The following is a 235697-nucleotide window of genomic DNA, read 5'->3' as shown; positions in this document are numbered from 1 at the left end:
GCTGATAGCGGGTGAAGCGGCCTCATTAATAATTACACACAAAAAGCAGCAGCAGCAGGAACCGCATTGCCCCAAGTGGCATCCTCATCAACGGCTGCCGCTTTAATTGAAGGCGCCAAAATCAGAAGGCATCATAGTTGAGAGGAGGCACCGCTGTGGCCCGATGTCCTCCCCTCCCAGTTATACAAAGTCGTCTCAAGCTGTTTCCGTCGCCTTGAAAACGAATAGAAGTGCCAATGTTAATGTGTTGATCTCGATGGTTTAGTCTTCGTTGAATCTCTATCGACGAGTAAGTACCGAAGGCTTAAATATCTCAAGGTATAATAGATCTATAGATATAATCGATATATTTTAGATATATATAATAAATACAAGTATAAACATAATAAACCATCTGTAGCAGTTCTCGGCTAAGTAGATTTAATTACAATTTCACGATTGAATCATGTTAAATCATATATATGTATATATGTATATGTCACTCTCATACCATTTCTAGGGTATCGCTCTCGTCATTCAGTTTCTCTTTCTACCGCTCTACCACTTCTACCGCTCAGGAGCTTCTTGATTTCAATTAAATGCCTAGCAAATCAAAACTTTTATGCATATTAATCAAAGACTTAATTGATTCCACAGCAGCAGAAGGTCGAAGGAAGGCGTGAACGCTGACCGCAGCAGGGGGGATGGGTTCCAGTTCCACGAGGAAAGATCTACTATTAATTGCAATGGGAATGGCAATGGGAATTGGAATGAGAACGAGAATGAAAACGAGAATGAGAATGGGAGCAGGGAAAGTCCATTTCGATCGCTCAATTAAAGCTTGGGATGATCAGATGACCGGGTGATCGGGTGCAATTCCAGCTTGATGACCCTTTTATGGCTCCGTTTTATGGCAAGCGACATCCCAAAAACAAAAAAAAAGTAATTCCAATCGGCGAAATTGTTCGCATTGCATTGCATGAGGACATGAGGACTCTTCCAGCTATTCCTGGTTGGTGGCAATCCCATAAAATAAGAGTGACCAAGAACTGTCGCTGCAGATAGCGAAGCGTGTAGCGTGTAGCCGCACAAAGAGATACAATTGTATCTGTGCATCTACCGCTGGCCCTGGCAGGTAGAGGAAGATGCCCCGGACCCATACGCATACCCAGGCCCAGACCAGTCCTTGCAGCAGCTGTGGATGCGATCAACTAATGCACTTGCAATCCAATCTAATCGTTTGCCAAATGTCAAACGAGTTTCATTCATGAGAGATATCCATTCCCATTCTCATTCCCAGTTCCTACCTTCCTATCCCATCTGAGAACTGAGAGAGTTCATTCAGTTGTGCGATAAGTCCGGTTGCGTTTTCGATTCGTTTCGGTTTCAAGAGTTTCATTTCCGATATGACAAACACGCGTGAAGAGCGTCAAACGTTTGAATGTCTTATCTGGGGCCCCGGCCATGGTTTAATTAAAAGGTTATTCTTGTATGTCGCCGGTTTGGCAGGATAACGGCCCAGTCCCAGTCCCAGTCACAGTCACAGGGATATCCCCTGCGAGATACCCCATTTGATTGAGTTGTCTGTCTGCCCGTGCCCCTGCCCATGCCCGTTCCTTACTCTGTGTGTGTTTGTTTTCCCTTTATCTTAAAGAGTTTCTTTACTCGATTGCGAAGCGACCCCGACCTTGCCGCGGCCGAAGCCGAACACACTGAAAACTGAAAGTCAACCGCAAGACGACTTCGTATGGGATCTGGATCTGCTCTGGTCTCCAACTCAAAAACGACCACAAATATTCGCTGCACAGGTGCCAGGTGAGAATTGACAAATTTCCATTTCGTCAATTCAATCAATAAAGCTAAAGCCGAGGCAACATTGGGGCAACACCTCGACTCGGACTGGTAGCTGCTGGCTGGCAGCGAGTGCCGCCAAGGCCACTCGGAAACCGCTTTCAATTAAATTGGGGCACACTTTTGCCTGCGGTCTCTGCAACATCATCATTCCGATCATCATCATCATCATTGCTGCTGCCGCTGCTGCTGCTGCTGCTGTTTTCCCCTGCGGCCACTGCCTCAAGAGTGAAAATGAAATTATTGCCCAAGGCGGTGGCAGTCCCCAAGCCAAGTCCCACTCCAAACCGATCGGCGGGCAGTTTCTCATTCTTCTTAAAAAAAGCAGCAACGAAATATGATGAAAAAACCTGATGGGATTTTGTCCAGATAGACGAAGTCCTTAATACTCTCACAGAGCTCACCCTGGTTCTCATGGTAGATATATATTTGTACGTACATACTGGTAGTATTGGTCTAATACATATAATGAAGATATATATGTATCTTTTAAATGAGAATATTATATAGTTACAGAAGCTTTCTCAATGCTGCCATATCTGTATGTCATATGATGATCATGATCAATATCATAATACCGTCTGAAAGGGTATCAAAAGAAAACAAAACAAGTAGAGAAAAGGAAGGAAAAACTGGTAGTTAGCTACTTTTACCAGATCGTTGACAGTATGGCGTATGCTGTTGCCGGTGCAGGGTGCGGGGTGCGGGGTGTGGAGGGAAATCATATTGAAATTGAAACTGCTGAAACTGCTGAAACTGCTGCAACTGATGGAAAGTTATGGCAGTCGTGCCCCTGTTATGTGCAGATCGCACCCAACGACGTCCAGCATAATGATGACGAGCCACGATCACCGCGATGGCTCCAGATTATGGGGCGGCCCGTCTATTCAATCGATCACATATGGGACAGCTCCTAGAGGTTGGTGTACGGGGTACGGGGTGCTACAGAGAGAGAGAGAGAGAGAGTCATTAAGTTTCTGGACAGGAAATATGAGAACGTGTGAATGAGATCCACAAGAAATTGAGTCCACTCAATGAGTCAATCGGTCCTAGCAGATGGATAGTAATCGTATAAGTAACTGGGGAGTGAATCCTGACGAGCTTAGTGCTCTCGAAGCTCGATTAGTCTCAGATTATGCGATTAGATGGGTTGTGGAGTCGGGCTATGAAAGGGCAAGGGAAGACTTTGTAAGGCTTGTATTTTCTTGAGGCTGTAGTTAAGGTATTTATGGCGATGGAAGTTCACTCGTTGAAGAATCAAGTGTTATTGCATCTCGTTTACGATCAGATTATACGGCCAATTAGATACAGATATTCCAGATTATACTTATGAGAAGGGAATAACCTTTTAGGTATCTGCTTAGGATAGATTGAGAATATATAAGCCATATCATGAATGGAACCATACACTATGCTCCGAAATGCACTATGCTTTTCCAAAAGATATACATTCTGGCAGAAAATTCATCAAGAACGGCTTTTAGTGGCGGTTCTCTGCCCCCAAGCCATACCCAGGAGTTCATCTCGAGAATGTGATTCCTTGACTTTGTTGTCCTGCACTTCTATAGCCCCATCATCATCATCCTCATCATCAGGCATGACCATAATCGTATTCTCTGCTCTAATAAACATGACAGTGCCGCGATGTGGAGGCTACTGTTCTGGAAGGGGATGGGGCTTTGGGAGTACTTTGAGATTCACCTGATTGGGGTACTGCGTGTGGGGGACCAGTGACCCTGCCCTGTGCTTGTGTCTTGGCCTGTAATGGATTTCCCCAGTTACGCGAGGATTGCGTGCACCTCCCAAAAGCAGACCCAAAGGAGAGCAGACGCTGGCCCTTGCGTGCCCCATTGCAGCTTGCCGCAGTTGCAGTCGCAGGTCCAGTTGCCAGTTGCCCGTTGCCAGGCCTTACCTCACCCTCTGCTGACCCAACAATTTGTTAACAATTAGCGCCCGTCTATGCCAAAAGTTGGAGCCACTTGCTTGACTTGCCACAGTCTCTGTGGTGGCAGTGTCTGCGACTGTTTCCGAGTTTCCGAGTGGTGGTGCTGCCTTTTAAGGTGCTGCACATTAAGAGCCACATTCCACATTCCATCAGGGAACCATACCATCGAACCACTGTTGGTGGTCCGGCAGCTCCATACCCATATCCATATACATATACATATCCATATCAATCATGCCGTCGTTGCCATATGCTAATGATGGCAATTAATCAATGAGAATCAGTTAAGACGAACGCTCGCTGTCCCGAACCAGGACCCGGACGGCACACGCAATCGCCCCATTCACTTGCCACAAGTGGCAGCGCCGCAAAATCAGCAAGAGCAAGAATAACTTAAAACACAGCAAAAATAATGAGAAAAAACACTGCAAATTTAACAAGATCTGCTGTTGTTGCAGAACATCCCAGCCATTCATCTCATTCATATCTAATGATGTGTTGAAGTTGCAGTCCAGTCCCCGAAGGCGAAGGGTAGGAGCATTTTTAATTGCCAAAGGACTGACCCACATTAAATTGCCAGACCAGACAGGATAGTCGGGTCGGATCGGGTCGGGGGTAGCCAGAAAGCCTCCTCCTGGCACTCCTCCTCAGCACTTGCGTGGTTCCTGGTTCCTGGCTAATCCCGAACCTGCTCACAGCGTGTGCTGCACTTGCACCTTGTCCCATCCCATCGCATCGCATCGCATCAACGCTAACGAGCTCCGGTCCTGACGTCAATACTGACCCCGACACTGACCCTAATTGTCCACTCCCCTCTGCAGTGATGGTTCTGCCCTCTTCTAGGATCATGATCATCTGGAGCACATCTAGTGCACGTGGCAGGGTCCGCCATCGCCATCTTCCATCTTCCATTCGTCAGGAACCAGTTCGACATAGCGACAGAGCCACAGAGCTACAGAGCGCATGCAAATAATATATAAGTTACTGTGTCAGGTCGTGGCCGTGCAGTGGCTATGCAACAGGTGAAATCGTCGCCGCCGTGTGCCCCAAGTCCCCAGTCCCCAGACCACGTTCCCACTTATCCGCAGATCCCTCAGCCCCGTTTCCCTCGCCATTCCCTCCTGTTCGGTGTGCTCCTCTGAGCCCCCATTTCCAGTCAATGTCAAGTGTTGCCCCGGACTGACTTACTACAAAAGTTAATTGCACTGCACGCGCACGCCAAGAGGCTAAGGCCCCAAGACCCAGACGATGACGATGACGACGACGACAGGCCGCATCCCAATCCCAATCCCAGACCCAGGCTGAGGCTGAGGCTCACGCTCAGGCTCGGGCCACGACTCGTGTGTGTGCAATATCAAGTTTCCATGTCAACTGACCATCGCTGTGCACAGTGGGGCAATGCATAATTTTTTACTTATTTTAAAATGGTATCATATAGTAGTTATATGAACCACATATAGATTTTCGTATATTCTGTATGGATATGTTCCAGAATCTCTTCCTGAGTTCTTAGCTGCAGGCTACAGCTTTTAAGTATTACCAAGGATCTCCGTTTTTCCTGTGCATTGATATAAATCCAATAAGTACATATTTGTAGGTAAATATAAATTGATATGAGCAATACTTGTACATCCAGGTTAAATTAAGGGTACAACAATGAGAAATATTTGTAATTCATACGAAAAAAGAGATTTCTGGGCTTTGTGTTTTGTGTTCGGGTGCCACTGTGCCCGGGTCGGTCGCTTGCCACCGTGGTTGTCATTAGTCCGCTGCACTTGCTGTTGTAATTGTGACAGGAGCAACGAGCATGGATCGCTAAAGGGTCGAGATCGCGGTTGAAGTTGCAGTTGCAGTTGCAGTTCGGCCTGGGAGGACGAGGATGGTGCCACAGCCCCGATGTCGGAGGTTTAAGTGGGGTGTGGCAGAGTCGGGTTTTTCTGCTGCTGCTGCTGCCGCTGCTGCTTCTGTTATTGCACTGTGGATTGGCGCGTCGTGATCGTGAGTGCCAGAAGCTGATTTCAGCACGGCTACCGATAAGCGAGGAGCTGCCACTACCACAGCCACTGCCGCTTCCAGTTGACAGACGCGTTGATTGGTTTTGCTGGGCTCCGAGGGGAGGACAGACAGTGCAGGGCAGACATGTAAATTGCTGAGAGCTTTTGGCCGAAAAATACAAAAACTGGTACAATTTTTTTCGGCAACCTTTTTTTGCTTGATAATATTTTGTTGATAGTCATGCTTGTACACGCCCCGTGCCTCCTGTATTTGACAACTTTTTGCATAATTGCAATTGCCAGCAGATGAAAGAGCATCAGCATAAAGGACCATCAGCAGCAACAGCATCCACGGATTCTGCATTCGCAGAGTGGAGGCCGAGGACGAGGATGATGAAGATGATGATGATGATGTCGAGGCCAAAGCCATGGACCATTCATAAATTTCGAAACAAACACGAATCCATAAAATACGAATACGTATACCTGTGCACACAAGGCACAAGGCATGGGGCTATCGATGAGGTGTTGGCCCTACTACTCGTACAATCTCACGCCTGCTCCCGACAGGAGCAATGGGCCTCTCCTCCGTCTCCACTTCGTCTCCACATCCCCACTTCCCGGGGATGTCGATGTCTGATTTAATGCAATGCCACAACAAATTGTTTTGTTGGGCCCTGTTCGCTGGCCCGCAATTAATCAAAGTTCTCGCATTACAATTAATCAAAAATTGCTGATGCTGCTCCTCATTCCTCTGGCCAGTGTCAGTGCCATAAATATCATTGGCAATACGGCGGCCAAATAGAATTGGCGGCGTCAAAAAGCGCACCTTAGATGTCGAGCCCCTTCGATGACACTCTGCACATAAATCAGATATCATCGCACACCATAGAGTGGGCGCGGCTTTTCGCTTTTCGCCTTTCATCGTATCGTATATTGTTCCCCATTCCCATTCCATCAACCTGATCACGATCGTCAGGCGGCAATTTGATGGCCATGAACAATTGACAGTTGACTTTTGATTTGATCAGCGAGCTTTATAATTTCGAGCATGATTTCCACCCGTCGCAATAAAGAGCAGAAGAGATCAGCTCTTTCAGAAAGCTTTTCTAATAAGCGACGAACCTGCGTGATGAAGGACATATGATATGAAATATATATGATAGATTTAGACTACCAACAAAACCAAACGCGATCAAAGACCGAAAACATTTCCAACTTTTGTTCATCATTCAGCATCATATGGGACGTTTATTTGCTATTAATTCTGTATAAGTTGTCTTGCTCCAGTTAGTGGGAGTTCCTAAACAATCACTAACCAAAGATTAGAGATTAGTGGTCCCTTCGTTGGAAAAAAGATATTAAAGATGTATCGAAATCATTGATCTTCGATAAGCGGTATTTCCAGTTCCCAAGCGATTATCTATAGATCCTCTGTGACATCCATTAACATTGTGATGGCATTATCAATCAATATTCAAATGGCACTTGATAACATTATCAGTTATATTTTGCTAACATAGAAACAATTGCTACAAACCTCAAGATCATCCAATTAAGCGTCTTAAGGCAGTTCTCTCAATACACTTTACTGGATTAACGATCAAGGATCTTCAACGGCTGCAATTGGATCATTCAATGATCAGTCCAACATTAGACTTTCCAGAAATCAGTCATAAAAATATTGACTTAATTCGTCATGTAGCTGCCACCGCTCTTTAATCTTCCTTTTGTGACCAGAGATCCTACGATCCCCGATCCCCGATACCTGATCGTGAGCCAGCGTTTTCGGCGAACAAAAATGACACAGAAATGTGATTCGGGGCTTATGCAAAGTGCAGCAGCGGCGAGTGGAGGCGAGTGGAGTCGCGTCGAGTGTAATGACAACGGCTCGACCTTGGTCTGGGACGCATCAGAAACAGTTCCCGAAAGTGTTCGCAAAAGTTCGGTAAATTTGCAATGCAATGGTTCGAACGTTTTTGTCGGTCTTCGATCGCGTCTCTTGCCTGCAACCTCTAGAGTGCCGCCCCAGAGGAAGTGTGGAAAAAATGATGCGATGTCAAGTTATTGACAGGCCGAGTCGATATTAATGACGACTTCATCTTCGCTTCATTCGGTGGGTATGCCACTGTCGCTGTCGCTGTCGCTGGCTCTCCCTCAGTTCGTTTTGCTGTGGCCGTGTCTTACCAGCAATTATTGAACTAGTTAGTCGGCCCTCGGCCCTCGGCCCCGAAACAGAAACGGATCGATCGGTGCGATCGTCCGCGGCGGGATCGTCGGCTCAATTATGAATACGATCGTAAGCAAAACAGCAGAAGACCCACAAAACCGGAGACGGCAAAAGGCAAAAGCCAAAAGGTCCGCAAAATCGATCGAATACGGCGAACGTACATATTTAAGCCAACATGTCAACATAATTTATATTAAAATTTTGTGTCAGATAATGATAGCGCCTCCTGCTGCCGATCGCCTTTGCGCCGCGTCGATCGGATCTGCGGAGCAGAGCTGAAGCTTTAGCTGAACTCGGGTAGCTCCGCTATAGAGGGAAACTCGTGGGGAAGACAAATCTCTGGCAAGAATTTCAGAATATGTAAAACATAGCTCGCTTCAAATATGATCAGCAATCTACTATCTAGAGCCCTATGATCATCGGCTTAGGATTCTTGGAGCAGAACTTTCATCAAGGATCATCGAAACATCCTCCTTTCGACCAAAAAAATCTTCAGATGGTTATCTGCTAATAACTGATAACTGAGATCTCTCGATGTTCTGTTGTTAAACACTTGCTAACACCATGAATCAAAATGTGTACACATACTATATGGTACATACGATCAATTGTATCACAAATTCGTCATATCATACATTTTCCATCCATTTTATGAATTCTATCGATATTCAAGAGTATTTATATTTTTTTAGAGCATTCCAGCCTCGTGAATATTGTGTGGGGACTACTTCTCGATTTAAGCGTGCCGAATCCGGTCTGGTAGCGCTAAAAATGTTCAATAATTTACAACTTCTGCAGAGATTGGAAGTGGATTTGAATGTGGATTCTCCCTGCACTGACTGACCCACAGCGAATTTCTATTGCATCAACAGAGACCGCACCGGATATGATCGATTCGCTGGACTCTGGCGTTGGCGAGGACTCGCTTTGGCCATCTGGAGGGGATGACCTCTCACCTGACTCCTGCTCCTGGCCAACGGGCAATGCAATGCCATGCAATCTCCCGCCGCTACAGAAACGAAGTGTTAAACGATGCCCAGCATGGGTCTGTCCAATGTCAATCGTCACTTTCGGCACGGTTGCCTAGCGTGCAACCAGAATGGGAAATGGAAAATGGGAAATGGAAAATAGCAAATGGGAATGTCCTGGCGGCACAATGGAAGCATCATCCAGCAGAGAGGCTAGCAGCAGCATTCCGATTCTGGCAACAATGCAAAAATTTGTCCTCTCCCCAGTTTTAAATGCTTTCAAAATGCTTTCGAGTTCGAGTCGAGATCTTCTGTCCATGTCCTCGTTATCGTCCTTGGCTCGACGGGTTGTACGCCGGGCTGGGCTATACGCTTGGCACAAAGGACCGCGGGGCATTAGGAGAGTGTTAATAGAATATTGCCTCCGGCTGATCGGGATCAGGATCGGGATGAGGGGAGAGACCTTGAGCTGTGGACCTTCTACAACGCCACCTCCACCTCCACACCCTGTTCCTCTTCCACCCCTGATTTATTGTGGCTCAACTATTACGGCCATAAAAGTTGGACTGGTCTCCACTTTCATTAGGCGGCTGCACACGACTCAGAGACTGTGGGATCAGAGGGGAGCGGACTGGAAACTGGGCACGGGGGCGCTTGGGGACTGGGGAAAACGTACATGAAACCGGTTGGCAGCCGGCACGCGACAGTCCCAGAGCCAGGCCCGATCCGAGCCCCAGTTTGAGGCTGCAGGCAGCAGACAGGCAGCTGTAAAAAAGAGCCCAAGACTCCGAGGCAAACCGTTCTCAGTCTGGGAACACTCAAATCACTCAAATCACTCAAAGCACTCACAGAAGAGGCAGCTGCAGAGATCCCAGAGAGTCATTTGCTTTACTCTCTCAAGAGAGTCTCGCTGGGAGATTGAGTGGCTCGGATTGAGCGATCCTTGAGTGAGCCACATTGATGCTGCACCTTTTTGCACCTTTGCTTCCTGTGTGTGCGCGCGCACGCGCAGGTAGCCGACTCTCGACTCTGCAGGTGAGATCTTTGGCCAGACCGGGGCCCGAGCCCCTATAAATAGCCCGAGCGGACCGGGGAAGGGCATCAGAACAGAGCCAGCGCTCGCAGGGAAGACCCAGTCACCAGTCTACAAGCCATCCTTCTATTCATCCATCCATCCATCCCATCTATCTGCCATGGCACTGGACAGCGACAACTCAAGCCAAGACATGTTCGGCTATGATCAGTACGATCATTTCGAGCAGGAGATCGGCGGCGCCTCGGTGGTGCGTCGCAATGCCCGGGAGCGCAACCGGGTCAAGCAGGTCAACAACGGCTTCAGCCAGCTCCGGCAGCACATTCCCGTGGCTGTGATCGCCGATCTGAGCAACGGTCGGCGCGGCATTGGTCCGGGGGCCAACAAGAAGCTGAGCAAGGTCAGCACTCTGCGCATGGCCGTCGAGTACATACGTCGGCTGCAAAAGGTCATCGATGAGAACGATCACAAGCGGACTGATCAACAGCAGCACCATCATCATCACCATGTGCAGCAGCAACATATGCTCTTCCAGCAACAGAACTTGCAGTTGCAGCAGCAACAGCAACAGCAACAGCAGCACTTGTACGCTCTCCAACAGCAACTTCAGCTCAGCTCTCCCACCGGCAGCGTCAGCTCCTGCAACAGCAGCAACAGCAGTTCCTCCTATTACAATGCAGCATCGGCGACAGCAACAGCCACAGCCAATTTGGTGCAGCCAACGGCAGTCACAACGAAGCTGGAGTCTAGCTACGAGGACTACCGCAACAATTCCTGCAGCTCTGGGACCGAGGACGAGGACATCCTCGACTACATCTCGCTCTGGCAGGATGATCTTTAAGCGGATCCGTGCCAGTACACCTCTGCCACGTACGATCCACCGCTAGTCGCAACCACACAACGAACCATTGATTGGCCCGCCAAGTATTATATACCTCTCGCACCAGCAAAGTATTGTATTTTTCCAGGCACATTCAAAGCATCCTTTTTTTTTCCTGTACAAATTAGTTCTTAAGAGCCCTGAATGTGCCTGGTTATTAGATAGTTTATAAGACTGTTCCAACCCTAAGATCTAGCTCATAATGGAAGACAATGTACTATTAAGAATCTCTTTTTTTTACAAACAAACAAACATGGAGGACATTAAACTGATAATATTTAAAAACTAAATCATTTCAAGACTTCTCAATGGGGGATTTGGATCGGAAAATAATCAGTCATATTATGGATCCGATGTTCTAAGGGATCCTTTTGATGATGAACAAAAGTTCAAAAGGCCCACATATCCCTATTTGTAGAATTCGTTTATTTACAGAAGTTTTTTCAGAATGCATACCTTAGAGTTAAAAAAACTGTAAAAGGTTTCAGACGGAAGAAGTTTTCGCTACTTTTCAGATTGAAGAGAACAAAAAATGTTGTCAAGTGAGAAGTGTTGGTGGAGTTCATATTTTAGATTAGGAAGTTCTGAAAAAATACGAATTTTCGCCCGTCTTTCCGTCTTGTCTGAAGCCCTTTTCATGGAGACTATACGAGCTAGAGAAACAAAAACTTTGTGTCCAGACTCCTGTGTCCTATCTCCTCCTCCTCCCCTTGCCACGGCGCACATCGTTCCAGCTCGTTTGATTTGTTGGTTTTATTTTTTGGCAAAGATTCCACTGGAATTACATTGAAACTGGCTGACCGCTGACTCTCAAAGATTTACCCCAAACAGTAAAAGAATTTTTTGAGACTCAATTTAATTATTTAGTCCAGCCCGAGATATCTGATACAATGACCAACCCAACAAAAGCCTGTACCGTTAAATTCCCTAGAGATCGGTCGTAAATTATCCTAACAATTTGTCAGGTTTCAGATACACTTACATATATCTGAGACCAAAGCAAAGCAAAGCAACTAAAGTTCAGTTAAGTAAAGTAAAGTAATTTACCTGGCGCATTTTTGCATATGGTCATGGTCGCGCAGAGTTAATCAGAGGCGGGATGCCGACAATTCCAGGCGATCGATCGATCGATTGATCCGCGAATTGTCTCCCATGGTCCGAGCCGCGCTCTGCTATCCTGCTGCTTCTGTTGCGGCTGAACTAATTTTGAGTTATTCGAGCAATGTATGCAAAACATGAACCAAAACCAGAGAGATGTACACTGGGAGAAAATATCATTGGGCGTTCCAATTTGTACCTTAACAATTCCGATTCTCTCAGACTTGTAATTTCGCTAGAAGGTTTTGATTTCAGTTACATACATTTCCAGAGCTATTTTTTAGGTGGCTTGTTCTACCAGTGTAAAGATGGGAAAGACATGGGCACACAACGATCAGTGGACACCAGTCGGAAATTGTTAAGATCGCCCCCGACAAAGGACCCCAGCGACAGAGACAGAGACAGTGTCGATGGCAGTGGCAGTGTCAGTGGCAGACAGTGGGACTCTGCTGGGAAGCAACGGAAGCTGCTGTTGCGGCCAATGAAATGCAATGCCCTGCGATGGCATTGGCAGAGATAGCGGATGCCAACCGAAACGACGACGAGGACATTGAACATGTTCTGGTCGGAGGTCCAGGTCCAAGTCGAAGTCCGGCTTGATCTAGGCGAGATCCCCTGGCCGACGAACCACATCCGCTCCAAAGGGCAACTCCCACGCGCATTTCCTGCCTGCTGCCTGTACGATGGAGCTAGTGTACGTACCATGTGAAGCTCATTAATAGATAAATGAATTGGGATACGCACTTCCGTCAATCGCTGCCACGATACTCGTAGTATTCGCCATGGATTCGCCACAGAAGAACGCTTATTCGAACGGTTCTTGGTCATGAGGCCTGCCCCCTCTTCATGGCGCATTTATCGAATTATTATTTCCGGCTTTTTCCTGTTTTTGCATTGCATATTAACTGACTGAAACTGAGACTGAGGCTGAGGCTGAGACAGAGACTGATCTGCAGATGGGGGCCATTCAGTTCCATTCCGTTGCGATCGAATCCGAGCCGAACCGATCCGATCCGATCCTCTCTGGTGGCGGTCCCATTGGACGACATACGACAGTGTCCGGCGACAGCAAACGGTGCAAAATCGAACGCTTTTTGTGTGAAGTTAATAATACGTTTGACATGGCCCAAAGGGAGCCCAACTCCACGGCCAAGGAGTTCAGGGGGAGCAGCAATATATGCAGAAATATGTAGCGATCCGATTCGATCGATCGCGACCAGCCCGGGCCCAGGCCCAGGCCAGGCGAGTACAAGTATGTATATATTTTTTGTGAATTTTGTTGAGGTCTCTTTACATGCAACTGCATCGAGCGAACGGAACGGAACGGAGCGGCAGACTGGCAATCGCCGGATCGGCGTTCGGCCTCTGGCCGAATAAATTTATGATTTATTAAGGATGCTCTTATTACAACACGCCACAACCAACCTCTCGCGGCCCCATGGCCCCATGGCCCCAGACACCGTCTGATGCTGACTGATGTCTCGTAAATAACATCAAGGAGAGGGCTCCTCAAGAGGAGGTGCTCTCCCGATCTCTCCAAAGGAAGAGAGGAGAGGGGAGCTGCGAACGGGCAGCAAGTGAGTTATTTGTTTAACATGAACGCGTTTTTGACTCACAAATGTTGACAAAGAATAATGTAATTTATGTTCGTCCCTGACATCTTTCCAGGATTTCGCCCAGCGACACAGCGAGAGAAAGAGAGCAAAAGAGTGGGGGCTGCGGTGCGGTGCGGTATTGCAGACAGACCCGATCGCATGTCAACCGCATTGCAATTAGAGATATTCGCACCGATATCCCAGTGTCTATCCCATGGATCTATGGTCTTCAAATGAGGGGCGTGCTCTCAGCGAGATGACAGAACAAGTGCCGACAATACGTACATTGTGGAGATGACTCTCTTCGAGAGAGAGAGGGAGACTCTTCAACGAGCTAATTCCGATCGCGTGCACTATTGTCCACAAAACGATGTTATGTAACTTCTTGCGAAATACAAGTGCACTCGCAGATAGATCCTCAACAAAGGTGCACTTGTCGCAGAAACAATCGTAAATTGTTCTATTCTACTCTCGTTCTCGGGGCATTGTTACAGTTTCTGGTTTCTTGTACCGATTCCCACCGATCACCGATCACCAGCCCCGAGCCCCGAGCAATTAAAACGCCCACCAAACCCGAATTCCATCAAAGGACTAGACAAGGGCCAAGAGGGACAATTGCGTGTTGCGTAAGCTGTATCCTGTATCGCTGTATCCCTCATCCTGTGTGCATTTAAGGATCTAAATTGAATTGTACATTTTTATTAGTTAAGCTGATTATATACGAGTATTGACAATGCAGCTGAAATGATAATGATACTGTCGTTCCGATACTCAAAAGTAATTCAAAAATGTAGCCCAAAGAGCCCTAGAGGGGATTACGATTGCCGATCACCGATCACCAATTGAGGGTCATTAGAAATTATGAAAGAAATGCGAGGAACCCTGCATAGTACGAGTATATGTAACAAATTCCAATGAAGGTTTTACACAAAACGAGAGAAAGGGAGAGTTAATTTCTCTCTTTAAGATGGAATGGAGCTTTGGTCAATGGCTTAATTACCCGACAAAACGTCTCAATTTTACCGCGGGGCTTTCACTTTGGCGAATTATTTAAATTAATTACCTTAAGAGCGGCGTCCGGCGTTCATCAAAAGCGTTCTTCTTCCTTAATTATAGACTGGATGAGGTGTTCCGTTCCCCGCTATGAGGAGCGATGGGCTTTGGTAAGGATGAGGATGGAGCACGTTTCTTTAATTGCCGTGAACCAAACAAACAAATGAAGCAAAAACCCACAGAAATGGGCCACCGGGTGGAGGGAAACTTTCGCCTGATCTTCTCAAGATGGATATACTCCTATAAGAAAAATGGGTTCAAGAAATGGCTCGAAAGACTAGAAGATTTTCGTTAAAAACGATTAAACTAATATTTTATACGAAAATAATTTTTATTGTCAAATAAAATATTCCTTCCTTCGTTCCATCGTCGTCTTCGTCAAGGAACACCGACACGGAGGAGTTCACAAGTCGCAAAATTAATTTTGTAAATCAAATAGAAAGACTTGAGGCGTAATCTGTGTAACATATGTAGAGGTATTTGGAATCAGTAGCTCAAGAACCGAGACATACTTTTTTTTTTAATTTTGTTTTATCAAATTATGGCCAATTTTATTTCTTAAAACGGAATCAGTGGTCATCCAGCCAGAATGTGTCATCTTTTAATGGAGCCACTGACACCCGAACCGCAAGTATTTTTCAAGAATTAATAAACCAATGCTGCAGATAATCTAGTCAAAATCAATCGTTCATATTCACATTCTATTATGAAATCTTTTTGTGGCGTGTATTTCATACTAAAAGGTAGTGAAAAAATGATTCGAAAATTTTTCGAGAGACGAATAAGTGATTTATAGACATGGAATAGCCGTAAATGTATGTCATTTATAATATTTTTACCATGCGCTCTGTGGGGAGTTGCCAAAGCGGTTCTAGCGGCTGTCTCTGTTTCTGCCCCTGACTCCAACTCCAACCGCCTCTGCCTCTGCTTCTGTGGAGTCTCAAGGTAATTTAAATTATCTTCCCAGAGCTGTGGACCCCATCAGAGCAACGGACTCGTCATATTGCAGCTTTTATAATGAAATTTACGACATTTAATTGGAGAAGAGAAGAACCAACCGCTAGCGGCACATTCCAGGAGGGGCTGTGCCTAGACGACGCGTGGCATTATTCAGAGGGATATAAAATATAAAATATGTATATATTTATGTATATATACGATATATGAATATCTGGGATTCTCCATTCACTGCGTGACTGAGCTAATTAGTCGCCCTGCGCACTCTCTCTCTCTTCCCAGCAGCGAGCAGGGGAGTGTTTTTGACCCTTCACTACAGCGGACAGTAGAGTGTGGTGTTTCTCCCCCTTCCCAACTAGCGGACAGCGGAGTTCATCTCGAAATTCACTTTTGATTTCATATGCATTTCATCAAATTGCCGCTGCGCACGCGCATGCCAAAAAGCGGCCCTCGAGAGTTGGGGACCCCAGAGTTTTTGGGAAGGAAGGCCGCCGATAAGAGTGGCAACTGGCAACTGGCACTGGCGGACACCCGGACGAGCGGACAGTCGGACGAACGGACGAGCTGAGACCTTGGTTTGATTTGAAAATTACTCGAAAAAATAAACTGCAAAACAGCAAAAACGGGTTGCAGCCAGATCCCAATTAAATGTGGTTCAGTCTCCGAGTCTCCGAGTCCTCTCCAACCCCATGCCACATACGAGTATACCGCACACTCTTTCCCCATATCTCGGTACCCTCCTATCCCTGGTATACCGTTCATTCCACAGCTTTTGGGGCACGGGCACGGGCACGGGCATCGTTGTCATTCGCCTTGTGACTTGCGCCTTGCGACTTGCGCCTTGCGGTGCACTTCAAATGGGAGACGCGCGAGTCCCGCGCCAAAATGGCAATCTTTTTGAAATTTATGATGAAAAAATGAATACTGTCGCTTTTTTGAACATTTTAATTATACACTCACACACACATGTTGGAACTCCAACGTATTTTTCGGAACTGATTTTCGGGAGATACCAAAATCCAATATAGAAACGTCTGGCAAGTGCTAGCTGTCGGAGGCCGACGCTCTTGATACCCTTGCTGAGTGATGACCTATGGAAAACCCACAGGAGAGCTCAGTTGGGAATAATACTTCATCGATATATCGCTACTATGGCAGAGAGATTCTTGCGCTGATCGCTTAGCTAGTAATACAGGTACAATGTTAATATATTACAGTAGGTACTTTAAGGAGTACAAAAACCGAATAAAAATCATAACACTCTCTGCTAGGATATGCCTGCCAGGGCGCCCCGTCTCAACCGGTAGCCGACAGGCAGGCTGGGGAAGCTCCTACCACCGCCAGCGGAATGGAGAGCCCAAGTTCCATCTCCGGCTCCAGCTCCAACTTCTGTCTCATCTTTAGCTCCAGTTCCAGCTCCAGTTTCATCTTTAGTTTCAGTTGTCGGGGGCATTTGGCGAGTAATTAATAAATTCGCCATGCTGCCACAGGATATTTGCATAAGAAATTATGGCAATGAAATGTTATGATCGCGCCCGTGACAGACGACCAGGCCATAGCTCCTCCAGCTCCAGTTCAGTTCCAGCCAAGAGGCAAGGTCAATCTTCTCTGGCAGCGGCCCTCTACTTTGATGCGCTTCCGTTGAAGCCATAGCCATACCTATAGCCGAAACTATGGCTATAGCCAGGAGCATTATGGTAGGCATTGCATAAGTCCGAGTCGTTCCTGGCCTCCAGCTGTGGCTGACTGTCAGAGAGACGAAGGCAGAGGTAGACTGAGCGACTACGACAGTCCCAGACATTGTGACATTTATGCATATAATTTTCGGGCTATGGCCAAAGGCCAAAGGCCAAGGGGACAATTGGTAAACGAGGCACGCGCAGCGTGTGGCGAATGTCCGAGAAACCGATGGGCACAAAACAAACGCATCCTTTCCAGGACGCGTTGCACGTGGCGGTGGCGGTGGCGGGGCATAGAATGAATGCAATTCCCTGAGCTGATCCTTGCTTTCAAAAGTCCATTGTCCAATGGCCCAGGACAATGATAATGAAAAGCAGTCAACGCAAATTACATAAGGCTCTCCATTCTTTCCATTCTTTCTCCTTCCGGACAGACGGACAGCGGGCAGCAAATTGTAAGGCAGTTGTCAGGCGTTTGTAAGCCTCTTCAGAGGTTGCGCCCATAAGATGTGTTTCTAATTGACCGGACCTGGCCGTGATCCTTGTCCTAGAGCGACCCCGACCCCGACCCGACTCCGGACACGCGGCAGGAGCAGAAGCCGCAGCCGTCACCAGGCTGGGCTGCTCTTTCAAGTTGCAGCGCCTGTCCCGCAACAGCTTCCACCGAAGCCAGTGGGTAGTCGTTGCCCCTCAATCAAATATCTATTATGGCTCCTCGATAATGAAGCCAGAGTCGAAGTTCTGCTGAATTGCAAATGCAACTGCAACTGCGAATTGCGGCAACAGATGAAAGTGGTGCTTCCAGAAACGAGAAAGGAACGAAAGAAAAATGTTCATTTCTAATAGCCAAAGCGCCATCTACTGATCTTGGGAGGAAAATGTTATATATGTTCCATAAACGCTCTCAATTCCATTAAGGTTCCCCGAAGGAACTTTTCTGCTGGAATTTTCTATACAAACAGCGATCGCCTGAATATTTCCGCTAATCTGTGGATATTTTTGTCTCCACTCTACATCCCCTAACGGCCCAAACGATCCAGACGATCCAACGTGCGTGTGAATCTATTAAAGAAGCAGCCGTCCATCCCTCACCGCTGGCACTGCTCCTCGTCTTCATCCTCATCCTCATCATCATCATCATCCTCATCGCATGCGATGGGTCTCCACCTGGAATACAAAATACAAAATTCAATTAAGCAAATCGAACGCATTCGAATCAATTTCGATGCAGAGCGTTTCTACGAAAAGTGGCCTTTTTAATGGCCTAGACCCAGACCCTGGAACCGTTCCGCACCTCCCTCCGTTGTATACCAGGCACCTGTGGGTTCGATCTGGTGTGAAAAATGGAAACACTACTAAACACAAATTATAAAAACAGGCAAATTCCAAAGCAGAGACCGAGGCGAGGAAGTGCCAAAAGGGTTTTCAGTCTTTTGATTGTTATGCTGATGAGCTGTTGATGCCGATGATGATGATCGTGGCGTGATGAGGATTGGAATGGGGATAGAAATCTGGGCGTAGAAATCAATTTTGAGTCAGTCAGTCAGGGGATCGATCGGAAATCTGTTGCTTTATTGATTTTGATGTGGGTTGCTGCGGAAGATCGCAAGGCTCTCCCCCGTATTTGGTTAGCTGTGAAAACCGCTAAGCGATGAATACCGTTGAGAGAAAAGGAAAGGTGTGGGAAGCGGATAACGATCGGTGGAATTTCGATTTCCGGTTTCCGCAAAGGCTTATGCAAATATTTGGCCAAGAGCCGACAATAGAGCCGCTAGCATAACGAATCAGTTGGGTCAACATCCTGGCCGGCCTGAAGGCTGTGCATGAAGAGTAATCGTGGGAATCGAATCGAATTCGGACACAATTACTGGATGGGGAACTGTGGGGCGTGCAGTGGCAGGACAATGGGCCATACCGTAACAAGGACACTACTCGTTACTCCCAGCTCGTACTCCACTTGTTCACGCTTCGAGCCGACATCAAAGGCGGCCGAATGCACCTGATCCCGATTCTGATCCCGCCACAGAAAGGTGCTAAATGGGGCGTACTAATGAGATCAGAGCGCGCCCGAGACAATGCCTGAAACCGAAACAGGACGCAACGCACCGATTAGAAAGCGGTTTATGACAAAAAAAAAAAAACAAAAAATTAACGATCCTCAATCGCTGATCGCTGAATAGAAAAAAAGAAAGGCGATCGAACAATGGCCCCGGTAAATTATACAATAATTGAGCGCATTGAGAGGCCGCAAGATAACTGCACGCTGTCATTATCCTTGTGCAAGGATCGTTAAATGCGTTCGATTGGATAATCATGAATAATGGCTTTATTATTAATGGAGCGACAGAATGAAATGAAAGAGAAAGCGGTGACTTATGAACTCAACTGAAAGGATCCCCAAAAGGAACCTCAAAGATCAAATAATGCTTCTCCAGAGTACCAGGCAGTTGTGTTCCCCTCCGATGCCCCATCCCCGATCGCCGCTCAATCGTGTTTGATCGAACATTAAGCACTGCCACTGCCACTCGATCCGCTCACTTGTCACTCCGGCCACTCAACGGCTTCTACTTCCCAGTCGGCTTCGACTTGTCAGTAAGCGGCTCTGTCCAGGATTAGTGTCGATCACTTCGCATCTCCGTAAGCTGTCCTCCATTCGGGGCGACCACTGGACATGGACACCACCCAGACGCAAGACAAGAGACACGCACTGGCACTGGAAGAGAGAGTGAGGCAGAGTGAGAGAGTGTCGCAAAGCAATTCTACCAGTTAAAAGCTCTGTTGCACTTTCAAAAGACAATAACAACATCTTCTATCAGATCGAATATATATGTACTATAATCCCTGAAATATCTGTTCGTATCCTCAATCGTAATTTTCATCTCTTAGGATACGGGAGAGTATCTAATGTTTCATGTACTGCGATTGTGGAAAGAGCTCTCTGACCTCAACGATATGCCCTGTTCATACCTTGTTCAGCGTAGAGTGATAAACCCACTCCAGTTGTTTTTTGTTGTTTTTTTTTTTGCCAAGTCAGCAAGGTGCGAGAACATTTAACGCCTCTCTACCGATTGAAGGTTTCAGGTGGAATTTTCGCGTTAATTGGACGAGTGCGGGTCGCGTCGGCGGCAGGATTCGTTAGCACATTTGCGGTTGGGCACAGCACAGGATAACAAGGATATAGCGGCGTCGCCATCGGTCGGCGGTTTACAAAGGCAAACTCGCGGCACTTGTTAGCCCAGACCAGACCAACCTCTGAACGAGCTCTTGGAATTTGAAAATGCAACATAATTGCGCTGATTATGAGGCCGGCAACGGGCAACAGGCAGCATGCAACTGGCAAGAGGCAGTATCAAGTGGACGGGGGCACCATAAATGCCATTAACAAGCCAAGCGACGGCCTTCCGAGAACCCAGATCAGATCCTCTCGCACCGTACCCCTTTCGCGAGTCCAGAGAGAAAGTGAAACGTGTCTCGGCCTCGCAGCGGGGCGTGCCCACATTGGAAATTGTTTACAAAACGTTGGGCCCACAAAATATACGTAGCTCTAGCTACATATATCCCACCACATTTCGGACAATCTGCCCGATCTGATCTGGCGGATCTGATCGATCTTTTTTTTAGGTTTTTGGTGGGCGTGCGAGTATTTTTATTGTGATTTGATTGGGGGGACGGCAACTTTCTCCAAATAGAGCAATAAATTCCCAAGTGTTGACATTGATTTAGTTTGGGGGCGTAGTCCTAGTCCTCGTCCTAGTCGCAGTCCCGGTCCCGGTCCCAAGATGAAATTTATGATTTAATTATTGTTTTGGTCGGAGACAAGTCTCGGCACCCGCTGAGCGTTAAACGCTCTCTAATGGTCAGCGACATCATCAAAGCAGGCTGACAGAGCCCCAGGGCCCCAGAGCCGAGAGACCTTAGAGTCAGAGTCAGAGCAAGAGCCAGAACCAGAAACCGTCGGAGCTGGAGGCCCCAGCAAAGAGTCGGCCCGAGTCCAGCGGATGCATAAATCGATATGAAAATCACCAATTATCTTATGCAATGCCACAAGCACACACAACACACAGAGCGAGGGAGGAGGCACACCACGAGGCTCGCCACGGCCCAGACATTGACAACTTGTCGCGGAACGGAATAAAGCGAAATGGATCGAATCGAAACGGTGCGGTGCGGTGGGGTGCGGTGCGGGGTGGTGGGGCAATGCAGTTCGAATGGAATCAAGCGGCGCGGCGCATGATGATATACAATAATCGGGCAGCGGCAGCGATCAGAACATTGCGCTAAACGAGCAACTTACCAGAAGAGAAACGAGTTTAAATCTCTGGATCTTCGACTGAAAAGTCCTACTCGAACCATGGGTGCTCTTTCTCTATCCAAGAAATAATACCGATAATAGTAAAGAAAGTTGGATTCTTGGATGCTTCCAGAGGTACAACGACTACGATTTGTCTCAGGTATTTCCACATCCACCTATTGGTATGTTATCTGGCATCCAAGAGTAACCCAACAATCAGATACATATATTAAAACATATAGCTTTCCCTTGAACAGCATTCAAGTGTTGTCCTTTATTTATCCATAAAATGTACGAGTATTCACAGTATTTTTTGCACCGTAAACTCTTTCTAGTCTCATCCCACATATGTGCATATATCCCACAAATAACCTATCCAATATTATCGCATGCACATTTCCTCTCGTATCGAAGGCACTCCACCTGCGGACAGGGAATCTTCGATCCGCTTTGGCGCTGGAAATGATGCAAATGCTGAAGAAGGCATAACGATAACCGGCGATGAGGCAAGAGATGTCCAAGCAGACGACAACATCCAAGACGACGACAACGAGACGACGATGAGGCTGCCAAAAGCCCGTTAGTGCGGAGGAGAACGATGATGATGATGCTTGGAACAGGACAGGACAGGACAGAACAGGCCAGTACAGGGCTCAGAGCGGAGGAACGGAACGGATCGGATCTGGCTCTGGCTGGGACAACAAAATGCGTTCATTTCCCTCTCAACTCAAATATACAATGATATAATAAATTGAATGACATTCATAAATAAACAATATATATCTGCTCTGCCCGCTGCTCTGCAGATCGAACCTTCTTCTCCTCCATACGAGTATCTCTTCTTCTCTCCATCTCTCTCTGTCTATACGAGTAGGTGTAGCTCCGTCTCTTTCTGATTGTCTCCAATGGGAAGCGTAATGAAGACATTAAAACATCTTCTTGTTGCCCCTTCATTTTTTTTCGCACAGTTGCAAATTGTGGGAGCCTTGGTGTTGGACGAGGATGAGAACGAGAACGAGGACCAGACCGGGGAAAAAGGGGGACCTCACCGTGGTATTATGTACATGCAAAAACAACAACTCCAACATCATTATCAATAATAACACCAACAAGTGCGCCCACCCAAATGAGTCCCGAGCCCAAAGAGATCCCCAATCCAGGGGATCGAATCGATTCCCAACCGGTAGCCGACTTCAGATGGGGTAATCCAGTTTGCTGCTGCCGAACGACGATGACGATGGTGCTGGTATACGTAGTAGAAGAGCTGAGTCCATGCTCTCGACCTGGACCCTGGACTGATGTCTCATTTAACTAAGCAGCGGGACACCCAACAACAACAACAAGCTATGAGAAGAGGGCCAGAAAAAAAAAACACATTTTTTGGCCCAAAATGCAATCATAATAAATGCGCTGCCTGGGTGGTGAAGACACACAACATCCTCCAGAAGACAGCCAGAGCCAGAGCCAGAGCCACAGCCAGATCCACACAGAACATCCGAAGAACATGCAATCCAACCCAATCCCCGATCGATACCCGGATCCAGTCAGGAGCTGCTCCATTTGACTACATGGAGGCCCGGCATTAACATATATCTGTCTGAACCTGAACTGAGGCACTGTAGAATGATGATCATCATCATCGGTGGAGTGGATTGCGGTGGAGTGGAGGATCTGCCAGTGGCTCGGTTCAGTGGATCGCTTGATGAACTTAATTGACAACTTTTTGTCAGCGCTCAGTGTGTGCGGATTATGATTGCTTTTATGGTAAATCCGAAACACAAAAAAAACACAGGGAGGCAGACAGGGCTAGGAAGAGCCGAACATTCAGATACCCTTGGCAGGGGCACTGAAGGGTTTTCCACAAAAAATACGTACGATTATCCTGTCTACGAAATAGGTAGGAATACAATTTAGTGAATCTGTTGAGAAATCTCCCAAAATAAAGTCATACAATCTCCCCCTTGGATACTCATCCACTTTATAGTCTTCCAAAAATGATTCACCAGATTGGTTGAGTCTTACTTCTCTTAGAGTATACCCCGAAGGTGTATCCTCAGTGAAGACTCCACCAACGGTTCCCGTGGCTGTTTGTGGGCATCAGCTTTGTTAGTTTAAATATTGTCCGATCATCCAGACCCTCACGTCATTCAAGTTCTGGCCATTGAGGCGCATCAATTTGATTGATTTGATGCAGACGGCGACAACTGTAGCTGGGATGAGGACTCGGACTCGGAGTCTGACTCGAAATCGGAATCGGAATCGAACTGAGGCTTGGTCTGATGGCCTCTGATGAATGCAAAAGAAATGAGCAATAAGCGAAACTGGAGACGACCGTCTTAGAGACGGTCGCTGTCCCTGTGGGGGATCCTATTATAAGCCTTTCCTAATATGCTAACAGAAGCGACAGCAAGCGACTTTTCTTGCTAATCAGCAGTTGATACGCCCACACGTGACACTGGACCTGAACCGCAAATCGGATGTGGATCAACACTCCGTTGTCCTGTTGTCGTGGTTGTTCGGTGGGTGAGGAGTGAAAAAGTCAAATCCCAGATGTTGGCAAACCCCGAGGGCCGGGACAATTCGTAACCCAATTTGGCTCAATTGAAGTCGGTAACTAGATCACCAGAGATCTAGGGAGATCTCCAGAGACCACGATAGATCACCGCACTGACCAGGGCCTAAACCTAGTCTAAACCGCTTTGCACGCCTCCGACAAGCAAACAACGAGAGGCTGGATGAATCCTAATTGCCTTTGACAAAAGTGATAGAAAGAAAAATAAGAGGACCTAAGACGATTGGCATGGCATCCGCCCACGGAACAAGCAGCCCAGCCCATGGGTATTCTGATTCTGATGGCTTTCGAGTGGCCCAAAACCACATACGAGTACAATGCCCGGGGACCCAGACCCAGACCCAGAACCAGCGGAGGACAATGGCCAGAACAAAGCCGCATGTGTGTGCATGTGACAATTGTCCGTGCGGCACGCATCATCCATCCACAAACACACACACCGCACTCCACAGGTCCCACATACACGAGTACATCAGGTCCTCGTCCTCACGCCCGAGGCTGACCAGCTGGGACTGCGAGTGTGACTGCGAGTGTGACTGGGACTGGGATATGGATGGTGGACAGCTCCTGGAATTCGCCTGGCCAAAACAGAAATGTAAAACAAAAGTGTAATTATGCGACTGCCTTTGTGTCTCTTATGTCTCTGCTGGTGCCTGGTCCCTGGGCTGCCCAAAAAGTGGGCGTTGCACAGTATTCGCCGACTGCCAACGCCAGTGAAAGCCGCCGCCGCCGCCGCTGTCAGCATTAGCACGATACAAGGCACAGTGGCAGAAAAGATATTTTATGCGATTTAATCGAATCTTGTGCATTTTATGGGGTCCTTCAAACCACAATTATGAATACCTTTCCCTGCATATAATGGCATAGAAGGGAAGGAGAGCCTATAAGTTTATAAGTATGTAGTCTAAAGATCGTAATATAATTTGGATTAGGTGTCTTGGGCTTTTGTTGAACAAGAATTGGTGTTGCAAATGAGTGTATTTTGTATCCCATATTCAAGGGAAACAACGCTCAGTCCAATCTTTCGGAAGGGTGTTTGGGGTCTAAAGACTTTGAACGCCTTTGAGAACTTTCCCACCAAATAATCACCCACTGTGCCACGTGAAGCCATGATGAATGTGCCTGGTGCTTGGTTCATGCGGCTCAGAAAACTACCAAAATCCGAAATCACATTAAAAAAAATTATGCATTTTTCTCACGCTGAGGCCGTCTCCATCTACATCTCGTATGTTAAACTGTCGCTCGCAGCCAAATTGCAATTAAACAAAATTCACGAATCTTTCAATGGAGAGCAGGAGCAGCAGCAAAACGAGAAGCCAGATTCAAGAATCGGAGACTTTTCTGGGGGGGGTTTGGGACAGAACAATTTGCTGAATTATTTAATTGTTGGAGCAAACGACTTAATTATTTTGGCAGCCAGCCCAGAACGTCTCAGGTTGGCCTCCGGCCATTGGCTAACTGCAGGCGTCCCGTCCGGAATCATGCCACAAAGGGAGTTCGGGCCATGGGTTCTCTGGCTCTTGTTCTTACTGGGGATTGCAGATTCTTGGACTTTGCGAGTGTCGGGGCTCTGACGGGAGATTGCGGATGCGGATTCCTCTAGGTTCAGTTCTGACTTTGGATTCAGGACTGACTTTTGCCGCTGCTGATGTTGATGTTGATTTTGATGTTGATCGTTGAGGTCCTGTGGCCAGGTTTCAGGTTACACACACACATAGGTGGGGGTTTGTAAACTGTTTTGCATGCAAACAAATCCAGAACATATCCTGCAGCCGTCGGCAAAGGACCTCTCCCTGGCCACAAAGCAAAGAAAAACCTCACGAAAACCTCCGATCATTGTGTTTTTCTTTCGCTAGCCCCTGAATACGTTTCCCGAGAAGCGGGGTTTTGAAATTTCGCCGACAACAGAGAGCACCCGAAACAGACGCACAGAAATAGAAACAGAAACAGAAACAACGAGAACAACGAGATCGTAATGAAAATCTCACGCCTAAGAGCACTGTTTAAGCCGCATTTAGTTGCGGCTAAGCCACGAGGATCGGATCGATCTCCGATCTTCCGGGCGTAATCTTAGCGGCAATCTCCAAGGAAATTTGCATCATTTGCGGCTGGCGTAATGCAAATCCCATCCAGAATATGGAAGCAAGACCACCACCAGACAACCACCGAAACCACATAAAAATCGTCGTTTGCTTAACCGTCGGTCCGACGGGGAGAGCAATTATGACAGATGAAGCTACACTGAGCGAAAAAATCAGCACAGCCAATAAGCTAAAGGGTGGTTTTTGGATCCTTCAAGGGATATTTGTACGTAGGGACGCAAATTAGAGATTATATATATACACACTCCCAAAACTACACATATAATTAATCGTACATAGATTACCCCCAGAAGCTCCTCTCGTGTAGTGTACTATCGAGAAACTATGACAAATACAACCAGTTGTGGAAGGCGTCCAGACACCTTTCGTCTCACCTTCCTGCAGAGTCATAAAAAGTGGTCTTCTATGGGGAGGGGAGGCGGCTCCTTCACCTGGCGACTGGCGGCTGGCTGCTCGTGTTCGCCTCTCCTCAATCTTTAAACGCTGGCTGGCTGACAGCAACATTGTTGCCTAACCCGTACCCAAACGCAAATCGAGAAACCCTTCTTGTTGTTTCCTTCCTGTCCGGATCCACATCCACTCATAGACACAGACACAGACACAGATCCGTAATCGGGGGCAAGCTGCAAACGTTGCACATGTCGGGGGCGTTCTTGTCAACTGGCATTTCTTACGATTTTGATTTTGATTCCCGTTTGCCAACTTCGATTCTTATGTCATGGCAAGGTGTTCAATGCGATACGATACGATGTCTGTGTACGATGGGGTTAGCGACAGTCGAGTTTCATATTTATCCCGGGAGAAGGAGAAGGAGGAGGAGGAGGATCGTGCGTGCCAGGACTGCCACTCTGATTCCAGACCCTCGCTCCGATTCGGCACTTCGGATCTAGCCCTTTATGCCCCAGGCAGCTGATATTGCCATTGCCCTAGTGTAAATTAATATTTTCTTCGTGTCCTTTTCCTTGCCTGTGGCACAGTCGCTCTGTGTGTGGCTGTGCGGCTGTGTGTTTGTGTGTGTTTGGGCGCGTTTCTTATCACTTGAGACGAGGCGCACGCGTTGCACATTGGCACGTCTTCCTGCCTTCCCCAGACAGACACGATCCTCTCTTCTTCCTCTGTCTCCTTCTCTTCCTCCTGCTGCCGCTACTTCTGCATTTGCAGCTTGTCTATGACGCGTGTGGTGTGTGTCCTGGTCCTCCAAATGAATATTGTTTGTTTGTGTTTGCCTATCCTTTGCCACAGTCCGGGTACACAGGGTGCTGTTTGCACAGCTTTCAATTGTGACATTCGCTCTAAGGATTTACATATTGATTTGAAGTGGAAGAGTCGAACTAAGGACTCGGGAATCAGGACTCAGTACTTGTTGAAGATTGCAGGGCAAACGGGGAATGATATCCAAGATCAATACGATGTGTGTGTATATTGTACCGATAAACTGAACCATAATTGATGGAAAGTTCGGTTTAACACTTATATGCGATCAATCTTTGACACGTTTAGTGCAATGACTTTCATCAGGTTTGATTAATTTGTCCATGGCGATATATCAATCTTTGATTGAATTAATCGAATCAGTACTGGGTGGAGAGAAGCAATATACGAATTTCCATGATAAATTTCAATAAATTCTTTTCTCGATAGCCCAAGATATATTTACTTCCCCAAGATCAAGCCACAAGATACACCTTGGCCCTGGCTCGGTTTGCTGCACGAATTATACGAGTATGATCCTGGGAGGGAAAATTAATGGTTAGCAAGATCTTCTATTAGGCCAAGACCGCCAGCGATCATCGTCTGCTAGAGCTGCTCGTAGAGAGAGGGATCACTAATGGATGTCGCTGATGAACTGCAATCTGCATTGATCGATCGGACCCAAGGCAGTGCCAGTGCCAGTGCCAGTGCCACTGCCAGTTCCAGTTCCAGAGGCTCCCGTTGCCGCGTTGCAGCCTGTTATTATGTGCAATGCTGGCGACCTTGATCGTGCCACACTTGATTAATATTTTGTTGAAATGGTGATGCTTTGTTTCTTTTGCTCAGACCGCGACCGCAACCGTGACTTGGGCTGGGACTGGGCCCATTTTCATATTGCAAATTGATAATGTTCATTAAAATCAATAAATTCATAATTGAGTATTTACAGCGCGGGGACAACGATCGATGAAGGAACCCAGAACGGACCATACCCCAGGCCATACCTCAGCCACAACCACAGCCACAGCCACAACCACAGACCAATTACAGACTAATCAAACAAGCCTGACAACAATTGCCATTGAATGGAGGAGCCGCGGGCGCCTAATTGCCCTCAGCAATGTGTCCTTGCGCTTGACAAATTCCATTGGGTCCACTCCAGAGCCTAGAGGCAGCCTAGCGGCAGCCTAGCAGGAGCCTAGCAGGAGCCTAGCGACCTAGCAATAGCTGGCTAAATAGCAGAGGAGGCAACCGACCCGACAACCGACAAAAGCCATAAGAAATGCTTTTGTTCTCAACCGCAGCTGGGTGGGACCGACAAGTGTTTAATCGTTGCTAATTATACCAGCTAGATGGACCTGACTGAGGATCGCTTAAGGTTTGCTTGTGGGGCTCGCCTGGGCGGTGGAGGGCCTGCGCGTGTCAATGTCAGTGGAGCAGCGGCAGTTGGAGTCGCGGAATGTCAAGCGTCAATTTAATTATGCGAACAATACAAATTGCGGTGCACAAAAAGGGAAATGATTATGTCGCCGGCCGTCGTCTGCTGGCATGGCCAACAAATTGCTGTTGGCGACTATGACTATACCGGAGCCAGTCAGAGATCCAACTGTTTTTGGATCGCATCTCTCTGCCAGCTAATGGTCTGATAAGAGCTGCCACTGCCACTGCCCCTGCCCCATTCCCTTCCCCTGGCCTGCCCTGGCAATAATTACAACCACAAGAAGATCCACAGAGAATAAATCAACAGTTGGCGGCGAGACAAATTAACACATAAATTCTAGCAAAAGGAGGAGCGACAGATCAGACTCAGACTCAGAGAGTCAGAGGGCTAAGCACGATCGAAACTATGGCTATCCAATTAATAATATGCGAGTAACTGGCACGATGACAACCTCAGATACACGTAATGCATGGCGCATTACATACTCAATGTTGTAGCTCCGATCAAGATCAGTTTTTCTGGAGAGCGAGCACTGGTCGCACTCGTCGTCGCATCGCGTCGCATTGCGTTGAGCCAGCGATCATTGATCATCGTCCGGCCGACCGGCCCCGTAGTGGAAGAGTGGAAGTACAAGTGCAAGTGCTCGATGGCATCGGCGGCGTCTGCTTTGGCGGCAAGTTCCCCAAGACAGTATGCACTGTCCAGTATCCATAGTCCTGTCCGCTCTTCCGCTCCATCCCCTGCTCCATCCCCAGAGTTGCAATCATGATCAACCTGCTGCCAAGATCAGAGAAGTATACCCCCACCGCCCTCGTGGCCCCCACATTCGTCTGAATGTGATTCGAAAATTTCATTTTAATTAAATTGTTGAATGCCCCGTCCCCCTCTCCGTCCCTGTCCCCATCGCAGTGCAAAAGTTGCCATTTAGTTTGGGGCTTAACTTCAGATGATCCTCGATCCTCTCTCTCGGTGATCTTCACTTATTCGGGTGTTATTTTCCCGGTCCGGTTAGCGATAATATCAATGCAACGGTTTATTACGAGGCATGCCGCATACCGGGAAACGCGAAACATTTTGCTCTTCAAATTACATTTTAATGAGCTGTGAAAAAATATTTGTACCAGCCACGATTGCAGGAGGTTTTTCTGCATAGAGGTATACTCTTCCAAAGGTTCCAATTTTGATGATCAGATGGACATACTTGCGAGTCTTTAAAGAGTATCGATTTGAAGATATCTTTAGCTAAAATCTTACAAAGACTTGCATTATTTTAGATGGAACTATCGTTGCGGTTTATGCGGCTATCGTAGTAATTTTCTACAGAAAAAACTATACTGGCTTTTAGGAATATTCAATAGCATCTGCTGCAAGGGTATTTCCACTTCGGTTCTGTTTCCTTTTTCATTATTTTTTCTGGGGATTGGCCTCAGAGATTTTGACTGCTGTTAAGTGGAAGCAAATTACTGGAACTTCAGCTGTGGCTGTGGTCGGGCCTGGGGCTGGGGCTGGAGCTTAGTGTGAGTATGTTCATGATGGGTTAATGAGAGTTGGCTTTAAGACCAGAGTCCTTACACCTGACGAAGGCTGCTCAGTTCTCCCACACAAAGGAAGCTGGGCCTGGATCCTGAAACTGAACCTGAACATGTTGCTGTATGGGGGATGGGGCATGGTGGATGGTGGATGTCATGCAAATGAAACGATCATCGAAGGATCATCAAAGGATATCGCTGGCCAGCACAACAAAGGCCAGGCCCCATCAAAGTCTCGTTGGGACACACAAATTTCCAACCACAATGCAAGCAGACAATGCCACAAACATGGAACGGCACTCGAATGTGGCACTTGGCATGATTGACTTATCAAAAGGAGCCCAAAAGGAGGGAGGCAGTAGTTGGAGTCGCACTGGTAGTCGACGGCGCAATGAAGTGTTGACAAGTGGCAAGCAAAAGGAATGTGTGCCGTGGCTGAATCAATGAGCCAAGTGATGACAGCTCCAGGAGAAGGGAGAAGGGAGCTGATTGTGTGTGAACAGTTGGATAGCGGATGGGAGATGGAAGATGGGGGATGGGGCATGGAGTTACGTTGCATGAATGAATGAGCGAGCTTGCATGGGCAGCAGGACACGATGGACGATGGACAGGCGACGTGTTGCATGCAACGCCACAGCTCCATATGGAGCTTGGACTCCTCTGAATTATGCGCACGCATTGTGCGCACGTCATGACAGCCGAACGCAACCAGAAGCAACCAAAAGAGGCACTGCCACCAACAGCAGGGACAGGGGCAGGGAAAGGGACAGGGAGAGGGACAGGGACTTGAGGCAGCTACCAAAGTTGCAGTGGCAGAAGGCAGGAGGCGGCACTTGTGCAGCGCTTCACAGTTTCGGATGAAATTTACAACAAGTGCAAGAGGCTGAAAATGCTAAGGAGACACGGACATGGACATGGACATCGACATGGAGAAAGAGTTCGGGTTCGAGTTAGGGAATGAAGTTTCTGAGCTGGAGTTGGAAATGGGAATGGAGTTGTATATGGAGAACTGGAGATGGAGCTGGAGCTGGAGTTGGAGTTGGAGACGTTGTCGCCTGGGTGATTTATGATGTGCTTCACAGCGCCTGCCTGCGCCTGCCTTTTGCCGGGTTCGACTTCGACTTCGACATCAAGTGAAATGGCATTGATCGCTCCAAAGCGCTGTTGTGACAGGGCGATCCCAGTCCCAGTCCCAGGAGCGGGAGATGGAGATGGAAGCTGGGAGCTGAGAGCTGAGAGCTTTCCTTGGCTCTCCAGCCCAAGACTGAGATGCACTGCCGTTTTCTTAATTAAAATGTAAAGCGCAGTCATGTAAAGCTCTTCGAAACTAAAAAAAAAAGACCGAACGGAACGGCATTGCAATTACATAACTCAATCAATTTGTAAGCAGCGTAAGCTTCGGTTAGCCCGGAGATACAGATACGATACTATGCGTACAGTGCTTGTCATGGCTGTAGTGCAAGGCCAACTTCTCATACGGATATTTCGAAATATTCTAAAACGGATTTGATGCCTCGTTCTTTTATTAAAGTAGTAGAAGCTAATATACCTTACTTCTTGCATCTCCTTGTTGTCCTTGCAGTTCTCATACAATATATCTAGACCAGAAATGTTGCCCTTGCTTCCGTTCAATGGAGTAGACCTGCCCCAAAGTCCGAGTTGATTCGATTTCATTCGATTGGAAGCGTTTGCTTTGACTCCGAGCCTTTATGATGATTTCGTAGGCCTATACCTATTCCTGTGAAACGCACTGTATGCCGAGCATGAAATCTTTTTGGCAATCACTTAATCTGAACCGAAGCAACAACGACAAGCAAAACAGATCGCTTTTAAATGATTTCGACTGCCGCTCCATCGACGACGACGACGACGACGGCGACGGCGATAAACGAATTTATTGCAACAACGCACACAATAATTGGATCGAGCGGAGGATCCGTCCGGAGATCGCCAGATCGTCAGATCATCAGATGGCTCCCCGATCGCCCAATCGACCCGATCGGATCCTTAAATTTTATTATTGCCTCTTCGTTGGTGTGCTCTGCTGCTGCTGTTTCTGGTGCTTCTGATGTTGATCCCATTGTTTCACTACACGACAACAGAGCCATAACAATAAGCGAACCGATTGAAATTAAGTTGCTCCAATGGCCACCTACCAGACAGAGACAGAGACTGATACAGAGAAAGAGAGGGAGAGAGAGAGAGACACAGTGAGAGCTATAATTCGAACGCCAATTTCAAGACTCCTGACTCCTGACTTCTGGCGTGTAATATATCACGTTCTTTATTAGCGACAAACCGAAAATACAAAAGCCAGATCCCCCTCATTCCCAGCTCAATGGCCGTTTTAATCGATTAAATTGTTCAGCGATCTCCAGCGATGATCATCCCCGGTCAACCCATCGATCGGTGTTTCGTAAATTAGTGCCCAGTCAGAGATATTGTCAAATGTCGGCAGTGAGAGAGAGAGACTCTCGCCATATGCAGATGCAAAGGGTACCACAGGGTACACAGGGTACTACACAGGGAGCTACAGATTGCTGCTAGGCTGGATCGTAAAAAATGGCAACAACATAATCACGATCGCTGGGCCGAGCGACGATCGATCGATCGCCTATCGCGACATTGCCGCCGCTGCCTATTAAAAATAAGTAAGATCGCTATTGTCGGCCCCTACAGACTGTCGGATACCCGGCACTCGAAAAAGCGCTCCCCCGTAAGACTGTTTTTTGGTAATTGAAGATATTTTTCCATCCGATACTGATTCTGAAAGACTCTAGAGCGTAAGAGATCGTGAAAAAAGTATAAAATACACCGGAATTAGTTCATTCAATGTCAATCCAAAGTACAGCAACCAAAAGCCAGACCTTTTGGTGGATCCAACGCATTGGAAATCCCTGGGAATCGAATAGATCTGGATTCTTCACCCCACTCTTTGTGCCTTCTCTCAATCTTTTGTGGATCCCATGAGGAGAGCGATAATCAATAATGAATGAGTCGCCCAGAGAGTAGCAGGGTATCATCAGGAGGCAAATATATAATGAAACCCATAAACTGACACTCGCTGAGGGATGGATCGTGGCCGGAGAGCAGAGCGCCAAGAGCCATGATCGAAGTCATCAGATCAGCGACGACAAGCGGTGCATATAAAATTCATCAAAACGTTATTAAAATGTTGGCAAAAGGCAAAAGTTGTAAATTTTAAATACAAATACACACAGCCCTCGAACGTGGATGGATGGAGCGATGAAGCGATGGATCGATCGGGAATCGATAATCTGTGTTGCCGGCCAGGGCTGTCCCTGTGGCTGTCTCTGGACCTGGCCCTGGCATACTTTTGCTAACGCTAATTTAAACGACGATCGCCGACATTTCGCCGGAATAAGCCCCGCCGCATAATTTGCATATCAGCTTAATGTAAGCGCAGGATCTGCACTTTGTAAGCCAGAGTCTTATCGCGTCGGCGATCATGTCATGACGACAAAACTGCATAAATGCTGCTCTCAGTCGGCGATGGGATGTCCCGTGGGTCCCTGTCCCTGTCCCTGTACCTTTCCCTGTCTCCGTCCATGTCTCTGTGCTGCCCACAGTTTTATCTTGTCCCTGGTCGCCTGGTCTCTCTGTCGCTGGTTTAATGAATGCCACAGGCTGACACTTTAATTTTCAATTACAACAAATTGCCTATAATGTCTATCCTTATCGCCCCCAGAGAGCGTGTGTGTGTTTGCGAGAGTGAAGGCTCTGAAAAATGCTGCCTAATTGTGATCAGTGCGATCTAATGACAGCTTACACTTTAAATCGAACATCGGAAGAGGGACAGACGGGCAGAGGGGCAAAGGGGCAGAGCGGCAGAGTGGCAGGCACTCAGACTCTTATCAAAATCTGAGCAATCTGAAATCAATTCATCAAAATCAAAAGTTACAATTGATTTTGGTCGCTCGCAAAACTCTTCGCTTCGTTTTTCTCTTTCTCTTGTCCGTTGCGCAGGATCCATAAATAAATGTAGATCATTCTGCGTGTGCAGCATATCCGGTCGATCGCTCCGATCGGTCCATCGCTGCCTCATCAAATGTGCAAAAACTTAGCAGAAGCCTCTCTCTCTCTCTCCTAACCGAACGATCGGGCGATCTGCCGATCGAGCGTGCCCTATAATAATGAAATGGCACACAGGGAACAGACTCGAATCCCAGATTTCTCCATCCCCCACGATCGCTGTGTCTCTGCCAGTGATCGATGTGGCAATAATTTTTAAATAAATGATCGTTGCCTGTAAATGATCGGCTTGTTCGGGAAGTGGTCCAGGTCCAGGTCCAGGTCCAGGCCCAGGTCCAGGCCTCAGACAACAGACACAGAGCCAGACCCCTCTCAGAGTCTCGGTCTCCTCTACATAGGGCTTATCCCTATGATGGGGCGAGAGGCAGAGAGCGATCTGTTTTGTAGGTGTTGTCATTAGGTTGCCGGTTAAGTAATTTGCCATGTACAGCACCAAAACCATTAAGCCTGGCTCCTCCATCCGACAACAGGCATCCTCCAATGTATCCACTGTAGCCTCCAATGCGGATGCTATGCACCAACAAACAAATAAGTAATAAAAGAAAAACTTTTTCACACCTTCACTGGGTCCAAGAGCCAGTCGCTGTCCAGACAGTTTTGAGATGCCCGCGGCGCTACCGATTCCGATTTCGAGATGAAAGCCGACCCCAAACCAAACCTCCAGTTCCAACAGAGCACAACTTAACACCAACGCCTCCGCATTCGGATTCGCATTCGCATTCGACTGGTGCCACATGGTGTCGAATGGTATCGAGTGGGGCATGCGTGACCCGTCGACGACTTAATCCAATTTAGGTATATAAATTATGAGCACGAATACACAAATAACAAATCGCTTTATTAACCAACGCAAACATTTATCGCAAAAAGTATAAATATTTGTTATTGCATTAGGCAATTCTTCCCTCCATACCTCCATCCCTCCATACCTCCATCTCTCCATCCCGCTTCCAATCTCACAACGCATCCTGTGCCCCAGTATGAAGTAAGAACGAGGTTCTGTGGGATGCAGGAGAGTTCCACTTCGCGGTATAGTGATGACAATCTGTTGAGCACAAAAAGCACAGGGAATCGAAGGCTCTTCCCGCTCCCTTCCCAGAGGTGGGGGACGGGGACGCCTCCACTTGCCTTCTTCTGAAGACCCATTGGTGAATCGGACCGAATCCCAACAGAAAAAAGGCTCTAATGAAGTGCCAATTGTGTGGGAGAAGAACTTTCAGCAACCGACAGTAATGTAAGATATAGATGAGACCCAAAACTAAAAGATAATGGATATATTAAATAATATTTACATATTTAATCACATCAGAATGTACTATCAAAATGTGGGTAAATGATATACAATTATAAAAACTCTATTAAAATGAATACCACTAAGGTAAAACCAATTGATTTTGAACCATGAAACTGAAATATTCACGCCAAGAATAGCTCCAGTAAATTTCCTATTGGCTTTAAACCCAAAAGCTGGGCAAACACCTTAATTATATATGCAGGCACCGCAATGGCAGATATATCACCAGACCGAGAACAGAGGACCGAGGACAGAGGACCGCGGACCAAACAAACGATCCACACACGCAACCTACTGGACCCGGTCTCAGTTTTTAGCCCCAGAGCTGGCCTGGGATCCAGGGATCCATTGAGCAAGTTGATCAGTGCGCAGCAGCCCAAACTACGAGTATCCCTAATCAGAAACAATTTGAATGCAGTCCGCGTGGACCATTGGACCACTGGACCATTGGCAGGGACCAGCCCCATAAAGATTGGGAGACTGTGCGAAGGTGTTGAAAGTTTCTTACATGGCCAGAAAGACGGGAAACGGGCCGCGAGCATGATGTCTGTCCGTCTGTCCGTCTGTCCGTCTTTCCGACTCCATTCTAGAGGCTTCTGCTGCTGAGTAATTCTTTTGCATATAGTATTTTATGCAATTTTATTGGTGAAAATTGCAAGAAATGCATTCCGCCTACCGCATGCCCTTCTACATATACCGCTCTGTCTGTTGTCTGTTGGATGGGATGGGATGCGATGCGATGCGATGGGGAAAGGTGAGGTGAGGAGTGAGTGGGTGATTGTTTCAACGGTTGATTGATGGCCCAACCAATGAGTGGATACACCGAGTATCCAATGATCGAAGGATCCAAGTATCGAATGATCGAAGGATCGGCATGGGGGCATCACATTAAAACCAATCGCCATGTCAACTTCGTTTTGGGCATTGCGTCAACGAGCGTAACGTTTTAATTTCTCGGCAATCAAACGGACCAGACACCCAGAGATCATCATCAGCGGTCCATCGTCCATCGATGAGGTCGCAGATGGGAATGGGGACCACGACCATATCCACATCCACATCCACGTCCACGTCCACGTCCAGACAGTGGCTCAAGTTTTTGCTGCTGTCGATCCAGACACTGAAGTAAATCACCCAAGCTTTGACATCTTGTGACAAAAGTACGTATCGATCGGTCGGTTCTGTTTCGGGGCTGGGTTTGGGTTTGGGGACTCGGGCTTTGGTACCGTTTTTATGGGTCTGCCTTAAAATTTATAATGTGTGGTCGTTGAATAATTTGAAGCCACCTAAATTGGTGCATGTCTAGATTTAATGGTTTAATTGGCCCGGACAGGCCGGACAGCCCCATCGAGGATCGGGGATGAAGAGGAATGGATGCCTCTGCCGTTGGCAATGTAGCTGCTGCTAATATTTTCGATGCAGTTGATGAATATTGAGTTTCAGTTTCAGGCTGGATTATAAAAGTGCGCTCCTTGGAGTCCTAGAGTTCCACACACCTTTTCAATGATCTGCTCTGCAGAGAACAGAAAGCAGGCCCGAGGTCCAAGGCCAAAACAAAGGTGCTCTTGATGAGTGATGATCCATTAACTTGGCGCCAGGATCACGGCCAGAGTTGCCTTCGGTTCGGTTGCCTTTCGATTCTGATTCTGATTTCGATTCCTGTTCCGGACTCGAGGCAATTTCCATCCTGGTAGGCGTGAAATTCATAGAAATTAGCTTGGACTTGGGCTTGGCCGCAGGACCATCACGGGCCGCGCCCTGTCCTGCCTCGGATTTAGAACGGGAGAGGGAGTGGGTAAAGGTAAAGGCAAAGGGACTTTTGCCACGTCTGAGGTGCAAATTGGTTCGCACCTTTTTCACCGTCTCATTTGCTGGCTGGCTCTTTTTGCAGTTGGCAATATTTGGAAATCGATCTTGGGCTCAGGCCTGGTCCTGGGACCTGTTAGGCGGGTGATTAATGAGTTTTTAAGAGGCTCACTTGGCACTTCTCGGCGCAAAACTTTAATTGGAACATGCTGCTGCGTAAATCAGCTTAAAATTGCCACTAATAGGATCGCAGACCCAATGGTCTGTTCTGCACTGGTCTGGTCTGTTCCGTCCAGTGTCCGCTCGCTGTTTGTCTCGTGTGGCTGTTCACACCTCTGGAGACGGTCCCGGAGGGATTAGCACAAATTAGACGCTCCATAGACACCCATTTGACTCTAATTCGCATCCTGATTTCGATTCCGATACTGATTGATGATTTGTTGGTCATATTCATGGGCTAGACGGGAAGTGATCCTCTTAGACGAGGTCTGGCCCTGGCTTCTGTCTCCTGTCTCCTGGTCGGGCTACTCCTCCTCCCTTATACACATATCTGGCTGATCGCATGCCGTTCGCTTCATTAAAAATCAATAAACGGCTGCCGCTCTCAACGATCCAGGGCGCAAAAAAACAACAGCAAAACAAAAAAAACGGACAAACGGGTTCGACTTTGGGTTCAATAAAAGGCGCAAAAACTTGAACAAAACTCGAGGATCGGTCTGGATCGTAATGGGAATTGGCTTGGAGTTTCGGTTGGGGATGGGAATGGAGGATCATCTACATACTAGCATACGGCAGCAGACATTGTTACAAAATTTTATGCGTTTTTAAAATTAAACGTTATATGCACTAATCCCGAACTAAACTGCGATTTACGGTCATCCTAGGAGGGGTGTGCGGCATCCGCGGAGAATCGGAGCACGAAAAATTGATTAAAATTTAATGAGGCCCAGGTCCAACTGTGTACGCCATAAATATAGCGTCCAAATGGCTTCATTTGCATCAGATCGAATTGGATCGCAGTGAAGGGAACGATGTAGGGTATAGGGCATTGGGAGTTGTAGATCTGCACAAAAAAAAATTTTAGTTAAAAATAAATATGCACACTACTCGTATATGAAGAAATCGAGTGGAAATCGTTTTTAGAAAGGTGTAATAGAACATTCCTTTTGGGATAGTTCTCCTAATGTATGAACTTTAATTTTTGTGATAGCCCAGGATCTCTCCCTATTGCGAATAGGAGTATTATTAAGATCGAATTATAAGGATTGGAATGGAATCAGGAATAAGGAAAGATTACATCATGAACATCATTATTTCCAATCTTAAACCTTTTTTTGTAAATCATTGTCCTTTATATGTATAAGTAAATATACACAATAGGTAGTGTATATTCAAATATTTCAAAAAATCTATACATTCTGTATTATGTATATATTTTCTCTCAGTGTATCGTGTTTCTCTCATTCGCCTCATCTCTTGACAGGGAATAGAGCTGGGGCCACTTGTAGATTCAACTTTGTTTTCAATTCCACGCTCCAAAACACTTTTCATTTCGAAAATGGCGCACGCCACACAGTATCCTCTCCCTTTCTCTCTCTCTCTCTTTTCTGCAGCCGCCTCTATTGCTCACTGATTGTTGTGTGTGTATGTGTTTGTGCGTTTGTGTGTTTGTGTGTTGACCCCAAAGGAATACACAGAAGAGCAGATGTTTTCATGTTGACCGCATCTAATGGTGCGTGCTACTGCCGTTTGGCAGTCTCCTCTGAACTCATCATCATCATCATCGTCGTCATCGTCTTGTTCCCGATCATCATCATCATCAGGCTCGACCGCAGAAAGACGAGAAATGAAATACAGAAACGAATGTATGTATAGGTACAAAACACACTCCTCTGTGGGTAATGATAGTCATCAGCGGCCACGGTCCACGGTCCGCCGTCCGTCTATCTGGCCCCACTCTCGGATCTCGGCTCTTTTAGCCCGCGACTACTCGAACGGGAACCCCCCCGCCGCCTGGAGACCTCCACTAACCGCTCACCGAGAAAAAATGCACACACGAACGTGATATACCCTTGATATGAAGATCGAAACATATAGTTGGCGATCATTCTTTTAGAAATGTTTAAAGTGAATGAATTGAAATTGAAGTTTTAGAAAAAAATTAAAAATAGTATTATATATGTGCATATGCATGTATCATAGTTAATTTTATAGTTTATAGTTCTAGAATAATCTTTTTAGAAATTTCATTGTTTCAAATTTATAATTTAATATTTTTATTTTAGAATATGTTACCAGTGTATAAGAAATTAATTCTCTTTTTGCTTCGAAATGTATCCTTTACAATTTTAATAATATTTAATTGACATTTACTATGCTTGCAAGGGTTAATTATCAGAGCTATAGGAAATTCCAAAAAGATCTTCTGCCATCAAACAAATTTGTACAGAAATTTGTAAAGATTCTCGACTTTTGAGAGATTCCAAAAAGGTCTTCGAGCTGAAGTTAGCTTGGCAAGTTTTCTGCCAGACAACCCCAACAAACGCTGCGACATAGTGTATTCATCCTACCGGAAAAGAAATCCCCCACAAAAAAGAACCGAAACACACAAAGAATCGGAAGCCCCCCTCGTTTGATTTGTTCTGACGATGATCTGAACTTTTGGTCTGTGCAAAGTTCAATGCGCCGTTTCGGTATCAGACATCAGGCATCGGACACCGGGTACCTTGGGTTTTGGGTCTGGGGCTGCCTCTGAATGTTTCCGACCGAGTTTTGGGCTCCCCTATTTTCTGGAGTGGATACTAAAATGCATCTCGAGCAGCAACCCCTAGCAACCCCTGGCTGTGTGTGTTTAAGTGTGTGCCATGCGTTGTCTGTGTGTGTGTGTGTGTATTTCTGTTTGTGTTTCATTTTTCAGCTGCAGCAGAGAAAGGTAGACTCTGTCTAAGCCCGAGCCTGTGCCCGTGCCCGTGCCCGTGCACAGGTCTCTCCATCTCTCGATCCCGATTCGGTCGCGTAAATACACCTGCCACGCGTCGCCATAGCCTAAGAGCCAGGCCCAATCCATTGCCACTGCCGCTGCAACGTTGGAGAGTCGGGGAGAGCAGGCAAGCGAGTCCTGGAACTACTCCAGCCCCTGCTGCTGCTCCTGCGCCTGCTCCTGCATTTAATCAAAATATTAACTACGAAAATGAGCGAGGGAAGTAGGAAGCAACAACTAAACTACGCTTCGTTGCCCGGGACAACGACAACCCAAGGCACGTGGAGGGAAGGGGCGCTCTCCCTCGCTCTCCCCCTCTCGCTGTCTCTCTCTATGTCTGTGTTGGATCTCCTGTGGCACCACCACTGCAGCACTCCTGCAGGTCCTGGCTGCTGCCCGGGCAACGGGAACTCGTTTCAATTAACATTCAACATTCATTTTGAAGCCCTTTCTGTGGGTATCCCTATGCATACGTAAAGATATGTCTGCGAAACAGAAATATATCCTGATCATCACCCCAAAAGTTGCCAAATCCAAAAGCTATATACAAATTGATCAAATCAAATCAAAATGAGATCATATTATTATGTGGAGAACATTATGTGCTTTGATGATAACGCAAGAAAAACTCCATTTAGATGTTGTCGTTTTCTTTAAATTCAAATCAATATATCGTTTTTCTGCCATAGGAACTATCGTTGAGAGTATCAAAAGATTCGGTCCCACCCGAAGCCTTCATTCTTGTTTGCATTTCCAGTTTCGATGGAAAAATGCAGGCGCACGCTCCCTCAAACGTTGTGTCCCGCTCCTGGACTGCCCCTTGGCCAGGATATGCCGTGTATCTCTGTCCTGCTTGCACGCAATTAACGCACGCGCCCTGCCCCAGCTCTTGCCCCGGCCACGAGTCCTGTTGCCACTTTCCCGTTTCCCGTTTCGCGGGGCCCGGAACTATGCTTCATATCAAAGTAATTATGCATTTAAATCTTCCAAGCGTTGCAGTCTCCGCGAAAGGATATAAACAAATGGGAAAGGGGGCTGAAGAGCTGGAGAGCTGCCGGGGGAAGGTTGTTTACTGGTTGTCGAGGCAACAGAATTGAATGGAAGCAGTTGCACTGTGCAGGTTGCAGGTTACAACGGCAAGCGATCACAGCGATCTTTAGTTTTTGGTACAAATGTATGTATACCTACACGGAAGATCATCAGACTATGATATGATCATATGAGTTATCGAAAGCCCAGAAGGATTATCAGAATCGACAACATTTTTAGCTCTATGTCCTCGTCAGAACATACTGAAATTCACGTTGAAATTTGCATCAAATTTGCAATCTGTGCGATAGGCAGATACTAGGAATAATTGAATCCAATGATGATAGCACATTCGAGCATAGCGCATTCGATAGCGCATTCAAATAATCGCTTGATTCAAGTAATCTTTCGATGCGAACGATCAATGTGATCTATAGATTGGTATCACTCATAAACACCAAGACGATCGCCTTGCCTCAAGGTGAATCGAAATCAAAAGTCACCTTAACTCCCACCTCCACCAAAGATCTGCACATTTCATTTATAGCTCTCTCCAAAGCAAAGGAAAGGACTTCTTAGAACTGGCAATGGATTACATTACATATGCCTGCACTCGTATAAGTCCAGGTAGGGTAGGGATAGGGATAGAGGCGATACGATCGCGGATAATGATCAGTATTTCGAGGCAGCTCAATAACGGCCCAAGGCTCTTGCATGGATTTGCATATGAGAGCTTGGCTTTGACTGGGATTTGACTTTTCGACTGATCAATGGATCACAGACAGAAGATACTCGTGCTCAGACCTATCGTTCTGGTTGATCAGAAGTACCGAAAGAAACAGAAGCAGCACTCGTATCGGATCTCCTGCGGTATCTGCTAACCGACTATCAATCATTGCGCAAATGCATTCCACTTCAGGTTCGGCTCCTTAGACACAATAGATCATGCAGTGCAACAAAGGCCGAAGGACTTCAACCCTATTTTGGGCATTTCACCAGCATTTCCTAGGCATTTTCCTCCAGCATTTGTCCCCCTCTCAGCATTTATCATATGTCAGACCAGAATGAAAGAAAGAATGCGTATGGCTGTGCCAAAAATTTGAATAGAAAGGGAGCGGAACGATGCGAATGCCACAAAATATGCGACACTCGAACAATGAACGTGTTAATGATGCCAAAATAATGGAATCCAAAGCCGTTGACTGGAGATCCTGCTATCCACCGCCGATTCCCCAGCATTACAATGCAAAAAATGGGAAAAAGACAAAAACTGCAAATAAAATTCTAAACAAAATGCAGCATGCAAAAATAGTAATGGAAATTGTCAAAGGATGCAGCGCACACAGAAAAGTACACAGAGAAGCGCCGTCGCCTGGTCATGGTTGAAAAGGTTTCGGTCTTTGGTTTTTGGTTACGGTTTTTGATTTTGGGTTTTATGGATTTTTGCAAATGGAAATGAAGAAATGCTGCTGCTACCGCTACCGCAGCCGCCAATGATGATGAGGGAAAATGCTGGGCCGCCAACAATGGGAACGAGTTGAAGAGTGGAAAGTGGAAACAATATACATACACGCATCCCGACTTACACCTGGTCTCTGGGGATCTGTGCGGATCCGCTGATTGCTTCGATCGACTGATGATTGTAAGAGAGAAAAACAGAGAGCGAGAGAGAGAGAGCAAGAGTGAAAAAGGAAGCTGGCTTTGACTTTTGTCCAAAATGACCAAACGGAAGTGGCAATTTTAGCATCAGAGAGAAACACACGATCATCACGATCCATCCCAGGTCCATCCACATAATGATCTTGGAACCCGGAGACAATTGTCGTGGTCTGTCGGTCGGATGGTTAGGGCTGTGACCGGAGTGAAAAACTTGTGATCCTTTTGATCATTTAATTAGATGAATATGTGAAATTGTTCGAACACCTTCCGAGGCCTGACTCTGCATAGCTAATAAGGCTGCCATCCTATAGGCGACACGCGCATGCCACATCGTTCTGGTTTAGTGAGTGGAGTTCTTCGACAGAGGGGCTGCTGGCTGGGGCAGAGGGAGAGTCCGAGTCGTCGGTGGAGAGCGGTGGAACTGACGGCGCTAATGAATAGGGGCGTGCGTGAGCTGCACATGAAATGTGCGCTGCCGGATCGCGACTTTTGCTAAGTTAATTAACACGGAAATCAAATTGCTGGCATGCCAAAATGCTCCTGGGGGACGGCACTCAATGGGCTGGCCTGCATGGGATGCCCTCGCCCTCAATCAGAGCCGAGTGATTCTTCTGTTGGTCCGTGCTCAGGCAGCCCTGGAGTGAAAACTGGCTGGTAAGTGTAAGTGGCAGCCTGCAGCCCTGAGTGGAGTATGGATCGTGAGAGCGACAGGCAGGAGTACCTCAAGAGCGAGCCGGCGAGTGCTCTCTCTCTCTCTCATCGGAGCGCTTACCTGTCTGCAGGTATAGTGAGTTCGGTCCCCGATGTGCGGTCGGGTGCCTTCGGCTGGGCTCGGGCTCGGGCAGTGCGTGAGCTACAGGTAGTGAGCGCGCGCTCTCTCTGTCTCTCCGCACGATCCGCGATAAGGCGGCTCTCAATGTTACGAAAACTGTTCCCACTCAGGCAACAGGGTTGAGGTTCCGCTCAGGGCTGCCTGGTGCTCTTCCATCTTCCACTCATTGCCGATTCCGTGTGGAAAGGTACATAACGTGAGGGTTTAGGACGAAGGGACTCATTCTTCACTCATTCTTCAAACGATAAAGTTCGAAAAACAGAAACAGAAGAAAACCCACTCCCAGTGCAGCAATATATTTTTTATTTGTTGTTCAGCGATCCAGTATTTCGCTTTTCACGTGCGTGTGTGTACAAAAGAGAACCGATCGGACAGAGATGTCAAGTGTGGTGTATTCCAGCAGCAAGATGCAGTCCCAGATTCCGGTGCCTGTGCCAGTGCCCGACATGTTCCCCACCACGATCAGCGGCGCCGCCAAGGTGTTCCGCTACCAGCACATTATGCCGGCTCCCAATCCCGGCCAGGAGATAATCTCCAGCGGTGGAAGCTCCATGCCCATCAAGACGCGCAAGTATACGCCGCGTGGCATGGCTCTGGAGAGATCTTCAGCCTCGTCCTCATCCTCATCATCATCGTCCTCCTCCTCCTCCTCATCGGTGCTGGGGGCTGGCGCACCGTACAACGTGGACCAGTCGCAGTCCGTGCAGCGGCGCAACGCCAGGGAGCGCAACCGCGTGAAGCAGGTGAACAACAGCTTCGCCCGATTGCGGCAGCACATCCCTCAGTCGATCATCGCTGACCTGACCAAGGGAGGTGGCCGGGGACCGCACAAGAAGATCTCCAAGGTGGACACGCTGCGCATAGCCGTGGAGTACATCCGCCGGCTGCAGGACCTCGTCGACGACCTCAATGGCGGTGCGCCCGCCAGCTCCAGCGCCGCCAGTGCCGTTGTCAGCCAGCTGCAGCTCTGCCTGGACGAGGAGACCTGCAGCAATAGCTCCAGCAGCTCCGGGAGCAGCAGCCACGGGAGCCACCACCTCTACTACAGCAGCTCCCTGGCAGCAGCAGCTGCGGCGGCGGCTGCCACGACGACGACAACTCCGCTGCAGCAACAGCAGCAACTACAGCGCCAGCAGTTCCCCCATCAGCAGCCATTGGCACCCATCTCGCTCAACAGCAACCTAGTTGGAGTGGGAGTGGGAGCAGCAGCAGGTGGTGCCACCATCAGCATCCCCGGGCAGACGACGGCCTGCCACTCGCCCACCTCCTCCTTCAACTCGAGCATGTCCTTCGACTCGGGCACCTATGAGGCGGCGCCCCAGCAGCTGTCGGCACCCCACATGGAGCTGGACATGGAACTGGAGCCGGAGGCGCATGACGCCCAGCTGCAGCTCAAGTTTGAGCCATACGACCACTTCCAGCTGGACGAGGAGGACTGCACGCCCGATGACGAGGAGATCCTCGACTATATCTCCATGTGGCAGGAGCAGTGATCTCCGCCAATCCTCCACACCTCTCTTCCTGCATCCTGTTTTCATCTAGTCAATTATTGAGTTGAACCAAGTGCCTCAAATTGTAAATAGACTCAGTTTTTTAGTGTTCCATTTAGAAATATTACACACTCCTTTTTTTGTATAGAATAAGATGATCTTTTTTTTTTTGTTAGATTAAACCATTACGAAAAAACTCCTATATATTAAACAAAATACATACGATACACAAACTATGTTTATTATTGTTGACGAAGTAATAAAGAAGGAAAATCAAGCATAAAGAAGGAATCAGGCTTTTTGGGCCTTGGGGCACAACCGATCTTTGGGGCATTACAACGAAGGACCACTCTCCAAACTTGAAACTCCAGTCATGCGGGTAGCATTTGCACATTAATTGCAACCAAGATGATTTTGCAGTATGCCAAAACCTTAAAATACATATTGATTGGAGTGGATCGGTAGAGAGTGTAGTACTGGTGCTCGCACTGGGTGCAGGTGGTGGGAAGGATGTTGCTGCGGGCCCCGTGTTTATGGCCACTAATGCAGATTGCTGTGCATAATTTTTATGCCACATCTCCGACCATAAACCGTTAATACTAATCCCAAATACGGGCTCAGAGTCCCCCGGCCGACTCAGGGGATTAGTCATTGCCCGGGATCAGAGAGAGGCAACCCTTTCGCTATGTATTCCATTTGACTTGGCCTCTAATCAACAGACACAGCCACACACGCGCTCCATCGTAAATATTTACCGAAATAAGGCTGAAGGTCAGGTAGTCCCAAAGACGAAAGTCTTCGGGGAGAAGCCTAGGCCAGAGAAATTCAAATTGCCCTGGCGAAAAGCGCAGGTAGGATCGCGATCGGGAGTAGGTCGCCGATACGAGCATGGGGCACGTGCTAGGGCACCAGACAGAAAGACCGAGGTGGAGGGAGAAACGCTATCGGTTGAGTCGTCAGCTAACTTCTTATCGCAATTGACTCAGGGCAAACAGTTTCGCTATGCTAATTCAATTGAATTCAAATCGAGAGGCGATTCCGAAACTAAGCGAAACGGAAATGGGCGTGGCATAGCCATCATTCTGAAAACAGAGCATTGCGGGAGTTCTCGGAAAAACGACAGGCAAAATCAATCTAAATATAGAGCTCTGGAGAAAATACAATCCGATTTCAGCTCTGGAACGAAACAGAGTTGCTATATGTTGCAATATGCTAAAATATGTAATTTTAAGTAAGTTCTGAATGGTTTTTAGACTACAAAATATAGATATATGGATGCTGCAAATTTGATTCCACAGAAATTGATCAATTCGGCAGAGGAGAAAAGAAAAGCGGGGCAGTATTATATACGAGATTTCCCTAAATATATAATATTAAAAAAATAGATATTTGTAGTGCTTGTAGAACATTGTTTTTGTGGCCAATAAGAATATATATTAAAACTAATGTTAATTAATTGTGCATTTAAATAAAACATCTGTGAAATTCTCACATTTTCAAACCAAGTTTTTTGCATTGTTTTTAATAAAAATGAAGTTTGGAATTCCGATATGGAAAATTTTTTGTAATGAAATCTAAACTTTCGACATTTGAAAGAATGGATTTAATTTGGAAATAAACTAAATTATTGTATGAATTAGAGTAAACAAAAATATTTTGGTCATGAGTTCAAGCGAGAGTAAATTTTCAGTTTCTTCTTCTCTGGTAGACCAAGAGTAACCCAGTTTTAGACTAGATATCCCTCTTGGAAATAATTGGTAAGCCTAAAACCAAAATCCCTGGCCGGCTGTAAGCCCTTCCTTTTGGCATTTCTCCAACCATTGTGCCCCATGTGCCCAATGTGACTTGTCTTTTGTTTCGAGTGTTTGTCCTACAAATTGATGGCTTTATAATGGAGTTGTTTCACGGATTGCAGGAGTGCATTGATAACCACACCACTTTCCATTTTGAGAGAGGAGGAGAAAACCAAAGAAAGAAAGCCTTTCTCTGAGCACACACACACAAAAGCATCGTTGCGATGGCTCTTCGCTCCCACGCACCAAGATGTCAGATCGCTGAGAACAAAAACTGTTGGCCAGACAATAAATTACTTTGCATTACAAAAAGAGAATGCGGCTCAAACTATATTTTGACACATTAAAGGGCAGCCAGAACAAAGGAGGATCCTCGGGCGCATTGTCCTTGGTGCCCGGGTGCTCCAAGGAGCTGAATAGGGCTCACTCGAGGAGTGAGGATCGCATCGCTCTGGATGTATGTATATCTGGATCTCTGTCAACGCTGACACTTGACAACTCAATGCGATTGTCCCTGTCCCAGTATCTGTCCCTGTCCCTGTCCCTGCGATGCCCTGAGAATGGGGCCACAATAGTAGGCAAGGATTATACGTATGTATATATACACGATAAACCTATATTTAAGAGTATGGAGAGCACCGGAAGAACTTTCACCTTTTCCAGAACTCCAGAGCCTAGACAAATGCGCATTCGGTATTCTGTATTCTGTATTTGTCATACAACGGCAGCTGCTTTCGATTTCGATTTCAGTTTTGGTTGGTTTTTAGTTCTTGGCTCTCAAAATGAATTAAAGATCATATTTAATAGATTTCTTGGCGCGCCGCTTGGTGGCAACATTGTGCGGTGCAGACGAAACGCGCCGCCGACGCGTCGCATCAATCAGGGGCCCCGAAAATGTGAGTATTTCAACTAAATTATAGGCTAAGGAAGGATCTGGCCAAGACTGGGATTTGGGGCACAGGCCATGGCTGATGCCCAGGGATCAGCGATCCGCGCAGGGCGCTGGCCCTGTCTCTGTCTCATTTTCAGATTGATGGCGTTTGAGTGGCGGGCGAGAGAAGAGTGGCCCCGCGTGCTTCAGCTCATAATTTACCTCTTTAAGAAGTTGTTACTTGAAACATTTATTTTTACACCTAAGGCGTGATCCAAAGCCCTCGATAGCCCCACAAAAACCACAAAAAAACCCCAACCAAAGGAGATCCATCCCTATACCTATACCCATACCCATCCTTATAAAGAACAAGGCAATCAAAACAGGAACGTTCCGCTCGTTCTCGATTTATTTGAATTTCAATAAGGCACATGGCGCACTGAAGGGGGGGAATCTGGTCTGGTCTGGCCTCTCCGGTCGCTCGAGAGAGGTTTATTATCCTGTTATGTGTATTGGGTCGGCATTTTTGGCTTTCATCTCGGCGCACGCAACGCACTCCTCGGATTGGGGGCGTTATTAATTAGCGTTATGAATTATTGATGCACAAGACCCTCGGGTGGGATGGGAGGCCCACCACACCCCCATCCGTACAGTGCCTGGGATACTCCAGGAATCAAGGAATATACATACGTACACCCTCGACTCTGTTAACCGCAGAAAACTATTCGCAGGGCCATCCGCATTCGCGGCATTGAGTTGATATCTTCATTTTTTGGTTGCTTGGTTTCTTGGCTGGTTGGTTGCTTGGTTTCTGGGTTTGTTGGCTGGAAGAAGGATGCATAAATCGCATCTACAAGAGACACACATCATCCAGAGAACGCTCCACGAAATATGTTCCAATTAGCGGAGGGCCAAATGTGACAAGCTGCTGCCCAGACTGGCCCAGAGGCGCAGTCGCAGTGCCACAGATCTCTCTGCTCTGCGGACTCTGCCAGGCAAAAGTTATTCGAGTTGTCATATTAGGTTGTGATAAATGTAGTTACATACCAAATGTGATAACTCTCGGCCTCGTCTCTCGGCGAGGTCTCTGAGCTGGACTGTGACTGTGATCTCCTCTGATTTGTTTGGGCTCTGGGCTCAGTGCCCTGGCTCTGGCTTTGGCTTCGGTTCTGGATCGGGGCTTAGGTAGGCGCCGCAAAACGCCGACGCTGCCAGCCAGCCCCTCCCTGATGATGATCCGCGACACTGCCTGCCACTGCCACATTTGTCCGGCGATCATTCAAAACGTTTTTATGGTGCTTGGGAAATTCCTAGAGCCCGCATTGGCCATTTTCCTTCCTTTGCAATCGGCCTGGCGTTCGGCCTCTGCGAATATTTCGCTGACCCTGACTTTATAGCTCTGACCTGTTTGTTCTCCAGCCAGGGGCTCAGAGGCGTTAAGAGATTCCACCTGCCGAAGGACATAAAAGGGTGGTGGCCTGGCATGAGGATTACCTGTCATTTAAAGACCTAATAAGCGCAAGGTGACAATTGGGAAACTTCAGGGAAATTTCAAGGTTTCTTAAGAAGGGAAAATTCGCATGAAATCGAAATCGAATTCAATGGAGAGGAACAAGATCTTAAGCATACATTCTATATTCCCTCACTTTTGATGATCTGATATCTGTCTGATCATTCCATTCTTTTATTAACATTAAAGATGGGAAGGTTCTTAGACTCGATTCTAGGCGGAACCAATATCCTCCCAAAATTTAAGACCATTCAACAAATTTCATCACGAAATTTATTTGTTTAGCTTAGCGCCAGAGGACCACCAGCATTGTCCTCCAATTAAGTTCTTGAGCTGCGATAATCCCAGCACCTGCGCCACTCCTAATCCTGTTAGAGCGTGCTGCACAAACATTGCCACTGCCACTGGGTGTGCCCCAGATCGCACTAGAATAGCACTAACAGAGAGCCGTCGCACTAATTGCCCGATACTTGAGATTGCCACAGAGCCAGGGAGAGCCCACCGAGCAATAGGAATACGAGTAGAGGCAAATTCGATTCCGAAATTCCCAGACATGACAACACACTCTTTGGGACACGACACACGTGCCCTTGCTCTGCCACTTGCCACTTGCCACTGCCACTCATTGCATTTGTATCGGTGTTTGCATCTGTATCTACATCTGTGTGTTTTGCGCAGATCTCGCATTGAAATTCCGCAACACGTAGCACGAAGCTATGTCTGAGATGTTTTTTGATGGATTATATGGATTTTGCCCATAAAGTTGATGCCACGCCGCCGAGGCAAACAATTAGTGCGACGATCCCGAGCGAGCGGCAAATAGGTTTGAAGTATGCTCCTCTGCTCCTTACACTGAGCGAAAAAGGAGAATGGGAATAGTTTTGCAAGGAAAGCGTCCACATTATGATGGAATTTGAATTATATTTTAGCTCATACACCAATGGGGAACCCTCTCTCAAGACTGGGGATCTAGCAGAAACAATACGCCCTTTCGATAATCCCAAATAAATATTACAAATCTTGATGAAATCCCATTATAGCGTCCTAAAACTTTCTCAACTAATTATAAACATGTATCAATCATATTACAGGTATCATAACTAATGAATTTTCCTATTATTACTTATGGTTTTTTCAATGCGTTTCTAAACAGCAGATATCTCCTAAAATATCTATAATCCTATCGTTGCATGTATAAATTATTTTGATCCTAAAATTGTAAGGTTCTGCGATATCGAACAATTTATACGATTTTTTCTTCGAGTGTATTTCCTCTGAATCTCCCCTTGTGCCACATCAATCTCTGCGGTGGCGTTGGCGGCGTTGGAGACTCGACTTTGTCAAACACTCTCCTTGGGGATAGCCTCCTTTTATTTTATTTGCATAAAGAGCGAAAACCAAACCAAAACAAAAACCCCAGACGCATCTGCATCTGCAGCAGAAGCAGCAGCACCAGCCGTGGAAGGGGATGGGGCCGAAAGAGATACACGGTACAGCGACGGTACGGCAGGAGATTGCAGCGGGGGGATGGATTGTTGCCCCAAAGGGGCCAAAATGGGCGGACAGAGCTGAACTGATCGATCGGTTGTTTTTGTTGCTGTTGCTGTTGTTGTTTTGGCTTTCGGGTCAGCTGGCCATAAATCATGATCTGTAATTACCCGTTGGCGCAGGATGCGGCATCAGCATAAGCCACGCGCACCGCCACAAAAAAGCCCCAGACCCAGACACCCAGCCAAAGTTCAAGAGTTTATCGAGGCAGTGCAAAGGGTTGGGATTGAGACAGGGATTGGGTTTGGGTTTGGGATTGGTAAAAGGATTGCGCCATGCCATGACCAAACACAATTCTTTGTCCGCATTGTCTTTGATTTGCTGTTGCTGTTGCTGCACAAATACTCACTCGTATTTGTTTTGATATCCATATCCATGAGCAGAGGACAGGGCGTCGTCCACTGCGGTGACAGCACATCCTTTGATCCCTGATCCCTGATCCCCGATCCCTAGACCATGGTTACACACAAAACCCCTTGAAGAATATCCTTGGCACTCTAGCCGATGGCGTCACTCTCGATCTCTCTCTCTCCCTCTGAATCTATTGTGCGGCTGCGGTAAATATTTAGATACATAGATACACATGTATCTGGGATACATGGTAGAGATGGGACTGGATAAACAAATGTGCGCCACTTCCACGAACCATCCTCTCAACTCTCTCAGTCTGCTCTCTGGCAACCGCAACGAGCCAAAACCTCAATATTGAATCATTCGGCCAAATAAAATGCAGGCATGAGGCACTTGGCTCGGTCTTCAGGCTTCAGTCTTCACTAGGAGGATGCAGTTCCCATCGGTGGTCGGTGGCTCTGAGCCAAGAGTTACTCTTCCAAAGAGTTGTTCGCCTGGGCACAAAACATCTACAGCGTGACCATCCTTATGGGGCAGCTCTGAAGGGCACCACGAATCGTTATCTGATGCCTCCAGCCATTAAGGAGTTTGTCTATATCTTGGTAAAGTCTTATTTTCTTGAGATTTACATTTGTTGGAGATCATTTCTTTCAGTTCTTAGTAATGGGAACGGAACGATTCCATTGCTTGCTTCATGTCTTCTCTACAATTCCCTATTCACCCAGTTTTAGTACGCATTTTATTAACAATCTCTCAAGATTCCATTACTTCAAATCCATCAATCTCATTTCGAATATTATGTACATTTTATATCATTCAGGGAGCTCTATCTTTTCTGGTCTCAATCCCAGCCCACAAGAGTATTTCCAGTTCGTTCAAATGCGATTCGATTCGTTTCCTTTCCTGTTTCTTTGCTGTCTTGCCCACTTCCCGCTTCGGGGCCCCAAATAAAAATCGAGAGACGGAAAAAAGCCCACAAACCTGGCAGGTTTTGTCAATTATCAGGTGCAACAGCCTCATCCACAACGTCTCGTCTCGTGCAACGTGTGCCCCCAGCTCACGTCCCGTTTAAGCGTGCGAAATTTTCATTCATAAATGCACATTGAAGTTGGGGGGCATGTTGCATGTTGAATGGTACACGGTGCACGTTGCATGGAGCTGGAGATACTACTATAAGCGTATCTCTGGCCTCACACAATGGCCTGTTGCAAAATGATTTTCGTATGAGTTTTGTATTGAGGCACAAACGGCCCCGAACATCCATATCCATCTCCCACAGCGCAACGGATGCGTGGCATTCAGCTTCAGCTACCGATGTTTGCAGCCAAACTGTAACTGTAGTGAAATTAATTTCACATTTGCATTGGCATTGGCATCGGTGTAAATATTTGGACTAGCCATGAAATCCATGGTCAGGTCTCTTTCTGTTTCTGTTACTGTTTCGGTTTCTGTTTCTGTTTTGCTTCCCTTTTAGTTCTGGTGGCAAGGTCAAGTTCTATTCTGTTGAACATCTGTGCTATGATGTGCTGTGCGTTCTTCTTGGCCAGCTGGTTCAGTTTGGTATTGGTTCGGGCCAGACTCGGATTCGTTGCACAGTAGCCAACCACGCAGGACGGCTACTGTGTCCTGGGTATATTCTATCTCCTAGTCACGGCCGTGGCTAATCTTGTGAGGAGAATCAATGCCAGGGCCAGTGCCAGTGCCAATGCCAGTCTCGAACAATGGAAGGCGTCTAAATGGCATGTGCCCTGGAATCAAGGCTCAAGTTTCCCACTTTCCTTGGCACCATCCTCGCTGAGGATCTGGATCTGGCTTTCCAGGATCGTGTTCGCTATGGTCCTTTCCCCAAACTCCCATATTCAATTTCGATTTGTTCGCCTTTTAATTCGCAATGCTCCCTTTATTTCTGGCTAATGGCCATGATCAAAAGGTAATTGAAATCAGGCTCAATTCCCTGGCCACCCAAAAACGTAATTGCACCATAATTTTGATCCCATTTTAATGACTTTATTTACCAAAAGGCTATCTCTCAGCTGCTGCTGGAGGATCAGATGTTGGGCTCTCAGGCTCTTGGGTGCGTGCCGCAGAATGTAACAATTGAAATACCCCTGATTGCAAATTGCATTTTAATCAGCTCTATTGTGTATAATTAAAATGCGTTTATCGCATTTCCTGTGGGGTCCAGGGCCTCTCTCCAGTTTCTCCAGTTCTCATCCCACTTATAAGCTAGCATTGGGCTCCACTTGAAATGAAGTTATCAACACTTTGCCACAAATTTTCTTCTCGTTCGCATTATGTTTTGGATGGGGGATGCCTCACCACGAGGCAGCATCGGCTAATTGGCCAAGAGTTGCATGTCCATCCCGCAACGCGTGTCCATTGGGCGATCGACGGGACGATGGCATTTAAATAGCCGCAGAGCACGCAAATAGGGAGCGATTCCCCAGGTGAAAGCATCCGAAAGCAGAAACCAATTAAAAACAGAGCCCAAGGAATGGGCATCCAGCCTCCAGCATCAGGGATTAGCGATTCTGAGCTGGAAGAAATGTTCTCTAAGAGGCAGAGGAAATGGCAAGCCTTTAAGAACTTCCAATAGATTTCATTCGAGCCAAGAACCAAAGACTTAGAGCTGAAAGTATGAAGACGAGAAACTATCGTTGCACTTTATAGGTGAACATTTTCTATCATTATCAAACTACTATAAATGGCGATATGAAAGATCGTATACACAGCGATAGCGAAGCTAAGAAGTCAATGTAGGATTGAGAGAGAATGGATAATACCTTGAAATAAGATGAAAGATAATTACCATTATGAAGAAGGTAAAGCCCAATGAATGGGAGACACTTAACTGAATTCTCTTATATGGACTACTTTATTTAGAATTAGACAGGAAATTTCAATAAAGACCACGGTCGTAAAACCGGACCTAACGGTAAATATGATGCCACACAATTACTAGAATTAAGAAACTATAGGTTCATATTTTTAAGATAACATTTGTATTCTCAATCACATGAAAATCCAATCAATTCTGCATTCATATTCAACTACCTTTTGGATTCTTTAAAGGCAATAAATGACACTCAATTAAGTAATCGTATTTCAAATCGGTGTTTCTTATACGTACATACGTGCTGATTGGGGCTAGGGACAAAGAATATCACTATTATCAAGCGCTCAAATTCAAATATGAATCGTATGCTATTTGTTGCGCATTAAGAAAAAAGCAACTACCAGAAATTGGGACACCAGATTCCAGATTCAAACATATTTCTGAAGTTCATTCGCACATAAAACGGAGCATTCGAAATAGTTCAAAAAACTGGGGGAAATTGTTAAATATGAACTATATATTTAATCAAATATTTATAGATTGTTCGTCAGAGTATTTTGCATCATAGATTTGGCCTTCTGTGGCCTTTAAGCTAATGGTAGATTAAATACTTGTTCAATGGTATTTCGGGATGGGATACAAGTTTGAGATGAGAAACGATCCATCAATTTAAGGTTCTCTAACTTTTAGTGGTTCAGACTATCCTACCGTTACAGCAACCACATTAACAGATCTTTTTCCTCTGTTGCCAATGAGATCATTGATCATTAGGTCTCATAAATGGCAATTAAAACTAGCGACACGTTCCAGCCATTTGGCTCTAAGTAAGAGCCGAATTATTTCGGAGCGGCAGCAGGGGCTGGGCCACAAAAAACCAAACAAAACAATGTCCCGGAAAGGGGGCGGAGAGACCTATCATAGTCGCTAGAGATTCCAGCGCCAAGATACACGGAGACGGTGTAAATTTCCACAAACTGCGATGACCAAACACAAAACACACAGGCACACCGAGTCCGAGACCGAGCCCGAGCACACCAAAAAGTAAAGAAATATGAAATTATTAAAACTACAAAGCCCCAGAGTGCGAGTCCGAGTCCTTATCCTTATCCCCGGCCTCCTCGTCGTCCTTTTCCCTCTCGATGATGCGCAAAGATAAAGCAAATGGAGAAATAATAAAAAAAGAAAAGTAACAAATACCAAGGGCTATTAACGACCGCAGGATCGGAGCTCGATGGTCGAGAGGGAAAATGCCTAGTCATGGGGGAGATTTTCCTTGGCATCTCCATTTTCTATTGATATTTCTATTTGGAACTGGAACCGCGTTAAATAAGTCATAAATTTCATTGACCTTATCCTTGAAGTCTATCAATTTTTCATATTTAACGCCATTGTCCTCCAGCGACTCCTGATGGGCCGCTATCCTTTAATCCTTTTGCAGCTCGACTTGAAGTCGTACTTGGACCTTGGAATAAGGGAATCATGCGGGATCTGCTCGGTTGCGTGTAATTGTCAGTTTTCGAGGGAATTAAGTCACATAAATCGTGTTGACTTAGGACCCAAAACGAAGATACTTATCGCTGGAGTGCTCCTCTCCCTCTTTCTCCCCCTATATGCCTCTGCTCTGTGGTCTCAACTGTTGGCTGTGTGGTCTTCTGGCCTCATGAAGTTTTTGGGGATAAGTGCGAGTAAGTACGAAGATTGTGTCCCACAGAAGGGGGTTCCAATCGGCTTACTTGCGACGAGTGTCGGACCTTCTCGATGGGACAACATCTGATCCTCAGCTTAGTCGGGTATCGTACTGACGGTGCCCTCGGCCCCTCCTCATCGTCTGCAGATGTTTGACCACTCTTTTAATGATAAAGATACAGTTCAAGGGATCGCTTAAACTATTCTCCCTAACCATCTTACAGCATCTGAATAGCAGAGATTCTATTATATTAAAATTAATCGGTAATCGGGATTGAAAACTACAGAGATATTTTGGTATTAAAGTGGAACTCCAGCATTTTCTGTTGTGTTTCACAGACACTTTTATGGGAACTAGGATCACAGCTATATAAATGGCTTCCACTTCTACTAAGTAGCTCTGTAGATTCGAGCGAAAATAAGGCATTCTTAAACTTTAAAATTGGGTAATATTTATTCTTAAAAGAGAATTAAACAATGCATTGTTTTAATGTTGGCTATATATTCCGAAAAAGGTCAATTATGAGTAATTTGGAGGTAAATAATGAACAAATTTACAAAAATTTAATGGTGCCCCTCTGATTCCCACGAAAGATATGTTAAATTATGAAGTGCACGTTTACCTGGAAAGAGTTCGTCGAGCATTTGGCTTTTTCATCTATGATTTCTTATAAATTTGATCCTAATGGGTTTCACATTATATTCAACAAGTGGCATGAGATAGTGCCACTCCAAAGCCCTCGTTCCCGCTTCCTGCCCTACAATGAGCTAGTTCCCTTTCCTTTCCTTTCCTGCTCGAGTCACTCCTTCCTCCCGCCCAATCGCTAGCGACCGTGTGCGTTTGCCCTGGAGGCCAGTCAAGGGGTAATATGGTTCAACACCAATTTAGACACTTCATGCATCTTGTTAGCCGCACCAAGAGCTGTGCTGCAACTGCAACACAGTGCCAGTCCCAGAGCCGGGCACCAATCCCCATACCCATCCCAATCGAGTGTGGCTGTAATATGATATGCAATGTTTTCTCCTGACTTCTCATCTGGCCCTCGGGGGCCGGCGAGAGGAAGTTATCCTCATCCTCATCCAGATCCACAGTCCAACAGTTGCCTCACTCGTATCTGCCCTCTGCAGCCTCAGTCTCTGCCTCTGCCCCATCCTTAAACAAAAGACTGTTAAATGTATTGATTTCAATACAAAAATCGGCTACACAGTGACGTATATCACCCAGCTACAGATACACAGATACAAGAGATACGGATACAGATACGCCAGCGCAGAGCGGCGCGGTTAATGGCCCTTGGCCTGACCCGCTTTGTCTTATAATTGGATTTAGATTAATTGCATCTGTGCGATCGAGGGAATCGAAAAAACTGCTCTGGAAAAATTACACCAAGAGGAGAGGGCGACCGCAAAATAAAACCAAATTCAAAATACACTACGAGTATAACAAAACAAAAGTAAAAAGTAATAATAATTTCTGTTTCCAAAGAAATCTAAATGGTAACAGAGCGCCAGCCATTAGAGAACAGGATCCTGGCTGCCTGGATCCTTGAGTCTTTCTGCGAATTGCCGGCGTGTGCTACTTGTCTTGGCCGCATTCTGGCGACCCCGCTGCGATCCATGCCATCAATATCCGAACCGCAAACTCATTCCCGGTCCTCAGAAAGTATATCGTACATGTTTGTTTTGGCCCCTTCGCCTTTGCATAATTCCTACCGCTGAGCCGCGGGAGCTCGAGAAATTGCCTGCTTCTTAATCATTAATTAGCGTTAGATCAATCTATCGATGGGTTGCTTGGACTCCCTCTCTCTCTCTCTGGGGAGATCATCAGGTAGCCAGCGGGGTCTCGTTCTCCCATCCCCACTCTGCAGCTCTGCAACTCTGCAGAGGGGATGGGCTGTGATCCTGGAACTGGGCCCGAGACAACGACAACCACGTTGACGGCAGTCATGTTACTTTTAATGATAATTGCCGCCTCACAACTCATTTTTCACATTGATAAATGCGATTCGCACGACGGAGTCGTGTTGCCGCTTTCCAGCAGCCTCTTCCTCCAGGACTGGAGCTGGAGTTGGACTGGACCTGGACCTGGACCTGGACCTGGACCTGGACTGGTTCTGGGCCTTGAGTTTCGGGTGTCTCTCCCCAAGCGATTTGCATATAGCCATGTGATGCGATGTGGCCAAAGTGTCAACACATTGAGCTTTAAGCAGTCGCCGCGGCCAGCAGCAGACGATGCGATTCCGTCAGATTACATAACTTCCATCATGGGAAAATCCAATTGGGTATTTTTAATTTACTTTCATTCACTGGCACCTACATCTTTTATCTAAGAATTTGATAACCATGAAACCCCGCCTTTTTCTTAAACGATGATTGAGAATACTTAAAGCAGTAGATCCTAGTCCTGAAGAGTCCTTACCTTACTCTCCTTTCCTTAGACAAATGACAAACTTGTATCTATAATTCATCTCATACGTACATACATATGTTTATCCATCATGGATTGATAGTTTTGTGCGATGAAAATCCTTCAGTATAGAACAGCCCCAGAGGAAAAGTACCCAAAGGGTACTCCTCCGTGTCGTTCCCAAGTCCCATCATTAATGGAATGACGATCGGGGAACAACAACCACAGCAAAAACACCAAGAAGCAGCACAACAAAAGCCATCACAATTTGTCTTTATGGTCCCGAAAACGGCCCAAAGCGCTACCACCAAGGTGGCAACGGCAACGGCAACGGCGACGGTGGCGGCTCATCGAGCGTATGGGGAGCCGTAGGAGCTGCTGGAGCTGGGAGATGGAGGATGGTTCCTTTTGGCCAGGGCTTGCGTCTCATAAACCATTTAAACATTTTCAACTTGTTAGCAATTAATTAAATAGATCGGCCCCTGGCTAACAGCTTCGACTGTCATTTTTCTTGCGGTCATCTCTCTGTGGATGGTTCTCCTCTGCTCCCTCCCTCCGGCCGCCTGTTAATTACGGCGACAGCATTCAATTTTTATGGAGGACACACGCCCCGTTGTCCGTTTGGGGCATGCTCGCACTCGCACTGGCACTGGCACTCGTATTTGCATGCCCCTCTCTCTTGCCACATACGAGCATCGCGTACAACAGCAGTCTGGCAACGCCGCGGCACGCTTCAAACGTGCCGAACCAACGCGACGCAACAATCCATTCCCGGGCTACGGCCCAGTGCCCAGTGCCCAGTGTCTGCTCCTTGGCTGGAAATTTATTTCGCTGTTTTTGCAATTTAAGGTAATTATTATGTACCTTTGGGGTAATTTTAACACCTCGACACCATCGACAAATATCATCTTGGGGCCCGCTGCCGCACTGCCTTGCTGTCCGTTCGGTTCGGTGTCCGTTTGGTGTCCGTTCAGTGTCCGTTCGTTGCCCAAGAAGTAGCAGCCCTGTTCCCAGCTATCAAGCAGCCCGAATCACAACAACCACAGCCAACAGACAAACGTTTCTTAGAAGCGCAAAGCTTTCAACACCTTCGATGCGTGCCCCAGAAGAAACGTACTTCCTCTTCCCCCAGTCCCAGTCCCGATCCCAGTCCCAGTGCCAGTCCCAATGCGAGTCTCAGTCCCAGACCCAGTCGCAGGCCTCCATCGCGGGGCCCCTCATGGATAGCAGCTCTTTGGCCAGTTATTTTTCACACCTCGACAACATTTTTTCGCACTTGAGCCGCGTATTCGGTTACCACAACAATCAAGCATTGCCGCCACCGCTTCAGCTTCAGACAGCACTTGGCGAAAAATATGAGACTTGCCTCAGATTTCGTGATTTTTGTTCAATTTTGATGGAAATTGTATCAACATTTAATCCTCACTTACCCTTCTTCAGTGTACAATCTTCAACCAATCCATCATGAATTTTTTTCTATGAACACTTTAGTTTTGAGTTCTGCTGATTATGGACTAAGATGATAATTAAAATAGAGATAAATACATAAGAGAAAACAGTTTTAAAAATGTTCTAAATTTAGGTGAGAGGGCTATAAGTTTAAGGAATATTTTGGGAGACATGGTATGGTACCTTATCTTTTATCTCTTATTAGGAATTGTATTCATTGATTCTGTATACATATATACATATGCATCCTTGCAATACTTCTAAATACCACAAAAGTTATGTTATTAAACTGAATTTCCGGGGAATATTCTTATGGGTCGACCACGCTTTTGGACTTCTTTCAGTGTACAATTCCGATGCCGACTGCCGATTTTAATAACCGAAGCTCTCTGCTGTATGCTGTATGCTCTCTGCTCTGCTCGATTGCTGCTGATTTGCTCTGGCTGTTATCTCACTCAGCTCATCGGGCGGGATGTACGGCTGCTGCTGCTGCTTCTGCGGTTTGACTTTGACTTTGGTTTCGGTTTTTCGGGGCCTCGGGGGCCTTTGGGTTTGGGTTTGGGGGCCACAGCCACATATCCTGGCCGGCGGCTGTCAGCACAATTATCGCAAGTAGCGTGCGTGTAAATTACCGTTATTAGGTGTGATCGTGCCCCTGCAGAGCATCAACTGGCAACATCACCCGGCCCCAGGATGATCTCAGCTTTCAGTTGTCCAAAGTCGATTTTCACTTCGCTTTCGTTTCATTTCTTTTCCATTCACAACAAATCACCAACAGACTCCGCGTAACTGAAAAATGTGACAATTTCCGCTTTTAGATCTTGAGAGCGATATATGGACCGAAGAACACCCATAAAAAGTCAAATTAATGTGATGACAATAGGATAGAGATCTGGATCGTGTCGCACCATCGAATGGGATCGCACCGATCTGACAGATTTCACGCTTACGATATCGATATCACCTTCGAAAACAGCAGCACCATCCAGTCAATAACTGTTACTCGTACTCTTACACGCACTGCTCTCCGGTTGTGACGGCGACGGTGACCTACTACATCACGTCTTGCACGTACGTGAGGGGATTGCAGAGTTCAAAGTTGGTGTCAGAGTTCGGTAGCAGCCTTGCCTTGGATGATGTTTTGAATTCCAATTAGTGTTAATGAACAGCAAGCACATAAAATATATAATTAATTGTGTCAGGGCGCATATCCCCGATAAGGAGGCTTGTGGGATGATGCTTCCGTTTGGGAACTTCTGGGGAAACCCGGACCAGAGCAATAGGAATTACAGCCAAAACAGACGATCACTTGGGTAAATCCCACAGGTAAGATTACTAATTTAGCTTCTATACGTACCTGGCTTAGACCTCTGGTCCTTTAGGTCGAATGATCCGAATTACACTGATTCGCTCTACAAATTTCCCATAAGCGAACGGGTTAATTCGCTTCAAAGACAAAAAGATATCAAGGGATTCGATATTTTTTAATTTGCAATCCCAAAAAGGGATACCTTTAACAAACGTTTTGGGTTCGGGGGAAAAATACAAACTGAAGACTCAGTTCGATTTTTCCGAAGGAACATACCATTGATTGAAAACAGAAAATCTTCTGCTAAAGTGATTCTGTTGGTCATAGATTTGTGGTACGAGGAGTATTATTCCACTTCATCCCATCCCTTGATGAGAACAGGATTCTTGTAATAATGCAATGCGAGCGACAGATGGCGCTGCTGACATCCAATTAGAATGGTATGCGTGCCAGAGGGCGCTTCAACTGTCAAAATGACAAACCTGACAACCCTAGAGATCTGTTGATCCTGTTGATCATTTGAGTACCTGATCCTGGGTAGACAAAGGATCAACACTTTTCCACATTTCATTCGGTTTAATTAATCACTCGCCCCAGAGCGAAAAGAAGTCCGCGGCTAATTAAAATGCTACCAAAACAATTTTCATTTCCATTTCGGATCTGCTCGGATCGGCTCGGCTATGTTCGGATTTGTATGGGTGTGGATAGAACAAATTGAAAAAGGGTTGAGTCCTGAAAGGGGGGCGTACAGGTGATGACGCAAACATTTTTCGATTCATTCAGTATATTTGAAATGCATTAGGATCAAACACCAATCATCAATCCCTTCCAACAGTGGCAGCTTTTAAAAAACGATTATAACGAAAGTGGTTCTGTTTTGGAATGTGGTTTTTCGATTATCCAGGTTGGTTCTACTCGTACCTTGAAATGGGTGTGACTCCGAATCCAAGTCGGCCACCAACTCCCTTTGCCGGCAGCTGCTTTGGGCCCATGTTAATCAAGGTTTTATTCGTTTATAGCCGCAATCTCGTTACCAGAACGAGCCCATCATCCCACCATTCCCTCCGATCCCGATTCCCCCTAACGGTATTCGTTCCTCGCCATGCATTTTCTGCCTGCCTCATCCTCATCTGCAACAAAGTTGGCGTTGGTTTCTGTTTCTGTTTCAGTTTTTTACACATTTATTGGCGGCTTTATGGCGGGGGTGGCGCGGCGCACTGCGGACCCAGAACTGAGGTCCACTTGTTACGGCCGATATAAATAGCCATGGGATATACCCGTATCCCATCATTGAGGCTGTTTTCGAAGGGTGGGATTAGGGAGGGTACAGATATACTTATGTAGGGGATCTCAAATGCTGTCAATATCAATGTCAAGCAGCTTCGTGACAAAGCCCTCGCCACTCGATTTTTTTTTTGCCTTTTGCCAATATACTCTTTAGATATCATGATCAGCATTGAATATTCGATCAAGACTGGGTATATCTTTATAGAAATTGGCACGAAAACCATTTATATAAGGTATTTTTAGAGCTTAGATATTTGACGAGCTCCTTCTTTATTAATGACAGCATTTTTCTAGCTAATGCAACAATATTTGAAAGATCTGCGTTTTCCAGTCTTTGCGTTCGGAAAGTGTATCAAAAGCTGGCCATTCGATCGGGTTGTTGGATCTGCTCGGCGTCTTTTATATGCATGAGGGGGCACACACTTGTGGGATTTGTCTGCGACATTATCGTTGTTCTGTTGTTCTGTTTCTTGAGGCCTGGAGAATGGAGCTTATGGTAATATCGGCTGTGATCGGAAGCACGTGTCAAATGCGGCAACGAAAAAGAAGGGGGAAAAGTTCTCCGATCCCAGACGAACGCCAGAAGCGTAATCAAGGCCAACAAATATATATATCGTACATATGTACATACGTATATCTGACTGATATCTGAGCGAAGAAAGGGAGAAAGGGACTTGGTGATGGGAGATGGGCGATGGGCGATCGAGGCAGTGAAAGTGCACCGTGTTCCTCTTCATTTCATTTGGTTTTTTTTTTTTTTTCGTATCGGCTTCGTTTTCTTCGTTCTCACATGATGGATCACATTTAACATCAAGTTCCATAATGAATATTGTTCCATCTACGATCCCAAAAATATTTCTGCTTTCAATGCAAACGACATTGAGGACGATGGAACGACAAAAAAAAAGTGGAAGTGCATTGAAAAGCGAGTCCTCTTTCTGTCTGTACTCCTCCACCTCCTCCATCGGATCGGTCGTCTCTCTCCATCTCCTTGGTTCTTTCTCCTGTTGCCCAAGGATCCTGGATCCTCCTGACAAGGATCGGGGCGAACAACACACAGATTTAAGTCTCGATTTCGATAGAGAGTTTCCCAAAAGAAAAGCAAAAGAAAAGGAAAATACATGCACAAAGACCAAGACAGTGTGTTGTCGTCCTACAAGTAGAATGAGAAAATACTCCGCTCGCTCGCTGGGGGAGAAATAAATCAAGTAGGAGAGGGTGTGTGCGAGAGAAAAAGAGAGAAGGAGAGGGAGAGGGAGAGAGATTTGCACCCTCTATAAGCAACCCCTAGGAGCACGAGCGAGCGAGAAGAACCGAGGCAGGACGGACTCTCATGGGTTCCCCGATCCCCGATCGCTACACGATCCTCTCGATCCCCGATCGCTCGTTCACTTGTGCGCACAGGCCAAAGGGAGAGACCAAGACGAAGGGCAGGTAGCCGTAGCCACCACCACCAACACAGCACTCTCTGACGCTGCCTTTCCCTCTGTTGCTGCCTCCGTCTCTGCCGCTGCCGCTGCCACTGCCACTGCCTCTGGCTCTGCCTGGGCCCCGCGTCAACAAGTACTTAAGGGCCCCGTGCAGGACGAGGTATATCATTGCGGAATCTGATTCCACACAGTCAACATCTCAGCAAGCTAGAGCAACTCCACTCCTCAAACGGATTACCATGACGAGCGTATGCAGCAGCTACCAGCACTATCAGCTGACCAACGGCAACATCATGCAACTGATGCACCACCAGCAGGGGCAGCAGCAGCAGCACCAACAGCTGATTGCCCCCAAGATGCCTCTGGGCAACAGCCAGCTCCAGAACATGCAACAGCACCAGCAGACAAGCAGCTCTGCCGGCCCCATGCTGTCGAAGAAGAAGTACAACAACTACAACCCAATGCCCTACGGAGAGCCGCAGATGCCATCGGTGGCACGCCGCAATGCCCGGGAGCGCAACCGCGTGAAGCAGGTGAACAACGGCTTCGTCAATCTCCGCCAGCACCTGCCCCAGACGGTCATCAATGCCCTGTCGAATGGGGGACGCGGCGCCAGCAAGAAGCTATCGAAGGTGGACACCCTGAAGATCGCCGTGGAGTACATACGCGGCCTGCAGGATATGCTCGGCGATGGCCAGCCCCGTCCCATCTACAGCTCCGGAGACGAGAGCAGCAACGATGGCACCTACAACGACAACTACAGCAGCCTGGACAGCCCCCAATCGCAGTTCGTTGTCGCCCAGTCCCACTCGTACCACTCGGCATCGCCCACTCCCTCGTACAGTGACGCCTCCGATGTATCGGCCAGCTACGTGAAGCAGGAGATGCCCGATCACCACGAACACGATCACCAGCAGCACCACCAACACCAGCACCAGCATCAACTCAAATTCGAGTCCTTCGACAGCTTCAGCGACGAACAGCCCGACGACGAGGAGCTCCTCGACTACATCTCCTCGTGGCAGGAGCAGTGAGAGTGCCCGAGTACGAGAAAAAGAGCCGGAGATCCCAGCGATCCCAGCAATCCCAGAGAGCAAGCCAAAAATACCCCAATCCCCACACTGTACAAATTGTAAATATCGAAAATGTTGCCTTAGTGAGTGAAAAACGAAGAAACCAAGTCCCAGATTCTATATCTCTAGTTCGTAAGACCCGACCCACCAAAATTTTTTTTGGAAACTAGCATTAAGCATGGAAGACAATGATATAAAACCTTATTTTTTTGATAGTTCTAAGTTCTGTTATAAGCATGGAAGACACTAAACTATTCATAAGAACCAATTATTGATATGCAATAATAAAAACAAAACAAACAATCTCAAAACATAATTCAAAGGCAAATCTTTTTATTGAAAACCATTTACAATATTTCAGCAGTTGTTCACAGCAACAGATCGTATAATCTTCCAAAAGTATAAGAAAATACTTTCACTCATCGTCGCCAAAAAGGAGCAGACTTCCATCAGTTATTAAAGTTCTATCTGAAAAATTGAATGAATGACTCTTAACGATCAGTTGGTATACTAAATATAGAGCTATACAGATCCCCCACACCACAATCCTTTACGAAGGACTGCGGTATCTTAGAATCATATAAAACAGACTGAGCTCTAAAGACCGTTTCGACCATAGTTAGATGTATATCCATTCTCCTATGTTCCAGATGAGATCACAAAGATCTCCAGAACTACTGAAGTACAACAGAAGTCAAGTGGCCGCGGCGTTTCTGATTGAGATCGTGGCATCAGCAAAGTTACACAGTATCTTATCTGTAAGGATATGTGCATATTATTAATGACAGTCTGGGTACATCAAGTGGATATTCATATTTTATATGAAATACTCAATAAGTACCAAAAGAATCTGTAGGAGTCTATGAACAGGGATTCTTAAAATAACTTGATATTCTAAGCTAGACTAGTTTTAAATACTCGCATATGAATGTACTATGCATATAGCCATGACTCACTGGAGCTGGCTAGCCATGGAAACAAGACCGTTACCGGAAACAACAGCGAATATTTGTGGAAATATAATTTTTAACGAGTTTCAATTTTCGGTTGGGCATTGTTAATGCCACATAAATTGCCCCGAGAGCGGAAATAGACAGTCACGCCTGAGAGGTTGAAGCAGACCACGGGGAATAGGAATAGGACTTGCAGCACGAGTAAGGATCGCGGCCACGGCCACGGCCCACGTGGCTGGCGCACCCCGGCTGGCGTTTGCCAGCTTTCAAGCTGGACGTAATCACGAGCCATAAAATACACTTCCGCTTGAAAGTTGCCCCTGTACCTAGGTCCATGTTCCTACCCCTCTCGAGGGTGAGGTGAATGCGCAGTGCGCACCCCCAGAGACGAAAGACGAAGGACTAAAAACGCCTCGTTTCGTCGCACCTTTGGGCGTGTGCCAAGACGCAGGACTCGCGCGACAATGATGATTTGGATGATGATATGCAGGAATGTGATCTATAGCCCATGTAAATGGGCCACGCCCACTGCAAGCATTATGCAAATTCTGTTCGACCGGACACGTGCAAGGGGATCCTCACTGTAGGATCACTGTAGGGTAGGATCGCTGACCCGCCCCAGAACGAGGCGGTCCGCTCCATAAGGAAGTGAATGCGCTGATCGTGTGGATGATGATGATGATGATGACAGGAAGCATATCGTCTTGCCCGAAAATTCCAATATTTTTCCCTAAAAAAAAGGAGAGGAAACCAAAGGAGGACTTCTTACTTCTATTAGGTAGGAGGAACTCGAAGGACCAGGACCAGAGGACCAGGGCACAATGCGAAATGTGATTGTATGTCAGCTTAAGATAAAACCAGGAAACGCAATGAAAGAAACCCTGAATGAGAGTGAAACTCTCGTTCTCGTCTCTCTTCGTCGAGGCTGATGGCTGATGGCTGATGGCTGATCTCGTCTCGTGTCTCATTGTTACCGGATATCAAACGAAGCTTAGCCAAGAAGCAGGACCTGCTGGGATATACATACATATTGTATATGGGATATGCAATCCCCTGGACAGGCGGACGGACTGGACAGTAGGTGTCAAAATACGGAGCTAAGCCAATGTCCTCTAATAGGCTAGCCTGCTAGGCTGCGAGTTTTATGCAATCTTAGCTAAGACTTCAAGCGAATGTCCTTATTCCGGGGGATACACAGAGAGATCGGACACCCGAACAGGGACTAGGTACATACATATATCCTCCACCTCCACTTCTCTCAAATGACAGAGAGATCAGAAAGAGCACTGAACTGATCTTCGGGCAATTGCAATAAATTGAGTTTCAGAGTTTAATGGAACCAGAGCCCGAGACCCCGGGGCCGACCCCGAGGGCCCGAGGGCCAAGAGCCAGGAAGTAGTAACTTCTTTTGTGCGCCACTTTAGAGAGAGAGAGACATGTCCGCAGGAAGTGCGTATTTGTTTTGCATCTTTCGGGACAGAGACACCGACGCAGTCCTTAAAGTGTCCTCGGCGATCCTTTTGCTTTCGTTTATTTATTTTTGTAGATGCTGCGCGCCTTCGTATTCGGAAATACGAGCCAAATGTTATTCTATCATGTCGCAATTCAAAGGAAACGAGCAAGGACACTCCCTCCCACTCCCTCGCGACTACGAGGACACTTGTAAGAGTGTCCCTCAACTTGTACTTGCATTCCTCCTGGTTCTCGTACTCGTACTCGTACTCATAGAACCAAACCATTTGAGTTATGTGACTTTATGACGGCGTCCCAGCCGCGCATCGTTGGCCAAGATTTATGACCCATGTGTCAAAATACGAGAGCCCATGTTGCACTCTAACTGCGAGGGCATTTCCATCTCTATCTATCGAACCATCCGTTCAACCATCGATCATCTATGGTACATAGAACGTGCGACCGACGCTCGAATTCTGACTTTTTGTCAAATTTCGCACTTAACCGGGGCGTCAAGTGGCACTGGAAGTTGTACTTCTACAAGTAGTTGTAGTTCTTGTCAGTCCCTGCCCATTACTTCTTGGTAGCTTGTTAATGAGGCGACACAGAGAGGGCTACCAGTACAGGGATCCAATGTCTGTCTGGACTCTGGGCCCTGGGCTCTGACTGGCCATCGATTCACCAATTGAGTTGTTGTCCAAGCGATTCGTCGAAGGGACATCTACTTGGGATACCAGGAAGGTGAACCAGAAGAATCGTTTAACGATGACAATATATTTACAAGGGAATGGAGCAGATCGCATAGATCAGAGATCGAATTTTTATGACCTTAGGGAGTCCCTTTAAGATCAATAATCAAAAACGAAAACAAAGGTCCTTCTGGTTACTGATCTCTTAAAATTATGATATGCTTAACATACCTCAACCCCAACTCGATAAAACAGTAACTGATAGTAGCTTGATGTGAGCTCGATCTTATTTCATCTTCTCATTGCCATTCACAGAAAGAGGCTAAAAAATAGGCAATAAATGATCACTTGAAGCTACATTAATAATTTCACCTTGATGATAAAAGATAAAAGAGAGTTATTTTACTTAAAACTCTATTAATAGTTTACACAATTCAAACTTGAAGCTCCAAAACCTATGTATGATCTATGATCCTCACCTGAGGATCACTTTCAACAAGAGCTCAACATGAGAGGGATAGTTCTCCAGTTCCCTGATGGTCGAGCAACTTATTTGTTTATGCCTGTCATCTCCACATGTATCTCGGCGATTAGCTAACAGAACGACACACGAATCCCCGGGAGAGAATCGGATCGGATGGGATCGCTGGAATCGGCTTGTAACGAGGCTATGCTGATGCACCCTCGCTCTGCAATCTTGTTCAACTATCTATTGCTATCTGTAGCATTTCACATTTGGCCCAAATATATTTCTGTAGCGATCCTCAACGATCGATCGGCAGTGATTGTCCAAAACACACGCTACATTTAGCACAGTGTGAACTGCCGCCGGTAGTTAAATGACTTTACATTCATCCATATATCGGGCAGGGGATGGATAGAATTGGGATTGGGATTGGAATCGGGATAGCCATTTGGAAGGGGAATGGGAATGGGAATGGATTCTCAACTTTGACTCGATTGTTGACATGATGGGAACTCTGGAAAAACTAACCGCAGAATCAACAAAGGGCAGGCATTCACAATAGGGAGAACGCAGTTCTATCGGAGTGCACACGTGTCCGTGTCCGCGTCCGTGCCTGAGTCCGTATACAGGTTCTGGGTCCTATGTTCTCTTCGTCCTAGGCCCAATAAACTATCAGAGGCAATCAATGTCAGAGAGTTTTTAGAGCAAGCAAAAGCCAGATCGGAGTGAGAGAGACAATGGCGATGCTGATGCCGATATCGAGATCCATTCAAAAGACTTCACTGGAATATCCTATGGCATCCATTGTCTTGGATAAAAAGTGATTTCTTCTTTTATTTCGCTCCTGATTTCACGACATTCACGAAGTGCGCGTTTCACTTTACACTCGCTCATAGATACACTCTGACACACACACATACACACTCACAGTAATTGTCCATTGATGCCCATGGCCTTAAAAGGAGCTCGGAGATGGCTCTTATATGCTTGGAGCCCCGACACAAGTTCTGCGCCATCAAAAGGAGTCACAGGCTCCCGGAGTGAGCCATATCTGAAAAGACACCACGCATTACACGCTAATCCTCAGTAGGGTCCCGAGTTCTCGTTCCCTTTGGCAGGACATTAGCATTGAGAATTCGTCACAGGGTCGCGAAACGAGCGTATCCTATGCAGAGGTGTCACCGACACCGCTGGGCGTGGCAAATCTCCTACCTGTCCCAATGCGTTCCATTTCCCTTTTGGGAAACTTTCGGGGTTTTCCTCTGCACACCTTTGTCCTGTTTCATGCGGCGGTTGGAAATTTGCGAAACGAACAAGTGAAATGGCGTGAAAAACCGGAACCGTGTGCGACCAACGAAAAGCGATTGAACACGTGTTTGTTGTTAAGGGCGCGACTATATATTCATGGCCTTTCAATCTCCCAGAAAAATATATGGTGCTACGAGAGAGCGAGGGAGAGAAAGAGAATGAGAGTATAGTTAAGTCGGACATAAACATGATGATCATTGAGTTGAGGGCAGGGCCTGACATTAGCTAATCCCACAGCTGATATTTAAATATGTTTATTTATCTATTTGGAAGAGACAGAACACACCTCTGCTTGAGAGGACATCCCTAGATTAAGAGACGCATACATTATCCCGATATTTTCTAGAAAAACCAATTAAAATTATTCTTTCGTTGGATTTAATAAGCGATTACCAAATATATAGTTCAACTATCATCAAGAAAAGCTTGACTATTTCCATTTATAGATTTCTTATAAGTAGTTCGATTGGAGTTGTTATAATCTTCTGCTATAGTCTATCGAGTGAAACTCTGATAAAAAGATACTCTAACACCTTCATCGTTTCCATTTTCTCATATTACGAGGAGGTATCATCAGAGATTTTTGGACCATCCATTCGCAGAGAGATATACATATATATATCTTTTGTATCTATGAGACCTAGAAATAATTCTAGAGATGGATAGCGGGAGGGACTTTTGATGGAGAGATGGAAATGAATGATTTTCCCAGTGCTTCAATTCTTCCCCTGGTACATTTTCCTTATCTTCTTTGGCTTCCACCTGACCGACCCTTGAACCTGGGAACTTTCCAAAACAAATCACTGACAAAATCGCAACAAAAACAAAAGACGAGATTAACTAAAAAATCGCATCGGGTAAATCAGATTGAGGGCCAGAGGCAAAGCAGCGAAACCACAAAACAATAACGCAGACTAAGGGTCAGAGTTGAGGTTGAGGTTGAGTCTAGTGTCGTGGCATCATCGTCATCATCAAAGCAGAGTCACCGACCGTAACCGAGAAAATGTCAACCACAAGACGGCGGCAGGCAGCGCATGACGATCGAACGGGTCGTACCGATCGTACAGAACCGCACCGCACCGCATCGATCGATCGGTGATGATGATCTAGATCCTCTAAGTCTACGTATTCGTCTCTGTCTCCATTCAGCGACCACAAAGAAATGAGGATAATGGTCGTGATGATGATGATACCGATGACGTTGGCCATTCCAGCCAAAGGTCTTTGATGGTTGAGCGGCGTCTCCTTTTTTGCGGATGGCTTTGTTTTTGTGACTGCCTCCTACGATGCGATAATCGATTTATCAAAAAGCAAAACCAAAGATGGCCCAAATGCGCTTTGCGAAAACAAAACGGGGAACTCCAAAAGCAAACCACCGCCAGAATGGCTGGCAGGACATGGTCAAAGGAAGGCGGCCGATTCCGATTTTTAATGCACATTGATGTGCATTAAGACGTGAAATTGTCACCATTGTCCAGGCCATTGTTCCGATGGCAACGGCCCACATTCAACTGCAACACCAAAGAGAGCATTCAGGCCATGTCCACAGTACAGCATAGTCCAGAATAGAACAGTGCAAAGAGTAGAACAGAGATCCGCCAAAGAGCAGAGAGCTATGCTGAACGGATCTCAAAGCCGAGGGCCGAAGGCCGAGGGCCGAGAGCTGTCGGCGGTCCATGTGGCTGGAGCGCGTTGACAGCATCAAAAGTCATATGAATAGGCGGCATTCGGCAGTAGTAAGATTCTGTTCCCTATATTCTACACATTTATGCAACCGAATTTCCATGGACCGCATGCCACACCCACCATGCCACAGGAAACATGAAAAGAGACCAAAAGGAACCCGTAAAATAAAGGAAAAAAATATATACGGAAAAGTAGGGCGTTTACTCTTTAACACCCCAAAAAGAGCATTTCTCATGGAAGGATGCACGTGTACTACGCTGCAAAAAGATACACAGATCAGCAGATACACACTATAGGAAAGAATCATATAAAGATACCAAGACTGAAATATATATATGGAAAAAAGTCATTTCTTTGCACCGAGCCGACTGATAGATCGTGTATACATGTATACATTTATAAGGATACTTCGCTTAAGAGAAACACAGATATACAGATACACATGTTCTATCCCTGCTGATGCCGGACTATCTAATCGGACGATGCTGGTGACAAAACCCTCCACTAATCGCAACATTCGATCGCTCAGGACATGTTTTTCCTGTTAAATTTTTTCGCCAGCCAATTGATATCTCCAAGATACTGTATCTTGTAGCTGCAATTACGACAAACAGCGGGCGATCACCGAGCCCAGTGCACAGCTGGATTTTACCTATATTGTACCTCGCATCTATCCCTACTCCCTGTACTCCTTGTACCTGTTCAAATTTCGATTTCTATTGCAATCCCAAATCGATCTCGATCTCGAGACCGATCGGGGGCCGGCACACGCTTCAACATTTAGCGGCGCTTTGCATAAGATTCGGCAGGATCGTGGGCAGGATCTACGGCAGGACGTAGGTTGTAATTAATGATTGGCTCTTTGTCTGCCCATCCAGCCGGATCTTGGCCGCATGATCAAAGCGCTTCTATTAGGCGACCAAGACGGCCAAGGCGTGAACAATTATGCACTAAACATTTGGGTCAAACACCGGCCACACCCCGCTCGCAGAGAAACAGAGAAAGGGAGAGAGATCCGTTCGATTCCCATTCTGAATCGCCTTCGTTCCCCTGGCTTCCGCCAATTTACAGGATTCTGAATTCAGAGCAACGCAGCAGGTTGTCGTTTTAATTGAGGTGTGCCTCAGCTTCGTGGAACAAGTGCTCTGGCGGTTTCATTGAGCAGCATCCCATTCCCAGCCGATCATTTCGATGGGCGTGTGCATGCGACTCCAGCTAGACGGCGCTACGACCCGACCAGACCAGCTTTGCATAGGCCCCGAACACAGACCAGAACCGATCGCAAAGTGGAAAGCTAACAAAGCATGGCCAATCATTTATACGCTTGCCCAGTGTTTCGATACAGAGTGTGGGAAGAAATCGATCAGAGAGCCTTTACCAAATTATCACAGAGGAAAACCACAGAGGAGGATCTTGGAAAGATCATAAAATAATATCCCAAAAGGTGGAAAGTATAGGAATGGAATATCAGCAGTGGAGAGAACAGAGAACAGATATCGGAGAATATTCAGAGCTAAAATCATAGTTGAATTAAGAAATGATTCAGTGAAAATTCACAAATTGCTCAAAGAATGAATAAAGAAAAAGTATTTTCAAGATATCGAGATTAAGACACAAGAAAACGGTGGCATGCCTCAGACCAATCCACTTGAGTACGATCAGCCCGCTTTCAGGGGGCAATACTTGTCCCGTGTTCATGTCAGTGTCGGCGTCAGCGTCTGCATCTGTGTCTATTTGGGATACGAGTATCTAAATTTGTTTGCTGTTCGAGGCGATGACAGGCCTCGCGATGACGGTGTCTCAGCGCGTGTTGCCTGTCAATTACACGTCACGATATGCACAGCTCGGAAACCTCTTTCACAACTCTTTTGACGCTGCTCTGTGCGCTGGCTCCAGTCTTGTAAATACTCCTCGTACTCCTCGGACTTTCGGTGAGACGTCAATTATCAATAACTGAGAGATTCGACGAGTGTTGGGCCTGGTTCGAGAGCACTCAGACTACTAGCAGAGGGCTACAATCTACATATAAGCCTTCAATAGATGAGGTATTCTGAATCCAATGCATAGGGTACATCCATAAAAGTGTACCATAGTTAGCTAATTGGTCTATATGCTTCTATAAATATGTATCCCACGACAGACTGAATAATAGCTAAGGAAATGTTTTAGAAACATATTTCTGGGGTCTTTTTTTCGGTGAATGTTCAGGGACTCCACTTGCATCCTTGCCACAACGAATGAAATTACAATCCAAGCGGAAGGAAATGCCTTCTTTACAGCCACAACTTCATCAAACCACAAAGAAAGTGTAGGAGAAATGGTGTTAAAACTCCGAGGAAAACCACAAAATTATCGCTAGATAAAAAGGACCTCGCACACAGGATATGCGATACAAATTGAGTTGTTTCCTGCGGCTTAAATTGCACACTCACGATCCTCTCCTCCGCCCTTTAGGTGTGGCAAATATGATTACTGATAAGGCAGGGGCCGGGGTAGGGCCTCTGCCTTGAACCGAAGTTCCTTCGACATTTTGTGGCAAATTGTAGGAGTCGGGTAGATGCGGCGGCGGTGGCAGGCATCGCTCGCATTACACACGCCGTCTAAAATTACTGAGGCGAGTCAGCGCGTAATCAGAGATTTCCAACACCTTTTCCAATTCCATTTCCAAACTAATTAATTTTGATCCTGGTCCCTCCATTGAGGAGACATGCGCATCGAATGCGCTTAACAGCTTTCTCCCGGCCTCTCCGACACTCTCTCCACATCCACATTGCACCTCGTCAGAAAGTGGACATGGACCTGACGTAATGGGTTTAATGCCTCCGAACAGCACGCGCGCCTGCCGCAGGGGCGTGCCCCAAAGGCCAATCCGACTGCAAGTTCCAATCCGTAATTTCTTCATTTGCTTCAAAAGTAACTCAAAGATACTGCTAGGGAATGAAATGCAATTTTGGGATAATCCTAGATGATGAATTTGGCAGAAGAAAATTGACGCTATCCCTGACCAGAGAACGATTGAACCATCATGGAATGATGGGTGATTTGATCAGAGAAAGTTCCGAGAATGGAAGGAATTTCTATGAATTGGTAGCACTGATAACTTAAACATCATCAGTGAACGATCGGCAATGATCTATAGATCAGAAAACCTAGATCAGGAAGACTACGGATCAGCAAAAGATCTAAAAGAAAACTCCAAGAGTAAATAGTGATTCTTGAGAAATTACGTTAGTACAAGTATTAAGCATTATCTAAAGATATCTTCAAAAAGTAAATATATGAAAGTATCAGTTAAAGATATGTTCTATAGGTTCTTCTAGAAATTGAATTAATGGATTCCTACGTTTCTCCCTCTCCAGAATCCACAAGAATTTTTGCGATTTTTAGAGGGAATCCTGTTTTACCACCGCACGCAGCGCCGCCGCAATCACGCCTCAATTGTCAGTTGTCCCCAAGGGCCCTATGGCCAAGGATCCCTATAGACGTAGAACGAAAGGCAATTTGCGGCGGCAGCAGCAGATGCTACGACCAGAGACAATAAATGTGCCACTGCAGCGTGCGAGTATGAGTAGTATCTTTATCTCGAATCGTCGTTCGGACAATGCGGATTCAATAACAATTGACGAACGCCCACCAAAATCGAGGCAAATGAATTGAATGGAAATCGAATTGAATTCGAATGGTTGGAATGAAAAGGGAAGGGAAGGGAAGGGAAAAAGCCCTGAGTCCAGGACCTACCTTGAGAGCTCTGACCATAATAGAGACACAAAACGTTGTCTCTTCGAAACAAATAAGATGTCACGCATCTAAAACGCGACAAGCAGAGCCACAGACACAGAGAACAGTGCCAGATAGAGATACATTTGCAGTTATAGATACAGAAACCGAGAGACCACCAATGCGAGGGAGTGAGGGTGAGGCCTTTCGCTTGGCCTTTTTTTTGCGCCCTTTGTTTGCCACGTGAACGCGGGGGTCGTGCCTCTATACAGATGGATGGATGGACAGAAATATATATATTTTGGTTTGGCAATGCGGTCAAAACATTGTCCATGAGAACAATGCTGGTCTATGGGCCATTTGGGACCGCACAACACGACAACACGACAGCCCAGCAGCTCGCAGCTCGAAAATACCTTCGAATGAGAGCCAGGAATATACAGGAATATATCCCTGAGAGTTCTTAACTGCTATTAGCATGCTGGGCTGCCCGGCTATCCGGGGATGAGCGCTGCCCCTGGCCGCGCCGGGCAATGCCAGGGACAAAGCTAAGCAGTTTCTAATTGTCGCAAACCTCTCTATTGTCCACCTTTGACCATGGCCCGTTGCTCATTTGTTTGTTGGCCAAATATTTATACACAATTAGCGAAAATGGCACGAGGGCCAGTCGAAATCCCAGATGTTTTAGCCTTGACTGGAACTCTGGGACTGCATATACTTGTACATTGTTTTGCCACACACCTGGCCCTGGCCCTGGCTCTGGTGCTGGTCCTGGCCCTGAAGATCAAATCAATTTCTCTACTGGGACTTGTTGCGGTCTCTACCAGCATCTCTCGTTCTTGCCACACGAGCCAGACGCACGCCAAAAGCAAAAGCAAAAGCAATGGCAAATTATTTATGCTGGTATCTACAAGTCGGCCCTCTCCCCTTCCTGATTCCCGTCTGATTCCTGATTCCTGGTAATGTCAATTGATCTCTCTGTCAGGGGCAATCCCTTGGTCTTTCGTCTAAGGTCCATCGACTTCCTGTTGGAAATCCCATCTTGTACTTGGAATCGCAATCGGAACTGCAGCCCAACTCTTCCGCACTTCCATCGAAATATTTTGACATGTATCTTCTGTGGTCAGCTTCTGGAACGCCCACTGAACTCACAATCACAATCCTTTCAGGGAAATGTATCCTTTTGGATATTCAGTGTGTTTATCCAGGGGCTGTGCCCACTTAAGTGGCTTAGGCATTGTCTTTCCGGGCTAAAACATTTGCCACAGTCATTTTTTGTCATCCTATCCCCGTTCCAGTTCCCGGCTTACATTCCCATGATCCCAGCGACAACTGTCGCTAGTTGGGGAACCACAAAAGACCCCGACTCACAAGCTACAGGGCTACAGATTCCCAACTGTCGCCAATAAAAATTTGCAGCTAATTTTTATTTTTACTGTACCTTCGGCTGTGCACTGGCTTCCGTGCGTGCGCAGACGGAATTGGAATTGGAATCGGAATCGGGATCGGTGAGGATCTGGAGAGCTCGTTAGCTCGATTTCATTTTTGATTTGTGTCGGCATATTTTGCATACATCGCCTTATGGAATCAGACGGGGAACGAGGCCAACAAGTGGCTAAGAAGCAAGGCCGAGGGCTGGTCGAGAAGTTATATTTGAAGATGAATGGAAAACAGCCTCTAAAGATCTCATTCTATACAGTATTATTAATATTCAATGTTTAATATTCACTAAAGACGCAGCTTACGGAAAAGCGCGTTTTTCAAAGATTCCAATTACTCAACACTTAAATAAAATACAGCTTTTCCAATACTGAAATAGTATCTAAAAGAGATCTAAGGGAAGCCGAAATTCATTCACAGCTTTCCCCTCGCTTATGAATTGGCCAGACTATTATCCAATTTCCAGATACACGAATATTACCTGCTCAAATGAGTATACGACAGCCACACACACAGATACCGGACAGAGATGACATCGATCCAGATCCACTCGAGGGGACCTCGCACTCGATCGCTGCACCGGACCAAACGAGGACCAATCAACACACCGGCAAAGGTGGCACACACGAAAATTATTTCACAATCAATTTCATTCGGCGGCATTTTGCCATCTAATTATAATCAAACTGAACGCAGAAGTCTCTGCTCTGCCTATGGAACGATCTAAGGAACCAAGCCGGTCGATCGAAGCCGACAAAGAGCCAAAAATTGAGGAAAAATTGAGGGAAAGAGAGTTAGAGAGTTTGGGAAATAGAATGGAGAGAGTGGGGGCATGAAAATGCAGATCGAGGCGATGCTCTAATTAAAATTGAAATGAAGTGCCCAAGATGCAGAGCAGCAAAGGTCCTTTAGCCCCAGGTACGCCGCACAGGGTCTGGCAGGGGCCAGAGCTAGTGCCAGTGCCAGTGCCAGAGCCAGAGCCAGAGCCAGGAATTAGGTCTAGGTCTGAGTCAGAGTCAGAGAGGGTCTTGGGTCTATGGCAATAAATTGTTGGAAGAGTCCTCTACCTTTAGGGTGGTCCTTCGCTTGGCACGTTCGTTTGCGTTTGTCTTGGATTAGAAGTTTTGGGCAACACAAAAAGAATGTTTCGTTATTACAATAAAAAACGCATTTCTTCTGTATTCCGTGTGATCTTCTGAGGTATTCCCATTCTTATAACCATTCTCATTTCATGCCAAAATGCATCATCGTGACCTAATCCCGCGCTGGCGCAGCCCACACACGTCTGTATCGTTTGCTGCAGGAGCAGGAGTGAGGAGTGAGAAATAAAGAATACAGAATAAAGAATAAAGGAAAGGATTAGCATGACCGTAGTGCAGTTATTCGTATTATGATTATAACTATTATTGCCATAGCGAATGGCCAAACAAAGGCCAAGTGTGAGGGCCAGGCCAGAACAATCGGCAAACAATCAACGAATGCGCCACAATCGATGATCGACATTCAAGTGCAATTGCGCGCACTAATCGATTGGCAGGCGAATCAAGGATCCCGTCCAGAGAGTGATCTCTTAAGGAGAAACTAATTTCATGCCTGGAGAGATCGGTCCTCGGTCCTCGATCCTCGGACCTCGAACGATCGCCCTGTTATTGTTATTACAGCTGCGATTAATTAAGCAAACAAATCGGAGGCCCCATATATACGAAGCCGTACGGTAGCTGTAAAAACAAATAACCCAGGGCATCACGATCGGATCGATGCAGTTCGATCGGCATCGGCCAGCACTCGATGCAGTTCGATCGGCATCGGCCAGCATTCGCATTCGTGCGTTTTGGCCTAATTAATTGCCAATCATAAAGGCGAGTGCAATGGGCTCGTAAAGCGAATCAGTTTTAAATGATTCCAACTTCCAATTATTCAAGTTTGCGCCTCGAGTGGGGAGCCCAGGGACTTCAACTGCGAAACTGCGAATGGGATTTTTAGTGAAGCTGCAACTGGGAATGGCAATGGCAATGGGAATGGGCAAGGGGAATGGGAATGGGTAGAGAAGGTCGCTTTGGCTTTTATGGGAAATGTGAGTGTGTTTGTGTGTGTGTGTGTGTGTGTGTGTTTGGCAATTAATTAAATTAAGTTTTCAGCGAAAATGCCAAAGGCGTGAAGCAACAAGCACCACCACACCACATCATCGCACTCTATGCCCACGACTAGGGCATACACTTACCGCAAAAATCAACTGAAAGGCCCTCCGAGCACTGTCAAACCGATTGGGGGTCCCATTGGATCCCGTCTGAGCCGAAGAGCAGGGACACAGGAAGTGTTCTCCACACTCACACTCTCCACTCTCTATCGCATCGTCAACGTAAAACAACAAACAGCGATAACATTTTAATTGCACTGATCTCTTGATCTGCTGATCTTGTGATCTTCTTCTGAGCTGCTGATCTGCTGATCGGTTGATCTTCTGTTCAGTTTGTTAATGTCTTTTGGCAGCCGGTTCAGGAGCGGCAGGAGCGTCAGGAGCGGCAAGAGCGGCAGCTCCTCCAATTCGGTATCGGCTATCAATGGGGCGGGGGTATCGGTTTCATGTCAAGAGGCTCTAATAAAGATGCTCGCTCTCTCTTTTTACAGACTCTTTTCCGATCGATCTGTTGCTTCTTATTTATCGGTTCATATATCTTACATCATCTTATGGCCGCACCGATGATGATAATGATATTGATAATGAAATCAACAACAGCATCACCTTGCCACTTGGCTAATCTTAAAGTCTGCCTCTCCACAGCGTGTCTTGGCTGTCGCTCCACTCCCCACACCCCACTACCTACTCGAAGTTCAGTGCGGCGGCAACATGAGAAATCGATTTAATTCCCATCATCTGGAGAACGCACTGGAGAACCGGGGGATTCCTTCATATCTCTGACGTCTCTACATGCAAGTTTATCAGTCCACGCAATGAGCTTGGGGATAATTCAAGCCGATAGGAGATGCTGGGCCCAGATTGTGCCTCCGGCCACTGACCGATCGAAGCTACTATCGCGGCAAGGAGAATGTTCATCCAGATAGGGGCACAGACGCAAACGATTGCAGCTTCAAATGTGGGGAGACCTAAAAGGCGATTCCAGGAGTGACAAAAGATGTAGAAAACATAGAAGATACGGTAGGTACTGTAGAGTCGAATGAATAATTATTCTCCTACCATTGTCGAGTCAGTGAGTCCTCCATTATTGGTTCCATCTTCCGATACATCAGTAGATATTCAATCAATGCTTTGATATGTGTATCTTAATAGAATGAGACGATTACTGAACTTTTGGAGTCTTTCTTAAGGGTTTTAAAGGGAAAAGCTAACACACGCATCTTGCCGCGTTATCTGGTGACATCAGAAGATCCTTGAACTCTCTTTAGTCGGACGTCTAGGGACATGATCACAATCTAAAGGGAGAGAACCATTCCTTATCTCAATCCTGCCTTTACCTGCCGCCTCGAAAGACAATTCCCTAGAGTGTAGCACGTGCAGGATTTGCACTATTCCCTGGAGCACTATGAGCTGTAAGATCTGCGATCTGTGATGATCTATGATGATGATCTACACGTGTGTCCAGTGTGTGAGTTTTGCATAAACATTAAGGCACATTAGCGATTGGATTGGACGCTGGGCACTTCATTAAAACATATTTTGGCTACCTGGCAAGCTGTTCGATAACAAAGACACATCCCACAGAGCAAAGAACAAAGGATTCCCCATACGAGTATATGATCGATGGCACTACACAGAGATACAAAGTCTAGTCTGCTGATGACTCAATCATTGTGCAACGATCTTGCAGAACCTGGAACCTGAACGAGAAGCAGAAACAGAGCCCAAACCGGACGTGCGATAGTGCCATAGTTCTTTGCGGATCAAAGACATACACGTGTGCTAATTACCAAGTCCTACATCATCTGTGGAAGCAGCTGAGCCCATGATCATCATGAGGATCGCTCATGCAAATGTATGCACAACGGTAACCCCAGGCAGGCTTTCCGTCCCAATGTCATATCCCAGTACCAGTACCAGTGCCAGTGCCAGTGCCGGTACCAGTCTCTCTGTATCAATCTCATTCGCATATGATATGATATGCATGCCGGTAGCAGAGAGAGACTGCAATCAAAAATCAATTCATAATCATTTGCAAGGTGCAGACGGCGGCATCGCCAGGCGACAGAGAGATTCAGACTCGGACTCTGACTCTGACTCGGGCTCGGACTGGAGACCCTGACTAAACGGCCGGCCACCAATGGCAATTCAATCAAATTTGTTATAAAACTGTGAAAGTCTGCGACGGCGACAGACAGCGATCGGAAACAGGACTCAAAGTCAGGGGTAGATATCGGATATTTGCATGCGATCGAACCACAATATTATGCAAAAAACCAACCGATTCATTGCTTTGCATACAAACCCACGAATGGAGGATGGAGGATGATTCCAGTTCCCATTCCCCAATCCCCATTTCCAGTACCATCAATGCTTGGCGATCTCTCTGGCCCGTTGGTCGGCCATCCAATCGACTCACGCACTGATCGACAGCGAGACACAATTCAATCATTTTGGACTCTGGCCAAACGTGGGACGACGACGACGACGACGACGACGACGCAAGAAGACGAGGTCGGTCGCTTGATCTTTAGCGCTAGATTAAACGATCAGCGGAGACAGGAGCCACCGAAAGACATCGTCCTACGATCGAAAGACAGACAGCCAGCCAGACAGACCCCGCGGTCCGAAGATCGTCGATCGTCAATACAATGTACTTGTTTTTGCTTCTGCTGCAGCTTCTGCTTCTCCTGCCACAACTCCTCCAGTGTGTGTGTGTGTGTGTGTGTGTAGGTTTATCTGGTCTTTTGCTCTTCTTTGCGATCGATCTGATCGGATCGTGGGCCCAGCAAATTATTTCACTTGCGCCACAAACCAGAGAACCAGAGAGCTCTCTGGTGGTCCCAATGTACAACTTGATTTCTGTTTCCTTTGCTGCAATGGCAGTTTGATTTGTTTAAATTTAATTATGCATCGATTGTCGATTGTCGACCCTCTCGCGCTGATCGTTGCGTAGGTAGATCCCGTCCTTCCATCCATCCATCCACAGCCACCGAAAAAATTGACTAAAAAGAAAGGACAGGATATATGTACGTACAATACTTACATACAGGTGAAATTATGATGGTTGCCGGAGCCCTTTCCTTGTCTGATCTGATCAGGGCACTGCCTTTGATTTGATTATCAACGGCCGCGCATCATCATCGACGTGGTGCTGATCGTCAAACCGCCAAATGATGATCGATGCCAATGTCTTGACTGTTGGCTGTTGGCTTCCTTTTCATTCGAATCTCTCTCTCTCTCTATCCCTCTCTCTGTTCGTTCTGTTCGCAGGCCATTTACATTTTTTGTACTCTCATTCTTTGTGCAACGTATGAAGCGATCAATCAAAAATGCAAACAACAACCCGGATTGATCGGATTGATCGGGTAAGCAAACCATATCGATAGAATGGGGGAGCCCCCGAAAAGCATGTGACAGAAGACAAAATAGTTTATGAGCGTTTGATGTGAGCAACGCGATAAACTACATCCAACAATCCAACAATATCTCTCCCTTTTTGGCTGACTTTTGTATGCATACACAGGATATATATTTATGCATGCATGCTGATGATCCCCAGTGATCCCAAAGCCATGCCGATTCCATTCCGATCGTCAGTGCATAATGAGAGCCATACTCGTACATAGGGGATACGATACGCATCGCCCCATTCCACTGTCACCCCAATGATGTACAGTTTGTTAGAATTTGAATTGTGCGGAGCGCATCGTAAATTGTCGCTGGCGATCGATGAAGAATCACCGAGGATCACCTGAAATTTAATACTTAAACTTTTAAAGCGCAAAGATCGATTGGGATTTTACTCTTTTCTGATCCAAGCTTGGGTTTGGACTTCAGAGCATTTGATTTTCCCCAAAATACACCATCGGATAGATATCGGAATTGGATGACACACTTCTTGTGCATTTATTTGCCATTTCCGCAAGCCAAAGTCGAGAGCAATCTAAGCCACTTGGTTATGCAAATTTGCAGACGGATAGATAGCGAACTGCAGCACATACATGTTTGTATCTACGATAAATTAAATAAATTCCTATGTACACACCGTGCCATAGAGATAATCACACCCACACCCGGAGAAGAGAGACAAATTCACTTGAACAACCCGATCGACAGCCAATAGCCCCGTAGCGGCGCGTCGCCTCGAATAGTGTTTGAGGAAGATTTGGCGCGGGGTTTACGATTTTATGCATTTTATGAGGATGAGGTGGAGGTGGAGGTGGACGGACATTGGAACTGATATCGCCGTGACCCGTGGCGAGGGAGATACTTCGGTGGAATTATTTGCATACCCCGTCGCCGGTTCTCTCTCCCTCTCCCTCTCTCTCTCTCGCTCACTGTTCTCTGGTGTTTTGTAAACAAAATGATTGGGGAATGGGAACGATATCGGGGAATCGGTTAAGCGACTGCGTGGGTGTTATTGGACTTGCATAACTATGTCGATCGACGATCGTCAAGTCTGGGCTCGGGGCCGGGGCCCTGTGTCAATAAGCCGCAAGTCGCAAAAGTCAACATTTGCCGAGTGTGTCAAACGCGCGTCAATCAATATATGAAGAAACGGACAAAAATTTAAATCAATAATTCCACATGCCATAGGCCCGATATGCGATAAGTTAAGCCCCCAGCCAAGCAACTCCTTGCACCACAGAGGATCGCAGAGCACCACTGCACCTCTTCGCTTCCCGCCAATCTCCATGAGAGGGCGCATCTAGAGCGGATCCAGAGATCTAGGCAGAGCGCGGGTTCGCGACACGTCATTATCATTAGGCTGCTGCCATATATCACGTCCCCAACCCCAGCACCAGCACCAGGTCCAGCCACAGTCTCTTGTATCTGTATCTGTGATATATGACTCGCCCGCACCTAAATTATGACTCCAAAAAATCTCTTTCACAGTGCAAATAGCCGGCAGCACCTCGGGGTCTGCGCGCAGACAATTGCAGTGTTTCTCGGGTAAGACAGATTGATTCTATCCCTTGGGCCCCGTGGGAGGGTAGGGATCCATCGATCCTTCCTTCCGAGAAGGTGTTTAGATCCAAACGCTTCCAGTCTTCCAGTCAGCGATTGATCCGCTGGCATCGGAGCATCTATATATCTCGGTAATAACGCACGTCTATCTCTAATGCAGCTGGCATGCGTAATTGAAATGATGGGGATGCTCGTATGATGTTTTGAGACAGAAATCTTTTCATATTGGAGCCACAGTGGAGCAAACCAAATGGGTTGGGATCACTTCATCAGTTGGAGGATGGTTTTAGGTTTTCTCTGGTGATCTTTTCAATGTGCAATGATCAATCAAGGCTAGTATCAGCGGATCCTTCCGTATGAAGTCCTAGAAATCACGAAAAGTACATTATCATAAGCGGATGATGTTGGCTCTCCAATCTCTGCTCGAATGTGCTTTTATCAATGAGATTCATTGGTTTTTTCGGTTATTGCTTAGGAGGGAAGCACATTCGATCAATGATCCTGACACGAAAGAAGACCTTCTTTAATCATTGAAATCAATGGCTTCCTTGGCTGATCCGCAAAAGTGTTCTGTGGATGTGATGTGTGTATTCATAAGCGCCGTCTTGACGCCTTCACGCCCACTGTGCCGCCCTTTTCTCATCCTTATAGACGGAGGCACAGAGCACAGCACACAGCATGTCATCGCCTGGAGCTAGTACGAGGAGTGTTCATCATCCAGATCAAGGCAAGATCTGGTTCGGGCTGGGGTTCTGGTTTTCGGGTTCAGGTTCAAGATCAGTCTATCATCATGGCTGGGGCCATGCTGCTGCTGCCTCGATCCCAGCGATCACAGCGGCGTCTCGCGGCGGCTAAAACAACAGCGGCGACATCAACCAGTGAGCCATTGAGCCACCGAACCACCAGAAGCACCACTACCAATACCACTACCAGTACCACCAGCAAACGGCAGTCAAAACTCTGTCAGACAGTTTGTAAACAGTTTTCAAACTCACATCTGAGAAGGCAGCCGAGCACATCAGTGGCCGCATCGCGATAAAGTCTTCCACATGCCCCATTCTGTTATTTCAACTTGCTTTAAGCCTAAGACGCGTCGACTTAGATGATGATGATCATGATGATTACGATGATGATGGCGATGGCGATGGAGATGGCTCTGAGGTTGCCTGCTTTGCTTTTGCCTGTTGGTTGTGTCTGGCGGGGTCTGACTGCCTCCTGCCTCCTGCCTCCTGCTCTTAAGTCCATTTCAAAAACTGTGTCCGACATTTGCACCATTATAACTTTATCGCTTTTGGACAGATTGTTGGCATGACGGGGGCTAGCCGGCCATGGCCATGGTCATCCATCCATCCAGTGAGGCGGCTATTGCTGCATCCACAGAAGACGCTGCCGGGGCCAGGCCGTGGCCGTCATCGTGTCCGATCTTCAGTCAGAGTGAGTGATGTACCTGCTGCCAGAATGTTGATGATCATGAAGGCTTAATAGCATTAGGCTGGTATCTTTCCCGCTGCTTTCGGCTGAACGGAATGAACGAGGGGGGGGATTGTCAATAAAAATTACCCACTGTGCTGAGGTCTATCCACCTCTCATACAGCTCCTGGCCTCCTGGCTTCATACTCCTCCTCCATGCATTGTCGGCGCTCCTCTTGGAGGCTTGGGGGGGGGGCGCCTTAACTATCGATCTACAATTTCCAATCTCCAAAGCTACTTGTAATTGCTGCTGTTGCTGTTGTGGCAGTTGCTGGCAGTGGCTGGCAGTGGCTGCTGCTGTGCAGATTATTAACTCGCGGGGATGGCTGTTAATGTGGCCTTTTGCATTTCGTTTGCAGGGGCATCTCGCACTGCGGCAGCTCTTTAAAAACCCATTTAAGCTTACAAGCTTGTTAAGCTTGCCCCAAATCCAGGCAGAAGCATCGACCAGCATCGGCTGGGCTCCTCCTGTTGCTGGTGCTGGTGCTGGGGATGCTGCTGCTGTTGGCTCATTTCTCCATTGGGGGGCATGCCGTTTAATGCAATTTCACGTCGCTTTTTATCGCCGCCTAAGTAGCCACTAAACGGCAGCTCTTTAATCTCAACGACTTGGCGCGTTTGCCCCAAAAAACAAGCCAAGCAGTAGCTTCAGTTTCAGCTCAAGAAATGAACTTTCTTTGAGGTCCAGGCCCCAGGCCTCGCCCACCTTGTTAAGCGTTAAGGACACACCAGAAAACAGAAAACGGAAAACGGAAAACAGGTCCTAACGAGGCGCACACTTGGCCACAGATTGGCCACGCTGCCCATCGATTCCCATCCCATCCCATTGGATTTATTTTTAGTTAACGCTAAATTGCAAGCATGGCAACTAAAGGCCATAAAATCGAATGCTCTTGCCTGGATTAAATGCACCATCAGATCTCTCGCGTACGCTACCAGAATCACGATTAAGAATATTTCAATTAGTTCAGTTATGATCCTTGGCTTGGGTGCCACCTTTCGCATCCATCGCAGCCCTCACATCCATCCATCGATCCAAAGTATAGCCGATTAAGGCAGCCACAGTTTTTTTGCTTTTGAAACTTTCCAAGTAGAAAGTTTTTTGCTTTGCGATCGAGCCATGCGTATTTTTTTGCATCGTTTTCTTTTGCCAGAGTTTTTGCATTTTTGATTGATTCGATTTCGTGCATCTTGAGCATCTTTAAGATACATTTGGTGGCATGCTAATTAAGTCACTTGACCAAAAAGGGGGATGGCAATGGAGATTGGACAGTGCTCGTACGAGTATTATTGCCTGTATGGCATGGATGGGCTAACGAGACTCGATTAAATGGGCCGAGCCCTAAGCTTTGATCTTGGTAAACGATTTTAATTGATTAACTTTCCATTTAATCCGCATCCTTTTTGATGGCATTCAATGTCCTTCGGGGCCTTGGGGACTCTGCACTCGCTACTCTACTCTCCACACTCCTGGGACGGCTACTGTTGATTATGATTGCTATGGGAGATGAGATGGGGAGACATGCATAGGTACGAGGAGTATCTGTCCCCGCTGATGGGCCAAAATTATGCCATAAATGCCAAGGTAAGACGATCCACTTTCAACGCGCTTCGAGGCTGCTCATCTCGTAATATCCGTTGCTCTATATGTATGTATGTATATATCATAATCCACAGCACAGGCAATCAAGCCATCAAAAAGCTTACCACAAAAATATCGCTGCATCCGAAAACACTTTCATTAAACTAAATTTTTATTGTGGCACCACCACCAGACCAGCGACCAGCGACGAGGGACCAGGCCCTGGAGTCCAGGGGATCGACGTCATTTTCATTTATGGCGCGTTTCCAAGCGATTCGAATATAAAACTTTGACCCAGTTTTTTCCTCATGTTGTTATCATACCGAGTATGAACACGCCGCTGCAGCGGCTGGTGGCAGTTGCAAGTTGGCTTTCAAGCTTCCAAAATTGCTACAAATTACACATTTTTCGGGGCGCAAAAGTGTGCCGCATGCGTGACAGGGGCTGTGACTGTGGCTCTGCGACCCAGGACTTTTCCCCCAACAGCTTTGCAATTAAGTCTGGCCGATGTAGCAGATTAAAGTAAATAATATCTGATGGTATACTCGCTCGTAGTTGCGACTGCTGCTGCTTCTGATGCTGTTGCTGCCTCTCTTCCTTTTTACAATAACTCATAAACTGTAATCACTTAGGGCACACGGCGGCGGGCAGCAGGCCTCAAAACTAGTTATCCTTATCGATACGAGTGTAGGCCCCAACCCAAGCTCCCCCAACGGACTGGAGCGAATCGAATCGAAACGAAACGAGAGGCGAATCCAATGCGAAACGCTCTTTATCGCGGTTATCCCATTGATTTATCTCTCACTCATGGGACCACACTTCCATAATAAACCATTTTATAATTGCCACAACGATTATGTTGATCGAAAGTGGCATTTCTTTTTTAAATCGGTATCGATAATGCTTTGGTATAACATAATATACATATAATATATTTATATATAATACATTTATATAAAATGTAAGAACTAGGCGTTTTTCTTTTGGGGAAACTCTCTCTTTTTTGGCGGTGGTCGCGCTAGGGGTTTACCCAGGAAAATCCGACTCAAGCCGTATTGACTCAACCGCCGAGATTGTTCTTTTTCAACTCCAAATCCATGCGATCTTTAATGATTAAGTATCTTGCTATCGATAATGTCTTTGGGGCTTTATGCAGAAAATTTGATAAGCTTCGATTGGGTTAATCGATGAGAGAACCGTTAGACTTTTACAGATTCGCAGAAAGAAAGAAGCGAACAAACGGAAACACGCAAAAACCATTACAACAAAAAAGAAAAAAATCCTACCTCCAGTAACCGAAGATCTAAACACTCTTGCAGGCCCATCTTCATTGTATTCCCCAAAGAAGTGTCTTTTGACAGAGTGATCTTTATTATATTAGTATCTTATTGGCCTGAAATTCCTAAAAGTTATACATATGTATAGTGTGGTATGGGAAACATTTTCCTAAAATGCTATAACCTTTCTCTGCAAGGGTATCAAAACCGCAACAACACTTGCAACAACTTCGATTCTGCATCGAAAGGAACGCAACGCAGACGCTTGCGCTGACTGCGCAGGCGCAGAGGCAGAGGCAGAGGCAGACGCAAACGAAGACGAACGATTTGCGATAAAATATATTAAGATAAATGCACAAAGAAAGAAAAGAAATGAAAAGAAAAGAAAGAACAAGAAATAGTTGCAAAACTTATTTACATTTAATTTGCATATTTTGAAACACTGGCTGATACACACACACGCGTGGCCGTTGGGGAGCTGCCAATATATGGTACGAGTATTACCGTAGCATGGAGGCTTAAATGATGGCTTCAACAAAACGGCACACACCAGCTGCAAAATATTCGCACGCCTTACAGATGAGACCGGGTCCAGTCTTTAAGGTTTGACAGCTATTGTCTCTCTCTCTTTCCAAAAGTTCCATTTATCAATAAATATAAAGCAAATCTATACTTCGCTATTTCAATTTATGAAAAAATGCTGAAAAATGATTATAAAAAGTACGCTTTATGCTATGTGATACATTTGGCATTGAGTAGGGTATAAACAGTCAACCACGATGGGCTTTTGCACAGTCGAAATTCTAGGAAATAATGAAATAAACAAAAGTTAAGACTACAAGAAAGAGGAAGAGAGTGAAAATCAATGGCAGGAGAGCAATAGCATCAAGTGGCAGAAGCCACAAAAATGTCTGCAGGCACCTCCGAAAGTTCCTTTTCACACGCACTCCTAGGCTTGCTGCTAGTATACCACCTCCATATCTATCCATGTTCTATGTGCCCCAAAAAAAATTAACATGAGAAAAAAAGCTTAACATTTTCGCTTGGCTGTTTAATTGAACAGAGCACTGAACATAACAGAACAGAGCGGGACAACAACAGATTGCAGATGTGCGAAGCGACAAAGCCGTTATCAAAGATTATTTTATATGCCTACCAGTGCACGCACACACACAGAAAACACACACGCTTTAAGTGGTCGGTCTTGTGTTTGTGTTTGTTAGCACCATGCGGCTTTTAGAGCTTTTCGATCGTCGGACCTTATCGATGTTGTCGAGCGCGAGCGCTGTTGTACCCTTTCGGCGAGTACTACGATTCTGACCGAATGCTTGCAACACAGAAAAGAATGTGTTTAATCGGGATATGTACATACAAGTCCTTTAGAAAATATCCAACAAAATGTTAGAAACTAAATATACCGGAATGTGCATATCATAGGTCTATAGCTGCCACAGAACGGACCGGATGAAAAAGTCTTAAACCGGATATGCATATAAATATAAACGTTGTATCTCCAAGGGTATCAAAGGCTTCGGGCCTCCAGGGCAAGCATTTCCTTCCTGTGGCTGTTTGAAATGCGTATTGATAATCATTAGTTAAGTTGTTAACTGATTTCGTTTAGAGATTTGTCAGCAGACAACTTGTTAAGGTGTTCCCCCCTTATATCCCTCTGACCCTCTCGGCCAGGCATTGTGAAATATTTTAATGTGATTTATCTGAGCGGCTAACAACCGATACACGGCCACAACAGCAACAGCAACAACAAGTTGGCCATAAATCAAGTCGAGCTTTTGCGGCTAATGAGACAGATTGCTTTCGTCGTGGCCCGAGACCAGGACGAGGTCGGCCCCGCCCGACCATCCGAGTCTCCACTCAGAGGAGACCCTGGGGTCAAATGCTGGTGGTCTCAGAGATCCCATCCAGCCATCGATGCCTGGGCTCAATTACATCAAATGATATTTTATTGGTATTTGATGAGCGTCGAGAGTTGATGCAATTGCTTGATCAATAAATTTAACCCCGAGCCAGGGTACTGCACTCATTAGAGTGATCCTGAACTGAACCGAGGCCGAAGCCGAGGCCGAGGCCACCAACCAAGCAGATCTCGAACCCGTGTGGGAGCCGACGGGTCCTAATCCCCAGCTAAAGCACAAAAAATAACATCACATAAATAATGCGCTCATTGAGTTCCACTTTACTTCACTTCAGTTCAGTTCAGTTTCAGAGTTTCAGATCAGTTCCAATTTTTGTTCTTTCTGGGTTCTGTCTTCGTTTTTCACAATAAATCACATGGTCCAATTAGGCCCGCTCAATTTGCGATCGCTGATCCCCGAGGAGTTGAAAAAACATTCCAGCAAAGCAAAGCCATAGGCCCTCCGCAACTCAATTAGGTCGACGCTGAGGCTGAGGCTGGAGCTGGAGCTGGGGCTGGGGCTGGCCTTAAACGTTCCGGCCAAAGTAGGATTTGCAAGGAGAATTGACATTACGTACAAGAGTGTGTAACATATCGTATCGTATCGTATCATATCGTTTATTTATATAGAGAAAAGAGAATGATGGGGCAACCAATATTCGTGTTATCTACAGTGCATGATTAATGTGCCATCGACATACTTTGGGTTGTGATTCACACTTCTATTCGTGGGTATTTCATAGTTACTTTGATGATCGTTTAGTTCTGCAGGTTGCACAGCTTCCAAAGTCCACAAAGAGCTGCTAGGCAGAAGATCTTCAAGAGTGAGAAGGCCCCCAGAACACTTCCGGAGTTCACTGAGGCGAAACCCAAGCGATTGTTGCCCAAATCGAATTCTGTGTAGTGGCGGCCAATGAAGATATCGCCCAGAATCCAGAAATCAGTGCCCTGTATGTACGAGATGCCCAAGGTACATTCGCTACCCAATTCCACGATATACGCACTGGGTGGGATCTTGAAGGGTACACCGCTTATGGTAAAGGTCAGGGTGGGCAAGTATGGAACGTCAGCGCAGAGAATGTTCTGATTAACCATCGATGTGATCATTAGATAGATGTAGTACGGAGCAATGAGGAGCGAGGTGCCCGTATCGGCCACTGCCTGGCAGTACGTGCACAAGGTAGTGCTACCAAAAGTGACGCCGTCCATCATGAACTGCCAGTAGTTCCTGCTGGAGACGGGAGCATACACCAGTTTGCCCTCATAGAGCGACGGATCGGAACCGCCCAGAATGAGCTCTCCTCCATAGCTCGCTGTTGAGGTGCCATTGGTTTTAAGATAGAAAGAGAACACGGGCGCATCCACTAGTTTCTCGCTCCACAAATTGTAGAACGGCGGCAAAACTCCGTCAACGGCCAGGCTGGAGTAGGCCATGCCAAAGATTCCGTCGAAAGAGGCATCTAGCAAGCTAGTCCCCGTTACTATGGTGGCCTCCCCGAACATTTGGCGGGGAATTTGCAGTCCAGCCACGGTCACCACATCCGTGGAGAGGATGCCCGACACGCTGCCCGAGCCATAGGTGATGGAGAAGGCGGTGCCATTGACTTGATATGTGGTGGAATTCGCGGATGAGTATGTATTGTGATAATAGCAGTCAGCACTAAAACAATCCACGCTGGGAATCCACAGATTGGAAGACCCCGTGTCGAACTGCACCATGAAATTCTGAGGTGGGGTTCCGATGCTGATGCTGCCGTAATACTGAAGATTATTAACGTTTGACAGGGTCTCCACAGAGTAGTTTCCAGCGGTGGTGTTCGTAGTGCTACTGATATTGCTCTGCACTAGGTTGTATTTCCTCAACACCATCTCGCGTTCGGCTATGAGGCTTTGGCGGGTCCTCACATACTTCTCCGAGCGGCGCACGGGTATCCGGTGTAGGGCCCCCGCCACCAGGCCTAGAACGGTCAACAGGGCCAACACCGTAACTTGGGTGGTTCTGCTGGTCATGTTGCTTGCCCGGTTAACTTCGACTAACTGTTGGGCCTCTCTATGCCTGGGCCTTTATACGCCGCTCTACAAATCTTCTTCAGATAACATTTCGTGAATGTCTAGCACATAAGGGGACTTACGCACACATACAGTGCACTTGTATGCACCAATTACCATTTTACTTTCCATTGCTTTCGGACTTTGTATCGATCACTAAGAAGATATGAATGTCTATCGATAATCGGTTAGTTTATCGAAAATTGAATATTGCGGTCTGTATCTTGGTTTGTTATCTAAGAAATATGATTTATGCAACTCGATATGCACGAGTTGAGCCAGATACAGTGCGTTTCATAAGAAAATATATTTGACAATTCGATATGACTTTTGATACTTTCTTTTTTTAGAAGCTTTTTTGCCTGCAGTGATAAAAAGATACAATTATTTGACAATTTATTTGGCAACCAATTATCTGTCGAGTCCAATGCTGCCGAGCCGCAGTGTAGGAATAGCTGTTATCAATTTTTATAAGATAAATGTACATGTACACATAAGTGTAACAATTTCACTTAGTCATTGTCAGTGGTGTCGTTAACTTTCCTATCAGTTTGTTATCAGACCCACAAGCGCGCCACTGATTCACTTTTCAGATAAAAAAGAAAATCCTTCAATGTTATATTAATCCCTTACCAAAAGTTTGAGGCATACATAAGAGATATAAATAGCTGGGATATGGATTGCGGTGTAGGAAATCACCCAACGGAACCCCAAACAGACAACAAAGAAAGTTAGAAAAGAAACGTATAACTCTTTTACAGATTTCTTAAAGAAGTGGTTTTATTCCGATCATCAGACTAACACAAACAAAATATTTCAAATATGAAATGAACCTTAGAATGTCCCATCTTGAGGAAGCAAAAAAACTATTGTACTTTCATTTTTAGAGATATATTCATATGGTAATCTTCCTGACTTCCTGTCCGCATATTCGACATGGAATATGGATAAAATGTTAATTAACTTGCTGTCCGCTGGCTAATGGAGATGTCAAGATGGAAGACAAGAAGCCTGGTCATCCTCAAAGTGTGGGAGAATATTTATGTGAGGATTGTGAGAGGACCCACCAAGATGTGGCATGAATGAAAGCGATACGCCACAAAGAGTTATTGTGTTTAATGTATGCACAGTGCGAGTGTCCTGCGCCAGGACAGGACAGGTCAAAGGACACAGGGCACAGCGATCACAGGGGAGCGGTCCGCAGTAGGTAGTTTATGCAGCCGTTGCCCTAGGTGTTGGTGTTGGTGTAGGTGTAGGTGTAACCCACTTGATCCGGCATGACCTAATGTTGCACTACACACAATGGGCCATGATGAGGCCGCTTTGTCGCCCGTGCGGCAATGTCAACTTGGATTCGTTGCGCTACCAGCAAGAGATCCACCCAGGGGCTGCCAGATTCCTGTGTGGGTGAGAGCTCGCTCAAGTCAAACAAATTGAAAATTTATCACCCGAAGCGAACCGAAACCGGGTCCAACGTCGATGATGACTTTGTGTGCCAAAGCAAATGAATTTTGTACGGAAAAGCATTGAACCATTCGCAAATTGATTTCGCTCTGCCGGAATGTCACACGAACAATGATCGTTCCACACTCTATCCCTGTAATACGCCGACATTCCGTCCCGTCCTGAGATCTATCCAATTTCAAAGGAGTTTCACACGCAAAAGCCGCTCCGAAGAAGCTCTTTGGAGTCATTGGCCCGCTCTGTTGGAGCTGGTGCTGGTGCTGGTGCTGGAGTTCGGGCCCAGTCGAGATATATATCTGGGCATGCTATATGGCCTCGGCCCTGGGGCGCTGCGCTTTAACTTCAATTTCATTTCGCGCTGATCGATTTTTGCACGCAAAGTGTGAGGGAGTTGAGGCAGCAAAGCACCAGAGCAGCAAACAGTCCCGAACCCCTTAAAGATCCCAACTCCACCTCACCCACCCCCTCCCCAGTCCAGTTCCATACAAATCGCATCCAAATACCCAAACCGAACGTATCCCCAGCAGAAACCACAAAATATGGCTCTGTACTTAGGCATTGAATTTATTGTTCATTCCGATCAATATTTTATTGTTTTCGCCATACTTCTGCACCTCCTTGGATGGGGTCTCGGTATCTCGGTCTCCCCGTCTCCCTGTCTCCCTGTCGCTGTCTCTGCGGTGGTGGTGTCTTTGGTGGTGCTAGTGGTGCGTTATCAGCTGAGCTTGAGAGATCGAAGGTGCATGCTTCAAAGCGCCGTCGGCTACTGGGGCAGCGACTGAGGCAGGGATTCTCATATCGGTTTCAGTTCAGTTCTGTTCGTTTTTTGTTTTTCGGCCACATGCAAAACAATAATCGATGCCGGGGCTGGGTTTCATTTAAAAATGTGTTAAAGAGGCACAGGAGGCGCACGGAGGGGGCAGCGGCGGCGGCTTGCAACTTGGTCTTGCAACGCCCACACTGCACCGCCCTGGCTTATTTGATTTTGGACGCATTCATTCCGCGCCCAGCGGCACTTGATCCAGCATACTCCTCATCCTCATCGTTACCTCATCCTGATCTTCAGCCTCTTCCTCATCCTCATCCGCCAGTGCCGGATTGGATTTATGATGTGATTCCGATCATTTGACATAATCTATTTAGCGTCTGCTCGAGCTCCTCCACCCAGGCACTGCTTCAGCTTCAACATCAGCTCCACATCTCTGCTTCCACTCCCCTTCGTTGTGCTCCTCCTTCCTGCCACTCTCTGGGATTGGGGGCATAATTTGTAATGAGATAATTTTATTTGCTTTGCCCAATGACTTGTGTTTGGGCCAGAGATGGAACCCAGCTGATATTGCGGTGCGGCCTGTTGTGCCTTATTTATGGGTGCCCGGACTCACCGATCACCATCCAATCAAGCAGGTCCATGTTCACGGGAAGGGTCTCCAACGAGTATCATATCAATCCAAGTTGGGAAGGATCTAGGGCTCTCCAGTGTCACATCTTTATGTAGAATTGGGTCCACCATGGGAAATATGCCATTTTCTACAATATCTTCGATGTGTAATACACACATGTACATCGTTCAGTAGTTATTTGGATCCAAACTTAAAAAAAGGAAACCTTTTCAAGGAATTTATGGTAAGGTATGAGGATACTATGCCTGCCTCCGTAGGTACATCAAAAGTTGTGTGTTAAATATACATTTTATGACAAAGGACACTCACTTAATCAAACCTTAAAATAAAAATCATTTTTTGTGCAGCCGGAGGTCCTTTATGAACATAACTTTCTTCTACCTTCACGTACCTCATTCCTATGACTCATCAGACCATAGATCAATCTATCCAACCGATGTGAAATTTGTTTTCCCTAACAGGGGACGACACACACAAAACCAAGCCATAACTTTCGTTTCATTTCGTTTCGAGCGATCGTATCAGAATGCGACTGTAATGGAACTTGGCTTCTGCTGATGCTGCTGCTGCTGCTACTGTGGCTACTGCGGCTCCTGCAGTCCACAACCGACTAACACGCAATCTTTTACGAGCATAACTAATGTCTAATCGGTTTACGACTTTCACCTACCGCAGCATCCACGTTAACCCTTGAGGGCAATGCAGCAAGTGGATGGGGTATCGGGAATGGGTACTAATTGGTCCCGCAGGACAGTAGCCAAAAAAAAGGGACACGCGCTCGCTCTCTCTTCCATTTACTTTCCTCCAGTGATATGTATCAGAGGACAGGTCTACTAATTAAGGGCCAAAGATCGGGACCCACCGCATACACTCGGCCAGATCCTTCCTTCCCCCACTCTCCCAGTCTACTCTTTTGCGTTGCTCGTAATTCGTAATTAAATGTTTCTTCATTTTTTCGACTCTGTAACCCTTTCGATCTGTAATGCCTAATGAAATGCCCCGAAATGCTTGATTGTCTGACTGGAGCGTTACCCCTGGCTCGTGGCTCATGGCTCATTCGCTGATCCCAGGATGGATTCCGGGTGGATCTGCGGCGCCTCCAATGTGGGTCAGCAGCAGTTTGGACCACGGACCCCGCTTAATGCCAGTGCTGATAGTTACTAATTGTTTGTTATTAGCCTGTCCATACGGTTCTGTAACTGTTTCGAGGCTGAACTTTTTTCCATTCTTATGGGCTCGTTTTTTTGGTTTTTGTTTTGTTTTGGGAACCTTTTAGTATCGTTGCGGGATTATGCTACGTTTTCTCATTGATTGTAATCAAGACAGAGCCAGTGCCAGTGCCAGCTCTGAGCCTCAACCAGAACCAGAACAGCCGTTGATCGATAGCCATCACTGCTCCAGTTGATGGTCTCGATCTCGATGGCCAACTCGTTTTGCAATTTTTGGTGTATTTTTTTCGGTTACACTTTCAAGAAGTACTTTAACTTTACCTATACTCCATTTAATCTATGTAGTAGCTATTAAGTTCAAAATCTACAGATTCCAGTGATACGTTATAAATAAAAATTTAATCGCAATCGGAATACTATATCATAAGGCTGGCTTTTGTATACTGTCACAGAGAACAAGTTGCTTTAAGCACAGGCTGTGGTAACAATTAAACCTTAGTTCTCTGCAAATGCTAAAATAAATAAACATAAAGATAAGATACTATAGCCATGATCTGTTTTCGAGAATACCATCCAAGATAATCCGAAAAACCAACAAGGTTCAGGAAGACTTCTAACTTCCCTAAGAAGCATGGACCGAAAGGGTATCTGAACCATCGGTTCTTCGATGAAGAAAATCTTCTTTGTGGTTTTATTTTTCTTCGTATTTTTCTCATTTCGTTTTCGTTTTTATTTTGCCTTTTCTTTTTGCATAAAACGCGCCTCATTTGCTTTACATGCCAGCGAATTGAGTTGATTTTTTAAACAGAGCGTTCGGCGTTCGGAGCGCTCCTCCAATGATGATGATGATGCCAATGCCGATGATGATGATGATTATGATGATGCTCCTGTTGGCGAGCTGCCAAGGGACCACCCAGGCAGTCAGTCAGCCAGTCAATATTTGCCACCAAGGTTGGTCTCCACTGTCCACTCTCCACAGTCCACTGCCCTCCTCCTTCTCCTCCTTTGGCGATTGGCGCTGGGACCTGGGTGTAACGCATCTTTTTGCATTCATTTTTGGGGGGCTGCAAATTAGAAAAATTTTGCACGAAAATCAATAAAAGCTAATGGATGACCAAATTGAAAACCGAACCCACCTCTGGGCTAGTACTCTCCGACTCTCTGACTGACTCCCTGACTGCCTGAGTGGACGACTGCCGGTTGGGTTGGGTTGGATCCGATGTGAAGTGATGTTATGTGATGGCAACAAAGTGCAGATAATTGTACTCGCAGGTTGAAATGATTGGGGAACCATTCGTTAGTTAAGTGATCGTTTGCTGGATCGTAAATGAATGCAGTGTGGAATTTCCAGAAAAAAACGAATCGCAAAGGAAAGGATGTGTAACAATTTTCAAGACTTCATTGATATTCAATAAAGCTTTTTGATTTGGAAACACTTGAAATTTTCGTTCTAATGTTTGTTTGTTTTAATAACAGATTGATATGATAGTTAGTATTTTGTAGGCTATTTCCAGAATTCTTTACTTAGAAAGAATATATAAATATGTACATAGTATATATATGTAGATGTTCTGGGGCACCTTCCGATGGGGCACCTGGTGCTCTTCCAGCTGATTGTTTCGTCCCTCTAGCCCTGATTAAGACGTTTCGTACCGGCCACGACCTCGAGACTCCATCCGGTCGACTTCGACCCCATCGACTGCATATTTGTGGCCAATTTCGATTGGGCTTTGCTATTCACAAGTGGCATTGTAAAATTTACCGAGCAATGCCCATTTCAATCATGATAAAAATTCTAAAATTCAAGCTGAGCAAAAACAATGCCGAATTCGACATTAACGAGACCGAAACAATTCTAAAAATTGTAAGTTCAATTAAATTGACAAATTTTTATGAACTACTGGCAACTGGCCATCCCTCTGGTCTTGCCCTCTGGCTGGCATAACTCTGGAATAAATCAGTAACCATAAACGCGACTAACTGAACAGCAAGTTGAGCGGTTGAGAGCGGTTGAGTGGCCGTAAACCGGACCGGACTGCCGGCGATTAAAAATGCGTATTAATTTTTATGTGCGAAACGAGCAGAAACGTGGCCAACCGACGTTCGGCCAGCGAACGCCGCGTTACAGCGACTGAAGAGGATCGAAAGTCTCCAAGGCAGACTGAAGTGAAGGAGGATTCACGAATTAGAGAGAAATCAGGCGATCAGGCACTAGGGAGCCCTGCAATGATAGAGCAAAAATTGTATGCAACAGCGATCTCGAAAATAGGAAGAGAGACTAAGGATCAGATCAGAATATGAAATTAATTCCCTTTTCGAGTGCCCTGAAAGAATCAGTTAGTAGACGACTGTTGCAAAGCCGCTACAACGCTATGTTAGAAATGGTAGAAAATCTAGCAATAGCCAAAAGGATAACCGAGCTCTCCCTAGAGATGGAGGGAAAGCTTGAGTTTCGTCGTGGATCCGTGGATGCGATTCTCAGTAACAGTGAAAATGGATTTGATATGCAGCACGCTCTGCACGCTCCATAGAGCAGCGCCGGACAATGGAACGCAACGGCCAGACAATGGCCAGACATCGTAAATTTCTAATTGAATACGTATTTGGCCAGAGCTCTGGTCCTTTGTGCACTTTTCACACGCAAAGATGGCAGGACAATGGCGGGGATGGACCAGGACCAGATCTGGCCAAGAGGGAATCGAGGGTTTTTGTTTACCGATTTCTGCATTGTTCTGGCTGCACTTCGGGGTTTTTCCAGGGAAAATGGCAACGCGTGTCATCGCCAGACCGAACGATTCAACGATCGATGATCTATAAATTTTCGAAGATCGAACAGAAGAGAACAGAGTACTTTTTCTGGGGGGAAATGTCAGATGTCGGCCACTGAGATTGAGAGTCCCCCCACATCGAATGTCTGGCTAGTGACCCCTGGCCGGACATCCGTCCTGGCCAAGGATCTCTCTCTTTCTCTCTCTACAATTAAGTTTTGTTCAAGTTCTGATGGGCTCGGCTCCTGCCCCGCCGCTCGTTGAGCTCTGTGTGTGGGTTCGCTTGCCATTCATCAGACCATCAGACCCATACTCATCTTTATTCCCATCCTGACAATTCAATTATTCTGGCCGGAAACCGTAGCCAGAGACCCAGACAGCGGACAGCGGACAGTGGACACCGGACAGCGTTTCCTTGGCCACTGCCTACTTATGCATTTTGGTTGGTTTCTCCTTCTCTGCTGTCCAGTTAATTGAGTTGTTCATTGCCTCGCTTTTATGCAATTCATGGTCGTCCTGCATTGTCCTGGGCCGCATATCCTGCTGCTGCAGGATCTGCAAGGACCACACACTCCACTGCACTGCTAAGATCCCGCTGAGAGGCTATATGCCTGTGGCTGCCACATTCCCATGGAAGTGAACCAATAAGAGTAGAATCCTTCCCAGTTGCATTGCAAGACGAGAGAAAGGATATGCCACCTGTGACCCACTATCTCGGCCCCATTAAATAGTATACGGATAGCCGATGGAAAAACATTTTCCTAATCCAAAACTTTCTTCTTTAGATAGTTCCGCTTTCCTTCAGAGCTACAGTTCAGAGGCAAACTTACTGAAATCTTATCATTAAAACCATACATTCCTATAGAGGCGAATAGTTATATAATGGTATTTTTTAAGAGCTGTGACGATCACACATCCCTATACCCCTTATAAATATCCCTATTTATGTACATATAGCTCTCCTCTACCGTACATATGTATCGCCATGACTGGATTATTTGTTAATTATACCACTCTGAGCTCCCATCTTCTATAGTAGCTTCTCTGTAATTTCCACCAGCTCTGCATCTTCCTATCCAGTCATCTAGGTAGTATTATATAGCTATCGTCCTTTAGTCCGCATCTGTACCTCCTACTATCTAAAGGTCCCATCTTTAGTCCGTTTATCACTCTGTCGCTGTATCTTGCTTCCCTTCCCCATTAATCTGATCGATAAACGATAGTTCAGCGTTGTCGCACAAATTGTCAACACCATCGATAAGCGATAGCTTAAAACCTCTCCTCTCCTACTCGAGCCAATCAACTCTCCCTCTCTCTCTCTCTCAGAGACCTCTGATCCATCGACCAGATTCAGGGCCAGGGCACCTCCCTGTCGTGCCGGGCTCGCATCAATTAAAGCCGCACCAATGTTTTCGCACCCGGTACGCAAATCGATTAATTCCGCGCCTAAATGCGATAAGACCACATCTCCGCGCCCCGGTCGCCAATCCCCAATCCCCAATCCCCAAGCCGCAGTCTTCCGTCTCCGTTCCCGGATCGGATTCGGTGTTGGGTTCGCTTTTGGGTTGCACTTTTTGGACCCTGGCTGAGCAGTCAATATTTAACTTTGAACTAATTATTTCAATGGAAAGGCAAATAAGTTGATTTTGCTGTTGCCTGCTCTAAGTTCCACTCCCCACTCCCTACACACCCTACACACCCAACATTCTCCTGTCCAGCTCCTTTGGCATGTTTTTTTTAATTATAAGCAACACGCAGGCGGCCCCCAGATTTGGACTGACCATCTCTCTGGCTCCAATTTCGAGTGCTCCATTCACTGGGCATGCGCGTGGCCACATCCACGACCACAGTTTCTGTCGCAGTCGCAGCGTCGGCCCAAGGTTTAGGTCTAACTCCATCCAAAACCTCAAGCCCCACCGGCCCCGGCCCCTGCCCCGGCACCGGCCACAACCATGTCTTGGAGTTGATGCGCGCGCGATTTTTGCCACTTAATAGCGCTTAAACACGAACATTTTGAATTGTGTGGCAAGCCAAAAGGGGAGACTGCTTGCCCCAGAAGCCCAGAAGAGCGTGGAGCAAGGGAGAGAATCAAAGTGCAGCGCGTAATTGCGCGGCTCGCTCTCAGCAGCAGCAGCAGCAGGAGCAGGAGCAGCAGCGGGATCGGGATCGGGACTGGGATTGGGATCGGAATCAGAGTAAGAATCGGGAGCATCCAAAGGAAAGAAACAAACAAACAAACCAATGGCCAGAAAGAGTCCAGCACAAATTGCGGTGTGAACCAGTAGGAATGCCATCAAGAAGATGCTAAAATAATGGACCATCGGGATACCCAGTGCTAAGAGGGGGACAGGACATCTGCCAGACAGACTCCAGAATCCTTTATAGAAGAGGCCAAATAAAAAAACACTGGAAATCGATGGAAATCGATGGAAGGAGAAGCGAACATATAATAATAAAGATATAAATTCGTAAATTACTATGAAAGTTCCAAAATAATCAATAGGTTTAAATCAAAAAGAAATTAAAAAAAAATTAATCCAGAATGCAAGTTCATTCTAAAGGCAAAATATTGCGGATTACTTATGCCTAGACGGAAAATGAGATATATATTTGACTAGAGGGAAGTTCCCCCCAACACCAGGATGAGTAAAATATCGGGCCACGATATAATAGAAAGAAAACTTAAGTAAGAAAAAATCAACCAGAGTAACTCCAAAGGAAAATGAAGTGTATGAAATAAATATAAGGGAGAAGAAATCTTTGAGAACGGTTTGATAGAACCCCAAACTGGCGAAACCCATCATTCCGCATCCCGAACAGATCTACAGGATATGACTGACTTGAGCATTGCACATAAATTAATTTGTGTGCATAATGCGGCATAGAATCCTGCAACTCAGACGGCGATTGGGACTTCCAATGGCCCGATCCGGCCTGTGCGTGGCTGCCGCGCATTCATCACCTCGGAACCGCATTTGTTTGCTGACAATGAATTGCACACAGACACACTCTATACGAACGAGAGAGATTGGGGGAGAGGGAGTTGGAGTTGCAGAAAGTCATTGAATGGATCCAATCCAGGAGTCAAATTAAAATTCTTCTGGAGCCGCGCGCATAATTAAAAGTACCGAATGGCTAATGAAGAGGCCCAGCATTAGAAGAGGCCCTTTGCCTGCAGTAAAGGAAAGGGCCAAAGATACTCGTACTCGTAGTCATACCTGTCTGCCATCCAATATATCAATGGTGGAAGTGACAAGCGCTCTCAGTCGCGTGGCTCCTCTGGGGCAGGAGCAGGGGGCAGAGACTGAGGCTCAGACTGCGGCTAAGACCAGTGCATATCTGCAGGAGTGAAGCTCTGAGGACCGCTCTCTATATAATTGCCCATCATTATCGCTGATGAGCGAGCAACACATCGTGGAATGGAGCCACTTCCTCCTCAACACGTGCATCCAAATCAAATCGCCTCCAAATCAAACACACACAACCTCCACACGACTCGCACTCTCTCCTCCTTCGACCACAATTTGTGATGCCTCCAACCGATGCCGGCCCAGCCAGATCCCCAGTCAAAATTGTGTTTAATGAGTGACTCTGGATGGGATCCCAGGATGGGTCCAGGGGCAGACACACGAGACACGAGAGAGTGGGACAGTGAAACAGTGAGGATAAGGGACCGATCGTTGCCTCTGAGGTAGCTTAGCCATTATTCAAGCTTTATTTATTTTGTGCCTCCACCAGCACCAGCACCAGAGCCAGCATCAGGGCCAGGGCCAGGGCCAAATTAAAAGTTTTGTGCGCCCAAGTCAAAAGTGCAAATTTTCGCAGCCGCATCAGACGTCATATTAGCGAATCAACTGACAAAGCATATGAATATCAACAGCGTTTGAACAAGTGGATTAAGACCCGATCCCGCTTCAAGTCCAAGCGGCAGTCCAAGTCGGATTCCAGCCTCAGACAGAGACTGAATCGACGGTGCAGACACAGGTCTTTTGGGCTGCTGTTCTTTATAATTAAAACAGGAAAGGAAATGCCTCCATACCCAAGACGAACGCTTGATGCCCTGACGAAGGTTATCTCCGAAGAATGGGAGGGTTTTTAGTTTTAGTTTCATCGGTAGTGCGGTTTTTTGAAGTCACGAAATCTGCGCCATTCCGCCCTCTACGCCCAGATCCTCGGGTTCCAGAAACTCTTAAAATTTAGTATAGTGGATCCTCAGCCATTGCCATGATCATTAAAAATAAAATTCCAGACAAAAGGATTCACAGATCCTTCAAATCATTCCCTATCTTATAATATTACATTCATGAAGGAAGACTGTTCTATATCTTCTCTCCTTACTATCTAAGAGACATAAATCGGTTTAGAATTTTCTTAATTCCAACCTTCCAATACGTTGTACGCACTTACGTCCGGTTATACTCCAAGCGGAGCGACTTCCATGGCAGGGCAGTCCATTCAGATGCAGACAGCGACAAAGCCCCAATGTTGATCCGCAATTCCAGTTCCAAATCGAGTTTCATTTCGTTTCATTCATGGAGCCATGGGACTTCCACCAACCACCCGTCCACCGTCCGGGACTCTTGGCATAAGCCGCTTAAGTTCTCCCAGCTACTCGTACTCTTTATTTTTATTATTTTTCTCTTCACATTTTTATCGTTTCGTTTCGTTTCTTTGCTTTAGTTTGGCTGTACGAATATTTCTCTTTCTTTTTGACTAATGTGCAGCTTACACTTGACTGGCGCACAATCAACACCATCAGGAGGAGCTGCAGAGCTGGCCGAACTTTGGATGGATGGATGGATGGAAACCTTTCTGGTCGTCATCATCATCATCAGTGGCAGTGGCAGTGGCAGTGTGAGTGGCAGTGGCAGTGTGAGTGTCCAGTGCCAGCCACTCATCACACTGCCACTGCAGAGAACTGAAGATAGATAGAAAGAGATATGGTGGAGAAAGGGAGAACTGATCCCGATTACTCGTATTAGGGGAACGCGTGTTGCCGCAGCGTAAAAATTCACAAATTTACTGATCCGTCTGTCGATAGGAGCTGCTCTGATGCCAGTCACTCTCTGTCTGCGCATCTGGAAAGACGGGACGGGATGGGATGGCAGCTCTTATTCGTTTTGGCCGCAAATGTACCGTTTGTTTTATTTGCTTTTGCTACGCCCACCCCAGAACCAGAGCCAGACCCACAGCCACATCCACATCCCAATCCGCAATCGGAGGCAGACCCAGGTCCCGGCCCAGAGGCAGAACCAGAACCAGAGGCAGATCCCGGGTATCAAGCTCCAGGCTTCTCGATTGCCTAACGGCGCTTCAGATTTGCCATCAGCGCTTCCCTTTCCATGGAAGGCATTAAACCAAGAGCCAGAAGATGGCGCACTGGAGCTACCGTATGGGCATGGGGAAGGAGTAGAGTTATATGGCATACGGCGAATGGGAGGGTACAGAAGCTGTAAGCTGATCTAGGATGGTGCCAAGTGGAGGCAGGCAATCACTGATCAGATCATTGGTATTAAGATCCTTAATTAAAAAGAATATACCATTGAGAAAATATAGACTATGATACACAAAGAAGTCAATGAATGACCCTTGAGAAGGGAGAAGTTTGAATATTAAGGAGTTTTAAAAGGAATTTTTTTGTGGAATTCATGATTTCCCATTTTATATCTAAGGAATATCAAAGAATATTTGTATATTAAATTTAAATGACGATCATAAATCCGTTGTAGCTTGAAACAGTCAGAGATCAAAAGAGTTTCCACCAATGTTGCACCGTGGTATTTTATGCCCAAAAAAAAGCCGGTTTTCTACCCCCATAATTCTGCGGACTTTCATCAAATGTACATAGGAATCTTCCATATACTCCTCGAAATATTACCGTAATGATATAAACAAACTGTTGCCTCTGGAGCAGCCATCAAGGGCTTCCTCTCATGCCAGACTATATTCAAATTCGCTTGCAATCGAATTTGGGGGCCAAACCGATTGAACCAATTTATATCCCATTAGCTAAATGACACTAAATGCTCCCCAGGGGGTGCTGTTCGACTGGGAATTGGAGAATTTGAATCACTCGAATCTTTTGGGAGCTGCGGAGAGAACAACCAAACGAATTTTCAGCTCATAAATTAAAACATTAAAGGCCCATGCTCAAGGAGGGGGGATGGGGATGGGAATGGCGGAAGAAAGCCATTGCAACAAATGTAAATTGAAAAGTATTTTTCCTTGATTTTTGGTACCACAGCCGGTGCTGGGGTTGGACAGAGCCTTCTTGGGGTGGATCGGGGGCTGGCTTTCGTACTCAAACGACGGCACTTAGCAAAGTATTCGCCCGCAGTAACTATTTAAATTATGGCAAGGACCAGGTCTCAGGACTCTGTCGCAAGCAACAGCAAGAGCACCAGCACCAGCAGCAGCAGCAGCACCAGTTCCAGGGGCAATTACGGGCACCAGCATAAATGCGCAGCAGGGCAGGACCATGGGGGGGCCTCACGGGAATGGGGTGGAGTGGAGCGGAGCCGAGCGGAGAAGAGCGGTGTGGCCAGGCAGTCAAGAAAAGGTGGCGTCTCGTGAGGCACACGCAACGCGACGCAACGGCAGGAGCTGGCGGCGACGGCGACGCATCGCGACGTGGGCCGCATGCAAAGTGAAGTCGAGCGCAGAGATCACCGGCGCTACCCAATGAGTTATTAATATCGAGGGTAGGTTCGGTTTATGGGTCCATTTTATTACAAATTAAATATTATATTTGTATGTACATATGTGTTGGCATATCATAAGTACGAGTATTTATCTCCTTCTTTTTGGTGTTCGCTTAAGATCAAGAACTGCTTGGCGGCATTAACAGAGCTTTGTTAAGCTCTCACAACTGCTTTACAACTCGCTTTTAAGCTCCCACAACTGCTTACTCCTTGGAACAAAATAAATCCCTGCTTGCGGTATCCGCTGGTCGATCACTTAACCACTGCTTACTTTCTTGATTTCTGATATTTTACTTTCATTTATTTTACTTTTTGCTTTTGCTTTTGTTTTTTGCCTTTTGCTTTTTTTGTTTTTGTTTTAATTTACCGGCAGTCGAGCAAATACGACAGCGTTGATGATCATGTTAATGAGGGGCAGGGCCCAAGCATGAGAGGCATCAAGCTCGGCATCAGGCTCGGTCTCGGGCTCAAGCTCGGGCTCGGGGCACCAGAAGATCGACGTTGCTGCTGCTGTCCCTGTCGCTGTGGCTGTGCCTGTTGCTGTCGCTGTCGCTGCTGGTGTTTGGTATCGTCGCTGCGGCTGTTCATATGCAAAACGTCAGCGTTGACGCAAAATCAAAAGATCACACAGGATCAATTACAACTAATGATATGGGAGCTGGATCTGCGGCCGCTGGATGGAGCAGCTTCTGGCAGGCAGCTTGACTTGGCTGCGTCAACAGACTGACAGCTGAGATGACGTCGTCGTCGCCACATGCGGGACCCGGAGCCAATGCCAATGTCGTTGTCGATGCCGATGCCGATGCCGATGCCAGTGTGTGCTAACAAGTTGCGCCACAACTGAAATTGCCCAATTGATAATGATGGTGGAGACATAAGCGGGCCCATGAGAGAGTGGGAAAAGCAGTAGAATGGACAGGGCGAGTGGAAGAACTGGACGGAGCAGAAGAATCTGAGAGCGGAAAAACGGATAGCGTTTGAGCTGTTTGCTCGGTTCTGTAATAAGCAACTACTGTAATGACGCTCTCTAGCAGTGCCTCGCCCTATAGAAATACACTTTGAGCAGGAAAGTGGGTAAGGGAGCGAAGAGGAGAACGCGAAAGAGCGTGGCACAACAGAGAAGAGTAGAAGAGTGTGCGGTTGGAGCAGGAGAACTGTCGATCAGCAGCTGGGAGAGGTCTTCATCATGTCGCATCGTTGTCACCTCATCCCCGAAAATTGCCGGCCTGTTTCTTTCTCTCTTCCGCCTGCGGCATAATTAAACAAATTGTTCTTCGTGGATGTCCGTGGGTCGTCCGTCATCCGTTTGATGTCGACGGCGAGCTGACGAGCGGTCAATGATCTTGAACCGAGCATTTGGAATGGTGGCTGTCCCTATGGCCGGTCAAGAATCCAATCCCTTTCCAATGTGCAGTGGGCAATGGGCAATGGGCAATGACCAATTCCCCATGGTCCAATTCAAGTTCAGCACTTGCACTTGAAAATGTACAAATTATTGACGGAAACTGGCTGCCAGTTATGTCATCAATGTGGCATTTGGCCACAATCAGGGGGCAAGTTAAGTAATCAAAAGGCTTGATTGGGGCCGCCTTACCGATCAGGAGAGAGGGCACCATCGCCCGAACAACGAGAGGCAGTAGATAAAGCATCAGATGAATCAGTAAATGAAGCAGTTTTTTTTTGTTCGTCACGATTGTCCGCCCCACTCTCCAAAGCACATATTCAGACACACAAAGCATCGCTGGTAATCTGTGTAGAGTTTTTTGTAGCAAAAATGATAATAAATAAATATGCCGAAACACTAATAACACGCTTAAAAGATTGGCGCAAGTCGGCGCTTCCTGTGGCCGTCTCCCCATCGGCTGCTCCTCGACTCGTTCCTCCTGCATATCCGTCTCTGCTTCTGCTTTTGCTTTTGCTTGTTATACCCTCGAAAAAGGGTTATTATGGTTCTCCCAATACATTGTAAATGCAAAGAAGGTGGCATTTTTTATCCAAAAAAAGAAGAAGTATATGTAAATAAATATATACATATGTATATCAGGACGTACATATGTGCATAATCTTGAGAAGCATGATCCTATATCCCATATCCATATCATATAATTCACTTAGAAACGATAAGTAAAACAAAATAAAAGCATTTTAAGTGGGTAACCAAACGTTCCTATGTAGACCCTGCCCTATCATCGACCGTTCCGGTAGGGTATCAAGCGCCTCGATCGCCCGAAGCTAGTCTTTCTTTCGTACTGCATTTGTGTTTGGTGTGTCGGATGCGATTTAATACAATAAAATATCACAATAGTCCTCAGGTCATTTAGTTAGACCTGCAGCTCTCCTCATCATGCACATACACACAGCCTATGGCGGAATCGCTCTCCCTCGCTTTGTACGTCTGCCGTCTGTCTGTCCGTCTGTCCGGCAAGATTGATGTTAACGGAAAGCGTCGTTTCTCTCAACATTCGCCCGTTTGTCTGTCTGTCTGTCCAGCACTTTGCTCCGTTGTCTGTCGCCGTCTTCGCGGACTGCATCTGTGTAAAGGCAGCAAAAATTTCATAAACTTGGATTTAGCCTGCAATACAGTCTTTATATCGCTTAAAGATATCATATTAATCTGTAAAAATTAATGGAAAATCATTTTCAAATATTGTAAAGTATTGATTTCATTTCAATGTTAGTCCCTAGATAAAGCCTCTTTCATTCCATTCATTTCACGGCCTCCCATCACATCGCATTTGACTGCTTTGTGTGGTGCTCTCGTCCTCTTCAAGCAGTTCACATACAAGCAAGCAGGAGGCACCGGCCAGACCACGCCACAGAGAGCAGTGCAATATTCAAGTGCAGCGTAATTGCTGCTGTTGTTGCTTTTATACCCTTGAAGGGGGTATATGCTTTTGATCAGATGTTGGCAGCGTAAAGAATATAGCATTTCGTATTCCATATAAATGAATATATGCATATTCTGCCTGTCGAAGCTTTATGACTGCCAATTCTTTTAGATTTTTCAGTCAGTATGGATCAGACACGACCATTTCACAATGTCATACAACTGGCATTGAAACAATCGTTTGAAATACTTAGGGCAAGTAAATATTTTATGCCTAGAAATTATCCACCCAAAATTTAGTGAAATGAAATCAAAGCCTGATGACTATGCTACAATCCGAAGCGTTTATTTTCGAGGGTATTACGTTGTACGACTATTGTAATGGATTTGTTGCCGTTGCTGTTGCTAGTGTAAATTTTATTGCATTTCAATTTGGCAACATACTCGTAAGAGATTTCCCCCTTTCTTCAGATCTCACCGGAAAGCGAACTCATTTTTGTGATTTCCGCTCGTCACGGAAGCGGGGACTGGGGGGGCACTACTAGCAGTAAATTTCATAATACTCGTAAAGAAAAAGCTGACGTCACCTTAGCGGCTTAGCGGAAAGAGAGAGATGAAAAGAGATCGAGAGATTTTTGGGCATGAGTCCTACATGGATTATGCAAATTAGATAAAGAGATAAGCTGCGGGCACACGCTCTCGCTCTCGCTCCCGCATCAGCTCTTTCTCTCTTTCTATCTATCTTATTTTCCTCTTCAATATCTAACCTCTCCCTCTGTCCCATTCCCATTACCAGGTCTTGGCACACGCGCACCTGTAGAAGAGGCAGCTGGAAACCGCTGCAGAGGATGCACCAAGGATCGACGGCGCGCTCATTTGGGCAGGTGCAACCTTTACCGTTTTCCCCATCGGCAATTGCAGTGGCAGTGGCAGAGGCGTTGGGGCGACACAGGACAGGACATGCCAGGCCAGGAGTCCTTCAAGAGGATCCTTTGTGTGTGCCCTCACAAAATGTTTTCTGGGGAGCAGCTAAAAATGCACCTGGGGATGGGGATGCGTTTTCTTTAATAGCTTAGGGTAGGATCTGGGCATATCCGACAGATATTGAAGTTTGTTCCTGAAAAGTCAATGGGAAATGTCCCCAACTGTTTGGTCTTTCATAATGCTCTCTTAGCCTATGAATATACCTATAAATGTTATATGTAGATCATATTGAATATAAATTCCTAAGAAATTTCCTGAATTTCATGTTTTATGAATGGTTTCTTACTGGGTATCATCCATGTTCGAACTTCGAACCTCTGTCGCAAAGTTTCCACATGATCGGCTTCCAAAATGCAAGAAATTTTAAATTTATGTTACAAAATATTTTCATTAAATTGTGAGCGGGGGGGGGGCACCTCATAAAAGATGTCTATTCCCGCTGTGTCGATGACAATAATAACATCACGAGCAACAGCAGCAGCGACAGCAAAGACAATTTATGGGGGAGCGACCCCGACCCGACCCCGAGAGCATCTATTCTGGATTCTAATTAACCCAAAGGTTGTCATGCGACGAGACCGATAGATAGATGCAGATAGATGTAGATGGAGAGTAGATAGCAAGTGGCAGATAGTAGTTCAGGTAGCATCCCCGTGGACTACTGTTCTGCAGAGCCTGCAGGTGGATGAGCGGACCGAACCCTAGGTGGGCACCGATTGCTCCTCTTTTTGGTCGCGATCCACATTTGATTTATAAGAGCACAAGCAAGAGACATAAATACGACTACGAGTTCAAGACTATGTACGGGAGGAGGGTGGAGAGAGGAGAGAGATAAAGAGTTCAATTTGTAGGCGTTTTATTATGCAATCAGTAGCCAAAATAGATTGAAATCTCAAGCGATCCATCTAGGATTTCACTTTCGCATCGTTGGTCGTTGGTCCTTGATCCCTGATCGGCTTGCTGCTTGTGTTGACATTTTCCACAGAACACAACACAATTCGAAATTGATATGTTGTCATTGATAGCCATGGGGGAGGGTCCACAAAAAAGAGGCCAAGATTCTTGGAAAGACTCTTAGCCCGACGATTCAATCCGCTGTTGATCGCTGTTTATCTCTGTTCGAGTGAGCAATTTGTACCGGACCGTAGAAACAGAAATATTCCCACACCCCGTACCCACCGTAACCACCGTAACCACCTTATGCACCATCGTACACCTGTGGCAAGTACCCTTTTGCAAGCTGATTAATTGAGCTGCCAGTGAGCAGTTACCACTTGTCATCATCTTGCCTGAATCCCTGAATGATCGCCGAATGATCAGTGCAAAAAACCAGCGAGCGAGCAAGCAGAAGAAACACTCTCGCAGACGCCCAAGGTGGTCCAGCAGGAAGGCCGCAGCCAAATCAATTAGCCTAACAAGACAGCCGAAATGGGAATGCTATGGCACTGGATGTTATGGTATGGGTACGGAATGGGGTTGAGTAGTCTCAGGATCAAGAAGGGAAGCTGCTTCTAACCCGCTACCGAAAACCACAAAGAGAATGAAGGATGATCGGAAGCCGGAGATCGGAGCTGGGACACACCACCACCACCAGCACCACACCACCACTACACCACACCAGTTCTTCAGTTCTTAAGCGGCCCTGTGTGGTCTATGCCAATCATGCACTTTACGCGCTGCCTTCATTAGCCCCGTCCGAACAATCTTGGCCAGTTTATCGCACTCCGCTCTCCACACTCTGTCTTGGCCCTCGCTTCTTTGGCATTTCTCTGGCTGAACCCAAAATGGGCCCCAGTTCCAGTCTCAGTCCATGTCCAAGTGGCAGTCCCAGCTTCAGATAGCGCCGAGCCGCACATCAAACGATGCAACCGAATGCGAATGCGATCCAGTTGCCCAGAGAGGGCCATTATAAAACTGATTTGCGATGAGCTGCATTTGAATGCGGAATTTATGCGCCCGCCTTTAAGGACCTAGAGAATGCTGCTGCCTCGCTCTCCCCAGAGAATGCAGTCAGTGCCAGACCGTGTCCATGTCCGTGTCCGTGTCCGTCCGCAGTTCCGCAGTCGCTGTGTAACGAGCTGGCAAAATGACTTAATTAGTTTGCCTTTGCCCCGACTCGCGCTCTTCTGGCTAAATGTTAACGAGTCGATGGAGACGTCGACCCAAGACATAATATCTCACTCAGCATTAACAATTAAGTCGGGATTTGGGTAGATCAGCCAGCATCCAGCAGCCAACAGCATGCTGAGCTCAGCTTCAGAGCTCTAGGACCAGGCAAAGGTCTCGGTCTCTGAGGCTTATCTAAATAGGCGCGTCCCAAAGTACAAATGGTCAAGTGGATAGATAGCAGAAGTAAGGCAGAAGAGATATCTGCAGCTAGAGCCATGGACACCGGCCAGTCCGGGGAGTCTAATTTGTGAACAGTTAAATAAACAAACATGCCAAAGGATCAGGAGCACCGGGAGAGATCGGGCACAGCAGCCAGTCCAAAGGACACTTGTCGGCGTCGTCGGCAGCATCTAAAGCGGATTCCTGCCTTTATAGAACAAGCCGACATTTGATAAGAGCTCCTCTCGAGTCTCAAGTGTCGCCCTGTCCCATGAAACACGCGACAACCCACGGAGATAGACAGACAGAGAGATCGGAAGTGCTGTAATAATTCAAGTGATCGGAAAACAGCTCGCTCGGAACCTAATTCGGAAACGAAACCCAACCCCAGCAGCTGGAGAGCCCTAAGATGAGTCAAAAGTCCAGCGAAATGGAGAGCAAACAAACAAATTTATACTCGTAGATATCCGATCCCTTAATGGCAGTGATCGTGATCGGCCTTAGAGATCGGTTGCTCGTTCGCTTTCTTAATGGAAGTGCTTACAGTCTTACAGATCGGTTGCCCGCTTAAGTTCTTTAATGGAATATTATTTTAAAATTTGTTCTATACTCGTAAGTAATCACTCAGGTTATGATACAAAATTCTATCAAATTCAGAAAAAGAAAGAACTTTAGGAGAAGAGTGGGCGTATCAGTATCATGATCATGATCATGATCATGCCTAGCTCCGTGAAAGAGTCTCTAAGGAGTGTCACAATGTGCGTGCTGCCAAAGGGTTGAAGCACCTTTTCAGACATGATAATCCTTTCGCATTTCTCAGAAGTGCCAGCACACTAATCCAGGAAAGAAATTGCATAAAAAACGAAGTGCAACAAAATCGCAACATTCGATCAAACATCACGCACTGACAAGGACAGGGACAGGGACAGCAAAGAAATGGCGAGGCAGCTCCAAGCGAAGCAGGAGGATCGAAGGTTTTCCCAGAGCAAACGTGAGAGAATCGACAATCTACGATTTCTATGAGAGACATTCCCAGAAGCTGGGACTGCAGCGAGAATTGTTCCATTTTTGTGGCTTTGCTGCTCCTCGCCCAACAATACAAGAGCCGAGCACAACTGGCAGGCAATCCATCGGCGATATATCTTATTGACACAGGCTGACACAGGCACTCTGAATGGTGTGCTGGCATATTTGCGCAATATTCCTGAGCTGCAGCTAAGAAAATGTTTTGGCTGCTGCTCAAAAAGGATTAGGAAGGGGCCACATAAGCACCAGCAGCAGAACAGGGCTCCTGTATAACATCAGCATGGACCCTGGCATAATTGCAAATAGGCCAAAACCAAGCAACAGATACAGATACTCGTCGCAGAATTGCCAAGGGGTAGGGTAAAGTTCGGTTAGGCCGACCTGGTCATGCGCTACATTCTAATATTTGTTACGAGCTAATGTTTCCTTGGACTATCCCTCATGATAGCCATGATGCAATTTAGATGGTTATGATATTATATAAGACCTAAAATAAAGTAGATCCTAAAGTCCATGCTATTGTATGATCTCCAGAATGACTATGTCTCTATAAAGATCCCCAGAAGGCGTAATTTCAAAGATCATATTGAATAACAATTCGAGGTCTACCAAAAGATCAATTTTTAGAGAACTATGAGCTATGAACGTCTCGGGAGTACCTTTACAAGAAGCAGCCAAATAAGAAAAATTCCAGATATTAGCATTAATACGTCCATAAGGATTCCCTACAAACTGGCCGCCAAAATTTTCGAAGCGTACACAAAAGTCGACCCGAACCGAACAGGCCACAAATGAAATGAAAACTCACTCGGACGCCGTGCGAATCAAGAACTGCGCAATCTTCGGGCAAGCGATGAACTCTCGTTAGTTGCTACGAAATTTCCGTGAAAACTGCATAATGGCTAAGAATGGAAACCAAGAAAATTGTACAACAATGGACAATTTTTCACAATCTTTTCATAAGACCTGGTCCCGGCTCTAGCTGCTGCACAAACACCCAGCATGTGGGCACATTCAGCCATACAGCATCCATCTATCCCATCCCATCCCATTCCAACCATCGCACCATTCCTCGGGCAGAGTCAACAAAAATTGAGTAAGGAAAAAGCAAATATCACGAACTACTGTGAATCTGCAAGGACGAACAATGGCCTGGGATCCGGACAATAGATGGGGGAACATTTTTAATTGATCGAATATACAAACAAGTGCAAAAAAATGCACACGCAACAACAGGAGGCAGGACAACAGACAGGAGACAGAAGACTGGAGGCCGGAGACCGGACACAGGCTGATGCACTGAATGGAGACAATTGTTTAAACGGGGCGTTTGTCCTGTTCCTTATGGCAATGTTTGGGCATGTTTTGTGTAAACATCGTCCGTTCGATTCCACTGTTCATCGCCAGTCAGAGGAGTGATTCGATAGAGGAGTGCCCATGACATTGAATCGAGCCAGGACAAATGAAACTGCCACTGAACTGAGACTCCAATTGAATTCCATGAAATTCTCAACAAAAAGGCAACTTATGATCCATCACAGAGGAGGGAGGAGTACGGCAGAAGGTCAGCAATCGAGAAGTTTAGAAAAAAAAAATCGTGTGAAAAGGGCAATAGGACAAAGGTTATTCCGGAGTAAAGCATAACTAATGGTAGTCCGTTAGGACTTGGGACCCTTATTGAGATATGATTGTTATGAATTTAATATATATCCAGTACTTTTAACCGCCTACAAATTATATCCCCAAAAGGTCTTATCACTCCAACAGTTGTACAATTTCTCTCTGTTTGAAATAAATACCAACTGACATTATGAATAATTTTGAAAGTTCCATATTGTGAGATAACAAATTTTATAAGAACCGAACTGCATTTTGAATCTTTCGTTCTGGTGCAGTAGCAGCTGCTGAAACACAATTGCGTACCGGCTCTAATCTAATCAACAAAGTCATAATTTGTCGTTGGGCTGGTTGTTCGGTTGTTAGACTAGAGCGGAGACCGAGACGCGGAGACTATCTTATCGACAGGGAGCATGCTGCAGGCCGCATGCCAAAAGTGCTACAACAGCAATTACTGGTTAATGTCTGTCGAGCAATTTGAATTCCGTCGGGTCGGCGTACTTCAGTCGATCTCTAATCCTTGAGCGGCAATTCACTTTTGACGCATTGCCCAGACTGAAAAGGAGACTGTGGCTGCGACTGAGCCTGCGTCTGAGCCTGAGCCTACTTCGAGGATCATTCAAGTGTATTTAAATCCTCATCGGAGCCAGGGACCTGAGATCCCTTTCGACTGTCTAACCGCAGCTTGGAGTGGAGGACAATGCGGGCCAATGGAGGGAAATTCAGCGGCGCGTAAATTTTTCATCAATTCTCGAAAATCTTTTTGCCAATTTTCTGAATGCACTGAGGCATGACCTTTTTTTCTAATTGTGATCGAGATCGAGAGTAGAGAAAGGCAAAGAGTTGAAGGGCAGGAAATCAACGCTTGACACAGAAATCAGGGAATCAACAAAGCCAACAAAGTATTCCAATCGACCCGATATCGTCGATAGACATGCGGGGGATCCTTTTCAATCCTCTGAACAGAACAAATTTCCCCCATTGTGACGAAAAATGTTATTGAAGCCCCTGCTGATATGTACGCTGAATGAATTGCAGCCTTTCGATTTGGGCACTTCACGTTAAGGGAGTTGCAGAGTCCTTTGACTCCGACTGAGAAAGAGAATCCAGCTCCCAAATCCTTTCCATTCATAAAGTTCTTCTTACTTGTGCTGGTGAATATTAAATGCTTAAAACCCAAGATCTTTGCAGAAGTGTATTTCTACTAATGATTTGAAAGGATTCTAATGGAACACTCGTACTATTATAGGCCAGCGTATCGTGAGCATCCTGCTGTTTGAATTGTGTGTGAAGTAATCTATAGGGAATTTACCTCGTTTCGGATATAGGAAATAAAAAGCGAATTCCTCTAAAAACAACTAATTTAAGGATACAACCTACCAAAGCTCATGGATTTATTTACTCTGAGCGGATCTCTTATTCTACTGAGAAGTGCTGAATCGTGCTGAATCGCAAACTATTCCAGTTTTTGTACTTTATCAGATCGAAACTGAAATCAAATGTACATATATGAAGGAACCCTAACAGACCCGAAACTATTTGTGTTGAATTCATCAAAATTTACCACTTTGGGCATCCCAGATTGAGATCCCCGAACATTTCCCGACTAATTAAGATCCGTCAGCAACAGCCATCAGCCCTGGGCGAACCGAATCGCGCCGGGGAGAGTTATGCAAAGTGAGGCCAGGCCCGCGGTACGGTCTTGTCCGGTCCGATCCTGTGGCTCCCGTTCGTCCGACTTCGAATAGATATACGAGGCGTAACGCAACCAGTTCATTCAACACCTGCGAGCGGCGCGACTTCAAAACGCGCAGCGCGTGCGTCCAGGGGTAGGACAGCGGACAGAGGACTGCGGATAGGGAATACTTGGTAGGGGACTGTAGACACGGGCAGTGGTAGCGGTAGGGGTAGGGGTAGGGGAACCGGACGGGCTAGGGGACACGCGCAGAGTCATTGATTGGACTCGTATTGGGTCCGACAGCTCATTAATATGCCGGGTAAGCCCGACTGGGCAAGGTCACGGTGTTCTACAAATTCAAGTAAATATGGAACTTGCTCCCAAATACCCTTCCTTTCCACTTGCCCATTTTAGCACCCTGCTATACACTTGGAGATTTGTGGAGTCCTTAGACTGGTTTTAATATTATTTAATAAAAGAGGAAGAAAACTATTTGGAAGAGAGAATTAGAAACTGTTTTGCAGATGGAGAAGTTGAACCTTTTTGTTTGAATACCTACACACAATTAATTAGTTTTTCGGGCACATTCACATCAGTTCTCAGTGATCCAATAGACCAATATCTCTACGATATTTCTATGATTTCTAATAAATTCTAGAGGACAGATAGAGAAATACATATACTAGAGATGTATGTAGATTTCTTCCACTATTTCTTTTCTAGAACAGTCTAGAAGAAATCTAAGAAACTAGAATATGATCAAGGTTACTAGGTCTAGGACCTCTGGACTTTTCTTAACCAGCTTATGGTGCATTTGAGATCTTTTTATTACATACTTACATACTCGTATTGCTCTCCATTTTGTTCTTAAGATAAAATCTCTTCAACATCTTGGTGTGGTGTGTCAAACACCTAATCAGCATAATACAACCTTTTACAAGGGTATAGAACTTTAACATAATTTATATATTTTTTTGTGAAATTTTTGCGTAATTTTGTCCCCTCTCGGTTTTTGGTGGATTGTAGTTTTTGCTTTAATTATGGTGAACGACAGGACCAGGACCAGGAACAGGATCAACTTTTTGGCGGAGCGTGCAAGGGGAATTTGCATAATTTGCATTACCGTCGCCGACTGAATCCTTTGTCAAGGACCCTAGCGCGCGTGCGCACCCCGCTGCTGACTGGCACTCGCTTCCCCTCCGCCTCTTCCGCCCTCGAGGGCAACAAGTTTTCAAAGCTCTCTCTTCCCCTCTTCCCCTTTCAAAGCGAAATGTAATCAGTTATTCAAATAGATTTCATTTCATACCCGATTGTTCGCGCATTAATTTAGCCCATTGTGCGTTATTGTTGGTGCTCCTGCGATGCACATGCCCATGCCGATTCCGTTTGCGATTCCGACTCCCATTTGTACGCCCAATCCTGTTGCTATTGTGCACTCACCCTCGGCCTAATCGCCATCGGAATGATCATCAAAGGATTGCAGGGGTAACAGCCAACCATACAGACCTATAGAATCTGCACTTTGCCTGATGAGGGGGTTGATCAATGGCTCGGTCCTCGGCCACATTGCGATACTCTGCAGGAGGCTCTCCAACACGGTGGAAGATATCCCGAGCGGATGCATCCATAAACAATCTCTGAAATATCCGTGACAGTATATAGAATAGCAAGTCCAAAAAAAACATTCAAAGAGCTGTAAATATTATGCATTTTTCTGCGAGTCCTCATCTTATCCTAGCGGTCTTATTGTGAATGCGAGACCCATTCCGAAAAATGGTCTCAAAAATGGACAAAAACTACATCAATTCTCATAGATCGTTGGTAACACATCCCCATTGCCGACAACCTATGAAAATGTTTTACGATTTCCCACTCTCCATTTAACCATTCATCTCTGGAATGTTCCTTAAACATAACTTAGAGAAACAAATACCAAATAAGGCAACCTATGAAATGGACATAAAACCTCAACCCCATGTCGTAAAAGTGTACAGCCATAAAACAGCGCTATGAACCGAACCAAACCGAACCGAATGGAATGGAAATGATATATTGATTCGAGTTTGTGAGCAGCTCCCACTGCCTCGGCACAGCTTTTTGGCAGCTAGCTGGAAAGTTACCAAACAATCTGAGCAGATCCCAAAAGCAAACAATTGCATGGCCGCACCCCCAGGCACTGGTAATCCTGTTGGAACTTAATGGGCAGAGCGCGTAGGCTGCCAGGTCCTGGTGGACAATGCTATTGACAGAATGCCAAATGCCAGGAGCCACAGCAATAATAACCTTATACGTATATAGGGGTTGATCTGATAGATGTCCACGGAGGGTGAGACAGGGACAGCGATTGTGAGTGCTGGTAAGAGTGAGTGAGGGATAGAGATATAGGGGGAGAATTGTTGAGCGATTGCTGCAGCAGGAGCAGATGTTTTTCGCGGCTGGCGATGAGGATGATGACGCTGATGATGATGATGATGATGACGATGAGGATGACGCTGGCGATCAGCGACCCCAGCACGGGACACGGACAGGCCAACAAAGGACATTAGAGAAGCAGAGAAAATGAGTGCGACCGAGACAAGGATAGTGAAGGAGATCCCCGAACCAGTCGCAGTCCCTTAGGCTTTTTACTTCATTTTCCGCTCACCAATTTTAATTATATCCTTTCCAAAGGTATTACGACTTTGCCCGGATCTTTGTAATACTTACTGGACATTAAATATGTTAATACATATGTACATATATGTATAAAGAGATTTTGTATCGAGTGAGCCGGGGTCTTGCCCCCTGCTGAATGAATGTTATTTTAGTAAGTCTTGTAACCCTATCCTATCCGTCTAAATGCTAAGCATTCCCCCAGTTTGAATATCTGCAGAGCATTTTCGTATGCAGCATGGATCGTAAAGGGTATCTACAGTGTCGGTTTCTAAGAGAACCTTCCTTTTTTTGATTTTTCTTTTTGTTTTTTTTAGCATTTGTGCCTCAAGCGATATATGTTTGTCCCGGATTGAGCCAGGAGTGATGGTTGAGGGAGCGGGCCAGGGAGTAGTTGAGAAGGAGGAAGTAGAGGGTGGGGAGGAGGAGGGTGAGGGTCGTGTATAATTTATTGTTGTTGTGCCAACCCCTGAAAAGCGCGTCCTGATCCCGGATACACATAGTCATGGTCCCAGGTACACCCGGACACTGTCCCGAACACCAATGCCTTTGCATACCTCACACACATTTATTCTCTGTCTCTCTCGTTCTCTCTCCCTCTTTCGCTTTCTGTACAGGGGCACGTGCGCGATCACGATCGCACCCCAACCTTTTTGAGAGTGCTCGAATTTGTAGGGAAATTTTCAATTTCGCTTTTCAGTCCGCTCGCTGCCGATGTCCATTGTTCCACATCCAGAGCGCAGACTGGACGAGCTCGGAACTGGCAGCGGCACTGGGACGGAACGGGGCCGGGAACGGGAACAGGACCGCGCCACTCCACATCACAGTCGCACACGTTTGGCGCATGCCACCACCGCCGCAGAGTTTTCCCGAAAGGGAAGGGAGAGCAGTCCGGGACACAGGGAACCAGATGATGGCTGGGCTGCCCAAAAGTATGCTTCGATTTTCGACTTGATCATGACCGATCCTCGCTTCAATCAGAATGAAGAAATCAGCAGATGAAATTATCTATCGTCCACAGAGATAGCTCCAACAAGCGATCGCCTTACATCGTCTCCAAAAAAGATGATCAATCCGATTGAAGAAATCAATATATCGACCATTATGAGTTGCTTCCAAGTCTCCTTTCTAGTTCAGTGATTGATGATCTAGAATCAAACTCTCTAATCCGAACCGAAAATTGCATTACCCGATCATTCACTTGCAATTTCCTTCGGGGCGCAATAGTACCTCAGAGTACCTCACAGGCAGAGACAGAGTCTCTATGGATCGCATGGGGTTTGATTTTACCCCACGTAAAGTTCTTCCACTTGGTCCTGACACTTTACGTCTGAGCTGCTGGTTGATCCCAAAGTTATTTCGAGCAACGACTTCCGCTTCAAGCGGAAAAAAATTCACTCATAAATTCATGTTCCTGAGACTCCAGAGCAATCAAAAACTCACAAAAAAAAAACAAAAAGGAAAGGAAAGGAGGAATAGAAAAAGGCGATTTATGTACGCACAACTGCGCACAGATGCCAAAGGCAAATGAATGAAAAACAGGAGCGAGGATCGGATGGAATGGAATGGGATGGGATGGGTTTAGTTCGGTAAGGATCGCTACCGAGCGAGGCACTTGAGTCGACGACAAGTACCAGACACGCTGCGCACTACAGACAGGACATGAGGGGACTTGGGACTCAGTCATTCACTCGGCGCCTTCCTCCGGTTACACGAAACTAAAGCTAATTTGATGCCAAAGGGGGATCAAAGTCAAAGTGCTGTGAATGCTTTGCCTGATTGATTTACGATTGCCGAGTGTGAACCCAGAAAGGGAGAGACTGAAGAATGAATCCCCTGGAATCTCTGATGGTCTGAGTCCTGTTTACCCACTGCTTTCACTCCCATTTCAAATTTCACTCATCATCTATATTCATATTTCCCTGGGACTGGGACTGGAACTACGAATGCCTTTCTCCAATGTTCGTTTTCCCATTCATTGTCTCTCTCTCTTTCCACTTTCTGTGTGGTTCCCATTGAAATCGATGCGTTTTCCTTTCGACCCGGCCTTAATGCAAATAAGTCCCGATCCCGAATTGAATCCCAAGATCGAAATTAGTTTTTGTTTGCCCAAATTGTTGTATTTTCTCAAGCCGCCAAAGATGAAAGTCAGAATGGACTGAATGAATGGTGGAATTTAATATATTAGTCCTTGGACAGGATGTGTGCCTTACCCATGACTTACTTTCGGAACACATAGCTTATACAATCTTGTTAACATTAAAATATTGATGTTGAGATATTCCAAAATTGAACTTTGATTCCCAACCGTTTTTTGTCAGTGTAGGATATAGCCAACACTCCCTTGGAGAACTTGCCAGATTTGCCTCTGTGTGTTCTCTGCATTCCATTTGGGAGAGTTGTGCTGCATTAATATGATTTTCAACCCCCTGAAGGCCTGCCAGAAATCAGACAAATTATAATTCCGTAGAGGGTTGCACAGGACCCGAATAAAAAATTATACAATATTATTTATTTATGACTATTATTCTTCTTTTTATTATAATTGCAGCGACACAAAGCTCTTATATGTTGCTCAGGCATTCCTGTATATACATACCTCCGATTCGGGGTAGGGGCTTGGCGGGCATCTCTAGGCGTGTCGTGTCGTGTCGTCAAAGTGGGATGGAACCAAGTCAAAGCGTCCTCATCGAACAACAATGCAGGCGCAGGGGATCGAAGGAGCCAAGGACTATGCGGAGCACGCACACAACTGTTGACTCTGGTGGCTGGCAGGAACCAGCAGCAGAAACAAGGATCTACAGCCGATCCATCCAGGCGAAACCGGTAGTCAAAATCCTCTGCTACTGCTACTGCCGCTGCCTCTGATCCTCCTCAAGTCGTTTCCTTGAACTTTTCAAGTGAACTCAAGTTTATAAATTGTGTAGCAAGTACACACACATTCAGAGTACAGAAACAGAGTGAGACCGAAAGAGAGGGAGACAGAGAGTGAGCGAGAGCTAAGGATACTCGTCAGGATCAGGTCTATAAGCAACTACCTGGCCTAACCGAAGAAAACAACAAAAAAAACCCCCCCCCATAAAGAAAAAGTTTTTCAGCAGCAGCCGAACAATTTTTGTACTGCAATCGATCCACTCCCTGTCCTACAAACTAGTTTCAGAGACACAGACTTAAGCGTCGAGATCTTGCCAAAAACCAACACCAAAGGAAACCGAAAATTATTTTCCCACCAGACAGACAGACAACAAACTAATTGCCCCACGGCCCGTACTCGGAACTCAAACTGAAGCTGAAGCTGGAAGTGGAACTCTTTATAGACCACATCGTAGGAAGAACGCTATTTTGATGTTGATGGGAAGATGGTTTTGGGCTTGCCCCTAGACTCTTTCGAATCTTGTCAATTTTAATTAGGATTTATGGCCATACAAATTTGCCATTTGCCAAGATCGGTGTTCTCTTGCCTCGGTACTCTCTGTCTCCTTTAATTTCCCTTAATTAGCTCGACAATTGGCAAATGATTTTGCACAATGCCCTTCGATGATTAGCCAAAGACGCAAGCCCTCATTTTCTCCCTGCTTCTGGATATGTTGAGGGTCCCACAGACAATTCCTGAGATTCTCATGGGATTAAGCGTGAAAATCTTGTCCGTATGATTTAGTGGAAAGTTAGGAGAAAGTGCCATTTCTCTGATTTCATTTGATATATGGGTTTTCTTATGGCTTGGAAAAACTTTGTTGGATTTCAGGCATATCTTTAGGGGTTTGCTGAACTTTCTTTTAGAGAAAAGTCATCCATAGATTCATGAATTTATTTTTGGTAAAAGATTTTTATATACAAATGTATTTTTTGAAGGAACATTTTAAATGCAAATGTTGGTACAATTTCTCGTTCTCAGAATAGAAAATAAATCTTCTCTTCATTGAAAGAGTTTTAGTAGCTTATATAACTGTTGTTTTTCGATTTAAAATGGATTTACGATCAGTAAAATACCTCTACACATCAAATGCTTGAATTTAACGGTTAAACTTTTCGAAATCTAACGGGACTTTTCTTCTTGGTAATTGTCTGAACCGATATTCAGCGATTCGAAACCGAAGTTTCCAGAGAGACTTTTGTTTTTCTGTCAATGTAGCAACAAGGTGATCTATGGGCCTGTGTCTACGTGCGTGATTGTGTGGGAATTTAAGGTGGTGATTGCGCCCTGCCTCTGGTGGCTGTGGCGCCCCAGGTACTGGCCTCGCGACCAGGGTTGCCAAAGCTGCCTTGCTGGCCTTTGCTTTGGGCTATAGTATCCGTACATAATATTATATATCATACATATAGCGAGGGGCGGTATATAAGCAGTCTGCCTCATAAGGAGCACATAAAGAGAGGAGAGAGTAGGAGAGTGGAGAGTGCAGAGAGGAGCTCTGAAGTTGGGCTGCGCTGCTCTGGAAACCACCCTTGTCCAGGTGGAGTGGAAGAATGGTTTTTGCAGGGGCTCGAAACATCGATCAGATGTTAGTTTTCCCAAAAGCCTGAGGTGAGCCCCTTTGTCTGTGTGCAGCACTGGATGGACTGGATGGACGTGTGTGCGTGTGCCTGCAAGTGTGCGTGCGAGTGTGGATCAAGGGAAGGACACCCTACCCTATAAGGGATCTACGAGTGGCTACGAGCAGGGGATGAAAAGTCATACCTCTGGTACGAGTGAGCGAGCTGCCGCTTGTTGTTTTCATTTCATTATGTTTTACATAAGCGACTGGCTGGAATGGGGGAAGGACATGAGGTGTGCGAGGGATGTGAGGGATACGAGGGACACGACACACGAAGGATACGTTATATTTTACTGTGGCGGCATTGCTGTGGCATTGTGTGTGCGCGCCATCAGTCAGTCAACGAAGTCATTTCCGCTGGCAGCGCTGCTCAGCCAACGCCGGCGTTCCGTTCCGTTCCGTGACAGTTCAGTTTTTGGAGTTGTGCCGCCAGATATCGGGGCACGCGACACAGAACGCTACCAGCTGTCCTGACGCAAGGACACACATTCTAGCACCGCACGACAACGACTACCACTACGACCACGAGCAGGAGCACTAGCACTAGCACGAGCACGAGCAGGAGCACCACTAGCCACCAGCCAAGGGAACCACGTGCAACCGCATCCTCTACTCAAGCCCCTACGGAGCCGAAAGGTAATAGCCCCACTGCTCCAAATGGCTGCCCTCAGCTTCAGCCCCTCACCACCGCCGCAGACAGCAGCCAAGTCCACTGCCGCCAGCTCGTCCGCCTCGAAGGAAAATAGCATCCAGCCACTGGGGTCCAGCAAGCCATTCGGCAAGATCACCGTCCATAATGTGCTCAGCGAGAGCGGGGCAAATGCCCTGCAGCAGCACATTGCCAACCAGAACACGATCATCCGCAAGATCCGCGACTTTGGAATGCTTGGAGCGGTCCAGAGTGCCGCCGCCTCCGCCACAACCAACTCGGGAACCTTGGGCCAACGCAAGCGACCCCTGGGGGAGTCCAAACAGAACTCTCAGAACTCCCAGAACAGTCTGAACAGTCTGATCACCCCAAGCAAACCGCCGGCAGCGACAACGGGCAATGCCAAGCGCAGCAAGCTGAGCAAGAAGAGCCAGGAGAAGGCGGCCAAGACGGCGAGCAGCCACACACCGGCCACGGCCAAGCAGGAGCCCACTGTTGCGTCCGCGTCTCCGTCCCTGGAGCTGGACGCCAAGGCGGCTGGTACGCCCGGACGCAAGGGCCTGCCGATGCCACAGGCGGTGGCGCGTCGCAATGCACGGGAACGGAACCGCGTCAAGCAGGTCAACAATGGTTTCGCTTTGCTCCGGGAGCGCATACCCGAGGAGGTATCCGAGGCTTTTGAGGCCCAAGGTGCTGGACGGGGGGCCAGCAAGAAGTTGTCCAAGGTGGAGACACTGCGCATGGCCGTGGAGTACATCCGGAGTCTGGAGAAGCAGCTGGGCTTCGATTTTCCGCCCCTGGGCTGCCATGCCAACAGCTCGAGCAGCGGAGACGACAGCTTCATGTTCATCAAGGATGAGTTTGATGGTCTGGACGAGCACTTTGATGACTCCCTGAGCAACTACGAAATGGAGGAGGCTGCCGCAGGAGCAGTAGCCGCCAGCCAGCAGCAGCACGAGCAGACAGAGCACCCACCAGGACATCAGGACACCAACACGGACCTGCTACCCAGTCTAACGACACTGAATGGGCTGCAGTACTTGCGGATACCGGGTACCAACACCTACCAGCTGGTGACCCCGAACATGCTGGGCAGCAGCTCCAGCCTGGACGAGGAGCATTTCGGTGCCTTAATTGACACAAATTGCCTGAGCAGCAATGCCAGTCCCGATCCCGATCCCCCTGCTGCCATGGCACTGCCTGCGATTGCAGCTGCCCAAAGCGGTTCGACCTTATCGCGATCGCCCGTGCCACCATCACCAGCAGCGGCAGCAACCGAGGCAGCGACAGGGGCAGCCACAAGCACAAGCAGTCCCTGCACATCCCCAACACAGCGAGGCAGTTCATCAATGGCTCAACCACCGAACTGCATTGGGCCCGAGACAGTTCTGGTTTCACCTGTCGCCGTTGCTAATGAACTCCTGTTGCAGGCGTGTGCCGCCCAGCTGCAGCAGCAACTGATCAAACAGGAATACGCCAACAGCAGGGCCAACACGAATACCAACACTAACACCAACAGCAATGCCAATGCCAATGGAAGTTCTCCGACAACATCCCTGAACTATTCACAGGATCAGGCCCAAATGCTGTGCTCCCCCCTCCTGCCCGCCTTCTACGATCAGGAGCCCGTTAGCTTCTACGACAATGTGGTGGTGGGGCTGCCCAGTTTCAAGAAGGAATTCAACGAAATGCTCCACCAGGATCAAACGGGAGCCACGGCAGTGGGATCAGTCGGATCAGTCGGAGTCGGGGGCTGTCTCTCCGACGAAAGCATGATCGATGCCATCGACTGGTGGGAGGCGCATACACCAAAATCGGAGACGGGACCGGCATCCAACTCCAACGACACATCAGCAGTGCTCATGTGATCGATATAAAGATCAGTATATATACGTATCTGTATAGTTATAGCGGAATTTTGTACGTTTTTTTGTTTCTCCTGTGGATCCTTGACTGAGTCATTGTGTACATATATATCTAGTAGAAAGGGAGACGAGACGAGATCCAGAGAGAACGAGTTGCCTGGCGCCTGGGAAACTTAGTCATCTAGTGATATAAACCAAAACAACTAACCAAATCTTCCCCAATTAGCCTCCCCTCACAAGCCCTCCCCCGCACAATAGTTAAACCTGAATGTAGGATAAAGATATATCCTTCTTTATTTGGGATTCCTAGAGCTAAGAACTTCACTTTTTATTATTTTTTTTTTGCCTGTTTAGTTCGGTAAGAATAATTTTTTTCATAGACCTAATTGAATGCCTCTTAATGTTGAATGATAAGTTGGGATATATACATACACATATGTAAATATATAAAATGCAAATATATATATGAACAATTTTGAAAAATCAAATGACAAACAAAACTCAATTATTGATGGAAGAATGCGGATCAAGGAGCAGCCACTCAATGGAGTGACTATAATCGTTTCATGTTAAAGAAGAAAACATTACAATTTAGGACTTAGGTCATAGGTAAGTCAATGTGCTCATAAAAACCTTTTTGTGATCAGAAGTAGACATGAAAGAGCTTTAGTGACTTTTGTGGGAATATAGAAATTTAGAGATATTTGATTGATCGCTTGCAGGCAAAAGAAAGTCCCTTATAGATATTTATTTATCTTCAAAGTTCTTTTTTGACAGCATTCAATGGGAGTACAATTACTCCCAAGTTGATCAAAGAGCAGTTCCCAGCGCTGATCCTGCGAAACAGATCAGATGTCTAACAGCAGCTACGGTTCCTATAAAGTCCCTCCCAATGGCGGCCCAACATGCACAGTCATCGCAGGGGAGCGTCTGGCACGGCATCGGAATCGGAGTCTGACCCATCCCGTTCCACAGTGAATACAAAAAAAGAGTGGAATGGATTCAGCATATCATGTTCATTTTCATAAGCGACCAAGCATGCAAGGACCCAGCGCTTGATGGATAGATGGAGAAAGAGACAGAGAGAGCGGGAGAGCGAAAAAGATAGAGATACATTTGCATATCAGGAAGGGAGGCAAGCAGGCGCTATGACATGAGCTGGTAAGGCACTGCGCTTGAGTGCGCCGCTTACTTAATATTCAAATGAGCCTCATGTCCTGCCATGTCCTGATAAATGACAGTGGCATATGCCCACAGAGACCGGCCGTAAGCCACCAGGGACTGCAACGTGGGAATGGAACTGGGAAATGGAAATTCGTAAGCATATCCTGCAAGTGTCCGGGATTCGTTTCGTAACGGTCCAATTTAAACATGCCCCTAATGACAGTGTAATTAAAAATGCAGTAACCTCAGGGATCGCGACTGCATATTGATGAGGGCTCTGATCTGGCAAGGCAACCGCAAAAGGTCGATCAAATTTTGAGGCATTCCCATCAAAATGAAGGTCCATTGATCTTGGTTGCACTTTGGATTTGCATAGCTTTAAGTGCCCGTAAAGAAGTTTTTTTTGGGAACTGATTGACAGATTCTGAAAGTGTTGGGCATGCGTAAAATCAGGCTTAAGGTAAAGATGAAAGCCAAGATTTTGTATATTGTTTAATTTCTGAATTTATCTGGGAGGGCATCTTTTTAATGGCTTCCTATTATCATGGGTTTAACATAGCATAAAAAAGAACCATATTCAAAGCATTAATGGAACTTTTCTGGAATGATCTACTAATCTTTTCAAAGTGTGGAACATTAAAACACTTTCACAGGCGCTCTTGGTCCTCTGTAATACTTTTAAGAGTGTTTGTGAAAAAGATAGGAGTACTCAGATCGATCTTCGATAATTATATTATTATTAATAATAAGTTATTAGAAAAATATATACTCGCATATCTCAGAAGACTGATCACAGGAGGAAGATCTCACCCCAACCCCAACCCACACGTAAATCCCTGCATATTTCCCACCCTCATCCTGACTTGGCGCTAGACACTCGGCTAATTGTATGCAGTCGGCATTGTCCTGTGCCTCGGTGTCTCCTGCTCCGCCTCATCTTTCGGACAGCTGCGAGGACTCGGGGCACAAAAACGAGAGAAAATAAGCAGAAAAACCCGCCAATCCAAAGGATAAATGATGCAAAATTATCCAAGACGAACTCCACACAAGCACACGCACACACATGCAGGGGAAAACAATAAGGAAAATCAATTGAAAATCGTTTGCCCATAAAGATACTCAAGGCCCTTGGGCGATGCCAAAGAAGAACCTTCTTGGCCTGTGCTCAACATGGAATGGGGGAACGACGCAAGCCGTGCATCTGCATCTGCAGTTCCCAAACCGATCTGTACCGTTCGGTGCGGTTCGGCTCGGTTTGGTTCGGATTCGATTCGATCAGACCTTGGGTAATAGGAGTGTGGGTTTCTCTATACCATGTATGTCTGTATGTCTGTGTGGGTTAGCTGAGGATCAGTCCTGTGCGCCTACAACCCCCTCGAGTGTCCCATCAATGGCATCTACCAGTTTCCAGTTTCCCGTTTCCAGTTGCCAGCCGAATATTTTCTATTCCCTATCCCCTATTCCTCTGCCCCGATCCCGATCCCAGCCAGGTGTGTTTGCCCAGGCTCGTTCTCGAGATACATTTTCCTTTCGTCTCCTTCAACTATTTCTTTGTGGGTGCCCTGTCCTGGCGGTAACTGTTCGCCGATCTGCCGTTAGCAGTGAAAATCTGCTAGCTCCTAGCTCCTAGCACCGTTCTGCACCGTTATGATTATTAAATATTGGTCCCAGGTAATGCGACACGCCCTGCCACTCTCTCCCTCGCTCTATCGTACACCTTCGATTTTGTTTCTCGTATTTCAATTTTCCATTCGATTCCCAAAAATCAATTTCAAACTCCGTTAGTTGGGCCTCTTTTTTTGTTTTGAATTTGTGAATGGAAAAGGCTTAGGACAGATGAATGCTCTGTTGCTCCTGCTCACCCCTACCCCTACCCGTTCCCGATCGGAACTCGTGTCCTTCGCAGCCCGGATTCGGTTACATAGCTCTGGGCGCTGGGCTCTCCTCTCGGCTCTGCTCCTTTGGCTGCTTTTGATTTTTCCCGTATGGCAAGTACAGTTATGCGATCGGTTCACGCCCCCGTGGGAGAGTCGAAGCCGCACATGTCACCATTGAATATTCATAAATCATTTCGTGTAATAACTCATTATTATCATGCCCCCACCACCGGGGATACGATCCGTTCCCGTTCCCGTTCCCGTTGCCGATCCCGCTCTTGATCTGTGCTCACTTAGCGTGTGCGCATGCGCATGCCCCTGAGTTGATTGGGTTCCATCCCGTGCCCCTCCTGTCACCGGCTCGGGGCATATTACATTACCATTGCCAGACCCACAGCCAGAGCCAGAGCCAAACCCATAGCCAGGTGCTACACGCAGATCGAGCTTGGGGCCAAGCACGCGCTGGCTGCCTGGCATTTCGATTGTAATTATGACAGATAACAAGTACTTGGGTACTTGGGGGATTGGATTAGGTGATATATTGCTGATTATTAATACAAACTCAAATTGAAGAATTACCAATATATGTATGTACTCGTATGATCTGCTATCATAGCAGTTCTACATTTATACATTAAGTTTCCGCAAATAACTTGTATAAAGAAGTCCAATAGATGATTGTTGTCAAAATCACAAATCCACCTTGGTTTAGGGGATACATATGTGTATCATGATTACCCACCCCACTATTAAGTGCTCCAATAAAATTATCTGTGACCTGCAGGAGTCCATCGTGAACGAAAAATATATCATTACAGAGACGATAATGATAAACGAGTGGGAAAGTTGTAAGCCGCGGCAAGGAACGCGGCTCTTTTTGTCTACCCATTACTCAATCAGTATGCATCTGAGCTTATGGTTTATGTAATCTATACACTGACTCTTGTGGCATCGCTGTTCTTAAAAGGGATCCCTTCGCGATTTCTCTCAATTTTTCCAGTCTTGTATTGAAAGGGAAAAAACATAGAGAAAAAAGGAGGAACCAAGACCGTTAGTTATGTTCCACTAATAAGTTTCAGCATTATTAACAGATGTATTGAGATATGATATTTTTAATAGATCTAAGGTAATAGATATAGTACTGCGGAAACCACTGATCTAGAACATGTTCAATAACAGCAGATAAATAAATGAATGTGTTACTTAAGTGGATTGATTCATTGATTGGCCGACTGAACAGCGAGCCATCTAAAAAGGAATCTGGCTCATAGATCAGCTCGTGCTCATGCTAGTGTTCATTCATACATTCATTCATTCAGATCTTAAGAGATCTTGCTACTTGCTTCAAGTGTCTGATCCGTTGATCCTCGAGTTTCGGCTTTCGGCTTGAGAGTTTTTCATTCAGTGATCAGTGGCTTTGATGTGATTTCTTAACCCAGTTTCCTAGATGCCTGGGCCAAGAGTTAAGGCTCATTTAGGCATTACCCAGCAAAGACTTAGCTGCTCTGCGTGGCTCCGATCTGCGCTGGCAATTACAATATTTGGCATATCCCTGAGGAGAACGTACTTAAGCTCTTTCAGGCATTCCCCTCCTCCAGTCTGTGCTCCTTGGAGTGGACGCACTTCAAGCCACAATGAGGCACTTAAGTGTGCGCTTTGTGTCTAAGACCTTAAGCGCTTAAACCGCAAATGGAAAACAGGTCAAGAGGATGAGAGCATAGTCCGGCTTGGACAACAGTCCGGTTAACACTTTCCAGAACCGCTTAGCCTGACCTGACGGTTCACCTAAGCCCTCCGCCCACCGTAAACCATAAAGAGATGATCTTGCGCATTGCGGCTGACAGAAATTGAGTTTGAGTTAATTTCATTCATGACTCCGAGTTCTGGTACCATATTGTCCTCATTTCAACATTGGAACGGGCAATGCCCCAATGAATGGCATAAGGACAACATCTGTTGCTGCTGTAGAAACTGATTCTATTACCGACTAAAACGGGAACAGTTGCCCCAAGCCTGGCCGCACATGTTTTCCAGGACATTTTCCATTTCCCTGATGTCAGTGTCTGTCTCCACGTGTGTCCCAGCCCAGCACTCTTTCTTGCTTTCTATTCGTTTTCTCGTGTTTTGACTAATGCACTCGGGGTGGCCGTGCTGTGTGAGAGCCTGGGCAGAGCTCTCCTCCCGGCATTGAGTCATCAAACGCTCGGTTCTATGACCAGCAGAATTTTGACAGCTCTTGGCCATTCAATGACAGCACTCCAGGAAGCGTTTTCAGTTCTCTGCAGTTTTGCATTGCATTGATTGAGTCGTCGTTGTCCTTGCCAACGGCCCTTCTTGTTGGGCCGCTCTTGTTGTCGAGCTCATTGGCCGGCTTTGTTCGCTTCCACTTCCCCTGAAGCTGCATTGAACTTGACAAAATGAGAATCGGGTCGGGTCCTCGCTCCCTGGCCAGGTGTGGGGTCCTTCAGGGAAGCACTCACAATGAGGTCGCCACTCTCCAGGCGAATGGCCACACGAAGCGAAGGCATCCCGGAAACAGTTCAATCATTGCAGAACAAGTGATTCAATCTCTGGGCTATATCCTGGCTCAAAGTGGAGTAGGATGTGGAAATCATTGCGAATCAGCCGCTCAAGATGTGGCTCTAAGTTTGGAAGCATATTTGGAAATTTCTTTGACTGCCAATAAATCTATCTATCCAACCCAACAAATGTATCCGCGATCTTCCATCCTTAGTTAATTGTAGAAAAATGCTTGGGTGGCGTAAGTGGATCCGATTTATTGAGTCGCATAGACTTCACGATTCCTATAGATACCGTTGATACTTCCTTTTTTTAGGGATCTAGTTATTCCTTGTATAAACCGCTGAAAAAACAGAGATTCTGCAGCTTTTTTTTTGTTTTTTTTTAATATGAATGATTTGGCGAGCATTGTAGGTATTTTGAGCTTGAATATTTAGCAGTTGAACAGACCTCGTAGTAAATAGTAAACAAAATAGTAGAAGAACAAAATCTTTAGGGGTATCAAAATGTTCCTACCACGGAATCATATGTTTACAATCATCTCTCTCTCCAGGCATTCCTTCAGTTCTATTCCCATTTGAAGCACATCTTATATCTTCGATATTTGAATTCTCTTTCGACCCCCCAATGGTCGAAGAAAACGTGAATTAAAAAGAAAATACGACTTCCCTTCCAGCACATGCCAAACGAGACGAATCTGGCAGAGAATAGACTATAAAAATTTCAATTTTATGGAATGTGGTTACCATTTGCCATTAGCCATTAGCCCAATGAATGGCAGTGGCAGTACGGCGGTCATCAAAGCGCCTCGAGTGTCACGCATGAGGGACATCCGAGCCTGTCCTAAAAGGGTTTCACCCGCCATAAAAAACTAAACGAATGTACACAAACATCCGGCTGGCAGCCTCCAAAAAATGGCAATGGTCCTGGCATTGGATTACAGATGATCGAACCATCGAACCGTCGAACCGTCGAGCCATCGGATGGACGGAGAGACACAGGTACAAACGCAATTAAATTGGTAACCGTAGCCGTTGGCGGCGGGTTGGTGTCGGTGTCGGTGTCGGCGCTATTTGCCTAGCGCAAAAAAGGACAATGACCAAACAGAATCGATGTGTGTGCGGAAGGACCTGCTGCATGTCCTTTTCGTCTCGCTATGCGGCATGCGGTATGTTCGGATGCTGCGCCCCGAACGGGTTCATTAATCGTGTTTGGCAACTGTGAAAACGGGAAAGGAAGAGCGGAAGAGCGGAAGAAACCGAAAGGATTTCCGCTTTGTTCCCATCTCGTTTCATCTCGTTTCATTTCGTTTCGTAATCCGATGCTCGTTAATCGAGCGAAACGGAAGATCGGCTAGGACCAAAAGTGAAAGCCGACTCCCTCCCAATCGGGTATCCAGTTAATCATTCAACTGCGGCAAGAGGAAGCAATGACAAGGCGAAAATACCGCCAAAAAACACACACACACACAAAAAGCGCAAAAGTCCATAAGATCTTTTGCATAAGATGCGCTGGAAAGACCAGAGATCCCATTGCGATAAGCTGCTCTCGATTGGCGGACAATGGCATTTTCATTTGTCAGCCTCTCCGATCGGTGCGATTAATCGCATTACAAATCGCCGCTGCACGACATGCGAGCCCCCACGAAATGAGGTGTCGACTTAAGTGAGCGAAGGGCAGCGATCTCCATCTCCATCCCCATCTCCCCCTGCCTCTCCTCTATCGATCGATGCTGCGATCAGCGTAATGCTAACAAATATGCGTGGCTCCCAGACAATCCCGCAACCGGAAAGGAAAACCACAATGGTTCGCCCAGGCCCAAGCTCCAGCCCAGGCCCAGGCCCAAGCCTCTGTCCTTGGTCGAGGCCCCGGGGCGGCATCAATATTTTGACAGTGCCATCGATTTGCGGCTGTAGATTGCCTCGCATTAGCGCATTACCCCAATGAGGGGCAAAATATGCAGCTCTTTGTCATTGCAGCAGGTTGAATGCAGGCACATTATCTTCCATATTTCGAAGACTGGTTCCCAAGACCAAATGTTTTATGGATTATATGGCCCTTGAGCTCTGTGTGTTCTTTCTGCAGAGATCGCTATGGGAAAGCCAATTATCTTGATGGTACTCATATAAAGAGTTCTCCACCTTAGCAGAGAACTGTAGGACAGAACACTTTATACTTTATAAGACTTTTGTACACGGATCACATCTATAAGTTGAGTTTCCCAATAATATTGGACCTCACCACAGTACCCCGTTAAAAAAATTAAACTAGAATATCTTCAATTATAATTTTTGCAGCTCAATTGGCTGCTTGCGATGGCGTAAGTATATTTTTAATATTTTTTGGGTTTCATTCAAACCATGTGACTTAATAAATATTACAGTAGACAAAAAAATCACACTACTTGGCTAGGCAAAAAAAAAAAAGATTGGAAACGATAAAGAAGGGAAAGAATATTAAGACACATAAGAGGCACATCTGCGTAGAATAGTGGATTAGGATTATGGATATATACGCGCACCACCAGCGTTATGACCAACAAAAAAGGTATAGTAAAGATATAACAAAAAGTTGGAGCGATGGATGATGGACGATGGAAAGTGGAACATTCCCATCACTCACGGGGTTGACTCTCTGGCTGACTGGCGGCTTCTAACTGTTCGGTTTCGGATCTGTTCGGTTCGGTTCGGTTCGCTTGGGCTCTGGGATTCATCGTCCAGCATATGTACAGAGTTGGATCGTCTGGGGGCCTTGTTGGTGGTGGTGGTGTTCCAGGTATAGATGATCTAAGCGACAGTCGCGTACTTGCGCTTCTCCAGGGAGATGTTGAAGCCATTCTCGAGCTTGAGAATGATGTCGGCCTGCAGCTTGAAGTCCGCCTCCGTATCGGTTGAGTGGACAATGTAGTTGCGCACGATGGTGGAGAGCAGTACCTTCAGCTTGAGCATCGCGTACTTGCGGCCCACACAGCTGCGGGGTCCGGCACTGAACGGAATAAACGAGTAGTAGTGCCTGTTGGCCATGCGCTCGGGCAGGAAGTTGTCCGGATCGAACTTGGTCGGGTTGGGATAGATGTCGGCACGACGGTGCACGCAGTACTGCAGGACGATGACGGTGGTGCCCTTGGGTACGGTGTAGGGGCCGCTGGCCAGCTTGAGATCGTAGTCAAGGCGGCGAGCGATCAGGGGTACTGGGGGGTACAAGCGCAGAGTCTCGAGAATGACGCGCTCCAGGTACTTCATCTCGTTGGTGTCGGCAAAGGTGCAGTCGCGCAGCATGTTGTCGCCAAAGATGGCCTTCTGCTCGGCAAAGACCTTCTCCTGGATGTCCTTGTGGATGCCCATCATGCAGAGGGCAAAGCTGGAGCCGGCCGAGGTGGTATCGTGACCCTCGAACATAATCGTGTTCACCTCATCGATGATGTCCTTCTCGTTCCACTCAATGTCGGGGTTCTTTGCCATCTCGACCATGGCATCGAGGAGGGCCAGACGGCGCTTGGCGCCGACATCGTTCTCATCGATGTCATCGAGATCGTCGCGAAGTCCCTCCTTCTTGGTGGCCGGTGTCGAAACAGCCTGCACCTCGTCGACAATGGCGCGCGACTCCTCCTGGAAGTTTTGCTTTCGGTCCTTCACCACCTTGCTGGTCATGCCCAGAATGATGTTCATCATGCGGTCGCCCTTCTCGCGCAACTTGGTAAACTTATAGATCGAATCCAGACGGTACAGAAGCTTGACCTGGCGCTTGTGGATGATGTCACACATGTCGACCACGGCCTGGGCATACTCGAAGCTCTTGTTGCCCTCGGGCAGCTTCTTCACACCCATGGCGGTGGAGAGCAGGATGTCGACGGTGGTGGTGGACATGTAGTCGTGCACATCAAAGGACTTGCCGGTCTCGAGGCCCATGCGACCCACAACCGACTTGGAGTGGTCCACAAAGGTGGGCACAAAGCTCTTCAGAATGCTCTGATGGAAGGTGGGGGCAATCATCTTGCGATGGTGGCGCCAGTGGTGTCCGTTGCTGATCAGCAGGCCATCGCCGAACCATGGCTTGAAGTAGCGATACTCCTCGGCCTTGGTCAAATGCTGGTGCCCGCTCAGGATCAGCTCAATGTCGTTGGGATTGGTGAGGAAGACAAGGAGGACATTGCCCAGCCAAGCCTTCATCGTCTCGCCATACTTATTCAGGTAGCCGAGTCCCACATTCAAGATCTCAGCATTGCTCAGGCCAGCGACCATGTGAGCTTGTCCCAACAGCGGCAATCCTGGCGGCGACGGTATGTTGGCCACCATGCGGTACTCCCGTGTATTCCGGCGCCAGTACTCGTACAATCCCAGGGCCACTATGGTGCCCACCAGGGTGGTGAGCATGGGGCTGAAGCCGAGTCCCGATGTCGATGTGGCCGCATGTTGCAGCGTCTCCTGCACCGTGTCCACTGTCATTGTTGCTCCGTGTCCTTATGGTCTGCCTTCCTTGGGTGATTCCTAGTCTGCTAATCCTCTAGTTCTAGTTCTAGATGGCACTGGTGCGGCTCGCTTTCAGTGCTCAACTGTGGGGCTAGACAGGCCGATGGCTCAATTTTATGCCCACCGGCCACCTACCTCGGACTGTGGACGTAATCGCTTGGGGCTTGGGGCACGCCAAGAGTCAAGCATATTCTGTATTGCGGCGCATCGATTGGCGGCTGGCGGCGAATTAGCAAACCAAATCCCATCCATGTCACGTAGCCATTCAGTGCCGCTGTTGTCCGCTCGAAGCGATTGCCCTTTGGAAGCGCTTGCCCGGCTCGTCATTGCCAGCCATGGGTCGATCAATCGGTTGGTCGGTCGGTCGGTCAATCACGAGCTGATTGATTGCCACACGGCCATTGAAAGTGAGCGTGCACACTCTCTTCCGCCTGCTTCCTGCGGAAGTGCTCAGGAGGGCGGCAGGATGCTCGCCAGATTCCGTCCTGGCTGTGAATGGGTATGCAAAGTGGTTAACGACTGACTGACTGCCTACCTGTGCGCACTCACGTGTATGATTTACCTGCTGCTACCAGGCTGGCTGCTGCTCCTGCTGCAGAACGGAAGTGGGTGATCTGCCTCGACTGTTGTTCCCCTTTCGGGCTGATCCTGGTCCTCTGCCTGATCCAGTGTTTTGCTTTCGCTTTTCATTAAATTCAATTTCGGGGCTTTTGTCCGCAACACCTGAACAAAAATGCAAAACAAAAAAAGTATAAAAAAAAAACAAAGGCCATGGAACTGCAGACAAAAGGAAGGAAGCTGTCGCTTTTATTATCCTCCAGCTACTGCTCCTGTAAGGAATACCTCCGCCGCCGCCGCCGCCCACTCCTACTCCTGCCCCTGGTGCTGTTTGCCATGAGGATCTCCATGATCCGTCTCTGGTGTTTATTATTTCAAGTGATCCCTTTTACTATTTATTTTCATTGGCAATTGGATTATTTCTACGTTCAGCAGAGCGCGTGTTCAGGGCGTGTGTGTTCTCCTTTGAGATTGGGTTCAACCTAAAAGTTATTATGTAAACATAGCTCCACTCTTCAAATTAAACAATGCTTTTACCACGGGGCTATCTCTAACAATCTGTAGTAGATTGTCACCCGAAAAGCAGACTGTAATTTATACGATTTCTCCCAATTTTGAGATGTTTAAATAAGTTCAGATTAAAAAGTCTTATGTTGATAGAACATCGGTTAAAATGGCATAAAATACTAGAGGCAGTTTATTCAGTCGGTAGGTACCAAGCCCATTCAATATTAATGGAATTAAACTTAATAACAGAAAAGCTTTATTTCCGGACTTAAAGCGTAGAATGAATATATAGTGAATACTTTTTGATTTGTAGGATTCTTTTGAAAAATCCATTTCTTTTTTCTGGCTCTTCCTTTCCCCAGTGTCTGGCACCTCGTCAAATGCATCCGGGAGCATCTAGGACCACGAGGCCACCGCTGTCTTCGGCGACAATGGTTCAGGCGTCGTAGGGCTTCAGAAGAGCTTCCGTCGTATATTAGCATTGTGATTTTCTAGCCGCTTCTTGTTGCTGTACCTGATATACATTCGGCCCCGATTCTCCGTCCTGTAGTCGCTTTCCTGGTCCCCGGGAAACAGACTTAAGGGTTCGCTCTCCAAACTCCGGCAGCTCCACCAGATCGAAGGACCGTGGGCAATCCTCTTCCTGGCGCGATCTGCACTGCGCTCCACGAACTCGTCGTAGATCGTATCTCCTTCCAATCCACAAAGGGATTCAGAACCATATTAAGGTACCCTACGATATTGTCATCCAGTTGTTTCTTTTGTATTTAAAAGGTAAAAATAGTTTTATTGCATTTTTGATTGAAAGGTCTTCTCCAAACCATTTAAATTCAAAGAATTACAATGAACTTTAATCGAATTGTTTTAGACATGGATTTGTAATGGTTTCTGAGGATTTTGTGTGTCGCTTTGTTGTTCTTTTTTTTTGTTTGACTAAATAAATTACATGGTTGTGTGAGGAGCATGCGTGTGTTGTTTTAGTTTCTGCTCTTTCTTATGACGTAACTGATTTACACAACTTTATATATGCTAATTAATTTATGTATATGAATACGTACATATATAGATGTATATTTAGATATATGCTAAATATATGCAGGTGACTTTTATCGATTTGCAGTGATAGCAAAACCAAACGTATATATGTATATCCAAGTAGGAGTTATGCATGCATGTATGTATGTATGTAATAATAGAAGATAATGATAAAAAAAATACAATATATAATCGTTTGATTTTACATAAAATTATGTTCTTTTTTTATACCGGAATCGCGCATTACAAGCTAAACAATGTCTTTTATCGATTGAATGAATTCTGTTTTCGACCATTAACGGTCACAAAAACACGCCCCAAAAAAAAGCGAATAAAATATAAAAAATATAAAATATAAAACTCAGACGGGGGGCACAACAAATGACTTACGATGACAAGGAACAAAGCGTACAAAACAGACGGGGTACGGAGGACTGGGGACAAGGTAAAGTGATATACAGTGATACAGTGGGACAGTGGGACGCGAATAGAACGTGAGAGCTGAGCACAAATGACACAAGACTTCGTTAGGCAAGGCACGTGCTCCCAACCCGCCCTCGTATTGGCTGGGAGACACGGCGCTCGGGAGTATGGCATACATGAAGCAAAAACATAAAACATAGAATAAAACTGATTAAAATATAAGCAAGAAAAGTAAAAGGGACTAGGAGGTCAACATGTAAGCATATTTTACACAAGTCAAAGGTCAAACCGAGAAATCCGCCTAATTGGTTCGGATTTGGATTAAGTTTAGGATAAGGGGGAAGTATGGGGAGTAGGAGAAGGCGCCTACGTTGTCTCACTGAGATGCACACAGTGGGCATCCTGCATCAATTGCGTGAGTCTCTGCGTAAACGTTGGAATGTCCTGCAAGAGGGGAAACAATTTTAAAACACTCCACGTATAATCGAAGTAGATTGGACAACGCTTTAGACTTACACTTGTCTGGCAGATCTCCTCGAGCACTGTCTGTGCCACCGGTAGCGAGGCATGGGCAAAACTCTCGAGCAACTGTCTGCGATCCACCTGGCCCATGGCATACAGCGCCTGGGCAATCATATCAAAGTGCAGGCTACCCTCGCCACTCAGCAGCAAATTGAGCAGGGCCCGCTGAAACGAGGCCAGCAGCTGCTCCTTGAACAGGGCTCGCTGGTACAGACGACTGCGCTCGTTCACATTCTGCATGGAGAAGAGCACGCTGCGCACGTTGCTGGGATCTGTGCCGCTGACCAGCATCTGACCGTAGGCATTCAGTATGGCCATAAAGTGCGCCGGATGCAGATTGTCGCTGCAATTGAAATTGTTCGAGCCGCCACCACTTGCGCCACCACTATGACCGTTTGACAGTTGGTTCTTGTAGAAGAACTGCCACTTACAGGTAAGCACGCTGTAGGCACAGAGAGAGAGAATGGATTCGTTGACAATAAGAATGGATCTTTACGAAAGGAAATCTCTCACCTGTCGAACAGGGCGTAGAGTAGGCTGGTAATCTCGCTGCTATCGGTGGCCGCATTCTGTTGCTGCAGCAACGGCAGTATCTGCTGTGTGCTAAAGTCCAGAATCGAGGGCAGCAGACCCAACGAGGCGCTGCCCGGCTGCTCCACAATGAGCTTAAACATTTGCAGAATCTTTTCCATCACAGCCAGGCGGCTCAGCGTCAGTTGTTCCCTTTTTTTTTTAATTGGAGGAGGGGTGACCCGAACGAAAACGAAAGAAAGAGAAAGAGTTAGCCTGAATTGAAAAGAGATGGGAACAGTATGGTGCTATGGCCAACCTGCTGCTGACACTGATAAACAGGGTGATCATCTCCTTGATGAACTGGGCGCCCAGGTGAGTGGGCAACGAGCGCAGCATGCTCAGGCTGAACTCGGCCACCGTGATGGCCATGGCAATGCTGCTCAGGCCATAGCTGTTGAAGATCGTCAAAGCCTTGTTAAGGATGGGCTGCAAATTAAGCAGAAAGATAGAGGTAAAGATGAGCTGATTTTTGGGCTCCTTCGTTAGTTCCTGCATCCCACCTTGAAAGTGCTGGCCAACATGTCCTTGGCATTCCCACCGGTGGCCTTGAAGTACTCGATGAGTGATGTGAATGTGCCAAGCAGAGTGAGCGTGGTGGCCGTCACCTTGCTTTCGCCAGCCAGGCTCAGATCCAGCTCGAGAAAGTTCTGGGCCAGGCCCTGGATGTACTCGCGCAGCATCCACTGGCGCCGCTGGTAGTCCTGCTGCTGCTCGGGCACACACTTCCAGGGCAGCACCATATAGCTCACTAAACTGATGTGCACATTGATGCAGACCTGGCGCGGCAGTTGAGTGCCCAGACGAGGCCCCGCCTGCAGCAGGCTCTGGATCTGCGGAATATCCAGCAGGCACTTGGGCCGTATCACAGTTGAGATGAAGAGCAGCAGTTCGCTGGCCGCCTGCTGCACAATGGGCGAGGCGGCCGACAGCGAGTTATTGAAGGCAAAGATGCTGCCCAATATGGCGAAGAGGCGATGCAGCAGCTCCTCACTGCTCATCGCCTTCGACAGCGGGAAGATGCTGCGTATGGCCAGCAGAACTTGAGCGTAGCTAGAAGATTAAAGCACTTGAGCACGTGGGCACTTGAGAGGCATGCAAATGAATGCCAATGATTTCTTACAGGTTATCCAAATCAGTCTGAAAGGTGGCCTTGTCCATATCTGTTCCCCCGATGCGATTGCTGGCCAAAAGCTGCAGCGTCTGCAACAGGCTGTCGGAGAGCATTTGCAGCTGGGCCTCCATCTCGTCGGCCACACCCGGAGCGGCCGTCGATGTGTCCATTAGCGGGGCCAAACGCACCACCGCCTGGCAGACGGTGGCAAAATCGCGCAGAATCTCGCCTACATTGGCATGCTTCAGCTTTCGGGCGGCCTCATAGGAGCGACTGCTGCCATGGTCAAGGGCATGCTCCAGCGACATTAGATACATCTGCGGACGCGACCAGTGGGCAAAGACTTGTGCGAAGACAATGTGAGCGCCCCGGGTGCTTGCCAAGAGGGCGAGGCACTCGAAGCATTGATCAAGGAACTGCTGCCACTCGGTGGTGGGGGTCTGTCCCACCAGGGGAGGAGAAAGAATCAGTTGGATCAATTGGATTGAATGGGATTGAATGGACAAACATACATCATCCTCCATGAGCTCGTTGTCCAGCACCTCTAGCTCGGGCTTATTCGCCTCGAACTGTGTGCGTCGCATGATCTCATCGACCAGTTGGGTGAACACATGATTAAAGCGCGTTATCTTCGCCGGCTGCTGGGCAATAGCCTTAATAATCGGCGACCAGATGTCCAGTTTCTCCGTAAAGTCCAGAGCGCCATGCACTGCAGATAGGATGGATAACAAGAAATAGTTGTACGCATTTCCTTATCAAAAAGGGAGAGAGTAGAGGAGAGTCTTACATTCTGTGGTGCAGCCGTAAAGCTGATTAAGAAATGTCTCGAGCACCTCCGGCTCCTGCATCAGCTTTCCCGCATACTTCGTGGTGTAGAGGCGCAATAGTTCCCGAAACTTGTCGCTGTACATCTCGCTCTGCTGCTTGTTGACGTTGTGCTGCTCCAGTAGACTGCTAACGCCGCCCATCAGGGTACCTGCATAGGGTAGCGGCTTCTGCAGGTAGAGCAGCTCGTTCAGCACTGAGAGGGCGGCCAAGGAGATGGGCTCGTTGGCGGGTCGCCATTGTGATAGATCGAGTATGCTCATGAGGAAGTACTCCGAGATCAGTTCAGTGCGTATCCAGGAGACCAAATGTTGCACACAGCCGAGAAGCTCCAAAATAGAGGAACTGCAATGGACCCACATACACAATTGGACACAAATGGATAAATTAATGAATGCACATTGCTCCGCTTCCGCGAATACATCTTGAGTATCGTATCTGTTGGCTCTGCAGCAACATACCTTAGTTGATTGTCATTTGGCAGCGCTGAGGTTAGACTAAAGTCCATGAGGGTGTTTGGTATGGTCGATTGGATGTCTTTGCCGTTGATGTGGCAGACGGCGATTAGTAAATATTTGGTGACTAAGTCCATTACATCGGGTATACACATGGAAATGCTGAAACACACGACACACCAAAAACAGATGGTAGAGGAGTGGTCAATGGCCAATGGCCAATGGCCAATGCCAATGCAGAGGGATTAGTGCACAATTCAGATCCGGGACATCCGGTACAGATCATGGACAAGAACAAAAATGTGAGTGATGCAGGATGCAGGAATCACAGGCACTCAGGCACTTACCAGGAGTAGAAGTACTGTTTCCATTCGGTGGTCAGGTCGCCGCGATTACTCACCACCTCCTCGGACGTGACGCGCAACAGATTGATCCCAAGGGCAAAGCGGGTCTTTGTCAGCTCCATGCAATGCTGCATGTAGTTTGGATCTTGTTCGGGAAACTCACGTTTCCCCATCAGTGCAATTAGCTGCGCCAGCGTATCTCGATGCCGTCGCGCCCCATTCAGCATGCCTAGCTGGGCGTAGGTGTTCCACAGAGTTTCGCGCAACTGTGCTCGATCCGAGGGCGTTAGCTGGGCCCAGCGACGCGTTATCGTATGCTCCAGCGTGGAGGTGCTGAAGAACCAGAGGAACTGGTTATCCGTAAAGCTGTTGCCGGCGGTGGCCACACGCAGGCACAGCTGCCATGCCTCCGGCTGCGACTTGAAGGCCAACAGATTGGTCTCAATTTCACGTTTGCGTGCATTGCTCGTCGTTGGCTGATAAAACTCGTGCAGCAGCACCTCCACCGTCGACATGGATGCAGCATGCTGTCCAAGAAAAGGAGTAGTTTGAATCAACACCAGTACCATTGGCCAGTCCGAGCACGGTGGGCGGCGGATGGGAGGAGGCTATGACTTGAACTTACCATTTTTTGATATTTGTGGACGACACGTAAGTGCGCGCGACCCCCCCGCGGTTGTGTGTGATGTACTTGGTGATTGCGCTTTCAGTCCCTGGGTGGATTTGTGTACATCAGCAGTCGGCGACAGGAAATTTCATGTTTTCTTTGTGTATAGTAGTCGCGAATAGTATCAGTGTGACCGCGGACTTATCGATAAAATGTACCGTCTGACCCTCAGAAATATACCAAAATATACCATCTCAATTTAAAAATATACCGTAAATATACTGTCGAATTCAAGTTAAATTATACATATTCCTCGATTTTGATATTCCGTGGAATATTAATAACTACCTAGATCTCTCAGCCCTGCCCACATTATTTTATCCCATTGATGAATAAATTTTCTACAAGATTAACTACTTTTAAGTACTCGCATGTATTGTATTTTGACTTAAACACGGTTTACAAAGAGAGCCTTACCCGATTCGAGTTCGGCTATCGATACTATCGACTGGATACGAGTGGTGCGCGCCAAATAGAAATTGTTTGAGCGACAGTGTAATTTGCAGCACTGAATCTAGTGCTATTAGGCGCACGTCACATTGGTAGTCTATCGATAGACTATCGTATTCAGTTGAAGTCGCATATTTGAAATTTAGAGAAAAAAACACACAAAGCTCTCCATGACTGAAATCTATTTATAACAATTCGAATTGCTGTACTGGAAAAGAACATAGATCTTATTGTTCCCTAAATTTATTTGGATAAACTCCAGGTAAGTCCATCGCTTGGACGTACAGAAAAGTTCAAGCTTTCACATGACCGCCTGTCATCTATATCGTCAAACGGCGAAACTCGTTTCCTAAAAAAAAGGTGCCAAATATTTGCCAAAATCGACTGGGTCGCAGAAGTGATTTAAATACATTTGTTTAATAACTTTTTGACATTACTATCTTGACTTTGAAATCTAGTTGCTTTGATCCACAAAAGCCCACTGAAAACATAAGCACATCCTAGCAATCAGCAAGGCAAGCAAGTTGAAAAATCTCAATTATTTGTGTACTTTTTGATATGAAAAATAACAGAACAAAGGCTTTCTGATTTTGGCACAAAAATTCAGTTATTTCTTTCTTTTCTACAAAGCACATATTCAAATATTGAAATTCGCGTTCACCTACACTTGCACTAACGCGACAAGCTTCTCCGTTTTGCAACACTCAATTTTGCCCTGTGCTGAAATAAGTTATTTTTTGGCGTTTTTCTAAAATATTCCGCTCCGGCGCCAGTAATGCAGCAGGCCCAATCAGTGAAACGTTCCCGTTCGCCCACTGAAGATACTTTGAACAATAATAAAATTCAAAGCAAGGTTCTAGTCACACAGAAAATAAGCGACGCTTCTGATCCGGAAAAAATGAAGCAAGTTCATGGTAAACCAACTATAAATTTAACCGGCAAAAGCGCCGCACATAACACATAATAAACCAAAATGGTTTCCCGCCCCATTCCACTTGCAGAAAAAACTAGAAAGCTGTTGTTTGCAGGCGCCGTTGCTGCAGCTGCAGCATCTTCGAGCTCTGACGGAACTCCGGCTAACGGTGCCACCACCAATGCTGGAAACGGTACAAACGCTCCATCGACTGGGCAACATATGCTATATGGAATCACAGGCAACGGCAACATTTCAATTCGTAACATGGCGATTGATATCGTAAATCCTCGCCTGGAGCGCAAGCGCTCACGCTGCTGCCAGCGTCAGACCCTAATACACGACCGTTGTGGCAACTGCACTGATTACTTGTGCGAAGAGTGCGGCTACTCCTGCCGCGAGTGTTCCAAGTTCATTTGCCGCGCATGCGTTACTGTATTGTGAGTACATGCGTGTGTTTTTGCTTATGTGCTTGCACTATACAAGTATGCCAATCGTTTTCACTGTATTTTCTTTTGCCCATGCAGTGGTAATCATTTCGATGAGGCCGATGACCCGTTGTGCGAGCGATGCCAAATGTATAATGCTTAGGCAATACGTAAATCGGGCTGGTTCCTTCCCTTCCACATGTAACACACTACACATCTAAGGACTGATTCTGGTTTAAGCTCCGGGGGAAGCTTAAACAATATAAGCTCGATTCACGCGGCTCCAACACACATACACAAACATACCACGCCAAAAACGATTCCAATATTCCTGTGTTCACCTTCTATGTATGTATGCTCCAGAGCAACTAGATATTAACAAATAAATACATTTATTCAAAACCTGGTCATTGAATCCCCCGAAAAAAACCACTGGACACTATACCAAGAACGCTAAAACACATTTCCAAAGAATAAGTGGCGCCTTCTCATGATGCTTGACCAGGCATTTTTTTTACAATTTGGCTTCCAATATGGCGGTACTCGGTACAACATGTCAGAGTGTGTGTGTGCCGCAGCTACGTCTTAACCTCAAAGTTTACAGAAATTGTAATGGAATCCATTTGCAGGCTGAGAAAATGGAGTCCCTGCTGTATGACATTTCCGCGCACAAAATGCTCGAAAAATTGAGGTTAACTAAAAAAGATGATTAAATGGCGAAAAGGCCACGTGACTGACGATGGTGGCAAAATGGAGTCCATGGAACGTTTGCGCTTGCTCCGTGGCATTGCTTTGATTTTGTCAAAATCAAATGCATATCAAGCGTACATTCATAAATATATATTTATTGTGTGGGAAGTGGATTGCTCGTCGATATTTTAATATATTTATGTATTTTCTTATTGGGAGACCTTTTCTTGTTGAGACCCAACGCATTGGCATTGAACAACAAGTGCATTTGCACCTTCGACATACATATGCACATATTTTTGATCCACTTGCAAAGGAATCTGCAAAGGAATTAGGGATAGATGCCAGCTTTGTCAATGTCTGATTATTGGTTTATTCTCTATTAATTTATATTCACGTGCTAATGTAGAGATAAATGTATTTTGTGGAACAACAACAGAAAAGAAATGAAGATTTCCTTCCTTACTTTACACCTTGCCCCTGAACTTGTGATACTTGTCGTGGTCCTTGAGCAGTCTGGTGTACATGTTCGTCCCCGCTGTGGTGTTGTGCCGCAGGATAAACTGACCCGACCGGTGGTCGCTTATGCCAATCAACTCGTGGCACACGCGCTCCATGTTCACTTTGACCTGCAACACAAAAAGGACATGCCAATTATGAACAATCTCTGTCTCTCTCTCAACATCAATTTGCGATACGAACCTTCTCAAAGATGGTGGTTGGGCGCTCCGTTTCCACCATCTGATTGATGGTGAATGTCAGAAGAAACGGAGCGACTCGCTTCAAGGGCAGCGACTGTGTGGCCCCAATGCTGGCCATCACCGTGGCTAGCTTGAGGCCGAGCTCGGCCAGTCCGTCTAGCTCCAACTCGGTGAGGTCCTGGGCCCTCTGTCGACCGGACCGATAGCCGACAATGGCCTTTATCAGAGTCTCACACACGGCGGACAGCTGGCCAGCCCGATCGGACACCAGGTTCGAATGCTGACGCAGCAGCACCACACAGTTGTCGGTGAGCGCCGCATAGAGCTGGTTAAAGTCGGTCCAGTTGCCGCCGCGTTCGATAAATTGATCGATGGCCACCACACTCATGGTGCCGAACAGGTATTCCAGGGACTCGTTTGTCAGCGGCACTGTCCGATTGTTGGCCAAGTTGCGCTGAGCCTCCAGCAGGATGAGGGCGAAGCTCTTGCTGTTGTGGGTGTTGTCCTTCAGGCGGCCGGCCACGTTGGTGCTGACAATCTCAAAATGTTTGTTGATCATCTGCCGGGGGCACAAAAGAAAGGCTGGTTATCAGGGAATGAGAGATCCCCAGCCCAGTGCTGGACTTACCGCTCCCTTGATGGTGCTCACAGAGCATTTGGCGATGAAGGATAGTATGGTTAGGACATTTTGCAGCTCGGTCCGGTGGCTCGGGCTCAGGGGCGTGGGTAAACCCTGCACCTCCGAGGTGAGCATGCGCAGCAGGACCAACAGATCCTCTTTGGTCTTGTAGCCAATGATCAGCGGGAAGGCCAGCTCCAGGCAGTTGACATCCAGGGCCGCAATATCGCCCGCAGCTATATCTGAGTAGAGCTGCTTCCAATAGCTACTCAACACGAATTCGACTTCGTCTGGATCAAAATGCAGCTTCTGGCGATGGGAGATGGCCACATTAAGCAGCCTCAGAGCATGTGGATTCTTATAGTTTAGCTGCAGGGAACAGGGAGCAAAGGGTACAGTCAGTTAATAGAGGATCTTTGATTCCTCTGTCAAGCGACTCTCACCGAGTGTCCAATGTAGATCTTGCAGATGCGTCGAAAGTCCTCATCTATGGGGTGCACGTCCTGCGCCGCCTCAACCGTCGTCGCTGTCTGGGCGTCCTCTGAGGCGGCCGCCTTCTTCTGCTTGTCTGCCCGATTGATGCAGCTGCTGACATAGGTGCCATAGCTTTTGATTGTTTCATCCACAAACGACTTGTAGTCGGACGTTTCCTTCTTCTTTGTTGGCCGGAACTTGTGCGCCACAATCTGGCCAAAGATCTCCAGCAGCGGCTGCACCTGTCGCTGCATATGCTTGGCATGGGGTCCTGTGGCGGCTGCTGTCGTTTCAATGGCCAGCAGTAGGAAACGTAACCCCTCCGCGGGCAGCTTCATGGTGCCGCCCAGCTCTTCCGTGATGTACTGCGAGCAGCTGGCGAGGAAGGCCTCGCTGCCAGCCGCGTGAAGGCGGATGCAGCGAGAAAAGAGCGTCTCGTAGAACTTCCAGCCAGTCGCGGAGGTGGTGGGCACCAACGAGAGTAGCTCCCGCAGCTGTGGAAAGTGACTGCAGATGGGCAACGGCTGACCAAAGTGCATCAGATCTGTTGAATGCAGAAAGTTGCAGATGCCGATGAAATGAAAATGGAAATGGGGGTCATCATTCCCATTACTTACCTATCAGTTGCTCCAGCACATCTATGGCCTGCTGCTGCTGGTCGCTGCGACTCAAATCATGATAAAGAGCGAGCAGCGTCAGCCAGAGACGGAACTTAATCTTACTGGGCAACTCGTTGTGATGTTGCCCTTGCAGAAACTCAATCAACTGCTGCGACGGGGGCAATTTCAACTCCTTGCCGGGCGCTGCCTTCTTGTGAATGGTGGCCGCCAGGTGGGCCTCCTCCGGCAGCTCTTCCAGCTTCAGTTTGGCCAGCAGCGACCCCTTGACATTAGCTGTTCGTAGGACCGCTGCATAATCGATCAGTTGCTGTAGACAGAGCAGCTCTACGCACTCAGCATCCTCCATGACGGTGTCCCGATCCAGGTCGTTCAGCCTCTGTTGGAGGCGCAGGTGCTTTTGTTGCCGCGAGAGCGTGTGCAGCTGCTGGTTGCTGACCAGATCGGCCAAGGCTTCCTCCGCCAGCCAGCCGCTGTCGACCAGCTGCAGCTCGAGACGCTGCAGGCGCTGGCCACAGGCGGTCGTGCCGAAGTTGAAGACCCGCTGCTGGATGAGCCGCCACTGGTCGGGTGGCAGGAAGCTGCGACGCCGCTGGGTGCGAGTCTTCGGCTTGGCATCCGTCCAGTAGTGGAACAGGAGCACCTCGTAGCTCCTGGCCCACTTCAGGCACTCGAGAAAGGCGTCCATGGAGCGACGGTTATGCTCCTGGCTAAGCAGCAGTCGGCCAAACCGCTCTAGCAATTCGGCCGTGCGGTTCATCTGTTCGTCGACCTCCTCCAGATAAAGATGCAGATGTTCGGTGAGGCGGGTGCCCTGCAGATACTGACAGAGCAGGGCGACGATCAGCTCTCGGGCGAACTCCTGGTTCGCGGGCAGAATGTCTGTGGGTGCAGTGTCCTGCAGGAGCTCCATCAAGGCGTGCAGCAGGGTCTTCCAAATTACCATCGATGGCTTAGCCTTGAGCAGTCCCACCAGAGCTGAGAAGGCGGCTCCGGCCGAGTGGCTAGGCCAGAAATGCGCCAAATGTTTGAACTCATCGTTCGCTGAGGTCTCTGACGAGCCTGTCGCTGGCACGCATTCTGCAAAGATCAGGCTGATGAAACGCTTCTCTTCGGGGTCAAGGTCGTCGCCTTCCTCCGGCTCCTGCTCGCGCTTCCTCTTGCCGGGCACCACTGTCGATGGCAGCTGGTATTTGGCCAGCCAATCCTTGAGCGACTTGAGCAGGTTCATAATGAAGCGCTCGGACCGACTCAGACGCCGGAACATGTCCAGCAACAGTACAAGGTACGCGGAATACAAATGCTCCTCCTCGGCGCTCCTCTTGGGGGCCGTCATCATCCAGATGGTGATCTGATAGCTGCTGGACTCAAGCAACAGCGGATTCAGGCGCAGTGCCGAGCAGAGCAGCATCAGAACTGGACGCAGATGATGCTGTTTGTGCTTCTTGACCAGCTGCAGCAATTGCTCCGATACATACACAAAGGCACTAGTTTGTTTGCCATTTTTCTCTGTCTCCATCTCCGACTCTTTCTTCGCTTTCGCTTTCGCCTTTGTCTTCGTCTTTAAGACAACCGTTGAAACATTCTCGCCATCGGAGGCGGACGCCTCCGGATTGGGATTTGTGTCTTGTGGCTGTTCCTTGGCCATGGGAAATTGCAGGGATACGTCGTATTTGCGCAGTGTCTCCAGCATGTAGGCAACCAGTGTCAGGCTGTGCTGTGGCCCGTCGACAGCTCTCTCTTCAAGTACCATTGTAAGGAGTTGGGATAGAAGGTCGGTATCGTAGCGGCTATTCAGAACGCTGCACTCGAGGAGCAGCAGCACTACGTGCAGGGGCTGGTTGGAGATGCGCGATAGGATAAACTGGCCCTGCATCTGCTTCTCCAGGCCAGCCATCTCCTCGATGCAGGACGACTTCAGGTTGAGCATCAGCTCCACCAAAGGACGCACTGTCAGCTCATCGTAGCAGACTCGGAGCTTGCGTACCTTTTGGGAACGGCGGGCAATCTCGGCCAGCTGCTTGATCATGGCAACAACGATTTCTGCGTCCGTTTGCAGCTCCTCCTGCGCAACCTGTCCTTCAGCTCTCAGCTTGAGGCACCTTTGCTGGCAGTCAAAGAGTGTGCCATAGCAGCGGCAGATGAGTGTGTAGTCGGCTCGCAATACATCCTGGAGTAGATCGAAATTGAACATGCTTTGCAGCAGCTTGAGGGCTGTATTGTCCTGACATTTCGCGGGATCAATGGTGTTCAACAGAGCCTGGACCAATGAGGCTTTGCAGTCCTGGCTGACCATGCCCGGCTGCGAACGCAGCTGGAACAGTCGCATCAGTTGTGCCACCGGCAGCTCGTTGCCGCGCAGGGATGTGGCCAGCCATTCTATGAACACTTCGTATTTGTTGGAGTACGTATAATCCACAGATTGCCACAAATTCAGACCAAACTCGACACGTTCCGCAAATGGAGTTGCCTCGTCTGACAGCCAGGCTATGCATTCTGCGCAAAAATATGGACCATTATGTCTAAAATCCCGTAATTAGCGACTAAAACTTACCTTTGCCTGAGCCCATGTTGTATTTTGTTTACTAACCAAAAGGCGCACGTGTTGCCGCCCAACCAGTGTTGGGAAGCTCTTCCGAACAGTATGACCAGATTCGAACATCGAACAGCTGTTTGGATTTTGTTTTCATAAATATCAATTTATTTGAGGCTTTCTTTTCGTTATTTTTTTGTTTGTTTTTGAAATCGTCCCTTCTTCCTCTGCTACCTTGTAAAAACAATAATCACGATGATACTGCACTGTACAAGGCTGACACAGGGCACACAAAGCCTACTATTCTCAAAAATCATCAGATCAGGAAATGCTCTGAATTCATATAATTCACTGACGAGACCGCTGTTACGACGATTTCACTGCAATCTCCGACCACCGCCTGGAGTACCACAGCAAGCGAAACAGAGAAAACCAATCCTGAGCTTGTGGAGTAGCAGTGCCTGTGCCGGTGTTGGCTCCTGTGTCCCGAGCCTGCGACGTGGCCTGGCACAAGGCGGAAAGGTGTTAGTCAAAAATGTCAAATCTGTCCCGGCGCAGGCCCGTCTTAAAATGGGCAAGTCGGAGTTTGGGCGTCTGCTCAATTTGGTCGCGTCGGAGAAATGGGTGCTCCTAGGTAAGCAAGCCCCTAGTGTCCTGCAAAAAAATACTAATATTTGCATTTTGCAGCGGGAATCGCCTGTCTAGTGGTCTCCTCGGCCATCACCATGTCCGTGCCGTTCTTTCTGGGGAAGGTCATCGATTTGGTGTTCAACAAAAGTGGCCTGAATAAAAGGGCCCTTGAAGGTCTTCAACAGTTCTCCTTATTGCTCTTCGGTATCTTCGTTCTGGGCGGTCTGGCGAACTTTGCGCGTGTCTATCTTTTTGGCAATGCCGGTGAGTAGCGGAGATGCCAAATGCAAAAGGATGAATTTCCATCCCTCTCTCTCCTCCAGCTCTGCGCATTGTGCGTCTGCTCCGCTCGCGCCTGTACCGATCGATGCTCATGCAGGAAGTGGGCTGGTTCGACACGAAGGGCACCGGGGAGCTGGTCAACCGACTGAGCAACGACACCTACATGGTGGGCAACTCGCTGAGCCAGAATGTCTCCGATGGCCTGCGCTCCTTGGCCATGATTGCCGTCGGCAGCGGCATGATGGTGCGTCCCTGTCCTTTTTCTAACTGCTATGTTAACAGCCTCATCGTAATACGCTAACCGATCTGATTGCAGATTTACACGTCGCCACAGCTAGCCATGGTCAGTGCGCTGGTTGTGCCGGCTATGGCTGGCATGGCCATTGTTTATGGACGCTATGTTCGACGCATTACTAGAACGGAGCTGGACAAGTACGCGGAGATAATGAAGTACGCGGAAGAGCGATTCGGCAATGTGAAGACGGTGAAAACGTTCTGCAGGGAGCAACAGGAAGTGATCGCCTTCGATGAGAAGCTGAACGAGGCTCTGAAGATTGGCTACAAGGAGACACGGGCCAGATCCATTTTCTTTGGCCTGGTGAGACCTAACCCTAGTCCTAATTTTCTCTTCCTCTCCTCTTCTGACCTTCGTGCATTTCTTAGACGGGATTCTCGGGAAACTTCATCATCATATCGGTGCTTTACTATGGCGGGACCCTGGTACTTGAAAATTCGCTCACCATCGGCGCCCTCACCTCCTTCATGCTGTATGCCGGCTACGTGGCCGTGTCCATGAACGGCCTGTCAAATTTCTACAGTCTGCTGAACAAGGGGATTGGCGCCTCGGAGCGCATTTGGGAAATTCTCGATCGGAAGTGCAGCATACCCCTTGATGTGGGACTTCTTCCGACCTCGAAGCCTGTTGGCGATGTCGGTTTCCACGGTGTCAACTTCAGCTTCCCCACGCGACCCGACAGCTTCGTACTCAAGGACTTCTCGCTGAACCTGACGCCCGGCCAGACTACAGCCATTGTTGGTCGATCCGGAGCGGGTAAGACGACGATAGGCCTGCTGCTGTTGCGACTGTACGATCCCCAGGGGGGGAGTATCACGATGGATGGAATGGATCTGCGCACCATCAATCCCCAGTGGCTGCGCAACAATGTGGGCGCTGTCAGCCAAGAGCCGGTGCTGTTCTCCGGCACCATACGGGAGAACATTCTGTACGGCGTGAATCCCGGCGAGGACCAAAGCGAGGAGCTGCTTCAACGCGTGGTTGAGGAAGCGAATATCGGACAATTTACCAGCAAATTGCCCGATGGCCTGGACACGCTTGTGGGCCAGCGCGGCATGATGCTCAGCGGTGGCCAGAAGCAGCGTGTGGCCATTGCCCGGGCTTTGATAAAGGTATGACGTTGACATTGAGGATATTATCCTCAATTAAAACTCCAACCCATCTAATGCTATTTAATCTACCGCCCCAGAATCCCACCATACTACTGCTGGACGAGGCGACCAGTGCATTGGACGCCGTCTCCGAGCAGCTTGTGCAGAATGCCCTAGACCGACTTATCAAGGGCCGCACCGTGCTGACAATTGCCCACCGTCTGAGCACGATCCGGAATGCGGACAATATTGCTGTGCTGGATGGAGGTCGTATCGTGGAACAGGGCACCTACGACATCCTGATGCGCATGGAGGAGGGTGCCTTTCGGGAGCTGGTGGCCACCCAGGCGTTTGGGAGTCATCCCTCGTGATTGGATCGACGATTTTAAACACTTTTGGGGGTGTCGGATTAGATAAGATGGTGTCAGATTAGATGAGTGGCCGCGCCACATGGCTGGCTGGTGGCTGGCGCTCTCGGTTGGCTCTTGGCGCACTCAAGACTCGGTGGGCTATGTGTTCAAATATACCAATGTTTTATTTAAGCTAGTAAAATTCAGAATGACCATGTTAAATAAGATGCCTTTTAAATTCTATCGGATATTCCTTTAATTCAGGTGCGCAGCAGTGCTGGAAAATGGAACGAAAACCAGTGATGGAAAGCGCGGCAGTCCGGCACAGTGGTATGGGTGGATTGGTTATTGGTTATGTTATCGTTAAGTTTTTAAAATTTTTTATTGTTTTCACATTAATTTCCTTTACTATATTTTCATCTTAAACCTAAATAAACAGGCACAAAAATAAATGCAATAATTTCTTTGTATCTAGGTTCTATATACGTCCTGTGCATATATCTAGAAATTCAATACGTGGAACAGTTACGCCTCGTCCTCCTCTCAATCATCGTCCGTCCTACTTCATCGTGGGCATGGCCACGGCTGCCTGGGTGTGGTTCACGTCGGTCTCGCGCCACAACTGGGTGACGGTCTTGGTCTGGGTGTAGAACTTGATGCCCTGTTTGCCGTAGAAGTGATGGTCGCCGCGGAAGGAGCCACGTGTGCCGGTGAAGGAGAACATGGGCAGGGGCACGGGAATAGGGACGTTGACACCGACCTGGCCGGCATCGATCTCGTTGACAAACTTACGGGCAGCCGCACCGTTGGTGGTGAAGACGGCGGTACCGTTGCCATAGGGATTGGCGTTCACAATGTCGATGGCATCGTCCAGATTGTCGGCCTTGAGGATCACCAGGACGGGGCCAAAGATCTCCTCAGTGTAGCACTTCATGCTGGGGGTGACATCGCTCAGGATGGTGGGTCCCACAAAGTAGCCATCCTCAAAGCCGGGTACGCTGATCTTGCGCCCGTCGAGGATGAGCTTGGCGCCCTCCTTCACTCCGGATTCGATGAGGTCATTAATGCGCTGGCGACTAGCGGCACTGATAACGGGTCCCACATCGGTGCCGGGCACATGGCCGGCATTCACCTTCAGCTTCTGGGCACGCTCCACCAGATCGGGAATCCAGCCCTGGGCATCGCCCACAAACACAGCCGTGGACAGAGCCATGCAGCGCTGACCAGCAGCACCAAAGGCGGCGCCCGCCAATTGGTTCAGGGTGTTCTCCTTGTTGGCATCGGACAGGATCACGCCGTGGTTCTTGGCGCCCATGTTGCTCTGCACACGCTTGCCGTTCTTGCCAGCGCGCTCGTAGATGTACTTGCCGGCCTGGTCGGAGCCCACAAAGGAAACGGCCTTGATGGCGGGGGCATCGCAGATGAAGTTGACTGCATCGTGCTGGCCGTGAATCACGTTGACCACGCCCGGTGGGCAGCCGGCCTCGTTGAGCAGCTCCATCAGAAGCATGGTGGCTCCCGGCACTCGCTCAGAGGGCTTTAGCAGCATCGTGTTGCCGGTGGTGATGGCCACGGGGAACATCCACAGAGGAATCATGGCGGGGAAGTTGAAGGGAGCAATGCCGGCGGTAACACCCAAAGGCATCACCAGCGAGTATGTATCCATGTCGCGTGCCACATTGGCCACCGTCTCGCCCATCTGCAGGGAGGGAATGCTGCAGCAGTGCTCCACCACCTGGAGTCCGCGCAGAACATCGCCCTCAGCATCGGCCAGGGTCTTGCCCTGCTCCTTGGTGATGTTCTTGGCTAGCTCGCCCATGTTTTCCTTGATCAAAGCCTGCAGCTTAAACATGACCGCCTGACGGGTCAGGATCGACTGGTTGCTCCACGACCGGAATGCCTTCTTGTTCGACTCCAGCGCCGTTTGCATCTCATCCTGTGTGGCCTTCGGCACACGCGTCACCACCTTGTTTGTGGCCGGATCGTGCACATCGATCCATTCCTTCGTTTTGGACTCTACGAATTTTCCATCGATGAACAGCTTGGTGGTGGGCGCGGCCGAGGAGTAGGCGCGCTGTGTCAGGTAGCGGGCCTGCAAAGGGAATATGAGCATATACTATAGTCTCAGAGCGGATTCATTTGCCAGAACTTGATTTTTATCAGAATTTCCGAAACGGATTGCAATCCTAACCTCAACTTGTACCGTGGGGAGGGGATTTCTGCTCGGCTCGATAACCTGATAGCATGGGCATGGGGGTTGCCGTGCCACGCCTACGCTTATCAGTGGGCCCACATCTGGCGGCAGACATGCGTTTTTATGGCTTTTCGAGCAATTAAATGCCACAAGCGATGTGAATGGAATTGTTCGCCAAATACGCGGCTTATCGCGTTTTATTGTATTTTATAACATTTCAAATGTTCTGCTAATTCTTTCCCTGCTAATTGTTTTTGCATTTTTCGATCGTTGCTATCTTCTCCGCTCTGTTGGCCGTCTGTTGCTGAACAGCAGCGGCATTACGTAACATGTGTTGTCAATTGGCATTTCTTTTTCACGGCCACACACACACACACGCACACATACACATACTCGCAATGGCACACAGAGCTATAAAGTGAGAGTGGCAGGTCAGTCGTTCACCAGAATGGCTGTTGCACTCTTGCATATGCATGTGAGTACTTCTGCATGTAAACGAATGCAGTGCTGCTACAACTGGCGCTTATCGATAATGAAATCATTTCCCCCTCTTACCTCAGCACCGATTGCACGCAGGAAGGCCATCCTGGTTGGAGAGACAGAGATGTGGGTGGATATGGGCAGGAGTGAACGAAAACGGGCCGCTTCTCAGTCAGAGGTTTCTGGATCGAGATGGAGATCGTGTGCTGTCCAAACGGTGGTTCCACTAGAACTGAAAGCAATTGCTATGAGGCTGTGCCAAGTCGAAGGGGCCCGAGCGTGTGTATGGTGTGATTGTTGATATACGAGCAGTGGCTGAGGGGCTGTGGCAGCGGGACTGGACAGGGGCAGGCCGTCAGACCGCCGAAAAGACTGTCAAACTGGATGGTGGTTTGCTGATGGCGAGCTACCGCTCGGGGTGGGGTCGGAGGGGCCGCCTCACAATGTGTTTAACGATAGCGGGCGCACACACGTAGACACCTACATATGGCTCAAGAACCTGGCGGAGCGGCTGTTGTTATTGTTTTTGTTATTCGTTGGGGGCTCGAGCTTTCATTGTCTTGTATGTGTGTGTGTGCATATGACGGAATAGGCATGTGCATGTGTGAGTTTGTTTTTGCGATGTTTGTCTTTTTCAGGTTGCCCTACCTTTGAGAAGCATTAACTTACTCGAAATGTTGGATACCTTATGATACTATAAGAGAATATAAAGACCATTTGAATAATAATTTCCCTTTATGGTTATCAAAATTAAGGAAAAACATATTTTTAGTTGATAAATTTAATTGTGAAAAAAAGAGCTTTTAGGGAAGCCCAATCTTCAAAGGGATGACAGCCAAGGGGAAAATTAAGTGTTGTTCGAGAAATGAGAGAGCATCCAATATTCTGTTCGTCACAAACAACAATTGGTATTTATAACATGATCACAACTACAAGTACATATGTATGTATAAGCATACTATGTATGTATTCTAATTTAGTGTGCAGACTATGGCACGTGTCAGGCAGTTCAACTGTGGGTGAAATCAGCATAGATTAAAATTAAAAATCAGAAATACTTATGAACATATGTAGTATATTTGATTAAAATAAACATTTTTGCAAAGAAAATACCAATCGCAGAAAATGGGAAATTAAAAAAAAAAGACAAAATTAAGACTGTAAACATAACTAACGGTAAACAAAACAAAATCATCTGGCGTTGACTTAAGCACTAAAAAATCCCAAAAGCTCTTCAATAAATTCGATTACCAATAAAAAAGAAAAAATAGGATTGCTTTCTTTTAGGCGCAAATCATTTAACCCACATTAAAATTCCTGTGAAAAACAGCAACACAATTCACAAGCCAGGAAGCTCGTGCTGTTGCTTTTCCTTTTCATTTTCCGCTTTCCACCTTTCGCCAAGGCAAACAAAGTTGCGCCTGGACTTCCGCTTCCTGGTCAACATAATTAAAACTACTTTCGCTATTGGCCAGTGTTGCCGCCATTCACAGGACACCCGACATCAGCGCGGATTCGGAAGAGAGCAGGACTCCCCAACATGTGGAGCATGAGTGTGTGTGTGTGTGTGTGGGGCCCGAGCGTATAAATAGCCGAGTGCCCCACAGGATTCGCTTTTTCGCTCGGATGCCACCAACTCAGCAGCAGGCGAGCGCGCTCCCGCCAGGCGCCTGATAGAAAACCTATTATTTTGCGCAGCTAACGAGCCTTTTTGTTGCCACATTGAGATGCCACAGCAGTGCTAGGGGACGGGACGGATACCAGCAAAGATGGAGACCGCCACGGGCTACCAGGATATTAGCGCCCTGGAAAAATCGGTATGTACATTCCATATTCCCGCAGATATCTATAGATACAGGATGTGTGAAACGAAAATCCCACTGCAGGTGGCCAATGCTGGCTCCCAGCTGTACACGATGGCCCACAAGCTACACGCGGTGGAGCGCAGCCTGGAGCAGACCACGATGGAGCAGATGGACGAGATGGAGGTGATGGAACTGCTCGAGTCCATGACCGAGGTGAAGAACGAGTACCAAAATCTGCGCAAAGACATCCAGGAGGTGCAGCAGCTGCAGCGTGACGTCAGCACCTCGATACGCTTTCAGATGCGCAGCATGCAGCAGACGTTCCAGATGCTCAAGAAGCGGATTGCCACCTCCCAGGAGCAGAAGCAAAAGAAACAGCGCCAGCAGCCGCGCACCAACACCACCACCGAACTCCCCGCCATCGGAGCGGCCAATGAACAGTAGGCGGGGGACCCACTAGGACTGGGGCTAAGGGTTGGGGTTGTGGCCTGGGCCATTTATGAATATTCCATGGGTTTTATTGATTGCCCAGCTGCTAGTTAGCTAACCCCAAACAAAACCTCAAACAAAGCCCCAACCCAATCCCAAAGCAAAGCAAACTGCTGAAAGAAATGTGTCAAATCTGGTGGAGGGAGTGGGACACTACCGACCACCAATCAAATGCAATCAACTGAGTGATGGGGGCACTGGATACTAGATATTGATATCAGAAGCAACACCAAGCATTTAGACTCGGAACAGAAACAGAAACAGATCCTCTACTTTATATACACGGAAAACACACACACACACACACCAACAGAGAACGTGTATCCTATATCCCTGTTAGGACTTAGTGTAAGCGCAAAAGCACTACTTTATGATGCAAGGAAAACCAAATGTCTGATACCATTTGAATGAGAATGCACTTTTTCAAAATTTGCCTTAACATAATCGTATTGTATTGTACTAATTTTTGATACGACACGTTTTAAAGTACATACAAAACATATATATGTACATACTCGTATATTAATTAGTCTTAGGCGTATCATTCTCATTTCTAATTAATGATACACAATTGCAACCTATTTTTGGCTAGTTTGTTCGTTTTTGGAATATTTGTTAATAGATTGTATAAGCCAGAAATTAGAAAATTAAACACTTAGAAGGCTCACCAACGCAAGGGCTCATTTTAAATGGTCAACAAAAGTGCGCTCTGCCTATCGATTAACAGATAACATACACTGTGCATGGCAATGGCGCCTATCGCAGAAATATACCGATAATGCATCGCGTAAACAAAAAAAGTCGTCGAGTGGGTTCAAAGGTTTGAGGTTTGAGATTGTGGTTCAGATTTTTCATGAGGCGATCCTCTGCATCGGTCTGGGGCATCAGCTATTGCATCTTCATATCCTGCTTGACGGCGTACAGCGCGTCGAGGGCGCAGATCCCCGCCTAGGGTTTCGAGCTTAATGTTCCGTATCTGAAGTGAGCCTGTTTAAAGCTCGCGTCCCCTCTTTTTGATTGATGACACTTCTCTTAGGTAAGTGAAATGGCTCTTAATGCTGATTAAGAATTCGTCATATGTAAATATATAAATTTAAAAGGCTCAAAACTGCTGTTCCTCTTTCTCAATCTTCTTTGGTTGCAATTGGCCGTACAAATTTAGAATTTGCCAAGAACATCCAGAACAACAACACCTGTCGTCATATGCATATTATATTGGCCGATTCTAACCCAGTCAGCCCGAATTAAAGGAAAAAATGTGCCGTTTTTCAGTCAAGATGTTCACAGTTAAGGAGCTTCTTTATTGATTCTTGGAAAGCCCCATACTTTGTCTCCATCTGCGATTCTTTCGCTTGCACGGATATGTAGCGTCTAAATACCATCGCTGGCCCTGGCTATCGCTGGTGCATATTGGCCTTCAGTATGTATTATTTATATATTGAGATATTCAGTCAGCTCTCAAGTTGTTTAAGTAGCTGTTGGCCGTTCGAACAATCTACATACTGAAGGCCACTACGGGTCCTGACGTCTATGAAGGCCCTCAGGGCACGCTATCCCAACGGCCTCTAGTCAGTTCCTTTCACAGGACGCTTGCAGAAGTACCAGGCGGGTTGAGTAATAGGCAAAGAACTATTCGTAGTGCTGGTCTAAAAAATCAGAAAATTATGATACATGTGTTTCCGATTCAGTGATTTCTTAGATGAATTAAATAGCATGACAGTGATCCACATAATCGAAGTCATGATAAATATGCACAGACATACATATGTAGATGCACATTTAAATGCAATCCATTTGGGTGGGGAACTGCAAGAACACAAAAAGTATTGGTCTGAATAAGCTGAAAACTCTTCCATACTTACTTCGAAAAAGAGAAAGCATATAAGAATGGAGAACATTCTGAGTAGGGCTGTGACAGACACTCAATATCTCAATAGATAAATATTTATATACTGAAGGACAATATGAACCAGCAGTAGCAAGGGCCTGCAATGGTATTTCGAACCCACTTATCCGTACAAGCGAAAGCTCCGCGGATGAAGACGAAGGATGGGGCTTTAGAAGATCGCGCCATAGAAGCAGCTCCATAGCTATGAACATTATGACTGCACTGAAAAACAACAACCTTTCGCCTTTTATACGGGTGACTTGAAAATGTAATCGGCAACCTCTTTTGCCGTTTACACTTGTGAGTAAATATTTTTCAGACTGGTGACGTGGTTCTGCATAGGCTATGCAGTCTAGGTCCTTCGATTGCGACTGTTCCTTCTCCTCCACGGGACTCGGCACTCCAGTGATGGGCCCAACATTGAATTTGCTACGCTGCCAGGCACTTACCTTTGGCAACCTACCTTTTGAGTGTGACGGTATTTTATTTTCTATCTGTTGCAGTAGAGAAGGGGAGAACGAATAAGTGGCCGCCCAACAAGAAGGGGCTCTAATACAAAGAATTTGTAATTTTTGCTCACCTGGACTAGCAGCGATGTTCGGTGGAAAAATATTTCTAAGGTTCCCAGGACTCGGTCAATCGAATAGTCAGGTTGTATTGCACTTATACATATGTAAATGTTCTAACACTTATTAGAATCAATAGAATCGAAAGCTACCGTTCCCGGGACCACTATACACATGCAAGAGTTGAACTGAGTTAATAAAGGACTTTATTAATTAGGTTTTATCTTCTCACCTTAATAAAACTAAAAAAACTACAAAATTATTTTTGATTTTGATTGAATAACGATTTTGGAGCCTTGGATGAAAAACATTTTCTCAATTCTATAACATCCTTTTCCTTAGGGTATGACAATTAATGTTGCCGGTATTCATTGTTGTCAACCGGTTATTACCGATTCATACCCTATTCAAATAAATACCGATATATATTTGAATTATTAAAACAATTCAAATTTGTCATCCAAGGCTCCGTAGGTATCAGGATCGAAATAAATATACACAAGATACTAATGTACTTGAATATGTCTAAAGAATATCAATTTTAGAAAAGGTCTTCATATAAAATTAACGAAATAGGGTATACAAATGCCTATACACGCATCATGTCTTCAAATACCAGCAACATTGCGACTGTTTTTTTTGTTGAACTTTTTTGTTTAAACCCTGTTTAGGTAAAATACAATAAAAGCAAGGAGTAAAAACTTGTCACTCAAGTATAGAATTGATTCGTCAGTCGTATAAAATGTTCTGGGCATGCCTAATTATGCTATATAGCTAGTAATATACCACGGAAGATCAAAAACGAGGAATATGTAAAATCGAACTTGAAATCGTCAGTATTTTTACGGTATATTTTTTAAATGAGACGGTATGTTTCGGTATATTTCCGAGGTTCGGACGGTATATTTTAACGATAATTCCGCGGCCACACTGGTTGCGTTCGCGTAGTTTGTGTTTTGAATGTGTATATGTGTAAATTATTAATATATAGTACAACAATTATTGTTTGTGGATAATATGTTTTGCTCCTCGGGCTTTCAGTCATTTTGTGGCATGTGATTTTGGAGTTTTGGTGCAGTGACAGCGCGGCAAACGAATCATCCGCCAGCAGGGCAAAAGCACCTGCAGAACAAGTTGTTGTTCCGTGTCTCCGTGCCTGTTCTGGTTTGTGTGCTATTTTCTGTGTTAGAGTGAAATATTGGCAATAATTTGCATATCAAAGAAAGCTGTCAGCAGAAAGAGAGCCACAGGTGCAGCAGCACCTCATCCAGCGTCTCTCCATCGTCTGCGCCTGCGCCCCCGCTTGCTGCTGCTGCTTACGTGTCCGCATCGGCGGGTCTAGATCGGATCGATCTGCTCTCCAGATAGCAGATAATATGCGCGTTGGCGTTTTTGTGATTGCGTGCCTGGCCCTCGCCGCTGGCTCGCCGGCCCCCGCCCCCGCAGAGTACAGCGAGAGTGCTGCGGTTCAGGTGATCGAGGAGACCGAGAGCTTTCTGGCTCATCCCCACTATCTGGACAACGATGAGATTGGAGCTCTGTTTGGCCAGTTGGCCAAGGACTATCCCCAGTTGGCCCAGGCCTACAAAGTCGGTCGCTCCTTGCAGGGCAGGCCACTGCATGCCCTAGCGCTAAACGCCCCACCGGCGAACGACAAGAGCGGGGATCTGCTGCGGCCCATGGTCAAGCTGGTGGCCAACATTCGAGGCGACGAGACGCTGGGTCGTCAGATTGTCCTGTATATGGCCGAGTATCTGGCCAGCAGCTACGAGACCGATGACCAGGTCCAACGGCTGCTCAACACCACAGAAATTCATTTTCTACCCAGCTGCAATCCGGATGGATTTGCCCTCGCCCAGGTGAGTCATACTACGAACCCCCGTCTCGTCCCCGTGCCCATCTATGGGTAGTTCTAGAAGAAAGTTGCTTGTACCACAATCCGCTTTCAAAGCCAAAACAGCTGTATGGAGCATTATAACAATAGCGAAAAGTGAATGTAAATCGGATAAATTGTTACCCCGACTCCACCCCAGATCAATCCATGAATCAACACTCCCCACCTCTCTCTCTCTCTCTCTCTTTGTATCTCTCTCTGTCTCTTTGGTTTCCGCTGTGCTTTGTTCCTCTGCCCGCTGCGTTTGGAATCTGTAGTGGAAAGCCAGAGACTGTTTCTATCTATATGAAATCCGCTCCCCTTCCTGTACTGTAGTACCATAGGTGACCCAGTTTTTCTGGTTCAAGTCAGTTGTGATCTGGCTATTAGCATCTGGGAGTTTCGTCTGATATTATCTGAGCACTGGTCCATCATTACTCTCTGGTACTCTCCACTCGATGGCCCTCTGAATGTCTAATCCCAAGTGTTTGGGCTTCTGCTTTACGAGAGATCTTCATTTTAAAGCTCTTCAATTGAGTCAAGTGGTGGTTATTGTGGGGCTAATGTACAGGGGTAGGAAAACACTTAATTAAGCTAACAAAAAAATTAAATTTAAGAAATCTGTTGTGGATCAAGTAGGAGTTCCTGAAAGCGGGCATCATTGATTCTGAAGTGGTTTTCCCTAGATAAATTGTAACACTTTTAGAGTATTCCTGAAGAATATTGAGGACACTGGACACTATATTTCAGAAAATGCTCTATTAAATGACTGTTTTCAGTCATTTTGAAGTGATGTTAATTTTTTAAGTTGGTTTGTGTTTGAATTCCTTGAATTAAAGGTATCGCTTCGCTCGTGAGTCAAATTTCGGAACGATCGCGGTACCCAAACCTTTTTTATACATATGTACATATGTACATGCAGGGAAGCTTTATCTCTGTTGTTTTCCTTTTCCCTAGTTCAGCGGGGGGACGTCCTTGCACCCAACTACTTCCATCGCTCCCACATGACGGGGTACATTAAAGCGCATTAAAGGGCATCAGGAAAAACCCCGCAATAGAACAAATTTCTGGTGCCGCAACAGCTTGGTAGTTGTTTAGTCTGTGCTAGCACATTTCCGCAATACACTGTTTATTGCCATAGTATGTATTCGCATCAACACACAAAATATTGAAAATTCCCCTGTCTCTATTGGCTCTCTTTTCATTGCATTAACTCTGCTGTGAATCCCTGCAGCGAACAATTGTCAATATAATTAAGGAGATTACGTACGTAAATAGTCATATAAATAAAATCGATGTATTTATATATTTGTATCCCTCCTTGCTGTTGTGCTGCAAGTATCATGGCATTTTCTGTGAAAACGAGGCGGACGCGAGAGCTTTACAAACTTGGAAAGTTCAAGATCAGCTCATGAAGAGCGGAGAGCGAGCAGACCAAGAGAATAGGCAGCAAGTAAAAGCGACTGGGAAATACCCAATACCCTGTGGATTTTGGTTACATGGTTCTTGAATCCAGAAGCTCCCACAGACTGAGAAATTTTCATAGCTAGCAGATCGAATGCTCGTAAAAAATATACATATGTCCATATATAAATATTTATGGCGCTATAGGGTGGCAAACATTGATCTTCACGAATGCAATATACCTTTTTACTCTACGATAAGTCGGACATAGTAAACAGTTATGATTATCAGCTGTCTGCCGGCTGAACACCTCACACCTCTCTCCCTCTCACCCTCTCAATCTCTCCCTATGCGCCTGTCCACTCTCTTCTCTGTTGAGCTTTATTGGTGCTCAGAGTAAGCTTCAAACTGCGTCATATTGAAAAAACTTTAGATGTAAATATGTATGTGTGTACCGTGGGCCACAGGGTATTAAGGGATATTTCAATGTTTTATCAGATTTTCAACTAATTTGAGTTAATCCAAAGAGCAATAGGTATTTCGGGCGGACACCTCGAGTGGTGGCAATTTTCGTGTCTGATTAGATTAGACTGTTGTTAAACAAACAAATGTATGCCAAGTGCTTCGATGTGGATGTTGGGTGTGGGTGACAGTTTTACGGCCTGCCCCTCCAATAATCTGGTGGATAGATTTAAGGCCAGCCCCGGCCGCTGACGTCATTGTGTTGCAATTGCAACACAGCGGCCGTAACTGTGGGAGCAGCCCGCAAGGGAGGCAGCCCGTGCAATTACCTTTAAAGAAACTGGTTAGATGTCACAACAACAACAGCAATACGGCAGTATGCCACCGTTGACGCCGCGGCGTATGGGCGATGTGTTGTTTTCGCTTTGGTTTTGGTTTAGTTCATTTCATTTTCCTGCAATTGAGACACTTTACAAGTAAATGCAACCGGTTCGTCGTCGTTGTGATTGCGCTTATGTCTGTGGCCGCTGCTACTATTCCTCCAGCGAGAGCCACGCGAATTTACGAGTAGTTTGTCGATATCTGTTTGATGCAGTTTTTTTATATTTCTAAAAATGTGATACAAGAACTTATACATTTTTCTTTCTTCAATATTGTAAGAATTCTGTAAATTTCCATAAAAAAAAAGATGCTCCAAACGATCCTTACTTTTAATTGCATAAATGGTTAAATTTGATCGTTCCATAAAAAGTATAGAATATGTTGATGGATTCTAATAGATCCACTAGAAAGAACATATTTTTGATAGCATACAAATTTTGATTATTCTTTATATTTTAGTAGATTCCTGATGGAAAATACTTGATTATGTATGTATGTTATTCTCCCTCCATCCATGTATAAATGTCATGGATACGGTATTGATTAGTACCTTTTTCAATGATTGAAAAAGAGGATTACCTTGTGGAATCTACCCTATCTTCACAAATTTTTCGATTGACATCCGAATGGAATTGAAACGGATTAATTCTTGTAGAGCATGCAGGCCTCGGTGTCAATCCCAGCTGTGCCAGGAAGAAGTGCCAACAATGTGGTATTGCTGCGTGATTGGGAGAGAAGCTTTAAATAGAGAAGCTTTTTGCCCGCTATCACCGCCGCCCTCCACTGTCACCGATCCCATTCACGTAGTGGGAATATAAATTTCCCTGAAATTGCGCTCTACTGATAAAGACGGCCTTAATGGCCCGGGGAATTTTGTTTATCGATAAGGAAGGGGCATATGGAAGTATGTACAAATGTATGTGCCGTGTGTGTGCGTGGGCGTTTGAACCCACGCCAGGGACACTGGCAGTGGGCGGTCTGGCTGGCTGTGACGTCAAAAGAGAGTTATTGATTTCATGCTAAAAATATCCTTTTCGCTGACGTGCGAAGCAAATTCGACTGTCTCTCTCTCTCTCCGCCTTGTCTTCACCATCTTTCTCTCGTGCGCACACTCTCTCTCTCTCTCTCTCTCTGCTGTGGCTTGGCGGCGACTGCGCTCTCACACGCGCCGGCGCCTCGGCTTTCGTCTGGCAACGCTATTCAACACTCAAATGAAACAATAATAATCATTATTGAATCCGAAAGCGACGACAAACTATTAATTTACACTCAAATAACAACAACGGTTCGTGACACGGTATCAGAAAACTGTGGAAAATACATATACATATATAACGGCAGAAGAAGGAAAACTAAAAAAAACATTCGGCTCTCAAGCTCTCTGTGGCGTGTAATTTCCCTGCAATTAGCGCGCGCTTTGCTTTGCGCTGCTCTCAGCCGAGTGCTGGCGTCGACGCTGGCAGAGGAGCGGTAACAGGCACAGCGACAGCAGCCCCATGGGCGCTTAAGGCCAATCAACGCAGCAAATTTTCAAGCAGTTCATTTTTCGAAGCTGAGCTGCACCGACCACCCGACGACGGAACGGACAACGACAACGACGTCGACGACGCCGACCCCCCCAGACGACCAAGACGAGGACGCGCGGGCGGAGGTCTCCCCCCGAAAAGCAGAAGAAAACCAAATAAGAACTTTATCTGGAGCATCCAGCGTTCAATTTGCACGCCCGTGATAACCAACAATTGAGGTCATCCCCCCGTAGCGGCTGCGAAGACGGGAAGACTGCCGTAGAAGTGGAGACGAGTCCAAAGAAGATGCTGGCACAGTGGATTGTGACTGGCCTGGCTTTGGCCATGGTCGCCCAGCTGGTGCCCAGAGGACGGGGCTACATCATCAAAGAGGAGGAGAGCTTCCTGCAGCAGCCCCACTACACCAGCCAGGAGCAGCTGGAGGATCTGTTTGCGGGCCTGGAGAAGGCCTATCCAGAGCAGGCTCGCGTTCACTATCTGGGCCGATCCCTGGAGGGCCGCAACCTGGTTGTGCTGCAGATCTCGAAGAATACGCGGCAGCGCAATCTGCTCACGCCGCCCGTCAAGTACATTGCCAATATGCACGGCGACGAGACGGTGGGACGGCAGCTGCTCGTCTATCTGGCTCAGTACCTGTTAGGCAACTACGACCGCATCACGGATGTGGGCCAGCTGGTGAACTCCACGGACATCTATCTAATGCCCACCATGAATCCCGATGGCTATGCCCTGTCCCAGGTACGTTCGCTCTACAGTACGCGCGGGCGGGTCACCTGTTTGCATACATACTGCCACTGTGTACGAGTCTATTTCGGTCGCTGGGAAAAATCAATAATTGTGAAATTTCAGAATACAAAGAGGCAGAGAGAGTGTGGTTTAAAGTTTGCGGGGGTGTCGGGGTGAGAGAGGCGGCAGAAGTCATCTCTCTCTCTCTCTCTCTCTGTGCTGGCGTTAAATTCGCACTTTTTATCCGATTGCGCTAGGCCCAAGCGCAATCCCTTTACCGCCGTCTCTCTCTCCGCCCACTGCCACGCCTGAATATTCACAACTGTTGACATATTGCACACACCCACGCTCGCCCACATGCATAGATAATGGTTATCATTATCTTCTGCATAGCAATGTATAGTTTGCTTTTGGTTGTTGCTGCTGGATCATTTTACCGTTTCTGAAACGTATGGAATGATTTGGCAAAGGTTTCGGTTAGTGCGCAGATACACGGGAAATTTAAATTCATTCAGAATTTTGACTCAAAGAATGATAGGGAGAGACAAAGCTCTGTTATTCGTTGAGCAGAAGCTTATTCCTCGCTGGTTTAGCAAATAACTGTTCCAGCTTCTTCCTTGAGTTCGAGAGAGCGAGAGTCACCTGCATAGAGTTACCACCTGTCCCTCTTCCCCCTATTCATTCTTAATTGGAGTTGAAACTTTCTGAGCTTGCATATGTGTATCTGTTTGTATGTATGCTTGCATGTAACAATGTGTCTCTGCTTTCTTGCACAGTGGAACGGATAACCCACGTGTATGTGTGATCGGTGATCTGTGGCGTGACTGGGGTAGTACATAATTTCCATTCTGGCTGAACATGCTAATGACATTTGCCATTTAATATGTCCATTAAATGATATGTGTAATTTGTTGATTATGCAATGGAGGAGGCTTCACTCCCATCCATCCATCAGTCCTCCCCGATCGCCTTTTGCTCGCTCGGTTCATGTGCGTTCAATCAGATCGTGCAGCAGCTGCTCCAGTTTATAAGCTGTTTAGTGAGGGGAGGGCGGGGGAAATGGCTGCAGTTCTGATTTGATAATTAGCTTGTTATTCGATTGCGCAACATCGTTATCGAATATCGATTATGACTCTCTCTCCGATGGGTGCGTGGGTGAATGGTGTAATCAGAGAGAGCCCCGACCCACCTGACAGACATGCCAAGCAGTGCAATATTTCGGTCAGGACTGACCTGAATGACAATCAAGACACAGCGGAGAGAGAGAAAGAGCGAGAGTGAGATTGAGAAACAGATATGAAAGAGAAATCCATGCCTATGCTAATATTGCCCCTGTTCCCCCCCTTCTCCACAATTTACAGGAGGGCAACTGCGAATCGCTGCCCAATTATGTGGGGCGTGGCAATGCGGCGGGCATCGATCTTAACCGCGACTTCCCCGACCGTCTGGAGGAGCCCCATGTCCACCAGCTGCACGCGCAGTCCCGCCAGCCGGAGACGGCCGCCCTAGCCAACTGGATAATCAGCAAGCCGTTCGTGCTCTCGGCTAACTTCCATGGCGGAGCCGTGGTGGCCAGCTATCCCTACGACAACTCCATGTAGGTTTCGGGTTTGATCTCATCGTGGGTGGGATTCCAGTTTTCATCACACATCCCTCTCCTCTTTTAGAGCGCACAATGAGTGCTGCGAGGAGAGCCTGACCCCGGATGACCGCGTTTTCAAGCAGCTGGCGCACGCCTACTCGGACAACCATCCGATCATGCGGAAGGGCAGCAACTGCAACGACTCCTTTGCCGGAGGCATCACAAACGGCGCCAACTGGTACGAGCTCTCCGGCGGCATGCAGGACTTCAACTACGCCTTCAGCAACTGCTTCGAGCTGACCATCGAGCTCTCCTGCTGCAAGTATCCGCCTGCCAGCACCCTACCCGCAGAGTGGCAGCGCAACAAAGCTTCGCTGATGCAGCTGCTGAAGCAAGCCCACATCGGAATCAAGGGCCTGGTGCAGGACGCCAATGGCTATCCCATCGGTGATGCGAACATTATTGTGGCCGGCCTGGACGAGAAGCCCATTCGCACCTCGAAGCGTGGCGAGTACTGGCGCCTGCTCACGCCCGGCCTGTACAGCGTGCATGCGGCTGCCTTTGGGTGAGTGGCTGCCCCTTTTTCCCTTTCCCTGTGGTTCCCTTTCCAGCTCCCGTACTGATTTCGTTTCCCTCTGTCTCCATCCAAACTCCAGGTACCAGACCAGTGCCCCGCAAGAGGTGCGCGTTACCAACGACAACTTGGAGGCTCTGCGGCTGGACTTCAAGCTGCTGCCCGTCGAGACGAACTTTGATGGTATTAGCAGTTTATACAGTCCCTATTTTTTCTAGAACTCTCTTATGCGGCGTGGCGGTGAGGAATGCCCAGTCACCGCCAGCACCAGCGACAGCTATACCCCCATCTAATATGCATATGTACATGCTAGCCAGTCATTTGAACCGATATCAATGCATCAACTGTCCATGAATGCCCCCCTGATCAACCCAGCACCAAGTAGTCCTGCTCTCTCTTTATATGCACCGCTCTAAGCGCTCTACTACCTACTGTCCCCATTCAAACTGTATCTCGAAAACACAGCACAGCACTTTCATTTATGTATGTATGTATGTATTTGACTTGGGGGCTTCTCTTGGCCCAAATTCGATTCGTTGGCTGCTCTAAATATAAATGGTGTTTTTACCGAATCGAGCTAGGAGATCTCGGAGATCCCCCAAGGATTTATGTATATTTTGCACTGCATTCCATGCTGTATTCTGTTTCACTTTGGCTTCATCCTGGAATCTCTTTGTTTTGCGCCATTGTCATATTATGTTTCGTTCATTTTTCCTGCACCGCACACACACACACACACATGCACACACACACACGCACTGATTGATTATACTTCCGAAAACCCGATTTGATTTGTATATAAGAAAACAAAAACACGCCGTCAAGAACAAAACGAAACCAAAAACGAAAATTAAAAAAAAAAACGACAACACAAACAAGGATGCAATAAAATTAATCAAATAAGCGAATTGTACTTAGGAACTTGTAAAGAAATCAACCCACTTGACGTCATCGAATGACCTATCCACAAAAACAAAGGAGGACGAACGATCTTATATGGATCAGTTCTCCTGCTCCTGCTCCTGCCCATATCCCGTACCTACATATATACAAAACATATTATGGTGCACTGTAGAGAATGCACGAGGAAGCGACGATCAAAGCATATACCTAAAACCTATGCATATACTATGAAAACTTTATTGAGATATCTCTTCACATACATAATATCAATATCGATTGTATGTGAACGAAAAGGACTTGTTCAACAACAAATTTCAATGCATTATAATTTATACATAGATATATATACGAGTACGATGTGTACAATGAGAATTAAAAACACCAGCCCCATAATACACAACATATAATAAATCGTATGTACACGAAATATAGCGAAAACAACACATAATGGTAAAATCTTACCATTGTAGGAAACGAAATGGTCTTGTTCCAAAACAACATAAATTATAATATATATATATATTCGATTAAGTGTGTATGAGGGTAATTACAATTTCCCAAACCATACAGCTATCTATATATATATATAAAAGAAGGATCTATCCATTATACGATTATTCTATCTGTCTATTAATATCCATATATACATATATATATATACACGATTAGGTGTATACACGAAAGATGATGGATGGATAATTCTATCGCAGGTGAAACGTAGAGAAAATTACTACAATACATACTCTATGCATTATGATCTATCTGTCTATTATACGAGCATGTGTGGGTGGATAATAACGAATGGAAAAATCCAGCCGCACAACAAAACTATCGCCTATAGTACATACTATATATATATACATATATATTCGAGTATACTTATAATGGGAATGAGATTTAAACGATTTGATCAGGTGATTCTTGGCAAAGGCAGAATAAAATGTGGATTTTAGCATTGGTGTGTTTTATTTTCACCTCCATTCACCAACCCACACACACCACATTACGAACCCTCACAGAACTTTGATTTTGAGTTTGATCAATAATTTGATTTATTAAATAATTATATTTTTCGTTTCCTGTTTCGTATGATTCTCCTTATCTACGTGATCTTCTCTGCCTGTCAAAGATGTTTGCTGAAAGTAGATGGAAATTATTTTAATGAACTCTAATGAAATTTTAATTGAATAATTGAACTTAAGTACCTAGTCGGCGCGGAACGAAATGAAATTAAGGGAATGAAACATTCACTTTTTAAGGGAATTGCAATTTCTGTTTGTGTGTGCCAAGAAGATTGTAGTTGGAGGAAGTGGTGGAAGGAATGTGTAGATATATGTATGTATGTACTACATTTTGAATATATGTATGTAAGGGCACATCCGATGACGAAGGATTGAGCATTTGTTTGGCATTTTACTTGGATTTTATTCTTAATAAATGTGAAAACTATGACAAAACGAAAATAAACGAACGAAATTATGCATCTGCATCTGCTTTCGCCTCTTAGACGCACCCCCAACAGCTTTCCATTGCACCGACATGTGGCTAATTCTCTGTCCCAACCCCAAACCCAACCGCAACCGCAATCCTCATTCCCATCCTCATACTCTGGCATGGCTAATCTTACATATATAAACTTGCACACTTGCACACACAGATATACTCGAACATATCCCTAATCCATGTCCAAATCCACATCCGTAGGCAACTTCCGCAAGGTGAAGGTGGAACGCGCTGAGCCGCCGGAGGCAAGGAAGGAGCAGTTCGACGGCTTCCTTACCCATACCGTCTTCGAGCACCACAACTATACGTCCATGGAGAGGTGAGTAGTCCACGCTTGGATTGGGCTCGGCATTTCGGAGTCCATCTGGAGCCGAGAACCCAACCCATTCGATTCGAGTCGATTCCATTCCATTCCGTGCCGATCCAATCCTTTGCAGCTACCTGAGGCAACTAGCGGACAGCTATCCCTCGCTGACGCGGCTCTACAGCATCGGGAAGAGTGTCCAGGGCAGGGATCTGTGGGTGCTGGAGCTGTTCGCTACGCCAGGATCGCATGTGCCCGGCGTGCCCGAGTTCAAGTACGTGGCCAATATGCACGGCAACGAGGTGGTCGGCAAGGAGATGCTGCTGCTGCTCAGCAAGTACCTGCTGGAGCGGTATGGCAACGACGAGCGGGTCACCCGTCTGGTGAACGGCACGCGGATGCACTTCCTGTACAGCATGAACCCAGATGGGTATGAGGTGTCGCGCGAGGGCGACCGCACGAGCGGCTTGGGACGCGCCAATGCCCACAATATCGATCTGAATCGCAACTTTCCGGACCAATACGGCACCGACAAGTTCAACAAGGTCACCGAGCCGGAGGTGGCGGCGGTCATGAACTGGACTCTGTCACTGCCGTTCGTGCTTTCGGCGAATCTGCACGGCGGCTCACTGGTGGCCAACTATCCGTTCGATGACAACGAGAACGACTTCAACGATCCGTTATCGCGCCTGCGCGACGCTAGCATCAATGGCCGCAAGCTGAATCCCACCGAGGACAACGCCCTGTTCCGGCACCTGGCGGCGGTCTATGCGCAAGCCCACCCCACCATGCACCTGGGAAAGCCGTGCGAACTCTTCCAGAACGAGCATTTCCCCGACGGCATCACCAACGGGGCCCAGTGGTACAGCGTGACCGGGGGCATGCAGGACTGGAACTATGTGCGCGCCGGCTGCCTGGAGCTGACGATCGAGATGGGCTGCGACAAGTACCCTCTGGCCCGGGAGCTGCCACAGTTCTGGCACGAAAACCGCGAGCCGTTAATCCAGTTCATCGAACAGGTGCACCACGGCATCCACGGCCGTGTGCACAGCACCATCGGCACCCCGATTGCCGGTGCTGTCGTCCGCCTGGACGGAGCCAATCACTCCAGTTTTAGCCAGAGGTTCGGCGACTACTGGAAGCTCGCACTGCCTGGCCAGCACAACGTCACCGTCCTGGGAGATAACTATGCACCGCTGCGCGTGGAAGTGGAGGTGCCGGCATCAGAACCCTTCAATATGCGCCTGGACGTGACCCTCATGCCCGATGACCCCCAGCACTGGGCCTCGGCCAACGACTTCCGGATCATCGAGAACGTGGTGAACACCCGCTACCACACGAATGCCGAGATCCGCTCTCGCCTGGCGGAGCTGGAGAACCAGAACGGACAGATCGCGAGCTTCGGCTATGCGGACAATGAGTTCAGTCGATACTTCAACTACCTGAAGATGACCTCCGATGTAAGTGTACCTCTCCACAAACGGGACTCTCTTTTCCTTAATATAATATCAATAGAAGGCTTCTTACTGTGGCTGATCCAATTAGCTCCGTCTGTCCGTAGGAGTCCTGCTATGGCTAGTAGTCGCCCAGTTAGAAAGCTATGGAGATCTCGATGGTATATAGTAGACAGCTATGGAGATCTCGATGGTATATAGTAGATATAGTATACGAATCAGACGGATATAGTATACTTACAAGCGTCCGATAGAGAAATTCTGCTTTTCTTTGGGAGATATCGTAGCCAATGACTATATATCCAATATCTAACATAGGAATCGGCATTATTATGATGAATCACTTTCTTTCCGCCACAGATTGGTGAGCCCGAGGAACACAAGTACAAGCTGCTGGTGGTTAGCTCCATGTTCGACACAGCGGCGCCATTGGGCAGGGAGCTCATGCTGAATCTCATCCGTCATCTGGTGGAGGGCTACAAGCTGCAGGACGCCACCGTGATGCAGCTGCTCCAGCGCAGTGTCATTTACTTCCTGCCGCAGACGCAGAAGTTCCCGGAGGTCTTTGACCTGTACAATTCCAAGTGAGCGTGGCGTGGCCTCAGACTGAACCCCATCTGAGCTTAAGCTAACTCTGCATCTCTTACAGCTCCTCTGTGTGCGATCCTGTGCTGGGCGACGAGCTGGCCGAGCGCTTGCTGAGTCCCGAAACGGAGCCGGGCCGCGACATGCTGCTGCAGTTCTTGCACAGCGAGCGCTTCGACCTGATGCTCACGTTCAGTGCGGGCAGCTCCGAGCTGGACTTCCCGCACGGCGACTCCATCCTGGAGAAGTTCGCCCACAGCATCCAGCGCACGGAGTTCGACTACTCGCCGCTGCAGTGCAGCGCCTCGGCCACCAGGCAGCGGCACCGCGAGACCAGCGATCGGCTGACGAACCTCCTCTACAAGATGTACAACCTGCCCATGTACACACTGGGCGTGTCGTGCTGCCGGATGCCCGCCCACAAGCAGATCGCCTCCGTGTGGCGCAAGAACATCGACAAGATCAAGAACTTCCTGGGCCTCGTCCAGACGGGAGTCACTGGCCTTGTGCACAACGATGAGGGGCAGCCGCTGCGCGAGGCCTTTGTGCGCCTGCGGGAGCACCAGATGGTGTACAATGTGACCCGGAATGCGGCTCGCTTCCAGCTTATGCTGCCCAGAGGGCTGTACGGTCTGGAGGTGACAGCCCCCAACTACGAGTCGCAGGTGATCAAGGCGGAGGTGCAGCACGGCCAGCTGGTCGACCTGGGCGCCATTCGCCTGCACCCATTCACCCTCATACGCGGCGAGGTCGAGGAGCTGCCCAGCAATAGTCAGGCTCATTCCGTGACGGGTGTCGGCTCCAAGTTCACGACGAGCATTGTCGGCGTCGTGCTGGACGAGAGCAACCATCCCATTCGCAATGCCAAAGTATCCGTCATCGCTCCCGCCGGGCTCGAGCGCCTACGCAACTTCACCAACAGCCTGGGCGAATACCGCCTGTCCGCCGTGCCCCTGGGCACAGTGAGCCTCAAAGTGGAGGCGCCGCGCCACTTTGAGGCCACGAGGCAGCTGCACCTGGCACAGGGTGGACTGCCCACGGAGAATGTCGTCTTCCATCTGAAGTTCAACGAGCATGTGTTCGGCCTGCCGCGCTTCCTCTTCATCATCTTCGCCAGCGTGATGATCATCGTTGGCGTGATCGTGTGCGTGTTGTGCGCTCAGTTCTGGTTCTACCGGCGCCACCGAGGCAATAAGCCGTATTACAACTTCTCGCTGCTGCCGCAGAAGACCAAGGAACACTTCGACCTGGAAGAGGACGATGCGGGCGATGACGGTGAAACAGAGCTTTTCCGTTCTCCCATCAAACGTGGGTTCCTACGAAATTTTCATCCATTTTGGCTCTAAATCTGTATGTTGATTCTTTCAGGTGGCATGACCATTCAGCCGTACTTCGATGAGGAGAACCTGGAGCGGATTCTGCACACGGACGAGGAGGATGACGAGGACGACGACGAAGATGGGCCGCGCATGGAGCCCGAGTTCGATGTGGCCGATGACAGCGGCGATGAGATCGTCATGTTGCACCAGCACGGCAAACCGCGCCGCCACTAAGGACATGTCCACCTTCTCGTGATCCTCAACCCCCTGGTCCCGATCCAGACCACCCACAACAGTAGCAACAGCAGACACCACACAACAAAACTGTGATTCAAAACGTTTTCAAGAAAAATCCAAGCAAGGCATTGCTCTTTTTTTTTTTATTTAATTTATATACAGCTGCGGTCAACGTAATAGTAGTGCCAGCCAGTTTTCAAAAGGTTGCATAAAAGAGAAAATGTTCTTTTATACTAATTGATGATATATAAGGCTCAAGAATTCATGACATTCAGAAACGCCTGGAGTTTGCGTAGACTTTTTCAGAGTATAATTCCACGTTGAGAATTCTGTAGCCTCACTACACTATAACTATATTTTAAAACTTAAAAGGAATGTAACTTTCAAATATGGTAACGCCAGCGTACAGTTTTTAAAAGTCACTCACAGATAATTCACGTGTATTGAATACAATTGAACAGTGCGTAAAAACTTCTATCTCTTATAGATTTTTCGATACTAATATAGGTAATAATGTAATTCTAAATAATTTTTAAAATTTTGGCATACATTGGCTAAGAGCTTACCGTCTATATAAGCTATACCATTTGGACCGCTTCTTATTATTTCTTAGTTAATTCGTAATTCATTGAATCGGACTTATATAGATGGAAAAATCTTAGCCAATGTACGCATTTTTCCACGAACATTCACTTTAGTAAAACGCTCTTATCTGTTGTATTCCCGTGACTAAAACGATTCTGAAAAAGAATCAATCTTAATTGAAAATTAAGTATGATATGTATATTAGAAACAAACTATTTAGAGACTTAGAAAATGACAAATGACTTGGCAAACGCCGCAGCTGAGTTTGATTTTAATTTAGATGCCCTTCCTTTCAATTAAGACCTTCAAAGAAACACACACTCTTATTGAGACCGCAGCTGTAGCTGCATATTTATCACCCATTTGCACTATGCATATGACAGATTAAAGATGGGTGTTTAGATGTATGCACTCGTATGTAGTATATGGCTTACATATGTATGTGCTGTAAATGTAACAAATAATTATTCGATATACATAATTTATGGAAATGTATTCTTGGCCGCTTGCGATTTATTGTTAGTAAAATGTTTGTAATTATATTCGCATCACAATGCGCCTGCAATGCCCAGCTTTAAATAGAAAATGTCACCAATGCGAATTGGCGAATCTCTCAATGCCCCCCCTCCCAGCGCCGCAATGTTCTGAAGAAACCCCTAATCGTAATTGTAATCATAATCGCAACTTAACTTAAGACTGAGAACTACTTATGCAATTCTAACCAGAGTAGAGAAGACGCAATTTTAAAATAGCAGCAAAAGAAGACACGAATCTAGCGAAATAGTTCAAATGTATATTTTGAAGATGTACATAACATATATTATTCGGTGCCTGCCAAACACATTCCAGCGACTAAAAGATACGCCTTCAGTGTACAGTGCGTTTCACAGCAATATGAGAGTTGGACAATTGTGATTGTGAACAGGTTCTTTGGAACCGATACGTAAATTTTGTATTTCGATTTTTGTAAGATTTGATGGCCACTATATTTAATCGTTTAGCTAACTAAATTTAATCTGAAATTCGTTTTAATTGTGAATTAATGCATCCTATTAAACCTATAGAACACATTTGGCCCCATGCGAGGATTGAGCTTTAATTAAACTATTCGATTATTTAACCTACGCCTATATTTTTCCTTTGTCCTATGCTGATCACTTCCAGATATTCCATTTGATCCAGAAAGTGTTTAAATCTCATTTTGCCTGTCCAACGCACTGTATACACCAGATACGACCTGATCTAGCTGGTCTTTCTAGCTTCAGTAAATGATCCGTCTATAAATAGAAATTCCCTTTAAAAAGTAACAGAGCGTACGGAACAGAACAGTTAACAGCTTTTAAAACAATTGCCTTGATACCCCTACCTTATCGATATGATATATTGTATACATAAGCCCCACAATGTTAACAAAACCAAATGCAAATATAATATACAGATAAAAGCATAGATATACATACATATACATAAACATATACATATATATATATATATAGCTGTGGCACTGCATGATCTTAAATACTACTTTAACGAGTATAGAGCACACACAGACAAAGCAAGTACGAGTAGAAATCAATGGAAAGAGCAATATTACGAGAATATGGCGAGAAGATTGTACGAGTATGCGTACATTCCCTAAGGTGCAGCATTTACTTATATGATTATACTATATTGTATTGTATGTACTTCTATCGTATACATATCCAAAATAATGGCAATTATAGCTATGTAAGAAATTCTCTGAATAAAAGCATAAAGTACCTACAAAGCCTACAATGTGCCGACCTCTACGCATAGTCCGCACCAAAATCGGAATCAACACAGATGTGTTAGCTAGTTGCTAGATATTGGTCGTTGGGGTTCCTGATCAGATGAATCACATGGCACTTCATAGCAGCGATGCGCACGCAGAACACTCCCATGGAGAGACCACAAAGAGAGAGAAAGAGAGAGAGAGAGCCGTACCATTGTCATTGTCATCGTTGTGGTTGTCGTCAGAGCCAGGATCAAGGTTATCTGTACCGCCTTATCTATTGCTGGCACAACATCCAGCTTCCAGCTTCCATCGACGCTCAGTTTAATTCCGTTCCATCCCAAGTCGAGGCAACCTTCACGCGGGTTAGCACCGATCTGAACTGTCGCCAGGCATTATCAGACGCTTCCCTAACATGATAGTTCTCATCTGGCAACATTGTGGTCGTCGTAGTCGTCGTCTCCGCCTCAGTTGAGCGGTTTTAAGCGAAGCGAGCAGACTATCATGTTGGGGAGTCGAAACTTAGCCTCAAGGTGTGTGCGCCTGGCGCGCTCGAAGACCACCACCAGCAGCAGCTCCAGGGCTAAGGCATCCGTTGTGGCCGAACAGAGTCTGGGCATCATCGGGGTGCCCTTTGCCAAGGGCCAGGGCAAGCAGGGCGTCGAGCTTGCACCGGACCTGCTACGTCAGAGTAATCTGCGTCAAGTGCTCCAGAGCAGTCACGGTGAGTAGAGGCCCAAACCCAAACACAAGAAAAACCACATATAAATTGAAATTGAATTGCATTCTGAAACTTTATTGGCCTTGGCATTGACGTTGACGTTGATTGAATAGATGGACTGGTGATCCGGGACTATGGAAACCTGCAGTATGCCGTGGATGAGACGCTGTTGCAGCAGCAGCGCGTCCACTACCATCACATCCGCAACTACGCCGACTTCATGGCCTGCAACCGGGCCCTGATCGAGCAGGTGAAGATAATGTTGCAGCAGAACTCCCAGTTTCTGGCCATTGGCGGGGACCATGCCATCGGTTTCGGTGAGTACTCGTTGTGAATGTCTGGGTCGGCCCGGGTCTGATCCGCCTTGATCCACCCACCTGTAGGTTCTGTGGCCGGTCATCTGCAGCATACACCGAATCTGTCTCTGGTGTGGATCGACGCGCATGCGGATATCAATCTGCACAGCACCTCGCAGTCGGGCAACATACATGGGATGCCCGTCTCGTTTCTGCTGGAGCAGCTCCGCACCACCTGGCAGCATGCGTGCCTCGACGAGATCGCTCCCAACTGGTGAGTGCCACATCTCATCTCTCCATCTATGATCTCCACCTTCTCTCTGAGTGTGGCATTGATTTATTTATTGGATCTCTTACGTCTAAACAGATGAGGGCTTACGGCTATGGTTTGGCTATGTTTAAGATTGCCTTTCAGTTGGGTCTCTCTCTGTTTTTGGGGTTAGGGGTGGTGGGAAGGGTGGGGCATTGGCGGGGGGTCGGCGGCAATCGCGCCTTATCACAGTTGGCTTAACGGTCTAGAAATATTTGGTTTTAGATTTAACTTTTTGATTTTCTTTCACTCTCTCGTTTTTGCTTTGATTTTTTGTTTTCGATTCTTTGGATTTTGATTTGTTTTTTTTTCTTCGTTTTTTTTTGTCTAGTTATTTTTAGTTTTTCTTATGTTTTTTGATCTGCGTTTGCCTCAGTCTTTGGTATAGTTGCTATCAACCTTTCATCGTCTTATTCATAAAGTGCTTTATAATTAAATATTGCTTTTTGTTTGGCAGTTTAGTCGTTTTGCTTCCGAGCTTGGAAAATTGTGGGCAATTTCAATTCTATCTAAATCGAAACAACGAACAACGAAAAACAAGTAACAGAAACGAATATAGAACGAAATCCGAAATTGGATCCGAGATCACCCAAAGTCAAACAAATCGTGTGGGGCTTAGGGATTCCCCTGAAATCAAACAAAAAGTAATTCGAGCTCTAAGATCGATTCGGCTGCGCTTCGATCTCTGTTCTATATAGTACATATGCTTGTATGTGGAGCTCTAAGCTAGGTTCAAACGACTATCGGAGTACATTTAAGGCTAATACACATACATGACCTCAACGGGATGGTGTCGGAGGGGCTGTGCTGCATGGATTGGGTTTCGGGTGGGTGATGGAGATGCTACTCAAAAAAAAAAACAAATCAAACCGATTGAAAAACACCGAAAACTCAAAGTCAAATGTTAAAATGATCGCCTTCTTCCGCGTTTTTTACCATTTTCTTTTGAGGAGATAACTTCTTAAATTGGAAATCAAACTGAATCGGGGAAATATAGGCATGGCATGTTGGTATTCTTATAGTACAGGTAAAGAAAGAGGCAACTTAAGAACAGATCACAGATCCACATCACAACGAGCGGACAATGCGGAGGAGAAACGAAAATCGAAATCGAAAATCAGACTTATATATGTACATGACGACACATCACACAGATCTCTCAGAAAAACCAAAACAAATACTTAGCTACCCTCTTTTAGGGTTAGTCTTTTCTTCTAGTGGTTCGAGGTCAGGATTGTGGATCGGGTGTGGGTGTGGGTGGTAGTTAGTGAATTGTGATGTGGATGGTGCATTGCTTGATCAAAATCAAATCTAGAAACTAGAAAAAGCTCTCTTGGAAATGGAAAAGTATCTGTGATTCGGGTTGTTTTTCATCTGAAGTTACAATAAGTACGTAATGTAATGTGTATCTATGTGTGTGTGTGTGTGTGTGTGCATGGGTGTGGGTGTGCTCTATGCACTATGTATGTAGGGTATGTCTCTATGTACATCATATGTACATACATCAATCGATGGGGAAGTGGGAGCGGGATGGAGTATGGGATATTCGGTGGTTTATGCATTAAATAATTACAATCAATATTAAAGATTAAAGTATCAATGAATCAATAGAATTACACAATCATTATCGGTTTTAATCAATTAACCAATTAACTAATTTAATCGAAGAAGAAATGTGTCAAGTGTTTCTTTTTTTTGTTTTTTTTTTTTCTTTTCTTTTTGTTTTTTTTTTTTTTTTGCATAAATTCAATTGAAAATCGAACGAACAACAAGAACACACGCCTGAAAATAAATCAAGAGAAAGAAACAAATTAGAAAATGCTTTATAAAAATATATATATATATTTTTTGTCTTTTTTGCTGCTGGTATTTCTTGTGTTTCAGCTATTGGGCTACAAATAGATTAATAAAAGGAGAATTGAAACCATTGAGTGAAATCATCAGTTACGTTCTTTTGAATGCCGACAAAATGTTCATTTGGGGGGAAAAACGTGTGCCAAAAATTGTACACAGCAGAGTTCTGCTCGGATCAGTTTTTGTTCGATTGAATGGTTCTATGAGGTGGTGGGTGGGTGGCTCTCTGCCCCATCTTCTGCATCGTGTCTGTCTGTTCTTCCTCCGATTTTTTTGTCTCTCGAAATTACTTACCGAAAAATCAGACGAAACAATAAAAGTATGTGAGGTACAACAATACAACAATAACAACGGCAACAAGAAACAACGAACTGAAAATATCTGAAAACGAAAATCAGCTACGAACACGAATCGATACCCTGGGAGAGATACTGGCGCGGATGGGGAAAGTAGTACGGGTACGAAATCAACAACTCAAATGTCAAAATCAGATCGGATTCTCCTCCTTCTAAGCCATTGTCATATATTGCGATATTTAGCTTCCGGCTCATAGGTACAGTGGGACCAAGAAGCGTACGTTCAAATTACACTGAGCGAAATCATAAGAGCATAAGGGCGAGGGTCAACTTTTTAGCACACAACCAAAAACTGAAAACAATTTTGGGAAGAGAGAGAGAGATAGTGTCCGTGTGGGTGTGTGTGTGTGTGTATGTGTCTGTGTGTCAATGTGTGATGCACCGCAAAAAATATATTTATGTGTTTGAGAAACGAATACCAACGAACAGAAAGGCAAGGACAAAGATGGGACCAGAACAGACCAGAGCTAATGAACGGAAAAATGGGAACGCAATGGAATCGAAACGGAAATCGAAATGGAACTGAAAAAGAAAATAAGAGTCTACAATTGAATGGAACTTGAACAGAAAAATAAATCCATTTAGAAACGGACAAAAGAAACGAAATTTAACAGAGCTAGAAGTCAAAATTGAAGAGCAATTAAAAAAAAAAGAACCAAGCAGATACCAATACGATTTGATTAGCTCAGAATAAATGCGCAAAAGTGAAAAAAGTATAGTAGAAACCGAGATCAAACTTTTCAAGAGAAAAGAGATTGAAAGGAGAACATATAAGAACACATAGAAACAGAGTTTCAACGGAAATGGAAAAAGTATAGGAACCGAAATAAAGAAAAAAAAATAGAGCCTGGAAAAAAAACCATATTTGAAGGGGGAACGAAACTCCAAGTGAAACCTCAATCAAAGAACAAAATTGAAAATAGAATCGATCAAAATGAAAATTTTGGTGTGTTCTGATATATAAGTACTATATAGAGAGATATATATATGCAAAAAGCAAGAAAAACTCATAATTATATATTTTGAAATACATTTATAATATTAATATCTTCTTTTCTCTTTTGCTTGTATTCATTTTTTGGTTTTGTTATTTTTTTGGTTGTTGTTTGGTTTGGTTTTGTATTGTTTCCATTTTGAAATATCATTTGAAATGTGTGATAAATATTATTAATTAATCGATATAAATATGTTAATAAAATAAATTAAATAGTTTCATCCTCATCATCATCGTAATCATAATAATCTTTATATATATATATATTTATATATATTTCATTTTTTGTTGCTGTTATGATTATTAACGGTATCATTTGTGTAATCGTATCGCTATCGTTATCGGCATCGGTATAGCCCGGCGGTAAGGCCCTTCGAAAATGATAGATAAACTTCGATCTAGATGTGAAACAAATCAGGTTTTCAATTGTTTAAAAAAATTACAAAAAGGTACAGACACAATTAAGCAAAGATACAAAGATACAGACTTAAAAATCATACAATCAATTACATCATAGTCCGAGCGAGGCGCAACTGTACTTCCGCCGCAGGCGTTCAATCTCTGCTCTCTGGCTCTGGCTCTGGCATGACTCGGCTCAGTCGCAGTGCCACTAAACTAAACTAAACTAAACTAAGAATAAGAATCGAGATTCGTTAAGCATAATGGCATTACACAAAATTATAAGTACGAGTATACCCCCGTTTTGCACACAAATAATATCGCATCTTCTAAACCGAAAGAACAAAACATCCGGAAATCGTTTTAATTGGAATGCATTTGAGGTTGGGTTCTTTGGGAGTTCCTGCCTTAGAGAGAGTGTCGCGTGCTAGTCGGGGGATTATGCTAAAACTAGGCCTAGGACTAGTACTGGGGGAATGTCTTTGTCTGAGATCAATGGGTTCCGATGGCTTCTCAGCTTGACTAGCTCTGTGTCAGTTTGTTGGTGTGTGTGTGTAAAAAGAGAGACAAATATAGGTGGAAAGAAAGAGAGAAAGAGCGTATATAAGGACTGATAGCACGCCCTTTATGTTGTGGTCCAGGTTCAAGTCCAGTGTTCAGGGTACAGTCCACTCGCATTTTATGATAAAATCTCGGTAGTTTCGGAAAAAAACAAATGAAAAAAGAATTTTCAGAAAAGAAAGGCAACGAAAATGATACAACAGAAATAAACGATAAATAAATAAATATTTAAATATTAAAATATATATAAATAAAAATAAGTATGCGAAAATTTTCATCAAGTGTTTCATTTATTGAAAATTTTTTCGTTTTGGCTTTTTGCTCTTGTTACGTGTTCGGTGCGGAAATCAAATGAAATCATAAGTGTAAACGTAAATATAATGGATATAATCATAGTCGAGCACGGTTCCACAATTAGAGTTTGCTTTAAGTTAAATCAAAAACCATAAAATACATAAAAATGAAACTGAAAAATAAAATCAAACTAAATCATAACATAATCATAATTGTAATTGTAATTGTCATTCGATTTGATGCTAGTTCCGATTCATATGGATCGTACATCGCGTATAGGTACATTTCTAAAAGTACTACTTGTTCTTTTACAAATCGAAATCCAGCTTGAAACAATGTTAAAATTTGAATTTGGATCAAGAAAACATAAAATTATAAAATACAAAATTAAAATTAAAAATTAAACAAAATATAAATTTTATAGAAGGGCCAAAAGAGGGAGAGGGAAAAAGATATCTGGAGGAACGAGTGAATTGAAACATTGGTCCAGAGTTGCATCTGGTTGTGCCACATAGCGGTCTCGCTTTCTCCTCCATCTTTCACCATATTCTCTCTCCCGCTGCATTTTTGGGTTCGTGTGTGGGTGTGTGTGTATGTGTCCAAGTGTGTGTTTGTGTGTAGAATTAGCCTATATCCTTCATCAGGTTCCTCTTCGCTTTGGTCGAAAATCAAAGGAATATCGAACTCAAATTGCATTACATTAAATTACATAATTCATAAAAAATACAATAAATAAGTTTGTTCTGTTTTCCGCTCTTGTTTCCGTCGGTTCTTTCTCGTCGGTTGTTTGTTCGCTCACTTAAAATACGTAAAGAAAAAAGTATGAGAGGTATAAATATAAATAATATGCATATCCATTTGAACAGACATAATGTACATAGAAAATTGGCTTACACTTGTAAAAATTACACGCAGAAAAAAAAATGATTTCTTGTATAACTTGATCTTGTTGTTTTATGATTTTATAGAATATTAATGGGGTTTAACTGCACGATCGTTGCCGATCGTCCGATTCCACCTTTCCTATCCTTCACATTCTTTTTTCTTATTTTTTTTTTTTTTGATTTTTCTGATCCCTATTTTTCTTCTTCATTTTTGTTTCTCTTTCACTTACTGAAATTATAATTTGTAATTGTTAGATTGAGATGCATGAAATGTGTTGCTGTTGTCGTAAGTTGCAATCTATTGCACAAAAATTACAATTAATTAAATCATTGATGACAAAAAAATAAGCATACATATAGATAAGGTAAGGTAAAGAATGGGTTAATTCAAATATATATATATATATATAGCAAACACATATACAAAGATATATATAGATACATATTCACATATATGTACGGGCATATGAATACGAATACAAATTTTAAAAAATCACGCACATTATTCTTCAGTTAAAACGGATTTCTTATAATTGCATTGCACTTTCCTCTATATGGCATACATACTATACATATATTCATATCTGTATTATGTGTCGTGTGCTATATAAATAAACTAGCAGATTGTTTAAAAATGTATAGCAGGGCAGAAACAGCAAGCAAGCAAAAAATCAGTAGAAGAGTGTAAGGACTTGATCTCATTACACTACTTTTTTGCTTGCTCTCTACTGCGCTTTGAGGGACGAGGAAGTGTGGGCTTGGCTCAATCAATAAATCAATCATTTCGCTATGCTTAGTTTTAGATATAAATTGTCTTAGTACTTTTGGTTTGATCTTCAATTTAACTCTCTCTCTCTCTCTCTTTCCTATCTTTTACTGCTGCCTCAAATATTCTTTCAAGCTTCTCTACATCCACTTTATGGTGCTCCTCTTCCACCATCATAATCTTCTTCTCTTCATTCTCTTCTGACTAGATTTCTTGTTGCAAATTTTGTTCAAACAAACAAAGAAACAAAAAAAAATTCCTTTTCTTGTTCGGCCTACAGTTACAAAAAAAAGGTACTATATTTAGGGATATATGGTAAACATATATATATATTCTATAGAGCTAGGTAGATTAATCATAAGCAGAATTCATTGGCTCCACCTCCTCCTCCTCCTCCTTGCTAGGGATTCGGTTCTGTTCGGTTCGGTTTGGTTTTGATCAAAACTTAAGTTAATAATTTTCACTATTCGGGGAGAGAGAAATCAAATTCGCGCACTCTCTTTGGTTGGGGAAGGGGCGGGGCTCGGGGTCGGGGGCTTGTCTATAGTTTCATAAAGAAATCAATATAGATCAAAACACAAAACATTGTTATAAATATGCATGGTTTGGGTTTGGGTTAAGGTTTGGTTTGGTCCGGGTCTGGTTTATGTAGGATTTTGGATGAGGTCCGTTCTGGTCAGGATATGGGTTCGGTTCTGTTCATGGATCTGTCCGGGGTATGCGTATGCAGGAGCCTCCATTTCCGATTTTTACACAAAGCAAACAAAGAAATCAAACAAAACTTAATCGAAATACAGAATTCAGAATCGAAATCATATATGGCTTACAATATATCTGTGTGTAATTGTGTTCTTCTTGTGTGTCCACTCTCTCGCTTAACAATCAACAGAAGCAAACAAAAGTTCTCAAGTGAATAAAACTGATGATAAATCAACGCAAAAGTTTTTGGGGGTTTGGGGTAGTACGGGTGAAAGTGCTAGGGGTAGGGTTCTGATCTCCCATCTCGTTTGACTTCTATTAACTTTTCGCTTAACTTACTTTGCTAGAGAAAACGCTTTGCTAATGCTTTTGTTTACACCTATGTCATACATAATTTTATCCGTTTCATTTTCTTTGTTTTCAACTTTTGTCATATAAAAATGGTTTGTTGTTGTTTTTGTGGTGGCTGCACTTGTTTTTTAGTTTTTAGTTTTTATAGTTTTTCATGTTTTGTGCTACGCTTTTGTCTTTTGTTTAAACGCTAAAAAAACTGTGTGGTTTTAGCAAATATTCGACGCTTACTTGCTCCTTGAACTATACATTAGATAAAGTATGTATGTATATATATAGGTTGCACGTATCTATATCTATATATCAAATATATCATATATCCATATATCCATATAGATGCATGCACACACTTGACATAGTTTAAGTATTAATATTCACTAACAATTATTTACTTTAGTAAAACATTTCAAATTTGCGCATAAATTATTGTATTACTCTTGCTTTTCTTTCTTGCTTTCTTTCTTTTTTAGCCAGTTTTTTTTTACAGTTCTAACTGCTATAATGTGTGAGTGTGTGTGTGTGTGTGTTCGTGTATATTTGTTTGTGTTTGTTTTTGCTTGTGTGTGTGTAAAGGACACAAATTTAGCTTGATCTGGTTCTGGCTTACCTCTCATCTTTCACATCTCTCTACTCCCTAATCTCCTCTTTAAATGTCAAGAAACACACAAAAAAAGCACTAAAAAATTTGTAAATTTTTATACACATTTAAATATGTATGTATATGTAGGTGTATATCTATATGGTAGACATATAACTATCATGCGATTAGATATATATATATATATATGTATGCATATATATATATATACGTATATTTAGAAGTATTGAACTTTTTGTTGCACATCGCTTAAGTATGTAGCTTTTTGTTTCTCTTGTAATACTGTAGCAGCCTCCATGTTGAGTATACATATACTATATAGAATCTTCAAATACTTTGCCAGAATCTCCCTGCAGCCTCAAGCCAAACCGATGTCCTTTGGACACACACACACGCCCTATATTGTAATCATATAGCCTAGACACTGAACTCTATTAGTACCTTCTCGATATTCCTCGCTAATGGTAGAAAAATTTTAGAGTGTTACTAACAGATTTCTTGCCTGTTGCCAGTTTTGGTTTTTTGTTTTGCTTTTTTTTGCTTTGTTTTGGAAGATTTCATTGCTGTTTTACTTAATGTTAATACATTTTTAAAATTGTTTGCTTGTTTTTGTTTCCTTTTGCTAGTTTGGAGTTTGTTTTTAGAATTAAATGTATTTTCTTCAAGTTTTCTTTGGGGGCTTTACTTCGTTTTGTTGATTTCTTTGTTATGCTTTATGCCTTCTTCTACTCCTTCTTTTCCTTTCTACTCGTATTACTCTCTCTCTCTCTCTCACTTCAGCTGTTTCGTTTTGTTTTAGTTTATGATTCATTACTTAAATGCTAAACAAGAAGAATTTTGCTATTGCAACGGTTTTTTGGCGGATGATTCTTTGGGATTTGGATTGGATTTTTTGGGGGATTTTTTTTACGGGTTGCAGGGTGTTCAGGATTTACAAGGTTTACAAGGATGGGCCGCCCCTTTCGTTGTGTCGACGCTTGAGAGAGAGTCAGTGTCAGTCCTCCACCTCCTGCTACCCTTCAACGAGGGCTCTCTTGCATTCACTTTCTTTCTCTTTTCTCGTTTTTTTTTTTTTGGTTTCGTGTGTGTTTTACACATACTCTTTGTTGCGCTTAGTTACCGTTATACCATGCATATTTATATATGTGTCTTGGTGTGAGTGTGGTGTTTGTGAGGTTGTGTGTGTGTGAGGGGGGCGGGGGGTGGAGGCGGCGTAAGGGAACTGCGGATGTGGGAAATATAGTGTAGACTATATGTAATTTCGGGCCTCCCATCCTCGCGGATCGGGGATCATCTCCTACTTGGCCTTGTTGGTCTTAAAGCTGACCTGAAGCACCCTATTGCCCATAGTGTAACCATTCAGGGCGCGGATGGCCATTGCCGCCTCATCGTAGTTCGTCATGGAGACGAAGCCGTAGCCCTTGCACTGATTCGTTGTGGGATCCTTGACGATCTTCACGGATTGCACTGCCCCGAAGGGACCAAATAGCTGCCACAGGGCCGCCTCCTCGGTCTCGGGCGCCAAATTGTAGATGAAGATGGGATAGGCGCCGCCCGGTCCACTGGCCAGCGTGGTGGCTGCCGCCGCCGCTGCGCCCAGTCCGTTAGGCAGCATCACATCCAACATGTCGCCAGCCATGGGCGAGAAGCGTGCCAGCCCCTTGTTAACCGGCGTGTGCATCGCACCACCGATGCGTCGCACCAGCTGCGGATTAAGGAACGCGGGCAACTGCGGCTGTATGATCTTGCTGGTGCTGCCGGGCGTATTGGAGAACTTCACCACAATGGGATCCGTGCAGCTGGAAGGCGTTGTGCCGTTCAGGGCGATTATGGCCCGAGTGGCCTCCTCGCGCTTGTCAAAGCGTATGAAGCCGACACCCTTCGTCTGGGTGTCGTTGCCGGCGTTCTGCAGGATACGCGACGTGATGATCGCACCAAAGGGGGCGAAGATAGCCTCTAGCTCCTGCTGAGTCATTGTCTTGGGCAGCCCAGAAACATACAGATTGGCGCCCTTGATGGCGTCCGAAGAGGGCCGGGCAAAGGAGACCTTAATCGTTTTGTTTTGCAAACGGAGCCCATTCAGCACGTTGACTGCCTGCTCAGCGTCCTGCGGCCGCACGTAGTTGACGAAGCCATAGCCCAGGCTCTGGCCCTTGCTGGGCGCCTGCGGATTCAGCGGGTCGATGTAGACCTGCGACTTGTCACGTATCAGCTTTACGGACTCGATTTCGCCCACGCTGCTGAAAAGCGAGCGGATCTCGTCCTCCGTCATCGTCTGCGGCAAGTAGTTGACAATCAGGTTTGTGCGCGTCTCCGTGCTGCCGTTGCTACCGTTCTGCGGCACTCCGGCATTGCCGTTGGTGTTCGGCGGAGGCTGCGGCTGGGGCACCACCGTTTGCTGGACCTGCTGCTGCACTTGCTGCTGCGCCACCACTGCCTGCACTTGCGCCTGCTGCGCCTGCTGCTGCTGGACTTGCTGTTGCACTTGCTGCGCCTGCTGCTGCTGTGCCTGCTGTTGCTGGGCCACGGCCTGCTGCTGCTGCTGGAGCTGCTGCGTGACGGCGGCGGCGGCCGCGGCCACCGCTTGCTGTGTCTGCTGCTGCTGAACTTGCAGGATCGCCTGCTGCACCTGTTGTTGCTGCTGGAGCTGGGCGGCGGCGGCGACAGCGGCCGCATTCTGTACCGGGGCGGTGGCTGCACTAGTGGCTGCCACGGCCGCAGCAGCGGCCGCACTCTGCATCAGTTGCGCCTGTGTGTCCACTCCACCGGCGGCTCCTGTGTTGGCCATCATAAAGTCCACTGAGCGAGAGGCAATCGGTGGGGTTGAGTTGAGTTGAGTTGGATGTGACGATGGGGCGATGGCGGGACCAACGCAGGGGAAGGCGTATGGAAAGAGTAGTTAAATGTCAAGATTAAACCATTTGCAAGTTGTGTTAGTCGTTCTACAGCTACAGTTTAAGTACGGGGTTAGTTAGGTCTACTTATTAGTTCTACATATTAGAGTGCCACCAGGGATGTAAATCGCTTTAAGGCGTGTTTTTCAGCCCTGGTCCTGGGGTTAGCTCTGGGGTTAACGGTTAGCTGAAGGAGCTTTGCTCACTGGCGCCGCCCAGCGGCCCACTTACTTGTTCTATCTATCACTTCTCTTCTACCAGTCACCCACGCACTCACTCACACACTGACCCGCTGCTGCTCAGAGGCCAAAGCACTCACAAACAAACACAAACACACACCTCGCCGCTGTGGAAAATAACTTTTCTAATTTTTGCTTGTGCTTTTTCCTTGATTTTTTCTGCGTTATTCTTTCTTTTTGCCGTGTGCCTCGATTTGGTTTTGCCTTTAGCGTGGTCTGTTCTTTTTGATTCAATTCTGTTGCTGCTGCTATTGCTATTGCAATTGCCTCCTCTCCTTTCCGTTTCGTTTCTTTTCCGCTGCAAGAACAGATCCGCTGCGTACCAGGCACACGATGCTACTGAGCGCAGGAGCAGGTCCTGACCAGGCTCTTTCATTCAATGCTCTTTCTCCCCCTTCTGGATACACACACACACACATAGTTTTATATATCCCTGCCCAACCCAGTTATGTAATACGGGAGAGAAGGAAGGATATAAAAGCGCACCCCTTAATGAAAGGAAGGAAAAGTGCCGAAAATTGTGTTTTCAGCGAAAAATGAGCAACCGCTCGTTCGTTCGTGCTCGTATAACCCCCACCCACCCTATACGCTCTTGACCCGGTGTGTGTGTGTGCAGGCTGGCGCAACGCTGTTGAAACCAACCCTTAGAACCAACCAAGAAGCAAGTTGTAATAATTCTATTGCAAAAAAAAAAAAACAGGAAACTTGCCGCTGCTTAAGGGTTAAATGCACGCAGCGAGCATTACCACCCCACGCTGTTACATTTACATGGATGTGGCAACGCTGTAATAGTAACGGTAACGGTAACGACTGTTGCTTACGGAAGTTCAGTCTCAGTTCAATGAACTATTTGGTGATCGGAACTGATCAGAAGATCAATCGAACTAGTAGTTCACATTCGCTCACATTGCACAGTTCAATTTTTCAATTCGCACCTTTTCTTGAATGAGGACGAAAGAGTCAAAAGGTCAAATGAACGCACAAACACACACACAGACACAAACTATCTTTTCAGCAATTTCTGCACCGCACCCTTTCAGCAATTTGTCCTTTTTTCTTACTTGTGCATACATATTATACATACATAGAGAAAGGAAAACCCTCTCTTCTTCCCCATCTTCAAATACTCACTTGTTTTCTGTTTAGTTGACTACAGCCGGGTCGTTGAGGGGTGTTGGGGATGAGGGAGGTATTCCACGGGTTTGTATTTGGCTGCTCGATGGCCAGATAATTAAGGAATTAATATGCGCCTTCTATTTCTCTCGCTGGTCTTCGAATCCTGGATTTACGCGCCTGCGCTCTACACGGCGCTGCCTCCTCTCGTTCAATCTCCTTCTTCCTCTCTCAAACTGGTCCAGGCCTCTCTTCCTTTTTTAGTTTTGTAAGACCAATAAATGAGCGCTGGCCTCCTCGAAGTCGCCGTTGTTGCCGTCTGATGTGAACAAAAACAAAAAAAAAACGGTAAAGAATAACAAAACAAAAGAAGCGGTACATTGTTTTTGTGTGACTTTGCTTGATCGGTAATCGATTTTATCGATTTACAACCACACCATTGGGAGGGGGGAAACCACACATTGGGAGTACGAAAAATTACATTTCACTCGAAAAAAATTAACGTCTACAACAAATGTATATACTGTATGTACATATGTGCATATATCGCGGTACAAATATTTTTGTTGTTATACAATTTCTGTTCCACTAAACGGATGGATTGCTATTTTTGCTATATTTCAATACTAATGCTGATTCTAACTATCGCTCTCTCACTCTCTCTCTCGCTCTCTCCTTTGCTCAGTGGCTGCTGCACTGATTTTCATAGGATGTGTGTGGCGGGAAGAGAAGAACGCCGGGAACAGTGGCCATCCAGCTTCCCCCTCCCACACACACTCCTTTCCAAAATACAATGTATGGCTGCCTCAGCTGCTATTGTTATTATACATACATACATGTGTATACATGTATGTATACCTATATGGCTGCGTGGGTTTAAATTAGTTTTTTTTATAACGAAACAGTATGGCACGCACACAAACAGCGAGTCAGGCACGCAGAGAGAGACACCACTCACACACACTTACAAGCACTTAGTATCTATAAGTTTTATTTTGTGGTTGTTGTAACTAAAGCACGCGCCTTGCTTTTGTTTTTGCCTTAATTTTTGAGAAACATTTTTTTGTTCTGCGTAAATCTCTGGATTTGCGGCGGGCACATGGATGATCCGATGCTGCTTGAAACTGTTCTAGTTTTAATTTCCGCGCGTTTTCCACGCGCTGCGTTTGTATGTGTACAACTACAGTACATACATGGGCGTTTTGCTTTTTATGGCAACCGGCGTTTTGTTTACTATTAATATTCTTCACTTTTGCGAATGCCCTCACCTGCCTGCCCCGACACACACCCACTTCAGTTAATGGACAAAATGTCTACTACTTTTAGCGTTTTATTTTTTGTTGTTTCTGGCTCCGTACAATGCTCCTTGCACCATAAAATCGATATGCTAGCTGCGCCCTTTTCACAGCACTAGCGGGCGTTCGCTCTCAGCCAAACCACACAAACAAACATGGGAGGCAAGACATGCTAAATAGAAGGTAAGGCAGTACCGGCTCTCCGGGGACCATAGCTTGCTTGCCCTCACCCACCGTTCTACCATCTATTTAACATACCCTGACGAGAAAGAGAGACACTGGGAGAGAGAACGTTTACAGATACACAGCACACAGAGCGATGGCAGCGTCACATTAGCAATAGATTTTTACACCACTACCACTATGTAGAGGGAGCGAGAGGGAGAGAGAGAGAGAGAGAGATATCTATCCAGGCGCCCCACTGCTCAAAAACGATCACTCTCAATCCTAATCTCTCTCTCTGTATCTCTCCCTCAACTTCTGACGCTACCTCTGTTTTTGTTGTATGCCAAATTGCACATTGTTTAAATTTTTAAACTCAGAAACACACACTATCGGGAAAAAACCATGGATATATACATGCATATGTACATATGCATGAGTACACTCGAATATGTGTATAATTGCACAATTATGCAGCGCCGCACGTTCATTTTGGCAAACAATTTTAACAATTTTTCGTTTAGCAATTTGTTTTCTTTGTAGTTGCCACAGTTTTTGTTGTTGTTTGATAGAACCCGTTTAGGTTGCACAAGACGAGAGCGGAGTCCGGTATCCAAGAGATTCTTACATTTCTTTTTGCTGCTGCTGCTGCTATTGCCACGGGATTGGGTGTCCGTTCGATTTCGTTAGTTACTTTATATTAGAGATTTCTTGCTTGTTAACTGTAGTTCTTCAACTGTTATTATTTTGCACTACATTCGAGAAAAAAAATCAATTGCAAAAAGAGCACACATGGAGCACGAGATTGTTAGGTGGCAGCGCGGAGCGGTCGGAACTACTTTTCTGAAATCTGGAAAATTCACGTTGCTTCCTCGTCCGCGGCGCCCAAAAGATTGAGGCGGCAAGGCCAATTTTGGAAAATTTATATTGCTTCCTATTCCCTGGCGCCCAAAAGGCGGCAAACAGTGTATTTATCGATAAAAATACCCGATAAAAATAAGTAAAATACTTCTGACCCTCAGAAATATACCGAAATATACTTTCTCGTTGTCAAAATATACTGTAAATATACCGAAAAAATACCATTCATATTCCTTGATTTTGATATTCGGCTTAAAATTGCTAGCTATTTAGGACCTTCAGCAATGTATTTACATACATATATTGTATTATTATTACATTATTACATATAAAATGCTCTCCCGCCCGAGCTGCCGCAAGCTGGCCTATCGATATAATGATCGATCAGTTTTCTGGCTAATGTTACATTTTGCAAAGATTTCATATGTATTTTTATATATTCTCGAGCATACAAAACATGTGTTTAGGGGAGATCGGCCAAGCTGGAAATCAATGCTCTCTAAGCGTGATCCAGTAAGGTCGTCAACCGTTTTATGATGCACGCGACCATTGCCAAATAGAGACGAGCAGCAGCAGTAGCTAAGGGCTGTTTGGCGTGAGTACGTTTTCGTTTTTGCAATGTCGGCGGTACGGGACTGTGTGTGTAGCAACCACCAACGCTGGCAGCTCTGGGGTTGTTTCCGCCCTGCTTTAGAATGTTACACCCTCTACCACCCGGCAAGGACCCAGTTCCAAGAGGCAGTTCAATTTCAACTCCAATCCAGGCGTGCGTGCACGCGTATTGCGTGCGTGTGCTTAATTCAGCACTCTCTTGCACACACACACACACATCCTCCTCCCCCTATGTACTTCCTGTTCGTGGCCCCCGCCCATTTCCATGTGCTGATTTTTATGGTCGCGCTACCCTGTTTTCAGGCCACGGCTAGCCTGTTCCTGTTCGAATTCACGGACTGAACGGGCTCGCGAAATGCAATAAAAATTGTCCTGCTCCTGGGGGGTGGTTTTCGCCCTTTGTTGGGCGACGACGAGGGCGACGGCGATACCGGAGATGCGGATGCGAACTCAGACAGATCGGCGTCGCAAGTGTTTTGTTTGCAAGAAATATAATTATGCATGTATGTATGAATACATACATATGTACATATATCCCTATGTACGAAAGCACGCCGCAACTTTCCCCGCAGTAATCAAGATATACATACATACACTTTATTTAATACATAGGTTTTTATCTAATTCAAATGCAGAGTGCACCACACGTGTTTATAGATGATATATTGTCATAAAACCTTGTCCTCTACGGGGTAATTTCAGGCTTTCTGAGCCTAGCCGTTTCGACTGTGCGTTGATCGGTAATGCGTATATTTAACAGATACATTAGAGTTTTTAAGAACATGTAGTTCTTATTTATGGAAGTTTTTTGCTATTATTTTTAGTAAAAAATATTATTTATTTTTTTAAACGAATAGGAGCCTGTACATAAATCGTTTTCTGTGCATAAAAAAAACATGTCCAGAAATTAGAACAACCCGAGGACAACCAACAAAGTGTTTTTTAATTTGTGAGATTCTACTGTATATATATATTCAAATATAAAACATAAATTCAGCTTAGTTCTGATCCAATATCTAATTTTTCTGACACAAGGCGACAGAGATGACAGAGAGATAGCTAATAGACGTCACGTGCTTGATGTTGGCTCTTTCTCTCTTGAACTACATATCCTCTACACCCCATATATGTACTATATATACGCGGCTCTATCTCGCTCCAGCGCAGCTTCTTTTACCGGTACCCAACTCCTACCCTACCCCAACCCCAAATAGTAGGCAATAATTTTCGTGTCCGGTGAAAAGGGTTGCCTAATCCGGCCAAAATAAAACAACAACAGAATATTACAACAATGCGGGATTAAAAAAGCAGAACCAACACAAGATTACAATAATGCAGGGGAGAATGTAAAGGCCTGGTGAGGGGAATGGCCTCAGATGGGAGTGGAATGACGTGACGTGAAGTGGAGTGTAGTCGAGTGAAAGGGAGGGACACGCACATACAAAACAACCGTTGCATAGGGAATAGGTAGGCGTGGCCCACCCTTAAGCGAGTGCTTTCGTATAGCCAAGTCCCGGGAATGCGCCCAAAAAGTCTAGTCTAGGAGACAGTACAGCTCGGGGCAGGAACGGGAACGGGAACAGGAACAGGAGCTGCCATGATTCATCCGAGAGCATATTCATATGCATATGGGCAATGCAACCCCCCGGTCTGGCCTGGTTTGGTCTGGTCACCCATTCCTTTTATATATGTTTGTGCATACATATATTTACATAACGATCCTCGGGGCGCTTTTAACTTTGCACGTCTCACTGCACATACGTGGTACTACTCGTAGGACCTCAGCAGATCCGATACCGATCCCTCCGCAGCTGATTCGGACAGATGCACTTTTTCCCCGAGACTAATATTAATAATCATAGAAATTACCATAAGACATAGGGTCAAAGTCCAGGAACAGAGACTCAGAAACCCAGAGAGACGGAGGGAGAGACGGAGGGCGAATGAAAGAAAAAATGAAATGGAGGGTTGGATGAAACGATCGCAGGACATTCGGGGGCATGTGTTTCTTTTTCTCTCCATCTCCGTCTCCTTTTTCCGTGTGTTTTTGTTTCTGTTGTTGTTGTTTTTGTTGCCGTTTTTCCTTTACAAATTTTTTCGGCATTGTCCTTTGACTCGATCTGCAGTCTGCTCCCGTTCTCATGCCAATGCCAATGCCCATTCCCATTCTGATTCCCACTCCACTCCCCTCCCCTCCTCTCCCCTCTCAGAATCCGATTCGGTTGCAGAGACCAGGGTTGGGCTGCCTGCCCGCCACCTGGCTTACTAATCAGGATCACGAATCCAAATGACAGTGCCTGGGATGGGAGGGTGACGGCGAAGGAGGAGCAGAAGTAGCGGGAGTTATTGCCCCTTTGACTCAGAAAAATAGGAAAAACTAAGAAAAGTCTGGGTTATACTAAAAAGATTTTCTCTCATCATTTATTTAAAATTTAAAGTTCTTTAATGCTGGAAAAAGAAGAAACAGGAAGGGTAACAATTATGCTTCGGAGATCCATAGCTTCTTATAACCTGATATAGCACTCCGATTCAGATTCGTTTTGGTAAAGTTTAATTTTATTATCTTAAAAAAAAAAAAAATCGACCCATCAATTCTATGAGAGCTACATTGATGCATTATGCAATTGATACAATTTTTTGTGCTCCAAATCATATACATACATACATAAAAAGAAGGACATCCTTAAACAGGAGGTATTTAAATACAAAGTTAGTGAAATGAAATATAATTAAATTTTCTTAATACAAGGGGGCAAGACCCCTGCACACTCGCTCGTCCACCAATCCCCGTCTCATTCGCTTAAGCAACAATAAATATACCCTCGAGGCGTACCCTCGGGGCGTAACCCCCCTTATCAAGAATTTACAACGTGCAGAAACTATTTGGCGGTCAGACATTTACTCTTAAAGACATAGACTCTTTAATAAATTAATTGGAATCAAATACAATCATATAATAGAGAGGGCCACTGAAATGACGAGTGTCTTTGCACAGAGGCATAATGTTAGAGGTTGCAATTACCCAAAGACTATACACTACTGTGTTGCATATAAGCGTATGTACAATATAGTATAGACTATACAATACTGTATGGTATATACGACTATGTACAATATTGCATAGCCTTTGGATTAACTCTAGTTGAAAACATTAATCAAGAGCAGCCATGAAGATGTGAAATGAAATTTCAAAATATAAAAATGTATTGCATATGTATTTTTAAATTATAAATATTTACTCTTGAAGTTGAAACGGAGACTGGATTTAGTTCTTGTTTTTAGCTATTGTTTAGTTAAACAAAAAACGCATATCACTATAGCGTTTTGGCCCATTATATGTGCATTTTAAAATAAAAATTCGGTATGCAGAAGACTCATAAAGAGATCAGCTTTTCAAGTGAAAAGCATTAGAATAGGACTTAGATTACAAACAAACGAGTATAAAGGAGAGAAATATAGACAATTTTACTGTAAAGAGTAGCATGGAGAGTAAAGCATATGGGGATCCCCTGAATGATCGTCACCGTCGCCTGACCTAACCCAACCTCACTTCACTTCTTTAGAAAAAAAGGGTGGTGGCTTGGCTGCACTTAGTGGACTTCTCGTGCTGCTTCCTTGGATCTTTCATATTGCTTATTCTTCTGTTTCGGTGTGCCTATTCAACTGGAACCCACGACTATTTGTTTACACACCGCTCGTCAGCTGTTTTGAGGTCTCCACCCCATCCACCCCATTCTTTGGTTCTCATCCCGATCCCTATGCCTATCCGTATGCCACCGATCGATGATGTGTGACTCTGCCTAATGCTCTTAGTTTTTTTTCATTTTCTCATTCTTCTTATTCGTCTTGTTTGTCATTTCAGTTTGCCGAAGGATCAGTTGGTTTACATTGGACTGAGGGACATTGACCCCTACGAGGCGTTCATATTGAATAAATTTGGAATACGCTACTATGCTATGGATGTGAGTAGAAACCAAATACCGAATGCCGAAACCAGCTAGGAAGAGAACGAAAACTGAGAGAGTGTGAAGGGAATGGGAGCGAGCGACACCTAGGTAGAGGAGGTAGAGGAAATGCCCACGAGTCGTCCTGCCAGTTGTTTTTGTAAAATTTGTAAAATTCCGGTTTCTATAGCTCTCTATCTCTAACTCTCTCGCACCTCTACTCTCCTCGCAGGATCAAATGACACGATCGTGCGTGACTGCCCCGAGAATTACATAGCATGTCCTGGTGCGCACTGACCTGTGTGTGTGTGTGTGTGTATGTGTGTGTGTGAGTGTAATGTTGTAAGCTTGGCATTTATAGGGGTTGCCCGAGCAACATATCGACAGGACAGACACCCTCCCTACCGGGTCCTACCCCAACCACTAAATCTGCCGCCCCACTCCACCAGGAAACCAGCGATGCCAACCCCGTCCATCCCATGCCATCCCCCGTTACAAGGCTCTGGGTACTTCCGATCGGTATAGATTGGCAATGGTGGTGGTGGTTATAAGGCTACATGGCTATATGTACATATGCCCAAAACGTGCGCAGCCACATCCGTCGTTCGCATCCTTGTCAGCTCTCGTTGCCCATTATTTATGGCTCGTGCAAAATCCAAGTCTGAAGTCTGTTGAAAAATGGTTTAATGTTCGCTCCCGATATCCAGAGCTGCAAATTTATTATAGCCTCATTATATTCGATCGATGGGTATGGGCGTACGGAATGGGGAGAGGCCAGTGGTCTTGCAATTGTAAATGAAAGCGGGACTGGGACTGGGCTAATGGCTGCTCTGCTGTTGGTACAGTTGGCCATAGAATGCTGCTAATTGAAGAGCCAATCGTGTGAGAATAATGCTGATAGCGTAATCTGTTTGGCCATATGTATGTAAGAGCATGCCTCTCAATCGCTGCCATTCTCACTCCATGTCGCCATTGAAAGATTTCCGAGCTTTATTTGCACTTTAGCTCAGAGCGACCTTTACACTTGAAAAAAAAACTTGACATTACTAGAGGCTGGAAAGAAAAAAAATAACACAAAAAAAACATCAGATTCCAATTCTTACTGCGCAGAGCTACGATTTATAAATAGAATAGAGTTCCCATAAGAATCGAAAGGCTGGATATATCCATAATTGAATATAGTATATTTCCTGTGGTCGAAACTGCATCGTTCTTTGCGTTCTTTAAGCAATCATCATCAAAGCTTTTATCACCGTTACCTCATTTTCTACAAATACCCTGAACGCCGTTAGCTCTCTCTCCCTTTCTGTCGCTGTCCATCGAAAGCTTCCTCTTTGCTCATAGTTATTTTCATTATTTCTATTTTTCTGTGTTCTGCAGACAATCGATCGCGTGGGTGTGCCGAAAATCATCGAGATGACCCTGGATGCTCTGAATCCACAGAACAAGATCCACGTTAGCTTCGACATCGATGCGCTTGACAGCAACGTGGCGCCCAGCACTGGCACAGCCGTTCGCGGCGGCCTCACGTTGCGCGAGGGCATCAGTATTGTGGAGGCGCTGCGGGACACAAAGAGGGTGCAGGGTGTAGACCTGGTGGAGATCAATCCAAAGCTGGGAAATGAACGCGACGTACGCACCACCGTCGACTCCGGCCTGGAGATCCTCAAGAGCATGTTCGGCTATCGGCGCTCTGGCCACTGGAGTAACATCGATACGGGAATCCTGGGAAGCGATTGAGGCGGATATCCCGCACACAAGAAAAACATCTTCACCATGAACTTATCCATATTTATGTACAATTATTAATGTTTCATATTTCGTTTGTTTTTTCGGTTTTTTTTGTTTGCGAGCTTAATAAAATGTATTAAGAGGAGAAAGAGAGATTCGGGAGTTGCATAGCCTAACGTGGGGTTGGGGAGGGGAACTGGAGGTTCGACCTGGGCTGATCCGATCTAGAGGCCAGGCTTGGGCTGGGCCGTGGGCAGATAAGCCGAGATGTCCACGCTGGCCATCCTGTTGGCCGTCTGCAGCAGCTCGTTGACGGGCACCGCTGGCTGTGGCGCGGCTGTAGCAGCCAGCACCGGGTCGACAGCCACCGCTGCACTGGACGGGGCCTTGCCCAGCCGCTGGTAAAGGTTCGGGGCAAAGGTTCGCAGTAGGCAACGTCGCAAGCAGAGCAGCAGGGCGTTAATCGAGCCCGAGATGACAATGATACCCGATATAATGGAACAAAGGCGAATGGCGAAGGTTACCAGATGGTCGCGATCATTGCTCACGACTATCTTCAGCGCCGACCAGTCGTACTTGAAGTAAATGCCCGGCGAGCCATAGGAGTTCCGCTCGGAGTCTGTAAACGAAACGGGAAAAGAAATTGGTAGAGGAAACATGTAGAGCTGGCAGAAATCAGTTTCGGGCTCACCTAACTTCCGTACATTCTCGGTTACAGCATATTGAAAGGTATTGATTGTGGTGAACGTCTGATGGATCTCCGTGGGCACCACCTTCAGAAAGTATTGCACTGTGGTGGCCTCTTCGTGGATGATGCTCTCGTCACCCTCCAGCGGCTGGACAATGCGCCGCGAGTACTGCCCAAAGCTGAGCCGATTGATGCGGTGTGTGAAGTTGGCCGGCATGCGGCGAAGCTCAATCACCCAGTGGTCCTCAAACAGCCCCACCACGGGCTGAGCGCCGCCCACTAAATGCAACACGCCGGCCACCTTGTTAATGCCCAGAGTTCCGTGCAGGCGGCAGGCATCAAACTTTGTCTCCGGCTGGCCATTGGGTAAATGCAGCTCTAGGCTGGCGGGCAGAGCACCTGGGGGCGGAGCCACTATGGCCGGGGATATGGCCGAACCGGCGGTGGGGTCACCCTTCATGGGATACGGATCGCGCATGATGTCCTTGAAGAACACATCGGCTACCGAATGGAACTCCTCGCGCAGATAATGGTTGGTCATCTGAATGGACTGGAAGTGTTGGCGATCGTTGTCTGACATCTTCCACCACACGCCCTCACGCTGCAACGTGCCGTAGGCGAAGACATCTTGCTGCGTCTCGTCCATGAGGTCGACACCGGAGAGGGCGACACAAGGCATGGCCACTGTTATGTCTACGTGCATCTGCACCTGCTCGTCCAGGGAAATGTCCGGCTCGAACTGGTAAACTATGTCCGTTTCATGCCAGTAATAGTGCAGCTCCGTGTAGACCAGATATACTATCAGCAGGCGGCTTAGCAAGGACACTGTTTGGGGGGAAAAGCCGATAATGAGCTGCTAGTAAGAATACAAAAATCTTCAATCTTACGTGTTCCGCCTATTTCCGTGGTTTCTGTGTACTTCTCTGGTACTTTCTTGAAGGCATCCAGATTCCTTGCAAAATCCAGCAGATTGCTCTTATCGCCGCGATACCGCAATGTTGCCGTCATTTTGCTTGGATGAGAGACGAATGTGTGTTTGTTTTCAAGCCAATTGAATCGCTTTAATTGCGGCTCGCTGGCGGCATGATTGCCACGTACTCCAAGCTCGCGCCTCAGCCCACCTTCTTTGTCACCAAGCCCCCACCAATTCCCGCAGGCATATGCGCTTGTGTGGGCTTATGTGTACCGTTTGTCGGTCCACTAGGACTATGGCTTGGCCAGTCTTATCTCGAGAAATTGTAATCTTATCAAAACCTATCGGTGAAATGTCACAAATAATTTAATTGCCGGTTACAGAATCAGCTGATTTGATTTAAGCCAGGGCTGGCACAATACCGTAGATGAAACCCGATAGCTATAATCGATGCCATCGATATCTGCTTAATTATTGTCTGGCATGCATGCCTATCTGATATAAACATTTTTAGACCTACATATACGATATTTTTAGAGCTTATGGTATTTAAGTCATGGTTGTAATTTAAAATAAATAACAGCTAAGTTACGTCCTATCGCAAATAAGTGCCCTGTGCATCGATAAGTACAATCAAGTCTGTATATCTGATCTAACGACGTGAAACAACTAAAAACTAGTGTCAACTTGCTCAAAATTCTGAAAAGTAGTTCCGTTGATGGTATATCCCACAATCCAGATCAATATTTTCGCCAGTCCAAAAAAATATCACCGATATACTATCGATTAATTAATATCGATTTATTGATATACAAATTTCATCCGTTAGCCACTACCACTTCACGATATGAAGGAATATGCTTTCCCAATAATGGACAAAGAACGATTAGCCCGTTATCGACCGCCCACTGGTAAAACGCACTACACGAAAATTATGAAACTATGGCTCAGGTCAAAGATATGATGCTCTTTTCTTATTGGTGAAGAAATTAACAAACACCATGAATTTACCCGGCTTAACTCAAGCTGATCACCTGTGTAAATAGAGAGAGCTTAAGTGGGCTAAGTTCGTTTTTTATCGGTATATTAGCGGTAGCGGTATCGGTATCTGAGGTCAGAACATATATTTTATCGCTAATTCCGAGGTCACACAGATTTTCTTGCCATCATGTCTAACTCACACACCCTGCAAGCTTATGCGTATTGTACTTATACTTATACGTCTTCAATGTAGAAACCGTGTAGAAATGCCACTGAGAGCCATGTCCCAGACCACATAGAATACTAATTTGTGATCAGCATCGAATTCCTGATCGTTTGAATCAATGAAAAATCTCTAAAATGTTTCTCAAAAATGTCGAAAGCAAAGGCATGCAAGAGTTTATTTCGGAGGTTTTTCACACTGGCAATTCTATAAGACTTATATGAAAATAAACAGGCAAACATTTTTAAAACGTATACATATTTCCCCTTCAGGTGGCGCTTTTGGTAATTACATAAAAATGTAGTTAATATGTAAAATGTGTGTAGTTAGAGTGTAGTTACCATGTAAAAAAATTCATTTAGTGGAAATTTTTTTTTACCATTTTTGCTCAAACCTTATTTTATAAGCAATGCAATAAAGATGAAAACTTCAATCTAACCAGTCTTGTAAGAAATTAATTTAACAATCGGATTAAACTATAAGTTTATATTTGAGGGTCAGAGCTAGCTAGAAATAATCAATCGAATATCAAAAACGAGGAATATGATGCAACTTGAACGCAAATAATTCATCAGAAAATGTATGGTATATTTTAAAATTTGTGACGTACTTTCGGTATTTTTCTGAGGCTCACACTGACAGTACTGTACATTCGCCAATACTAAGGCACTCAGCTCGTTTTCTTCTTCACATTTACTGTTTTTTTTTTCGCGGCAAAAAAGAAGGGACTTTCGGTTAATAAGCTCCGTGTTCTCAAAGGTGGACACTGAGGAAACGTTATTAAATTAAACAACTTGCAAACGATCCACAACCATCCGTAGTAATGGGTAAATTGGGTAAAAAGAAGGTGCTTGAAGAGATGAGCCGCAAAAAATCGGAGGCAGAGGCCAAACACAAGAACGGCGGTGGCGCCGACGACTCCGAAGATGGTCTCGACTCGAAGGACGGCAGCTCCGATAAGAACGACACCGTATCCTCGCTAAGCGGCAGCTCCTCCCAGAAGCAACGCTCCAAACAGCACAAACGCAAGTCCTCAAGCTCGCGCGCCGCCGTTGGCCACCATGGCGCCACCAAAGTCGCTGGCTCCGCTGGCGGCACATCCAAATCGAAGTCGAAATCCAAGTCCATAGATAGCGACTCCGATGACAGCGATGATCTTCCGCTTAATGGCAGCAAGAGTTCCAATTCGAACGAGTCGACAGGTGGGGGTCCGCCGGCCAAGAAGCCCCGCAAACAGGCCAAACCAAAATCGACGAAGGCAGCCACCGCTACCACATCGGTGGCATCCAAGGGCAAATCGAACAACAATGGCAAAAAGAAGGCGGCCGCCGCCAAAAAAGATTCAGATTCGGATGATGACTACGAGGACGCTATCGATGACGAATCCTTAGCTAAGTCCGATGACGATTTTGACACAAAGCAGCAAGATGCCGACACAGAGTTGGAGTACGAAGTGAGTGATAGAGTGGGACAGTCGCTCTGCGTTAGAGTTTGCTTTAACCTAAAAAAATCTGTAAATTTCTAGGTGGACGCCATTCTTGGCCACAGGACGGTGCGTGGCGCCTCCTATTTTCTGATACGCTGGAAGGGCTACAATTTGGACGCGGACACCTGGGAGCCGGAAACTGATTTGAATTGCGATGATCTGATCGCGGAATTCCGTAAAAAAGTACGTTTTTGCCTCTTTCTAACTCGAACCTTCTCGCTAAAACGCTCTGTCTCTTTCTCTCTCTATCGCTCTCTCTTTCACTCTCTCGTTATATACAATTATTGCATTATCCAGCAGGCAATATCCACTCAATTCGGACCGCTCCATGCCAAAGACAATGGCGACAGCAAGATCGGAAGGCCCAAAAAAACTTCATCGAATAAAACTGGTGTTGCCGGCAAATCTGTTGGCAAAAAAGAAGCCAGCAGCAAGCAGTCGTCCAGCAAGAAGTCCACCGTCGATGATCCCGAAAAGGAATGGGTCGTCGAGCGTGTCGTTGATTTTATTGAGGACGCTGATGCTGGTGGCCTATATCGCATACGCTGGAAGGGTTTCGGGCCCAAAGACGATACATGGGAGCCCGAAAAGAATCTGTCCTGTGAAGGACTGATCGAGAAATACAAGCGTGGCTTGGTGTCACAGCGTAACGTTGAAACCAAGGAGCTCCGTGAGGCGCCCAAGAAGACCAAACGACTGGTGAACGAGTGCTATCCACGCACTAATATAGCGAATCGCATCGAACGTTCGTCCAAGCGGGCCGCAGCCAAGAATCGGTGAGAAAAGAATAAAAAAAACAACAGCCTCTATTCCTCGATTCTAATGCCTGATGTCTTTCGCACACAGCGTCTTTTATGGAGAGGAGTGAGATATGGCGTAAAGGGGGACAGGAAGGAAGAAACACGAAACACGTTGCAGCATAAATTCCCCTGGAGATCCATCTACAACCCCACCCCCCCACACATGAAGAATGTAGATGTAGATCCCGGGTAGAGTTTTTTTAGAATTATTGATTTTTTTTTTTTTTTTACCTGCGCTGGCGTTCTTTGTGGCTTGGCAGGAAGATCCAAGCCCCAGCATACATCCCAAACACAATCCCTTCACCCCATTCGATGCACAGACCAGACCCCACAACAAATAATTCAATAATTTAAATGGAATGCAACACAGACAGTTTAATATCTATCAACTATGAGTAAAAGGCGAGTGTGTGGAGGAGTGCCATGGACAGGACACACGTATCAGACACAGCAGCAGCACCGCGCCTGTTCCAGAACTGCGTTCGAAGAGTAAACTGGCACTAGTTTGTAAGATTTTAGTGCATCTGAACGCACTATCAACGTAGTACTACCCTTCTAAAGCATATACACCGGTGTTAAGAGTGTATGCGCATCAGTATAGTAGGGCGCAGTCGAGTCGCCTCTTAATGTATAATTAATAAATAAAATAATGTGTGTACACAATATAATACAATCCTCCCGTACTGTCCTCCTTCGACTGTCAAATAAGTTGTCTAATTAGCAAAGTTAACGTATCTGAATGGAATTTCGTAGCTCTTTTTGATCCATTCGTCAATGGATTGTCCAATTTGGCAACTCTTTAAAGTTGAACAGGCAATTGGAAGCGTGGTTTAAAAGGGATTTCAAGCTTAATTTCTTACAATATTTGCGTACTTCCTTGCTCCCATTCGACTGCTTGCTCCATTTGATGCTCGACTCGACACGCACAAGCGGATAGCATAAAAGAGAATGTCCTATAATTGCTAACACATGCTCGACTCAGAGATCCGCTGATGGGACCTTTTTTTACGGCAAACAGAACAGAAAAAATTCTAGAGAACTACTGGAAATACTTATAAACCCAAAAATGATATACGGAAAAACGGAAACATAAGCATATCGCAGGACATGAAGTGTTTTTAGACTCTTAAATGCTTTCTGTACAATTTCCAGGTAATAGGAACATCTTTTAGCTCTTCATCGAATCACAAAATATAAAGAACCATAAACAACATAAAGTAAGAAAAAAGGGTAAATTTTTAGCAATTATTTATAGGTTGAACCTTGTTTCTTGGAGTTGCTTAACGTTTATTTAACTTTTTCCTTCGACAATCTGTGAATAGGATTTGCTCTGAAGCCTAACCTAAGGCTTTTTGGGGGCTTCCTTTCCGGGCCCTCCTTTTTCGTCGTTTTCCGGCTCATCCCCAAATTCTACGCAACGTTGGACAGCGAAACCAGCCTCCTTAGGCTCTTCGGTTAATGATGTGGGATTGCCCTTGGGCTCGCTAGCGAAGCGCCCATTGCGTGGACCAGGTGGCGATATCTTGTCTGCTTTCAGATCCCGCAGTATATCCTGCATATCTTTGGCGGTCAGATCCTCCTGCAAAAGACAAAGGGTTAAAGATATATTTTAATTATGTGCTGTCCACTGTTCACTTACATAGTAATCATCGTTGACCGCCACCATGGGTGCATTGACGCATGCACCCAGGCACTCCACCTCGGAGATGGTGAACTTCTTGTCCTTGCTGATCTCCCCGATGCCGATGCCCAGCTGCTTCTTGCATGTCTCGAGGATCTCATCGGATCCGCGCAGCCAGCAGGGTGTTGTGGTGCACACCTGAATGTGGTACTTTCCGGTGGGCTTGCGCAAGAACATTGTGTAGAATGTGGCCACCTCGTAGACGCGCATGTTTGGGAGTTCAAGGATCTCGGCCACCTTGTGCATGGCCGATAATGGTAGCCAGCCGTACTGGCGCTGGGCCAAATCCAGCAGCGGGATCATGGCGCCGCGCTTGTGCCCCTCCGGATATATGCTCATGATGGCCTCCACACGCTTCTTGTTCTCCGCCGTGAACTCGAACGGTATGTTGGGATTGTCCTCCGGTGTGTCGCGATGCACAAACAGATTGTCGCTGCGCTGGACACCGCTGGTGGCAATGGCGCGCATGCCGCCGCGCTGCAAACATACGATGGGCAGGATGTTAAATGTTATTGTTTTTCTATGCCTAAATTATATAACCCACGGAGGCGACTGGCTATCCGTGTCACTGGCAGTGGTGGGGCCGCCCTGGGCTACTGCTACTTACCACGGCGGCCAGCGTCTTCGAGGCACAACTCGTCAGCATTTTAGCGTTTCCCAGTCGAAACAACTCTACGAAGGCAATGTGAAAATTTGCTGTTATATGAAAATATAGTCGGTTTTCAACAAGCACCGCTTACAGCTGTTTCAGTGCACGCTTTACAGCACTGTTCTGCGCTGCCAGATTAGAGCGATACGTGCGTTACAAATTATTGTCCACGTAAAAGCACTAAAAGCTTTTTGTTTCTTTTTTTATAAAACGTTACTTTTACCGTATTTTCTGGCATTAAATATAATAATAACAATAAAAACCACAATACCGATAGTATTTGCTAAGCGTTTTCCAGTACTGAAGAGGATAAATCGATACAGTTATCGATATAATTCAATCCTAACCGAAACGACGCCATTGCGACAAAACGAAATTAAAATAAACTGAAAACATGGATAAAATGCCGGCAGTAATGGCGCACATGGGCAATATGTGCGCCAGATATCCCAAAATAGGCCAGTCTATGCAGGAGTTCGAAGAAGCACTGCAGCACAATAAAAAACTGAAGCACAGCGTAAACCGTACGCAAGCTCTGCAATAAAATAAACACATTCCCGCACTTATACACACACACCCCCACAAACATTTTTTACTACACAGGACTACAGTTACAGCTAGAGGATCAGAAAGTAGATGCGAAACTGGTGAGAAAGGCGGCTAAATCCATGGAGGAGTGCAGGTTCGAGACAGAATTGGCAGCGAAAATAGCGACTGCCTGCTATGGCCGTATCCTAGACATAGAAAACCATATGACTGAAGCACAAATCCAAGACATTCTGCGATTAACTGTACACCTCAAGCAGGGGGCGGTCATGGAGGAGATCAAAGACGTGGAAAAACGATGCGGCACCGTTCACGAGAGCCAGGCGGCCTTAGAGAGTCGACAAATTGGTAATATTCGAGTTCGATATGTGCAAAAAGAGCAATCACTATATCCATTTTCCATTTGCACATTTTAGTGCAAAATTTCCGCCAGATGCGGCGCACCATGAATGAGGCCGCAGATGAGCTGTTGCGTAACGAAAGGGAAATACATGCCATGCTTCTACAGTGGAGTAACAAAATTAAATCCTCCACAGCCTATCGCAACAAGAAGATAGTCTATATACTCAAGTTGAGAAATGAGATCCACCAGGTGCGAGATGAGGTTGGTACCCGATCAAATGCTCAAGTCAAATGGAAGCGTTATCCATTCACATATTTCCACATCCACAGAAGATTAAGCCGCGCATTACAAATGTTCAAAAGTGGACGAGACCCGCAGAACGCCTTCCTGCGGCACGTCCCTCTGTAATGGCAGAGACCAGCAACATGATTCTGCAGTCGGCCATGACTTTTATCACGGACTTTCTCAAAGGCGCCAAGAAACCGGAGTTCGAAGATCGCGAGGAGGCGCCACCAATGCGCTCCATATTGGTGGAGAAGCAAGAGGGCGAGCGCAAGCGCGTTGCAAGTCCCACCAAACTGGTGCACTTTGCACCGTCTCCGGCTGGCTCCGCCTCAAGCAACAACGAGAACGATGACGGAGCATTGGGATCGACATTCACCAAAGCAATTGATGATTCCCTGAAGGACTTTTACACGGACTTGGACTGGGCCACTCGACCAAAAAAGGCCAAAGTTACTCAAGTGGAGATACTCCCAGCTGTCGACATACGACTATTGGCCCCGCAAGAAATTGCCGCCAATGTTGTCAAGTCCACGTCCCCGGGCTTTAAGGATTTTTCAAATTTATTTCCAAGCTTTGAAAACCACGAACAGGAAAATGTCATGGAAATCGATAGTAAAGCAGAGACTTCGGAAGGAACAAAGAAGGAACCACAGACAGCAGTTGCGGTCGAGTCAGAGGAGTCTCAGTTTGTGCGTCCTTCGACGCCGTTAAGCTATCAGCAGGACTCAAATAGTATGATTACCCCGAATGGCACCTCCTTTCATTTCTCAGAATCCAACGGCGATAACAACCTGGATCTCAATGACGATTTCATGCTAAACTTTAGCGACGACAACAACGAGGATGAGACAAAGAACGGATATAACCTATAGCCCATGATTGGATCAACATAAGCAGCCACACCTTCTGCCATTAAATGGTTCACAATCGTAGAAATACATTGATTAACATAATAAGTGGGTACCAGAATTCAAAATACATAAATCTACCTTAATTATTTAAAATCAACATTTTAAAAGTTTCTATGAAACACAAATTTCTTTATTAATCTACCCTAAGTATATTTATATTTCTAATACCAAGAGCTTCAGTTCATATTTGATACAATTTTAATTAAAACACTTGTAAAAAATACTTTCAATCGTAATATTAATATTTGATGTTATAATTTCTACGCAAATTCATCTTCGCGCCAATTATTTCAAACAACAACTATAGTCGCTTTTCAGCACTGAACGAACGTGAAACATCGATAGTCATTGATCGATATCGATGACCAGGCTGCTACGTTTTAGCGTAAATAAAACCACGAGTTCGACCCACAATCACAAATAATGGCTCGAGCACGGAAAATACCAGTGCGCAAGCATCACGGCATCCGTGATCCTCTCAAGCAACAAGAACAGAGGGAAAAGAAGTGAGTCCATTCCATCCCAATCCACCGTGGCATCCCAAATAGCACTGAAATGTTGTTCCTCCCCTTCAGGCTGTCCAAAGTGACAAACAATCCACCTACTAAGAGCGATGAACAGCATGTCTCGTTCAAATTCAAGCAGTTCCAACAGTTGGCAGACGGGGCCAAGGCCGGCAAGAAACTGAAACTAGGCGAAATCGGGAAGGAGGACAAGCCCAAGTCCTCCACGAAATCGTCGGACAAACAGAGTGCCTCGAAAAACACACGCAACATTAAGCAGTTTGCCAATGAGACGGACACGGACTATCTGCGCCGCGTAAACCGTATTACCAATGCCTCGGTGCGTGAGGCCCAATACGAGGCCAAGTACGGAGTTAGTGTGACACGCAACCCCAAGACGGGTGAAATAACAGTCCAGAAACGGCCCAAAAACGAAATTGACGAGCTGCTCAAGCAGAAGCAGAAGGAGCAGCGCAACGCAGGGAAAAAGGGCGGCCGCAAAAAGACGAACCAAAAGCCCACCATGGATGCAAAGACCAGCAAGGAGCTAATCAAGCGCGCCTTTAAGGAGGCCAAAGAAGAGAAGTCGTCCGACGATGAAAATTCTCCGATTGTGGAGTACAAACGTGATACATTCGCCTTCGGAGATATTGTACACGCACCGCCATCGTTAAAGACACGTCCTCGCAAGGCGACAAGAGACGATACTACTGCCCGGCCCGGTCGCAAGTCGAATCTGCTGCTCAAATCCTTGTTGGATCCGGGGCAGCAGGCATCCGCCAGTCCTGAGGCTGATAGTCCCATAGCATCCAAACCCACCGGCACTCCCCAAACCCCCAAGAAGTCTCCCAAGGTATCCCTAAAGATGCAAATGAAGGGCAAGCGCAAGGATCTGCCCATCGGCATGCGGTCCATGCTGGAGACTGAACGCGAAAAGATGGTATTGCTGTATCGGAAGCTGAAAGAGCATAAGGCTGAGAAAAATACATGATATTAATTCTTAGTTACAACTCTTTCAATTTTAGACTTTAAAACAATTAAAATGTTTTTTTTTTTTATAATACTATATAATAATTATTGATAATTTTTGTATAAATATTTGAATGAATCAGCCTTGTGCGGTAATATCGATAGCATCGATAGTGACAGTAGAGCTGCTTTTTGACATAATTGGTTATGAAAATTGGTTTTGATAATATCGAAAAATGTTATTTGTCAGTTTATTTCGTTCATAAATCAGTTCCGTCTTTAAATTGTTCGTACAGGAAAACTTCTTCAAAATGAAAATACATTGCAGGCTCAGCTAGCGTAAGGGGCAATAGTAAGAGTAAATAGTGGTGCTGGCAAAACATAACGTTTCTTTCATATATCTATATGTTTGACATACAGGGAAACGATTGTTTTCTGCAAAATTGTGTCTTAATCGTTCGTGCACCATCCATTATTGGTTGGTTTATAAACAATCTAATAAAAGAGAATACTTATAATTGAAATTCTGAGGTTTAGCTAGCTAGTAATATTCAACCGAATATCAAAGTCGAGGGATATTATTTCCAATCATGGACAGAGAACGATTAACCCATTGTAGACCAGTGGGTATTAATATACGATGCAGGAAGAAAAAGAGAAGAGAAATGAGTATACAAGAAAAATTTAAAAACAGTATTATTATACGGGGTCTACTCAAGTTAAGTGGGCTAAATTAATTTTGTCCATCGTTATATTTACGGTATATTTCGGTATATTTCAAAGGGTCAGACCGTATATTGTATCGATAAGCCACACTGCTATGTGTTTCGTAAACAATTTTGTTGTTTTTAGCAAAAGGGATTGCGTGTGTGTGTGATGTTAATTGAGCATTTTCGTCAGCGCCCGCGCGATCAACGTCACTTAGAAACTAAATTAGTACAAATGTGAACAGTCGTTTTTCGGTCTAGTAAGATGCAATAAAGATATGTGTTCGTGAGTTCCCTTAATTTGTTTTTTTTTTATTGATTAAATTGTGACTGGAATACATACACACTTGCAAACATCATCGTAGAGCAAAAAGGAGCGTGAAACCAACAATTACTGGCGCGCAAATATACAAAAAAATACCTTCGCAGAGATCCGCAAACACACATACGCACGTACATACATATATATATATTGCTTATGTATATACGTATATTCAGTTCTGTCCAACAACAAAAGCCGTTGCTAATTTTTGCTTAGACGCTAAATGCTAAATGTCTCAAATATAGTACAAAGGAAATAAAACCATCCAGAGACCACAGATTCACGCCCACACACACCCTTCCGAAAGCCGCCGCCCCTCCCTTACATTTTTTACGTGCAGCTGGATTTGAAAAACAAAAACAAAAAAAGACAGCTAATCTTTACGCGTCATGGCCTGTCGAATGGAGAATAACAGCAGAGCCAGCGGTAGTGGCAACGGCGATGCACTGCCCACATCTTCACTTAACGGTGGTAAGTGGTAGCGTGCAGGTAGCACCCATTCGCTTATCAGCTGTGGGTGGGCTACTGAACCCACTGAACCCAAGGCGTGTACACGCAACTAATACCCGCCCTCTCTATTTTTCTTTATTATTTTATTTTCAGCCATTACTGATAAGATGGCGACGATGAATCTAGACAGGTCTAAAACAACAACGACAACCATGCGTAGTAATGGCAAGCATAAACCACCGATGGAGGAGCTAGCACAACTCCTGCAGCAACAGGAGCAGCAATCCCCACAGGAATTGCAACAACAACCACAGCAACAGCAGCAGACACCGCAAAAACAGGCCATGTCTGCGGATGAGCGAAAGGCTACCAAGAAATCTCTAGTCATTGTTGCAGCAATATTCGTTGCTAGTGTGGCGACCATGTGCTATGTCTATGCAATATTTCCCGAATTGAATGAGTGAGTAAATGCATGATGCTGATGTGTCCAAAGCGCATTCGTGCACCTGCAATGTGTGTCTACATCTGTGTGCGTGTGTGTGTGCCTGTTGGTGTGTGTGAGTCTCGGTTGATTTGCGAGAGGGTTTTATTCCACACACAAACGGCATATAGAATGATTGCCAAGTCACGCCACCTCTCACACGCACACACTCACACCAATACCCCCACTCGGATGTGGCCTGTTTACACCTTTTTTCTCTCTGTTTTCTGTTCTCTTCAGGTCTGAGAAGAAACATTTGAAAATACCGCGTGATATACAAGATGCTAAAATGCTGGCCAAAGTCCTCGATCGCTACAAGGATATGTATTACTTTGAAGTGATGTTCGGCGTAGTTGTCGCCTATGTATTGTATCCTTTTTTCAAACACACACATACACACACAAATCAGAAAAATCTTCGAAGAGATCTTCTGAACGGGCAATACTAATCGGGCACACGTTTCCGATTAGATAATAGATTTCTGCTGCTGTCAGCAATAACCTTGACCTGATTACTCAAAATAGTCGCAGTAGTGCTGTTGCCCCCAAAAACAGACAGAATGACCGCCATCCGACTACTATTCACGGTCAACCGTACATTTGTTTTGGTCGCCTTGATTATGCACGATCGGTTCGAGCGACGGGGCACGGCACGCATAGTTTGCATATTAATTACGTGTGGGCAGAAGACCAGGAAGCGCTCTGTAAGAGCGCACAACTGCACTGTGCTTCTCTATATCCATTTCCGTCCCGTGTCTGTAAATCAAAGTCTCCCTCCCTCTCTCTCTCATTTGATTGGACTTTGGTCATGTGACGCATTCTTTTGGCTTGCTCGACAACTGTTTTCACACACAAACGCACGCACACAGTTCCAGCGAAATCAGCTGAGCTTGTATTTAATTCAATTGCGTTTTCAGCCAGAGCCCAGAGCTGAGCCGCCCCAACCAAAGCCAGAGCAAACACCCACGTAACTTTATATGCGCTCGATTATATAGGTTTATTCTGTTGATTGCTTGGCAATTATTCAAAGCAGCAGGCGTGCGAGTGATATAGCTTGCTTTTGCCGTTATCGGGCATGCTCTAGAAGATGTGGTCCGATGGGGGTGCCATTGTCAATTGGCAGCGTCTGCCTTGACATCTATTTATAAACGGCACAAAACCAGAGCGAGCACGCGTCGCCTCCTCTTAAGCAGCGGCAGATCTTTAATCTGATACACAGAAAAGATGTCATAGCATAGCATATGTATATCTAAGAAAACCTTTGTCGAAACGTATATCAGATCGTATGATTGGTTGGATGCCTTAACTCGCTCTTAACAATTTCTTCTCGTACAGCCTACAAACATTCGCCATTCCCGGTTCACTATTCCTGTCGATTTTACTCGGCTTCCTTTACAAGTTCCCCATCGCCCTGTTCCTGATCTGTTTCTGTTCGGCGCTGGGGGCCACACTCTGCTACACACTCTCAAATCTGGTGGGACGGCGCCTTATCCGTCACTTCTGGCCAAAGAAGACCAGTGAATGGTCGAAGCACGTGGAGGAGTATCGGGACAGTCTCTTCAACTACATGCTGTTCCTGCGCATGACACCAATTTTGCCGAATTGGTTCATCAATCTGGCCTCGCCCGTTATCGGAGTGCCGTTGCACACCTTCGCCCTGGGCACGTTCTGCGGTGTGGCGCCGCCATCGGTGATCGCCATACAGGCAGGCAAAACCTTACAGAAGATGACCAGTTCGAGTGAGGCCTTCTCCTGGACCTCGATGGGGATACTGACGGTGTGTGCCTGCGCATCTCTCCTGCCCGGACTCCTAAAGAACAAGTTTAAGAAGAAGGAGGCGTAAATGCATTAACGGGGGCTAAGGAGGGGATGCACATGCCATACCCACATGCCCATACCATATACCGATTGACCCGAGCGCCTGGGACTGGGACACTCGACTGCGCGAATATACCACATCCAAGGATCCAACGATGCTGGCGTGTTGGAGTTTCCCAAAATGCTATTTCCAAAAACAAAACAAAAAATCCAAACAAAAATCATAAACTGTATTTATACACGCCGTATATTTTGTAATTAAACGAGCGAAGGATCTATTTTTTAAACCGTCGGGTATCCACTATGCTTAAGTCTACTACAAATATCTGTGTTTATTTTATGATAATTATTATTATTAATATTAATTAATTCTTATACACTTTTTTTTCTATATACTTACATACATATTATTACCACACACTTTTGCATCATATATTTCCATGAATTGTTTTTAAGTTAGTGAATTTTTGTTTAGTGCTATTGCAGTATTTACCCTAGAAAAGTAAAAGTAAATCAATTAGCGAAAATCCATTGAATGTTACGTCACACTTCTGTATGTTTGTTTTGTATGTATGTGCGCAAGTAAATGTTCGAAAATGATAACCCGTTTGAAGCTCATTTGTAATCTATGCTTGTCAAAAAGAGGCGATGGCACCAACAAAATTTAAATTTGGAATTTTAAATTTTATCACTGCGGAATCAGTGCGTCAAAAGCTCAATTTCCACTTTTCGCCGCAAAAGCTGTTTGTATTTAAAGAGCATGTATAAGTGGTTGGGTTCATGTAACTTCCAACAGATGGCGCTCCCTGGATGTGTAGAGGTCGTGTAAAATGCGTCCAAGTGGAGTAGCGGATTTACATTTGTATGATCCAGACACGACGGTACTCGACGGACAGCCAGTACGGACATGGCTATATCCACTCGGTTATTAACGCAGATCAAGAATATATCAATTTTATGGGGTCGGAAACGCTTCCTTCTGGACGTTACACACATTCATTTTCACCAAAAATCGAATATACCCTATGATTATTTTGAGTATCGGGAATAAACAGTAGATATGTCCATATATTATTGATGCATTATTTTTTTGCACAATTCCAGCCCTATTTAGCTTTAGATCGGATTATTATTATAGCCAAAAGTAACAAATAAATTTTCGGTCCCTACACAGCGCCCGTCGACATGTTCAGACTGATTTTCTGTCTCTCTCGCACGCACTCTTTGTCGTGTCGCTTAATATTAGCGGCGTCTGCCGGAGGAGAGCCATACTGACTAAGTATTGGGTATGTAGAGTATGTAAGTATGTATGTATGTATGTAAGAGAGTTGTATGTAGAGTTGCGGTGTCCGCAGCAACTCACAACGTTCCCCCTCGTTTTCCTTGGGATGTTTTTCTCACTCGTCGCTGGACCCAGCTCCTGTGATCCGCCCCTCTTCAAACAGAGTGTAAGGAGTGGCTGGCCCATTGAGGGAGCCGTGGTTAGCAGCAGTAACGGCGGATCAACAGCAGATTAACAGCAGAGTAACAGAGTAACAGCAGAATAACATCTAAGTCGGTGACGGATTGTATCGAAACCTTTTAGGTTCGTTACACCCTCCCCTTTCTTCCCCGACGAGAGTTACGAAGACTCGTGCGTCGGGTGTGCGGCGGTGGATCCTGTATCTTTGCTTGAACCACCAGCTATCGAACAGGGTCCGACCCCGCGGCTCTAGTCGCCACAGTACCTCCTGGATTAGAGGCGTCGGCACGATTCGGTTGGCGGTGTTCGTTGTCCACTCTGGCGGAGCCACCGTCCAACGGGCGGCGTACTCGGCAGCAGATAGCTCGTACACCTCAGGCGTCGGGGTGCGTTGTGTTGATGTCTCCGCGTAGTCGGGGTATGGCGACTGGTGTCCTCATCGGGACTGTCCTCTTCGTCGGTGTTGATGGACCTGCGGAGGTCGGGGGTCGCGTCGCGGGGTGTACTCTTCTCCGTCGTCCGTGCTGTTGCCGGACGACGTTCCGCTCTCCGTGTCCGTGTCGACATCGGACCCCTCCGAGTCGGTGTCCCCCGTGAGGTCGACGATTTCGTTGATTCCGACGTGGTCTTCAGGTGCGGCGTTCATGGCGTTGGCTGATCTGGTGATCTTGTGGCCTCGGAGGAATCGGAGGTGGCGCTATTTAACGAGGGTTTACGCTGACGACCCTCAACGACGCGGTTCCACCAACGAAGGGAAAGGAACCCAGGACGCCCCTCCAGAAGACAACCCGGCCCCAGTAACGACAGCCGCCACGCAGCAGCCAGGCGCTCGAGGTACCACCTCCGACCGCCACCCTGGCCCACAAACGCGTCGACACCGACCGACCCGCTACTCCCGCGTCCTCTCAGGCAGGAACCGGGAAAGGCGATCACTGCCGCACGAGGCACCCATCGGAACCCCGACGCACCATCGATCGTCCCCGACATCATGGAACGCCTCCCTGGTATCGCCTCGTACGGCGCCGGCATGCGGCCCAGCACCACGCCTGGAGCCATGTCGGTGAACTTCATCGCCCAAACTAGCCGTTGGTCAAACGCTACGATCGCCATCGAGACCCGCACGTTCGTACATCACGCTGAGGACGACGTCGCGCAAGCACCCCCCAGGACACACACGAGCCCCCTACCCGCCTCCATGGCCTACCCATGGCCTCCCGACATCGCGCCGAAAATACGGAAATTTCTAGACGAGGAACTGCCAACACTCGCGGGCCTCCGAGGGACGACGGATCTGACGGATCACACCATCGTCATGAGGGACAACCGACCCATAAAACAGCGGTAATACCCGAAAAATCCAGCCATGCGGCGGATCACCGATGAACAGGTCGACCAACTGATAGCTGAGGACCTAATCGAACCGCCCCGGAGCTCCCACAGCGCGCCAATCGTCCTGGTCCGCAAAAATGACGGGAGATGGCGCATGTGTGTAGATTATCGGCAGCTAAACGTGCGTTCTATCCCGGACGCGTACCCACTACCCAGGATCAACTACATACTGGAGCGACTCCGAAATGCGAAATCACGACCCTAGACCTGAAAAACGGGTATTGGCAGATACCAATGGCCAGCGACAGCCGGGAAACCACGGCATTTACGATACCTAGCCGAGGATTATACCAGTGGAAAGTAATGCCTTTCGGTTTACACTCCGCGGGGGACTCCGCCTCAACAAGGCAGAAGAAAACTACTCGGCCACCGACAAGGAATGCCTCGCCGTCATCTGGGCGAACCGAATCCTGCCGACGCCTCTAATCCAGGAGGTACTGTGGCGACTAGAGCCGCGGGGTCGGATAGCTGTTCGATAGCTGGTGGTTCGAGCAAAGGTACAGGATCCACCGCCGCACACCCGACGCACGAGTCTTCGTAACTCTCGTCGGGGAAGAATGGCGAGGGTGTAACGAACCTAAAATATTCCATGCTACGTTCAAAACCGAAGGCTACGGACTTCAAGAAGAATGAAAAAGCTGATGGCAATGAGAATGAGAAAACCACCGCAACTCGCAGGAGTACCAGTACGAAAGGGGGTTGCTCAATAAACTGACAAAGAGTCCCTCGCCCTCACAATTTCAGTAAGAACAGGAACATGCCACGTTCAATATCAAAGGCTACGGACTTCAAAAAGGATGAAAAAGCTGATGGCAATAAGAATAAGAAAACCACCGCAACTCGCAGGAGTACCAATACGAAAGGGGGTTGCTCAATAAACTGAGAATAAACCACCGCAACTTGCAGGAATACCAATACCGGATTTTGCAGACCCGATGGCTTGGGAAATTGGGGAAAAAGTCGCAAAATGAACTAAGCGCACGCCTTTTATAGGCTGGAGAGTTGCAGTAGCCATTTTTCTGCGTCGCTGCGACTGCGCAATCATGTTATATACTGGCGTCAACACAGAACGCACAAGTATATTACATGGCTGTTCTGCGGCAGCGGACGGCAGCGCAGCTTCGGGTATTCGTCAAATTTTCTGGCGTCCTGGCAACAGTAAACACACACACGCAAAGTACGTGAGAATGCATGTGCACCCATACACTAAAACATGCTGGTGGCAAAACGTTCTGTACAGAACCAGACCGAGAGAGTTCAAAAAATCTGAAAAAGCATGCAATCACATACATTTGTCGAAACATATTGCGTGTGTACTAACACATGCAAAGATGTTCTCTCTGCGCTCTCTCTCTCTCATGATGACGTCACTCTGGGGTATTGAACGCGCTAGCCAGTGTGTGACGCTTTCGTTGTATGAACTGGCACATCTACATATATACTGTATGGTTAGTGGTTATACATATCTACATATATATGCATGCATATACTTATATTTTGCGTGGACGCCAGAAAATTTGACGAATACCCGAAGCTGCGCTGCCGTCCGCTGCCGCAGAACAGCCATGTAATATACTTGTGCGTTCTGTGTTGACGCCAGTATATAACATGATTGCGCAGTCGCAGCGACGCAGAAAAATGGCTACTGCAACTCTCCAGCCTATAAAAGGCGTGCGCTTAGTTCATTTTGCGACTTTTTCCCCAATTTCCCAAGCCATCGGGTCTGCAAAATCCGGTATTGGTATTCCTGCAAGTTGCGGTGGTTTATTCTCAGTTTATTGAGCAACCCCCTTTCGTATTGGTACTCCTGCGAGTTGCGGTGGTTTTCTTATTCTTATTGCCATCAGCTTTTTCATTCTTCTTGAAGTCCGTAGCCTTCGGTTTTGAACGTAGCATGGAATATTTTAGGTTCGTTACACCCTCGCCATTCTTCCCCGACGAGAGTTACGAAGACTCGTGCGTCGGGTGTGCGGCGGTGGATCCTGTACCTTTGCTCGAACCACCAGCTATCGAACAGCTATCCGACCCCGCGGCTCTAGTCGCCACAGTACCTCCTGGATTAGAGGCGTCGGCAGGATTCGGTTCGCCCAGATGACGGCGAGGCATTCCTTGTCGGTGGCCGAGTAGTTTTCTTCTGCCTTGTTGAGGCGGAGTCCCCCGCGGAGTGTAAACCGAAAGGCATTACTTTCCACTGGTATAATCCTCGGCTAGGTATCGTAAATGCCGTGGTTTCCCGGCTGTCGCTGGCCATTGGTATCTGCCAATACCCGTTTTTCAGGTCTAGGGTCGTGATTTCGCATTTCGGAGTCGCTCCAGTATGTAGTTGATCCTGGGTAGTGGGTACGCGTCCGGGATAGAACGCATGTTTAGCTGCCGATAATCTACACACATGCGCCATCTCCCGTCATTTTTGCGGACCAGGACGATTGGCGCGCTGTGGGAGCTCCGGGGCGGTTCGATTAGGTCCTCAGCTATCAGTTGGTCGACCTGTTCATCGGTGATCCGCCGCATGGCTGGATTTTTCGGGTATTACCGCTGTTTTATGGGTCGGTTGTCCCTCATGACGATGGTGTGATCCGTCAGATCCGTCGTCCCTCGGAGGCCCGCGAGTGTTGGCAGTTCCTCGTCTAGAAATTTCCGTATTTTCGGCGCGATGTCGGGAGGCCATGGGTAGGCCATGGAGGCGGGTAGGGGGCTCGTGTGTGTCCTGGGGGGTGCTTGCGCGACGTCGTCCTCAGCGTGATGTACGAACGTGCGGGTCTCGATGGCGATCGTAGCGTTTGACCAACGGCTAGTTTGGGCGATGAAGTTCACCGACATGGCTCCAGGCGTGGTGCTGGGCCGCATGCCGGCGCCGTACGAGGCGATACCAGGGAGGCGTTCCATGATGTCGGGGACGATCGATGGTGCGTCGGGGTTCCGATGGGTGCCTCGTGCGGCAGTGATCGCCTTTCCCGGTTCCTGCCTGAGAGGACGCGGGAGTAGCGGGTCGGTCGGTGTCGACGCGTTTGTGGGCCAGGGTGGCGGTCGGAGGTGGTACCTCGAGCGCCTGGCTGCTGCGTGGCGGCTGTCGTTACTGGGGCCGGGTTGTCTTCTGGAGGGGCGTCCTGGGTTCCTTTCCCTTCGTTGGTGGAACCGCGTCGTTGAGGGTCGTCAGCGTAAACCCTCGTTAAATAGCGCCACCTCCGATTCCTCCGAGGCCACAAGATCACCAGATCAGCCAACGCCATGAACGCCGCACCTGAAGACCACGTCGGAATCAACGAAATCGTCGACCTCACGGGGGACACCGACTCGGAGGGGTCCGATGTCGACACGGACACGGAGAGCGGAACGTCGTCCGGCAACAGCACGGACGACGGAGAAGAGTACACCCCGCGACGCGACCCCCGACCTCCGCAGGTCCATCCACACCGACGAAGAGGACAGTCCCGATGAGGACACCAGTCGCCATACCCCGACTACGCGGAGACATCAACACAACGCACCCCGACGCCTGAGGTGTACGAGCTATCTGCTGCCGAGTACGCCGCCCGGAGTACGGTGGCTCCGCCAGAGTGGACAACGAACACCGCCAACCGAATCCTGCCGACGCCTGTGGTACTGGGCGTACTGTGGCGACTAGAGCCGCGGCGTCGGACCCTGTTCGATAGCTGGTGGTTCGAGCAAAGATACAGAATCCACCGCCGCACACCCGACGCACGAGTCTTCCTAACTCTCGTCGGGGAAGAAAGGGGAGGGTGTAACGAACCTAAAAGGTTTCGATACAATCCGTCACCGACTTACATGTTACTCTGCTGTTACTCTGCTGTTACTCTGCTGTTACTCTGCTGTTACTCTGCTGTTACTCTGCTGTTACTCTGCTGTTAATCTGCTGTTGATCCGCCGTTACTGCTGCTAACCACGGCTCCCTCAATGGGCCAGCTTACCCACTCCTTACACTCTGTTTGTAGAGGGGCGGATCACAGGAGCTGGGTCCAGCGACGAGTGAAAAAAACATCCCAAGGAAAACGAGGGGGAACGTTGTGAGTTGCTGCGGACACCGCAACTCTACATTTACTTATATACATACATACATACTTACATACTCTACATACCCAATACTTAGTCAGTATGGCTCTCCTCCGGCAGACCCCGCTAATATTAAACGACACCACAAAGATTGCGTGCGAGAGAGACAGAAAATCAGTCTGATTGATTTGTTGCTTTTGGCTATACAAATTATGCGATCTGATCCAGATTCCGCAACCGGATAGATATGACATTCGTCGCTCACTGTTGGTACTGCAGGGAAACGATCTGGCAAGCGAGCTTGTGTACGAGCGATACGTTTTTGTATCCCAAAATCAATATGTCGCGACTTTACCGTTAGGGAGCCAAGTCCATCTTTTTGGAATAGGATGGAAGAAAAAATGGACCCATCCTGATTTTGCTGTGGGTTAATTTTCATCTTTATGATGTGACCAGCTCAGAGCACTGCCATCCACAATTTGGCGTCCATTCATATTATTGTATAATATCTTTTTGAGCGGACCCCCATCAACGCCAAGATTTCAATGACTTGGGCATGAAGATATAACACTTCAATTGTTAGACGGGTGGTAGGAGGAGTTGCCTCCTTTGTAAAAGAAGTTGCAGTCGACGAATTTGATTCATCAAAAATGGGGAATGAGCAGCAACCCTTCCGACACAAGAGAAAGGAAGACCCGAGGACACCGTAAAGATTGTAATCTGTAAGCCTTGGGAGTCGCCACAAGCAATGAGGAATGCACAGTCGCATGTGCGTTGAGCGACATGTGAATGGGACACCATATTCTTTTATGATTCTGGACCCCCATAGTCAACATATGAACATACATACTCGTAATTATACAAGCTCTGCTCCCCAGGAATATTTTCTCTTCTGCTTTTTATTCAAAGGATCAGAAAAACCATTTGCTGTGTCGTATTCATGTGTTGCACAAATCTATGGTACTAATATTTTTGTTTAAAATCGAGTTGTAACTGCATCAGATTGTGGCAGATTGATGCCGGAAAACCGACTAGCGAACAGTAAGCATTAATTACAGCTGTAATCGGTTTAAAGGAGGTCCATTGTAAAAAAGGAGCAACAAAAGTCTTTTAATTTTGTTTTTGAACTGCGGCATACCCTCCGCTAAGAGACTCCTGCCTTTTTTAAAATTAAAATTGCAATATTTTTGAAAGAAAATACATGTATTTATACGGGTATATGTACAATGCCGCTCAACTGAATAGGTTCAACAATTTTCAAAAGTCAAACCGCTATATCTTTTTAACCAACTTACCGATTTATATGAAATAATTTTTTTTGCATAGATTGATTCATTGTTAATATAGCAAGAAAGTTTGTGGTTTCCTATTGCCTATTTATTTTAGCTCAACTGAATAGGTTCAGGAATTTAAAAATTCAAAAATCACATCTTCTGCTGTTTTTAACATACAAAAATAACCATGAAGTATAAGTTAGTATTTGGTCGTCCCACCTTGGTTTGATATTACTTCATATATTCGATCTGTTATGGACTTGTAATAATTTTCTAGAACATTGAGCGATATAGTCTGGGCAACCACTGGGCTGATTTAATGGCGTCAATTAGGGTCTCAGTGTCTTGAAATTGCCTTCCGCCCTCATATACTTTTCGAGACAATAATCCCCAAACGTTTTCTATAATATTTAGGTTCGGGGAGTACGGCGGCCAGTCTAGAAATTTCACATTTTGTTGACTTATCCACTGTTTTACCACTCCAGCAGTATGAATGGGTGCATTGTCGTGCTGGTATATCCATGGTTTCGATCCAAAAATATTAGACAAATGTGGGAATGCCCTTTGTATGACAGTTTTGTACACATTTGCATTCATTTTTGATGAAAGAAACTGTAGCTCACAGTTTGACTTTTGAAAATTGTAGAACCTATTCAGTTGAGCGGCACTGTATATTCAGATATGCTTTCTTCTGTCAGTTGAATGCAGTAGGTCCTTCCACTCCTTGCGAGTACTGGGTATTGGCTTTTCCCTCTTTTTTATTGTTTCGTCGCGCAAAAGGAGTTGGGTGCTGATTGACCGTCCCAATGCAGATGAGCGCTATATAAAAACTCATTTACATGGCGCTTGATGCATCCGTAATACCAACATCCTACTAGGTCACATACAGATGGGACCACATCACTCCCATCCAGATAAAATGTTCGGTCCCTCCGCCGCGGTTCCTTGTTTGGTTTGCCTTGCCCGTTGCCTTTTTATTGCCATTGTTGGCTGTATTGTTGACTGAACAATACTTCCAGTCTCTCTTTCCTACCATATGCCCTGCTCCCACGGAGGCTGACTGTCCGTTGGGAACGATGCCCTACGGTTTCGTGTCGAAGGAACACGAGTCTTTTACAAAACTGAGACACTTTGTTTGCTCAAAACCAGTTGGACAGATGAGCAACGCTAACTGCAGAATATGGTATAGCTCAGAGCCTTTCAGAGATTATATATCTCTTCTATAATAATAATCCAATCTGATCAAAATTCGGCAATCTGGTACATTTGGTCATGATCTATGCTTGTGAGTTTTTAATTTTCCCGTATCATTAAAATTGTGGATGCCTCGCATTTTCGTTTTTTGTGGTGGCGGAAGGGGGTGGTGCGAAATTTTGAAATACACTTGTAACAGTGACATATCACAGAAGTCTGGATACAAAATGTCGTTGCTCTAGCTTTTATAGTCTTTGAGCACAAGGCGCTCATAGGGACGGACAGACAAGGCTCAATCGACTCGGCTATTGATGCTGATCAAGTATAGACATAGTTTATGGGGTCGTTACACACATCCATGTTCACCACAAAATCGAACTAATTTTGAGTATCTGGTATAAGGTTATAAGGAGATGAAAACGTACTAGAAATACATACGAGAATGTGTACCATAAAGCTGGCATATACCGGATTGATAAATCTGGAAGGATCCCCAAGGAACAGAAGACCCACTCTCTTGTTTCTTTGTCGCTTGCCGCTCTTTTGCTATCGTTCTAATTAGTCCTTGCTATTGTTGGCCCTTTTCTTGTTTGTTGGCCTAATGCGGTTTCGGCCGCCATTTGATTTGTGGGCCACAATTAGTTGGGCAAACTTTTTTAAAAGGATTAACTGCCGTCACGGCTCTCTGGCGGGCCTTTGGCGAAACGAAACAAAACGAAATATTTTTAATTCAGTTTTCCTTAGCTGCTGCGTTACTCCGCTTTTGGTTTACTTTATGGAGACTTTGCTGTCGGTTGTCGATGTTGTCTGTGCGTAGGCCCCCATGGGCCATGGGGCTGCGGCGGTGCAAATTGTTTCAAACTGTCTGCCAGCTTTGGCTGCCAACCGCTGCCACCCGGGACCACCCCCAGCTATGGCCACAGCCAGAGCCAGACAATGCCACAGGTGCCCCCTCAGAGGCAGACAGACACTAGCATGAACATCAAGGATAACTGCCGCCGCCTCTACCTCCTGGTAATTGATTTAGCATGCGTGTAGTGGAGTGTCGGAGAGCTGGAAATGGTTGTTTAGCCGTACAAAAACCCTGAAATTATATTAACGACATCGTAATTCCCTTTTTGCCATACGTTGCGTTACATCAGCAGCAAAAGGAAAAGCAACAGCAGAATGTATGCGAGAGAGAGATTTGCCAACTTTTGGTAATTGTCTAAAAAATATGCACATCTTTATTGAGCTTAAGCAGTACTACAGACAGACAGCAAGACAGACGGATAGACAGACAGACAGACAGACACATATTGTTCAGGCTATTACTGGCAACAAATTGTGATTACCAGACGAGCAATAATGGGTGCTAGAGCTGTAATCGTTTGTAAATTATGCACTTCATTACATCGGACAGCCAAGGACTCTGGTGATCGAGTGATTTCCACTGGACTCGGATTATATTTTTTGTTGTATTCTGGACTGAGGAATGCAGACAGAGAGTAATGTTCTACTATTTAGGAAGGCAACCCAGAGCCAAGTGGGATCCTATTCTATAACCCCTGTACTCACAAATCAAGCACGACTTTACAAAGATACTTACAAATGCAACTTTTTTCTGTCGATGATTCGAAGGTAAAACTTCCGGTTATTGCTGTTTTAAGAGTCCTTTCATCTTGATTTCCAAAGCACTCAGTTTTATTCAATGTATTAATCAATTTTCCTATCGTCTAACGACCTATGCTTTAAAAAAATGTATTTGTTGTTTTTCACCAATCTCAGCTTAAAGTTTATTTATTTCTCTATCAACCAATCTATCATGGAGTCAGTCCAAGTCCCAATATACTCATTGTCGTGGCCCTGGACTATGCCGTTTTGGGTTCTGTACGAATTCGAAGCATGTGCATGGGTGTAGGGTTTGTGTGCTCGGTGGCTTTAATCCACTTTACCTTGTTGCCTAGTCTGGCAATTATGCAAATCAATCATAGACCAGGACCAGGACCAGGACCAAGACACACTTGCCTAGTTCACCGACAAACGCGTGTGCTGTGGCCCTGGCATAGGGGTCTGGATTAGAGATGGCCGCGGGACACGCGGGCCGCATCAATACAACTGATCAGTGTGGGATTTTCTATACAAATCCATGTGACCTACCCGTATTTCTGTACATATAAGGACATGCTCTTAAAGTTAGCTTTTGAAGGCCATGCCCATCTTTGGTATGGACATCTACGAATGGCACATAGAGAGGCACACGAGTGCGAGAACATTCATATGTAGGTGATGAGTGGGGAGTAGCGTTGGTGCCACTTGGACATTGATGTGACACGAGGCGAGGCGTGACCTGGACCAACAAAGAGCATTTGCCTGTTGGGGAAATTTGCTTTTTAATTGTAGTCCGAGAGCCTTTTCATTGGAGTGGGCCACAGACTGGAGCCAAGTGTGCTTTACTTTTCTGAGAACGTACTAGCAATTTGTACTTTGAACAGTGGTCGCAAAAGGGTCCTGGTCCTGCCAGAGAGCTGAATTCTGCAGTACAGTATACGGACCTAGCTCATTTCTTGGAAAATGAAATTTCATTGTTCAACGAATGCTTATCAGGCGCTCGCACACACAGCCAGGACAGAGTCCCTCTCGAAAGCCAGGCCACGCACATGCGTTCGATTTAATCCAAATTCAATTCACTTTAGTTCTGGTCCTTATCGAGGAATACGAATAGGAGTAGGGCCACCGGTTGAGGCCAAATCAAAGCAAACAGTGCAGTGTGGCGGCCTAATCCCGGCCCATCTCCATCCCCTTCCCCATTCCCATCCCCGTTCCTATTGCCAGACGCAGTTTGGGCTTTATTGCCTTGTCTGTGCTCAGCAGACCAATGGTATCGCCATCGCCTCTATCCATCCATCTACGCATCCGTGGCTGCCTTCTGTGGGATGCTTAATTAAATAAGATTGAAAAGCTTCAATTATTCAATGGAACAATAGCATTGATAGATGCACAGAGGCATCGGCTAATGCATCTTTCCAGGCCAATGAGCTACACAGAAACAAAGGGCTACTCCCGAGGGCCTTGCAAGAAGTTGAACTAATTCAAAATTTAAACAGAAACAGTTGGCCAAAAAGCAAAAGCCCTGCCTATTGGCCACACACACACAAATGCTTTTGGGGCCTTTTTTCGCACTAATTCTAATTCTAATTCGAGTCCTGACACATTTGCCATTGTCGATGGCTCCTTTTGACTGCAGCCCCGACGACGGCCATGGGTATTAAAAAAGTTTTCAATTTTGTTGGCGGCCTTGAGGAGTTCTCGGTTGAGCCGCCACCGCTGACTGGTAGACGATATACATATTTTCTACCCGGTACTCCGTGGCTCACAGGGTATGCTGGAAGGTCCTTAAGCGCTGATCCACACTCGTCTGAGGTATTGCATTTTATTGTATTGTTATTTATTAATCAGGTTAAAGATTCAAATAATTATAGGCTCAAGCAACCAGAAATATATACATAGATCAGAATTAGATGATATAAAAGTACTTGTGGCATCCATTAGTTCATAGATATTACCATTAGTGGGTATCCCACTGTCGGAATATAATATATGTATGTATCCATTGAATTCCTCGTTCTTTTTGCTGTTTCTGGGATATTTCCTTTTTTATTTGTCTTTTATGCCGTCAACGCAGACGACGCTGGAGACTTGGACGTGGACGTGGGCACCACATAATTTTAACTTTTGTAGGCCAACATAAATACTTGATTAAGTAAATCCACATTTGTAGACAAACTTCAGACGAGTGGGGGACTGCTGGTGATGGCTGCTGCTACTAGAGGAAGTCGCTGACCTACGGATCGTATGGTGTTCCTTTTCTTGGGGAGTAACAGCAGCAGCAGCAGCAAACCCCTGCACTGGGTCTGCGCTTTTATGTTGCCTCGATTTGCATAATTTACAGAAAAACGGGGAAAAAAATTGGAATAAGAAAGAGCTCTGCTCGGGCCCCAAAGAAATTATACTCAATTTTGCTTTCGTTGCCAGTGTAATCAGGTTATTTTGGACCCCCAGTACCCCAGTCCTCTATCCAAAGGTTAACCTGTCAATGGCCACTCACACCCCACGCCACAGGAGCCCATTCCACGCAGAGCAGTTCCACAAATCCTTCGGCAAATCCACTTGGACACAATCGACTGTGAGGGAGAGAGCTGTAAAAAAAACTGAGATAAATACTCGTACTCGGCAGCAACAATAATACTCGTAGGAACAGGGATTCGACTGGTGTGGAGGATCCAAAAAACAAACAATCAAGTTGAGTATCTCCGCTCTCCGGGCAAATAATGAAGCAATGAAATGGCCAATTTAAATCAATGCTACCGTCCGTCCCTGCTAGACAACACAGAAATACGAGAGTATAAAACAGCAAAGAAAAAACTGAATGGCCAAATTACTTTTTGGCCAACTTGTTGTTGCTATTGCTGCTGCTGTTGCTGTTGCTGACCCATCATCTTTGTCTCCCTCTGAGCCATTAAATGTTGAGCAAAACTTGGTCAGACTTCGGTTTTACAGCTGCAATCAATCGACGCCCAATCACAACTTTTGATTGCATCGTGTCGGTGTCGGTGTCGGGTACTTATTTTATGACGTATACGTAGAATATTGCACTCATGCTGCCACATTTTACAAAAGGTTTCTCAGACTTAAATATTTTCGTGAACTTCAGCAGCAAAAGGTCTGACCAATTGCAGGAAAATATCTACAGATAAATGCACACAAATTCTACACAAATAAATCTAAAAGTTTCTGTTTTCCAGAATGATATTCCCGATATCAGCTGGCTATCTCTTTAACAGAAACAGCACACATTACTCCGGATACGTGTACGATAGTTAAGTGTATTGAGTTATGCTTTTAGGCAATTACCCGAGACTCCTTTGATCTAGCATGAAGACCGGCATAAATTCTCGTAGAGGTGAAGGTAGATGCTTCGATCTCTGTGGCAATTACTCGCGTCATGGAAAAACGTGGCGTCTCCGCTGGCTGGGAAAATTGTCTATGGAATTTACGACAAAGCTCTCTCACATACGTTCAGGCTCACAGGCCACCGAGTATTGCCAACAATGATAAATATTGATTTTGTACCATCATCAGCAGCAACAATTACAGCGAAAAGATTGGCAGCCGTTTTGCTTTGACATATGGGTCCTCCCTGTCCCTGTCGCTGTCCCTGTCTCTGTCCCTACTCCTGGCTCCATTCATCCATCAGCTGGTTTCGTCTTGGCCTGGTTTGGTCCTGGCCCTGTTGCCCTGTCTAGACGCTTGCACATAAAAGCCGAAGAGCCCCGCGTTGGCACGGCCGTGTCTGACACATTTTTTTGTAATTATGCGACAGATTCGTTTTTCAGTTTTTCTTTTTTTTACGCGTTCCTTTCCTTTCGTTTGTTGTTTCCCTTGCTTGCTGTCGTCCCTCTCTCTCTCTCTCTCTTGGTTTTTTTTTGTGCTGCTCTCGTTTTTAATGGCAGCGCTTTGCGTGCCTAATTTGAAGCGCACACGGCGCACATTAATGAGAGAGAGTCGGCGAAAGCAGTAGGCTTGGGTTGGATTGGGTTGGGGGCAGTGGTTGCAAGGAGCTAGGGGCAGAGAGCCACTGCTGAGTGATACGGTGGAACAGGATCCGCAGCATTTCTCTGCATACTTTATACGGATTCCACGGCGGGTCAGTCCTGAAAGAAGGCTGAGATGTGGGCAAAAAACTAACATTTCATTGGGAAACACTTATCGAAGAAAACTACTTTCCAATTCCACATCGTTTGCTGTTCAATATGCCACTTTAAGCACCTGTCATTGCACCTTTAATTGCCTATCAGAAATATCAAAAAAATATCAATTTATATAAAAGATCGTGCTGTTTAGCCCTACTACCAATTTCTTAGCGTTCTTCTGTGAACACATGTACTCCACTGTACGCACAGTTGACACAGTGGGTGTAAAGCAAACAGCTTTCGTGATATTATATTGCGCATACGACCCGTAGTACAATATGTGCGGATGATTAAATAAGATTCAAACGGCGGTGAGATCGAAGGAGTGAGGGAGAAGAGTCGAGTGAAATGCAATTTCAACGCTTTCGTTTAACAGTAAAATTAATGATGATAAAGTGCGAGCCGGTCAGAAGAAGAAGTGCCGCCAAGTGTTGTGGGGAATCCATTCCCGCGCTCGAGCCCCGGGGCACACACGCATGAAATTAATTACGCGCACACTTAAAGCATTAACGCGTAAATGCTGCCGAAAAAAACAGCAACTAAAAAATTCAACAAATTGCTGAAAATATTCCAGAATCTGAACCAAATGAAAATCAGCTGGAAAATGAGAGGCGGAGCGGAAATTAGAGACGCCAAAGATATGTTGACAAATAGGTGGCTGGCAAAATCTGACGTATGCCGTATAAGAATGAGAGGGAATGATGGAGTGAGAGAGGAGGGGGCGGGGTAAGAATAAATGAAATTTGACACTTTGCTTCATTCTCAGGCTTGCCCTTCTACCGATTCCAGGCGTCTGCTTCGTCCTTTTCTTCTGCGTTTTGTGGCTGCCTACAGAAGCATTTTGTGGATGCCTCTACGAGTCTATGTGTAGTATCTGTATAGGCATAGACAGACAGACAGAGAGAGAGAGAGAGAGAAGAGTGATAAAAGATGTTTTGTGTTTGTTGTTAGCAGTAGATTTTCCGATCATTTTACGCGTATTTTCCTTCGAATGGCAAAACAAGCGTGAAAGACAGACAACGCACAGGAAACCCCACCATATCCCCTCTACTATTACCGCCCCCTGTCAGATGTCTTCTTTCCCCTATCACCGCCCTTTGCGGGGCGCACTAACAAATCGACTACGACATTTACAGGACCCTAGTGGCCTTCGTCTAAGCCTTGTCCCTTGTCTCTTTAAATGCATTGAATGGCAAATAGAACAAACGAAAATACTGGACATTATTGCAAGAACACATGAATACCCTACCCATGAAGGGAAGGAACACTCTGAAAAGTATGCTATACTTTTGAGAGGTCACTAATCAAGTATACGTAGTGGAAAACTGAAGTGGTATAAAAATATCACATAATGGGGCTGGGAGTTGTGGCATAACGCCATAATATGAAGCAAAACAAGGAATATTTTACTAAATTTTTTCGTTCCTTCTCTTTCGTAGTGACCAGCAGTTTTTTCGCGCTCCCCTTTTTTTTGACAAAACAATCGTTTAATTGGCTCTCTAATCAGCTTTAAATCTTTCCGCGAGTGAATGCCTTTTAATGCTTTTAAGAACATAATTTAGTTATTTGTTTTGTGCGTCGGTGAGTGGAGTGCTTTGTGCTTTCACATTACACTTAACCCGCTCTCATCTCGTACAGCCTGGCTCTGGGTGCTCGGGCCTCGTGGGTGTTGCTATCACGGCCATATTTATAAGGCAGACACGGAAGGGCTTTAAGCAGCCTACAGTTGGCCTGAGAAACCAATAGAATCGGCTCTTAGCCCCATGGCCCCAGTCTCAACGTAGCGGTTTGCCACTGAATGAGTCTCCTCCGTGCAAAAGACTCCTAGACTCCAACCACTCCAATTGTGCAGCAGTTGACTACCTTTTCTTGTACCTTTTCTAGTGAAACACCTCGTTAATCGATACCGACTGCCGCGACAGTTTAATCCAACGAAAAAGTCGGAGTGGGCGGAGTTCCAGTTCTCTTATTCAATCAATTGAAATTGCATTACGCATCCGCCATCCACATACACAACCTATTTATTTATAAATGTGTCTGACCGGCAACGGAAACCAAAAAGAAAGCACAATACATTTAAAGCTGGTATGAAACCACACACATATACTCGTCCAACTATATAAATATGTATATATAAATAGAGTGACCCAAAACTGGAAGAAGGTCGAGGGACAAGCAAAACAAAACCAAAAAAAAAAGAACAAAAAAATTGTATTGAAACAAATTTGAAGATTAAATTACAGCCATTTACCTCGGCAAATATTTGCTGAGCACACGATGAAGATGCCCCAAGAGCCCCAAAACGATGGGCGGTGGCGAGAGGAGGGGAGAGGAGTGGTTCTGGTACCTAACTGGTGCCAATGATGATGATGATGATGACATTGATGGGATAACCGACAATAGACGTGGCATAGTGTGTGTCTGGTCTCGGGTTTGGGTCGTGGTCTGGGCTCCGAATTGGAATTCAAAATCACAGAAAACTTGTGTCTCACTTGTGCGGCCAGGAAGTTTATAAATCTGGTTAGCCAGTCAACTGTACGAAATTGTGGCTTATTATAGCCGTTTCGTTGTTGGCCATAATCCTTACCTGTCACACTTTCAGTTTCCCTTTCGTTCCCATCTGAATGCTATTATATTCTTGGTTATATTCTGTGTGTTATTTAGTTTCCCGTTCCACAATCCACCCGTTGAGTGTTCCAGTTCCATTCCACGTCAATCCTTCATTCATCATACTCGTATCATCAAAGGCCATTTATCGTTTGCTGCCCATCTCTAACTTGTAGTCGTTTCACTGTCATTAAGCGATGCTAATTAAACGGTATCGATTACCGTTACTCGTTACTCGTCACCCGCTATTTGTCCCGCCATATCCGTTTCCCATTGACTCTTTCCTGCTGCTGCCCTGTAGGCAAATTGAGTGAAAGAGAGTGTGTGATTCCCTTGCCCCGCAACCATCCAACACTCTCTGCCTCCCTCCGTCCACTGCTAGCTCGCTCTCTCCCCACTGAGTTTGAAGTTCAAGTGCCAATGTGCTGTCAAAAAGTTGTTTAGTTCTTGGTTATGTGTCTTAGCCCCTCCCGCTCCGCTCTGTGGATGCTGTTGCCTTTTGAGACTTGTCTGAACTGGCTTAAGTACAAATTGAGTTTCACTGTCGTTGTTGTACGCTATTGGTGATGGTGTTCTGTGTTCTGTGTTTGGTGGGCTCTCTGGCTGCTTATAAACATTTAAGGTTGTAATTTTGTTGTGCTGGCTTTTTAATGGCTTTGTTTGCCATCGGCGGGCTCTTGGGCTCCTCTTAGCTCCCCTTGTATACCCCTGGGCCCGGGCCTTCCATGCTATTGCTTTCGGGGCTCCGAGGCTCCGATTGTGAGACAAAAGCGCAGCACATAAATTCATCATAAACGTCGACAATATTAGCTAAATTGACATATGGCCGAGGCACACAGACGCCTAAAGTGGGGGAAATGAAGGTGGCTTTGGTGGCAGCCCAAGAGCTGAAGGGAATGTGGAGTGCAGGCTTTTTGCAACTTTTGCTTTGGCCCAACTTTTACTGATGCGCTGCCAAGTGAACAAAGTTATGGCATTTGGAACAGAGAGAATGATAGACAGAGAGAGGGGGTAATGGGGGAGATATGATGGGCGATCACACTGCAGATGCAACGCCGCTCCCTGTCGCGTAAGTACTTATTAAACGAGTCAGCAGTTGCATGGCAGTCTTTGGGATAATCGTAATTTTGGACAATGAAAATGGGATCTTCGCCAGTTGTCAGTCAATCATCTGTCGAATGATCTTTCAGACAAAAAGCTATTCCGCTTAAGCAGCATTTGGGCGAGTAACAGCCTGTTGTTTTTCCAACACTCACTCTTCGGGGTGAAGTGACATTTGCAAAGTAATCAAATTAAATCGAAAAAAGAACAAAATGCCAACGAGTGTTGGGGGGGGGGAGGTGGCGGCGCTGTGCTAAACTTGGCAAATTAACTAAAACCATAAAGCGTAAATCGAATTAATTTGGACGGCAATAAAGGTTAAGTTAATCATACGCCCCAGAGTGTAGCCAGGAGCAGGGACAACAAGGACTGCCGCAGCGGCTGTGGCAGCGGCAGCGGCAGCAGTGAGCCATTAACGCGATGACGCAGCTGTTACGGGCTGGACCTTAACCTGAGAGGACCCTAGCGGAGAGGGAGAGGGAGTCCCCCAGCGGAGTCTGAGATCCATCGGAGGCTTTTGTCTATGTAAATGAGATGGCGCCCCAAAGACGACGGCTTAAACTAAAGACAAATCTATATGTATGCCGAGCGGAGAGCAAGAACAAAGCCGAAAGCAATCTAAAAGTTCTGTTTCATTTATTGACAATTTGTTTCAAAATAATTGCCAATGGCGGCGGGTGACCCCTCCCTCGTCGCCTTGTCAGCCGCCAAAAAAGAGAGGCATTCACTTTGAGTTGACCCACTGCTGGTGGTATTGGTGGTGACCCTGTGGTATCGGCTGCCGCAACGGGACCAGTTAACAGCTAACAGCTAAAAGCTTTGCTCATTTGGTTTATGCTCCCCAGGACATGGCCACGTCCAGCGATTGCCAGTTGAACGAACTATTCGGTTGGGGAATTCCTTGTTCTTGTGTGTTCAATCATTTTTGGTAAGCAATTGGACATACCAGCGAATACTTTTATGAAGGCACAAATAGTTGAATACCAGTATCCTGCATCGTCCTTGGTTATCAGAAGTACTGAAAATGGGTCTTCGATAAGCTCTTAACTATTTCTGTCCTATAACAAACGTTGAGCCTATTTTTGCGGCATGTCAAAGTGTGCTCTTGCCTCGTTGGCCACAGGCTAATGGATGGAAAGGCTTTCTTCCGTGGAGCGGAAATTGAAAGGTAAAAGCTTTTATAAGCCTGATAAGCACGCATCGAAGGGTGGCTAAAGAAGCGAATGACACTCCAAAGAATGCATAGAATTTTATAATAATTTTTATGAAATCTATATGTCACTTTCGCAGGTAATTCCCGAACAGCTTTGGGAGACTCAAGCGACTAATTCTATGACCAATCTGCTGCTTACATACCTTCCATTTATACTGCAGTGCTTTTTCTAATCAGAAATTGGCGAACTAAAGGATATACTTTTCTGCAGAAGGAATAGTTCCGCTTGGTCAGTAGAAACCAAACAAATGAATGAATTATTGAAGTTCTAGCACATTTAAATGTATGCGTGAACACCTATCTCACCTTTGAGCCATCCTATCTGTATGCTCTTTATGATTACTAGATCCATAGTGTGCACATCTGTTTCGCCGATCTACAAAACTAAATATTAAGTTAAACATTCGATTTTTTGCTGTGTTCGGGGTATCGTATAGTCGGATTACTTGACTAAATCATTCTTATTTGATGTTGCCTGCCTTTCAGCTCAGTCTTCCCTTTTACTCTCACTTTCGCTGTCAGTTGTTTTCAGTGATTTTCTTCGTTTTATGCGGCAATTGGCTCCAAACGTGCCTCTAATGTGGCTACTCCAAGACCACACAAAGCAAGGACACCCACTCTCGCCTTCTATCCCTCTGTCGCTTCCTATGGCCGTGCCTCCGTAAACGCGACATTGACAGCTTAGTGCCTCAACATCAAGCGAAGCGTGCACATACAATGAGTAGATAAGTAGCTACGAATCAGAGTCCAGTCATCGTCCAGTCACGACGCCAGAGGAGCTGCAGTCGATGCCCAGATTGGAGCTGGAGCTGCGGATGTGCGGAGAATGTCAACAACTTATCATCCAAGGTTGCAGTGGGTGGGTGGCTGCCAGCTCTTAGCTGGGAGTGGGATGGACTGGACAGCGCAGAGCCTTAGCCAATATGTTTTTTGATTGATAGGAATGTTTGGTAAGTTCAGTTCGGTTTAGTTCAGGCCGAAGTCACATTCTAATTCGTCCAGTAAGGTAGGTGCCCAGACTGACTCTCTGTTAAGTTAGTTAAGGCTTCGTTGGGAGTTAGTTAGTGGGAAAAACGGCGGTTTCGTAGACCGAATTTTAACTGCGTTGGAATCTCGGGTATTTGGAATGGTTTGTGGTAAAGAAGAATTAATGTCAATTGAAGAATACCCATAATCGGGCTGTCGAATGAACGTGACTTAGGGGAGCTGCAGATTCAAATACTATGTGACGATTAATAACAGTTTTCCATATTCTTCAGATCAGATTAAGATGCTTCACACGTTCGCTCTGCACAAATTGTGCCAAATTTCTTTGTTATATTATCATAAAAATATGTACCTACATGTGTTTTATTTACACAATTATTAGCGCTCGACGTTGAAATTTATGCAAATGTTTAATGAGCACACACGCACAATCTATGCCCGAGGATGCGGAGGATTCCGTCTCCTTCTTGAA

At 46.1% G+C, this 235697-nt stretch overlaps 21 protein-coding genes and 2 long non-coding RNA genes across 33 annotated transcripts; 13 read left to right on the top strand and 10 right to left on the bottom strand.

The window, feature by feature from the left end:
- The first annotated feature begins 10035 nt into the window (after window positions 1–10035).
- ac (achaete) lies at window positions 10036–11170 on the top strand. The gene has a single exon (XM_001354748.3). It carries the CDS (start codon window positions 10161–10163, stop codon window positions 10839–10841), a length of 681 nt encoding a protein of 226 aa, XP_001354784.2. The 5' UTR covers window positions 10036–10160; the 3' UTR covers window positions 10842–11170.
- A 33051-nt stretch (window positions 11171–44221) lies between these two features.
- sc (achaete-scute family bHLH transcription factor scute) lies at window positions 44222–45680 on the top strand. Its single transcript, XM_002134053.3, has one exon. The coding sequence runs from the start codon at window positions 44419–44421 to the stop codon at window positions 45532–45534; it is 1116 nt and encodes a 371-aa protein (XP_002134089.3). The 5' UTR covers window positions 44222–44418; the 3' UTR covers window positions 45535–45680.
- An 18460-nt stretch (window positions 45681–64140) lies between these two features.
- On the top strand, window positions 64141–65394 carry l(1)sc (lethal of scute). The gene has a single exon (XM_001354749.3). It carries the CDS (start codon window positions 64248–64250, stop codon window positions 65040–65042), a length of 795 nt encoding a protein of 264 aa, XP_001354785.2. The 5' UTR covers window positions 64141–64247; the 3' UTR covers window positions 65043–65394.
- Window positions 65395–90733: 25339 nt separating this feature from the next.
- On the bottom strand, window positions 90734–92192 carry Pgcl (Pepsinogen C-like). Its single transcript, XM_002134054.3, has one exon. It carries the CDS (start codon window positions 92149–92151, stop codon window positions 90901–90903), a length of 1251 nt encoding a protein of 416 aa, XP_002134090.1. The 5' UTR covers window positions 92152–92192; the 3' UTR covers window positions 90734–90900.
- A 31397-nt stretch (window positions 92193–123589) lies between these two features.
- Window positions 123590–126299, top strand: ase (asense). The gene has a single exon (XM_001354750.4). It carries the CDS (start codon window positions 123994–123996, stop codon window positions 125851–125853), a length of 1860 nt encoding a protein of 619 aa, XP_001354786.3. The 5' UTR covers window positions 123590–123993; the 3' UTR covers window positions 125854–126299.
- A 7447-nt stretch (window positions 126300–133746) lies between these two features.
- On the bottom strand, window positions 133747–135977 carry Cyp4g1 (Cytochrome P450 4g1). Its single transcript, XM_001354751.3, has one exon. It carries the CDS (start codon window positions 135854–135856, stop codon window positions 134198–134200), a length of 1659 nt encoding a protein of 552 aa, XP_001354787.1. The 5' UTR covers window positions 135857–135977; the 3' UTR covers window positions 133747–134197.
- A 497-nt stretch (window positions 135978–136474) lies between these two features.
- On the bottom strand, window positions 136475–137631 carry LOC117184439 (uncharacterized). Its single transcript, XR_004469792.1, has 3 exons — window positions 136976–137631; window positions 136724–136920; window positions 136475–136603 (listed from the first exon to the last, which is right to left on the bottom strand). It is a non-coding gene; the product is annotated as an uncharacterized lncRNA (long non-coding RNA).
- A 137-nt stretch (window positions 137632–137768) lies between these two features.
- ebo (ellipsoid body open) lies at window positions 137769–143050 on the bottom strand. Of its 2 annotated transcripts, XM_002134055.3 has the most exons (11): window positions 142859–143050; window positions 142237–142760; window positions 141896–142051; window positions 141397–141779; window positions 141122–141318; window positions 140619–141049; window positions 139999–140548; window positions 139755–139924; window positions 139439–139648; window positions 138920–139367; window positions 137769–138847 (listed from the first exon to the last, which is right to left on the bottom strand). In XM_002134055.3, the coding sequence occupies exons 1-11, from the start codon at window positions 142859–142861 to the stop codon at window positions 138770–138772; spliced, it is 3150 nt and encodes a 1049-aa protein (XP_002134091.1). In that variant the 5' UTR covers window positions 142862–143050; the 3' UTR covers window positions 137769–138769. The 2 variants fall into 2 exon arrangements, with proteins under 2 accessions (XP_002134091.1, XP_033237733.1); XM_033381842.1 differs by having other exon boundaries at window positions 140619–141318.
- Window positions 143051–143881: 831 nt separating this feature from the next.
- Window positions 143882–144992, top strand: LOC4814619 (apoptosis regulatory protein Siva). Its single transcript, XM_001354753.4, has 3 exons — window positions 143882–144264; window positions 144352–144703; window positions 144791–144992. Exons 1-3 carry the CDS (start codon window positions 144126–144128, stop codon window positions 144852–144854), a joined length of 555 nt encoding a protein of 184 aa, XP_001354789.3. The 5' UTR covers window positions 143882–144125; the 3' UTR covers window positions 144855–144992.
- A 742-nt stretch (window positions 144993–145734) lies between these two features.
- LOC6901406 (uncharacterized) lies at window positions 145735–150479 on the bottom strand. Its single transcript, XM_002134056.3, has 6 exons — window positions 150347–150479; window positions 147793–150288; window positions 147145–147719; window positions 146711–147070; window positions 146084–146641; window positions 145735–146010 (listed from the first exon to the last, which is right to left on the bottom strand). Exons 1-6 carry the CDS (start codon window positions 150360–150362, stop codon window positions 145849–145851), a joined length of 4167 nt encoding a protein of 1388 aa, XP_002134092.2. The 5' UTR covers window positions 150363–150479; the 3' UTR covers window positions 145735–145848.
- Window positions 150480–150547: 68 nt separating this feature from the next.
- LOC4815091 (ATP-binding cassette sub-family B member 10, mitochondrial) lies at window positions 150548–153216 on the top strand. The gene is made up of 6 exons (XM_001354754.3): window positions 150548–150959; window positions 151013–151219; window positions 151279–151481; window positions 151554–151835; window positions 151901–152644; window positions 152722–153216. Exons 1-6 carry the CDS (start codon window positions 150581–150583, stop codon window positions 152992–152994), a joined length of 2088 nt encoding a protein of 695 aa, XP_001354790.2. The 5' UTR covers window positions 150548–150580; the 3' UTR covers window positions 152995–153216.
- Window positions 153217–153421: 205 nt separating this feature from the next.
- On the bottom strand, window positions 153422–155938 carry LOC4815188 (probable methylmalonate-semialdehyde dehydrogenase [acylating], mitochondrial). Its single transcript, XM_001354755.3, has 2 exons — window positions 155723–155938; window positions 153422–155065 (listed from the first exon to the last, which is right to left on the bottom strand). The coding sequence occupies exons 1-2, from the start codon at window positions 155750–155752 to the stop codon at window positions 153533–153535; spliced, it is 1563 nt and encodes a 520-aa protein (XP_001354791.1). The 5' UTR covers window positions 155753–155938; the 3' UTR covers window positions 153422–153532.
- A 444-nt stretch (window positions 155939–156382) lies between these two features.
- LOC4814865 (uncharacterized) lies at window positions 156383–158612 on the top strand. Of its 2 annotated transcripts, XM_033381457.1 has the most exons (3): window positions 156383–156823; window positions 157123–157464; window positions 157534–158612. In XM_033381457.1, exons 2-3 carry the CDS (start codon window positions 157417–157419, stop codon window positions 157894–157896), a joined length of 411 nt encoding a protein of 136 aa, XP_033237348.1. In that variant the 5' UTR covers window positions 156383–156823; window positions 157123–157416; the 3' UTR covers window positions 157897–158612. The 2 variants fall into 2 exon arrangements, with proteins under 2 accessions (XP_033237348.1, XP_001354792.2); XM_001354756.4 differs by lacking the exon at window positions 156383–156823 and having other exon boundaries at window positions 156897–157464.
- A 608-nt stretch (window positions 158613–159220) lies between these two features.
- LOC26532922 (uncharacterized) lies at window positions 159221–160939 on the bottom strand. Of its 2 annotated transcripts, XR_001452785.2 has the most exons (4): window positions 160628–160939; window positions 160410–160561; window positions 159804–160323; window positions 159221–159747 (listed from the first exon to the last, which is right to left on the bottom strand). It is a non-coding gene; the product is annotated as an uncharacterized lncRNA (long non-coding RNA). The 2 variants fall into 2 exon arrangements; XR_004469682.1 differs by having other exon boundaries at window positions 159221–160323.
- A 352-nt stretch (window positions 160940–161291) lies between these two features.
- svr (Carboxypeptidase D svr) lies at window positions 161292–177582 on the top strand. 3 transcript variants are annotated; one of them, XM_015186179.2, is made up of 9 exons: window positions 161292–162254; window positions 168129–168364; window positions 168435–168914; window positions 169006–169106; window positions 171531–171648; window positions 171767–173093; window positions 173448–173671; window positions 173737–174980; window positions 175041–177582. In XM_015186179.2, the coding sequence occupies exons 1-9, from the start codon at window positions 161772–161774 to the stop codon at window positions 175223–175225; spliced, it is 4398 nt and encodes a 1465-aa protein (XP_015041665.2). In that variant the 5' UTR covers window positions 161292–161771; the 3' UTR covers window positions 175226–177582. The 3 variants fall into 3 exon arrangements, with proteins under 3 accessions (XP_015041665.2, XP_033239770.1, XP_002134094.2); XM_002134058.3 differs by lacking the exon at window positions 161292–162254 and adding an exon at window positions 165682–166779 and having other exon boundaries at window positions 175041–175739; XM_033383879.1 differs by lacking the exons at window positions 171531–171648; window positions 171767–173093; window positions 173448–173671; window positions 173737–174980; window positions 175041–177582 and having other exon boundaries at window positions 161295–162254; window positions 169006–170781.
- A 348-nt stretch (window positions 177583–177930) lies between these two features.
- Window positions 177931–199649, top strand: arg (arginase). The gene is made up of 5 exons (XM_001354758.4): window positions 177931–178290; window positions 178401–178604; window positions 178671–178857; window positions 197688–197787; window positions 199150–199649. The coding sequence occupies exons 1-5, from the start codon at window positions 178071–178073 to the stop codon at window positions 199507–199509; spliced, it is 1071 nt and encodes a 356-aa protein (XP_001354794.2). The 5' UTR covers window positions 177931–178070; the 3' UTR covers window positions 199510–199649.
- Window positions 184741–193294, bottom strand: elav (embryonic lethal abnormal vision). 5 transcript variants are annotated; one of them, XM_033383882.1, is made up of 3 exons: window positions 192981–193294; window positions 190914–191214; window positions 184741–189517 (listed from the first exon to the last, which is right to left on the bottom strand). In XM_033383882.1, exon 3 carries the CDS (start codon window positions 189438–189440, stop codon window positions 187947–187949), a length of 1494 nt encoding a protein of 497 aa, XP_033239773.1. In that variant the 5' UTR covers window positions 189441–189517; window positions 190914–191214; window positions 192981–193294; the 3' UTR covers window positions 184741–187946. The 5 variants fall into 5 exon arrangements, with proteins under 5 accessions (XP_033239773.1, XP_001354795.3, XP_033239771.1 ...); XM_001354759.4 differs by having other exon boundaries at window positions 184741–189448; window positions 192981–193293; XM_033383880.1 differs by lacking the exon at window positions 192981–193294 and adding an exon at window positions 192164–192364 and having other exon boundaries at window positions 184741–189448.
- LOC4815294 (endoplasmic reticulum-Golgi intermediate compartment protein 2) lies at window positions 199547–201521 on the bottom strand. Its single transcript, XM_001354760.4, has 3 exons — window positions 201076–201521; window positions 200192–201013; window positions 199547–200119 (listed from the first exon to the last, which is right to left on the bottom strand). Exons 1-3 carry the CDS (start codon window positions 201194–201196, stop codon window positions 199725–199727), a joined length of 1338 nt encoding a protein of 445 aa, XP_001354796.2. The 5' UTR covers window positions 201197–201521; the 3' UTR covers window positions 199547–199724.
- Window positions 201522–202920: 1399 nt separating this feature from the next.
- On the top strand, window positions 202921–205028 carry LOC4815079 (chromodomain-helicase-DNA-binding protein 1). 2 transcript variants are annotated; one of them, XM_015186181.2, is made up of 4 exons: window positions 202921–203758; window positions 203831–203974; window positions 204092–204567; window positions 204638–205028. In XM_015186181.2, exons 1-4 carry the CDS (start codon window positions 203129–203131, stop codon window positions 204657–204659), a joined length of 1272 nt encoding a protein of 423 aa, XP_015041667.1. In that variant the 5' UTR covers window positions 202921–203128; the 3' UTR covers window positions 204660–205028. The 2 variants fall into 2 exon arrangements, with proteins under 2 accessions (XP_015041667.1, XP_001354797.2); XM_001354761.4 differs by having other exon boundaries at window positions 202924–203758; window positions 204089–204567; window positions 204638–204962.
- A 798-nt stretch (window positions 205029–205826) lies between these two features.
- On the bottom strand, window positions 205827–207037 carry ND-24 (NADH dehydrogenase ubiquinone). The gene is made up of 3 exons (XM_001354762.4): window positions 206880–207037; window positions 206231–206749; window positions 205827–206170 (listed from the first exon to the last, which is right to left on the bottom strand). The coding sequence occupies exons 1-3, from the start codon at window positions 206916–206918 to the stop codon at window positions 205934–205936; spliced, it is 795 nt and encodes a 264-aa protein (XP_001354798.3). The 5' UTR covers window positions 206919–207037; the 3' UTR covers window positions 205827–205933.
- A 106-nt stretch (window positions 207038–207143) lies between these two features.
- Window positions 207144–209203, top strand: corolla. The gene is made up of 4 exons (XM_002134059.3): window positions 207144–207445; window positions 207525–207815; window positions 207884–208071; window positions 208140–209203. The coding sequence occupies exons 1-4, from the start codon at window positions 207316–207318 to the stop codon at window positions 208965–208967; spliced, it is 1437 nt and encodes a 478-aa protein (XP_002134095.2). The 5' UTR covers window positions 207144–207315; the 3' UTR covers window positions 208968–209203.
- Window positions 209204–209346: 143 nt separating this feature from the next.
- LOC4814741 (uncharacterized) lies at window positions 209347–210512 on the top strand. The gene is made up of 2 exons (XM_001354763.4): window positions 209347–209512; window positions 209582–210512. The coding sequence occupies exons 1-2, from the start codon at window positions 209430–209432 to the stop codon at window positions 210498–210500; spliced, it is 1002 nt and encodes a 333-aa protein (XP_001354799.3). The 5' UTR covers window positions 209347–209429; the 3' UTR covers window positions 210501–210512.
- A 757-nt stretch (window positions 210513–211269) lies between these two features.
- On the top strand, window positions 211270–214861 carry stas (Transmembrane protein stas). Its single transcript, XM_001354764.4, has 4 exons — window positions 211270–211978; window positions 212111–212417; window positions 212679–212807; window positions 213773–214861. The coding sequence occupies exons 1-4, from the start codon at window positions 211897–211899 to the stop codon at window positions 214278–214280; spliced, it is 1026 nt and encodes a 341-aa protein (XP_001354800.2). The 5' UTR covers window positions 211270–211896; the 3' UTR covers window positions 214281–214861.
- The last annotated feature ends 20836 nt before the right edge of the window (window positions 214862–235697 follow it).

The sequence above is a fragment of the Drosophila pseudoobscura genome, chromosome X (genome assembly GCF_009870125.1).
Source record: "Drosophila pseudoobscura strain MV-25-SWS-2005 chromosome X, UCI_Dpse_MV25, whole genome shotgun sequence".
NCBI lineage: Eukaryota > Metazoa > Arthropoda > Insecta > Diptera > Drosophilidae > Drosophila > Drosophila pseudoobscura.
This window is presented reverse-complemented; position numbering and strand designations above follow the sequence as displayed.

Excerpts from the sequence above, each read along its gene's own strand:
- ac (XM_001354748.3), top strand. The coding sequence starts at position 10,161 with ATGGCACTGGACAGCGACAACTCAAGCCAAGACATGTTCGGCTATGAT.
- svr (XM_015186179.2), top strand. The coding sequence starts at position 161,772 with ATGCGCGTTGGCGTTTTTGTGATTGCGTGCCTGGCCCTCGCCGCTGGC. Across the intron at positions 162,255-168,128 it reads ATGGATTTGCCCTCGCCCAG|GAGGGCAACTGCGAATCGCT; the intron begins GTGAGTCATACT and ends CACAATTTACAG. Across the intron at positions 171,649-171,766 it reads AACTATACGTCCATGGAGAG|CTACCTGAGGCAACTAGCGG; the intron begins GTGAGTAGTCCA and ends AATCCTTTGCAG.
- corolla (XM_002134059.3), top strand. The coding sequence starts at position 207,316 with ATGGATAAAATGCCGGCAGTAATGGCGCACATGGGCAATATGTGCGCC. Across the intron at positions 207,446-207,524 it reads ACTGAAGCACAGCGTAAACC|GACTACAGTTACAGCTAGAG; the intron begins GTACGCAAGCTC and ends TTTACTACACAG. Across the intron at positions 208,072-208,139 it reads TCCACCAGGTGCGAGATGAG|AAGATTAAGCCGCGCATTAC; the intron begins GTTGGTACCCGA and ends CCACATCCACAG.
- stas (XM_001354764.4), top strand. The coding sequence starts at position 211,897 with ATGGCCTGTCGAATGGAGAATAACAGCAGAGCCAGCGGTAGTGGCAAC. Across the intron at positions 212,418-212,678 it reads ATATTTCCCGAATTGAATGA|GTCTGAGAAGAAACATTTGA; the intron begins GTGAGTAAATGC and ends TGTTCTCTTCAG. Across the intron at positions 212,808-213,772 it reads GTAGTTGTCGCCTATGTATT|CCTACAAACATTCGCCATTC; the intron begins GTATCCTTTTTT and ends CTTCTCGTACAG.
- LOC4815188 (XM_001354755.3), bottom strand. The coding sequence starts at position 155,752 with ATGGCCTTCCTGCGTGCAATCGGTGCTGAG. Across the intron at positions 155,066-155,722 it reads TGCGTGCAATCGGTGCTGAG|GCCCGCTACCTGACACAGCG; the intron begins GTAAGAGGGGGA and ends TTCCCTTTGCAG.
- LOC4815294 (XM_001354760.4), bottom strand. The coding sequence starts at position 201,196 with ATGACGGCAACATTGCGGTATCGCGGCGATAAGAGCAATCTGCTGGAT. Across the intron at positions 201,014-201,075 it reads CACGGAAATAGGCGGAACAC|TGTCCTTGCTAAGCCGCCTG; the intron begins GTAAGATTGAAG and ends CCCCCCAAACAG. Across the intron at positions 200,120-200,191 it reads CGAGAATGTACGGAAGTTAG|ACTCCGAGCGGAACTCCTAT; the intron begins GTGAGCCCGAAA and ends TTTCGTTTACAG.
- Cyp4g1 (XM_001354751.3), bottom strand. The coding sequence starts at position 135,856 with ATGACAGTGGACACGGTGCAGGAGACGCTGCAACATGCGGCCACATCG.
- Pgcl (XM_002134054.3), bottom strand. The coding sequence starts at position 92,151 with ATGACCAGCAGAACCACCCAAGTTACGGTGTTGGCCCTGTTGACCGTT.
- LOC4815091 (XM_001354754.3), top strand. The coding sequence starts at position 150,581 with ATGATACTGCACTGTACAAGGCTGACACAGGGCACACAAAGCCTACTA. Across the intron at positions 151,220-151,278 it reads CTATCTTTTTGGCAATGCCG|CTCTGCGCATTGTGCGTCTG; the intron begins GTGAGTAGCGGA and ends TCTCTCCTCCAG. Across the intron at positions 152,645-152,721 it reads TTGCCCGGGCTTTGATAAAG|AATCCCACCATACTACTGCT; the intron begins GTATGACGTTGA and ends CTACCGCCCCAG.
- arg (XM_001354758.4), top strand. The coding sequence starts at position 178,071 with ATGTTGGGGAGTCGAAACTTAGCCTCAAGGTGTGTGCGCCTGGCGCGC. Across the intron at positions 178,291-178,400 it reads AGTGCTCCAGAGCAGTCACG|ATGGACTGGTGATCCGGGAC; the intron begins GTGAGTAGAGGC and ends TTGATTGAATAG. Across the intron at positions 197,788-199,149 it reads TACGCTACTATGCTATGGAT|ACAATCGATCGCGTGGGTGT; the intron begins GTGAGTAGAAAC and ends TGTGTTCTGCAG.
- LOC6901406 (XM_002134056.3), bottom strand. Across the intron at positions 147,720-147,792 it reads TGTGCTGGAGCAACTGATAG|ATCTGATGCACTTTGGTCAG; the intron begins GTAAGTAATGGG and ends TGCATTCAACAG. Across the intron at positions 147,071-147,144 it reads AGATCTACATTGGACACTCG|CTAAACTATAAGAATCCACA; the intron begins GTGAGAGTCGCT and ends TGTTCCCTGCAG.
- sc (XM_002134053.3), top strand. The coding sequence starts at position 44,419 with ATGTCAAGTGTGGTGTATTCCAGCAGCAAGATGCAGTCCCAGATTCCG.
- ebo (XM_033381842.1), bottom strand. Across the intron at positions 141,319-141,396 it reads TTACGGCTGCACCACAGAAT|TGCATGGCGCTCTGGACTTT; the intron begins GTAAGACTCTCC and ends TCCTATCTGCAG. Across the intron at positions 140,549-140,618 it reads CAGACTGATTTGGATAACCT|CTACGCTCAAGTTCTGCTGG; the intron begins GTAAGAAATCAT and ends TTAATCTTCTAG.
- ase (XM_001354750.4), top strand. The coding sequence starts at position 123,994 with ATGGCTGCCCTCAGCTTCAGCCCCTCACCACCGCCGCAGACAGCAGCC.
- LOC4814741 (XM_001354763.4), top strand. The coding sequence starts at position 209,430 with ATGGCTCGAGCACGGAAAATACCAGTGCGCAAGCATCACGGCATCCGT. Across the intron at positions 209,513-209,581 it reads CAAGAACAGAGGGAAAAGAA|GCTGTCCAAAGTGACAAACA; the intron begins GTGAGTCCATTC and ends CCTCCCCTTCAG.
- LOC4814865 (XM_033381457.1), top strand. The coding sequence starts at position 157,417 with ATGGAGACCGCCACGGGCTACCAGGATATTAGCGCCCTGGAAAAATCG. Across the intron at positions 157,465-157,533 it reads TTAGCGCCCTGGAAAAATCG|GTGGCCAATGCTGGCTCCCA; the intron begins GTATGTACATTC and ends ATCCCACTGCAG.
- LOC4815079 (XM_001354761.4), top strand. The coding sequence starts at position 203,129 with ATGGGTAAATTGGGTAAAAAGAAGGTGCTTGAAGAGATGAGCCGCAAA. Across the intron at positions 203,759-203,830 it reads ACACAGAGTTGGAGTACGAA|GTGGACGCCATTCTTGGCCA; the intron begins GTGAGTGATAGA and ends GTAAATTTCTAG. Across the intron at positions 203,975-204,088 it reads TCGCGGAATTCCGTAAAAAA|CAGGCAATATCCACTCAATT; the intron begins GTACGTTTTTGC and ends TGCATTATCCAG.
- ND-24 (XM_001354762.4), bottom strand. The coding sequence starts at position 206,918 with ATGCTGACGAGTTGTGCCTCGAAGACGCTGGCCGCCGTG. Across the intron at positions 206,750-206,879 it reads CGAAGACGCTGGCCGCCGTG|CGCGGCGGCATGCGCGCCAT; the intron begins GTAAGTAGCAGT and ends GTATGTTTGCAG. Across the intron at positions 206,171-206,230 it reads CGGTCAACGATGATTACTAT|GAGGATCTGACCGCCAAAGA; the intron begins GTAAGTGAACAG and ends TGTCTTTTGCAG.
- LOC4814619 (XM_001354753.4), top strand. The coding sequence starts at position 144,126 with ATGCAGCAGGCCCAATCAGTGAAACGTTCCCGTTCGCCCACTGAAGAT. Across the intron at positions 144,265-144,351 it reads AAAAATGAAGCAAGTTCATG|AAAAAACTAGAAAGCTGTTG; the intron begins GTAAACCAACTA and ends TTCCACTTGCAG. Across the intron at positions 144,704-144,790 it reads CGCGCATGCGTTACTGTATT|TGGTAATCATTTCGATGAGG; the intron begins GTGAGTACATGC and ends TTGCCCATGCAG.